We start from the raw sequence: 288,358 nt of genomic DNA, 5'->3' as shown, positions 1-288,358 counted from the left end.
AAACATATCGAAATGACTTGAAAACAGAAAAATAGTTTCTTTCATATGCATTCTAAACACACACAAAGAAGAAAGTCATTAAACATTACTGGGTAAATGATATTCAATGGGAAACTAGGCTTTCTATCATTGTTTGACACTTGAGCAAGTATGTAGGTCTGAACATTACTTAAAATGAAACTTCATGGAATGACTCAGAATGACAATTTATCATTATAGGACACATGGATATACTAAATGCAAGGTGTTAGAAACATAAAACACCTCCTAGGTCTCAAAAAGATAGTCAAGTGCACATGTATTAAATGCACTCATATGGGCTCAAAATGACCGAAGCTTAAAAGATACTCAAATTGAGAATGCAATTTTGAGTTCCGACACATCCAACTATAATATATCATCCATTCTTACTTTTATCTCATCAATAATATCTTCATCATAAACTTGGATGAACCAATATGTCTCATTCATGTTGTTCTGAGGCAACCTTACCTATATCCCATACACTAAATCAAAAGGGGCACAACCTACAATTTTTTTATTGTAACCCTGTCTACCCATAGTGCCATAGGAAACTTAGAATCCCAAGCTTTCTTCTTCTCTCCTAAAATTGTCTTGATGATCTTGAGAAAAATTTTATTTTTAGATTTAACCTGACCATCTCCCTGGGAATGATAAGGTGATGATGTAGATCCAGTAATACCATATTTCTTGCAAGAACTTTTGAGTTCCTCTAGTCTAAAACACATGGCATTATCAGTGAAATTTTTTTTTGGGTATCCAAATTTGATAATGATATTATTCAATATGAAATTTATTACCACTTTACTTGTTGCATTCCTAGTAGTAATAGCTTCTACCCATTTTGTGAAGTAATTAGTGGCAACCAAAATCCAAGAATTCCCTACATTGGACTTATTTGAGATTTCACCAATAAAATCAATGCCCCATTACTAAAAAGGTGTTTGCACCTCCACTAGTCTCAACAGTGGATTCACAAAAATTTCAATTTCCCACTAAATCTCTAACATGCATCACATTTTTTTACTAGTTCCTATGCATCCTTGAACAATGTAGGCCACCAGAAGCCAAACCTAAGGACTTTGTGGGTAGTTTTTTTCACCATATAATGACTCCCACACACTCCATCATGCATGTCACTCAAGATTTTCTTTAATTCTTCTTTATTTATATGTTTCAAGAGAATGCCTTTCATATCTCTCCACCATAATGTACCTCTCACAATGACATATCTAATGGCCTGCAACTTTAGAGCCCTCTTCTAATTATCAACAAGTCCTAATGGAGCTTTCATATGCTATATGTAGAGGATTATACCCTTGTACTAGTTAGAAGTGTCCATATCACACAAATCACTCCTACAATCATCATCAAAATGATTAATTTCGTTTTCTTCAAGGTTAGCCTCTTCCATTAGCATAGCAAGGTCTTGACCTATAACCAACTTGGTGAATTGGATATCAATATTAAATTATTTAATTCTATTGAACCACCTACATCTCCTTCCTAAAACCTCTTGTTGTCAGAAGATATCTTTTAGTATAGCACTTGGGACAAATGAAATTATTGTAGTTCCCATCAAGTAGCATCTAAATGCTTTTACTACCTTGACCAATGCATAACCCTGCTTCTCATTTATATCATATTTTAATTTTGTAGCTTTCAAACACTTACTAAAAATGCTATGGGCTACTCATATCCTTCATCATTCTTTTGTAATAAAATTGTCACAACAACATGTATTGTGGTAAAAAGAGAATATGTGCATGGGCTTAGAATAGTTAGGAGCTCTCGAAATAGGGTCATCTTTGATTTCTTGCTTTCTCTTATGAAATTTCATGCTTGGCTCCTCATCCCATTTGATCTTTGAACCTTTCTTTTCCATCTTAGAAATGGGTCAACTTATCTTAGCAAAATTTTGACAAATCTTCTAAGAGAGTTTATTTTCCCAAAGAATGACTAAATACCCTTTACATTTTTTGGATTTTTAATTTTATCTATAACTTCAACTCTCTCAAGATCTATTATGACTCATTCCTTTCCAACCAAGTGGCCTAATAATTTACCCTCAATAACATAAAATGCACACTTCCTAGGATTTAAAGAGATTCAAAATTTTGAAGCTTTCATGAATACCTTTTCAAGGTGCATCCAATAAGCATTCTCATATTTTGAATATGCTATTAGGTCATCCTAATATACCACTAAGAATTTTTCAATAATATCATAAAAGGCCATATCCATGGCTCTTTGAAAAGTCGATTCAGCATTGGTTAAACAAAAGGGTATCCTGATATAGATATAAGTTCACTAAGGTGTTATAAATGTTGTTTTGTACTGTTATGATTCTTATATAACTACCTAGTTATATCCTAAGAAGCTTTCCATCATGGACATCAATTCTAGTCTAGTGATTCTCTGTAGCATGGCCTCCATGTTTGGCAATCCATAATTATCCTTTAGTTATGATATGTTCAAATTTTTGAAATCAACATATAATATGATATCACCATTCATCTTCCTCATAGGAACTAAATTTGACACCCAAGAAGAATGCCTAATAGGGTTAATATTTCTAGCATCTCTTAGCTCAACTAATTCTTCTTGCATTTTTGGTGCAAAAGTTGGGTTAATATGCCTTTATTTTTTTTCTGAAAGAGTTGGCTCCTTCTTTTAATCGAACTTCATGTTGAAAGATATCCTCTATGTAAGCTTTCAAGTCATTATAATACCAAGAAAACACATGTATATATTTTCTCAATAACACAATCAAAGTTTACTCTATTTTAGGAGCTAATTTTTTCCATATATACACTTTCTTTTGTGTTTCTATGGTTCCAATGTTGACCTCTTCTAAATCCTTTCCATCATGCTCTTTTTCACTTGTCTTGAATCTATCATGATTATCAAAAATAGTTTCTAACATAACTAGACCATTATGAATCTTATTTGGTTTCAACTGTCGAACCTCCTCACCCAAAATAACACTCCTACAATCTATGGTTTCTACAAGAGCTACACAATCAATCCCCTAACCCCCAAAATTGGTCTTTAGAACTTAGAAATCTTAGTATATCTTTGTCTTCTTCAAAGACTTGCCAATTTTGGATATTGTCAAGGACTGAGGTTCTATTTTGTACCTCTACTTTTGATAGACCAACAAAGGTTATATTATTAGGCTTAATAGAAATATTTTCCAATAGATCTACCATCTTATTATTATTTCTATCCATCCATGTGATTCCAAAGGCATCAAAAATATCTATCATGTACCAAACAAAATTTCTATATTGCTTTGGCCTTTTATTCTTAGAATCATACAACTCCCTCACTTAGGAAATAATCAATTCTGAGTCACCTATCACATGAAAACATTTAATACCATTCTTATGAGCTACCCTCAATTCTAACAGCAAGGCCTTATATTTTGCTATGTTATTTGTATATGGAAAGTTCAAGGTAAATGAGATCTTATAATTATGGCAATTAGGATAAATTAAAAGAATACCTACTCCTAATCCTTCTTTACAGTAGACTTTATCAAAATACATCATCCATGAGTCACCCTTTTTTGATTCTGACTAAAGCTTCCTTTGGAATGGGTGCCTTAATTTTATTTTTATTCAGTACCAAAACTTTAGCTCTAAAAGCATTTACATTGAAGTGTCTACAAAGCATGTGATATCATCTTCAATTTCTTGCTCAATCATGTAGATACTTTTAGGCTCTCTATTCACCTTTACCAACTTGTGATTAATCTGAGATGTTGCATATGAAAAATCACATTGTAGATTTCCCCCCATTGTTGCACTCCATTTTCTAGACAACAACATGCCATATTGGGGTGGGATATCTACAACTAGCACACTCATGGTTTGTTCCTTTTCAGGATAAGCAAGTAATTTATAAGGCATTGCATTTATTATCCTTATGACTACAACTTCTCTTTTATCCATAGCACAACACGTACCCTGAGGAGTATCTACTTTGAGTCCTAACTCCTTCATTACTTCAAAAGGCATTACTGTAGTAGATGTTCTAGAGTCAATCATACAATTCTTCAAAGTTTTTCCATTGACAATAATACTTAGGAAGAAAGGATCCACACTTCCTAGACACTGATTTATAGAATTGTCTAAATACATAGATGGAATTTGGAACACAACAACTTTAGTTTCTAATTTCTTCTTAGGCTCATTAGGGACTTGATGAGTATTACAGTCATGATTAATCTTATTATCTACACCCTTGGCCCATGCTATGGCTTTACTATTATGCTCATGGATTATTAACAACTCAAACAAGGGAAATTTTACTATGATTTGAGACAACAATGACAACATATCAATAGGAGGAGTAGTAGAAATAACAATTGATATACCTTTTATCTCCTTTTTCTTGTTAGATGAACTTGGATTGTTTTGATTTTTCTATTTCTCACTCACAGTAGTGAACACTAGTGATCCCTTTTCTTTCTTATTGTCATTATTCTGAACTTTAACAAATTTTGTAATATCTTCTTTCTTTAGTTCTCATTTTATATTAATAGTTTTAACTTTGATATTTCTCTTATCATTTGGCTCATTGATCTCTATTTTCTTTGGACCAATCTTCTTGATAAATAAAACCAGACAACTTGTTTCCTTTAGCCTTGTGTATCATACCTATTGTCTACACTTGAGCAACCATGTCTATAGTGATCTACGCAATTTCTTCCTTAGCAGGCATCCTTAAGGTTGCTTGATTCTTTGATGACATCATATTACAAGTTGTGTCATCCTTGTCCTCCTCATCTGAGAAAATCTGCTAATGTATTGTACTATGGAATTGTCTTCTATCATAAACATCACTATCATTATCATTACATTTAGAATCATCATCATAATATGACTCAAACATATTAAATCCAACATCTTCAACACCACCATCATAACTAGGTTGTTCTTCATTTTATTTTTTTATCAGCAATGAAGGATAATGCAACATCACAATACTCTAGTGCACAGGGTAGTTGACAACTCATACACCACTGAGGGTCATCAACCATGTTGCTAGCTGTTTTCTATAAAGGATCAGGTATACTCTTTTCACAAATATTCTTAGTAGGAGGAACAATAGGTTTCCCATCCTTCATAGACTATGCTTACTAATCCAACAAGTACTGTTGATTGTGAAAATGATTAAAAAAAGAAAAAAACATCAAAGATGTCTGAAAATCAAATTTAGGTTTGGATACACTAGATGCATTAATGAAATTATCATTCAATAGATGCGACATAAATGATGTAAATTGGAATGAAATATATAATATACGAAAGAACACAAAGTCAAGAAGAGTTCTTGACTTTTGATTAGTTTGTTTTTATCCGTATATGTTTTGTTTCCCAATTTTAAATGAATTTTTTTCATCAAGATTAGAATATTAGATACTTTACTTATCAGAATATTTTTTATATTTAATATGTTATAAATATTATTAAAACTTATTTAAATTTAAAAATAATTTATCAAATTATTCATATTAAAAAATTGACAGTCAATATTTTTCCTAAAACGTAAAATAAAAGACAATAAAATAAACTTCATCAAAATTTCATATGACACGCAGGGTGACCGTCAAATTCAAAAACTTATCGGCAAAAGGCTTCTAATGTTTTCAAACATTATTAAGCAACCTGCATTTGACAGCACGACTGTCGTACTACCACCCATTTTATTCGACGGAGCAGGTTAGCAATATTTAAGAAACATTTAATCCTCAAATTTCAACGATACATTGGATTCTCATTTCGTTTGGTAATGTGAGGACATTTATACGAAAGATCCTGATTTTGTTTGCTAGTGTAATCCCCCTTTTTTTCCCATGGCTCTTCCCTTCTCGGTATCAATCATTTCTCTATAAATTGACACGTTTGTAATTGATCAGACACAAATGGCTTCCTCAGAGTCTTCCATGGAAGCCCATCTCCAGCTCTATGAAATATTTCTTTCATCAGCCAAGCCCATGGCTCTTCAAGCTGCTGTCTTGCTTAACATTCCCAACATTATTGCCACACATGGTAGTGAAAACCACATAACTGTAGAGGAAATTGCTTCCCATATTTCAGCCTCTACAAACAAACCTGCCCACAGAGGCTATCTCTCTAGAATCATGAGGCTTCTTGCTTCCATTGGTGTCTTTACTGAAGAGACTACAATAGATTCTATAAGTGGGGTTTCCCAAATCAAATATGGCCCAACAAGCCTCTCTAGCTTGTTGGAAAATAATAATGAGGCCCAACAATCCTGTGCGCCAAGTCTGTTGTTCATTAATCTAAAATCTATGACAGATGCTTATCAGCATCTTCATGATTCTGTCATAGATGGTTGCCAGGCATTCACCAAAGCCCATGGCATGAACATTTTTGAGTACGCCAGCCATAATCTTGAAACAAACAGGATCTTGAACGAGGCCATGACTGTTCAGACAGGCTCTGTGATGGCTTCTGTGCTGAAGGTTTATGATGGGTTTAAGAGCTTCAAGAGTGTGGTGGACGTTGGAGGAGGACTGGGTTCTGCAATATCTACCATTGTTAACCAATATCCTCATATTCATGGCATTAATTTCGACCTTCCTCATGTTATAAGAACGGCAGTTCCAATAAAAGGTGTGTGAGCTGTAGGAATAAAAAATTTGGAATACTTTTTCTATTATTTGTTTCCTCCGTCGATTGAAATAGGGAATAGGAATACATATTCTCATTTTGTTTCTAAATTGAACTGATACCTATTCCAAAAAATAGCTGTTATTAGAATAACCATTCCTATTCCTAATATAGCAGTTAACTTACTGTTTCTAAATTTAAGTTCTTTTTCAGTATATTATATTTATGGATGGCTAATCTCTACATAAGTTGTAACCTACAAGTAATCTGTACTCAGATATAAGCTGTAGTTAAACTGTTAAAGAGTGCTTCAGAGAGATTGAAGTATTTCAAACTATCATTAATGTGGCTAATGTTATCATGAAGTTCAACAGGAGTAAAACTATAGTATTGTTCTCTATCATGAAGATTTGAATTGTTTTTAGGGGTGGAGCATGTGGAAGGTAATATGTTTGAGAAAATTCCATCGGCGGATGCAGTTCTTATGAAGGTAACTTTAAAAGAAAACTACATTTTGTTTGAATGAAAATTTATATTTTGTTTTAACTAAGAATATTTTAGAATTCTTTTGTTGTTGTACATACAGAGGGTTTTGCATGACTGGGACGATGAATTCTGTCTGAAAATCTTAACGAAGAGTTATGAGGCTGTCCCAGAAGATGGGAAGGTATTAATTGTTGATCAAGTGATTAAAAGAGAAGGGTTCAAAAGACAAGTGGGACTCTTGTATGATATATTAATGATGGCTCTTTCAGTAGGTGGAAAAGAAAGAACAGAAGATGAATTTAAGGACTTGTTATACAAAGCAGGGTTCAAGAGTTACAGTATCATTGAATTGCCTTTTTTCCAAACATTTATAGAAGTTTCTAAATAACAGATAAGAAAATAAGCAAGAATATTGAATAATATTTAAATAACGCTGTGTTGTAGTGCAACTCCTAAAAATGGTGGTCCATCAGTTTTCAAAAAATAAAATTATTACTTGATCTTCTGAACAAAAAATAAAAAAGTGTTATCTGCAATGGTCCTCATGATGAGTGAGCTTGATAGTTTTCAGAGAATGGCTCTTTTCTTCCTCTGGATCTTTGTGAAACTATCACTTGGTGATGATTTTCAAAATTCCTTTTTTATTAAAATCAATATTTGAGATATTCATATTCTTATCTTCATTCACAAATGAAGACAATGTTTTTATTGAAGTGTAGGTTCTTTGAACATTTGTGCAGGGATTGTTATAAATTAAGCATATAGCGATAATTACCTTTCCTAAATAGGTCAATGAACATGAAAGGCAATACACCCAAAAGAAATCGCATACACCCACTCTATGACCATTTTCAATAGGATTTTAACGATGCTATGACTGCTTAGGCAAGCTCTATGACCGAGTCAACATTGAAGGCGTATAATGGGAATTGGAAAAAATAATAATAATGGGGATGAGACAAGGGCGTCGTTGCAAACCTATCTAGTCTATTAGGTAAAGGTTATATTTTAAATCTCACTAAATATCTCTTTCATTTAAATTTATTTGAAAGGAACTTTTAAAGAAATAGCTTGAACTCACTCATTTGCATAATTAAATTTCTTATTTAAAAAGATTACAAAAAGAATAAATGAAGTGTTGTTAAATCTTAATTAAATTAATTTTATGTTCTAGAATTATTGTCATTCTTTTTATAACATGATTGCAGTCAATCTCATTCTAATAGCTTTTTTGTTACACTACTAATGCTCACCAATTTAAATTCTCTCTATATTCTCTTTTAAGTACACTCACTCAATATTTTTTTCTATACTATTTAATTTTAATAAATTTTCATTTCTTCCAATTGTAAAAGTTTCACTATCATAATTTCAACCCCTCCCTTAAAAAAGATTTACCTCTAAAAAATAGAAAATTACTAAGTTCCTCAAGTTGTCTATAATGACCACTAAAATAAACTCTACTAAAGCATTTCAACCCATAATTAAATATTCATATTTAGCCAACCCCAAAATTTCTACACTATAGGGGATAACCCTAACTAGGGTTCGACTTATAACCAATACCATATCTAAATAACATATGTTAATTCTCGGCACTAGCTAAATAGCTAAAAATTTGCACCTCGGGTAATGCACATTTCATTTCCTCATCACCATCCTCATACATGTCATCAAACCTTGATTACATTGCCAATAATTGTCTCTACTTGATTATGCCCTCTCCTCAAAATTTTTGCGTTGGAAAAGGGATCGTATATTTTAGGGGTAGTCTATTTTTATTGATTTAAAAGTTTTGCTCGAATTTTATACAAATATTTCAAAGTAGAATTATTAATATTAGTTAAATTTTAAAAATATATATTTAAATAAATAATAGAATAAATAATAAAATGTTTTTAATTAAAAACATTAGTTTAAAAAATCTATTTTTAATAAAATGTTTTCTATTTTAGATGATTTTTAGATAATTGCTATGTAAATAATTATTAATTAGAAAAAAATAACTATCATATATAATAAATATTATACTTAATTTTAACTTTAACATATTTAAAATTAAAAATATACTATCATAATTGTTATCAATGATAACTATTTTTCTATTTTATATATTTTATATTATAAGAGAGAAAGAAAGGGGAAAAAAATATTGTTAAATTTTTTTAGTATGTAATTGTGCTTAATTGAAATAATAATACATAATTTAAAAAAATTTAAAATCATAAAATATTTATAATTCTTAGTATAAATATAAAAATAATGTGATATGTATAAAAAATTCTAAGTTTTACCTAATAGATATGTAAATCCTAATTTTATCTTTTAAAAGAGATATTATAATTTTAAAATATTATAAAAATTAATAATACACTATTTAAAATTTATTTAAAACTTAATTAAATTTTGTATTTTACATATCATTTTAAATAGCCAAATAAATAATAATAACCCTTTTTTTTTTGTAAATTAATATTTTTAATTAACATTTAAAATGAAATATCAAAATTGCTTAAAACTAAACCTTATTTGAACATTAAAAAAAAAAAACTAAGTGACTCTATTAAAATTTATTTCATTATGTGAGAAAAAAAATACTAAGTGTCCATAAGAAAAAATTGCATGAATACAAAATTTAATATTTAAAAATTTCCTAACGTTGTACTAGGTTTTGACTCATGTGTCTTCCATGTGAAATAGTTTCTTTCAGGTGATGGTAAGTTTGATGACATTTAAAGTTGATTTGACATGAAGGCATGGACATGGATATGGGCATAAAATTTGTTAGGTGCAAATTTTCAACTATTTAGCTAGTGCCCTCTTTATCACAAGAAGAATGCTTCTTCTTGAAAATTATTTCCCCACATCTCCCAACTCTGTTGGGAAGATATGATTTAACATGGATTTCTCTTCCCAACCTACACAGCTCCCTAGAAAAGCCTTGCTTCCCTTCCTCCAAAAGTTTCTCCACTTTCTAATTTGTTCCCCTTCCCCAAGGTTCAAATTTGTGCATCGTTCCCTTACTCCATAACTTTCTTGACTTTCTAAGCTACCCCCTTCCCCAAGGTAAAACTTCATGCATCATTCCCTTCTCCAAAAACTTTCTTGACTTTCTAAGTTGTCGTCCTCCTCCAAGATACAAATTGATGCATTGTTCTCTTCTCCCAAAACTTTCTCCACTTTTTAAGATATCCCCTTTCCCCAAGGTTCAATCCCCAAGGTTCATTCATGCATCATTTCCTTCTGCCAAACTTTCTCCACTTTCTAAGTTGTCCCCCTTTTCTAAGGTTCAAATTCGTGCATCTTAGAAAACTTATTTTTTTGGGCCCTCCCAAGGCTAAAAATGATACTTTAAGGGTTAAAAATGGTCCTTATCCCAAGGCATATGAAGTGGGCTAACAAAAGTAGGCCTAAACCTAACCTAGGAGTAAATATAACAACTTAAAAGCTTCCCTCATGTTTACCTATGGGTTTCTTTTGATGTGAATGCACTAAATACTCTCTACCCAAGTAGCCCTCATGGGAACTACAAGATGCTAGCATGAACACTTACACAATCTCCTGCATTTGGACATTTTTTCAACTCACATCACAAGTTTCAATTGACACTACACAAAGGTATGCATCACACCTTATAGTTGGTTTTTCCATAGGGAAATTATAGAATTACAAATTTACAAATTCACATTTGAGAAAAAATTCAAACAATAACATTTACAAAAACCTTAACTTCACTATCACACATACATTTGGTACTAGTTCTCTTAACTATTTCTATAAAAAATTTCTTGCACATCTCAATCTCAATTCAAACATTAGGGGAGAGGACCCAGTACTTGAACGTGTTCCAATAGTTGTGATAGGATTTGTTTACTTAATACCTACACTTATTGACTTAATGTCCAATTTTTTTGACAACATTGTACCAATACTTGTGACCTTAAAGCTGTTAGTACAATGCTAACTACCCAAAATTAAATTAAATATACCCTTATTTATACAAATTAACCAATGATGTGATGCCAGATCAGCTATTCAACTATGGGTACCCTTTATGGATGACCATTGGTCTCACTTTTTTTTCGGTTGTTTTGGACAACTTGGCAAAAAGCATGCTGATGTGTCATCATAATAGATGATGTGGACTTGAAACCTTAGTTATAAGTAAATGACTCACCAAGTAAGCTACTGTAAAAAAATTGAGAGCAATTTGAAATTTTTACGTAAAGTTTTGATAAGTGCAAAATTAAGGTGTTCAAGTAATGGGTCCTCTCCCCCAGTAGCCCAATAAATTGTGTACATATACATTGTAAAGATATCACTCATCTACATGATTTAATCTCATACTTCAACTAAATTGATCAATTTAATATATCAATGTAATTTCAAGTCTCTCACTCTATTCTATCTTTGTCAAATTTTTAAACAAAATGTAAAATCTGACAATGAAACCTTCTCAAAAAATACAATGAAAGAAAAATAAAACAATAGTTGGTGGACCCTATCACTCAGTCACTTTCCTTATATATTCCTTGACAACAGTTTCATCTTTATCAGGATAGTTACCATGCATGAACAATGACTACTTTAGTAGAATGGCATTCATTGTTTTCATTTTTACTAGTGAGTTGTAAGCCACAAGTGGCATTTCAAGTCTCTTTAAGTTTAATAAAATCAAATTAAAAGGTTTCTACACCCTAGTCTATTCTCTTAGACTAACGATATTTTATAAATTTAAGAGTTGAACAATTCAACAGAAATCAGCTATGAATTGAAAATCGTTGTCAATTTATATATTCTTGCATGTATAATTCAGATGAAATGTTCTTAATTTAATTTAATTTATCTGGGAGCTCTTCCTAGCAAAAAAAAAAATAAAATCAGAGTCAAACTAATTTATACAACTATCAAAAATACATTATCATTATACTAATAAACATCAATATGTATTAAAACAAGAGCTTTAAAGAGCTTGAGTCCCGCCTTAATATGTAAAACTAGGTTAGTTCTAGTTTAATACTTTTATTTATGAGTCTTCAATTTCTTCAAGAAGTGGCATGATGACTATATGTTAGCCTCTATTAATGTCTCAAAGCTTTATATTGAGAATTCAATCTAGATAAGTTGCACCATGGGGAGAAGATAGTTAGTAATCCAGACCATTTTAAAAATTTGAGGTGAGCCATTTGTATCATCAGGACAAAATCAAATCCTGTCTATCTTATTGATGCTACAAAATCATTTTATATTTTTCATAAATGTAAGCTTCTTTAGGATTTAGGATTCCTAAAGTTTACTCTACTATAAAACCTATGAGTTCAAAGGCTTTTAGGCTTATTTCATGTTTTTTGTAATTCCATCTATGTAGTTGAATAGGACACCATTACATTATCATTTTAATTCAAACCTAGGATCCTAACCCTCATGAACACACTCTACCTCACTTTCAAACTTTGGAAGCATTTTTATTAAAGATAATGAATCTAGAATTAAAAATTAAAATAACAACAAAATATAAAAGTTTTTTTAAAGCAACGTTAGTGAGAAGAGATCCTGAAATACTAAAACTAGAGCCCTATAGGGTTGTATAAAAATTCTTATATTCGAGTCAATTTAATTTGTAGACATTGAGGATTGAGGATTTCTCATATTTGATATAACTCTCCTAGTTTTGTGTGTTCTTGGGGAGTATTGTCTTAGGATTTCTATTATTTTAGTTTGGTTATTTGGATACACACCCTATGTATTATGTTGTTGTGGAGATCCTAGCCTACACTAATCTTTATTATCTATCCATTTTACGTAACCTTTTATTTTTATATTCTTCAATCATCATGTTCACAATTCCAATGTTTGTTCTATTCTATTGACAATAGTAAAGGCATAAGCTTACCTTGTAAATACATGTGCTAAAATTAGGATAAGACATTAAGTATGTGACCATATTTTCTAACCCTTGTGAATCTAGGAAATAGTTGCAAAATATCATTACACACAACTACCATGTGTATTCAAGGCTCCAAATTTAATGATTTTACTATGGAGAAACTAAAGAACATTTTAGAAAAATAATATTAAATTTGGTTTTAAATATTCAAATATATTCAACAATCTCTATCTTGCAAATGAAAGACCAAATATAGAGATGAAATATGTAAAAGTGCAGAACAAAAATCTAAAACTATAAACCTAAAATTGAAAGAATATGTTTCCTAAACATTTCTTATACCATTATAATGATATAGGAAGTGTAGCAGATAGGGAAAACTAAGACACAGAGAAAATTAAATTGCTATGAGGACAAACCTTGAAAGACTCGCAACACATAGAGTATTTTTTGTGATTTGAATAATAATGGAAGGATTGGAATTATAAAGGAGTGAAAATTGGGTTAACCACTCTTGAGCTAGTTAACCATAGCTCTCAACTCTCTGATAGTATGACTGTATGGCATCGTCAAAACCAATTTTTTCCTTACTTTTATGATAAGAGGCACATTCATATTCTAAATGATAGATTAACTAATAGGTTTTAGAGCTTTTCTTAGAAAATAATGTTGTTTTACATTTTGGCACTTGTAAGTCTGAGGTTTTTAGATTCACTATAAAAGAAGGCATATCATCACCTTCATTCAAAGCCCAAAAAGCTATATACCCCTCATTAGAATTGTGAATGCTTTTGAGAGATTGTTTTTTTTTAATTCCATTTTCATATTATTTCCCTTTAAAATGATCAATATTATTAGGACTCCTATTTGATGACGATCCTCCTTTGAGGTTGAATCTTTGCACACTAAATGTAAATTTTCCTTGTGAGGAACCTTTATGAAAATCCCCACCACCATTCTCAAGATGACTATCAAATTCACTAGAATGTTGCACATGAGCTTGCGTACTAGTTAAGCCTACTTTATGAAGAACTAATCATAAGTAATGGAAATATCTACAAACAATCATGTTATTTCCATAAGTGTAGCTGAGAGTTCAATTCTATATTATAAGTACAAGGATCCATTGATATGGTTGCCATCCAAAATGTGGAAAAACACTATAGCCACGTGAAGTGTTATAAGGTTGTCACATGTCTATAATGTTCAGCTACGTGAATTAAATTAAAAAATTGGATAATATAATACAAGTGAATTAATATAAAGCTACCACCTATCAAATTTTTCCTACTACGTGTAGCGTTAATAAATGTCCAAATATTCGTAAATAAAATTTCCCAATTTTCACAATACAAAAATTAAAAGACCACTAGAAAATTCAGAACGGACCAATCATAAAATAAGAATGAAATGACAAAATCTCACTTTAATAAAGTATTTTTGAAGAACATAAGATAAAAAGAGTCCACACCATTTCTTAAGAATGAATTAATAGATAAGAACAATATGAAAAGAATTAATAAGTAAGAGCAATATGAAAGCTTTAATCTCAACCTATTTATAAGCAGGACTAGTAAAACTAGAAAAACAGAAGTGTTGTCTCTTTATTTCTATCATTTTTATAAAATTGGCTACCTATACACAATCATCAAATTCAAAGTATATATATAGTTGTCTATGACTACTCAACCTTGCCGTTGTTTAGATCTTTAGACTACTGTCTACTATTTTCTTTTAACATTTTTCCCAGCGTTAACTTTGTCCTATAATCTTATCATATAAGAGGACTAGATATTTGTACTATTGTTTAGAGAAATATGATTTCTGTTATACCAATTTTTATTTATTTATTACACCATCACAAACGCAAATTTTTTTTTTTGAAAAGGCAGGGTTCTATAGTTTTCAAGACTACAATGCATAGATATGGAGACATTTCAAAGCTATCCATTGGAGGATGATATACATAGTTTAAAAATATATATATTTTTGAAAATGATATGTCTATTTAAAGAAGATTCATATAGCTTTTAAAAGCCCATATTTAGAAAAGATGTAAATATATCTAGTTTTGAAACACCCATATGGCATAAACAAATGGGTAACGTAACATCTAAATATATCTAGATCCTTCCACGTGTCCATAAGTCTGCAAATTTAGTCAATTGTGCTCTCTTCACAAGTTCCTTATGTGTGATTGGTCGCTGCCTTTGACAATTTTCATAAGATATTAGATCAATGGTTCTTATTTTGTCACTAGTGAATTTTATTGATGTTTAATCAATGTGACAAAGCGAGATGAAGTCACATGTCTCTATCGAACAACTTAAACATCACACACTAAGCTTCATTCTAATACTAAAAGTGTTAAATAGTCAAAGTTGACTTATTTTTTGTGAGCTTAATTTTCTCCTTTGTATGTGATGTTTAAGGGTGGTCATGTCCAATTGGTAATTTGAGCTACTTAGTGGGTTCTATTATGGTCAAAATTTCCTACATTTTTATTCATCCACAGAAAATAAGTCATCTTTTGTGTTAGGGTGGATGCATTTGGTCATAATTAAGAGACAAGCTAATTAAAGTCTCATTTTTGCATGTGTTATTGTTGTTTCTAGTCTTTCAATTTGGGAAATAATGTGCTTGAACCTTAATCTACTTCCAAACGAACTAAGATACTAATATTCATGCAAGATCTATAACTATCACGTATTTTTCTTTGAAACCAATTAACTGATAATCTTGGTGATAACATGAGATCTCACCACATGGAGGCTCCCACCCAAGATTCTTTAAAAGGTCAAATTATCACTTTATAACTCAATATTTTTCTTGATATTGATTTGTTAGGAGATGGTCCTAGCTAGTGACTTGACATTTTAACAAGAGTTAAAATGGATTGTGAGCCATTGATGAGAAAGTAAATGGAAATCAGTGGTATAGTTTTTAACTTGACATATTTTATAGAGAAATCAAATGTTCTACTCTAAAAATGAATTAAATATGCATGTTGTTCCCTTTGATTTATGAAGTGATGTGAGGAAGTTTTTGATGATCTATCTTCCTTGGTTCTATTTTTTTCAATTTACTTGAGCTTTATAGATGCAATGTTGGGGTTTTCTTTGGCACAAAATTGAAGATATATTTGTAAAAAATTGCAAGCAAGTGTCATGCCCTAGTTGAAGGGTTTTGTAATTAAATTGGTACTAGGTTTCTTTTTCTCTTCATTCTATGTTGAAATTTAGGGTTAAGAGTTATTGAAAGCCCTAGATATATACACTACCCTATGCCTTAGACTCTAGTAGGTTGATTTTGACAGATTTTAGTCACACCTCCTAAAACTCATTTTAGAAAGCCTAATTATGACAAAAGACTTTTTTTTTTTTTTTATGACTTTCTCGACTAATTTTCTAGATCAACAACGGAAAAGGTGTCCATTGCTCAATGGAATAAGAGGAAAACAAATATATGCCCTAGTTTGAAGGATAAATATGGATGGTTTAAGGATTCCTACATGCCAATCATAGGAGTAAAAATAATTAGATAGTGGCTTGTTTAGTCAAAAATCGAAAATCCTCTATGTAATGCATGGGAATGTGATCTAAGGTAAATTGGTAGTCCCTACAATGTATTTGGACGTTGATCTATTCCACATGTTGGCAGGAAAATATGACCAAATTACAAGATAAATTTGAGATTTAAATGGTGAAACTCTTTTGAAGATCATAACAAATGAAATTACGGCAATCTATGGATTAAATTAAGAATCACCAAACTAGGAGGATATTAATTTTTAGAATTTTGAGAGATCATATGCACACCTCCCTCTTAATTTTATGTATAATCAAATTCACTACTAGTGCCTCTGTTAGGTGACAATTTCTTTTTTGTTTAGCAAAATTCCTCATCCTTCAGGCTATGTGCAACTATGTTACCAAAAAAAAGAAATGAGAAACTAATGGAATGACAATATCATGAGAATTAAGATATTTAAAAGTCGTGTATAAGAAACACATACATATATATGTACACACACACACACACATATATGTATGTATGTATGTATATATGTATATATATATATATATATGTATGTATTTATATATGTACACATATATATATCTGTATGTATATATGTACATATATATATAAATATATATGTATATATATCTACATATATATGAATATATATATATATATACATATATACATATATATATATATATATATATATATATGTATGTACATATATATACATATATATACATATATATGTACATACATACATATATATATATATATATGTATGTACATATATATGTATATATATGTACACACACATACACACATATATATATATATATGTATGTATGTACATATATATCTATATATATGTATATATGTATATATATATATGTACATATATATACATATATATAGATATATATGTACATACATACATATATAAATATATATATATGTACATACATACATATATATATATATATATATATATATATATATATATATATATGTGTGTGTGTGTGTGTGTGTGTGTGTGTACATACATACATATATATATATGTACATACATATGTACATATATATATATATATATGCACATATGTATGTACATATATATATATATATGTATGTATGTACATACATAGATATGTATATATATATATATATATATATATATATATATATATACATACATATATATGTACATACATACATATATATGTACATACATACATATATATATATGTACATACATATGTACATATATATATATATATATATATATATATATATATATATGTACATATGTATGTACATATATATATATGTATGTATGTACATATATATGTACATAGATATGTACATATATATGTATATATGTACATATATGTATGTAGATATATATGTATATGTATGCATATACATATATATGTATACATATATATATATATGTACACACACATATATATATATATATATATGTATATATCTATATATGTACATATATATATATATATATACATATATATATATGTATCTATCTATATATATACATATATATGTATATATATAGATATGTACATATGTATGTATATATATATATATATGTACATATGTATGTATATATATGTATGTATGTATATATATATGTATTTATGTACATATATATACATACATACATACATACATACATACATATGTATGTATGTATGTATGTATGTATGTATACATACATACATACATATATGTATGGATGTATACATACATATATATATATGTATGTATACATACATGTAAATAAATAAATAAATGTATTCTTTAAATGAATTTTCTAAATATGAAAAAAAAAATTAGTCAAATATTTATGAATATATTCAAAATAATTTAATATTTTGAAAGTTTAGAACTATTTTAAAAATAGAATTGTGTTTATATAAAGAGTAATAAATTTCAAATTAAGTAAAAAACTATGCATTTATGTAAAAAACCAATAAATTAGAAATTGAGAAAAAAATTATTAGTTAATTAACCATTTTATTAGTGCAATTTATTCATTGAAGAAACCAAAACAATTTAATTATACAAGTTTAACTCCAATCAATTCCAATGCTTCTAATAAATGAGTTATTCTCTCAAAATAAATTTAGTAGATACTACCATATTATTGGTTGAATTAATATTTCTTTACAAGAAGTAATGGTTGATAAATTTTCAATTACTAACAAAATTATACACATTGACATCATAGATAATAGGTGCTTTAATGCACATAGGTTAAACATTATGCAACAATAATCTACTACTTCTACTATTAGCTAGGCACCTAAGAAACTTCATGTCTTTGCCTTGAGGTAATTGTATGGAAAAAAATCTAAATGTATGTCTTAGTAAATTACTTAAATGAAAACATTGTTCAAAAATGATCATTTACAATGAGGCAACATGTCCCTTGTGTTGAAACATGAAACAACCCTTCCTCATGGCATTTCTACAAACATAGATATGTAATGGTGCACTTGTTGGCTAGACTGCCCATTGCACTAGACAATGAACACTCCCTTGCTACATCTTTTTCTGTCAACTTTTCTATTAAAATTCAAATTGGAGGGGAAATTTCCCTCTAAAATTTCCCTTAAAATCTTTTTTTACATCACAATTCATTTCAAAAATGGGCTAGAAAGCTTCATCTCTATAAATTTATGACACAAAGTTTCTTATGTAGCAGCATCCTAGGTTGTATAACTATCATGCATATTTTTCATGTTTCTCTATTGTTGCTGAGTTTTATCGAGTAGCATTGTTGATTTCTTAGTTGGTGTTGAGTTCTTAGTTGTTGCCAAGTTCTTAGAATGTGTTGAGTGCCTATGGTGTTGAGTCCATGTATTTGTCAAGCATTGTCAAGTGCTACTGTTATCTTGGTCCTTCTTTGACTAAGTTGTTTCTATCTAGTTCAAGTTTGGGCTCACTTTGTGCGTACTTAATTCAATATTTGTATTTAATACTTGTTGAGAGCCAACTTGTGGCCTAGTTATGCATTTAATATAAGGGTTTATTTAGTTGGTAATTTATAACAAGTTGAATTATGTCTATGCAAGTGTTTAAAGAGGTCTTGGGTAGAGTCTTAGGCATGATTCTTTGATGATGAAGAAGAGTCAATAAGAGTTAGTGAGAAAGGATAGTTTTCTTTTGATAGTTAGAAGATAGAAATTGAGGATCAAAGTCTTAATTGTATTGTTGACCTCATAACCTAGAAGGCCTCACAATCAAGCATGTATGTTGATGATTTGATGAATCTCTATGGGTTTTTCTCTTCTGTCTCCTTTGGTTTTTGTTCTTAGTGTTGTGTTTCCATTGTGTTCACTCTTGCAGGTGGCTTTGGTAGCTAGGTGAGCCTTTAGACATAGTTTCCATCATTCTCCCTATGTCAAGTGGTATCAAATCTTGAGGTTCATCCTTGTGGAAATCGAATCATGTAGAACCCTAAGTTGATTTGGTTGTACAGTAGTAGATATAAGAATTTGACCTACAACTCGCAAAGGGTGAGGATCTTTTAGGAACTTGATTGTAAAAATGGTTCAAGGTAGAGGAAATGTTGACAATGTAATATTGGATACATTGAGACAAATTGCAGCCAAAATAGATGTTGTAAGAACAACCTAGGAGAGATGAGCACATCTTTATGATGCAAGTGATCATGAAGCAATATCAACAAACCCTAATCTAGAACTTGAAGAACATCAAGATGAGGCAAGAGTTTTTAGAGTACTACCTAGGGAACATTTAAATCCTACTATAGAAGTTGTTCCTTGTGATGGAAAATTGGACATCAATGATGTGTTGGATTGGATTTGTAACATGGAGAACTTCTTTGAGTATGAAAACACTCTTGATAATAGTAAGGTGAAAATTTTAGTCACTAGGATTAAGGGTGATGCATCACTATGGTGGGAGCATTTGCAAATTGATAGCCAAACGAGAGGAAAGGAGAAGATCAAGACTTGGTTGAAAATGGTGAAAAGAGTGGAGAACAAGTTTTTTCCAGTTGATTACCAATATATCTTGTTGAGAAAGATGCAAAATTTGAGACAAAGTGATATAAATGTGAAAGAGTATACGGAGGAATTCTATAGATTTGACATTAGAACTAGATATGTGGATGATGATGTTTAGAAAATTGCAAGGTACATAAATGGATTGAGATTTTGGATTCAAGATGAGTTAAATTTTGTGAAATTAGAAAGTGTGGAGAAAACATATCAATATGCCTCGAAAGCTGAGGAAATATTGACAAAGAAGCATGTACAAAGACAAAGAGGTAGAGGTGGTACATTTCAGATAGGCATAGGTAGAACTTATAGAGAAGGTGGTAGATCTGACAATTCTATGCAAGATTAGGGGAAATCAAAATAGAAGAATGATGAAAAAATAAAGACCAAGTGGAAAGGTGGTGATTCTTACCTAGGAAGAGGTAATTCTTATTTTAGAGGTGGTTTTTATAGTAATTGTTTCAGATGTGGTAAAGAAGGGCATATGTCCTTTTAGTGTAGATCTTTTGAAAATGGGAAAGGTAACAAAAATATTGTAGTTCAAGGAGACACTTAGGGTTCACCTAGTGGATTTGAGGCTAGAGAAAATCTAATTGTGGGAAGAACCTTATGTAATAAGGGAAGTGATGAGGAACCTATCTTAAGGATAATTCTTTTCAAGACCAGATGTAAGATGGATGGAAAATGTTACAAGGTGATCATTGACAGTGGAATTTCAACAAATTTGGTATTAGAAGAGTATGTCATAGAGTTGCAGTTGCAGAGGTTGAAGCATCCTTATCCCTACCATGTTTCATTGATCAAAGATGAGCATAAGATATTGGTAAGTGAACAATGTATTGTGATGTTCAAGATTGGACATTATTTTGATGAAGTTCTGTATGATATTATGCCCATGGATTGTTGTCACATTTTGTTGGGTAGAACTTGGTAAGATGATAGATATATTATACATGGTGGAAGATTGAATCAATATATACTTTGGGTGAATAAAAATAAATAAACACTGTACTACTACGAGAATTTTCATGGTTAATGGAGAAAATTTTGAAAAATAAGTGAAAATAAATCAAGTAAATTCTTTAATAATTCCTAGGAGGCCAAGTTTACTAGTAGCAATCGAGTGACAAAAAATAGTGGTGATCGAGTAACAACTAGTAATGACCAAGTAGAAGAAACAAGTTGAGGTTGAGTACCAACAAAAACAAAAATTTTTTTGAAATAATATAAAGATATTGTTGTATAAGATATATCTATTGGTTTACCATGAGTAAGAAGCATAAGTCATTGTATGGATCTTATTCCTAGAGTTAGTTTTCCTAATAAAGCACCATATAGATTGACACCTATAGTGAATGAAGAACTTAACAAGCAAGTCGATGAACTGTTGCAAAAAGGTTTGATCAAATAAATTTTGAGTCCATGTATTGTACCTATTATTTTAACACATAAGAAGAATGGAGAATGGAGGATGTGTATTGATTCAAGAAATTAACAAGATCATAGTGAAATATAGGTTTTCTATGTCGAGGATGGATGGCATAATGGATTGTTTGAGTGGAGAAAATTATTTTACCAAGATTTATTTGAAGAGTGGTTATCATCATATCAAAATTAGAGAAGGTGATGAATGGGAGACTACTTTCAAAACAAAAGATGGTTTTTATGGATCATTTGTAATGCCTTTTGGTTTGACAAATGCATCTAGTACTTTCATGAGATTGATGAATGAGGTTCTCATGATATTTTTTGATAAGTTTGTAATTGTTTGTTTGGATGATATTTAGATATTCAATAATGTTAGGAAAGTATTACAAAGATTGCAAGAGGAGAAGTTGATGATGAACTTGAAAAAGTGTTCTTTTATGCAAGAGGAGATTTTTTATTTGGGATTTATCATTTCAGCTAATGGCTTTAGAATAGATCATGAGAAGGCTAAAGCAAGTTTGGAATGGACTACACTTCAGAATGTGGGTGAAGTAAGATCATTTCATGGTTCGGCTAGTTTTTACATGAAGTTTATAAAGAAATTTAGTTCTATTTGTAATGCTATGACTAAGACAATGAGAGGAGATAGAAAGGATTTCAAGTGGACACATGTAGCTGACAACAGTTTTGATACTTTGAAACAAAAGATTGTTGAGTTGCCTAATTTTTCTTAATTTCAGGATGAATGTTATGCACGTGATAGAGTGTAATAGGAGGTGTATTGAGTTAAGAAGGTTAAATTGTTTCTTTCTTTAGTGGGAATTTGAATGATGCTTGAATGAAGTATTCGATGTATGATCAAGAGTTTTATGTGATTGTTCAATCCTTGAAGAAGTGGAGACATTATTTGATTTATAAGGAGTTTGTGTTGTACACTGATCATAAATCTTTATAGTATTTGTAGAGTCAACATAAATTGAATTAAAGACAAATGAAGTGGATTGAGTTCTTGCAGAGTTTCACATTTTTTATTAATCATAAAAATGGAGTCTATAACCAAGTTACTAATTCATTGATCAGAAGATGTTCTTTATTGACTGACATGAAAGTTGAAGTTCTTGGTTTTGATGAGATGAAAGAGTTGCATGATACTGATCCTAAATTTTTTGAGGCATGTAGAGAGTGTAGAGCACCAAATCTATAAGTTCACATTACTACCTATGATGAGTATTTTATTCAACAACGTATTTTGTTCAAAGAATTCAGTTTTGTATCCATAGAAGTTCTATGGGGGTAAATTTGATTAAGGAAAAACAAAATGGTGGATTGGCTAGACATTTTGGAATTGATAAGAAATTGAACCTTCTAAAGGACAAGTATTATTGGCCACATATTTATAAGGATATTCATAAGTTTTTAAAGAGTTTTGGAGTTTGTCGAGTTCAAAAGGAGTAAGTTAGAATACTAGTTTGTATACACCTATTTCTATTCATGACAAACCTTTGAGTGAAATCTATAAGGATTTAATTCTTGGATTACCTAAAATAATAAAGTGGTATTAGTATATAATTTTTTTCATAGATATACTTTCTAAGATGAATCATTCCATAACATGCAAGAAAACATTAGATGCTAAGCATGTTGCTAGAATTTTCTTCATAGAGATTGTTAGATTGCATGGCTAACTAGGAATTATTATTTCTCACAAGGACAATAATTTGTTTAGTTACTTTTGGAGGATTTTTTCGAAGAAGATAGGTACTAAGTTGAATTTTAGTTCTACATTCCATCCATAGACAAGTGCATAGACAAAGGTTGTGAATAAAAGCTTGGGTAATTTACTGAGGTATTTAGTTGGATATAAACCATATAATTGGGAGTTGGTATTGATACAAGTTGGGTTTGTATGTAATAATTTCCTGAATAGGAGTATAGAGAAAAGACCCTATGACATTGTTACTAGAATGCATCCTAGAGGAATATCAAAGTTGAGGGATGTTGTTGGTGAAGAAAAGAGAAGTGATGTAGGAGAAGAATTTTCTAATTTTATGGATTCTTCGTATAAGGAAGTGAAGTTGAGGTGGAACAAAGTAATCGAAAGTATAAGGAGAATGCTAATAATTCTAGAAGACATCATGATTTCAAAATTGGTTATGAGGTGATGGTTCATTAGAAGAAAGATAGATTTCCTAGTGGAACATACAATAAGCTAAAGATGAAGAAGTTTGTACCTTGTATGATCTTGAGGAATTTTGACACTGGTAATGCTTATGAATTTGAGTTACCTAATGAGATGGATATATCTCTTATATTCAATGTTGTTAATTTATGTAAGTACCAATAGTCAGATGATGAAGTTTTTGTATCAAATTATTATGCAAAGAAGTGTATTGAAGAGGTTGAACATACATTGGAGTAGAGAATTGGTAGAAATATAAGAGGAAAAGATTACTATCAATATTTGGTGAAGTGGAAGAACATACCACTTGAAGGTGCTACATGGAATTCTTAATCTAAGTTGGATTCAAGTTAAGTTGTGGCACTTGCATGATTCTAGAGAATCATTTCTTTAAACCCTAGTTGTCTAATGTAGGAGCATCTTGGGTTGCATTGCTATCCTACATGTTTTTCATTTTTCTTTGTTATTGCTGAGTTTCAATACCTACAATTGTCAAGTTCCTGGTTGGTGTCGAGTTCTTAGTTGTTGCCAAGTTTTTAGTTGGCATTGATTTACTACTATGTGTTGAGTTATTGTTAGTGTTGAGTACTTGTTGGTGTCAAGTTCATTCATTTGATGAGTTCTTATTAGTGTTGAGTGCTTTTTGGTATTAAGTTCATGTATGTACCAAGAATTTTCAAGTGTCAATGTTGTCTCAGCCCTCCTTTGAATGACTTGTCTATGTCTGGTTCTAGTTTGGGCTGACTTTGCATGTACTTAATTTGGTATTTGTATTTAATATTTGTTGAGAGCTAACTTGTGGCTTAGTGTTGCATTTAATTTAAGGTTTTATTTATTTGGTAATTTGTAAGAGGTCCACTTGTGGCTATGCAAGTATTTAAATTTGTCTTGGGCAGAGTCTTAGGAATAATCTTTTGATGAGGAAAAAGAGTCAGTAGGAGTTAGAGAGAAAGGATAGTTTTGTCTAGAGAGTTAGAATATAAAGATCATCATTGAAGATCAAAGTCTAAATTGTATTGTTTGTCATAACCAGAAGGCCTTACAACCAGTCATGTATGTTGATGATTTGATGAATCTATATGTATTTTTATCTTCTATGTCCTTTGGCTTTTGTTCTTTTTTTTTTGTTTCCACTGTATTCACACTCACAAGTGGCTTTGTTAGATGGGTGAGCCTTTGGCCCTAGTTTCTAAAATTCTCCCAACATCACTTTCCTCTAAAACTTTCATTAGTATTTTATAATAGCTACTAATATATGGGCATGGTTCTATCCTCTTAACACCTTTGTTTCAATATGATTGTACACTATAGTGAAAGCTATTCATAATTCATGTGGGTTAGGAAGAAAATTGCCTAGACTAGATGAGTATAGTGGAGAAGACAAACTTGTATGATTATTGTAGCAACAAGAAGGGATGTAAAATATGTGCTAATTGATAGTATTCTAATTCTCTAGGCATGTGTAATACATTTAGTCCCAAACATGCCCTTCATTATGCATCACTATAAAAATCTTCTTATGACTCTCTAGTCAGTCTATGGAAAGGCTCTTCACAATCCCTTACAAGTAGGTTAGGCTTATTTTCTTCTAAAAATGGGGAAAAAAGATGATTGAAATGATCTCACTCATCTTGCATCACCTATAAATAATTTTCAATCTTTAGAAAGAATAAGATTGTCTAGAATATTTTAGATGAGAGAAAATTAGTTTCTAAACTAATTCTCTACTATTGACATTTGTAGTTGGACTACAATAGTACTTTTTCACTCCACTCAAATAGCTATTGGTTACAAACTAATTCCATAAGTTTCCTAATAAATTGGTGGACTAGATATCTTTGTGTTCTCTTGCAACCATCCATGTGTAGAGTTGGTAAGGGTAGAATTGAATTTAGTCTTATCACTTTAGATTCTAAAAGTTGTAAATGTTGTCTATAAATAGAGGCAAAGTAATTGCTCACACCATTATTTCTCTCTCATGTTTTGCTATTTTTTTTATATTTTATTTTTATACATTTTACTAGAGAAAAGGTTCAACTACAAATATATTTCTTAAGTTATTTGTTTACATGGCTTCTATATTTTTGGAGTAATATTTTTTATTTTTATTTTTTGTAGCTAACTTGAGCTCTATAAATGAGGTTTAACCTATATTTGATTGAAGTGGTTTTGCAGACTGGATGATTGTAGTAAGGAATGCTTTGAGGGAAAAGGTTTTAGGGAGAATTGTGAGAAGCAAGATAAAAGGACCCAAGACTCATAGAGAAAATGATATTTGGAAGAGCAAGTTAGAGAAAGATAGAGGTATTATTTCTAGAGCTTCAAGACCCAATCTCAATAGAAGGTTTGTTAATGTTGATGATCCTATAGAGATGTGGGAAACTTTAGAAAAATATTCAAAAGATGTAGATATCACTAGAACATTTAGTATAGAAGAAAGGTTGGTGAACTTAGATCCATCTTTATTTGAAAAAATGACTGATTGTTTAATTGAAGTTACTTTATTAAATGATCAATTGACTAAAATTAGTGTTGAGTATTCAAAAAAAGCTTTTAGATGATTTTAATGGCTGAAAGTAATCTCCCTCAACCTCAGTCATACAAGGTATTTAAGGAATCAAGGAAAAGGGTTATTCAACAAAATCATAATGCTCCACAACAAACATTTGATGAATTTTTTAAGTCTATTTTAAATGAAAAAAATTAGCTTCTTAAGAAAGGATATATTAAGAAAAATCATGCATATGCAATTGAAAGTAAAGTCTTTAGAAATGGTGGAAAGAAGAATTGGAAAGGATATAGTAAACTTTAAAAAAAAGAATGTTCTAACCATATTTCAAGAAATTATGGTGAAGAAAAATAAGCTAGAGGAAAACCCATTATTTGTAGGTACTGTGGTGGTGAAAATCCTATGCAGATTTTTTTCTAAAAGGAAGGACATTGAAAAGAAACACTTCGATGTAGTTCAAGGAAGGAGAACCCCCAAAGGACATGTCTTAACCTTCAACAAATAACCACACAATAGAAACATAGTACAACATACAAGAGTTTATACAAAAAACATCTCATTATTCATAAAATAATTGTTTACATGCAATGTTCTTAGCAATAAGGCCTTCTATGTTTTGGCCAAATACAATAGTAATTACCAAAATAGTTTTATAAGATCCCTTAAGATCCAAGCAAAAAACTAGCAAGTCTAGATCCACACTCTGGTAGAAACCTCCAAAGAAGGTCTAAACTTGTGCTTGTAAGCCCACCAAGAAATCTCCTAGTTTTCCAAGCCTCAGCTACTAGCTTGTCAAAGTTTAATCCTTTGCGACATCCTCTTCTCCAAGCTAGATGATCATGGAAAAAGACTCCCCTACTTATACCCAACTAAGCCACAAGTTAGCCAAATATGTTAAAAAAATTAAATAAACCCTTGCATTAAATACACATTTAAGCCACAAGTCATCTCACAACATAAATTAAATACATATAAATAAACTAATGCCAAGGTTAGCTCACACTAGAATCAAAACATAGACAAGTTAGGCAAGCTTAATCTGAGACATGACCAAGGACTAGGAAATCACTATCAAGTATTGACAAATTCACCAAACATAATTGAGCCTAATCATTAATCAAGCCCTATAGTATGAACCAAGCTTCTAGTGTACATTGAGTACCACTACGACATGACCAAGTAATGCTACTCCAATTGAGTACATTGGTTAACATTGCAACTAGAAACTACTTAGTAATGCTTGAGCCACACATCTTTCTTTGATTGAGTCTCCTAACTCCAACATAAAAAAACACTCCAACATGTGGCACTAATAAATTAGGGGCCAATTTGCGATGCCAATTTGTGATGCCAATGTGTTTTTTGTCTTTTTTTTTCAAATATAGCCCGACAACGTTGCAATTATGACATCAGGCAACGCAGGTGTCGCAATTACGATGGATTCAGGCTCTAATTGAAAAAAAAAACATATATATGTGCCATATTTTCAAATATTTCCATCATGTTATCTATTAGCAACACACCTTGCTTTAGCAGCCGACCATACCTAACTATCTGGGTCTCCTGCTTCTCTATATGGTACACCCCTATATAGATTAGATATATGAGCGTGGGTGGCTAGTAGGCCAACATTCCCATCTAATGGAAACTATGACATCTGCCCTATGTGATATAGATCAACTAGCCCATAGGGGTAGCCATTCGATCTTGTTCTGAAGACACCTTTACCTTGTTGAACGAACCTCCATAACCCACTTCATCTGATTCATATCCGAGTTATTTCCTTGCACCTTGTTGTGGGAGAAAGTGAGGATGTTTCTCAAAAACCCTCCAGTACCAGCTACAAAACGGCCAACATACATTTCTTCCTCCAGAACCTCAGACATACTCATATTCTTCATAGAAATCAAGGGCATCTTCAGGAAAAGGGAACAATCTATGGTAAGAACTATTCATTCTATCTGTTGGCTATAAAAAGAATTCAATCATTTTTTAATCCTATTTAAACCTAATAGGTAGCTTACTTTAGTGAGTATCATTTGCCATACAGAAGATAACCAGCTTGTCAATTATTTGATACAAAAAAATATAGTGAGCCTATGATCTAGGGTTAGGGTTTCATTTCAGCTATGGTTTAATAAATCTTAATATTTTTCCAATGCTTGATTTATCAAGATGCATCATAGTTATGAAAATCCCTCTAAAAAATCATCCAATATTACAATAGATTTTAGAATTGATAAGTAGGAGATAATTTCCACATCAAATTGTGATATTGCTATAAGGATTTAACTATGTGATTTTGAGTCAAATTCATTGACCCATGTTTCATGACCGAGTAGTGATTCAACATGAATCCATCTCTCATGAGAATAAATTGAACACTTATCACTCATTCGATCTAGGTGATGCTGAAAAGGTTCTAAAGATTCTTCAAGTTTTGTTGTGGCAATTACAAAGTCACCTACTCCAAAAGATGGTTATGGTCAAACTAAGAACAATTTTGCAGGTCCATCTTCTACTAATGGTAGTTTTGATTTCTCCCATAAACTATTTGTGTTGCAAAGCCCTATTTAGCTCTCCTTTCTAGTACATATACCTCTTTCAGGACATCCTCTATAAAAGGAAAGATCAAATCAAACTACACTTCTAGAAAATACAAGGTATACTGCCCAGTTCAATTTTAGTCAAATGAGCCTTGACCTCGGTAATTTTTTTTTTTCTATCTCAGCTCTCTTATATATCTCTTTCAAGTAATAAAAAGACCCAACTCTAAAAAATATTGTACAAAGAAATCTAATCAATCTTGACCTAATAAGCCTTCACTGCATCAAAAAATGAGCTTTGATCCCCACCATGTCCCCAGACATAGGAAAATAGTGTTCATTTTTCACAAAGTATGTCCTGACCCTAAAATGTTACAAGTTCTCTATTTGATGATAGTAAAAGTTGGATGTTAGGAGGTCACCATTAACACTTGTGCATACAAAGAAATAATATAATAGATTACATTCCAACATATGATCTTGCTCGTGCAACCTTTAAAAATATAACATTATTCAAAAATGAATTCCATTATGCATGAATAAGGTGCAAAATATAGCTTCCATAACAATTAAATGAATTTTATACAAGAAAAAGAATATGTACTTAGCTCCAATAGAATCCATTATGCAGATAAATGGTTTGTTGTCATCCCCCAATCCAATAATCACTAGTTGACAAAAGTATGGACCAAACGTAAGAAAAGCAACCAGAATTAGCTTTCCAAAATGAGTAACTCACTAAAAATATTTTAATTTACTTGCAATACAATCACAGTTAATTTGTTATGGTCAAATATAAAGAAGCAATATGGCACAACATTTAAAACACATTTTCACATAAGATAGATAGCCCATATTCATAAAATTCCTATAAAATTTTCCAATAACGTTGTTAACAACATAAATTTAGCTTTGATATTAAGATCTAGAGTACCAAAGCCTATATTTCCATACACACATAATTGTATGCACAGACACACAAGTGTACGTAGTAGTTCTCTATTAGGTGAGAAATGATTGTATGTAATTGCAATATCCTCCCAAGCAATATTTAAAAACTATTATGTTAAAAGTGTAACGGTGTCCCCTACTGATTTTTACCCAAAGTAAGAATTTCACAACAAACTTTGTATACAAATTGTTCTCTATAATTAAACATATGATAGCCGTTGAAACTTAAAGTAACTAAACAACTAAATTACTAACATTTCATATGTAGACATAATTTATAGTTTTATTTAGAATATCCAACCATATTAGGGTTTAAATAGGGTTTCCTAGAACATTTGCCACAACTAATCCCAAAGGCAGGATATAGCACCCCTAGGCCCACGAGTGGCAAGAATACATCCACCTAACATGGTGCGGTCTACTTACAAGGGGAACCCATCTCTACCCTCACTACTCATGTCTCCTTATTAAGCCATATATGATAAATTCCAACCTTTAGTTCACTTCTACAAGCAACCATTGTAGACATTGGAAAGGAAAGAACGATAGGCTACTCTAGAACTTTCACCACAACAAAGCCCAAGGGCAAGATACAATTCCCATAGGCTCATGAGTGGCAAGAATACATCCATCCAACATGGGGTGGTCTATTTAAAAGGGGAACCTATATCTGCCCTCCCCCCTTGTATTTCTTTGCTATCCTATACATGATTTTTTTGTAGGAGAATATCAAAATTTGATAAATAGATAAAGAATCTAAGTTGTTTAGTATTTCACATCATTAACTATACCAAATTCATAAGATATTATAAGTTAAACTGCATCTTCATCATAGATATCTTAATAATTGCTACAACACATAATGCCTTCTGTATCCAGTATTGATTTCTCCCATAAACTATTTGTGTTGCAAACCCCTATTTAGCTCTCCTTTCTAGTACATATACCTCTTTCAGGACATCCTCTATAAAAGGAAAGATCAAATCAAACTACACTTCTAGAAAATACAAGGTATACTGCCCCATTCAATTTTAGTCAAATGAGCCTTGACTTGGGTAAATTTTTTTTTTTCTATCTCAACTCTCTTATATATCTCTTTCAAGTAATAAAAAGACCCAACTCTAAAAAATATTGTACAAAGAAATCTAATCAATATTGACCTAATAAGCCTTCGCTGCATCAAAAATTGAGCTTTTATCCCCACCATGTCCCTAGACATAGGAAAATAGTGTTCATTTTTCACAAAGTATGTCCTGACCCTAAAATGTTACAAGTTCTCTATTTAATGACAGTGAAAGGTGGATGTTAGGAGGTCACCATTAAAACTTGTGCATACAAAGAAATAATATAATAGATTACATTCCAACATATGATCTTTCTCGTGCAACCTTTTAAAATATAACATTATTCAAAAATTAATTCCATTATGCATGAATAACATGCAAAATACAGCTTCCATAACAATTAAATGAACTTTATACAAGAAAAAGAATATGTACTTAGCTCCAATAGAATCCATTATGCAGATAAATAGTTTGTTGTCATCCCCCAATCCAATAATCACTGGTTGACAAAAGTATGGACCAAACCTAAGAAAAGCAACCATAATTAGCTTTCCAAAATGAGTAACTCACTAAAAATATTTTAATTCACTTGCAATACAATCACAACTAATTTTTTATGGGTAAATATAAAGAAGCAATATGGCACAACATTTAAGACACATTTTCACATAAGATAGATAGCCCATATTCATAAAATTCCTATAAAAATTTCCAATAACATTGTTAACAACATAAATTTAGCTTTGATATTAAGATCTAGAGTACCAAAACCTATATTTCCATACACACATAATTGTATGCACAGACACACAAGTGTACATAGTAGTTCTCTGTTAGGTGAGAAATGATTGGATGTAATTGCAATATCCTCCCATGCAATATTTAAAAACTATTATGTTAAAAGTGTAACGATGTCCCCTACTGATTTTTACCCAAAGTAAGAATTTCACAACAAACTTTGTATACAAATTGTTCTCTATAATTAAACATATGATAGCTGTTGAAACTTAAAGTAAATAAAAAACTAAATTACTAACATTTCATATGTATACATAATTTATAGTTTTATTTAGAATATCCAACCATATTAGGGTTTGAATAGGGTTCCCTAGAACATTTGCCACAACTAATCCCAAATGCAGGATACAACACCCCTAGGCCCACAAGTGGCAAGAATACATCCACCTAACATGATGTGGTCTACTTACAAGGGGAACCCATCTCTACCCTCACTACTCATGTCTCCTTATTAAGCCATATATGATAAATTCCAACCTTTAGTTCACTTCTACAAGAAGCCATTGTAGACATTGGAAAGGAAAGAACAATAGGCTACTCTGGAACTGTCACCACAACAAATCCCAAGGGCAAGATACAATTCCCATAGGCTCATGAGTGGCAAGAATATGTCCATCCAACATGGGGTGGTCTATTTAAAAGGGGAACCTGTATCTGCCCTCCCCCTTGTATTTCTTTGCTATCCTATACATGATTTTTTTTAGGAGAATATCAAAATTTGATAAATAGATAAAGAATCTAAGTTGTTTAGTATTTCACATCATTAACTATACAAAATTCATAAGATATTATAAGTTAAACTACATATTCATCGTAGATATCTTAATAATTTCTACAACAGATAATGCCTTCTATATCCAGTATTGATCTAATCCAATTACTTGATTGTATCATTTGAGCTATTATTGAGTGATGATTTAAGCGATTGTTGATTAGATAATTGATGTGTGATGATGTAATAAATTTTGGTCTGATACATTTTTTAGTGATGATTGAATAAATGCTAATTTGATAGAGAGATGCTTAATTGCTGAATTATTTGTTTTCGTAGTCCCAAGATGAAGTTGTGATTGATGTAGTTTGATTTTTTTTGCTTGATCTTGCTGATTGATTGATGCTTGATTTCTTGAGGGATTAATGATTGATGGATTAATTAAGGATTTGTTTCAATGGAGCCATGAATGATGATTGATAAGTCACCCTTCTGAGCTTGGAATGAATTGTCCTTTGTGCTTTATTGGTATAAGGAATAAAGGATCACCACCTTTAATTAATTGAGCTACTGTGTTTCAATTTTTAAATTGAGAGTAATATATTATCCCCTTGGGTGTACTCTTCAAATGAAACATTCTCCTCTTTATACCTTGCATGTGAGGGAGAGTCGCACCTCTTCATCAATTTTTACCCCTTCGCAATGTGTAATTTCCTTTTCCTAGTTTGCCTTACAGTTTGCCCTAAATTCAAAAATCCAAATTAGATAATAAAAAAATTATAATCAAAGATATAACTCTAACCTAAAAATAAGATGAAATAAGCTTGTCTTGGAACTTGCAATCAATTAGATAATAATAATATAATCATAATGTATGTAATACACTTGTTGTGAGATTTACACATCATTACCACATTGCAAATGGAAACCACCCTCTTTTTTCTTTAGCAGTAGAGGTAGTGCTCTTAATTGGTCTTAGATGGTCTTGGTGGAAATTTCCAGGTCTACAAGTTGGAAAGATGAGTTTGGGCAACTTTGGCTTGCTAAGTAGTTGAGTTTGTCCAGGGTGTGAAGGTGTGACCAGGAGTTGGGCTAAACTAATCAAGGATATGGAATTGAAATCAAGGGATTTGTGATGAAATGAGTTAGAAAATTTCAAAAAATACTTGTTCCAATGAGTGATAAGTGTTCCATTTATTCTCATGAGAGATGGATTCATATTGAATCACTATTCATGAAACATGGGTCAACGAGTTTGACTCAAAATCACATAGTTAAATCCTGATAGCAATATCGCAGATTTTAGAATGGCAAATACTCTAAACCTTATAGTAGATAAGCTTGATGATGATGGTTGTAAAGTTTAGGCTGAAATTTATTTTAAAGTTTAATTTTGCATATGGTGGTTCTACTTGTTTTAATCTTTATTTTAAGTGTTCAAGTGAAATATAGAATTGGGTTTAGTGTTAGGGTTGAGATTTGATTCGGTGTAAGGTTTATATGTAATAAGGATGTATATTAATTATTGGGAAAAATAAATAAATAAAGATGTATATGTAATAATTTGATAAGATAATAATTAATATTGTAAATTATTTAAAATATTATTGATATATAGTTAGCAAAGTTTCAATACAAGATTTATGGTTAAAGTTCATATTGGTTAAGTTGTAAGTGTAGAGTTCAACATGGGTCAGCATTCAATTAGACTTGGTGGTGATATTAGGGTTCAATCTAGTTTATTGTTTCATTTGTTTTTCAAGTTTAATGTGGTTTAATGTTAGGTTCTTGATTTGGCAACAAGAGCGTACAACACAACTTCAGCTATTACCATTAAAAAATTTCTTGATTTGGCATGGGATCAAACTTCAAAATGGTTTTTCTTGTTAGTGTTCAATTTTTATTTTATTGTGGTTAGGGTTGAGTTTCCTGCTTTTCCACCAGGTGCATCTCGACCTCTTTAGTTATATCTTGGTTCATGGGAGTTTCAAAAATTTCAAGTCCTTTTTCACTAGAATCAACCTTAGTAGAGTCATTATGGTTATATGAATGGATTCTTTGCCTTAGAACACTAACATCTTCCAAATCCCGTATGAAATCTATATGAACATTTCATTTCTTCAATATGCCCTATGGATGTCCCTATCTAACTATATATCTTTTAATTGCATATAATAACTAATTTATGTGCTTTTTCATGACTATGTTTGACTCATATAATTATGATCTCTCTAGCACGATGATGTCGTTTAGTATGTCTTGCTAAAGCTTGTAAATTGTGTTCTTTTTTCCATGTCATGTAATATGTCTTGCCTTGTAGCTTATATGTTTTGAAATTCTTGTTAGGCCTTGTAGCTTGTATAATTTGATTGTTGGAGAGCTTCTACAACTAAGCTAAAAGGTCGTTGTACGAGTTATAGCCGTGCGCTCAGCCGGTATGAAAATTGTATATATATTTTTATCTAATATATATTTTAACTAGACTTGTAGCTTATATGTTTTGAAATTGTTGTTAGGCCTTGTAGCTTGTATTATTTGATTGCTGGAGAGCTTCTACAGATAAGCAAGAAGGTCGTTGCACAAGTTATCTAGCTGCACGCTCGGGTATGAAAATTGCATATTTTTTAATCTAATGTATATTTTAACTAGACTTTTTAGCTTATATGTTTTGAATTTTCTGTTAGGCCTTGTAGCTTGTATGATATGATTGTTGGAGAGCTTCTATAGCTAAGCAAGAAGGTCGTTGCACGAGTTATATAGCCACACGCTCAGGTATGAAAATTGCATATTTTTTAATCTAATGTATATTTTAACTAGACTTTTACCTTATATGTTTTGAAATTTCTTTTAGTGGCTTAGTGTTGCAAGGTCTCTTGAAATAATACCTTCAAGCGGTTGGTAAAAGTTTTACAAATAATCTTATCCAGAAATTTGCCTAGAGCAATTGACTGAATGTTATAAAAGGTGATTGGATTAAATGTCTTAGGAATAAAGTCAGAGAAAGTATTTTTAAAATATTAAAGTATTTACCTAGGTCTAAGAAGATTTGTGTACTTTTGACAATTTTTCTTAGTTTGTGAAAGTTGTAGACCAAAGTTTTCATAGCCCAATTTTAGCTTTCTGCGAAGAGCAATCATGTCAGATAATATAAGTGAAGAAAAAAATAGGGAGACAATCACTGGATTTTGGTCTAACTTGAAAAGAAAAGGTGATGGAAAATGTTATTTTCCTTGCAAAATTTGTAAGGGCTTAAACTGTAGAAGACTACTAATCAAAACAGATAAGAGACATTGTAGGGAGAATGGTCACATTGAAGGGGGGCATGACTATCATCCACTGGTAAGTCATTCATTATATCATTTTAACAATTTATATACATATGAAATCACTTGATGATGAGTTGATGATCATGGTTTATTTATGTTAATCAATTTTATATAGGTTGATCTCCCTAGAGAAGTACATGATATAAACCACAACAATATGAAGAATATGGTTTTCGAAGTGGAGGAACATCGAGGTGTGAATATCCAAGGTGAAGATAATGATCCCATGGAAGATGATCATCATGCGCCAAAAAACACAATTGAAGATGATGGTATAAATACATTGATCCATGACACATTCAGTCCAAGCGTATTTGATCATGATGATGATGATAGCCTCGATGTACCTCTACTTGAGAAGGCATATGAGCCCCTATACAAAGACTCCCAAACAACTCTTCTCTTTGCTATATTTTTGTTGTTGAACTTGAAGGTTATGAATAGTTTATCCAACATAACAATGTCATGTATGTTAAGTTATGTCATATATGTCTTTATAGTTAACAAAGGGTGAATAATGTACCACTAATATTGTTTATATTAACAACTTATATTTTTTGTTGTAGATTGATAGGCGAGTTTCTGTTACCATCATCAAATATTCTACCTTGCTCATATCGAGAATTATCTATTATTATGAAAGATATTGGAATGGAGTATCAAGCAATACATGCTTGTCCCAATGATCATATTATATATTATAAAGAACATAAATTTACAACACAATGACATATATGTCATATGAGTAGATATCGAATAGATTGACTAACAAAAAAGGTGCCTCAAAAGGTTCTTCGTTACATCCCCGTTATTCCATGGATGCGACAATTATTCAGGTGTAGTAGCTTGGTTCAATTTATGGATTATCATGCATGCAATAGAAGTCAAGATGACATTATCTGAATCCCTATAGATGGTTCAGCATTTATGCACATAGAGGAAAAGTGGCAACACTTCAAAGAAGAACCTTGTAATCTCAGGCTTTCATTGGTAGGGGACGGTGTCAGTCCATTCAGAGAGATAGATCTGTTTACTTAGTGTGGCCTATTTTTGTTATCAACAATAATATTCCTCCGTGGATGTCAATAAAGAGCAAGCACATTATGTTGGCAATGATTGTTCTAGGTATCTTATCATTTGATAGTTATTAATTTACATGTACTTACAAATCTTGCAGTAAAATGGTCAGAATAATTATGTAATGTTACTGTTCATTCAAGTAGGTAAATATCAAGTTAAAGATATGAATGCATATATTGAGCCTCTTATCAATGAGTTGGTGGAGTTATGGAATGGTGTCACTATATATGATGCGTCTAGACCAATAGGACAAAGAAAATTTCAATTCCATGCAATACTTGCATGGACAATACATGATGCCCTAGGGCTAACACAATTTTGTGGTATTTTATAGTGAATTCAAGTTACGCACGATAATTCTAATTATAAAAATCAACATATTTAATAATCCAATTATATCATTATCTTGTAGGTCTTCAAACAAAAAGAAAATTTGCATGTCCAGTTTGTGGTCCAAAGATGAAATCTCATCATTCAAAAATTTTAGGAAAGCAAGTGTTTGATGAGTGTAGACACTTCCTCCACAGAAATCATAAGTATTGAAGTATGGAAAAACATCTTTTCAATGGGAAAGAAGAGACTACATCAAAGCTATGAAGAATGATACCTCGGCTATGGAAGTTGGAATATAATAGAATTAATCGTCGAGGTAATGTCGTTCCACCTAATGGCTTATTTTTGTAATTTATATATTTCTATTGTTATTTTTGTTTACTAATTGTGTAATTGATGATCGTGAAGGTCGTCAAGGCAATACTGACAACCTTCCAGAGGGACTAAAAAGCTATCCCAAAAAATTTAGTAGGTTGCGCTACTACGAGCACTTAAAAATTGTGCATTTGTTTGATACTATGCATATTGGAAAGAATATAATAGAGACATTGTGGAAAATATTGAATGGAAGGTGTGACAAAGAAAAAATTGTCAAAATTTGTAATGACATTCATGAATCCAATCATGCATTGAATAATTTTATTCACTCAAATAGCAATAGAGACCAAATTAATATAAGTGCCCTTCCTTGGTTATTAACGGAGCAGCAAAGTGATGCCATAAAAGAAGTCATACGAAAAATTTGATTTCCCACAGGATTTTCTGCAAGCATAAAAAATCTCATATAAAAAAAAAGTGAATTTGGGCTAGGGCTCAAAATGCATGATTGGCATACTTTCATCAAGGTAAGTTATGCTCTTTTGTATATACAATATATTCATAAACTACGTGTACTGTTCATTATGTTATGTTAAAAAAAAATGAAGTGATTGGTTTATAGTTACTACAGTACGTGCTTCCTCTATCTCTCCTAGAGCCCTTCAACAATAACATCAAACAAGTGATATACGATCTTGGAAAATACATGAGGTAAGCAGTAATATCTATTCAATTTGTTGTATATGTTTATTATATTCATGATTTTTTTTTCTTGCTATGTAATCTATTGTATATTATTTTGTAAAGTCTTGTATCTATATATTTTTTGTGACTTGAATCTCTTAATGTAGGTGGTTATCATCTAAAGAAATCCATAAAGAAGATATAAACTATTGGAAGAGAAGAATTCCTCATTTACTGTGTGAAATGAAAAAGTTTCTACCTCCAACTTTTTTCAATGCACAGGACCACTACCTCATACACCTAGTTGAGGAGATTCAATTGTGTAGACCTATACACACTAGGTCAATGTGCATAGTTGAGAGGCACTTGAAATATTTGAAGGCTTTGGTTCGACAAAGAGCACATCCTGAGGGTTCTATGGTAGAGGGGTACATGGTATACCAAACTATGGTGTACATTACTGAATATCTTCCTAAGTTTGCATCAAATATCCATGTAGATCATATTTGGGATCTCGAGCCTTTTGAAAAATTAGAAGGGGAGTACTTGATGGGGAAAGGTACATTGAGGAAAGTGAGAGGTAATAAATTATAAGATGTTATTGTAATAAATTATTTCTTTATCTTCAAAATAAATCAGTTGTAAGTTGTTTAATTTTTTTTTACAGGTGCTCGAGAGTGGGATGCACTACATTTGTATATTGCAAACAATCTTGATTGGATGACGGTATGGATTGAATGATGTCAACATTTTGGTCGGACATTAACATCGGAAGGTGTATCTTCATTGGTTAAAGAAGCTCATCATAATGAGATTCCAATGTTACGCAAAGGGAAATAGATTTAGCATGTGGTTTAAGAGATTTCTAGGTATGTACAAATTTATTAATCACCCGTATGTTTATCAACTCATGATACAATAATTTTGACATGTTTCAAATATTATTGTAGGTTAAACACCACAAGGCTATGTTCTGTAATGGTCAAAAATTTTGTGTCAAAGTTTTGGATGACATGAAGAAAACTTGTGATATAGGAATAACTACAATCTTTCAAGTGACTAATATTTCATCTACAAATGACTTACATCCTTGAGACTCTGAAAATTGATACTATGGCATTTTGGATGATATACTTGAGTGTGACTTTAGTTCTTTCAAATTAGTACTCTTCGTTGTCAAATGGTACAAGCTATGATTTAATACAAATGATCCTGATAGAACTATTATTGAACATGGTAATGGATTTACAATGGTTAATACAAGGTCATTTGAACTAGTTGGGGATGAGCCCTATGTTCTTCCAAGACAATGTGAGTAGGTATTTTACTCAGAGGTTCCACATAAATTGGGTTGGTCATTTGTTATTAGACATGAACTGAGAGGGAGGCCAATAAAGTATAATGCGATGGAAGAAGAAGATACTGAAGAAGTAGAAGATGATGTAGATGTTGCTACTGATGATAATGATGAAGATGATGTTGATGTTGATGATGATGATGTTGATGATGATGACGACGATGAGGATGATGACAATGATGATGGCGAGGATGATGGTGATGATGACGATGAGGATGATGATGATGATGATGATGATGATGATGATGATGATGATGATGATGATGATGACAACGACGACGATGATGATAAAATTTAGAGGTATGCCATCAATCCTTAATCTATTTAATATTCATTTCTTGATAGAAATATATTTGTCTTATATGGTTACATAGTTTATTCATTATCTATTTAAAAGCTACAAGTTTCAACTAGAAATAGAATAGTGCTAATCTAAATTAACTATTAATCTAAATTAATTAAATAAAACTATTTAAAACACATATTGATGCATGAATGTATTCATCCTTATTTTCTTTTAGGTTAAAACCATTTTTAATTGTTTAGTTTAGAAAAGGGAATTCTCTAAATATCTATAAAAGGGAGTTGTACCTAGAATAAAATTCATAGGGAAAACATAATATAAGTGCTTAGCCCTTCACTATGCCTACTTCCCTAGTAGGGTTATAATGTGAGCCTAATTTAAGTGTTATATTATGTAACTTTTAAGGTTTTAAATTTTTATGTGATGCTTATGATGGATGTGATTATGATTATGATGTGATTATGCTCACGATAATTGAATTAGATTTGCAGGAAACTAAACCCCTCTCAGGAGCATCCCGCATAGTCTAATGGATCGACAAGTATAAGTTAATACTCCTTATAGATAGTCTATTTAATACACTTATCAATAGTAAGATTGATGCCTTCTAAGATCTTTCCCATTTTTAGGTACTAGCGAATAGGTATTTGTCAGAAGTGTCTTCCTCGAGAGAGGGAAATATAGGAATAGAAGAGGAAAGTGAGACATGCAGTTTATCTAGAATAGTGAGATTAACTAGAGGTCAAAGGACTAGAAGGAAATTCAATAAATGCATGAAATTTTTCCTTGCTCAAAGGGGGTCATGTTCTTATGATGATGAGATGGAAGGTGACATTGAAGTGCCCTTGAGGCACCAACATCTACAGAAGCATTGGGTACCCAAGGAACTTCCTCCAATAAACACTAATTTTTGTGTTAACGAGAGGATATATTGCATAGCACCATCATAATTACATGGTTTGGGCCTATTTTCTATGGATGACATAAAGGTGTCTTACAAAAAAGTTTTTGAATTGATGGAGTATGTTGGACCATGTTACGATTACAAAAGTTGGATGCATATTGTTCAATATAAAAAAAGTATGCGTAGGTATGCCCTCTCAGCAAATTATATACAACAGCAAGACAATAATCAAAGTAAAAGTGTGGCTATATACATTATGGAAGGAAAAAAGCAACAGGGAATATTGTAGGTTTTATAAATAGTACACGACCTGGGTCAACTATAAAGCAACCCAATTGCATATTTGAGGCGTGCGAGGGAAATCGTGTATTCATCTGTGCAATAAAATCAATACGTGCAGGGGAAGAGCTTCTTATTAACTAAAATTTGAACCACATAGATACAAATGAGGCTACTATCATGGGGGTGGTACATACTATTAAACCAACTTCTAATCAATGACTCCAACATACCATTTAGTCAATAAATTTCTGGATAACATTTTTTATACTTGATCTTTGACACAAGGGTACAATATGGAGCAACTGCCCAGAGGGGATGCTGGCGATGTTCCCAGATCATCTACACATGAGTAGGTAAAACTCATTTTAATTTTGCAAACTAGATAGAAGCAAAATGTTTTTTTTTTAATGTTGTTTTCTTCATTGTTTTGGAGTAATTTTGATAATACTAATACTATTGTTGTCACAGAGGGCTAGTGGTCAGAGGGAGGGAAAGGAACCTGCCATCCCTCAATAGCCTGCCCCTAAGGAAGACCCTTTTTATATTTATTTAGTAGAGACCGATGACCTGATCAGTTTCATTAAAAAGTTGCTAAAGAAAATTGGCAAATAAATTATATGTTTGCCAACTATTAAGCCTACTACTCAATAAATAAAAGATAGGGCATCTGAATTGTTGCACACCTCTGAAACCTTAAAAGTAAGTATTAATGAAATTTTTAATTATTGGAAGAGTTCAATAATAGTTTTTATGTTATGCTCTTTTATGGAATTAACTAAAATATGGATGCATTGTCTTTACAGAATTTATTGCATGATTTGGAGCCCCATTCCCATGATGAGGGTGCTGCAGGTGGTTCAGGTAGATCACATGTTCCATTCCCCACTTGTGTTTTCCACTAAATATATATAGGAATTATCATAATCATTGACAATACATGCTTGAACAATCTTTTTTTTAAATGCTCTAACAATCTTGTCCATGCTAGTCCACACGTTCTATATTTATGCATGCTCTAACAATTTTATTCTTCAGCTTCAGATCCTATGATGACACCGCCTCCATCCAGGACAACCACAAATCTCTTTTTGACTGCTGATTCGACAACATGCAGCTTATAGGCGTTGACTGTTGCACCATCTACTAGTACACAAATCCCTCTTTTTCTCTCTTTTTTTATGTGTTTAAGTGTTGTGTGTTTACGATGTAGACTGTAATGACCCCCCTTTGGTAGTCACTCAATGTTTAAACTTTTTCACAATTTTTTTACAACTATTTATTTGATACGCCTTTGGTTTTTATAATTCATGTGAATGATTAACCAGACTCACATGTCTACTGTCTTTGAATTCAAACATTACTTTTTCGTGTATTTTTCACATCTTCTTAGATGAATCATCACCTTCTTTTGAATATTTGAAAGATTACTTAGAAAGCCTTTGAAGATTACTTAATACATGATAGAAAGATTAAAAAAACCTCACTAATAAAGACTGGAATAAACTCATTAACCACCAGCTCTAACTGTTGATAAACTATGCATGCAAGCATGCTTTATTGGATTTACATCAGCCTGGTTTTATTCTCTAAACATTCTTCCAGCTCTAAGACATTCTTGAATATTAATCTTTGAATATCTGATCAACCCAACAGTGCTAGTGATCAACACTGCTAATAGCCTATTCAGATGCCCTACTGTAATTAGTAATGATTACTTTTTTCCTGAAATAGTCACTTAAGAAATACCAAGTATGCCAAATTGAACTAGATTAAGAGCAATCCTGAACACTGCAACCCATTGGAATGTGAATAACCCTCCTTCACTTCCAACTCGGACCCTCAAACCATTGGTCTTAGCCTACAAGGGCCAAAAAATAGGCTAATCTATTCATTAACCATATCATTCCAAAAAGGGAAAATTACATGTTTGCTAACTTCATTGTGTGTAGACTATAGTTATCATCTTAGTTGACATGCTAGCATTTTAAGTATTTATATCCAAGTTTGTCCATTTTCATATTATGCCTTCTTCCAATGTTTTATGTTTGTCATGAAGTTTAAGAAAACTGAAAATGCCCTTATTGTTTCAATAAATTCCCCTTTCCAGGTTTATAATTACTAGAGTACAATTAAGTTGTACTAAAATTCTCTCCTGATGACATTTTGAGTGGATCTACCTCTTTCTTTGTATTGCAGGATGGATAGGATTTTTCTAGCTTGTATTTGAAGCAATTAGGAAAGGCTTGGGCTTCACTAGAAGTTCATTTATGATGACTACCTTTGCTATTGTTGCAATGGATGGAAATTGACCTAGTCAAAATACTAATTTCAAGTAGTCTTATTAGACTATGGAGACTTGGAAAAGCATTTCTATTTTGATTGTACATATCAAGCAATATCTTGAGGTTTTCTACATATTGACTTAGGCAATAACCATCAACAGATAACTACTTCATTGATGCCTAAAGATACATATAATATCTATAGGTTGCATATAAAATATGGCATTTTGCGAGCCATATGAAGTCTCCATTGTGACTGGATTTTAATGCATCTGGTTTGCAATTTTGCTCTTGATAAGCTTGATGGATATTCACCAATTCAAGTTATCGACATCTACTTGTTAATATAATATTAATTTCAATTTTTCTTCTGCAAGTGTATCTTGTCACATGTGATTTATCATTCCATATGGTAAATATGCAGGATCAGTGCCTTTTTCCCACAACATAATAAACAACTGGGAACATTTCTGGTGATATTATGTTGCCATATTGGCATTTCCATTGCATGTACACTATTCTATGTTTTAATTAATACTAGTTGACATCAAAGAGTGAAACTTGAAAGGTTTGACTTGAAATTCATTGTCATGTGCATGGTGTTAATATAGTAAGATTTTCATGAGCAGTGTTGGTTTTTCAACAAAGTTTAGTTCTGACATTTAAGCGTGTTTACCATTCTATGTTTGACTAGTTCATGAATTCTTAATAGGTTTAAATTATACATCTTGTGTGTGAGTCATCAACTGCCAAGATGAGACCACTAGCATTACTTTCATGATAGTGATAGATGAGGGTTGATTGTTGAACATGTAGATGCACATCTTGCTTAAGTGAAGACCAATTTATATCAATTCAGGTATATTGAGTTATAGCCATTGTCTACTTTTACAACAAAGCATCAACAGAATAGAAGTGGATCAACTACCAAACAGCAGATACACAAAACCAAAGCCAATGACTACCAAGCCATTCTACAATATAACTGAGCCAAGCTGCCATTTTGGATAACTTTTACTTCAAATTTTTATCTAACCCTTTCTTGGCAATCTGCACTAAACTTGGGGATGGGATTTCAAAAGAGACTTAGGAAGAGTTGTTTTCCTTCTATGAACAATCATCAAGGATATACCATTATCTAGTTCCTCTTAGGTGTGGAGAGGGGATTCTTCAACACAAAAAGAACCATGTAAAAGGGATTCTTCAACACATCATCTTGGTTTTATTCCCTAAACTTTTGGATTAATAAAAGTACTATTGATGAACTGATTCCCATGATTGGTGATTGGTATAGGTTCTCTATTTCCATGTGCCTATCTGCTCAATTTTTTGGTAGATGAGAAGGATACAAAATTGTTAGAAAATAGCATTCATGTCACTTAAAACTTGTGAATTCCATCCAAAATTTTCTATAAGCATATGACCCTCTGACCTATTTTTCATTTTTTGGGAGCAATATTGTTTAGCACGTGGATGACCAAGCCATGTTTTTGTTTGTGATATTTCATAAGACCATCTTCCATATATATCTGCATGGCAAAAATGTATCATGACTAGCCTTTAAACCATCTTCACACTAAAAACATGTTTTTCCATACGGCTCAGTTGAAGGCTGAAATGATCCTTCAGCATGACAATTAGATTCCACAAGATGGCTCTCAATTTGTTGTCTGTGAGGCTCCTGATGTTCTTGTTCAAGCAAAGAATGTGATTGTTGGAATTTGAAACTAAAGGCTTTCTCTTCCTAGATAAACCTCACTCAGACAGCATGCACTTGATGTTTTAAAAAAAAATGTCTTTTAACATTTTAACATTTTTGTAATAGGAGCTGCAACATCGTTCCCTGGATGTTCCTATGTTCCTAGTACGGGAATGGTGAAGGATGTCATATTGATCGTCAGCAATGATGAAGGCATTCCATTAAAAGTAGCCAAAGTTCTAGGTACTTTAAAGTTATTATTCTATAGTGATATAATAGTAATTTAGTTTTTGATCACTCTTCATCGACTAATGATCTCATGATTGTTTTGTAGGGAATGATGTTTTTTGGAAAAAACTTGGTGATGAGTGTTTGCAAATATTCGGGCCCACTATGTCTACCTAGTGGAACATCATATCCTAACTAAAACCCCAAACCACTATTTTGATTTCATATCATTGCTAGAATAGTTTTCCTTTTCATCCATTTCTTGAACTATATTAAAGATAGCTGCACTTCATTTATGAGTCTAACATATTTTTTTTTACTTAAAAGGTGGAATCTCCAAGACAAAAAGTTGAAGGATGATCTTATAGAGAGCATGAGCCAACTCTTTGGACCTCGTGCATTCAAGAGAAACAAGCTCATTGAAAAAGCTGGTTTATGTTTGAAGTATATTAGGGACTAGTATAGAAAAAATTTACAGGATAACCCTAGGTACGAGCATCCGCCCTATGTTCCTGAGGCTGAGTGGTAGGCTCTGATTTTGGATGGAAAGTATAAAGATGACAAGAAAAATGCAATGACACCAGTAGAGAGTACACCAAGGTATGCGATACTATTGATAATGTAATTATGTACTAATTAACCTCTATATTTATACTATCTAACATATTTCAAACTTTTCATAGATTGCCTAACACATAAAAGGCAACAAAGGCAAGACTAGAAAAGCACTGGACACACAAGCTCGGCTCTGGTGGATTTTTGAAACTTCAAGCACGAGTTGTAAGTATTCCTGATCCTCAACTTTTGAAACTTTTTTATTTCCTTTTGATATTTTAAGTACCCTCCATTGGTTGATGAAACAATGCAAGTAAAATTCACCATACCACGCAAAAATGTAGGGCTCAGAGTTCAAGAGATGCCTCACAGAAGAGGATAAGAGAATTGGCCTCCAACAAGGCTATAGAGCCATGGCTGAATTGCTACGAGCTGAAATTAGTGTGGAAAGTTCTAATAATGATGCATCTGAGCCACAGGTAAACAAGCTAAATGAAATTTATTTCAAATTGAATACTTTACCAATTAGTCTATTTGACGTTAAGTTTCAATATAAAGTGAGTATATCTATTTTAAGCAAGCAATGATAACAATGTGTAGGATGTTGGAAAGTAGCCTGACAATCTTTCTACACAATATATGAATGCTGAAGGTTTGCATGATGTGCATCCCAGTGGTGGAGCGATACATTTGCTATTAAAATTTTTATATGTAATTGCAATTGGTGTTTGGATTAACATAACATTTTGTATAGTAGTTGTAGAGGATTGAGGGGTCGATGTTCATGAGCGTGTTGACGTTGAGTCCAGAGAAAATGATGTGGTCAGATTAGGCAAAGAGTGCCACAATTTTGTTATTTAAAATAATTAAATACTTGTAACAATTATAATAAATTATTTTTAAGTTAACATTTTTATTTGTCATTGTAGAGGACCCCCCTTTGCAAGAGCATAGGAATTTGAGATCATCAAGAATAGAGAAAAGAACAACTAATGAGGGGGGAATTGATGATGACACTGATGCTCCTCTTAGAGCTTACATAGAAAAAAGAAATATAAAGGAAAAAAAGAAATAATTGTCATCTACATACCTTAATTGATAATGACTGAATCTTATGTATCAATGAATTTAATTATGTGCTAATGAATGTTCATGAATTATGTATTAATGCAAAATATTGATGAATGTTGCATGCTTATGAATCTAATGTGTTAATGAATGTTATCATGTGATATTGATTGAATGTTACATTTTATTAATGGTTGAAAGAATGAATGAATGTTAGATGTTAACGGGGAATGTAGAGCGATGTTAAGGGGAGGGGGGTGGGGCCAAATGAGCTTCAACCTTCACGTGGTTGGCCCTGTTCAGTACAGAATATTAAACTATTGTCAAAACAAAGTGAAGCTCACTTATAGTAAACATCAAAATTCTATTTACAAGCCTTGTGCTTGATCCACCTTTTAGTTTCAAACTACATTTTGTCATATTGAACTAATGTTGACAAAATTTCTCCATGAATTACTAGATGACTCACCATATTGCTACTATAATTCTAGCCTTTGTAGAAACATTGAATAGACATTGATAGATAGAGGGCCTGTGATAGTCACTCATTTAGTTTGATGCAACATCTGACTAGTACCTTTTGAAAATCCTTCAGCAAGTTTTGATGAGCATCTATTAAATAAATGCCCAAGGATTTTATATGGAAAAATACAATTGAAGGAAGAATTCAAATTGAATCTAAAAATCCACGACACTTTATTCTGTTGAAAAATTCTTTCATGTCTCAACTATTTCTTTTTTTCCTTCACTCTTTTGTATTTCACAACTAGTAATTACGTAGGACTTGCAATTCCTATACACAGGTAAGACACCATCATCTTTTCCATTTCTTCCAAAACCTATTAGGAAATATTATTCAGGCTATTAGATCAAATTTTCATAATACTTCAGTATTGATTTAAGAGTGAGACCGAGATGGTATTCACATGAAGGTCAATACTTAGGCTATGATAAAAGTATCTTAGGCTATGATAAAAGTATCTTAGGCTATAAATTCTAGACATTGCCATTCAACTTCATAAAATGAAATCAATCAATTGAATAAAATATTTTTGAGATATGTACTTACTAGAAAAAAACATATTTCATCCAGGCTATTGAGAACTAAAATATTCTTAGTAATGCTTCAACCTTCTTCTCCTCCAAACTTGGCCATTAGAAAATAAAATTCTGGTTCTTTAGTTAGGTCGGCACTTGACTCCCTTCCACTACCTTGAAATTGAAAATTGAAATTTTTTGTCTTGCTCACCTATACATGTGTCATGCCTAGTTATTCAACTGATGTCTTGATTCTTCTTTTATGTTATTCAACTGATGTCTTGACTCTTCTTTTTCAAAATTTTTACCAAGCCTCTTGCTAGCATGCTTTTAGTAGACTCCTCAACTTTCTTTCTTTTACTAACTTTATTTTTCAACTAAGAGATAAAACATCTTAGACTTTCTTCAATGTTTTCTGAGGTTGTCTTGGTGATTATTCTACTCCACAAGTTTCAAACAAATAATATGATCTAAATATGAGTGCTAAGATAAAGCCACAATCCATCAAATGAAGAAAATTCTTTTTTTGGACTTGATTGTCCGTGATGCTAACATTTCACACATAATCAAATCTAGAAATAGCATACACTTATAGTGCAATATAATTAGGAAGAGGCGACCATTTCAAGAGATATAAAGAAATCTTACTTATTAGAATTCATAAATCATTTGGCTCATCATTGTTAATTGCTTTCAATATAAAATTATTCTAAAAGGTAGCTTGATTTAAAATCTCTGAATATTACAAGTTTACTAACATAGCAATACAAAATAATTCGGATAGCATATGATTTATAGGTATTTTGGATTATGGGAATCAAATAATTAGAGTAATTTAATTAGAAGAATGTTGTATCTTTTACTTTTTCTTTTAGAGATCTACTACTCTTTTTTTTCTTTTTTTGCAAAACTCACTAGAATAAACTATATATTTTGCAGGTGAAACATTTAGTGATGTAGTTGGTAGCCAATACTATGTAGCTCCTGAGGTGCTTTGCAAGCATTATGGTCAAGAAGTTGACATGTGGAGTGTCAGAGTCATTCTATACATTCTATTGAGTGGAGTTCCACCATTTTGGGCTGGTGAAATTTTTGAAACATTTTCATGCTTTTTATTTATAAGTCATAGTTGACGTGGTGTGTAAAATAGCATCTTGTTACAAGTGAGCTTCTTCAAGGATAGAACATATTCTATTTTTATTGGCAGTTTTTCATACTTATTTCTTGATGGGGTAAACATGCATGCCGGCTCAAATGCGAGATTTATCTGGATTTGTGGAAACAAGACATAAGCTTTTAACTCTGAAGCCTAATCAACGCATGAACTGGATTGGATTTACAGTTGTACATCACTTGAATTCTAAGTATGTATCTGCACTTTTTCTGATTCTATAGTTACGAGTATCAATATGCTTTGTGTGTCTTTTGCAAGCGTGCTCTTTTAAAAGATCAGATGTGTTTTGCAAAATGGGTAATAATATGTAGCTATAGCCTATAGTGATTGCAATTTGATATGCTCAAATGATGATGCTCATATAGATGATTTATCTATAATAATTAATATAAATAAACTAGCTATGATAATAGTCAACTAAGTTACCTATTCGGATGCGGATTTGGAAGCAGAAGTGTGATGCATCTGTATATATATATTATCTATATTAATATAATATAATTTTGCTAAATATTATTATATATATAATATTGCTAAACATTATATTGACCAAAGACATTACTGAGTAAACTTTGGTTCAAGGTTTAGAAAATGCATTAACAGATGGGTAATGACGATAAAGACATTACTCAGATATGTTAGTTTTGATGGATCTTTTGATAGATAAAAGAATTTCAATAAATGAGTGAACAATAGATGGTCTTACTTGTATTATAGCAGTGCAGAGAATGGCTTCAATTAAGTATGACCTTAGTCTCAATTGGTTTTGAGTTTGGACCCTGCGAATTACAAATATTGTGAATAGTATGCTGACTGTCTTGATGTTCCTATATGTTAGTCCTTAATGAACATATATTAAAATATAATACTGATATATTTCCAAGATTACTAAGAGTCTTATGACTGATATATATTTGCTGATCGCTGGGAGTCTTATGCTGTGTATTGATATTTCTCCACAGCGATCTGCTCTACTTATCTATTTATAAAGGTAGAGAGCCACAACCACCCTAGAGTCATGGCTCTATGTGGCCTTTGTCCATGTAAAGAAATGCCTCTTTGATGTTGTGTTTCCAAACTAACAAACTACCAAGAACAAACCTTCCATATATTAAAGTGTCGATTCATGTATACTTATGACATTAAGATGAAATTGATGAAAGAATGTCAGAAGATGAAATTGCTGGCCTAAGGGAGATGTTCAAAATGCTAGATATATTTAGAGAATAGTGGAAAAATCACTTTTGAAGAACTTAAAGAGGGCTTAAAAATAGTAGGTTCAAATCTCATGGAGTCAAAAATACGATAGCTCATGGATGCAGTAAATATGAAAGGATAAAGGGACTCTATGGGTGAAACTGATTTTTGAGTTTATGAAATTCTAGATTTTGAGAATATTTTCATTGAGAATCTTGGCTTCTAGGAAATGCTACAAATTCTTGACTTAGTTATATTGGTATGCAAGTTTTCTTCTTACTAAAATGTAATTGTCATAGAATGAATTGGGTCATTTATCTTGTACTTCTTCCCATTTTAGTTAGGAGAAAGTTTCAAGTATAGTTTTTATGGAATTGAAATGCTCTTTCCTTCTAAATGCTGCATTGGTTATGGCTAGGAAAATAGACATGATGAGCAGTAGGAAATTAAAAGAGCAATCTATTAAAGCTTGAAAGTGGGTTAGTAGTTTATCCTAATATTCTTTGTTTTTATGTTCATAATATATCTTACATTAATATCCTTCAATTAATTATTGAGGTAACTTCATAAAAGTACATTTCTTATGTAACAAAGATGTTAACTTTCCATAGTACATGTTAATATGCTTGAAGGCCTCTCGATTGAACCATGTTTATGTTTATTGAATCAACATTTTAGATTGTGCGCCATGATCCATCATGAGGACAGTGACCTAGGGAAGAGAGAAGGAGTGAATAGAAGATCAAGACCAATGTAAGGAGTGGTGTGGGCTTAATGAGAAATGAAATATATATATTTTTGTTTTACTTCTCCTCCATCGCAATTGCGATGACAGCCAGGCACTGCCATCGTACTTGCGATGCCAACCCAAGCAATTGCGATGGGGTTGTCATCGCATCTACAACAACCCCATCACAATTGCTTGGTTTGGCATCGCAATTACGACGGCTACCTCAAGTATTGCAATGGGGTTGCTGTAGATGTGATGGCAACCCCGTCAAAATTGTGATAGAAGACATAGGAATTGTGACAGGGTTGATGTCACACTAAGGTAGCTGCATAGTGACAAATGGGTGTCATAATTGCGATAGCAGAGGATAGACGTCGTAATTTGTGACTAAATAACTATGATTTCTATGTCTGTTGCAGTGGAAAATTTTTTTGTCATAATTGCGATCATAATTGCGACACATAGCCATCACAAATCGATGCCAAATCTATTAGTGTAGGATTGCCAAAAAGCCTAGATTGATCCTAGATTAGACACACTAGGCTCAAAAAGATGTTTTGAGTAGCTAGAAGACCATCTTATAGGATTCTAAACATAAATCTAAATATTGTTCTTCTCATAGATGTCCTCCAAGTCCTAAAATTATACACTATTTCCCTCATTCCACCTCTACTTCATTATCCATGAAATTATGCAAATAGTTTTCATGCTTATCTTATCTCTTGGTTCTTTCTAGAGACCTTCTAGGTGCTTCTTGAGAGGCCTTTATATATAGGAAATCCTAGTGTGTACAATTATCACATACAATACAAGGGTATGTGCAGGATCATGGTGTACCAAACTATGGCCTTAAGTGGCAATGAAAAACCAACAAATCAGGGTTATGTCAACTTGATACATAATTTTAAAGTGGTTCTAGATTTTATATGAAAAAGTTGTAAGAAAATAATCTATAGGAAATTGAATGCAATTTCTAAACAACAAGGCCTTATCTGGAGAAAAAATTATTTGATTGGTCAAAAGTTTGGATTTTAATGCAGTACTGAAAAATTTTCAGGGCAAAAATAAAAAGTAGGTGTATGTCTGACCACCTTAATCATAATCAAATGATAATATTTTTAAATATAATTTTAGATATAAAAATTAAAATCATGCTTGGATGTGATGCATATTTTTGGGAAATTTTATTCCAAATAAATAATTAATTATGAATTTTCTATTATACTGTTTTCAGAATTTAAAAACTCTCGTGTCTGACCAACTTAACTAGTTCAAAAAAAATCAAAATTAAGTTTTTCTTTTTTTTTTTCTTATACTATTCGAAGCATAGAATGTGACACATCTTTTGGATTTCACAAATCTTATACGGTTTGAAAGTTATAGCTATTTTTCAACCAGTATGTCAATCAACACTTTGTAGCTAACTCCATTATAAAATAAGTAATAATTACTTATTGAACTCGTAGTTTAACAAGCCTTACATTTATGAAAAGTTAAGAACATTCTTAAGAAACCCTTTTCACTACATCAAATTTTGGTTTAAAAAAAGTCGTCAGGTACATGCTTGAAGTAAAAAAACACATAAGAACATGCCAAAAACACATTTTTGGGATGTTTTAAAGATGACCATATAAGGTTGGTATCGAAAGATATAGTGGGAATTATAAAGGTATTAATTGTTTTCATTTAGTATTAGGATGGGTGGGAAAAAAGTTGGAATAGATTTTGAAATTCTTTGAGGCATTTCAGAACTACATATTTTTTAGATCGCCACTTTTTGGCACACCATGATCCTGCACATACCCACAAAGAAATGTATGAGGACATACTCTAATATATTGATCATACTCTTTTTTGGTCTACAAATGTACTTGTCTTTGAGCTCTACAATCTTGGATGAATCTTGCCCTAAGAAAAATTCTTACATGGTATCAGAGCTATATAGAATTCTTAAATGGTATCAAAGTTCTTGGAGAATTTCTCTTCACATAGTCATTCGACACCATTCTTGCTTCAGTACCATGACCCAGATCCAAAGTATCATAGTCTTTGGGAGCATCTAAAGCTAGAGTGGATCTTGTCATTGTGTCTGGCACATTGATTTGGTAAATTTTCACTATAATTTTTTCTACTCTAGGCATTGTCAAAATTGACCAAAAAAAATTAGTAAATCAGCACCCAAAGGCCCAATTTGCAAAATTAGTATGATCATTTTAAATCTATTCATTTAATTTTCAGATCTACATTTTTATTCATCTACATCTTTGTAATTTTTTTGGATCTTCATTATTTTCCAAATATTTTTTGTCCATCAGGCCATTAGATATTTGCATCACATTTAGAAGGTTGGAAAACCCCCAAATCAGATTTTGTTTCATTGAAATTGGATATCTGAGGCAAAATCTACAGCCATTTGATTTTTAGAGGTGCAATGGCGGCGATTCAGAAAAAAATAGCAGCAAAAATGACTTTTAAATAGTGATATCTCCCTCATACGAACTCTTTTTTGTGAAATTTTTTTATTTTTGTTTTGGGGTAGAATTTCACAATCTACACATTGGTGTAGGTGTTTTGAGACATTTATTCCTAAATTTTTCAGTAACTTGCAAATCATGATTTTTGTCACTTAAAATACTTAGTACATGCTCATTTGGACTCCAAAATCAGATGCCATTTTTTTTAAATGTGCATTTTTTTTGTCTACTTTCTAGATTTGTAATCATATTATAGGTTCTATGGATATAAATACTAATTTTAAAAATAGGCCCTAAATTGGCAAGTGGCTACCTGGTGCATAAATCATTCATTAGGTGGTTCTTTGATTCTTTGGGGGTTCATTGATTGATCTCATGGAATCTTGTCAGATTTGTTAGCTTGGTATTAGACCATAGTTGACAACAAGGAACTATCACAAATGGAGTGCTTTGATACTTGATCATCTAAGAGACCATCAATAATTGCTTCCTTATCTCTATTCATTGCCACCACATTTTAATTGGACACATCTTGTACAACTTCATCACTTTTTGTATAATAGTATGAGTAAGGAATCTTTTTATCCTCTTTGAATAGAAAGTTTTTCATATGATATTTGGATGTCTATTTGGGAAGCATATGAAGATCCATGTGTTCCTCAATCTCCAGAGGACATTCTACATCCAATCACTCCAACTATGGCTTCTTCAACTCTAGATGCAATCACACCTCCATGCACTCCTATTACTCCTACTGATCCTATTTTAGCCAGAGATGCTTCAAATTTAGTGCAATGTGACCCTTTATGTCTTCCTACTTTACCTTCATGTGATGAATTCCTTCCTACCATTTTAGGCCTGTTCATGAATTCTCACATTCAAGATGTGGGACACATCCTCGATGATATTTGTATTCTTTTTGATTTGAATTTCTAATCCATTGTCACAATGACAGATTCATGTACTTTAGCATAGTAGGGTGCACTCTATCTTCTAGTTCTTGCCTCAGGCAATGACTTCTTGACTAACATTTCAAGTTTGTTTGTGGAGTCAAACATCATAGATTTGGGAGACTTCTTTGATGGTATCTTGCTTCTCTTTGATGAGGATGATCCTTCTACAATTTTTATGGGGGCTCACTCTGGCAGTCATTTCCATTCTCTATATAATTAGTCTTTACAGGCTAAAGTGATTATGGATCCTTATGTACAATAGTTGTAGGAAGTGTCTCTATAATTTGAGGAGACTGTTTGTTTCTAGAAATAGGTTCTACATCACTCCTTGCTAGATTTTCACTTATTGTTAGTAGTATTGGAAGGAGCCACTGTTAATATCGACACGAGAACACTTGAACAAGATTTAGAAATACCATACATAATTTAGATTCTTTCCCCATACAGGGGACACATCTTTGTACCCTTTCTTTTATTTCTTCTAAAGGGGAGGAACATCATTTAGTAGTCATGTATCAACTTCTACATTGTGGGGTGAGACTTCTTCCTTTTAGGGGGCTTTTTCCTTCTCTCATTTCACTTTTGTATATACTCAATGTATGTCATAATGGGGGAGTCTTGATTACTCCATCCATCCATGCATCATGTTTTCATCTCTCTTTTTTGAGGAAGGGATTTTCCCATGACGTTCTCCCTTTTTCTATATTTTATGATAGATTACATTTCATTATGTACATAGGTTCCTAACATGGCCTAGTAGCCAAGACCCATCTTGCATTTCATCCTACTTTTTGTAAGCTTAAGGGCATTCCCCTAAGTTGCACTTAAGGGGGGGTGTTGGTGTAAATATGTTTTCACTATTTACACTTACTTAAGTTTACTTAGGTTAATGCATTATTTTAATATTTATTTATTAGTCACCTAGGAGTATGTGCACTCTTGTTAGTTGTCACATTGACAACATAGGAATTTGCACCTCATTTATGCACATGGTGTCTATAACATCTCCACTTGAGATACACCTTGTCATTCTTATCCTCTCATCTAGAATGATGGATAAGATGTATGCTTAGTTGTCATGCTTATCTTATCTCTGAAATGTCCCTTTTCTGATTTTACATGATATTTCAAGCCTCAAATTAGATCTTTAAAATCAAACAACTAATATTCCAAAGATCCACCAAATTTCTCAAGAAACCCCAAATCGGGTATGCCAGAAATTGTGCCAAAAGCTTCACAGCTTCACCTATTATTAATAAATCTGAAAATGGAAATTTTTATAGAAATTTCAGCAGCATAACATCCTACAAAATGAAAATTCCATATCTATATAGCATTTATGCAACAGTTCTCAAATGTAGGACAAAAACTATGCTCATCATGCTCCCGAAATTAACACAAAAATGCCCGGAAACACCACAAAAACACTAATAATCTATCTCAGAAGTTTAATCATGTCCCAATACATATATTCAGCTCTATTTTAACACCTTAAAGTCTGAAATATAGAAGCAACCCAAACTGATATGAAATACTCAACTGTAAAGACCAAACTCATACAAAAAAACACACCCGAAAACCCACAAATCTGCACTGTTCAGCACAAAGGCAAACTCTGTATGAGCATGCACATGGAATGGATTCAAACTCCCATCCTTAGCCTTCTTGTAAATCTACAAACTCCCCTTCTTGGGTCTCCCTGGAAACCTGCAAACTCCCGTTCTTGGGTCTCCTTCTCCACAGGTTTGGCAGCCTCTGAAGAACAACAAAAAATGAGCAAAAATCAAGTTATGGAATCTGCCCAAAATGCCTCCAAACCCCTTAAAAGAGGGCATAACTGTAACTCACGTCCAGGAGAGGTTATTGAAACATATTTTAATAATAATTTTCATTTATTAGTCCAACACTTTCCAAAGTTTAACCCCCTTTTTCCGAAACTTCACTTTCTTGGGCCTGCCTGCCTTACCAAAGATTATTATTTTTTTAATTATTTGAAAAGGGGACATGAAAAGTCCTCCCCTCCCAAACATTGCTTGTCCTCAAGAAATGGCTGAACGATAAACCAATCACTCCACCTGGATCCCAAATGTAGTCATGAACTATACTACTACCAATTAACATAGGGTCCTACAATATCCTCTGCAATATGACCAAGAGGAATCCAGAATCAAACTGACAATTATAGCTCAACCAAACTCCAAATCACAACTTGCACAGTCAGAAACCCACGAGAAACAAACTCTTAGAACATCAAAACCCAATTAAAGTGGACTACCAACACATTAAATACCATCAATGCATTCCACTGGCCTATACGGAATGTACAATCCAACTCTGCAACAATGGTGAATGCTCCCGAATGAAATTGTACCAAGTATGGAGAATCCACACACTATACAATGCCTGTAGTCAACACAACTTTGTAGATCACTGACCACTATCTCATAACCATAACTACCATGCACCCCTAATGGTGAAAAGCCATCACAAGATAAATAGCAAGAATTGGAACCCAAACCAAATTTTCCTACCATCAACTCCTCAACACAAGGATCAAATGCTAACTAATGTACATACCTTGCAATATAATGTTGATAAAAAAAACCAACCTTGGTCAACAACTCACCATGAACAAGTGATACAACCCACTATGACTGATCACCAGCTATGTCAGGAGATGTCATAGCCAAAGGAGTAGAATCAATAACAACACCTGCTGAAGCATCACTCCAAAACTCCTGCTCCAAGTCATGTATTATCAACCTATCAACTGCAGGACCTATCACCATGTCATGCCCATCACAACTCTCATCCTGAGGCATCAAACTATCCCATAACTGATGATAAGAATTAGGAACCAAAGTACATCTCTGTATCATCATCTCATCAACATGGTCATCAAAGGTAGATTGATGAGCATACCTCACAGTGTAATGTCGATAGAATGCACCAATATTAGTCAGTGGCTCAGACTGCAATCCAGATGTAACTAACTGCAATTGATCATTAACCAAGTTGGAACTGACTACTACCTCTGAAGACATTGCGAAGGGAGTAGTATTACTAGCAGGAACCATGCCAACTATCAGCTCACCAACATCACACATGGTCTTTGATACAAGATCTCTAGTCTTCGTGCCATTAGTACTAGAGGTCACCACCATGTCAGGCACACCACAAAAATTTTCTACAGCACCCAACTCAATTGAACCTGACTCTAGTGGGAATGAACCTGATATGCCAATGTTAGTATCAAGGATGGATGCATCCCCATCTCCACTGTCTTTAACAATCTCGGCCATGGACATCCTCGGATCACCAAACACCATAGCTTGTGACTGTATAGAATTAGGTAAAGACTGTAGTCGCTCTAACTCCATGGTCACCTTAGCCAAATGAAACTATGATTGCTTGAAAGCCAACTGTGTACTCTCAAGAATCTCAGAAGTCACCCCAAGCTACTCAGTAAGCTCACTCACCTCATCTTCCTTGGCCAAAAATGCATCATATGCCGTACTGCCCCACTCCATAAGATAATCTCTGTCGGCTACCAACTGAAAATAATTCTGTCTCAAAATCCGAATAGCCTCCCATAAAGAGTGGAAATCTATCAAGGAAAGATAACTGCCTCCTTGCTCATCACTAGTAGGAGAACCCCATCCATAAACTGCTAACAACTAATGAGCAGCATGGAAATGCTGGAAAGTGATAGCAATATCTCGGTCACTAACTCTCAACTGATTAGACACATGATGGAACTAACTTGATTGTCTCCTACAAACCTCCTCTGATGCACTATCTAAAGGAGTATCCTCAAAGTTACTAGTCTCTAGAGTATTACCATCCATATCTTGTGAATCAAATCTAAAGCTCATATCAACATACGGAGTATCAAAAACTATAGCACTGTTGTCCAACTCCTCTGTACCCAAAGAAACTAAGTCTTCAAAACTTCACACTGCATCCTCCTGGATGTCATCAATGCCAATATGATCCTGGGACTCATCTATACACACTGCCAAATATTAAAGATCATCAACACATTCTAGCAATTATGGTCAACTGGATATATAAACAAAGCCCAACACCGGTGTATAAAAACTAATACCAACATCAGATAAGATACTGGCACAAGAAAAGACAACACCATGTAATCTGCTAATCAAATCCATGATAGCACCCAAACAAACACTACTACCAAAAAGTGTTGAAGATCTCCAGTCAACTAAATCCCAAATGCCAATATAAAAATCTCGAGTCCATATCCGTAAACTAGAATCAACTGGTAACTGAAGCAAAATCCTCACCTCAGTAATATGACCAATACCAACTAACTCCACATACCTGTCATGATGAGATAATGAAGTCACAATACTACATTTGTTCACCTTCAGCTGGCTAGAAAAAACATGTGAAGTACTACTAGCCTCAACCTCATGTGATGAAGCATCTAACTGTGCCTGGTACTCTTTCTTAGAAAAGTCATGAATGCTCAATGTCTACTCATCTCTACTAGGTATCTCACCATCTTGCACAACAACATCATCATAATCATCATCTGAACCCACTACACTGTAGTCACTGCCTCTTGTAACTATGCCATCCTGAATACTTGTGGCATCACCCTTTGACGACCTGTAAACAATTGTCTCAATTTGAGTATCAAGTTGACCGTTACTATCAATCTGTGTAATATCCTTTCCCACCACCTCCTGTGGTAGAGTAGAATCTGAGACCTCTACCTGGCTATCAGCTAGTTTCTCACTCTCCTCATGCAAGTTCTTAGTAATTGTGTCATCTACCCTATGAAAAAATCTGCCAACTAGAAATCCAGTCAACTTATCCATCTTAGCTGGGTCGGACAACATGTCATTCATTATACGGTGGTGCTCAACCAACTGTTCAGACATGTCATGGCTTATTTTCATAAGTTTATCTCGAATGTCTAAATAACCATCCTTTCTACTGTTTTGACTTTGGATATCAATCGTCCAAGATTGTGTCCTCTGAGACTCTGTACTATACCTATCCATTTTGGATAAAGTAGAGTGTAACCCCAATAGGATATAACTTCTTCAAACACCAAGAACTAACATGCAAATGATTAGAAGTAGCATGCAACCATAGATTTTGACATGCAATTGATTAGAAGCAACATGCAACCACCAAATTATGACATGCAAGATCTGGGTAGTTGTCAAAACTGACATGCAAACTTCTACAACCACCAAATTCACCAAGAACTAACATGAAAATGATTAGAAGTAGCATGCAACCATAAATTTTGACATGCAGCTGATTAGAAGCAACATGCAACAATAAATTATGACATGCAAGATTTGGGTAGTTCTCAAAGCTGACATGCAAACTTCTACAACCACCAAATTCACCAAGAACTAACATGAAAATGATTAGAAGTAGCATGCAACCATAAATTTTGACATGCATCTGATTAGAAGCAATATGCAATCATAAATTATGACATGCAAGATCTGGGTAGTTGTCAAAACTGACATGCAAGATCTGGGTAGTTGTCAAAATTGACATGCAAGCTTCTACAAACCCTCTGGCTGGCAAGATCATGTCTCTGATACCACTGAAATGTCCCTTTTCTGATTTTACATGATATTTCAAGCCTCAAATCAGATCTTTAAAATCAAACAACTAATATTCCAAAGATCCACCAAATTTTTCAAGAAACCCCAAATCAGGTATGCTAGAAATTGTGCCAAAAGCTTCACAGCTTCACCTATTATTAATAAATTTGAAAGTGGACATTTTTACAGAAATTTCAGTAGCATAACAGCCTAAAAAATGACATTTCTAGATCTGTATAGCCTTTACGCAACAGTTGTCAAATGTAGGACAAAAACTATGCTCATCATGCTCCCGAAATTAACACAAAAATGCCCGAAAACACCACAAAAACACTAATAATCTATCTCAGAAGTTTAATCACATCCCAATACATATATTCAGCTCTATTTTAACACCTTAAAGTCTAAAATACAGAAGCAACCGAAACTGATATGAAATACTCAACTGTAAACACCAAACTCATACAAAAAAACACACCCGAAAACCCACAAATCTGCAATGTTCAGCACAAAGGCAAACTCTGTATGAGCATGCACATTGAATGGCTTCAAACTCTCATCCTTAGCCATCTCGGAAACCTGCAAACTCCCATTCTTGGGTCTCCCTGGAAACCTGCAAACTCTCGTTCTTGGGTCTCCTTCTCCACAGGTTTGGCAGCCTCTGAAGAACAACAAAGAATGAGCAAAAATCAAGTTCTGGAATCTGCCCAAAATGCCTCCAAACCCCTTAAAAGAGGGCATAACTGTAACTCACATCCAAAAGAGGTTAATGAAACATATTTTAATAATAATTTTCATTTATTAGTCCAACGGTTTCCAAAGATTAACCCCCTTTTTCCGAAACTTCACTTTCTTGGGCCTGCCTGCCTTACCAAAGATTATTATTTTTTAATTATTTGAAAAGGGGACATGACAATCTCCTAGTTCTTTCTAGAGACATTCTAGGTGCTTCCTGAGAGTCCTTTATATAAATGCACTCCTAGTGTGTACAATTATCACATGCAATACAAAAAAATGTATGAAGACATACTCTAATATATTGATCATACTCTTTTCTGGTCTACTCTTGTCCTTCTGTTAAACTTCTATGATCTTGGGTGAATCTTTCCCTAAGGGAAATTCCTACATGGTATCAGAGATATACCAAATTTTTACAATAATCTCTAATCCTTCTAGAATTCCTCAACTCAACTCTACTAACAATACTCATGTTCTTACTACTGAATTCTTCTAATTACAAAGGAATCAATGAATGCTTCTTGACACATTTCTCAACTATAAATACATTACTGATACAATCATGCATAACCCTACAATCATACTACCAAGGTATACCTAGTAATATGTGACAACTACTCATTCTCACAATATCAAACAATACTTGATCCTTATATCACCTAATCTAAAAATCAATAAGACATTGTTTCCTCACTTTGAAAGCATGTGTATGAAATGTCCCTTTACTGATTTTTTATGATATTTCCAGCCTCAAATCAGAACTTTAAAATCAAACAACCAATATTACAAAGATCTGCCAATTTTCCAATAAAACCCAAATCGGGTATGTCCAAATTAGTGCCAAAAATTTCACAACCTCACAAATTATTAATAAATCTGAAAATGGACATTTTTACAGAGATTTCAGCAGCATAACAGCCTAAAAAATGACATTTCCAGATTTGTATAGCCCTTACACAACAGATCACAAATGTAGGGCAAAACTATGCTCAATTGGGCTCCCGAAATTAACACAAAAATGCCCGGAAACACCACAAAACACTCATAAATTATCTCAGAAGTTTAATCACGACCCAATACATATATTCAGCTCTATTTCAACATCATAAAGTCTAAAATACGACAGCAAACCAAACTGATATGAAACACACAACTGAAAACCCAAATTCAAACCAAAAATAACCCCAAAAACACCCAAATCGGCACTATTCAGCACAAGGGAAAACTCTGTATGAGCATGCACATGGAATGGCTTCAAACTCCCATCCTTAGCCTTCTTGGAAACCTGCAAACTCCCATTCTTGGGTCTCCTTCTCCACAGGTTTGGCAGCCTCTGAAGAACAACAAGAAAATTATCAAGAATCAAGATGTAGAATGAGCCCAAAATGCCTCCAAACCCCTTTTAAAGAGGGCATAACCCTAACTCACATCCAAGAGGGGTTAATAAAATATAATTTAATAATAATTTTTATTTATTAGTCCATTGGTTTCCAAAGATTAACCCTTTTTTCCGAAATTTCACCTTTTTGGAGCCTGCCTGCCTTAACAAAGTTTATTTTTTTTAATTTTTTGAATAGGGGACATGACAAGTCCTCCCCTTCCAAATATTGCTTGTCCTCAAGAAATGAAGGTTGGAATTCTCAAGAATATGTTCTCCTTCCCAAGTTGCATCCTCTAGTGGTAATCCTTTCCATTTGACCAAATGCTCTTTGATGCTCCTATTTCTCAACCTTTTCTCTCTTGTATCCAAAATCTCTTCTGGTATCAAAACTAATTTCCCTTCATCATCAAGAGGTGGTAATTCTATAGATACTATGGTTTGCTGGCCTAGAACCTTCTTTAAGCAAGATACATGAAAAATATTATGTATTTTGCTGTTTGGTGGGAGCTCCAATTCATAAGCTACCTCTCCTACCTTCTTGATGATTTTATAAGGCCCATAGAACCTTGGCTTGAGTTTCTCTGCCCCACTTCTCTTCAAGGTGCTTTGCTTATATGGATGCAACCTAACAAATACCAAATCTCCCACCTCAAAAGATCTTTCAATCCTTTTCCTGTCAGCATATATCTTTTGTTGGTTTTGTGCATGTTGTAGATTATCCTTGAGGGACCTTATTATGTCTTGGCTTTGCTTGATGAAATCACTTGCTACAGGTACTCTGCTATCGGAAAGTATTAGATCAAAAAAGGAAAGGGCATCATAACCATAAAGAGCACGAAAAGGAGGCATACCAATAGACATGTGATGAGATGTATTGTAACAATACTCCCCTAGGTGTAACCATTTCACCCAAGCATGTTGTTGATTTGAAACATAGTTCCTCAAATATCCTTCTATCCATTTATTAACTATCTCTGTTTGTCCATCTGTTTAAGGGTGATAGCTAGTACTGGGAGTGAGTTCAGTTCCTGCCAAATGAAAGAGCTCCTTCCAAAAAGAGCTGAGGAATCTACTGTCCTGGTCACTAACAATGTTTCTAGGCAAACCATGTAATCTAAAAATTTCCTTGAAGAACAATTCGGCCACTTGTGATGCCTTGAAATCAGATGTGATAGGAAAGAAATGTGCATACTTAGTTAGTCTATCTACCACCACATATATGCAATCCTTACCTTGAACCTTGGGCAACCCAGTGATGAAATCCATGGAAATACTTTCCCATTTTTTTTTAGGAATAGGAAGTGGCTGCAACAACCTTGCAGGAAAATTTTGCTCACTCTTGCTTTGTTGGCATACCATACATTCCTTAATGTGTTTAAGGACATCCTCCTTCATACCCTTCCATGAAAACCGCTCTCGAATTTGCCTGTATGTCTTGAAGTATCCCTGGTGACCAGCCAAAGGTGTGTCATGAAAGGCCCTCAATATCCTCTCCTTAGTTTTTGACCCTGGCACTAAGAAGATCCTGTTCTTGTAATAAATCAATTCATCAACAACCTTGTACCTGTTATCATCCACTAACTTATCCAAAATCTTGGTGGCAAATGAATCTTTAGCATACTCTAAAATTATGGAGACTTTCCAATCAGCAGAGATAGATGATAAGGAACACAAAGTGGGCTTTCTTGAGAGAGCATCAGCAACCACATTATTCTTTCCTTTCATGTATTCAATATCAAAATCATAATCTTGCAATTTGCTTACCCATTTTTGTTGACGATCATTCAAATCCCTTTGGTTCAAGAAGAACCTGAGGCTATTATGGTCTGTCTTTACAATGAATCTCCCACATACCAAATATTGTCTAAACTTATGAAGTGCATGCATGATTGCCAACATTTCCTTATCATACATGGAGTACCCTTTCTCTGATTGATTTAATTTTCAACTCTCAAATGCTATTGGATGTCCCCTTTGAGTTAGGACAGCCCCTATACCTTCTCCCAAAGCATCACATTCAACAACAAAAGGTAAAGAGAAATCTGGAATTGCAAGCACAGGGCATGAACTCATTACCTCCTTAAGCTTATCAAATGTTTTTTGTGCCTCTTCTGTCCAAAAAAAAGCTCCTTTCTTTGTCAAATCAGTCAAGGGGGCAGAAAGTTGAGAAAATCCCTTGGCAAATCTCCTATAGTAGCTACACAACCCGAAGAAACCTCTCAACTGTGTAAGATTAGTGGGTGGAGGCCAATCCAAAATTGCCTGGATTTTTTGTTGATCAACCTGTACTCCTTTAGAGCTTATAATATGTCCCAAATATAGGATCTCTGTCAAACCAAACTCACATTTAGATAGCTTAGCATAGAAGGATTTCTGCTCCAAGATTCCCAAAACAGTGTCTATGTGCTTTAGATGCTCTTCCCATGTTTTACTGTATATCAAGATATCATCAAAAAATACCAAAACAAATTTTTGAAGATGCTGACTGAATACCTTATTCATACAAGATTGGAATGTTGCTGGTGCATTAGTGAGTCCAAATGGCATAACAAGAAATTCAAAGTGCCCATAGTGACATCTGAAAGCAGTCTTTTCCACGTCTTCACTCCTCATTCGGATTTGATGGTAGCCTGATCTTAAGTCAATTTTTGAGAAGTATACAGCACCATGTAACTCATCAATGAGTTCATCTATGCGTGGTATGGGATACCTATTTTTTATGGTCTTCTTGTTTAGAGCCCTGTAGTCTATACACATTCTCATTGTACCATCCTTTTTCTTGACAAGTACCATAGATGATGCAAATGGACTAGAGCTAGGCCTTATGAATCCCATGTCCAGGAGTTCTTTAATAGCTTTTTCAATTTCTTCCTTATAACCTCTTGGATGGTGGTATGGGGTTGTTATAACTGGTTTGGCACCCTGTTCTAACTCTATAACATGCTCAAAACCTCTATCTGGTGGTAATCCTGGAGGCAAGTCATTGAAAACTATACTATGCTTATCAAGAATATTTTGAATTTCAAAATGGAAATTACCTTGATTCTTGGGAGAGCTTGTTGGTTGGATTATGACTCCTGCTGCCCATGTTACTTGTCCTCTTCGAAAAGTCCTCTCCATCCTCTTTGCAGAGACCGCCTTAGGTGCTCCATTTGATAACCCTCTCAATATGACTTCTTTCGCATTGGAATGAAATTTAAACTCCATAGTTTGATGGTTCATGTAATAGCCTCCGATAGAGTGCAACCATTGAACACCCAATACAAGATCTGTCTCCCCAATACCAACCACATAGAAGTCATCACATAACTCATAATCTCCTAAGGTCATCTTGAGTTGTTTCACCACCCGTGTGCAAGGCATAGTGAATCCATCAGCTACAGTAACATTGAATCCCTCAAAATCTTCTGCTTTAAGCCCTCTTTTCATGACAAATCCCTCATCAATAAAATTGTGAGTTGCCCCACTATCAAGAAGAACAGTCAACCTTTGCCCTGCTAGTACCCCTTGAATTCGGAAGGGATGGTATCTTGGGACTCCTGATAATGCTGCTAAAGTGCCATCCTTGCTGATTTCTTTTACTTTCTCTTCTTCTACCTCCTCCTTAGTATCATGAAATTCCTCATGCTCATCTGAATCAGATTCTGAAGCAACTTCAATATAGTGCACTTGACCTTTCCCCAAACATCTGTGTCCTGGAACCCATGGTTCTCTACAAGTAAAACAAAGCTTTTTCCTTCGTAATTCACTCCTAGTCTCTTCATCTACCTTCTTTTTTGCCACATTTGTCACATCTTTTGGTGGTAGTGTTGGGAAAGTCTTTTTCTAAAAATTTCCCTTATGTTGCCAAAGATTTGGGGGTTTTTGATTAGTGATTGATTTCATAGGCACGCAAGTTTTAAGTTGCAAGCTTCTTTTGATAGCTTCCTGTAAGGTTGAGGGTGAGAAAGCCTTAACCAAACCCTTAACAGAATCTTCTAAACCATCAAGGAAAAGATAAATGATCCTCTTTTCACTCATATCAGGTACCATAACAGCCACTTTTTGAAATTCTTCTATATACTCATTAACTGATTTGGTTTGCTTCAACTTTGACAATTCTTTAAAGTACTCTTCATCATCCTTGAGGTCAAATCTATCTATCACCCTTTGACTGAAATCTTCAAATGTAGTTACCTGATCGTGACCTTGAGTAGTCATTCCATGATACCACCAATCATAGGCTGCATCTTCCAAGTGTAGACTTGCAAATTGAATAGCATCACTCTCTTTCATGGGGTTAAGTGTGAAGAAAGTTTGTAATTTTTGTAGCCATGCTTTAGCTGAAATTTTATTTGTTCCATCAAAAGTAGGCGCTGTAAACTTGCTTATTTTATTTTTGAGCTCTCTTCCACTTGTGTCATGCTCCCTCCTATTCTCTTTCTTGGGCATCAAAGCGTTCATCATATCCACATATTCTCTGAAAGGAACTGAACTACGAAAGTCATCATCTAAGCCATTGTAAGTAGCTCTTAATGTAATCAAATTACCTGTAACCTCTTCCACTGGATTAATGGTTGGATTTGGTACTGGTGGCTCATCTGTAGGCAAGAAAATGGATTTGGTTGATTTAGATGGTGTGGATCTCCCATTTCTCGGCTCCTCTGAAGTGCTCCCTTTCTCATTAATAGATGCTATTCTTTGTAATTTTTCTGTCAATATCCGCAAAGCCTCTCTAGTTTCCGCCAAACCATCCACTGTTTGCTTCTGAGTATTTTGGATGTCTTGGAAGAATTTCTTTGCCATCTCATCTGGATCAGCCATACTTTTTTCTTCCTTGGATTTTGTACTTTTGCTTTCAACTGGGGGTTTAATCAAAATTTCTTTATTCTTTTCTCGCTGCAAATATCTTTTTTCTCTTTCACTTAGTTGCATGCAATCATAAAATATGACATGCAAGATCTGGGTAGTTATCAAAACTTGACATGCAAGATCTGGGTAGTTGTTAAAACTGACAAGCAACTTCTACAAACCCTCAGGCTGGCAAGATCATGGCTCTGATACCACTGAAATTTCCCTTTACTGATTTTTTATGATATTTCCAGCCTCAAATCAGAACTTTAAAATCAAACAACCAATATTACAAAGATCTGCCAATTTTCCAATAAAACCCAAATCGAGTATGTCCAAATTAGTGCCAAAAACTTCACAACTTCACAAATTATTAATAAATCTGAAAATGGACATTTTTACAGAGATTTCAGCAGCATAACAGCCTACAAAATGACATTTCCAGATTTGTATAGCCCTTACACAACAGATCACAAATGTAGGGCAAAACTATGCTCAATCGGGCTCCCGAAATTAACACAAAAATGCCCGAAAACACCACAAAACACTCATAAATTATCTCAGAAGTTTAATCACGACCCAATACATATATTCAGCTCTATTTCAACATCATAAAGTCTGAAATACAACAGCAAACCAAACTGATATGAAACACACAACTGAAAACCCAAATTCAAACCAAAAACAACCCCGAAAACACCCAAATCGGCACTATTCAGCACAAGGGCAAACTCTGTATGAGCATGCACATGGAATGGCTTCAAACTCCCGTCCTTAGCCTTCCTAGAAACCTACAAACTCTCATTCTTGGGTCTCCTTCTCCACAGGTTTGGCAGCCTCTGAAGAACAACAAGAAAATTATCAAGAATCAAGATGTAGAATGAGCCCAAAATGCCTCCAAACCCCTTTTAAAGAGGGCATAACCCTAACTCACGTCCAAGAGGGGTTAATAAAATATAATTTAATAATAATTTTTATTTATTAGTCCATTGGTTTCCAAAGATTAACCCTTTTTTCCAAAATTTCACCTTTTTGGAGCCTGCCTGCCTTAACAAAGTTTATTTTTTTTAATTTTTTGAATAGGGGACATGACAGTGTATATTGTAACCAACCAATTCTATAAGGATAAGAATGTATCATTCTCCTCAAACCAATTTTGTAAAGCATCTTCTAAGAAACTAGGTTGTCAATACTACCACTATCCACAATGACATTGAAGACTTTACCACTAGACTTACAATGATTCCTAAACAAGTTACTTCTTTGGAAAGATTCTAGTGTCCTTTGACCAACCGGTACTCACCAAACAAATAAACTCTCTCATTTCTCAAATTCACTAATATGGTTTTCAAGCTTGTTCCCAACAAAAATTTTTATGTCTCCAACCATAGGACATTCTATGCTTTATAATATATACTCCACCAATATAACTAAGGGGTGGGGGTGAATCCGTAATCCAAATATTTTCAAAATTATCAACCTTTATAAAATTTAACCATGTGAGAACTATAAATAGTAATGTAATTCAAGGCTAGAGAATCCTTAAAGGAGATGTCTTAGCCCCCAGCAATAACCACACAATAGAAACACATCACAAGATAATAGCAATGCAAGATCTAATACCAAATCATAACTCTTTATTCATATAAAATAACTATTTACATGCAATATGCTCAGCTATAAGAGCTTCTGAGTTATGGCCAAATACAAGAACAATTACAATAATAGTTCTACAAGATCCCTCAAGATCCAATCCAAACCTTAGCTAGTCTAGATCAATAAAATAACAACAATCTAGTAGAAACCTCCAAGATCTCAACTTGTGCTCACAAGACACAAAGTAACCTCCTTTTTTCTAAACTATAGCCAATAGCTCTTCTCCAAATTTGCAAATCCACCACAATCATGCTATAAACTACCTCACATTCTTTGCTTTATCAATTGACTTAGAAAAACTTTATCCTTTACTTTCTCCTTCTCTCCAAGATTCTAATAAGAAGAGATCGCACCTTGAAGCTTAATTACAAATGCTCATATGCCTTGCATAAATAGGAACTTACCATCCAAGAATTTACAAACACAACCAATGTGGGATAAAAGGTTATTAAAACTACCTTTCAAAAAATATTTAATACCCACCCAAATACAGCTAAGCACCACTATTTGGTCCAACAAATATTAAATGCATAATTTAAGGAAATGTCCACAAACTTCTAGAATTCCACATACAGACCTCAATAAATTGAATGACAACCATTTTTATTTATTTTTTTATTTACACCTCCTATGTGCCTTGAAAATAGAAAATCCTCTTTTCTCCTCTTTTCTATTTTTCTATTTTAAAATTTTTTTTCTAATTTTCATCACTTTCTCTCTCTAATTTAAAATTAAAAAAATAAATTCACCCTTTATTTTCTACTGCAAGATGCGCCTGCATCAAATAGAAACCACAACAAGATATTTATGCACAAACTGAATATGTTCACTAGGGAAACCATTGATTAGAGGGAAAAACTTAGTGGGGATGGTAACCACAAGATGCTGTACTAATATAAATATTCCTTGTTAGAGGATGAACCATGTTAGGAGTCTATAACAACATTTAGTACATATCAATCTATGTTAGGAGACTTTGAATCCCTGTTAAAAGATTGTAGCCATGTTAGGAGTTGTGGAAGATAGATGGACCCACTATCTAAATAGCTTCTTGGGCAAGACCAATGAAACCACCATCCAAATGATCTATGTATTATTCCTTGCAGTATAATAGAGTTAAATTGTACTAGCTTCCTCTTTCTCTATCCTATCAACCATACCTCTTCTTTATCTGATCTTGATACCAAATAACAAACTTTTCATCCAAGAATCTAGTCAATCACTTACTCATCTTTACCATACACTCTTCTCTAATTCACACTTTCTTGATCAATTCACATACTTTACTCATATTGTATTTTATACAAACAAAGAAATCATCTTTCCTTTATACCCTATCTTCAAAATAATTCCTTGAGTCAACCTTGAGGGTTTCCCAATTAGTTATAATAAGATAATTAGTTAATTCATAATGAAAATAGCACTCTCAGGTAATAGTCTATACAAAACTTAATACTTGAAACTTCAAGACTTGTGCACTTTCTAACATCATCATTATACTATCCTCAAACTCTATCTAATTGTGTATCAGTAAAGTATATCTCTGCTAGAAGATATAATAGGATCATCATAAATTATTTTCCATGCACTCTGTCTCTGTATTGCTCTTTGTAAATCACTTATAGGTTTCGTACATCTTTGACTTAGACTTCATTCATTTATCCTTGTCATTAACACAAATAGTGGAACATGTCCATAACCATGCTTCACATATATATCAAACTATGTTTGTACTGTAAGTATGATCTTTTTCTACTACTCTTCTAGTCTTCACACAATTACAACTCTTTTGACATCAATGACAAACGCATTCATGAATGAAATATGTCAATACTGTCCAACTAGTATAATCTTCCAAAGGAATACCATGAGCATTTGTGCTAACAATTTCCCCCTTTGGCATTTATGAAGTCACACATAAAAAATATCCAAGTTCCAAGAACACCAAACAATAATCTACCATTAAGCTATTGATGTACTCATATTTTAAATTTTCTTCATCAATTAAATTCAAAATGCTCTAGAACACTACTCTGTTCTATAACTTCATGCATTATATCTCCCCCATAAAGGTATTCATGAATCTTCTAAATCTCCCTAATAGATATATGTTCAACTTTCTCTCCCCATTCAATTAGAGGATGGTTTTCATTCACTCTTCTCTCACATTGACATCAATGAAAAAGGCCTCATTACGTCAATTTACTGCTCCAAGTCTTCAATCAACACAAGTGTCCAAAGACACTATTTAAAACCCAAATACGAAGAGTCGTCAATGACTTTGATCATCATAGATACACCCTCATATAGGAAGCATCAATAGTTAGTCCAATAAAACAATAGTGCTTTGTATAATTGGACTGATGCAATCTCTATATCATCTACTCTAAAGTAATAATGGGCATAACCCCAAGCATAGCTCTCAAGTACTTAGATACATCCTTCAATAAGGGATTTGTAAAGATATCTATAATCTAATCTATAGTACTATTAGAAATATGAGACCTAGGCATGGTTACTGAGAGGGGAGGGGTGAATCAAGAACCAATAAAAATTCTAACCTTATTCCACAAATTAATCATTCATTAATATTTTGATCTAATTGCATGCATGAAAGAATGAAAGTAAATAAAGATTCATAGCAATTTGACACAAGATACGATGACCTAGAAACCTTCCAAATAGAAAGTAAAACTAGGGTGGGAATAATACCCACAATATTTAGTACTACAATATAAAGTTTTCCTCTTAAAGCTTACAATTGATCACTTCCGATGATCTTGTTAGGAGCAATAAGGATTGCTATGTCCACCTTCTGAGAGAATTTACAAAACATATAATGAAGTATGCACTTGGTAAAGAGATTTTTCAAAGACTCTTAAGTCTACCATATTAAAGGATTTAACTGATACACCTGTTAGGATGAACTAGTGGTTAATCTATGATTTGCAACTCCACTTTCAAATTTAAAGATCACCTTGTTGTGATAGATAAATCTTTACTGACACTTATACTACTTGTAGCCATCTTAAGTCACACTTATTCTCTTTCTGATCACTTCATACATACTTATTTGGATATGATACAATTCATTACATATATATACCAATCTAAATTACAATTCATCAAAGTTAGCTACAACATAGCTTTCCATCAAAATCACAAAGTTTGTCCAATTGCTAACACTCGAGTTCAAAAGAAGAAATCAGTGATGTTTTGATACTTGGCAATGATAGTAACCACTTGACATCATCATGCGCTTAGTAGAAATAGAAGCTCGGTTCATACTAATCACTTCTAAGTATCTTGAACTTGGTTAGAACTTGTGTGACTTGGTGGACACTAAAAAAATTGACATATAAACTAAATCACTTGGTTGACATTGCATGGTTCAATCAACACTGAAATTGCAAGCTCAATATAAATTTAATTACTTGGTTTACACTCTTTGGATCAGTCAACACTAGATTCTCATCACTAATACTGTAGGCTCAGTAGATTTTGGATCTCACAGTTGACATGTGCAGCTTGATTAATATTGTGAAGTTGAGTTAGCATTGTCACTGAGAAGATCGGTAGATACTACTTGACATGGATTGCATAAAGATTGTAGAACTTGGTAGGAATTGTAGAACTTGGTAAAAACTATATTACTTAGTAGTAACTAGAGTACTTGATTATCACTGCAAACTAAAAGGTGAGCTTGGCAGTAGCTTAACCAATTGACTAAGTGTTCAAGTAACTAATAATAAATTTTTACCTTAATGTCAATAGTCCCCTCCTTTGGTGTTAGCAATCAAAACACTTATCAATCCAAAACTAAATGCTTAGAATTTCATGTCCAAAACATTCTTTTATCTCCTTTCTTTGTCTACAACCAAGTAACATACTTTGTTTTTGAAAATTTTCAAAATTATTTTGTATAATATGTTTTCTTATTATATGTAAAAGTATTTGTATAATACTATTTTTCTCCCCCATATATATATTTTCCTTGGTTCAATCAACACTGGATTCACATCACCAATACTATAAGCATGATAGATATTGGAGGCCATAGTTGACGCTATGCAACTCAATTAATACTGTGAACCTCAGTTAGCACTATCACTAAAAAGATCTGTAGATACTACTTGACAACTATATGAAGATTCTATAACTTAGTGGAAACTATAAAACTCAGTAACAACTATATTACTCAGCAGTAACTTTAGTACTTGGTTAATATTTCAAACTAAAAGGTAAGCGTGGTAGTAGCTTAACCTATTGACTAAGTGTGAGTCACTAAAAAAAAAACATTTTACTTAATGTCAATAATCCCCCCATTGGAAATTAGTGAAAAAAACACTTATCAATCCAAAACTAAATGCTCAAAATTTCAAGTCCAAAACATTCTTTTATTTCCTTTCTATGTCTACAACTCAGTAACATACTTTGTTTTGGGAATTTTTCAACATGCTTTTGTGAAAGATGTTTTATTATTATCTCTACATGTATTTGTATAATACTTTGTTTCTCCCCCATACATATATCTCATATTATACTTCTCCCTAATACTCTTTATATATACACTCATCTTTATATTATACTTCTCTCCCTTTTTGACATAGATGCCAAAGGTGTATACTACATGTTAATGCAAAAATTTGACAAGAATTCAAAATGTACCTTGAAAATCAATTCCATTCTCTTGTCCCAATTTTTCTATAACACCTTGCTTGCATGTAATGCAATTTACACCTTTTTTGATAACTCTATCATGTGATCGGCTATGGAGAAGCTATTGTCATGGATAAGTGTCTTGGAATGTGCAATGTGTTCCTGTAATGCATCCATATTTGGAAGAATCGTTCCTTGGATGTGTACAAGTGTGGCCCTAATCCTAGCTTCTTCCCTTAATAATTATACTTGAAAATTTGTTAGATATCTAATATTTGAATAGTGAGCAGAACTATAGCTTGGGTCAAATGAAAAATGGTTTGCACTTGCCTTCAAGTCTCATTCTATTTTAGATAATTTTTCCTTGATTCCTTGGGTGAAGATAGATGCATCACACAACTTACTAAATAATGAAGTTACAGTATTTGTATATGTTTCAAATGAACTAAGAATAGTAGAAAATTCTACTTGGTTTGTTCCAATTCTTTGAACCACTTGTTCCAATACCTTGTTCTCTAATTTTCTCTCTACTCTTCATAACAACTTATCTTGTCCATTCAGATCTTGTCCATTCAAAATAAGTTGTGTACTATCAACCTCAATACTTAGTGCACTTATAAATATGTCCTTTACGTCTTCTAGCACTAGGGTTTCCTTCTTTTTATATTCTTTAAGCATATTTTAGAATGCTTTTATTATTGCAGTTACAGAGGGTTTTACATGACTTAGATGATGAATTCTATTTTAAACTCTTAACAAAGAGTTATGAGGCTATCTCAAATAATAGGAACATATTAATTGTTGATCAAGTGATTCAAACTAAAGGGATCAAAAGGAAATTGGGACTCTTGTTCGATGTTGTAATGATGGCTCTTTTAATAGGTGGAAAAGAAATAATTGAAGATGTATTGAAGGACTTTCTATACAATGCAGGGTTTAGGAGTTATAGGATCATTGAATTTCCTTTCATCCAATCATTTATAGAAGTTTTCAAATAATATATAAGAAAATAAATAAGACATTTATATAAGTTTGTAAATAATATATAAGAAAACAAATAAGAACATGTTAAACAAGAGCTATAGAGCACACAAATTCCTGGCGTGGATGGTAATCTTAACGAGGAGTTATTTGGCTATCCTAGATAATGGGAAGCTATTAATTGTTGATCAAGTGATTCCAAATAAAGGGATCAAAATTCAATTGGGACTCTCATTTGATGTTGTAATGATCACTTTTTAAGTAAGTTGAAAAGAGAGAGCTATAAATGAATTGAAGGACTTGTTATACAAAGTAGGGTTCAAGAGTTATAGGATCATTGAATTGCCTTTCTTCAAATCATTTATAGAAGTTTTTAAATATTAAATAAGAAAATAAATAAGACATTTGTATAAGTTTGTAAATAATATATAAGAAAATAAATAAGAACATGTTAAACAAGAGCTATAGAGTAGATAGGTTCCATCCATAGATGGTAATGTTTTGACACAAGGAATATGGAGTTAGAGTCCTTGGTTATGAATTGTATTGTTTGGTCTATGAGAGGCCTTAGCATAATATGACAGCTTCAGTAAGATTATTGGATTTGATATTGAATCCAATCACATACCACATTATCAACTATTGATGGTGATCAATAAGAACTCAATATCATTCATGTAATCTCCAGTTGGAACCACTTTCATCACATGTATTAATATATGACACTAGTACCTATTTTGTTTGAGTTTACAATCTGGGAGGAGAGGAGATTGTAAGGCCTAGGTCTATTTATTCATTGATTTTGAGAACCATGTTTCTATTTTCCTTAAGCAAGTAGCAAATAGATTTCTACCTAAAATTATCTAAAATAATTTATGTTCATTTCTTCCCAAACTCATCGACTTATCTAATGATTGAAAATGTTTAATTGTTCTACTATTTGCAACTATACTTTTAGTTCATGTTACATGGGGAGTGCATCTGACTGATGACTATTCTAGTGTCTAGAATAGCTCACAAAAAGGTAGAACTACTACCTAGAAAATCTCAAGATAAAATAGATATATGTATGAATATAAACTATACAGTCATCTCTAACCATCAATGATGTTCAAATTTAAATAAATAATTTGAGTAATGATGATCTGTGTAAAAGATCAATTGATTGAACTACTAAAATACAATAATAAGGAAATAAAAGTTAACCTTCTCTTAATCTAGTGATTTATATATATTCATGTTTTTAGGCTTTAACATGTTAATTAATGATAAGTAAAAATAAATTTAAATAATCATGACTTGTGTAAAAGATCAAATTATTGAACTACTAAAATAAAATAAGGAGATAAAAGTTCATTTTCTCTTAATCTAGTAATTTATATTCATGTTTTCTAGCTTTAATACTTTAACATGTTATTAATGACAAGTCCAAAAAATTGTGATATTTTAAAATTGACTCTCTCTGAAATTTGTATCTCAATACTTTTAAAGTTGAGATTATGGTCATGATAGAAGCATCTCCAATTGAAAATACTGCTAACTTCCAAAAGTATTTGTAAAGTACTACAAGTAAACAAATCAACACAAACAATGAATATTCATAGAGAAAAATGAAATTGATTGAAAATAGAAAAGTAACAAAATTGAATGAAGAAAAAAATAAAGAACATAATGACACATAGATAATTTAGAAAGATTTCTCATACCTTGAAATAGTGGTTGCAACTAAGTTTATATATACGTGTAACTTCTCTAAAAATAATGAAGTAAAAATAGAACTTTAAACATATTTGTAAACTAAAACAAGTGAACAAAGTATCATAAATATGACAAAATTTATGATACATAACTAAATTGATAAACCAAAAAAATAAAAAATAGAATTTGTCAAGATAATATGACATTGAGAAATCTAATCTTTCAGCTCTAATTCTAGAAGTAGTTTCAGCCTTTCATATAGATACAACAAGAAAAGGTCTTTATTCAAAGAAATTAAAAATGATTCAATTAATTTAATTTATTGATGGCCGCATGGTTATGATCAACATTGAATTTACACTAGTTAACTACTATCAACCTCATGTTTAAACTAGTTATTCTATTGCAGGCATTGGTATTAGAGAAATTGTCTAAGATGGTTAGTTTTGTTCTTGGGGAATTTTATTGACGTTCTTTCAAATGGATCCTAAATACATTGCCATCTTTTAACACTAAATTCTTCCTCTCATCTTCAATTCTTGGTATTCCTTAGTTGATGTATGATTCATCCGAATCTACTTACAGAGAACATTACCATCATGGACTGGATTAAAGAGAGCAACAACTTTAAATATTGACATCACTGTCTATTCATACTCTTATGCTTCACAACTTGATCTAATCATATGCCCATTATGTAGGGTAGCAATTGAAACACATTCTTCTAGCTATGAGTAATACAAATTTAGTGTCTAACAAAGATGAACAAAGCTATTGCTAACTGGTTATATGGATCGTTTTGCTGAAGGAATGTTATGGTCTTCCATTGATGGTCAACAGTTGCAACAGTTGCTCCGAGTAGGGGACCAACCAACAAAGGCACTGTATACAAAATATAAAAACATAAGCATCAATCTCAAGACACCCAACCCAACTAGAAGAGGTCATATTACCTGCCCAAATAAAGCTTGGCCATCAAATATAGGAAATGGTTATCTGATCTTTAAGATGTACTAATTCATAAATTTTTTCTATTCTATATTTCATGTATTGGTGCATCCTAGAAACTGAAAATCCTTTCTTTCATTTGTACAATGTAAAGATGTGTAATAGGAAAAAATGACTATCTATTAGAATATTCCAATTTATAAGCTACTTTAATACATCATAATTTATGCATTGGCGCATCTAGTAACTCGAGAGCATTTTGACCTTTAGAATGAACCTTTGCAAAAATTGTCATCCTACATCACAACACATACATTCATGGCATCCTAAGAACTGAATAGACATTTCTCGATATATACTATGTACGTTAATATAATTAATAACATAACTATTATACTATTTGACCTCCATAATATAACCAAAGCTCTGCTAGAGTTTCAATCCTTCAATTATAGTATTGATGATTCATAGCTGGAAATAAAGACTATGTTGTTCAATAATGTATACAAGAGATATCCACTGGAATAAGGTTTTGACTAATTAATAAAGTTCATTAGAGCCTTCAATTATAAATGCATACATCAATAATTAAATACTTAGAGAGTTCTCATGAATATTGACTTTAGGACCTTATAAATGAAACATAGAAGGGAACAACATAAACTAGATTTCTAGACAAAAGCATTTGCATGTTCTACATATCATAACATTGATGCTAGTAGCATGTTTTCTCATAAATGAATTTGAATCAAATTAGAGTAAATACTTTATGGAATTCATTGACGAGACTAATACTTGTAGAATAAGTTTTCTCATTACATTGTCAGTATTTATTTTTGAATATTATCCAACATATAAATTGAGAAAAGAATTTATACTTTATTCTACTATTTTAAAAAGTAAAATCCAACATATAAATTAGGAGGACCTTATAAATGAAATGTAGAAGTGAGCAACATAAACTAGTTTCCTAGAAAAAAGCATTTGCATGCTCTACATATAAAAACATCGATGTTGGTAGCATGTTTTCTCATAAATGAATTTGAATCAAGTTAGAGTAAATACTTTATGGAAGTCACTTGAGGAGATTAATACTTGTAGAATAAGTTTTGTCATTACATTGTTGGTATTTATTTTTAAATAATATCAAACATATAAATTAAGATGAGAATTCATACTTTATTTTACTATTTAAAAAAACTATTATGTCTCTTTAAAAATGATTTTTAATGTATAAAATAGTAAGGAAATATAAATAACTTAATTATTCTTTTTCCTTTTATTAATGGAACAAAGAGTTGTACTATTTTTGGAGTATTTGATAGGCATAAATTAAAAAGATGAAGATTTATTTATTTTAAAGGAAAAGTCAAAGGCCTATAGAAAGATTTAAATTTTTAAATCTCGACATATTTTCTCTATTATTTTTTAATAACATTTAAAATTCTTAAGCTTGATTAATATCAATGACTAATTATAATTAAAAATTCATATGTAAACCATATATAGTTTATTAACACATCTTCTATCATTTATGCTTTTAAATCCAAATAAAGAATACCGTTTTTTAGTTGCAATCAATGTATAAGTTAAATATATTTAAAAGATATATTTTCAATGAGTTAAGTATAAGTTTTTTTTTTAACCAATTGAAGAAAAATTGACATTAAAGAATACAAACTTAATTTCTTTGTGTGTGTGTGTAATTTGTTGGAAGGTATAGGAACCTAATATGGGCCCACACATGTGCTTTTTCAGGTAAGAGTTTAGGACTAAGGGGCATCTATGTTATATTTTAGATTTTAGATATTTTATGGATGGATTAATAATCCCAACAAAGTAACCATAAATCAAGAAATTTTCTATTCATGGACTTGGTATTGGCATGAGAGAAATCTCTATTAGGCAAGAAAAATTTATTTTAGTAGTTTAAACTTGGATAGAGATACATATGTATATTCATATATGCCTATCTCTTAAAAATATAGCATTCTTCAAATATTTAGCCTTTGAATTATCAATGGAAAATATATTGCCTAATTTAGATAGAAAAATGATGTACCCTCAAATTTTTTTAATCAATGTAAATATTGTGCTTACAATAAAAATGGTTTTGTAAACTACTAAGAATGAAATTTTTGTTGAGAAAATGGGTGTTGTACACATTGCATAATATCTTTATATTGTAATAGCTTATTTTATTATGTAATGTTACACCTAGATGGACATACAACATGTAAAGATTCCCATAGGATATACTTGATGAGTTGTATTGTAACATTATAATAATATTTCATGTAACTATTTAATATTGGGGAAAATAAATTAAATTTCTAATATTAAATGTCGGGTCAATGGGTTAGGTAACACATGGTTTTAGCAATAGTTTATGTAATACCACTTTGTAGTTTTGTGAGACTTGCTACTATATAAGTAGACAAAAGGGTAGTTGTAGTGATAAAACAAAAGGACAAAAAGGGCAAGAGTCAAGTAGGACAAGGCTTGATAGGTTAGCAAAGGGAACATTTGTGAAGGTTGGAAGCATGGCATGGGATGTTTGGATTCATGCGTGTTCACATAGATTGCTTGGTTGTGGCTATGGTTTTGAAGGCTTCCATGGTTCTATTGCAATGGTGTTTTTTGATGAATAATACATGTTGATGGATGCTTTTGGAGGCTAGGTTTTTTTTCTCAATGAGAGTTTCCCAGGACATATCTTGTGTCACAAATTTTGTAGGTATGCTGTCTATTCTCTTGCATGTGGATTTGAATTGCATATTTATTTTAGATATATTATGGGTTATGTGCAAATAGTTATATTCTTTGTTTCAAGTTTCCTTGCAATTTGGTTAGAACATTCAATACAAACACAATTTATCGTAAATTATCACCAAATAAATTGCTTCATTATGTGTGCAAAATAAAAATGCCAATCTTGAAAAATATTGAAACTTTGATGAAGTTTCTTCATTTTCAATGACTATTGTATCGTTTCCAATGCACTAAATTCTTGAAGACATTAAATTAATTGACTTTGTTTCTCTCTAGGCTACAAACTCTAACAAATACTAATCTAAACTTTTGTTGACATGTTTTATGATATATATTTTATACCATTGATATTTAAATAGTAGTTATAATAGCTTGTAATACCAAATGAAGGCTAAGTGCAACCTTGTAAGAGCTTGAAAGATTTGAATGAGATATAGTTATTTTTTATTTGCTACCATAAATACTTGGTTCAAAGGTGATTGCAACATATTAAGCTAGTAGTTGTTGTACAATGGAAAGTTAAAGCTTATTCTTTCAAATCCTTATCTATAGTGATATATATATATATATAAATATAATTGGAAATGGAAATGACATATATTTTAGAAAATTATAAAATATTAGAAAGTTTCATGGATCTATGTATGCTAAATGCTACTAACAATATTTTTAGTACCATCATTAATTCTATGCACCATAATTTAGGTCTACAATACACTAGATGTTTATAAAGGGCTTGAATAAGTTAAATATCTAATGGTGGACCTTACAATTGTCTCATGATATTATAGAGTTCCAAAGATATTTTTAGTACCTTTGTGGGAGAATTATTTCTAAATCTAGCTACTCAAAGAATACATTCAAATTCAATAGAACTCTATAATCATTGATTTTTTTCTTGATTGTTATATAGATTAAATATAGTTCTATTGAAGATATTGAATCATTGAATTCCATTTATTTATGATCTATTTTCTATTCCTATAGCTGCTCTATGTTGAGGATAGGAACCCTTAGTTTGGAGAAGGAATTTTAAAAAATGTATTCCTAAACCGTAAAAATGAAAACAAACTAAAACTCTTGAATGATAATGACGCTTTGAAATATCTACAATGAACTATATTTTGAAAGGTGTAATCTGAAATAAGAATGTTCAAAAGATGGAAATAAGAATCAACCCAGAGCTAAACATAAGATTGAACTAGGGAATAAAATTAGATATTCCAATATACTTTATAAATCCTAAAAGTTAAAAATAGGTTTGTAGTGGAACTTGGGAAGCTAATTACAAAAAAAAATCCAAGTCATTTTCCTTTTTCACATGTGATAATTCACTATCATTATACAATAGAGTGACATAAATAGACATTATGAAATGAACATAGAACAATGCTTAGTGGACCTATAAGATTAATTATTTTACATCAAAATAATCCATGCATTTTTTGTTAGCATAAATTAGAGAAAATATGGTAGTGGATAGTATCTGTATTTTGGTAAAAACATAATGTTTACAAACTATTTTTCCTTGCTCCTATTATAAATAAATTTATTTCCATGTTTGATCATTTTTTTCAAAAAATCTGATTTAATTTTATTTTTGAACCAAGTCACTTTTAGCATATCTATTTATTTCCATGTTTCATTGTTATATTCAGCAATTTTCAGAAAACCTAAGGTAGTTTTATCTTCGAATCAAGTCACTTTTATCTTGGAGTTATTTGGGATGGAAAAGAATTTTGAAAATATTGATGATATTGTATAGAACATCATTATTCTTTATATGAGTGAAGGTTCTATATGATAGATCTAAAATGAACAATTTAAAAAATTATTCAACGCATTGTGTCATTCAATGCATCCTTGACATTTGTGATGAGAAGTACTTTAGAGAAACATGGACAAAACAAATTGTGTTTATAAGGCTTTATTGGATATGTGCCCTTATGAGTTGATGATGGGGCAAAAATTCATCCAACTTACAATTTGGAGCAACTTAAGAAAGGCATAATTTGCCTTCAATATTCTGATATCTACAATTTCTCTATGCAATGACAATGTGATAGGGCTAATACGTAAGCTTAAAAAATGGCTTCCAACCTTCTGTAGCATATTATTGGCTTCTAAAAAGGAAATTTCATATAGTGGGGAACTTGTAGCATGTACCATGGATGTGTTGAACCATTAAATCCTGGGGAAAGGCAAACAAAAGAATTGTGAAATATAAAATATATATGATATCCTATTACAAACATTATCAGTGGCAATTATCCAAAAAAAAATTATAGATGGCCATAGACTTCATAAAGGATCGTGCAATAAACAAATCAAAAGAATAAAAAACTACTTACACTCATAGAGAATTCATAAAGTAAATGCACTACAAAATTAAGACAAACAAATTCCCAAAAAAAATTTATCTGCCAAGGGAGCTGAGCTAGTCAACAAATGGGTAATGAGGCAAGGTAAGATCAAGTTACTTGGTCATTAATGGAATGATCAACAAGGTAAAGGATAAGATGTAAAAAATGTAACCACAAAATACAAACCCTAGAATTGGCTTGCACAACCCTAAAAACAATTTTACCGCCCTAAAATATTGCTCGATAAACACTATTACCAAATGACAATTTTTCTTTCTTGGTAACCAAAGGGACTGAATGACAAAAGACCTTACTGAGAGAACTTGGTAATAGAAAAACAACAACTTGGTAGCCAAAGGATATAGAGTGAGCTCAGTAACCATTGTAGGGTGGAGCTCGGTAGAAGGAAGCACCAAGTGAACTCGGTAGAAGAATGCACCGAGTGAACTCAGTGACCACTGCAAAAAATAAAGACTTTAACAAGACTTGACCAAGTGGAAATTTATAATGTGAACAACTTTCACCATTAAAACCAGAGAGCTAGAATTTGAAGTTTTCAAATAAACTTTTCAAATGCAATGAACAAGGAAAGAGTAATGGATTCAAGTATGCCTACTTTCTTTCTATTCAACTTGGATTTAAAACATTGCAAAATTTGGGAGCATTCAGCTTCAACCAGAAAACCCTAAAACGTCAAACTAGGAAAACTTCAAACTTCAACCTTATAGCACTAATGGCTGCATACAATAACAGCTAGAGCAATCATGGCTTCAACAAGATGAATGAAACAATAAACTATAAACCTAAAAAATGATAGGTAGAAACATGTGCAACTGCAAGCATGACATTGATTCCTTCTATCTTTGCAATGACTAATCTGTTGATCACTTTTTCTTCTTTCTTCTTTGCAACTTCTCTGCTCTGCTGAACTCTCTTTGATGAGTCTAAAAAAATGAATCAAACATTCCTTTTTTGTCTTTGGCCAAATATTTTCCCTCTCATTTTTGAATTTGAAAAACTCACCTACCGCATTCATGTTTATGACTATTGTGCAGGTCATCAGGGATGGTAGGTGGACATTTGACTCCTAGAAGAAATGACCAACTACAATTAATATTCCAATACTCCCCCTTTATCCCGAGCCAAACAAACAAGGATAACTATTGATCCAAATCAACTACACCAAGACACTCTTTTAGGTGTACAAAACTTCTAATGCCTAATAGCTTTGTAAAAATATCTACTAGCTACTGCTCAGACTTACCAAAATTCATTTTGATACCTCCATTCTCCACCAACTCTTTGATGAAGTGATATCTGATCTCTATATGTTTGCTTCTCCCATGGAAGATTGGATTCTCAGACAATGCAATTGATGAGATTTTGTCACAATAAATTGTGGTTCCATGCTCTTGCCTTTCATTCAAATCTGTCAAGATCCTCCTTAACCAAATAGCTTGACATGCTGCTGCATTTGATGCTATATACTTAGCCTCTTCTATAGATTGAGTAATAATAGGTTTCTTCTTGGATGCCCATGAAATTGCACTCGATCCCATATGAAACCTATATCCAAAAGTGCTCTTCCTATCATCTAAACTTTCAGCCCAATCACTATCTGTGTATACCACCAACTTGAAATGATCACTTGCAATATACAAAATTCCAAATCCTTTGGTACCTTTCACATACCTTAGGATCCTCTTTCTCTCTTGCCAATGGGAATCCTTTGGTGTTTCCATAAATTTGGAAATTAGACTTATTGCATGCATTAGGTCTGGCCGAGTTGCAGTCAAATACATTAAACTTCCAACCAGACTCTTGTATAGTGTTGGATCCACTCTCTTTCTAGAGACTTCCTTGCTCAACTTCAGACCTATTGCTATTGGTGTCGGGCCTGCTTTACTGTTCTGCATTTTAAATCTCTCCAAGATCTGCCCTGCATATTTTTCTTGAGAAATAGAAATGCCATCATGCATTTGTTTTACTTCTATGCCTAGAAAGTATATCAAGAGACATAGGTCTGTCATTTCAAATTCACTTTTCATGACCTCTTTGAACTCAACAATTAGAGCCTTGTCATTTCCAGTAAAAATCGAATCATCTATATACAAGACAACAATCAATACATTACCATCTGATGTGTTGATGTAAAGAGTGGGCTCACCATTGCTTTTGCTAAAGCCATTGCTAATCAAATATGAGTCAATCCTACTATGCCATGCCCTTAGAGCTTTCTTGAGCCCATAAATAACTCTCTTCAATCTATATACTTTTTTGTCTTCACCTACAACTTCATAACTAGGTGGCTGCTCCACATACACTTCTTCCTTCAATACACCATTTAGGAAGGCAGACTTCACATCTATTTGGAATACCTTCCACTTGTGCTAAGCTGCAACTGCTATGAGAACACACATGGTTTCCATTCTGCAACAGGGGCATATGTCTCATCATAATCTCTTCCATACTGCTATTTGTAGCCCTTGACTACCAGCCTTTCTTTATGCCTATCAATCTTCCCTTCAACATTGCATTTGGTCTTATAGACGCATTTCACTCCAATCACTTGCTTCTTGGTAGGCAATTCAGTTAGCTCCCATGTCCCATTTCTTTCTATAGCATCCATTTTCTCATCCATGGCCTTAAACCATTTCTTCTCCTTAATAGCTTCTTCAAAATATATTGGACCACTATGAGAAAATAATGCAAAATTAACACTCTCATCATAATCTTCATACCTTTCATCTTGGTATATCTCCCTAAGACTCTTGGTCTTTCTTGGTAACAGGGAGGAGAGTGTGGGATCAACATCTTCACTACAACTGCTTGGTACTAACACTCAGTCATGCCTAGAGGAGCTCAGTAATAAATGTGGTTTCTTTCCTTTTCTTCTATCTGCTCCTTCTTCTTGCTATTCATTAGCATCTTCTACACTCATAATTTGCACTTTACTTGATGTGCTTAGTGACTCATCAATTGAACCATACATGGACTGATTTAAAAAAAAATCCACATCTCTTGAAAGAATTATCTTGTTGTTCAATGGATCATACAATCTGTATGCCTTTTATTTTGAGCTATACCCTGTGAAGATGCACTTCAAACCTTTGTCATCCAATTTCTAACTTTTCTCTTTAGGCACATGTACATATGCAACACATTTGAACAGCCTTAGGTGTTCAACTATCCATCTTCATCGTGACCATGCTTCCATTGGAATTCTATCGCAAATTGCCTTTGTAGGACACCTATTAATTAGGTAAATTGTTGTTGCCATAGCCTCTCTCCAAAATTCAGTTGGGAGACCTTTCTCTTTCATCATGCTCCTTGTCATTTCAAAAATGGTCATGTTCTTTCTTTCAACCACTCCATTTTGCTATGCTGTATAGCTGGTTGTGAGCTCTTTCTTTATGCCATGTTTCCTGTAAAAATTTACAAAAGAATTGAAGGTATACTCCCCTCCTCTATCTGATCTTAGGACCTTAATATAGTGTCCACATTCTCTTTCAGCCTGGGCTTTAAATTCTACAAATTTATCAAATTCTTTAGATTTATATTTAAAAAAATACACCCATGTCCTATGAGTGAAATCACCAGTAAATGTCATGAAATAGGTACTCCCCCCAATGGAAGTAACTTGCATAGGACCAACTAGGTCAGTATGTACTAGTTTTAATGGATATCTAGCCCTCCTAGAATTTCCATAATTAAAGGGAAGCCTATGTTGCTTACCCAAAATACAAGCCTCACACTTGTCACATGAATTTCTTACATGTGGCAAACCTTCTACCATTCTTTCATTTGACAACAAATTTAAATCAGCATAGCCAAGATGAACATACCTGAGGTGCCATAGCCATGAGGGTTCTTCAATCACACTCCTTAGAGCTGATTGTGTGTGAGGTGTAGCACAAACTTGAGATGAGAAACCTGTCTCTATTCTCAAGGGAAACATTCTATTCTTTTTTATTTGAACTGCTGCAAGTAAATTCTTGCTCCCATCCTTTTCTTGAATGACACACATGTCATTCTCCATCAACACTTTGTGTCCATTTTGAATGAGCTGATCAATGCTCATCAAATTGTGCTTCATACCAAGGTCAAAATATACATTTTGTATTTCCTTCTGCTCACCTTTCTTGGTGTAGACCATAATAGATCCTTTGCCCACAACTATTAGGGTTCCATTGTTACCCATTTTAATCTCAAATTTGAAACTCTCATCAATGAATGAAAACAAGGTTTCATTACCACTCATTTGGTTTCTACATCCACTGTCAAGGTACCAAACCTTAGGGCTTCCTTCTTTACCAACATTACACATGATGAAGGTAGTGGCATTGTTTCCACTTCCCATGTTCACGTCAGCCACATTTGCTTGTCCTGGCTGATCATTTTGATTCTTCTAGCAATCACTTGTATAATGCCCATATTTATGATAGTAGTAGCATTCTACATTACTCCTATTTGAGTTGTAGTTTTTCTTACCTCCTCTTGAAGTTTTTTGTAAGCTACTTGCTCCATCTGCTCTTCCTGAGCTTTCTGCTGCAACATTTCTTTATCCACCATTACCTCGGCCTTTGCCTCTCGAGTTTTTGCCTGAGCCATTTCTTCGTCTGCCCCTTCCTCTTGGATTTTACTGAGCCTTGAATGCTTTCTTTTGGGAAGTAGAAGATGTAGATCTATTGATCCTATGCTCATGGCTTTGAAGGGTACCCATCAACTCATCCATTGTCAAAATAGTGAGGTCTTTTGCCTCTTCTATTGTGATGACCAAATTGTTATATTTGTGAGGTAAACTCCTAAATATCTTCTCCACTATCCTTTGCTCTTGATAGTCTTCTCCATTTTATTTCAGTTGATTAATAACATTTGAGGTCCTTGAACTAAAATCTGCAATTGATTCATTTTCTTTCATCTGAAGGTTGTCAACCTCCCTCCTTATATTTTGTAGCTTTACTGTATGGACTTTATCTGTCCCCTTGAAGTTCATCTCAAGGATATCCCATGCTTCCTTTGCATAATTTTTTGTTGCAATATTTGAAAAAACTATCTCTATCATTGATGTTTCAATCAAACTTAATGCCTTAGCATCCTTCCTCCTTGACTCTTTCAAATGAGTCTTTTGTGCATTTGTAAGAGCAACATATTGAGCTGGTTCTGTCAAATCATTAAATCCATTAACTACAAACTCTCACAAATTATTTGCAACTATAATGGTTTTCATCTTCTTTGCCCATGTATCATAATTTTGTCCATTGAAAGGTGGTGGTTGCTGCCATATCTTTTCTGCATATCCTACCATGATAAATATCTGAAAAAAAACAAATGCCCTAACTCACTATGGATGTGGGGCCTCAAAGCTTTGATATCATGTAAAAAATATAACTAGAAAATACAAACCCTAGAACTGGCTTGCACAACCCTAAAAATAATTTTACCACCCTAAAATATTGCTCGGTAAACACTATTACCAAGTGACAATTTTTCTTGCTTAGTAACCAAAGGAACTGAATGATAGAAGACCTTATCTAGAGAACTCGATAATATAGAAACAACAACTTGATAGCCAAAGGATACCAAGTGAGCTCAATAACCACTGCAAAGTGGATCTTGGTAGAAGGAATCATCAAGAAAACTCAGTAGAAGAATGCATCGAGTGAACTCGGTGACCACTACAAAAAATAAAGACTTTAACAAGACAAGACCGAGTGGAAATTTATAATGCGAACAACTTTCACCATTAAAACTAGAGAGCCAGAATTTGAAGCTTTCAAATAAAAATTTCAAATGCAATGAACAAGGAAAGAGAAATGGATTCAAGTATGCCTTATTTCTTTCTATTCAACTTGGATTTAAAACATTACAAAATCTGGGAGCATTCGGCTTCAATCAAAAAACCCTAAAATAACCCTAAAACTTCAAACTTCAACCTTACAATAATGGCTACATACAATAACACCTCGAGCAATCACAACTTCAACAGGACGAATGAAACAATAAACTATAAAAATACAGAATGACAGGTAGAAACATGTGCACCTGTAGGCACGACAATCATTCCTTCTATCTCTACAACGATTGATCTGTTGATCACTTTTTCTTCTTTCTTCTCTACAACTTCTCTGCTCTGTTGAACTCTCTCTAATGAGTCTACAAAAATGAATCAAACATACCTTTTTTGTCTTTGGCCAAATATTTTCCCTCTCATTTTTGAATTTGAAAAACTCACCTACCGCATTCATGTTTATGACTATTGTGCAGGTCGTCAGGGATGGTAGGTGGGTGTTTGGCTTCAAGGAGAAATGACCAACTACAATTAATATTCCAACATGAGACACTCGACAGTACAATGGCTAAGTTGCTAAGTCAATATGCACTAAGTCAGGTAAAATCACTTGGCAGTGGAGACCGAGCCAAAGCAACCAACACTCAACAATGGAGTATTTAACTTGCATGAGAAAAAAAAACTTGATTCTAGAAAATGTACAAACAAATACAACATGGAATAGATAAATGGAGACATGATCAAAATCATAATATACTAAAAATTGACAAGTTTTATTGCATTCTTACTTTCTATTAATTGATTCATATTATTACAAATCTAGAGAGTAAAACTACAAATATAGAAAGAAAAATATCTAAATACTAAAAAAACTTAGAGCAATATATGGTTGTATATAATAAGCCTGGAGAAATAACTACTTGTACTTTCTTGAAAAGTTGCTAAATGAAACTAGATTCCTCCACAAGAAAAATACTTGGTGTAGAAAATTAGAAAGCTTCTATTTTTTGGTGATTTATTCTCTTATACTTTATTTTTATGCAAGGGTTGTGCATAAGGAAGTTTCTAAAATAATTTGTAAATGCATTGAATGTAGACACTTTAGAAACTGTTTCGTCTTATATGAAAACTCTATAAGTACAAAGCATTGTTGTACAGAATGTAGAGAGAGATGAGAAGTTATTTGCATAGGGTTATGCTACCAAATATTCTCTAGAATGGAGCAAGATGTAAATCTACATATGAAGGCTGAAAATGTATTGTAACTTGTTGCTCAATAATACATGAGCTTGATGGTTTGGAGGGTGGGGTTTTTACTTGGAAAGGTTTTCCCCATGTATATCTATGTTCTATATTCTATCTTATTCTTCTAGTTTCATGATTGTATAATAATAATCTCTATGTCATGATGCTACTAAAATTTGTTTAGATTAGTAAATTGTGATCACTTTCCGTTAAGGTTTTAATTGTGGGAAATCAACTCTGTCTATTTCTGGTTTTATAGCATAGTAGTATGCACTTGAATTTTCTTATTAGAAGTTGTAAAAGGAACTATTATATATAGGATGTACATACTGATCATAAATAAATTCTAGGATGCTCTCATTTCTCTTCAATTAGTATCAAAGCCCATTTTAATGAATACATGTTTCTTGCATGTAAGGATTCAGAAAGTTTGTAGTTCTTGGTATTTCTTCTATTAAAATTTCTTAGCTCGTAGAGCTTGAAGAAGTTTGTTTTGATCAAATTGAATGATAATTAATCCTTTGATGAGTGGAAGTCTTGCAGTTGATTTATTCTTTTAGGAGACATTAGACATTTCTTGAAGGATGGTGAAGATAGAGAAAATAGAGTTGGTCATGTTGAAATGACATTGATCTAGAGCTCTTGGTTGATAGCAGAATAACTCTTGATGCAGGGGTATTTGAAGATATCTCTTTTGTTACTTGAAATGCATAGAGGCTATGGAGTTGATCATTAGATGATCTGGAAGCTTCTAGATAGCCTATCTCTCTTAGATGCATGTACTAGTTGTAAGGAAACTCAGGTGCAAAAACAACTTCTTACACTAATATCATAAGGAAAGTATGATGCAAATCCTATTAAAATCTTCTTCACTTATAGGTTCAATATCATGTAAATAAAAATATTGCAGCCAACCATGCATACAAAGAATAGACAAAAAAAGAAACACCTAACACAAAGATTTGCCGGTGGGGAAAAACCTTTCGATAAAACAACCCCACCCCTTTAGAACCTGCACAATGTATTATCTTCAACATCAACAATAGAAGACTTCAGTAGCAACTCGTAGTACCAACAATACACCTTTTTCAGATCGCTTCTCTTCGTAACCCTAAAAATGCTTATAACATGCGCTTCACTTTAGGGCTACTCCCAAAGGTAAACTGTATTAGGGTTTTACCATTCTCTTATTTACCACATTTCTTCACCTGTCATTGAATCTTTCTAACATAGCTCTTACGTGTCATAGGAATCTATCGTAATCATTTTAGTCATGATCTCCTTACACACAGTTCAAGATGTTGACACATCAACATTATTTGCGAGAAATACATTTTACAAAACCAATAATATGAATAGGAATTATACAAGGTTGAGACACCTTATTGCTAACACTAGTAGTGGTTGTGGGATTGGTCTACAACTAGTCCTAAAGTTCCAATACAATGTTTTCCTCTTGCATGTTTACACATGCATGGCTTTGATTCTTGTTGGTTGGATTTGAGGGGTTTATACATTTTCCAAAAAAATCTATGGTGATGTTCATCTATGACAATCCATTATTTTGGATTCAATTGCTTGATATTCTTTCAAACTTTGAGTGTTCTAGATAAGAAGTGGGTGTGGATGTTCATGGGTGTCCTTAAACACAATGTTTTTGCAAGTTTTGCATGCTGAAATAAAAATTGTTAGTTTTGTGTGGATCTACTGAAAAGTTATTTTTTGGACTCTTGTTCATTTAGAGTAGCACTATATGAGATAGTTGTAGTTCTACATGCATGCATTCTTTGTGCAAGTGAGAGGATGTGTCTTTCTTTCTTTGCATGGAGATGTTGGTATGCGATCAGTCACTCAATATTTCTATGGTGATGCTTTGTTGGATTCCTAGACTATGGTGCTTTATGTGGACATAATTGGCAAATTAGATTTATTCTTGACATGGTGTTTGAGTGATGTTGCTTACATGATTATTCTATTTAATCTCATTTGCATATGTCACTAATGTGATAGTGGGTTTGCATGTTACAATAATTGGATCTACAAGTTATGCAGTTATGTGGGTAGGCCACCCATTTAATTGTAGTGGGATAACTTGGACGTCAACTATCTATATCCATCAAATTTGATTTAGTGTTGGTTTAGACTTGTTAGCTAGCCTTTTTTGCAATCACTTGTGAATTTGTGTGGTTACTTTGAGATGAGAGTATAGATGATATTTGAATACTTGGATAGTCAATTATGGAGTTCTAAAGCATGGTGAATTTCCTTAGTGTGCATATCTTGGTTTCACCCAATGTGATGTGTGGGCCTGGATGATTTTCAGATTTGGAGGATGTTGTGTCATATGCTCCAAGAGCTTTGCATCATGCTTCAATGGGAGCTTTAGTAGTAGCTATATTTTTCCATGATTACGTGATGGATGATCTTCTTTAGTGTTGCAAATGTTGGATGATGCCTTAGATCCTATTGCTACAGAAGGGTCTTTCACATTTGTTGGTTCACTAGTTGGTGATGGTATCTTCATGTGTTTGGAGATGTTGACATCTTTAGTATTCAAGAAGCCCTTGGTAGAGATGTTTTTTATGTTGTTATTTGATATGATCACATGAAGCATGTTATCTCTTTGGAGGAGATAGTTTAGATAATGACATCATGTTTATCTTCCTAATTCCATAGTTGGAGCTCTGATAATGATTTTTTTTAGTTTCTTGGTATTGAGTACTTTGATCATTTGCTTGAAACTTCATGAAAGGGCTATGTTGTAGTGGAATTTTTCATGGAGTGATTGATTAAAGGTGCTTGTGGATACTTGGAGATTTAGGTGAGGCTAGAGTTCTCTTGAAATGCGAGACATGTTGTTGAGATGTATACTCTTGATGAGATTTCAATAGAAAGTCCAAGGAGCCTACACCTTTGTTGGACATGAGTTCAATATAGACCTATGAGGAGATTGTTCTTGGATAAGTCACAGGGTCACTTGCATATCGTGGAGGAGCATTCTCATTCCTCGCTCTTGGTCTACTCACTAGTTTATCACTTGAAAGGTATTGCCCAATGTTACTTTTAGGTGTTTTATCTTTTCTTTCATATTTGTGGATCTTGAGCTGTAGTTAGATGGTTCTGGAGGATTCATTGTGAGATATGGATAACATTATTATCTCTTTGAGGTGTACTTTCATTTATGATGAATATAGGAGATGATAGTGGCTTATTTCCTAAAATGGGAAATGGGGTTGTTTGATCTTCTTTGAGAGGCTTATATCCATGTAGATTTATGATATCAAGTTATGTTTGACCTCTTCAAGTTGAACAATTTTGGATGTTCTTGTGGCTTTTCTCTTGGGGTTATGAAGGAGATCATACTTGGCATAGTTGACATTTAGAAGTTATTGTAGAAGGACATGCTACATGCTTATGATTTGCAATTTCTTTCTTTGGTCTTGGTTATTTTTCTTCGATGTTTTGGTTCACATAACATTGTTTTTGAGATCTGTTGGAGCTATGGTCATCATTCTTTTTGTGGTCTTTTTGTTATCACTTGTACTTCATTATTTTTTGTGATGACAAGGTTGTTCCTTTATCTCTTTTCTTTGTTGGATGTGGAGACCATGGGATAGTTGTGGAGACTAGATGAGAGATATTTCTTGCAATGCTTTTGCTATAGTATTTGCATATCTTTGTGAATGGTACTTGGTACTACATGATTGCACATACTTTGTGTTATTATCAGTAGACTCAATATGCTTCTAATTTTTCAAATTCAACATTCCCCGTGTAGTAGGAGTTCTTGTATGTGTTTGGTCTTTGTTGACTGTTTTGCACATAAAGCCTGAGGTTGCAATTTATAGGTTAGTTATGTTGTTGGCATGAGTTTTCTGGTGTTGGATACCTTTGAGGTATGGGTGATTGGATGGGTTAGCATTTACTATGGATGTTATTTTCAATCTCATGGGTTTATCAGTTGGATTTGATAAATTAGTTTGCTTGTTGTTCTAGCTAATATTTAATCTCATTTTTTGGAGGATGACTTCATAGTTTTGTTGGGCTAAGAAGTTGATGTTTTTAATTCTTTTATGTAGCTCATGAACATAGTGGAGTGGTGGAAATTTATGTAGCCTTTGTTATAACATGGATCTTATGCTTGTATTATTTGCACAAGTTTTTAGTTGGAGAATGAGAGCATATGTTATGATTTGTGTTGCTTCATGGACAACTGTGATGATATAGTTTCATCTTTTTGAATCTTGTAAGGTCTTCATCATGTGGGAGATTTTTGTAATAAGGTGACTCAGCCTTACCATATTTTATTTCTTTATTTGTGCTTTCTTGGAAAGTTGCTAAATGAAGTTGGATTCTTCCACAAGAAAAGACTTGTTGTAAAAAAATAGAAAGCTTCTATTTTTTGGTGATTTATTGTCTTATGCATTGTTTTTGTGCAAGGGTTGTGCATAAGGAATTTTCTAAAATAATTTGTAGATGCATTAAGTATAGATGCTTTAGAAATTGTTTCCTCTTGTATGAAAACTTTATAAGTGCAAAGCATTATTGTAGAGAATGTAGAGAGAGATGAGAAGTTATTTGCATAGGGTTATGCTACTAGATTTTCTCTAGAATGGAGCAAAATGTAAATCTCCATGTGAAGGCCGAAAATGTATTGTAACTTGTGTCTAAACAAAACATTAGCTTGATGGTTTGGAGGGTGGGGTTTTTACCTAGAAAGGTTTTCACCATGTATATTGGTGTTCTCTATTCTATCTCATTCTTCTAGTTTCATGGTTGTATAATAATAATTTTTATTTCATAATTCTGCTGAAATTTGTTTAGATCGATCAATTGGAATCACTTTCCTTTAAGGTTTTAATTCTGTGAAATCAACTATGTTTGTTTGCACTTTTATGGCATAGTATTATGCACTTGTATTTTCTTATTATAAGTTGTACAAGGAACTATTGTAATTAGGATGTGCATACTGATCAGAGATGAATTATAGGATGCTCTCATTTCCCTTCAATGATACCTTTCATCTTGGTATATCTCCCTTAAACTGTTCATCTTTCCTCACAATAGGGAGGTGAGAAATTTTACTACTACTACTACTATTTAGTACCTTTTATAATCCAATCCAAAGCTATTTGGATCTACTCAGAATTGACTCTCTTTTTTTTTGTGGTTGTTTTCCTTTCTACCTATTTATGTTAAGATCAATCTAGAATTGTCTAGAGCTATTTGTATTTTTTGTTGCTTACTCATGTTGATTATGAACTTCAATTTCTTCATCAATTATTTTCAAGTTACTTGAAATGCTTACCAATTTATCCACCAAGCCATCCCATGTTTGACTTTCAATAAACTCTACATCTCTTGAGATGATGATTTTCTTGGTGATAGGGTTATACAATCTATATGCCTTTGATTTTGAACTATAACCAATATAAATGCACTTTGCACTATTTTCATCAAACATTTTCCTTTGCTCCTTTGACACATATGCATATTCTACACACTTGAACACCCTCAAGTGCTCAACCATCCATCTATGTCTTGCCCATGCCTCAAGAGGAATCTTGGCATGGAGTGCCTTTGTTGGACACTTATTTATCAAATATACTAGTGTTGCTATGACCTCTCCCCAATATTTAGTTGGAAGTCCCTTTTCTTTCATTATGTTGCTTGCCATGTCAACAATTATCCTATTCTTCCTTTACATATTTTTTAAATTAAACGAAAGGAAGAAAACTAACTAGTGATAAGTTGCAGTAAAAATAATATAATAATAAGAAGAGTTATTACAAATCAAAATTCAAGAAAAATAGAAGATAGAGATTGGATTCAACACAAAAAATACAGTTCCTATTATGATCATGTGATAGTTATGTAAAGATATTCATTCCTTACTATGTTCTCATATCAAACACCAACTAGATAGGCTAATTATCATTGCAAATTATATGTTTATCAATCAGAATCATACTCAATAAATTATAAGAAATGAAGACGGATAAAAGTAAACATGATGATCACAATTTATGAAGATTGAAATACTTGCATTTATTTAATACAACTTATATATTTAGTAAGATCAATACTAATGTGGAAATAATATTTTCTTTGGGCATAGACTTAAGGGAGGAATATTGGCTTCAACAATTACAATAGGAGGACATGCAAGACAATATTTAAGTAAGAAGAAGTTGATGGAATAGGATAATATAGTGAGGCCATGGAGAAAATATCACTTTTATGTAAACTTTATTTATTTCTATTTATAGTAAAATAATAAAGTAGTGGAGAGTAAAATTTTCTATTCTAATAAAATATTATAGAGTAAAATATTGTATAATAATAAAATATTATAGATTGAAATATTGTATAGTAATAAAATATTATAAATTGAAGTATTGTATAGTAAATATTGAGTCTTGTAAATCAATTTAATAATAACAATATATATTACTCAAATTATTTATAATTTAACTAATTGATGGAAAAAATAAAAATTATAAAATAAAAAATTTAATAGAGTATAATTGATTGAAATAATTATATTATAGGTTCATAAAAAATATTTACAATATATGATATGTTAAATGGCTTTTAGATTTAGTGAATTTGATCAAACCCTAAAATCTAGGGTTATTTTAAAGAAGATTAAGATTAAACCTAGATCTATTTAAGAAGACATATGAGATGTTTTACATGTTAGTTGGTTGGCATATTTGTGAGGAACAAGAGAAGAATAAGAGTTGTAGAGAAAATGTTACAAGTTGGTGAAATTGAGTATTCTTGAGGTGTTTCCAAGCATATCAAAGATGAAGTATGTAATGAAGACCAATCAATAAAATAAAAATGAGTTGAATGGAGATCTGAACATGGAATGTGAGTTTTACTATATTAGATTGACCTAGCTATTATTTTCTAACCATTGTAGTAGTAAAATCCTTTAATTAAGGGTGGCCTAATTGTCGTGTTGTAAATCCTTTGATCAAGGTGACATTCTAATGGGATTTTTTAAGACCACTCAAAAGCCTACCCCCTAATAGGGTGATTAAATATTTTAATAGGGTCACACCTAAAAGTGTGTTATGTAACCTTTGACAAATTTGGCTCTTAACTGAGCTCCCTTTAGAAGAGTGAAAAAGTGTTACCATGTTACTTGGTGGTATTCCCCAAATTAGATTTTCACATTAAATATTGTTGTCACACTTGTATGGATGTTATTTTCATGTATCATGTTATTTACTATAATATATGTTTCTACAATTCTAACACTAAAACAAAGAGCTTAGTGTTGATATGAATAAGTTGAGTTTCTAATGACTAGTTATATTGGCTGAGTGTATTTATGAGTTTGATTAAGTTGTTTGAATTTTTTAAATTTTGAATTGGTACATCTGGACTTGAGGATAAATGATTCACCCCCTTCTCAGTTATTTTGATTATTCTAACATAAGACATCAAGACACATTGGATGGGGCCTCAAATTTGTGTCTCCAAAAAGCTAAAATTTCTTTGTCATTGGAGAAAAATCATATCAATCATTACTTGACTAGAATTATAGCTATAACTACATATGAAACACAATTTGTATCATACAACAAGGATGATGCCAATGACCATGCGGTTTATCATATCACCAAGTTGGATACAACAAAGAAGATGTATATACATCATTCTAAGCCTTTGCAAATTTGATTGTGTTTTGAAACCTTTGAAAAATTGGCTCTTAAGTGAAATACATATAGAAGATTGAAAAAGTAGTAGCATGTTACTTGGTGGTTTTTCCTGAATTGGATTTCCATGTTTAATCTTTTATTCACACTTGTATGGATGTTATTTTCATGCATCATGATATTTACTATTATATGTTTCTACAATTCGGCTAACAATAAAAAAGAGAGCTAAGTGTTGATATGAATAAGTTGAGTTTCTAATGATTTTCTATATTGGCTAAGCGGATTTAGGAGTTTTATTAAGTTTTTTGAATTTATTAAGATTTGAATTAGTATATCTGGAACTAAGGATAAATGATTCACCCCCTTCTAAGCTATTCTAATCATTCTAACATTAAGAGATCAAGACATGTTGGATGGGGCCTCAAATTTAGGTGTCTAGAAAGCTAAAAAAAATTTGTTCCTCGAGGAGAATCATATCAATCATTATGTGACTAGTGTTATAGCTATACCTACATATGAAACAAAAATCAACATATAAGAAGAATAATACCAATCTAAGGATGTTATTAGTTGATGACGTCAATGACCATATAGGTTATAATATCACTAAGTTGGATATAACAAGGAAGATGTAGGGACATCATTATGAGCCTTTACCAAAATTTTACCACTAACTAGAAGATGATTCACAAATAATAGATAAAGAATACCTAGATGAACAAGGGAGAAGATGTGACAAGTTATCTAACTAGAACTAGGATTTTCAGGGATGAGTTAGTAGTTATTGAAGATAAACAAGATGATGATGGCCTAGTAAGAATATCCTTAAATGGGCTTTCTAAGAACTGGTATCTTTTTCTTTGAGTTGTTAGAAAACAAGACACCTTACCAAGGTGGACATGACTATAGAGTGATTTCCCCTAGGAAGAGCTTAGACTAAATCTTGGCAGTAAAATAAACAATAAGATTCATAAAAGAGAGGTATAATGGGAAAATATTTTCCTAGCTATACAATGAAAAATTAAGAAGGGGTCTAGAAAAGGATCCAATGCACAAATTTAGAAGAAGAAGAATAAATTTTCAAAAAAAATCTCTATTTTTATCATGAGGTTGGACACTATGTTAGAAATTGTCCGTAAAGGAATAAGAAGAAGTAGGGGAAAGCTTTAGGTAGTGAAAACAAGATCTTGAGTATAATGGAGAATAATTTTATATTCATAGCTTGTGGTTATCTCAACCTTACATAGTGTTTGTTATATAGATAATGGAGTGTCATCTCATATCATAGGAGTTATAGAATACTTCTCTAGTTATAAGGAAGAGGAAAATATAATCTAGATTTCTATGAGGAATTTTTCCAAACCCAATCCAATTGGGAAAGTGACTATTCAATTTTAAAGGAATAATGGAAATATTATTCCCTTCATGATGTGTTGAATGTGCCAGGTTTAGGCATCAACCTTATTTCAATATAAATCCTTCAAGATAAAAGCTATAAATTTTTTAATAGAGGGATGAATTTTTTTATTAAGAATAAGGATTGTAAATCACCTATATCTAATAGAGTTAGAAGAGGTTAGCTTTATAGGATGTAATTTGATACTCCTAAAATTCTCTTGAGAAGCACTAATTCTAGAAATCATAGAGATCTATGGAATAGGATGATGGTACATATAATCATGGAGTACTTGAATTAGTTTTTGGGGCAATGACAAGTATTCCAATGTTGATCACAAAGCATGATTTTATATATATAAGTGATGCAAGTTAGGGAAATTTGCAAAAAGAAATTTCTAAGTGACAATAGATCCATGGTTTTTCTTGATCTAGTACATTCAGATATATGTGGAATAATGCTGATGAAAACTCTTAGATGACATTAGTACCTCATTTATTTTATTGATGATTACTATAGGAAGACATAGATTTAATTCTTGAATACCAATGATGTTATTTTTTGTCACTTCAAAGAGTTCAAGTCTCTTGTGGAAAATTCAAAAGGAAAGAACACAAAGGTTCTCTAGGCATAAAATGGAGCTCAGTACAAAGGAAAAAAGTTCTAGGAGTACTATACTAGTCATGGAATCAAGTTAGTAGGCTATATTGATGTAGATTGGGAAGCAACAAGTAAACAAGAAATGCACTAAAGTGTGTTGCTCTAGTTTTAGTTTAGGAGTTACATCCTGATTCAATAGGAAGAAAAGTTTTTTGACTTTAAGTTATGTAGAGTCAAAATGGATTGCATCAATAATGACTATGTATTTAAAGCGATATGAATTTTTAAGTTAGGAGTAGTCTTATTTGGTTAGAGTGTTGAGAATAGTACGATATACTATGATAAAAATGAGTTGTATTAAATTATATAAGAATCCTCTCTTTTTTAGCATATGGATATTAGGTATTACTTTATCAAGGATTGTGTATAGCAAGGGATTGTCCAACTATAATATACACTTAGAGTGGAGTCGGTTCATGACATTTGGACTAAGACACTAAGGAAGGAAAATTTTAGCTTCTTTAGAGAAAAGTTAGGTGTCATGAAAAACAACTTCCTCACTAAGAGAGAGTTTTAGTTTGGGTAGTTTGGGAGATTTTCTTATCATACCCAACAAATAGATAATAATTATTATGTTGTTGGGAATGAGGAAAATTATTGTTTAATGAAATTTTAGTTTTAGAAACTACTAGAAACTAATTGGTTAGGGTTTGTTAAGTTATTACTTATCTCATTTATTGATTGAACATAAATCTCAATCATATTTTTTTGACAAGAGTATTATAGAAGGGGATCAATGTGCATTTGGAGAGCAAAACTTTGAAAATCATTTGCAATGTTAGCAAATAGTTTTCTAGTGTTAGAAAGGATGTAGGGATAGTGTTGGGGATGACATTGGTGTAATACCAAAATTAAAAAATCAGAGATTTTCAGAGATTTACCAGTGAGACGCAAACAATTTATGTATCTCGTAACCTTTTGATGTTTAATAGAATTTCTAATATGTAGTAGTAGTTTTTCCTTATGGTTTTTTCTAGGCATAATTTGCCTAAAAGTATTGTGTTCCTTGTGGTGTGTAATCTTTTCATTATTTTACTTGTGAGTTTTCTGTTGAGTTATTTATTCTATATTTACTTTTGAGTAGTCAAATAACCTATGTTAGGATTAATTAGTATGTGCAATATATGTTTCACACAAAATTTGTTGCTAACCCCTAAAATTCTAGTGGGGAACAACAACAAAGATAACTAGAGTTGTTGAAGCATGAACTAATGAAATTAGTTTGTTTTATTTATTCACCTTTTGACAATTAAAGAATTAGTTTTATGTCATCAATCAACATAAGTATTTAATTAAAAAATTTATTTTTATTAATTTTATTAAATATATTTCATTAATTACTTATCTCAATTATGATTGGTCAAGATTTGGTTTTGTCTAAGACCCTTTTTTGAGTGGCTCCCATCATATATTCTTTCTAGACAAGTTTGGGAATGTAAAAATTGTATATTAAAAACATAGAAATCTAGAATAATTTAATCAAAGTATAAAATGCATTTTAAAATTAAATTGCCTATTCACTTTAAATGAAAATTTTGTGTTATTTTTTATTCATTTAATGTGATTCGTTAGTATGTAATATTTTTTTGATGTAATTGGTTTACATTTTTATAATTCTAATATTATATTTTTTTAAATATAATTTTATAATTCATTTAATTGTTAAAAAAATAACATGTACTTATATTATGTAATCCTTTAATAAATATTATCATATATTATTAATATTTATATTATAATTTAATTATGATATAGTTGTATGATATGATATACATTGAATAGAACATATATCAATAATCATATTTATAAATAAAATTAAAATAATTTATATAAATATAATAATAAAATATTATATGTAGGTTAGGGTCTTTGATTACACTTCCATCAGATGGCTTTCTAATATCATCGTCTTAATTGAAGTTTTGGATGTAGATTAGTGATGGTAATCTCTGTGACATTTTCCACTAGGCTCTGGGTCTTGTCTTGGGCACCAATCAATGATTGTATTCATATGAGTTTTGGGATATTTATAATTACTATATTCTTGATTTGAGAATCTTTAAGACAAGATTCATTTATGCTGATAAATACTCTCTCTTGATGCAGTATTTCTTCTTTTGCATTCCTTTTTTGTATTAGGTAATGACTGAAGTTTTTCTTTTCTAGTTCTTTTCTCTAGGAGCTTTTTTGAACTAGTTATTATTAATATAAATATAATTTTTCACCAAAAATAAATAAAAAAACTTTATCATTACAATGATCACTAGCTTATATATATTGTATATATAAAATAAGTGGATAGATATCCTTCTAAGTGGCTATTGCACTGATATAATTTAGAAGGATATCTCTTGGCTTATTTTATATATAAAATTCCTCTATCTCTCTCCCTCATTCCCTTCTCTCACTATTTCTCTCAGATGTCCCCTCCTATAATTGTACTCCTCCTCTCCCTCCCCCCCTCTGTCTCTCTCGCTTCTTCTCTAACTCTCTCACCTCATCATCATATCCATCTATTTTGAACCCTAGTTATCCTAGTTCTACTTATCCCCTCTTGAATTTTGATGTTTTCTTCACTCTCATCCTCATCTATTTTGGACCCTCATTATCATATTTCTCTTTATTCCTCATTTTTCCACCTCTCACTTTCCATCTGTCCCCTCTAATTGTCTCTCCCTGTCACCTGTCCAATCCTCTCCCTCTCTCAATTTTTTTGGAATTAGATTATATATGTACATGTTTTGAATTAATTTACATTTTTTTTAAATGTGTTCTTATCTTTAATTTTATGGATTTTACAATACATCCAACATCCAACATCTTGAAAGATTTCTCAAATGTTGAATAAAAAAGAAAATGAACATAAAAAAAAGAACTTTAATAGAATTAAAGAAAAAATAAACCTGCATTTAAAATGTGTAAGCTTGAAGTTCATTTGTCTTGTATTTTAACAATTGCAAGACCACTTTAATAATGTAAATTAAAAGTAACCCAATGTGTTATTTATTATTTATTATTTATATGCCAATGTTTGAAATAACGTTGGAACATTGGGCATGACCTAGAAGAGTAATGCATGCATATTAGAGTTTAGAATTTCAACAAAACAGTTTGCAATTGATGTTTTAATGTTTTGTCATAATTTCTTCCCCTAAATATCTATTTTATTGAGTTGTCATAATTTTTTGTTGGAAAAAAAAAATGTTTGAGAACCTGCATGCATGAGAGAATAGCGAGTTTTTCCTTTTACTATGTGTTATCAATATATGATAGTGATTGATCTAATTTTTTTCATAGGTGTTATGTTATATTGTAAATTTCTATCTATACAAAGTTCCCTGAGATGTAAAATCTCTTTGAGCTATGCTTTGGGCATTTTTTTTTTTTAAGAGGGTAATGGTTTTTTTTTTGGGAATGACCTTTTTATGGAAATTAGATTGTTCTCAAAGAAAATACAAAGATTATGTTTGTTCTCTGAATAAACATAAGGCTTCTCTTCAAAGAACATATAGTGAAATCTAAAAGCTATGCTTAATCATTATTGAAATGCGTACTATTTTTTCTTATCACTTACAAAATCATTTGAAGTGCCTATTGGAAAAATTAAATGTTGAAGAGCCAGTAGGTTGTCCTCGAGCCCCAAGCCCATCTAACCTATCTATGCATTTCATGAATGGCTGACATTTATTTTTTGGTAGGTGAGATTTTGAATTTGGACGTTGAGGGGGAAAATTTGACAAAAAGGAATGTTTTGAGATTGATTATTCAGAGTGTGTGTGATCAAGAAAATTAGAGAGAAGTTGTAGATTAGAGCAGAGAAGGAAGGAAAGAAGTTTCTGCTTACAGTTGCACGTGTTTCCCCTGTTCACTCTATAAGTTTTTTGTTGTTGGATTTGATCTATTGAAGCAGTGATTTCTCTAGGCACCATTGTATGCAGCCATTAGTGTTGCAAGTTTAAATTTTATTGAAGTTTGATGTTTTACGAGTTTAGGGTTATTTTAGGGTTTTTTGGTTAAAGCCGAATGCTCTCAAATTTTGTAATAGTTTAAATCTCAATTGAATAGTAAAGCAAATATGCATACTTGAATCCATTTCTCTTCCCTTGTTCATTGCATTTGAGAAGTTTTGTTTGGAAGCTTAAAGTTTTGGCTCTTTGGTTTTAATGGTGAAAGCATTCACGTTGGAATTTCTTAAGTTATAATTTTTTAGTTTGAAATAGAACACTCAGCATCCTCTTCTGTTGTTAATATTTTCTAAGTTATAAATTTTAGTTAGAGTCGAGCTCACTTGGTATTCATTGGTGCTAAGAATATTTTGAGTGTTGAGCTAACTTGGCCCTATTGCATTTTCTTTTGTATGTCGATCTCACTTAGCACCTGTTGCCTATCACTCGGCACCTTCGAGTGCCGAGCAACTTGCCACTCAACACCTTCATGTGTCGAGAAAAATTGGCACTCGGCAATAGTTTGTGCCAAGAAAAATTTTAGGTTTAGGGTTGTGAGTTTAAATTTAATTTATATTTCTCACATGGTTTCAAAGCTTTGAGGCCCCACATCCATAGTGAGTTAGGGCATTTTTTTTTCTTGAGATATTTGACATGGCAGTAGATATAGGAAAAATATGGTAGCAGTCACCACCCATCAATGGACAAAATTATGATACATGGGCAAAGAACATGAAAACTATTATGGTTGCAAATGATTTATGGGAGTTTTTAATTAATGGGTTCAATGATGTGATAGACCCAACATAGTATGTTGCACTCACCAATAATCGAAAGACTCAATTGAAGGAGTCAAGGATGAAGGATGCTAAGGCATTAAGTTTGATTGAAGCAACAATGAAAGAGAAAATATTTCCCAAGATTGTAGTAGCAAATTATGCAAAAGAAGCATGGGATATCCTTGAGACAAACTTCAAGGGGACTCATAAAGTTCATATTGTAAAGCTACAAAACATAAGGAGGGAAATTGAGAACCTTCAAATGAAGGAAAATGAACCAGTTACAAACTTTAGTTCAAGGACCTCCAATGTGATTAACCAATTGTAACCAAATGGAGAAGACTATCAAGAGTAGAGGATAGTAGAAAAAATATTGATGAGTTTACCTCATAAATATGACAATTTGGTCATGACCATAGAAGAGGAAAAAGACCTCATTATTTTGATAATGGATGAGTTAATGGGTACACTTCAAACCCATGAGCAGAGGATCAATAGATCTGTATCTTCTTCTTCACAAGAGCAAGCATTCAAGGCTCAGTCAAACCAAGAGCAAGGGGAAGAGGAAGTAATGGCTTATATAGAAACTCTAGAGGTACAGGCCAAGGTAATGGAGGACAAAGAAATGCTGTAAAAAAATGCTCAAGAAGAGCAAATGGAGCAAGTAGCTCACAAAATACTTCAAGAGGAGGTAAGAAAAACTACAACTCAAATAGGAATAATGTAGAATACTAATACTATCATAGATATGGGCATTATGCAAGTGAATATTGGAAGAAGCAAAATGATCAGTCAGGAAAAGAAAATGTGGCTGATGTGAACATGGGAAGTGGAAACAATGCCACTGCCTTCATTATGTGTAATGTTGGTGAAGAAGGAAGCCCTGAGGTTTGGTACATAGACAGTGGATGTAGCAACCACATGAGTGGTAATGAAAACTTGTTTTCATTCATTGACAAGAGTTTCAAATCTAAGATTAAAATGGTTAATAATGGAACCCTACCAGTTGTGGGTAAAAGACCTATTATGGTCTGCACCAAGAAAGGTGAGAAGAAGGAAATATAAAATGTGTATTTTTTCACTGGTATGAAGCACAATTTGATGAGCATTGGTTAGCTTATTCAAAATGGATACAAAGTGCTGATGGAGAATGACACGTGTCTCATTCATGAAAAGGATGGTAGCAAGAACTTACTCGCAACAGTTCAAATGACAAAGAACAAAATGCTTCACTTGAAGATAGAGACATGTTTCTCGTCTCAAGTTGGTGTTGCACCTTCAACACAATCAGCTCTAAGGAGTGTGATTGAAGACCCCTCACGACTATGGCACCTCAAGTATGGTCATCTTGGCTATGCTGGTTTAAATTTATTGTCAAATAAAAGAATGGTAGATGGTTTTCCATGTATAGGAAATTCATGTGACACATGTGAGACTTGTATTTTGGGTAAGCAGCATAGGCTTCCCTTTAATTCTAAAAATTCTAGAAGGGCTAGATATCCATTAGAATTAGTGGATACTAACCTAGTCAGTCCTATGCAAGTTACTTCCATTGGGGGGAGTACTTATTTTAGGACATTTATAGATGATTTCAGTCATAGGACATGGGTATATTTCTTAAAAAATAAATATGAAGCATTTGATAAATTTGTAGAATTTAAAGCCTAGGGTGAAAGAGAATGTGGACATTATATCAAGGTCCTAAGATTAGATATAGGAGGGGAGTATACCTCCAATTCTTTTGTAAGTTTTTGGAAAAAAAATGCTATCAAGAAAGAGCTCACAGCTAGCTATACACCAAAGCAGAATGGAGTGGTTGAAAGAAAGAACAGGACCATTGTTGAAATGGCAAGGAGTATAATGAAAGAGAAAGGTCTCCTAATTGAATTTTTGAGAGAGGCTATGGAAACGGTAGTTAACCTAATTAATAGGTGTCCTACAAAGGTAATTTGTGACAGAAATCCAATGGAAGCATGGTCATGAGGAAGATGGATAGTTGAACACCTAAAGGTGTTTGGATGTGTTGCATATGCATATATGCCTAAAGAGAAAAGGAAACAATTGGATGACAAAGGTGTGAAATGTATTTTCATAGGGTATTTCTCAGAATCTAAGGCATACAGATTGTATGACCCATTGAGCAACAAGATGATTCTCTCAAGAGATGTGAAATTTCTTGAAAATCAATCTTGGTATGGTCCAACTGATGAGTCAATGAGCACTTCAAGTAAAGTACCAATTATGAGTGAAGAAGATGCTGATTAACAGCAAAAAGAAGGAGCAAATAGAAGAAAAGGCAAGTAGGTCCAGTCATTTTTTAGGTCCTCTAGGCATGACCGAGTGTTAGTGCTGAGTACTAGTGAAGACAAAGCTAGTTGGCAATGCAGCAGTAGTGAAGATTCTGATCCCACACTCTCCTCCCTCTTACCAAGAAAGCCTAAGAGTCTTAGGGAGATATACGAAGATGAAAGGTATGAATATTATGATGAGAGCATTAATTTTGCATTATTTTCTCATAGTGATCCAATATATTTTGAAGACGCAATCAAAGAGAAGAAATGGTGTAAAGCTATGGATGAGGAGATAGATGCTATAGAAAGGAATTTGAGATATTGGAGCTAACTAATTTGCCTCCCAAGAAGCAAGTGATTGGAGTGAAATGGGTCTATAAGACCAAATGCAATGTTGAAGGCAAAATTGATAGGCATAAGGCAAGGTTGGTAGTCAAGGGCTACAAAAAAAAGTATGGAAGAGATTATGATGAGACATATGCCCCGGTTGCAAGAATGGAAATTGTGTGTGCTGTCATAGCAATTGCAGCTTGGAAAAAATGGAAGGTATTCCAAATGGATGTGAAATTCACCTTCCTAAATGGTGTATTGTAGGAAGAAGTATATGCGGAGTAGCCACCTAGTTATGAAGTTGCAGGTGAAGAAAACAAAGTATATAGATTGAGGAGAGCTCTTTATGGGCTCAAACAAGCTCCAAGGACATGGTATAGTAGGATTGACTCATATTTGGTGAGCAATGGCTTTAGAAAAAGCAATGGTGAGCCCACTCTTTACATCAAGGCAACAGATCGTAATGTATTAATTTTTGTCTTGTATGTAGATCCTATTGGCAAGCAAGAAAGAGGATCCTAAGGTATGTGATAGGTACTAAGGGATTTGGGATTTTGTATACTGAAAATGATGATTTCAAGTTGGTGGGATACACAGATAGTGATTGGGCTGGAAGTTTAGATGATAGGAAGAGCACTTCAGATATATGTTTCATATGGGATCGGGTGCAATTTCATGGGCATCCAAGAAGCAACCTATTGTTGCTTAGTCTATAGTAGAGGCTAAATATATAGTAGAAAATATAGCAGCATGTCAAGCTATTTGGTTAAGAAGGATTTTGAATGATTTGACTAAAAGGTAAGAGGATGGAACCAAAATTTATTGTGACAACATCTCATCAATTGCATTGTCTAAGAATCTAGTCTTCCATGGGAGAAGCAAGCATATAGAGATTAGATATCACTTCATCAGAGAGTTGGTGGAGAATGAGGATATCAAGATAAAATTTTGCAAGTCTTAGTAGCAGTTAGTAGACATTTTCACAAAGCCATTAGGCATTGGAACTTTTGTACACCTACGAGACTATCTTGGTGTAGTTGATTTGGTTCAGCAGTGATCTTTGTTTGTGAGTCTCAAGACAAAGGGGGGGTGTTGGGAAAATTAAATGTTGAAGAGCCAACAGGTTGTCCTCGAGCCCCACACCCATCTACCCTATCTATGTGTTCCATGAATGGCTGGCATTGATTTTTGATAGGTGAGATTTTGAATTTGGACATTGAGGGGGAAAATTTGACAAAAATGAATGTTTTGAGATTGATTATTTAGAGTGTGTGTGATCAAGAAGATTAGAGAGAAGTTGTAGATTAGAGAAAAGAAGGAAGGAAAGAAGTTTGTGCTTGCAATTGCACATGTTTCCCTTGTTCACTCTATAAGTTTTTTATTGGTTGATTTGACCTATTGAAGTAGTGATTTCTCTAGGCACCATTGTATGCAACCATTAGTGTTCCAAGTTTAAAGTTTATTTAAGTTTGAAGTTTTACCAGTTTAGGGTTATTTTAGGGTTTTCTAGTTGAAACCAAATGCTCTTAGATTTTGTAATAGTTTAAATCTCAGTTCAGTAGAAAAGAAAATAGGCATACTTGAATCGATTGCTCTTCCCTTGTTCACTGCATTTGACAAGTTTTGTTTGGAAGCTTAAAGTTGTGGCTCTTTGGTTTTAATGGTGAAAGCATTCATGTTGGAATTTTCTAAGTTATATTTTTTCAATTTGAAATAGAACACTTGGTATCCTCTTTTGTTGTTAATATTTTCTAAGTTATAAATTTTAGTTGGAGCTGAGCTCACTTGGCATCTATTGGTGCAAAGCATCTTTTGAGTGCCAAGCTAACATTGCACCTATTGCATTTTCTTTTGTGTGTCGAACTCACTCGGCACTTGTTGCCTATCACTTGACACCTTCAAGTGTCGAGAAAATTGCCACTCAACACCTTCATGTGTCGAGAAAAATTGGTACTGGGTAATAGTTTGTGCCAAGAAAAATGTTAGGTTTAGGGTTGTGAGTTTTAAATTTAATTTATATTTCTCACAGTGCCAAAGCTGAAATCTTCCTCATAAAAAGGGGGAAGAAAAGCTAATTTTCCCTTCCTTACACTTCATTTTACCAATGGAGAGGTAAAAAGGACTATTAATTGACAAAAACCTTGATACAGGCCACTGAAATAAAATAGAACTCGGTCAATGTAGGAGGCCAAAATCTCATCAGCTTTCGTGTTCCCCTAACAATATAAAATTTCTCATAAATTTTTCATTCACCTTTCTGTATACTCACAGATCAATTTTACTCTTGTCTACACCTTCGTCATTCCATCTCCATTTGTCTACACATTTGAGGACCAACAAATTTTTTTCTCTACTTAATTCTTTAAAACACCCCATTAATTAACCGACGAAAGAACATAAATCATTAAATAAAAGGGTGCGTCGAAACTCTCACCTAAGATATGAAAAAAAACCAATTACATGACTAATCTTAGACTTAGTGAGCCTTAAAGCATCATGTTTCATGTACATAGGTGCAGAGAACACACCCTTGCCATATTTATATGACTAGGATTTCAAAGATCATATTTGGTAGGATTTTAGAATTTGTCAAAACCTTGTGAAAAAACACACCCTAATATATTCGTCATAGGAGATAGAAAAACATAAATGAAAAAGTCCATCATCAAGCTAGGATATTGAAAATAAGGCAAAGAAAAGAAATAGTGCAACCAATAGCCAATGATGAGGAGGGGAAAGAGGAAATTTAGTATAACCAAGGCTATTAAATAAATATGAGAAAGTTTAAACTTTATAAATTATTTGATAAAGTTTTAGCTTATCGCTCAAGTTGTCAGATAAAAGTATGTCAATTTTTCTGTTTATTTTTTATTTTTTGATGAATAGCCCTTTTCTTTTAATAAATAATATACCTAGTTACAATTCACAAAAAAAGTGTTGGGGGATACAAGATCACCCCGTGAAAGTTCACAAGGCCATCGCCAGAATCATCAGCTATTAATCAAAAGAAACTTATAAGAAACAACCCTCAAGTAGCCAAAGTAGTATTAGTTGGGAGGGGTGGTTCATTTTGATTATTAAATCCCCAAACATCCCTATCATTGGCAGGTAAGCTAGGAACAATCCAGCCATCAACAATATCAGCGGGGACCTCATCTTCATCATTGGTATTAGTCCATGGAGGTGAAATAGCCAACTCTAGGAGAAAGGTTCATTTACTGGAAAGAACATGCCAAGCACTAAGGGGGGAAGCCACCTAGCCCACAGACCAACCTGTGCTACAATGGATAGGGAAGTCAAGCAACAATGCCAACCATCATCACCACCACTAGGAGAGTGGTGGTAGGAAGCTTACAAGTGATAACAACATTTCTATCTTTCTATAGAGTAAAAAAATCCTCCATCTTGAAAGTATGCCAGATATAGGTAAATTTTCTATGGAACCTATTAGAATCACCTAAAATAAACATATGCTAGGAAAAAGGTTCAGGCCGAGTCGGCTTAAAGAAATCATGAATCTAGTGCCAATAGTTTTGAGCATGTCTATAGAACCAAAACATATGCAAAAAAGACTGGCTTCACACAAAATGGAAATCAAGGATATAGAAGCCCAATATGCTTGAGCTGAGGTCCAAAGGCAAGACCTTGAAAAGCTAGGCATGAATAAAAATGTGCAATCTTGGATTCTATAATTGCACTTCAAATAGTGTCAAAACACTTTCTCCACTGAGAAAGGGAAGACTACAAATGCTAGAACTAGTTGAGGGTACATCCACCATCAGCAAATGGGGAGAATACCATCGATGCCCTAAACATGGCTTGTAGCTAGTGAAGGAAGTGGTAGGATTCCACTTCTAGTCTATCCACCAAGGTCAAACAAATTGAATAACCACCTTGTGAATTAAGCGATCTAAAATTGTAGAAAGAAATAGATCTAAACTTTTTTGATTTGAATATGCAAGATAGAACTAGACTCGCATATCTTCTAAGGATCCTTGAAAAGAGGTCCTTAGGAATCTTGATGCCATGTTTGAAAAATGTACAGCACTAGCATCTTGAGTTTTGGCTAGAGAAATATCCTAGATGGAAAACAAAGGATACCACCAAATATTTTGATGGTTCAAAGAGATTGCATCATGGAACCCATCACCAAACCATCAAAGCCATAGCTTGGTAGCTTCCCAAGCTTTCTATATGCTCTTAATAAAAAATGAGCCATGTATGTGCATGGGTTCCCACATGATGAGAAGGGCTTGAAAGTCAATCCCCTTCCATGTAGGCCTATTAACAAGAAACCTAGAAGAAATGCAATGGAAAACAAGAAATTTCCAAGCTTCATCTCTAGTAATGGCATATATAATCCATTTGACACAAAGAGTGAGGCCTTGCTTGTACATGGAGATAAGGCCAAGGCTTCTAGACTCCTTGGGGAGACAAAAAAATCCCAAGTAACTCTGTAAACGCCATGATGGTTGGAACCAAAAGTGCAAAATAATCCTACAACAATAGTGCTAATTTTAGATACGAAGCTTCAGAAGGAACTTAATGGGAAGAATAATAGACATGCATAGTTTCTAGGACCTTTGAGAAAATCTGAAATTTTTTCACAAGAGAAAGGGGTTTAGTAAGCCAATAGTCAAGCTTCTTTGCAATCTTGACAAGCATAGTGTTGCACAAATCAACTAGGGAAGCTTGAAAGGCAAATGGAATGCTCAGAAAGTAGAAAATCTCCCTATCCATGACCCATTTCAATTCAAATTGGTTAAACCAAGGAAGAGCTAGCAAAAAAGATTGTCAATAACAAAGTGCTTTGTGACATTGAATAGCAGCGCTAGAGGATTGACAAAAGTTTTCCAGCCATTGCCAAGCATAAGTGATGTTTTCCTTATCCTCCAAAAGAGTGAGAAAGGAATCATTATCAAAGTGTCCATTGACCAATTGGGAAGAAGAATTTGGCAAGGATATTCCATGAACTAAACCAACAAAAATAGAGTGGGCTAGCAAGTAGCCAAACCCTTCAGTAGCAAGAACATATAAAGCTAGAGCATGAGGTCAACCCTACCAGATGGAACGAAAGAGCCTAAAGGCTTTAGATTCCAAGCTATTAATAGTAATACAAGCATTGATATCTCCAAAAAGCATTTCTACAAACTAAAAAAAATTAGGATAGAAACCAAGAGCTTGGAGCATAGACAAAATGAAAGGTGATTCAATCTGGTCATAGTGTTTGGCAAAATCATTTTTCAAAAATACAAATGATAGATTGGATTTGTGCACCCACTCCATGCCTTCCCAGATAGCAATCATGTTCTCCAGACTATATCTGGACTTAATAAAGCCAATTTTCTCTAGCCACATAATTAAATGTAGGATATGGTGAATTTTAACTTAAATTTCCTTAGCAATAATCTTATAGGACACATTAAACAAGGTAATGGGCCACTAGTTACAAATATCCTTAGGATCGCCAGCTTAGGGTATGAATTTGATGTTTCTTTTGTTGATAATAGCTCCTAAACTCTTAGAATGATAGGCTTCAAGATAAAATTTGTGCAAGTTGGGACCAATAGGCTCCTAGAGGTGTTTGTAAAATTTACAAGGAAACCCATCACACTTAAGGGACTTGTCATCATCCACGAAAAAAATTACCTCTTTGAGGTGTTGGATGGTAAGAAGCTACTCATAGAAAGCACATTACTCTATAGCTAGGTAGTTTGGAGTAATAGAAATATACTTTTTGAGGGCTTCCTCTCAACCTACGGAATGTCCCTACAAAGAAAACATAATTTTCGTAATGGTGAACAAAAGCTTGCAAGATCTTAGGGAGATTGGAGAGAACAAAAGTTCCTTGTTTGATTTCTTTAATCCCAATATTTCTATGATAGGCTCTAAGAGCCGTGAAGAATTCATTTGGAGCCTTCTCACAAGCTTCCAATCAATGGAGGTGATCTTTGATTTGGTTCCCTTGAGTAGCATAATTATCTGCAACATGTTTGTCATGATTAAGCTTGGCACCTCCAATCAATGGAGGTGAGCTTTGATTTGGTCCCCTCAAGTAGCATAATTATCTACAACATGTTTGTCATGATTAAGATTGGCAAGCTAAATTTATAAATCAACATCCAAAGGGTTAAAGGTGAGTGGCTGAAAAGCTTTCTTGAGAGTTGTGATAGTGGATTCATAAGACCATCATCTAAAAACTACCAACTACTACCCATAGATGTGCAGAAATCAACAAGTTCTAGTAAGAGCATCATTCCAACACTAAATCTACCCTACCTAAGAATGTGAATGTGGTTCAAAATTCCAAACATCTAGGATTTGAGCAATAGTGGAAGCATGCATTAGTACTGATGTATTGAGGAAAAAATGAGTATTGACAAACTGCTAGATAACTATATGCCATAAAATGGAAAAATAAATGGGATAGTGGTTTGATAACATTACATCTAACAAAGGTATGGCAAGTAAATTTTGATCCTTAGAAAAGGAGAAAAAGGATTGTGCACTAACCATGACATGATCAATATGTTTTAAATGTAGTTAGAGCTAGCTCAAAAGTTGGGCCAATTACATTGGACCCCACTATACTAGTGATAGTTAGTATTGGGATGAAAAAGGCCCAATTTGTTATGCATGTAGTACCAAGATTTCCCTTACCCAATTGTCCAACAAAAAGGAAATTTTTTATCTTTGTTAGAGGCCAGTTTAACCATATTGAAGCCACCACACATATCCCAAGTAGGTAAAGGCAAGTTGTCAACCATCAAGGTCCACAATATCATTGGAAGCATACACATTAACTACTCCAGGAGTAACTATTCTACAAGAAAGTTAAAAATTGGTTAAAGCTAGAAGGAAAATCCTTTGGACTAATAGCCTATCATTTCTCATCTGGTTTCTTAACACGTCTGGGAGGACTACAAGAGTGTGACACATTCTGAGTTGCAATGAAGGAAGTGGCAAAAGGGATATGAATCACAATGGAGGTGTTGGTCCTTGCATCAACCTTGTTCCCTTGTGAACTACCAGGGTTTGAAACTTGTGAAACACTAGGGTTTGGTCCCAAGAAAACCTCATCAACCCTACAATAGCTGGGGTTTTCACTCCAGTTGAAATAGAAGGAACCAAAATGACAACTATATGTGACTATTTAGGAGCCAAGGGAGCCTCTTCCTTGTGCCCAATAGTGGTTCATTCTTTCTTTTTCTTCCCTTTTTCTGGTTTGATAGGGGCCTCTTTAGGTGGGGGTTTAACCCTGGGTATAGCTAAAGGGAAATGCTTAATCTTGTGTTCTGCTAATTGCCTCCTATAATAGGTGTTTAGAAGGTTAAAATAAAGCACCTTCTAAGAGAAGGATTGAGAACCAATCTCTATCTCCATAAAATCCTTGAGATTCTTTGAGAGATCAACCTCAACACATACATGTTTCTGAGGCCAAGCATTAAAAAACTTTTCATGTTCCTTGGGAATAACTTTGCTAAGAGTATTGGCAATTGAAATGTCCCTTTTCTTATTTTACATGATATTTCCAACCTTTAATCAGATCTTTAAGATCAAACAACTAATATCACAGAGATCCTCCAAATTTCTCAAGAAACCCCAAATCGGGAATGCCAGAAATTGTGCCAAAAGCTTCACAGCTTCACCAATTATTAATAAATCTGAAAGTGGAAATTTTTACAGAACTTTCAGCAGCATAACAGCCTAAAAATTGACATTTCCAGATCCGTATAGCCTTTACACAACAGCTCGAAAATGTAGGACCAAAACTATGCTCATCGGGCTCCCGAAATAGCACAAAATATGCCCGGAAACACCACAAAAACACTAATAATCTATCTCAGAAGTTTAATCACATCCCAATATATATATTCAGCTCGATTTTAAAATTTAAAAGTCTGATATACAGCAGCAACCCAAACTGATATGAAATACTCAACTGTAAATACCAAACTCATACAAAAATACACCCGAAAACTCACAAATCTGCACTGTTCAGCACAAAGGCAAACTCTGTATGAGCATGCACATGGAATGGCTTCAAACTCCCATCCTTAGCCTTCTTGGAAACCTGCAAACTCCCATTCTTGGGTCTCCCTGGAAACCTGCAAACTCCCATTCTTGGGTCTCCTTCTCCATAGGTTTGGTAGCCTCTGAAGAATAACAAAGAATGAGCAAAAATCAAGTTCTGGAATGAGCCCAAAATGCCTCCAAACCCCTTAAAAGAGGGCATAACTGTAACTCACGTCCAAGAGAGGTTAATGAAACTTATTTTAATAATAATTTTTATTTATTAGTCCAACGGTTTCCAAAGATTAACCCCCTTTTTCCGAAACTTCACTTTCTTGGGCCTGCCTGCCTTAGCAAAGATTTTCTTTTTTTAATTATTTGAAAAGGGGACATGACAAGTCCTCCCCTCCCAATCATTGCTTGTCCTCAGGCAATGGCTGAACAATAAACCAATCAATCCACCTGGATCCCAAATGTAGTCATGAACTATACTACTACCAATTAACACAGGCTCCTGCAATATCCTCTGCAATATGACCAAGAGGAATCCATAATCAAATTGACAATTATAGCTCAACCAAACTCCGAAATCACCACTACCAAAATCAAAAACCCATGAGGCACAAACTCTTAGAACATCAGAACCCAAGTAAAGTGGAAAAATCAAACTACCAACACAGTAAATACCATCAACGCATCCCACTGGCCTATATGGAATGCACAATCCAACTCTGCAACAATGGTGAACCCTCTTGAATGAAACTGTACCAAGTATGGAGAATCCACACACTGTACAACTCCTGCAGTCAACACAACTCTGCAAATCATCGGCCACTATCTCATAACCATAACTCCCATACACATGAAGAAGTGATACAACCCACTGTGACTGATCACCAGCTAAGTCAAGAGATGTCATAGCCAAAGGAGTAGAATCAATAACAACACCTGCTAAAGAATCACTCCAAAACTCCTTCTCTAAGTCATGTATTATCAACTTGTCAATTGCAGGACTTATCACCATGTCATGCCCATCACAACTCTCATCCCGAGGCATCAAACTATCCCATAACTGATGATAAGCACTAGGAACCAAAGTACATCTCTGTATCATCATCTCATCAACATGGTCATCAAAGGTAGATAGATGAGCATACCTCACAGTGTAATGCCGATAGAATGCACCAATCTAAGTCAGTGGCTCAGACTGCAATCGATCATTAACCAAGTTGGAACTGACTACTACCTCTAAAGACATTGCGAAGGGAGTAGTATTACTAGTAGGAACCATGCCAACTATCAGCTCACCAACGTCACACATGGTCTTTGATACAACATCTCTAGTCTTCGTGCCATTAGTACTAGAGGTCACCACCATGTTAGGCACACCACAAAAATCTGCTACAGCACCCAACTCAATTGAACCTGACTCTAGTGGGAATGAACCTGATATGCCAATGTTAGTATCAAGGATGGATGCATCCCCATCTCCACTTTCTCTAACAATCTCGGCCATGGACATCCTCGGATCACCAAACACCATAGCTTGTGACTGTATAGAATTAGGTAGAGACTGTAGTCGCTCTAACTCCATGGTCACCTTAGCCAAATGAAACTGTGACTCCTTGAGAGCCAACTGTGTACTCTCAAGAGTCTCAGAAGTCACCTCAAGCTACTCAGTAAGCTCACTCACCTCATCTTCCTTGGCCAACAATGCATCATATGCCGTACTGCCCCACTCCATAAGATAATCTCTGTCAGCTACCAACTGCATATAATTTTGTCTCAAAATCCGAATAGCCTCCCATAAAGAGTGGATCTCTGTCAAGGAAAGATAACTTCCTCCCTGCTCATCACTAGTAGGAGAACCCCATCCATAAACTGCTAACAACTGACGAGCAGCATCGAAATGTTGGCAAGTGATAGCAATGTCTTGGTCACTAACTCTCAACTGATTAGACACATGATGGCACTGGTTTGACTGTCTCCTACAAACCTCCTCTGATGCACTGTCTGAAGGAGTGTCCTCAAAGTTACTAGTCTCTAGAGTATTACCATCCATATCCTGTGAATCAAATCTAAAGCTCATATCAGCATACAGAGAATCAAAAACATTAGCATTGCTGTCCAACTCCTCTATACCCAAGGGAACTAAGTCTTCAAAACTGCCCACTGCATCCTTCTGGATGTCATCAATGCCAATATGATCCTGGGACTCATCTATACACACTGCCAAATATGAAATATCATCAACACATTCCAGCAAGTATGGCCGATTGGATATATGAACAAAGGCCAACATTGGTGTATAAAAACTAATACCAACATCAGACAAGATACTGGCACAAGAAAAGACAACACCGTGTAATCTGCTAATCAAATCCATGATAGCACCCAAACAAACACTGCTACCAAAAAGTGTTAAAGATCTCCAGTCAACTGAATCCCAAATGCCAATATAACAATCTCGAGTCCATATCCGTAAACTAGAATCAACTGGTAACTCAAGCAAACTCCTCACCTGAGTAATATGACCAATACCAACTAACTCCACATACCTATCATGATGAGATAATGAAGTCACACTACTATCTTTGTTCACCTTCAGATGGCTGGACAAATCATGTGAAGTACTACCAACCTCAACCTCATGTGATGAAGCATCTAACTGTGTTTGGTACTCTTTCTCAGCAAATTCATGAATGCTCAATGTCTGCTCATCTCTACCAGGTATCTCACCATCCTGCACAACAACATCCTCATAATCATCATCTGAACCCACTACACTGTAGTCACTGCCTGTTGTAACTATACCATCCTGAATACCTGTGGCATCACCCTTTGACAACCTGTAAATAATTGTCTCAATTTGAGTATCAAGTTGACCGTTACTATCAATCTGTGTAATATCCTTTCCCACCATCTCTTGTGGAAGAGTAGAATCTGAGACCTCTACCTGGCTATCAGCTAGTTTCTCAAACTCCTCATGCAAGTTCTTGTGAATTGTGTCATCTGTCCTGTGAGAAAATTTGCCAAATAGAAATCCAGTCAACTTATCCACCTTAGCTGGGTCAGATAACATGTCATTTATATGGTGGTGCTCAACCAACTGTTTAGACATGTCATGGCTTATTTTCATAAGTTTATCTCGAATGTCTAAATAACCATCCTTTCTATTATTTTGACTCTGGCTATCAATTGTCCAAGATTGTTCCCTCTGAGACTCTGTACTATACCTGTCCATTCTGGATAAAGTAGAGTGTAACCCCAATAGGATATAACTTCTTCAAACACCAAGAACTAACATGCAAATGATTAGAAGTAGCATTCAACCATAGATTTGGACATGCAACTGATTAGAAGCAACATGCAACCACCAAATTATGACATGCAAGATCTGGGTAGTTGTCAAAACTGAAATGCAAACTTCTGCAAACTTCTACAAACCCTCAGGCTGGAAAGATCATGGCTCTGATACCACTAAAATGTCCCTTTTCTGATTTTACATGATATTTCCAACCTTTAATCCGTATAGCCTTTACACAACAGCTCGAAAATGTAGGACCAAAACTATGCTCATCGGGCTCCCGAAATAGCACAAAATATGCCCGGAAACACCACAAAAACACTAATAATCTATCTCAAAAGTTTAATCACGTCCCAATATATATATTCAGCTCTATTTTAACATTTAAAAGTCTGATATACAGCAGCAACCCAAACTGATATGAAATACTCAACTGTAAATACCAAACTCATACAAAAATACACCCGAAAACTCACAAATCTGCACTGTTCAGCACAAAGGCAAACTCTGTATGAGCATGCACATGGAATGGATTCAAACTCCCATCCTTATCCTTCCTGGAAACCTACAAACTCCCATTCTTGGGTCTCCCTGGAAACCTGCAAACTCCCGTTCTTGGGTCTCCTTCTCCACAGGTTTGGCAACCTCTGAAGAATAACAAAGAATGAGCAAAAATCAAGTTCTGGAATGAGCCCAAAATGCCTCCAAACCCCTTAAAAGAGGGCATAACTGTAACTCACGTACAAGAGAGGTTAATAAAACTTATTTTAATAATAATTTTCATTTATTAGTCCAACGGTTTCCAAAGATTAACCCCCTTTTTCTGAAACTTCACTTTCTTGGGCCTGCCTGCCTTAGCAAAGATTTTCTTTTTTTAATTATTTGAAAAGGGGACATGACAGAAATGGACTTAATAAACAACCAACATGGCAAGGGTAAATTTGAGAACTCAACCCATATAGGAACCCTAAGCTTTTTGTCATCAAATGTAGTGAAATCTCTCAACTAGCTTTGAAAAACTAGCAAGGAAGAACATATTAACCATTGACCATTGCTAAAAATTGTGTCTTCCTAAGAAAGGTTGGAAAAATATAGAAGATAACCTTTGGTAAGGTTTCACATAGCATTAAGGGAGACTACATCAGGAGTTTAGCTCTTTTTAACCCATTCTTAGAGCATAGCTTCAAGAGGATTCCTAGCCACAAAATACCCTATCATGGCATGTTGTTCTAACCAATCATAATTAGCATCAAATTCTTGCAAAGGAAGGATAATATCAAGATTACCTTGTGAAAAACCTTTAGGAAAATTTTTGAGAATGTTTGTTCAATGAAGGTGCCATGGCTTTTCAAAGCAGCAATGTAAACACTAGTATAGACAACTAGGTCACCATTGGCTAGGGCCATTATAAACTAGTCTAAAAGAATCTCATAGTAAATGTGGTTTGATAGGTGGTAAACATAGAATGAGAGCTTAGATAGAGAGCCATACACAAGAAATTCAAAGAATGCATGAAACCCTAGTAGAGAGAAAAGAAACTCTTTCATTCTATTTAATTCAATTTAGACTACAATGCCAGATAAAAGTAATGCTCTTCGCTATTAATTTGTCTATTTAATTTAGTTTTGAGTGCTATTATGCCATGTTGTCCATTTTAATTTCTAACCCATCAATTGATTACTCTACCAATTCATTAGAAAAAATTCATATGAATGTAGAACTTATTAAAAATGTCAAAATGTTTACATTGGTGGATGGTACCACTATAGAAAACCTCTTGACTTAAAGAAAGCCTCTCTAACAAGCTTGAGGAGGACAAAGGAGAAATTCAATATACATGAGGCTATTATAAATATGAGAAAGTTTGAACTTTATAAATTATCAGAGAATGCTTTAGCTTATTGCTCAAGCTGTCATATAAAAGTAACAATCCTCACCTACCAATTTGTTAGTTTAATTCAATTTTGACAACCATGAAAAATAAAAGTAATGCTCTTCGCTATTGAGTTGTTCATTTAATTTAATTTTTAGTGCCATTATGCTATGTTGTCCATTTTATTTTCTAACCCATCAATTATCTACTCTACCAATTTATTAGAAAACATTCATACGAATGCCAAATTTATTAAAATGTTAAAATGTTTACATTGATGGACAATACCACTATAGAAAGCCTCTCAGCTTTATTAAAGAAAATTTCTATATAATATTTTTATTAATTAAAATAAATTATTTATTATAATAAATTTATTAACTTAAATCTTGATCTATTTCAACCAATTAAATCTAAGTATCTTTATATTTCATTTTCATTTTTCATTTTCTCTATATTCATATGTGAAATTTTTTAAGTTTTACATTTATTAGAATTATTTTGATTGGGTCATGTTTTGGGGATCTTATAGGAATCAATTTTTAGGAAGCACTACCTTTAAGGAGCCAATGAAATATAAAACATATTTAATACTTCCTCAATTTAAATTAAATAAAACAATAAAAATAACATGAAAATTAAATATTACAAAGTTACCACCTTGTCATAAACCTATCGCTTCTAGTCAATCCACTAGCTACTATCACTCCCCAAATATCAATGGACCCTAGCCTTGGCTCAAGCTACAAAAAAATCAAGAAAACCCCTACCTCTAAGGTAAAAATAAGCCTCATAGATTTAGATATGGACATGAGGAGGAGCAAGTAGAATGCTTGGAGAACTAGAAAACATCTGCAATTGGAGAAATTAAAGCCCCACAGACCATGAATTTAGCTCTGAAGTAAAAAATCTCTTCTCCCCAAAAAAGTGGTACATATGAAAAATGAATATTTTTATAGAGTGACAGTCATTTTGACTAGCATATCTTTTTTCTAGAAATGATAATGAGGTAATTCTTTCATTGTCGGATTGCTAGCATCAACATCTAGAGGATGCATTTGGTTTTATTCAATTTGGTTGAATATTGTATAGTGTATGAAGTTTTGAAGTGACATAAATCATAATTCAAACATAGGTTCATTTTGACAAGGATAACTTAAACTCAAACTATCATAAATCATTTTTTTCTTTTTTTGATAGAAAGATATCTCAATAACTCTTTTTCTAGATATTTTTCTAAAAAAAATTTATCTAGTTCACAATTTTTCCTAAAGTGTCAAAGTCGGTTGATGTTAAATCATTAATAAACCTATAATGAGTTAAACTCATTTTTGAAATTCTTAATGAATATAATACCTATTAAAATTATAGTCATTGGAAAGCTTGCTCTAAGATGCACAATTTGACATTTATTGATTTAAATTAGAAGATCATTTTATCCCAATTTGAGGATCAAAACTTATTTTTTTCTTTTTTAAAATAAAATAGAAAAGTTTAAAAAAAGAAACATATGTTCATGCAAACATATTGTTAGCATGAATGCTAATGCTATGAGGGAGCATTACAGAACATTGTTTGTCATTGATGACAACATAGAAATGAGTTTGTATAAAACTAAAAAAGCTACTAACTGAGATTTTTGTATTAAGGACATTACATTGCACATCTATTTATGCAAAGTTACAAGAATATACTATAGTATGTATTTGACATGTGAGCAAGTGTACAGAACCTGAATTGACATTGTACAAAAGATATTGATGATTTACAAAGAATCGTAGGAAAATAAAGCATTGGAAAAAATATTTCTATTGTATGACCAATATAGAGCATTGTATATGGAATTAAGGGTTGCACAATTAACTAGAGGTAGCACATTAACTACTGATGATGTTGTCAAGTGTGTAGGTACAAAAATTCTACGTGTGAAAGTTTGGGTATAACTGTGGTCTAATAGCATTAATTAAATATGTATTTTAATTAATTAAAATATGGTAAAGTATGGAGATGACACAAGGAATTAATATTGAGTGTGGTATAAAGGAAATATGTTTTCAAGGTTTTAGAGACCATCATTGAGATTGAGAAGAAGAAAAGACTTGCAAATTGCAAACTAGAGGAGCAAAGTAATCTACTACTGCATGTAAGTGACCTTAAGGGTTATTGTTGATAGATACAGAGTTCTAGATCTGATTGCATGATCTAAAGGTGAAGAAGTATGACATACTAGACAAAGAAAGAAGTGAAAGATTGTCAAATATCTATTATTTTAAAAGTAATAGTATTGATATCAATTGGGAAGTGGGTTCGTTGATCTAATCTTAAAACTGTTTGGACAGTGGGTCCAACTACCTTCCACAACTCCTAACAGGGATTCAAAGTCTCCTAATAGGTAATCTTTGTACTATGTATTATAATAGACTCCTAATAGGGTCCATCCTTTAACAAGGATTATTCATATTAGTACATTATTTTGTTGACATCATTCGTACCAAGGTTTTCCCTCTAATCAATGGTTTCCCTAGTCAACATATCTAGTGTATTTGTGCATGTGCATTTCTTTTCAATTGTTGTTTACTTTGGTTGATTGATTAAGAATTGTTTAAGATTGATATATAACTGATTCACCCACCCACTCCCCCCCCCCGCCCCCCTCAATTATATTTTTGATCTACTATTTCTAACAATTGGTATCAAAGCATCAAGTTCTTGAAAAGAAGTTTAACAACTTTCAGAGATCCATGGCGAATCTGTTTGGGAAGGAAAATCTTAGATTTGATGGCACAAACTATGATAGTTGGAAGGATAAAATGAAGAATCATCTCTTGTGTATGGGTCCAGGATATTGGCCTATAATGAAGACATCTAAGAACATTATAAAAGAGGATAATCTTGAAAACTACACCGAGGAACAGAGAGAAGTGTTTATGTGCAACGTAACGATAACATAAGCAATATTTTCAGCATTACTTGAAAGTGAGCATAGTCATGTAAAACAACTTAAAATATCTCATGATATTTGGAAAACATTAGAGGCTAATTATGAAGGTGATACACATGCAAAGAGGTTTAGATTGCAAAATATGTATTGCACATTCCAAGATGCTAAAATGATGGAAGATGAATCTGTAAGAGGTTATGTTGCTAGAATATTTGAGATTATTGTAGGAATCACATCTCTTGATGGAAAGAAATCTAATGATGAAGTAATATGGAAGATCTTGAAAATTCTAACACCACCCTTGAAGACAATAACATAGATGATTTGAGTAATGTTACCTTGCACCGCTAACTTCACCAAAAAAACATTGCTTGGGACATTGGAAGCTAAAGAATTTGATCTAAAAAAATCTAGAGAATTAGAAAAGGTTGAGACAGCATTTAGTGCACTAAATATCAAACTTTGTTTAGCAAATAACACAAAAGTGCAGGGAGATATTGCTAGCAGCAGCAAGTCTATTGAGGAAAAGATCCAAGAGGGTGTAGCTCTTCTTGTAGAAATAGAAAAAGATCGTAAAAATATCTTTAAATTTTGGACATGTAATGAATATGGTCATTATGCATCTAAGTGTCCTAAAAGAGAAAGAAAGTATAAAGGAAGATTCAAGTCTAGAATACTTAGATATTGTTTATATGCTAATGAAGAAGAAGAGCAAGATTCTAATCAAAACAGGAGTGAAGATGAATTAGGATTCATGGCTATAATAGAGGATGATATTGACAGAGAAATCAAAGAAGAGTACACTAATCTCACAAGTTGAAAAGAAATATTTAATCATTGATAGTGGTTGTTAACATTACATGACTAGTGATATGAGCAAATTTGTCAAATTCAAAAGCCATGATGGAGGAATTGGTAGAGTAGGGAACAATATAGCCTATCACACTTGATGGTAAAACATATAGTGATGATGTTTACTTTGTTGATGGACTAAAGCATAACTTGTTATGTGTTGGACCACTTATGGACAAAGGTTATCAATTGTAGTTTGGTAATAAGACATGCATTATCAAGAACAACGAAGGAAAACTACATGGTACTAGCACAAAATCCAAAGGCAATATATTTTAGTTAAACTCCACTGAAATAACATGTTTAGTAACAAAGATTGACAATAGTTGGTTATGGCATAGAAGATATTTTCACATTAACTTTGATAACATTGTGAAGGCCAAGAATACACATGCTATGAGAGATTTACCCAAGATCACTAAACCCATAGACACTATTTGTAAGGAATGTATCTTGGCTAAGTAGAAGAGGGTCTTATTTCCTAGTAATCAATTTTGTACCACACAAAAGCTAGAATTTTTTCATACAAATTTGAGTGGTTTTGCAAGAACAAGAGGATTATATTGAGAAAGGTACTTTATGATTTTTGTTGATGGTTGCACTAGAATGATGTGGGTGACTTTTCTTAAAGAAAAGTTAGAAGCATTTGTGAAATTCAAGATATTTAAGAATAAAGTTGAGAATAAATCTAGAGTTAAAATCAAGAGCTTAAGTTCAGATAGAGGAGGATAATTCACCTCTAGAGAATTCAATATCTATTGTGAAGAAGATGGTATCAGGAGACAATTATCCTCAACCAATACACCTGAGAAGGATGGGATTGTTAAAAGAAGAAACAAGTCAATTGCTAAAGCAAGAGGAGCTATGTTATTTTAAAATGATGTACCAAAAACCTTTTGGAGAGAAGCAATCAATATGACAATATACACACTAAGTAGTGTAGATAAGAAGAGGTTTGGACAAAACACCCTATGAGCTATTGTTTGGTCACTCACCATCAGTCAAATATTTTTGGATATTTAGAAGTAAATGTTACACCAAAAGAGATAATGATATTGGTAAGTTTGATTCAAGGAGTGATGAAGCTATGTTTCTTGACTATTCATTAAAAAGTAAAGCTTAAATATGTTTCAACTATAGAAAAAAAACTATAATAGAGTCCCCAATCATCAAATTGATGAAAAATTTTGCACTAAGGAAAATATAGTGGATTATAACTTTGATGGAGATGATTACACTAAAATGGCTAATAGAAGTAATGAGTTATATTTCAAGACTAACAATGACTTGCAGAATAATGTGCAAATTGAACATTTGAGATAAGAATAGAGAATAATAGTTGAAGCAAAAACTACTACACAAAATAGGAACTTGATAAGAAATCATCCTACTGATCATATAATGGGAAGTAAAGAAAAAGGAGTAATGACAAGGAGCAGAATTAATGAAGAACTATGTCAGATATCTCAAGTAGAACCAAGAAGCATAGATGAATCAATCAAATATGATCATTGGATAAGAGAAATGGAGGATGAAATCCAGTAGAGAATTATAAATGACACATGGGAATTAGTTCCTAGACCAAAGGACAAAAAAGTAATTGGCACAAAATGGGTATTCAGAAATAAAATGAATGAATAGGGAGAAGTAATAAGAAATAAAGTAAGACTTGTATGCAAAGGTTACTCTTAGCAAGAAAAACTTGACTATGAAGAGACATATGCACCTGTAGAAAGAATGGGAGTAGTGAAAATGTTCCTAGCATATGCGAAAAATAAGAATTCTAAATTATATCAAATGGATGTTAAGTTAGCATTCTTGAATGGAGAGTGTGAAGATGAAGTTTACATTGAACAACTAGAGGGTTTTCCTTTAACAGAAGAGGGCATGGTTTGTAGACTAAAGAAAGCATTGTATAGATTAAAACAAGCACCAAGAACCTAGTATACAGGGCTAGACAAATACTTAGCAAAGCTTGGATTTCCTAAAGGGACAACAGATAGTAACTTGTACTTGAAGAAAATAGAAGATAGTTTGCTAATAATCATTGTATTTGTTGATGGCATCATTTTTGGTGGAAATGATGAAGCCGGTAACAAATTCTTAGAAGACACAAAGAATGAGTTTGAGATGAGCATGATAGGAGAAATGGAAATTTTCTTGGGATTGTAGATTGTTAAAAAAAAAGAAGGTATTTTCATATCTTAGACCAATTATTTGAAAGATTTGCTGAAAATATTTGGTCTAGAAAACTATAAACCTATTGGAACTCCTATGGTAACTGGTCATAAGTTATCAAGAAAATATGAGGCACCTACTATTGAAGAAAAGAAGTACAGATCTATGATTGGAGGATTGCAGTATTTGATTCGTAGTAGATTAGATATAGTGAATGCAATTGGAATTGTGGCAAGATTACAAGCTGATCCCAAAGAATATCACTATGCTCTAGTAAAAAGGATATTCATATATGTAAAAGGAACATCAGATTATGGCATTTGGTACAATAGAAGAAATGACTCTACTCTTTGTACTTACATAGATGCTGATTGGGTTGTAGATAGGGATGAAAGAAAAAGCATTAGTGGAGGAGAATTTTTCCTTGGAGGAAGACTAATTTCTTAGCTTAGCAAGAAGGAAGATTGTACCTGACAAATTACTACAGAGGAAAAATATGTTGTAGTAGCAAATAACTATAATCAAGTCATATGGATGGACCGGATGATGAAGGATATTGAAATTATATTCATAGAACCTGATATCATTTATTGTGATAACATAAGTACTAGTAAAATGTCTAAGAATCCTATTTTTTATTTTAAAATTAAGTATATAGCAATAAATTATCATGTGCTAAAGAAAAATTTGCAGAGAAATAAATTGAATTAGAGTACATTAATACTAAGGAACATATTGCAGACATTTTGACAAAGGCCTTACCAAAGGATAGCTTTGAATACTTGAGAGGTATACTTGGGATTATGACCCTACCTAGCTCAAAGTAGAAGATGCAAAAGTGTATCAGTTTAGGGTACATAGCACCATTATTAGACTGGACTAAATGTTGATGCTTCCTCAATGGGGGAGTATTTGTGATGAAAAGAGTTAGCAAGGGCTCTTGGTGATTGATAATTGGTATACAATAGTGTCTTTAGACACTTGTGTTGTTTATAGAATTATATGAAAATTTTGTAAAAGTAATAGATCAGCTTGAGTTCATGCTAATAGATTATTGTATGCTCGAGCTATTAAACCTTTTATGTACTATCTTTGACATTGATGTAAATGGGGTATAGAATGATATGAAAAGAATTAGAGAAAGTTTGTACTATGGGGGAGAAGTTTTGTAATTAAGGTTTGGTATTCTTGGAAATAGATGGTTTTCATCTATATTGCCATCAATGCCAAATGGGGAGATTTTTAGCATGAATGCTGATTCTACTAGGGAGCATTGCATAACATTATTTGTCATTAATGACAATATATCAATAAGCTTCTATACGACTGACAGAGTAGTCGAATGAGATTTTTGTATTAAGGACATTATGTTAGAATCACTTTAGAGTGAATGAGAAGGTTTGGGGGGGGGGGGGGGGCTGAATCACTTATCGAAGGTCCAATTGTCCTATTCAAACTTTTCACTAAGTGTAGTGAATCAATTTAACCATTCATTCATCCAAGCTTTAACTTATCTAATCAGCAAGTTATTGTAAATCAACATGCAAGTATAAAACACAAGGAATCAACACATGACATGATGATTTATGTGGAAACCTAATTTGAGAAAAATCACCAGTAACATGCTACACAATTCTCACCCTTCTAAAGTGATGCCCTATGAAAAGCCTGCCCTATTAAAGGCTTACAAAACACCATTAAATGTGACCTTGTTAGAGGATTTAGCCACCCTAGTAGAAGTTGGCCTAGTTATAGGACTTTAGAACATTCACTTGGAATGCCACCCTGTTAGAAGATTTACAAATGGCTATTAGGCCAACGTAAGTCCATAGGATTTTTAGATCTAATACAATTACTAGAGGGTATTATAAAATCTTGACTTGACTACAACATACAACTTATCTTGCAAATCTCCAATCACTTCTTAGCTCATACCCTTGCTTGGCCTTCAATCTCTACAACTCTTAACAATTTGTCCTTTCTTTCAAACTTTGTCTCCTTGAGTCTTCATACTCAATGTACTAGTGGAATAATCTCTTCATGAACACTTGTAGAAGTAGAGCCTTTGTGCTCTTCCTTCTCTTAGATGTCTCCTTCTTGACACCCTTTCAACCACTTTGCAGATTTGGCACTTTAGCAGCAACTGTATCAGTAGCTCTTTACTTCTTGGTCTATGACTTCTTAAATAGAAGTCTTGGATTTCCTTTTCCTGCTTGATTTTTCCATTCTTCAATATACATTTGCATGGATTAGGTAGGATTCATTGTATCTAACCCATATTCTATTGTCTCTAGAAACTTCTTGAATAATCCTTTATAATTCACCCAAAAATGGTTTACATAAGATTATGTGCCAACAACTCATCATCCTTATCTTCCAACTCATTCAAAAAATTCAATGCAACCACTATGTTGGCTTAGATTCGGCAAATCTTCATCATTTGAAATAATGTAGTAGCTTAGCACTATTAAAATACTAGTGCTCAACACATACTGCGTTACTTAGTATTAACTATGATTTTTCTGATGCTCGGCACCTAAAGATCACTCGACACCAACTGAAAATTTTCTAATATGCAACACCTAATATTTACTCAACATTTAAAGATCATTTGGCATAGAATAGAAATATTTGTTACTTGTCTTCTACTAAGAATTTGTTCAACTTCAACTAACTTGCTCAGCTTCAACTGACTTGCTAAGCTTCAACTGACTTGCTCAGCTTCAACTGACTTGCTCAGCTTCAACTAACTTGCTCGGCTTCAACTGATGATCTTAGTTAAAGCTTTGTAGTCAACCTTGTTACAACTTCTTCTTCCAATGTATCTAAGTGTGACCAACCTCTATATTTTTGAGTATGTCATCAATACATTTCTTAACCATTATCTTATCTGATCCTTGCACTTCATTACAACATCATAACTCAACCTTTCCTTTACATGCTCTTGTTACATCTTGTTGATCAAATACTATTCATCAATCAACTAAGTGATAGTTCTTGGATCTTATAAGAAAATATCATCCATACACATATCAGGTTAGACTCCAATGGCAAAAAAATGATTGAAAACATTCTTTTATAGAAATCTCCCTCTTTGATCTTCAACAATAATGAGCTTTTCAATTAGATTTCCAACAATCTCCCTCTTTGGCAGTGATGGAAAACCAAACCGATCAACCATCAAACTAAACTATTCCACCAAAAGCTTACTAGGTTAGAATAGTAAGTCAAATGCCAAAAAGTAAATTGTAACATCACATCTCCTACTACTATTCTGGTTGTTTCATTTCACTTCTCCTTCTTTAATATTGTATCCTTTATCTTTATCTTTCTTCCTCTATATTATTCATCTTTTGTTATTCTCATCAACCTCTTAAATCTCCCTCTATTTTTTATCTTCAACTATTGTTGATCAGTTGTTCACTTCTCCCTCTTTGACAACAATGCCAAAGACATATTAGCATCTTTAATATGAAAATGTAGCTTTTATAGGTTCATATAATGTCTCCCTTTTTCACCTTACTTGTGACTAATTTGGAATTTCAAAACTTCTATTACTTTAGGCATGGCTCCCAAAGTAAACATCATCTGCATCAATGTGTAAAATCTTTAACATTCTACTTATTTGATGCAGGGCACTCTTTCTTTTCGGTTCAAATAGCCTTAGATAGGGATATCACCCATAAGTTACATCTAAGATACTCAAAAGCTTCTTTAGGTAGTGCTTTTGTGAAGATATCAGCAATCTGTTCCTTTGAGCTGACATATTCCATTTTCACTTATTTGTCTTCCACCAATTCTCTTACAGAGTGATACTTGATTGCAATATGCTTAGTTTTAGCATGCATTACTGGGTTTTTTTATATATTAATAGCACTTGTATTATCACAACAAGGTGTCATAGGCTCAATTAACTCTTCCTTCATACCTTGTAGCAAGTGTTTGATCCATACAATATTGGTGCAGCTTATAGCAGCTACCACATATTCAACTTCAGTAGCAGACTGTAAGGTGCAACTTTGCTTTTTTCTTGTCCATGTAATCAACCTTTTTCCTAAGAAAAGTGCTCCTCCACTGGTGCATTTTCTATCATCAATGTTACCTCTTCAATCTACATTAGTGTAGGCTTTCAGTTCAAACTTCTCATTCCTCTTGTAGTATAGACCAAAGTCAGTAGTTCCTTTGAGGTATCTCAATATTCTCTTCATTGCCATTAAATTATTTTCTCTTGGATTACTAAAGAATCTTGCTACCATTCCAAAAACTAATACAATATCTGGTATACTATGTACAACATATTGCAGCTTTCCAAAATTTGACCTATATAATGTCTGATTTACTTCAACAGATTCACCATTCTTGGATAATTTATGGCCTATTGTCATTGGTGTGCTAACTGGTTTTGAATCTTCTAGCACAAATGTTTTGAGTACTTCCTTGATTTATTTGGATTGGGTCACAAATATGCCATGCTTTAGCTGATGTACTTGTCATCTAGCAAAGAATTTGATTTCTTCAAATATTGACATCTCAAATTCATGCTCCATTTGATTAGAAAAATATTTGCATAAAACATCTTTTCCTCCAAATATTATGTCATCAACAAAGATTTAAGATATCAAAATGTCTTTACCTTCCTCAACTTTGATGTACAAGTTTCTATTGTCATCTGTTCTTTCAAATCCTATCTTTACAAGATATTTGTGCAACCTTTCATACCATGCTCTATGTGCTTCCTTCAATACATAAAGTGCTTTGTGTAGTTTGCAGACCATGTCCTTGTTCTTCTCATCAAAAAATCCCTCTAGTTATTCTCTGTATACTTCCTCTTCTAGTATACCATTCAGAAAAGCTATCTTCACATCCATTTGGTATACCTAATGTTCTTACTCCTTCCATTCTTGTAGTAGGGGCAAATGTCTCTCCATAATCCATTCCTTCTTGTGCATAGCCCCTACAAACTAATCTAGCTTTGTTTCTTGTTATTTCACCATTCGCATCAAGTTTGTTTCGAAACACCCATTTGGTACCAATCACATTCTTATCAACCAGTCTGGGAACTAGAGAACAAGTTTTGTTCTTCTCAATTTGATCTATCTCTTCTTTCATGGCTTTGTACTAGTCATCATCTTGTAGTGCATCTTTTACTATTTTGGGTTAAACCTTGCTTAGAAGACATGATTCATTCCTGAGCCTATTCCTTGTCATTGGTCTAGCATCCTTATCACCAATGATTTGATCTGCAAGTTGATGCCTTCTTACATACTTGGTTAATCTGGGTTCAGTACTTCTTTCCACATTTGATCCTTTAGCTTTAGAGTCATTTTGTTCTTCTTCATCTGACATTTCATCATTTCTTTTATGCATGCTATTTTTAGAATCAGAATGTGCATTTTCCACATTCTTTAGCTTGGCTTTTGAATGTAACTTTGCATTCACTAGTTGAGGCTCGACAGATACTAAAGTTTGTTGTTGATTCTCAACTTGGTTTGCAACATTGTCTTCTACTATCATTCCTTCATAGAAGTATACAAAGGATCTATAATCCTCTATTTGCTTTATCTCATCAACTTGAAATTCTACATGGTCATCAAAATTTACATTTGGACTTTTCACAACTTTGTTAGTGTTAGTATTCAAACACTTAGATGCCTTACTTCTAGTGGAATATCCAAGAGATATATCTTCATCACTTTTTGCATCAACTTTTCATTTCTAGCATCTTTTAGAATATAGCAGTTACAACCAAACACTTTGAAATGTTTAACATTAGGTGAATGACCATACCAAAATTCAAAGGGTGTTGCATTTGTACCTTTCTTGACTTGAACTCTATTCAGTGTGTAGACTGCAGTACTTATAGCTTCTCTCTAGTATTTTAGTGCAACATTTTTCTCCATTTTCAAGGTTCTTGTATAGTCAATCATTGACCTATTTCTCCTTTTAGAAATACCATTTTTTGGTGGAGTTCTTGGTACTAATGTTTTCCTTTTAATACCTTTGTCATTACAAAATGTTTCAAATTCTCTTGATGTGAGCTCACCTCCTCTGTCTGACCTTAGGCATTTTAGGTTCTTTCCTATTTCCTTTTCAACTTTAGCCAAATACCTCTTGAACATTTGGAATGCATCAGATTTTTAATTTAAGAACATAGTAGTCATCATCCTAGAATAATCATCTACAAATAGCATTATGTATCTGTCTCCTAGGTAGCTTTGCAATTCTATTGGGACACACAAGTCTGCATGAACTAATTCTATTACTTCTTTGGAAGTGTATGTTTTACTATTGAAACTAGACTTAGTCATTCTTCTTAGTTGACGTTGTTTACACATTGTGTTTTTAGGTTTCTTCAACTTGGGCAATCCCCTGACTTTCTTTCTCTTCCTTATACTAATTAGATTATAAAAGTTAACATGACACAACCTTTTATGCCACAACCACGCATCATCAAGTCTAACAAGAAGACATTTTGCATCTTCCATATCTAGGTAAAATAGATTACTCCTTATTTGTTCACCCTTTCCTATCAGATTTCCATTAGTGTCATAAATATTGGCAGTTTTGTTCCCAAATTTAACTTTGCAACCTACATTGCCTAATTATGATACACTCAACCAGTTGTAGTTCAATCCTTCAACATAGTATGCATTAGCACATGAAATTTTCTCTATAAGTTTGATAGAGCCCTTTCCTCTTATTTGACATGGGGAATCATTACCAAATCTTACACTATTTCCATCATATTGAGTAAAGGTAATGAACTTACTTTTATCTTATGTCATGTGATGTGAGAATCCACTATCTATGATCTAGTTGTCATTCTTGTTCACATAGGTAACCAATGATGTAGCTTCATCCTCATTTTTATCTGATTCATCCTTCATGGCTACATAGACTACTTCATCATCGTTCACATCAAAGTCTTCTTCAACAATGTAGCATCTCTTTCCTTTCTCCTTGTACTCTTTTTTGTCATCTTCTCTTTTTTTCCTAAACTTGTTTCCTTCTTTATAGGTTTTCTTCTATGGATATCTTGTAGCTATATGACCTACTTTATTACAATTGAAACATATGATAGGGAGCTTACCTTTGAATTTTCCTTTACCTCTATGGAATCTCCTGGCAATAGTGCTTCTAACTATTCCACATCTTCCTCATATGTGTTGCTATCACTTGATGTATGTTTTCCTTTTCTTCTTCTCTTGCTTGATGTGTCCTCCTTAGTATCTTTTATTGTCATCTTGGCCTTGAAAGTAGATTCAAGGTTCTTAAGTTTGTAGTTGTCAAAATTGGGAAGCTCAAATGCAATAAGTCTTCCAACTATTCCTTCAAAAGTTAGTGTGTTCCCTTGTACACACCTCAGCTCTTGGATGGCTGAAACTCTAATAGCATAGATAGGGAGAAAAGTTCTTAAATATTTTGTGATAGCTATTTCCTCTTCCAATTGTCCACCTAGACTTCCTATTGCATTCACCACTTCTTTCATTCTTGCAACATACTGTGAAACATTCCCAACTTCCTCCATCTTCATGTCATCAAACTTCTCTCTTAGGCTTTCTCTCTTCACTCTCTGGACATTCTGATCTCCTCCATAGATTTTTGATAAAGATTTTCACATCTTGAATGCATTGTCACAATCTTTGATGTTATCATATTTAGCATAGCTAAGTGCAAATGCAATCTCTAAAATTTCTTGGTTATGCTCCTTTTTTTTCAAATCATCTATAGTGAGAGGTCCTACTAGAGTTACATGCTCTATTCTAATTGAGGTTTGTGCATAGTCACCTATTGATCTGAGGTAAAATTTCATCAAACTCTACCATGTAGCAAAGTTTTCTTTATTGAGATTGGGAACTTCTCTCTTAGACATCTTGATCTTCCTTCTTCTAGTACCTTGAAACTAAATCAATAGATAGCTCTAATACCAATTGTTAGAATCACTCTGGACTGGGGGGCTAAATCAGTTATTCAAGGTCCAATTTTCCTATTCAAATTTTTTTCTAAGTGTAGTGAACCAATTCAACCATTCATTCATCCAAGCTTTAACTTATCTAATAAGAAAGTTATTGTAAATCAACATAAAAGTATTATACAGAAGGAATCATCACATGACATAGTGATTTACATGGAAAACCAATTTGAAAAAAACTACCAGTAACATGCTACTCAATTCTCAACCTTCTAAAGTGATGCCCTATTAAAGGCTTACAACACACTGTTAAATTTGACCTTGTTAGAGGATTTAACCACCCTATTAGAAGTGGGCCTAGTTAAAAGACTTTAGAACAATCACTTGGAATTGTTGGAATATATTACTGGAAAGAATGCTTTTGAGAGGGGGGGTGAATTAGAAGTACTAGCTTCTCTTTTTCACTTGTTTTAAATCCTTAATAACATATCTTTGAAATGAGCATGCATGCATGTAAACATTAAGCAATCATGAAAAAGAAAATAAGCATCACCACATAACAGTTGAGATTTTGGTAACCCAGAAACCTTCCATGAATAAGAAGGTAAAACTGGGGTGGGGATGATACCCACAAAATCACTGTAGTAATAATATTTAACAACTTTTGATTGTCTGCCCTATTAAAGGCCTGCTCTATTAAAGGCTTTACATTGTATCAATAGTGACCTAGTTAAAGGATTTGAAAATGCTTTACATGAAGTGTTACCCTATTAAAGGATTTAATCACCTATTTAAAGGATCTACAAGATAGTTGTTAAGCTAACCTATTATCATAGGATTTCCTTTCTAATACAATTGCTAGAGAGTATTAGGTATGATAAACCTGATAGTTTACAATCCTGGATTGTTGAATATAGGCACTTGATCTTCTCTCTTATGATCTTGATCCTTTGAGATCTGATACTTTTTTGTGTCACTCGCTTTGTTCTTGATTAACTAGATATTTTAATTGCTGATATCTTTCTCTAAGTCTTCCTACTCTTTACTCAGGGCTCCACTAATCATTTTTTTATCTCCTTCATCCATCTATATTTAAAATGTGGTTTTTTCTTCCTTATAAAGATATTCAAAGACTTAGGGTTAGGTATGAATCTACGATCCATATTGAATCTTTTCTTTCTCGCTCATTCCTTGCACATTTTCTATTAGTTGCATGCCTTCTCCATTTTTCTTATTGGCTACATGTTGATTGCATAGGAAATAGAAATGATTTGATCTTATCATGTTAGTCCTTCAAGATTCATCATATGTAAACCATGAAAATGGTTTACATCTAAGTTTTTGAGGTTACAAACTCATATGTTAATTTTGTGTTACTCAGCACTTGCTGATTTCAGATGCTCGACACATGTAATAAATTGGCTTACTCGGCTCCTATTACATTCCTGTATTGCTCGGCATCCTTTATGACTTAGCACCCTTTATAACTCGGCATATTAATATTGCTTGGTACTTAGATTATGGTCAGCACCTAAAGTCATTCAGCACTTGATTCTTACTTGTCACCTGATCTTCACTCGGCACCTGAAGATCACTCGACACCTATTGGTTTTTCTTACTCGGCACATATTATGGCTCAGCATACATTGTGATCTTGGCTTCAATATAGAAAGTGATTAATTATGTTGGCACTCAAGTGTCAAAAACCATTTTGAGGCTAACAATCTCCCCCTTTGACATGAGTGACAAAAACACTTAACTAACCTTGTGAGTGCATCTTCTAATCTGCTTGATGTATATATAGAGGTTCTTATATCTTAATCAAAACTTTGTAATTTACAATATATGTACCTCAAAATGATTGTTACTCCCCATGAGTTGATTGTGCCATTATCTTTGTTATCTTGGTAACCAAAATTTGAAAATTTGATTCTGTATGGTCTCCCTCATATCTTATCTCCCCCTTTTTGACACTTATGTCAAAGGGTTTTAAGGGTTAAGACCATATTTTTCCAAAAATGTGTTGTTTACCTCCATAATCATCCTGAGAGATGCATCCCAATTGTGCAAAGCAATCTCCAATTATTTATGCTAGATGACAATCTCAGCAGCAAGTTGAATAAGTCCTTCTAATGTAGAAAGATTAGGATCTTTCTTGAGAATAGTTTCAGCATGGACTTGTTCTTTATGGAGAATCTCCAAATGTGGGGTAATGGAGGATTGAAGCTATAATAATTTTGCCTTGATGGTGGCTTCTTCTACTATTACTACAGCAATCTCTTTCTGAGTGTGAAGTGTTTGAGCAAAATGCTTCTCACTTTGAGCTGGATCATTTGGCAGCTGCATGTTAGAAATATTCCAATTTCTTTCCAGGCTCATTATCTTTTGGCTGGTCTCTTGTGTGAAGTAGGAAAAGTCACACAACTTTTTGTACAATGAGAATATATTCTCAAGTACCTTTTTCACGTTGTCTATGACCTTTTCCAATTCAATCTCTGAAAGTGTTATTTCACTAGATATTTAATCATTTATTTTTCATTGAAATTTTCTTTCTGACTATTCCATAAATTTTGCATTTGTTTCATAGTCTGCATTTGTCACCTATTCTACAATGTGTGACAATTGTCCTATTATATTCTAGGATTCATCTGATGACTGAATACTGAAGGCATCCATAAAGATGTCTTTAATCTCATGGAGTGTTTGTTTTTGTTTATACTCCTTCCTGAGTATCTCTTGTCTTTTTCTTTTATTTAAGGCTTCCTACACTTTATTGATTTGATCAATGCTTATTATTTTTGAGTCATAACTTGGTATGACTATTTCCTCATCTAGTTTTGGGTCTCCATAGTGAAGTACCCTTGCAACTCTTGTAGAACTAGATCTTGGTGTAGAGATTTGTAGTGGCTATTGTGAGGGAGTCCCCAAGGTAGGAAAATTTATCAATGTTTGTACTGCCTCCTACTCTTTAGGGGTTTCCACTATTTTCTCCTCCTATTGTCTACCTTCATCAATTATTGTAATTTTAGGAAGTGCACCTTGAATTTGTGTTGTAGGATCAGATGTAATAGTCTATCCTATTTGTTCTATTCCTCCTTCTACACTCAGCTTTTGTATTGTTGTATCAACTATGCCTGGTGAAACAATTGTTTGCATTGGAAGTTGACCACTAGTAGCTGTAGAGATGATGGAAGGTGGTTCTTGTGGTTTCACCTTATCTCTTATTGTGTTTTCTACTAGTTTTTGTAATTCGTCCACACTGACCAATACTGGATTTGTACATAATCTTGCTTTTTGTGTGGATTGGTCAAGGATTCTTTTGAGATCCTCTATAGTTAATGGATTGATGTTCTGAACAAAAATGTGAGGAACATCTTGTATTGTTATTGTTTTTGCAAGTGTAATGGGTACATGAGGAGGGCTTAAGGATGGAAATTTTGTGTCTTCCACACTCTAATCTTGTTGCTACTCTTGGTCAGCTACTGCCATTTCATCTTGCTTTTGTGTCTCCTCCTCTATTTCTTTCTCTTCTTCTTCTCTATTCTCTTCTTCTTTCTTTTCTTCATCTTGTTTCTCTTCGTCTTTCTTCTTTTCCTCTTCTTGTTTCTTTTTTTCTTCTTTCTTTTCGTCACTATCTTGGCCTACTACTTTCTTCTCTTCCCTCTGTTTTCTTCTCTCTTCCAGTGGACCAGTGGCTTCTTCCTTGTATTCTTCTTCAAGAAAATCTTCAATCTTTTTGTACAAGATTTTCCATGACTTTATTGTTCTTTGTACAATTTCTTCCATTTTGTTTTGGAGAATGAAAAATGCCCTGTACTTAGGTGTAAACCTAGCATTATGCCTTTTGACTACTTTCTCTATTTTCTCCTTGGTCAAATCAGGCATTGTGCTTGCTATGGTTGATTCTCTCAGTTCCTTCTGCATTCTTAAACAAAAATGGCATCTATCTTCTCCAATTTTCGACAGTTCATCTGGAAATTGTCCATCTAGTTCAAGAGGAGTATACTTGAACTATGCCATCATTCCATAAACAGATTCTTCTATTCTATTCTATTCCTCTTTGGTGAATTTATTAAAATCAACTTTATTTATGTTACTTAAATCTCCATTTATAATCTTTTGCATATTGTATCAACTGAAAAATGGCTTACCTTTTCAATTTGATCTTCTTCTTCATTAGTATCAGGTTGAGCTACATATTTTCTTCTTTTCCTTGGCTCTTCTTGAGTCTTCTTGGTTGGTTTCTTCTTTGTGGCTTCCTCTTTAGCCTTTTGAGTAGAGGCCCTTGTTGTAGCTCTGGTTGATGGCTTTTGAGATGATGACATGTCATTTTTCTTTGGTTTGGGCTGAGCTGGAGGCTATTTTATTGCCTTTCTCTTCTTTGGCTCGACCTGGATTGGTGCTTCCTTAGGTTCGTCTTCCTCAAAACCCTCCTAGTTTTCTTCACCTAGACCTTGAGTTAATCCCATTTGGCCTTCCTCCTGTTATCCTCATCATCATCATTGTCATCATCATCTTCTTCTTCTACTTTAGCCTCTATTCCTTCACCGAATTTCTTCTTGATTTACTTCATCATTTTATCTTTCTTCTTTAATGTGGAGGTGGTCTTTAATTCCATATTTATTTTTGACATTACCTCATCATAAGTGCCAAAGTGTAGAGCACTCTTATCTATCTCTTCTGCCAATAATGCAGTTATAGCTGCAGATGTTTCATCTATGTTAATCTCATAACCAAATGGCCTTAGCCATCTCACCCTTGGTGTTGCTGCTTGGATATACGTGAAGTCAATATCAATTGAGAAACATATATTATTAATATTTTTTTCCAGTAGGGAAACTGGTATTCTTATCCTTTTCTTCATGGATTTCTAAACATAAAAGAGTACACAAACCAAGATTGCTCCAAATTTGCATTGTGCACCCTTTGTCTTTCTTATGGCAGAAAGATTTTCATTAATCTGTTGTAGTTGCAGTTTTGCAAGATCATAAGTATGATCCTTTTTCATCAATTTTTAGCCTACATCCACTGCAATACATCGCACACTGTTGAGTCTGCTAGATTGATAGAACTTATGTGCAATAACTCTAACAAAAAACTCAACTAGAGGATCCTGAATGGTGTGAATTGTCATTCCTCTTTTGTTCCATTGTGCACCTATTTTCTTTTCAAGAGCCTCCTTCACTTCACTTCTCAAGGTCTTGAATTGATCTAGGGTAGGATATCCAATTACCCTATGAATGACTCCTTTTGTGATCTTGACAGGAACATCTTCTAATCATAGACTACCGTCATGAATTTTGCTCAACATGAGTCTGATCCATTATGTTTTAAACACGGTGGAAAAACTCAAAACTTGAGTTAAACTCTTCCTTTCGATAATTTTGTATTAATCTTTTAAGACTCCATCAACACATAGCTTAGAAAAGGCTTCTCTTATTTCCATGTCCCCTATGGCTCCTATCTTGCAATTATAGCATTTTCTTACATCTTGAACCATAACAACGTTTGGGGTTATGCAAGAAAGGGCTTCAGCAGGGTCATTTTTGTATACAACTTCAGGGATAGGGCAAAAATCAGGCTGCCTAACCTCATTAGATACTAATTGAACTTCAAATGACACTTTGTCCTTGGTTGTCTTGGAACTCAAAGCCATTTATGAAAACTAGGGTTTCCTTTATACAGAAATATGAGACTTCATAGCTTGGCACAAATGTAAATACCTCAAGATTGATGAAAATGTGTTATAAGAGGTTGCAATCTACTTGGAATGTTGGATTCACTGGTATGAAGTTTCTTTGCTCCTTTTCTTTTCTCCGCTTCTTGATCGCGATGAAAAAAAATGATTGAAATCACAACAATATACCCTATTTTTGTCGCATTAAATGCTAAACTACAAACTCGACCTCTGAAGGATTTTTAACATTACTTGGCTTGTACTACATTTCAACTTCACTTGACTTCCATAGGAGTTACTCAACTTGGCATTAGCTATCAACTTGGTTGTTGTTAGCAACTCGGCATGAATTGGAGTTTTACTCAGCATCTAAAGATAGCTCGGCATCAACTTTCAAAATTTCCTCTTGGCATCTTGTTTCATGCTAATTTATATTTTGTATTTCCTTTTTGTGGTTTAGGGTTGATGTGTGATACTTCCTTATATGTATCAACCCTATAGACTTCTCTTGAGATTTAGTTAAATGAGAAATGATCACTTGACCTTGTGGGTAAAGTGACCCTTTCATTTGATGTGCTTGACTCATTCTTTCTCTGCCATGTCTTCTTCATGTTTGTTCTTATGTGTTCCAGTTTAATCTTTTCTTTACCCTTGTTTGATTCAATTTTTGGTGCTTTTGACCTTGTAGGAGAGTTTCTTCTAATGTGACCAATTTTCAGACAACTAAAACATGTGCTTTGGCTCAACCGCTAGCTATAATTTCCTCTAAAATGTGTTCTTATGCAACTTTGGGGTATATGACCATATTCTTGACAATAATGATAGCTATACCTAGTGTTGTAGTCCCAATGGTACTAAATTTCATTTTCTTTTGTTTTTGTTGGTTGATTTGATGTCCACATAGGCTTTGATTTGCATTCAAATGCTTTGTATCCATACTTCTTACAATTATGACAATGTTCATCAAATCTTTGTGTTCTTGTAACTCTAGATCTGCAGTCTTGTGTCATATGTCCTTGCATGTTGCACTTGTGATAGTGACTCTTGTTTTGGGTGTGTTTGTCTGATTGATTCTTCTACTCCTGCAAACATTAGCAGTATGTCCCTTTTTATTAAAATAATGACAAGTAGGTTTAGAATCCTTACCTTTGTCACTTCTTTGCTCAACACTCTTTGATGATTCACCAACTTCATTACTGTTGTATCAAAGTCTTGATGTATCATGGGCTGATCTCCAAAATTTCATCAATTGTTCAAAGTACTTGATGGCTTCACTTGAATTTTTGAGATTTTTTTCTACCTCCTCTTCTTTTTTAAATTCATTCTACAATTGTTTATTCTGCATTTTTTAAGTAGAGATCTCAATATCTTTCACATTGAGTTCATGATGAAGGTTCATCATTTGTGCTAGTTTATCCATCTGCATGTTAGAGATCCTTGATAATTTAGTACATTTTTCTTCAAGTCTATTTGAAAGATTCCTTTTGTCATCTTCCATCATAACTTTTTCCTCAACTACTTTTTTCTTTTGTTCAATGATTTCACATAACATTATGGCCTGTGATTCAATGTCCATCTTGAGAGATCTTATCTCATCTGCTTGGACTTTGTTTTTCTCAATTAGTTCTGCTATTGCTACATCAAACTCTTTGGTGTCTCCATTGGCAAACACTTGTGTGGTATCAATCTCCTTGTAGTGTGTAGCATTTTCAGCTATGCTATCTTATTTCTCCTTTTCAAATATTTTCTTAATTCCACTCTAGCTTCCTCTACTTTTTGTAGAGTGAGATGCACATTTATCACTTGGTCCTCAATGATCTTTACAAGTTTGAAAACTTCCATCTTTAGATCTTTTCCTCCAAGCTGTTAGGCTCCTTTTTGAGAGAAAGTATCTCTGATACAAATTGTTGGAATATATTATTGGAGATAATGCTTCTGAGAGGGGGGTGAATTAGAAATACTAGCTTCTCTTTTTCACTTGTTTTAAATCCTTAATAAAATATCTTTGAAATGAACATGCATGCATGTAAACATTAAGCAATCATGAAAAAGAAAATAAGCATCACCACATAACACTTGAGATTTTGGTAACCTCGAAACCCTCCAAGAATAAGAAGGTAAAATTGGGGTGGGGATGATACGCACAAAATCACTTTAGTAATAATATTTGACCACTTATGATGGTCTACCCTATTAAAGGCCTGCCCTATTAAAGGCTTTACACTATATCAATAGTGACCTAGTTAAAGGATTTGAAAACACTTTACATGAAGTGTTACGCTATTTAAGGATTTAATCACCTATTTAAAGGATCTACAAGATAGTTGTTAAGCTAACCTATCATCATAGAATTTTATTTCTAATACAATTGCTAGAGAGTATTAGGTATGATAAACCTGATAGTTTACAATCCTTGATTGCTAAATACAGGAACTTGATATGCTCTCTTCTGATCTTGGTCCTCTGAGATCTAATACTTGTTTGTGTCACCTGCTTTGTTCTTGATTAACTGGATATTTGAATTGTTTATCTCTTTCTCTAAGTCTTCCACCTCTTTACTCAGGGCTCCACTAATCATTTTGCTATCTCCTTCATCCATCTATATTTAAAATATGGTTTCATCTTCCTTGTAAAGATATTCGAAGACTTAGGGTTAGGTATGAATCTACTATCCATATTGAATCTCTACTTTCCCACTCATTCCTTGCACATTTTCTATTGGTTGCATGCCTTCTCCATTTTTCTTATTGGCTGCATGTTGATTGCATAGGAAATATAAAATATTTGATCTTATCATGTTAACCCTTCGAGATTCGTCATATGTCTACCATGAAAATGGTTTACATATGAGTTTGTGAGGTTACAAACTCATATGTTGATTCTATGTTACTTTGCACTTGCTGATTCTAGATGCTCAACACATGTAATAAATTGGCTTACTTAGCTCTTGTTACATTCCTGTATTGCTTGGCATCATTTATGACTCGACACCCTTTATAACTCGGCATATGAATATTTCTCAGTACTTAGATCATGGTTAGCATCTAAAGTCATTCAAAACTTGATTCTTACTCGGCACCTGGTCTTCACTCTACACCTGAAGGCTGCTCAGCACTTGAAGACCACTCGATACCTGTTGGTTTTTCTTCCTCGACACATATTGTGGCTCAGCATACATAGTGATCTCGACTTCAATGTAGAAAGTGATTAAATGTGTTGGCACTCAAGTGTCAAAAACCATTTTTAGGCTAATAGGAATGCCACCCTGTTAGAGGATTTACAAATGGCTATTAGGCCAACCTAAGTCCATAGGATTTTTAGATCTAATACAATTCCTAGAGAGTATTAGAAAATCTTCACCTGACTACAACATACAACTTATCTTGTAGATCTTAGATCACTTCTCAGCTCATACCCTTGTGTGGCCTTCAAACTCTGCAACTCTTAACAATTTGCCCTTTCCTTTCAAATTTGTCTCCTTGAGTCTTCATACTCAATGTACTAGAGCAATCGTCTCTTCATGACCACTTGTATCAATAGAGCCTCTATGATTTTCCTTCTCCTAGATGTCTCCTTCTTAACACCCTTTCAACCACTTCACATATTTGGCACTTCAACAGCAACAATATTAGCAACTCTTTACTTCTTGGTCTATGACTTCTTAAATAGAAGTCTTGGATTTCTTTTTCCTACTTGATTCTTCCATTCTTCAATTTCAATTTAGATGGATTAGGTAGTAATCATTGTATCTAACCCATATTTTTTTTCCTCTAGAAACTTCTTGAATAATCCTTTAGAATTCACCCAAAAATTGTTTACATAAGATTCTGTGCCAACAACTCATCATCCTTATCTTCCAACTCTATTACAAAATTCAATGCAACCACTATATCAGCTCAAATTTGGTGAATCTTCATCATTTGAAATAATGTAGCAACTCGGCACTATTGAAATATTGGTGCTCAGCACATACTATGTTAGTCAGCATCAACTATGTTTTTCTTGATCTTTGGCACCTAAAGATCTCTTAGCACACACTATAAATATCAATTACTCAGCTTCTACTAAGAATGTTCTCAACTTCAACTGACTAAGAATGTTCTCAACTTCAACTGACTTTCTTGGCTTCAACTGATGATCTTAGTTAAAGTTTTGCAGTCAGCCTTGTTACAAGTTCTTCCTATGTATCTAAGTGTGACCAACCTCTATATCTTTGAGTATTTCATCAATAGATTGCTTAACCATTATCTTAACTGATCCTTGCACTTCATTACAAGATCATAACTCAACCTTTCCTCTAGGTGCTCTTGTTACATCTTGTTGATCAAATCCTCTTCATCAATCAACTAAGTGATAGTGCTTGGATATTATAAGCAAATATCATCCCTACACATATTAGGTTTGACATCAATGGAAAAACAATGATTGGAAACATTCCTTTACAAAAATCTCCCTCTTTGATCTTCAACAATAATGAGCTTTTCAATTAGATTTCCAACACATTACATTACACATCTAGTTATGCATAGTTACCAAAATATACTACACTATGTATTTGACATTTGGGCAAGTGTTTAGAACCTAAATTGACATCATATAGAAGATATTGATGATTTACAAAGAATCATAGGAAAACTGAGCATTCAAAAAATAATTTCTATTGTATGACCAATATAGAGCATTTTATTTAGAATTAAGGGTTGCGTAGGTAACTAGAGGTCTCACACTAACTACTAATGATGTTAGTAAGTGTGTAGGTTTAGAACTCATGTGTGAAATTTTGGGTATAATTGTGAGCTGACAGCATTAATTAAATATGTATTTTATTTAATTAATGTATGGTAAAATATGGAGCCAACTCAAGGAATTAATATTGAGTGTGGTATAAAAGAAAGATGTTTTTATATTTTTAGAGACCATCATTTAAATCGAGATGTAGAGAAGACTTGTAAATTGCAAAGTAGAGGAGCAGAGTAATGTGCTAATGCATGTAAGTGACCTTAAGGGTTACTATTGATGGATATAGAGTTCCAAATCTGATTGAATGATCTAAAGGTGAAGAAGTCTAACATACTAGACAGAGAAAGAAGTGAAAGATTGCCACATATCTATTATTCTAAAAGAAATAGTATCAAGATCAATTGTCCAGTGGATTCATTGATCTAATCTTGAAGCTATTTGGATAGTGGGTTTGGCTACCTTCCACAACTCCTAATAGGGTTAGAATCTCCTAATAGGGATTCAAAGTCTCCTAATAGGGACTCTTTGTCCTAAGTATTGTAACAAACTCCTAATAGGGTCCATTGTCTAACAAGGAATATTCTATTGTACTGGTATGTTTTTGGATTCGATTGTGTTAAGATTTTTACAATCGAATCCAGAAACATACCAGTACAATATAATGGATTGTGAAAATTTGTTCTCTTTAAAGGAATATTCTAATTAGCCCATTATTTTATGGGCATCATTCCCACTAGAGTTTTCCATATGATCAAGGGTTTCCCTAGTCAACATATGTGGTGTATTTGTGTAGGTGCATTTCTTTGTGATTGCTATTTACATTGGTTGATTAATTAAGAATTGTTTAAGATTAGTATATAACTGATTCAACCCCCCCCCCCCCCCCCCCTCTCAGTTATATCGATGATCTACTACTTCTAACACATAGTTTAAAAAAATGGAAAATTCACAATGAAAATAGTAAGTTTTGTATGTTCACATGGATATGCCTATTTATATTCATGCAAAAGATAAATGCAGGGAATGTTCATGTAAACAATTGAAAATTTGAAATTGGAAATTTTCATCCATTTCCTATTTTGTTTATGCCATAAAAGTGGTACTGAGTATTGTTTGATCACCCTCTAAGTCTACTGATAGTGAGACAACACCTACCAAGATGAAAGGACCATATCAGGACATTGGAAAGAAGCCTCTCTCTAGCCTTGCTAGTCCTTAACACATCTTGGATAACCTTGAAGTTATCTCATCCCTGGCTAGAATTTGGTGGGAGGACATCACCTCCCCCATGATAGGCACTCCCAAAGGTGGTTGGAAAAAAGGGAAGCATAGCCATGACCAGAAACAAAGCAAGGTTCAATTGGATAGGTTGGAGAAGTTGATGAAGGAGATGGTGGACAATCACATTAGTATTTGCCTAGTGGAATTCTGCACAAAAGTTATGGATTCCACTACTACTACTCTTTATTTAGTGCAGGTAAATAAGGACGGGAAAGACTTGGGCAAGGAGAGCAAAACTGTCTGCCCCATTCATGGCTTCCTAGTAGAGGATTGGTTGAAGATGCTCTTGGACAAACCTATCAAAGGGGAGGGAGTGGAAATGAACAAGGACAAACCTAAGGAGAAGAAAAATGGGGAACTAGAAAAGAATGAGGGCAAGTAGCCCTAATTTTGATTTTTGGTTTATTTATTAGTATGCTTTTGATCACTCTTAACTCATGGTAATGATTGTTCTATTTTGGAACTTGTACATTTTTCTAAGTATAAAACTAGTATCAATTAGTTGTTAGGGAGGTAACCTCTGACTAATCCTTTAGCCTTTTTCTACTCTGGGGTCAGCCCCCCATCCTTTTGGCTACTATCTAATAATTCAAAATAATAAATATTAAATATTATAAATATAAACAATTTCATAAAAATATCAATCTAATATTAATCAATTTTTCATTACTATTAAATTTTTATCTTTAGCATTCTATTGATTAAACTAAAATCTATAATCAAAGATATACTATAATATCCTCACATTTCCTTACATAGTTTTACTCATAAATAAAGCCAAAATGAATACTATATCAATTAAGTATTGACAACTTAGGTATAATTAGACAATAATTAAATGGAGGAAAATTTTATTTTACTTGTTTGTGTTCTCAAAATTATCAACATACACATCATCTAATTTTACATATAATTTAAATAGGTCAATCAAGTTAAATTATATATTAATATTGAAGATATAAAACTAGTAAATTCTACGTTTACAAGATAATGTGTTTGTTCCCTTTAAAGTGTCACCCTAGAAAATATTCACAAATAAATTTCCTAGATCAAAAATAAGAACATCTTTAATAGAAATTGTAATTGAGGAGAAATATTACAACTATAATTACATGACTACATTTTTTAGATCACTCTTCTATATGAATTCTATTTTTATTTTTGTCAATCGTTTCCCATGCTTTAATATTAATGATATTTTATTTATATTATGCATAAATATTCTAGTTCATATTGTATATATCTTTAACATTAAAGTTTCATATCATGAATCATAAAAAAGAAAAATGCATAATATTTAAATAAATTGTGAAAATCTATTTCAATCCATTTCCTTCAATTTATATTTTCTTTGCTTATTTTTAATATATTATTCTATTCAAAAAAATAGAACTACACTAGTTCAAAGGGGATTAAAGAGGCCACTAGGGCTAACACCTCAGTTGTGATTTGCACCCCTCTTGCTGCTTTCTCCATTGCGACTCAAAATTTGTGGCATTCTTCCAGTCCTCCTGGATGTGCAAAAAATTTTGAGAAATGTTGGGCCATCATTCCAGAGGATTTTCCTTAGATTTAACCAAGTTTTAACTTTTTTACAAAATAGCTACTCCTCTCTCAAGGAAATGAAAGATATGGAAGAATTTTCATGAATTTTTTATCATGGAATGTGTGAGGTCGTATAGACCTCTCGAGAAAGTAGTACTATGTTAGGGATACCCATCATAGATTTTGTAATTTAGATTTTCTCTGTAAGCAAGAAGTTAAGATTTTTGGTTTCATTCTTTTCTCTACATGTCGTTTGATTTGGTTGGATGACATTATGTTTTCCTTAGAGCATGATTCAGGTAGAGGTGGTGTAGTTACTCTTTGGTCACCTCATCATCATTTTTCTATTATTTCGCATGGCTCTGACCCCGTGAACAGAATATTTTTCCTCTTGCTTTCTCTAAATAGTCATTCTTTTGGAGTTGTTAATGTTTATGCTTCCAATGATGGTGTAAAAAGATATCAATTGTGGTGTTAGATGGCTGACAACTAGCTTCCAACTACTAGGGTTATGTGTGGTGACTTCAATATGGTTTAGTTGGCCTCTAATGAAGATGACATTTTTCCTTTTCCTTGAACAACTAGCGAAAGAGAAGCCTAGTACTACATGCATAATACATTGGACCTTTTTTATCACAATACTAATTATTTCCAACATAGTGGGGTTTGGCACACTTGGTCTAACTTTTGAGCTAGCTCTGACCATATTTTAAAACATCTCTATTATGTCATGATTATTGAACAATCTTTTTTCTCCTTTTCTATGGATTGAGATTTACCAATCATTCTCTTTCTTGATGTGATGTTATCAGACCACTATCCCATTTATTTTACTATTTCATGGTACACAATTGTCTAGTGAGTTGTTATGACTTATTTTTTCCTCAATACATCAATGCTAATGCATACTTCCACTATTGCTCATATCCAATGTGTCTAGAATTTGGTACCAGATATGTATTTTTAGATAGGTTGGATTTAATAGTGGAATGATGTTGTTATATAACCACTCAATTTTTTTACATCTATGGGCAATGGTTGGTGGCTTTCAGAAGGAGGTCTTATGAATCCAACACCACTATTATCAAGAAAGTTTCTAAGGCTCTCATCATTAACCCTTTTGATGTTGATTTACAAATTCAACTTTTCAAACTATGTCATGAAAAAAAAGTTGTAGATAATTATGTTGCTTGAGGGGCCCAAATAAAAGCTTGCCTCTATTGGTTGGAGGTTGGCAATAAATTTTCAAAAGAGTTATTTGAGGCTCTTGGATCCTGCCATACCAATTTTGTGATTAAAAAGTTCAAAAAAGCCACTTTTTCTCTCTCTAATCTCCCTAACATCTTGGAAGCTTTTTTTCACCATTACAGTAATGTGTTTTCTTTGTAGGGAAAATTGGTTGCTCAGGAGGAAGCCCTCAGAAAGTGTATTTCTATTGCTCCAAATTGCCCAGTGGTTGAGCAACATGTTGTCTATGAGTAGCTTCTCACCATTCGAGACTGTAAAGAGGCAGTTTCTCTATGGCTAATAACAAGTCCCCTAGGTGTGATGGGTTTCCTTGTGAATTTTACAAACACCTCTAGGAGTATATTGGTCCTGACCTACACAAAACTTATCTTGAAGTCTACCTTTCTAAAAGCCTAGCTAAGGCTGGCGATCTTAAGGATATTGGTAACTAGTAGCCTTTACCCTTCTCAATGTGTCCTATAAGATTATTGCTAAGAAAATTTCTCTTAAAATTCACCATCTCCTTCCTTTAATTGTGTGGCTAGAGAAAACTAACTTTATCAAATCCAAGTATATTGTTGACAACATTATTATTATTTGGGAAGGTATGAAGTGGGATCACAAGTCTAATCAACTGTCTATTTTTTTAAAAATTGATTTTTCTTAAGCCTATGACTAGATTGAATGACCTTTCATTTTGGCTATGCTCCAAGCTCCTGGTTTTGGTGCCAATTTTCTGTAGTCTATAGAGATGCTCATTGGCAATGCTAATGCTTGCATCAATAACTCCCAATCTAACACCTTTGAGCTTTTTTGTTCCATCAAGCAAGGTTTCCCTCTAGCTTTGACATTATATGTTCTTGCTACTAAAGGATTTTGTTGCTTGTTAGCCCACTCCTTCTCTGGAAGTTTGGTTCATGGCATTTCCTTGCCAGATTCCTCTTCCTAGTTGGTCAATGGTCATTTTGTTGATGATTCTTTTCTCACTCTTTTGGAGGATGAAGAAAACATCAATACTATCATAAATTGCCATGATACTTTTTGTTAAGCCTCTAGATTTTCTATTCAATGGCATAAGACACTCTATTATTGCTAGTCTTTTCTACCAACTCCACCTTGGCTTAACTAGTTTGAATGGAAATGGATCACGCATAGGGATATTTTTCACTTTCTGGGCATTCCTTTTGCCTTTCAAGCCTCATTAGTGGATCTATGGAATGTCATGCTTGCCAAAATTATGAAGAAGTTATTGGCTTATGAAACTACTTTCTCTTGCAATAAAATTCTAGATTTTCTCTAAAGTTCTTTCAACTATGCATGTCTATTATTCTTCCTATTGGGCTCCTTCTATTGGCTCCTATAAGAAATTAGAGCAACTACTTCATGATTTTCTTTGGGCCTCTAGTTCTAACCATTATGGCTTTCATAGAGTAGCTTGGGATTTTTTTTGTCTCCCTAAAGAGTCTGGAGGCCTTGACATTCTCACCACATAGCAGCAAGGTCTTTCTCTTTGTGCAAAATGGACTATTCATGCCATCAACAGAGATGAAGCTTTGAAGATTATGGTTTGAAATTGCATCTCCTCTTGGTTTCTTGTTAACAAACTTGCATGGAAGGGGATTGGCTTTCAAACCCTTCTCATCATGCGACAACACATGTACATGTAAGACTATTTTGTTATTAAGACCATATGGAAATCCTAGGATGTTCTTAAGCCTTTGCTTTGCTAATCTACTGATGAGTTTTGTGATGGGATCTATTTGAACTAGCAAAACATTTGGTGGTTTCCTATATTTTCCATCCAAGGTATTCCCCTAGCCAAGACTCACGGTGCTAGTGCTCTACATTTTTTCAAATATGGCATCAAGACTCCTAAAGATCTTTTATCTAGGGTCTCCATAAGTTCCCTATCTTGGGAAGATATGTAGGTCCAGTATCATCTTGATCATCTAGATTTGCAAACTTTTGACTTGTTCATTTTTGTAATTCTAGGTCACTTAATTCATAAAGTGTGTATCTAGGTTGTTTGACCTTGGTAGAATGACTGGAAGTGGTATCCTACCACTCTATTCACTAGTTACAAACCAAGTTTGGGATATCAATGACCTTCTCCCCATCTATGAATGGTGAATACTCTCAATCAAAGATGACATTTGAAATCTTGTGTTTCTTATTGGAGAAATTAATTTGACACTATTTGGAGTGCCATCACAAAAACCAAAATTGCTCATTTTTCTTGTGCTTGGTTCTTCAAGGTCTTCCCCTTGGGCCTTGGCTTAAACATATTGGAGTTCTAGATCCTTGATGTCCATTTTGTGGCCAACTAGAGTCTTTCTTGCATATTTTCTAGTTCTATAGACATGCTCAAAATTATTGGCACTAGATTCATGATTTCTTTAAGACATTTTTGTCTGAACCCTTTTCTTGGCATATGGTTATTTTGGGTGATTCCCTCAGGTTTTCTAGAAAATTTACCTAGATCTAACATACTTTCAAGATGAATATTTTTTTCACTCTCTAGAAAGATAGAAATGTTTTTCTTTTCACTCAAAAATTTCTTGATATAAATATTGCTATGTACACTAAAGCATGAATTTGTCATAATGTAATGGTGCAGATCCAAGTGCAAGCCAACAAGGTGGCTTTGGAAGTGGCCTACCTTTAAGAGCTTCTTAATCATTGAAGAAAATGCCCTTTGTAGAGTAGCCAAAGTGCCTCCAAATGCCTCAATTGATATAACATTCCCTAGAGGCCACCTTGGGGGGCATAGTTCTTCGAGCCACCACCCACATACATCATGTTTGTAGGCTTCTTTCCACTACTCTCCCAATGGTGGTTAGCATCCCTACTTAGTTTCTTTGCCCTGTGGTGGCAAAGGCTAGTCCTCAGGCCCGATGGCTACTCCTCCTAGTCCTCAATAGGTGGTTTCTTGAAAGTGGCCCTTTCGATTAGATTTGGCCATGTAAATTTCTAAATTCAAAATAATAATACTAATTTTAAGTCATTGAAAGTGAACAATTATACTTTTTTTAGCCTTTTCTTTAAGAAAAGGTTGACACAGGTTTGTGCTTTTACCCTACTATGTCAAAGATACCCATCATAGACTTGGTAATTTAGATTTTCTCTATGTGCAAGAAGTTAAGATTTCTTATTTCATGCTTTCCTTTGGATGTTGCATCATTTGGTCAGATGACATTATGCTTTCTTCTTAGAATGATTCCAGTAGAGGTGGTGTAGTTACTCTTTGGTCACCTCATCTTCATTTTTTTATTACTTTACACGGTTCTGACCCCATGCACAAAATATTTTGACCTTTCCTTTCTCTTAACAATTATTATTTTAGAGTTGTTAATATTTATGCTTCCAATGATGTTGTGGAAATATCTCGATTGTGGCACTGGATGGCTGACAACTTGCCTCCAACTACTTGGGTTATCCATGGTTACTTCAATATGGTTGAGTTGGCCTCTAACAAAGATGACATTTTGTCTTTTCTCTGGACATCTAGGGAAAGGGAAGCCTAGTACTACATGCATAATATATTGGGCCTTTTTTATCTCAATACTAATCATTGCCAACATAGTGGGGTTTGACATATTTGGTCCAACTTTTGAGCTAGCTCTGACTATATTTTAAAATGTCTTGATCATTTCATGATTCCTGCACAATCTTTTTTCTAATTTTTGAGGATTGAGATTTACTTGTCATTCTCTTGCCAAATGTGATGTTAGCCGACCACTATCCCATTTATTTTACTATTTTGTGGCACATAGTTTTCTAGCGAGTTGTCAGTACTTAGTTTTTCCTCAATATGTCAGTGTTGATATTGCTAATATTCTACATGTCTAGAATTTGGTGTTGCATTTATATTTTTAGATAGGGTGGATTCAATAGTGGAATGATGTCATTACCAAAACTACTCAATTTTTTCACATCTATGGGCAGTGGTTGATGGCTTGCAGAAGGAGGTCTTATGAATCCAACACCACTACTCTGAAGAAAGCTTTTGAGGCTCTCACCTTTAACCCATTTGATGTTGATTTGAAAATTCAACTTTCCAAACTGTGCCATGACAAACAAGTTGTGCACAATTATGGTGCTTGAGGGGCCCAAATCAAAAATCACCTCCATTGGTTGGAGGTGAGTGATAAAGTTTTGAAAGAATTTTGAGCCTATCATACCAATTTACAGATTAAAAAAATTCAAACAAGCCACTTCTATTCTCTCCAGTCTCCCTGATATCTTGGAAGCTTTTGTTCACCATTATGAAAATGTGTTTGCTTTGCAGGAAAAATTGGTTACTCAAGAGGAAGCCCTCAAAATGTGTAGGGTAAAAGCACAAATTTGTGTCACCTTTTATAAAGAAATGAGATATCAAATTACGATAGTGCAACATTAATGAAAAAAATATGGTATTTGTGTTTAGAATTTAAAGATGGTGTAAACTAATGAAATGTGCAAAACCAAATGAATTTTATGCCTATAATTTCTATAATCTTTTTGATTAAGAATTGATTCATTTTTTTAAATTTTGAAGTCCCATTTTTAACTGTAAAAAATATAGGGTGTAGTTCCCATCAAAAAAATATATACAAATCATCTTATAGATCTGACATGTATAGATAGGGAACAAAAAAAAGAAACCATTTTTTTTGAAGTATATTTTCTTTGTTATAAGTACTCAAGCTTGACCTTATCAGAATCAAACACTTTTTTCCTCTCATCAAAACTTCCCTATCAAATCTACACCTTCTTGAAATAAAATTATATATTCATGAAGAGGACTCTCTCCTCTAGAGACAAATTTACTTTTTCAATTTTTTTGATATGATTTAGAATTTTATTTTTATTTTTTTGAGGGAAGATCTTCTAAAATGTTGAAATATCAACTGATAATATTTTAAAATTATAACTTTCTATAGCTAATCAAAACACTCAAAAAATTATACAATGATGATATTGAATCTAAAATCAATAAAAGGGTATTTTTAGTTTTTTGGAAAAAATTGAGTTTTGATAGAGAGATGATATTTGATCAAATTAGGTTTGGGTAAACTAAATGGTGACATAGATCTATGGTTTTATTCTGTATTTCTATTACTCCAAACTACCTAGCTATTGAGTAATATGTTTTTTGTGAGAAACTTTGTTAACCTCATAATGGTTTTTGACACTTGAGTGCCAATACACTTAACTAATTTCTATATTGGAGCTGAGTACACCATGTATGCCAAGCCACAACAAAACTCGAGTTAGGAAAGACTTCAGGTGCCGAGTGATCTTCATTTTCCGAGTAGTCTTTAGGTGCCGAGTGAAGTTCAAGTGCCGAATGACTTTAAGTGCCGAGTAGAATAAAGTGTCGAGTAGATACAAGTGCCAACTAATATTCAAGTGTTGAATCATAGATGATGCCGAGAAATATAGAAATGAAACAAGTGTCAAGTAAGCCAATTTTTTATTAGTGTCAAGCATCTAGAATCAGCAAGTGTTGAGCAACACAGAATGTACATATGAGTTTGTAACCTCATTAATTCATATGTAAATCATTTTCATTGCCGACATGTGATGAATCTGGAAGGATTAAATGATAAGATCAAATCTTTTATTTTTCCTATGCAATTTACATGTAGCCAATAAGAAAAATGATGAAGGCATGCAACTAATGGAAGAAATGCAAACAATGAGCGGGAAATAGAGATTAAATATGGATCATAGATCCATACCTAACCCTAAATCCTCGAATGTCTTTATAAGCAAGATGAAATTTCATTGTAAAACATATGAGTGGATATACAAGGGTGTGTAAGGAAAACTACTTTCAGAGTAAGGACTATCAGATCACAAAGGATCAAGATCAGAGAAAGTAGATCAAGGTCCTATATTCAACAATCGAAGGGTTGTAATCTATCAAGTTTATTGCAGCTAATACTTTCTAGCTATTGTATTAGAATGAAAATCCTATGGTAATAGGTTAGCTTAATAGCTATTTCATAGATTCTTTAAATAGGTGATTAAATCCTTTAATAGGGTGACACTTCATGTAAAGTGTTTGTAAATCCTCTAAACAGGTCACTATTGATACACTGTAAAGCCTTTAACAAGGCAGACCATTAGAAGTGGTTAAGACCTTACTGCTGTAGCAAATTTTGTGGGTATCATCCCCACCCCAGTTTTACCTTTTTATTTCTAGAGGGTTTCTAGGTTACCAAAATTTCAAGTGTTATGTGGTGATTCTTATGTGTTTCTCATAATTGTTTGATAGGTTTTTCTGTATGCAATCTACTTTCAATTTAAAGATTTTAAATACACTACTTCTGATTCACCCCCCCTCTTAGAAGCATTCTTCCCATTTGAATATTCCAAAAATTGGTATCAGAGCAACTGGTTCTCACAAAAAGAAGTCTAACAACTTGAAGAAAAAGATCTAAAGATGGAAGTCTTCAAACTTGGGAAGATTATTTAAAATCAAGTGATTGATGTGCAACTGGCTCTACACAAAGTAGATGAAGCAAGGGAAAAATTAAGAAAATCCTTGAAGAGAAGGAAGGATATAGCTATAGCTGAAAATGATATAAACTATAAGGAGATTGATACCACAAAATTGTGTGCCAATGGAGACACTAAAGAGTTTGATGCAACAATAGCAGAACTGATGGAGAAAAAAAAAGTTCAAATAGAGGAGATAAGATCTCTCAAGATGGAACATGAATCACATGCCATAATGATATGTGAAATCACTGAACAAAAGAAAAGAGCAGTTGAGGATAGAGTCATGATAGAAAATGACAAAAGAAATCTTGCAAACAGGCTTGAAAAAAAATGTACTAAATTAACAAGGATCTCAAATATGCAGATGGATACACTTGCCCAAATGATGAACCTTCATCATGAACTCAATATGAATGATATTGAGATCTCTACTTTGAAGATACACAATGAAAAACTACATAATAAATTGAATAGAGGAAAAGAGGTAGCTAAGAATCTCAACAAGTCAAGTGAAGCCAGCAAGTATTTTGAATAGTTGCTGAAATCCCCAAAATCTACCCATGATACATCAGGACTAGGATACAACAACACTGAGGTTGGAGAATCATCAAAGAGTGTCAAGCAAGAAGATGACATAAGTAAGAATTCAAAACCCACTTGTCATTACTGTAATAAGAAGGGGAATACTGCTAATATTTGTAGGAATAGGAAATTCAATCAGCAAAATAGACTCAAGAGCAAAAGTTACTGTCACAAGTGCAACATGCAAGGACATATGACACAAGATTGCATATCTAGAGTTACAAGGACACAAAAATTTGATGGACAGTGTCACAATTGCAAGAAGTATGGGCATAGAGCATTTGAATGAAGATCAAAGCCTATATGGACATCAAATCAACCAGCAAAATCAAAAGGGAATGAAAGTCACTATCATTGGGATTACAACACCAAGTATAGCTGTCATTATTGTCAGGAATATGGACATATACCAAATAACTGCATAAGAACACATTTCAAAGGGAACTACAAAAGATGTTTGAATTAAACCACATGTTTCAATTGTTTGAAAGATGTTCATATCAGTAGAAACTATCCTACAAGATCAAAGACACCCAAGATTGAAGAAAATAAGGGCAAAGAAAAGATTGATGTCGTAAAGATAAGGGGGCAAATGAATAAGACTTGGAAAAAGAAAGATGAATGCAACACATCAAGTGGAGGGATCACTTCACCCAATAGGTCAAGTGATCACACTTCATCAAACTAAGCATGAGAAGTATACGAGACTAATATACAAAGTTAAATCACACATTAGTCCCAAGACAAAGAAGCAATGCAAAGTATAAATCTGCATGAGACAAGATGTCAAGACAAAGTCTAAATGATGTTGCCAAACTATCTTTGGATGCTGAGTTAAACTCCAACACATGTCAAGCTCCTAATAGCAACCAAGTTGATAACTGATGTCAAGTTAGGTTAAAAAAATTAAGAAGCCGAGTTGGCAGTTGAGCATTTAATGCAATGAAAATATGGTATATTATCACGATTCTAATCAATTTTCTTCATCACAATCAAGAAGCAAAGAAGAGAAAGAGAGAAAAGAAACTTCACAGCATAGAATCCAGCATTTCAAGCAGATTGCAACATCTCTCAACATGTTTTCATCGATCTTGAGGTATTTTTCATTTGTGCTGAGCTACACAGTTTCATATTTCGTAAAAAAGAAACCCTAGTTTGCATAAATAGCGTCAAGTTCCAAGAAAATTGAGCACAAAGAGTCATTTGAAGTTCAGTTAGTGTCCAATGAGGTCAAGCAACCTGATTTTTGCCCCATACCTAAAGTTGCATACAAAAATGACCCAGCAAAAGCTCTCTCCCAAGTACTCCCAAAAGTTGTAATGGTTCAAGACATGAGGAGACGCTACAATTGTAAGATAGGAGCCCTAGGAGATATGGAAATAAGGAAAGCCTATGAGAAATTGTGCATAGATGGAGTCTTAAAAGATGAATTCAAAATTGTTGAAAGAAAGGGTTTGACCCGAGTTTTGAGCTTTCCCACCATATTCCAGACAGAATGGGTTAAACTTGTGCTAAGCAGAATTCATGGTGGAAGTTTATGGTTAGAAGATACTCCTATCAAATTAACCAAATAAATCATACATAGATTAACAGGGTACCCTACCCTAGATCGGTTCAAAACCTTGAGAAGTGAATCGAAGGAGGTTATTGAAAAAAACACCGGTGCTCAGTGGAATACGAGAGGAATGAAAATTCACACAATTCAAGATCTTCTAGTTGAGTTTTCTATTAGAGTCATTGCCCATAAGTTCTATCAATCTAGTAGACTTAAAAATGTGTCGTGTATTGCAATAGATGTAGGTTACAAATTGGTGAAAAAGGATCATACTTATGATCTTGCAAAACTACAACTGCAACAGATTACATGGAGGAATGATAGAACTATCATTGCCCAAATCAATGAATATATAGAACAAATGGGAGAAAATTTTGATACCGTGATGACAAGTTATTTTGAAGATTTCAAGAAATCCATGAAACAAAGGGTGAGAATACCAGTTTCTTTGGTAGAAGAATATGTTAATGATTTATGCTTCTTGGTTGATATTGACTTCACATACATTCAAGCTGAAATTCCAAGAGTGAGATGGCTAAGGCCATTTGGATATGAAATCAATGTTGATGAGGCATTTGTAGTAGTAACTACATTATTGGTAGAAGAAACAGATAAAAGTGCTCCACATTTTGGCACTTATGATGTAGTAAGGTCAAAAATAAAAATGGAATTAAAGACTGCTTCCACATTAAAGACGAAAGACAATTTTTTAAAGAATATTAAGAAGAAATTTGGTCAAGAAATTGAGGCTGAAGTAGAAGAAGAAGAAGATGACAATGATGATGAAGATGAACAAGAACAGGGCCCAATGGAATTAACTCAAGGCCTAGGTGAAGACAAGGAGGAAGGTGTAGAAGACAAAGAAGCCAAGGAAGCACCAATTGAAGCTGAGACAAAGAAAAGAAAGGCAACATAATAGCCTCCATCTCAGCAAAACCAAAGAAATCCGCCATGCCATCACCTCAAAAGACTACAACACAAGCTGCAACAAGGGCCTCCACTCAAAAGGCTAAAGAGGAAGTTACAAAGAAGAAACTAGTCAAGGAAACATAGGAAGAGCTGAGGAAAAGAAGAAGATATGTGGCTCAACCTGATTCTGATGAAGAAGATCAATCTAAAAATGTAAGCCATCCTTAGTTGATACTTTATGTAAAAAGATTGGAAATGGTGATTTAAGCATCTTAAATAAAGTTGATTTTAATAAGTTTACTAAAGAACAACAGAATAGGATAGAAGAAACTATTTATGGAATGATGGTATAGTTCAAGTACACTCCACTTGAACTAGATGGACAATTGCCAAAATAACTGTCTAAAATTGTAGAAGACAGATGACATTTTTGTTTGAAAATGGAAAAGGAGATGAGGGAATCAACCCTAGCAAGCATATTTTCGAATTTGACTAGGGAACAAATAAAGAAAGCAATCAAAAGGCATAATTATAGGTTTACACCTAACTATAGGGAATTCTTAATACTCCAAAACAAGATGGAAGAAATTGTTCAAAGAACAATGAAATCATGGAAAAACTTGTACAAAATGACTGAAGATTTTCTTGAAGAAGAATACAAGGAACAAGCTACTGCTCCACTAGAAGAGAGCAGAAAAAGGAGAGAAGAGAAGACAGTAGTAGAAGAAGAAAAGAAAGTAGAAGAAGAAAAGAAAGTAGAAGAAGAAAAGAAGGTAGAAGAAGAGAAGAAAGAAGAAGAAAATAAAGATGGAGAGGAGGAAGAGACATAAAAACAAGATGTATCAACAACAGCTAAGCAAGAGCAGCAACCAGATCAGAGTTTGAAACACACACAACTGCCACCCTCTAGCCCTCCTCATGTACCCATCACATGTGTAGAAACTGTAACTATTGTTGATGTTCCTGATACTTCTGGTCAGAACATCAATCCATTAACTATAGAAGATCTCAAAAGAATCCTTGACCAATCTACACAACAAGCAAAATTATGTGCAGATCCAGTATTGGTCAGTATGGATGAATTGCAAAAATTAGTAGAAAGCACAATTAGAGATAAGGTGAATCCACAAGAACCACCTTCCATTATCTCTACAACAACTAGTGGTCAACTTTAAATGCCAATAGTTATTTCAATAGGCATAGTTGACACTACAATACAGAAGTCGAGTGCAGCTGTAGAAAAAGGAACAGAACAAATAGGACAGACTATTACATCTGATCCTATAGTGAAAACACAAGGTGCACTTCCTAAGATTGCCATAATTAATCAAGATAGTAGATAGAAGGAGGAGAAAATGGTGGAAACCCCTAAAGAGCAGGAGGCAATAAAAACATTGATAAATTTTCCTACCTCGGGAACTCCTTAACAACAACCATTGCAAATATCTGTACCAACATCTAGTACTACAAAAGTTGCAAGGGTACTTCATTATGGAGACACTAAATTAGATGAGGAGATAGTCATACCAGGCTATGACTCAAAAACAATAACCATTGATCATATAAATGAGGTGCAGGAAGCACTGAATAGAAGAAAGAGACAAGAGATACTTAGGAAGGAGTATGAACAAATGCAAACACTACATCAGATTAAGGACATATTTATGGATGCCTTCAGTTTGCAATCACCAGATGAGTCAAAGAATATCATGGAGCAATTATTAGATATTGTTGACCAGGTGACAAATGAAGACCAAGAAACAAATACAAAACTTATGGAATGGTCTGAAAGAAAATTTCAATAGAAAGTGAATGAGAAAGTATCTAGTGAAATAGAACTTTCACAGGTTGAATTGGAAAAGTTAGTAGACAAAGTGAAAAATGTAGTGGAGAATATATTCTCATTGTACAAAAAGTTGTGTGAATTTTCATACTTCACACAAGAGACAAGCCAAAAGATACTGAGCTTGGAAAGAAATTTAAACATTTCAAGCATATAGCTACCAAATGATCCAGCTCAAAGTGAAAAGCATTTTTCTCAATCGCTTCACACTCACAAAGAAATAGGCATATTAATAGCAGATGAGGCCAATATCAAAGAAAAACTGATACAACTACAGTCCTCCATTACCCCACATTTGGAATTACTCCATAAGGAACAAGTCTATGTAGAAACCATTCTCAAGAAAGATTCTAATCTTTCTACATTAGATGGACTTATTCATCTTGCTACAGAGACTACCATCTAGCATAAGTCACTAGAAATTGCTTTGAACAATTGGGATGTAGCTCTCAGGATGATTATGGAGGTAAAGAACACATTTTTGGCAAAATGTGGTCTTAACCCTTAAAATCCTTTGAAATAAGTGTCAAAAAGGGGGGGATAAGAATAGAAGAAGGAGATAACAATAAAAGGGGGAGATATTAACTAAAGAGGAGATACTATATAATGTATGAGGCACAACCAACTCAGGGGGAGTTACAATAATTTTGAGGTATATATTGTAAGTTACAAATTTTGATCAAGTTTTCTTTAAAAACTCTGTATATACGAAATAGATTAGTTAATGTACTCACAAGGTCAGTTAGGTGTTTTTGTCACTCATGTCAAAGGGGGAGATTGTTAACCTCATAATGGTTTTTGACACTTGAGTGCTAATACACTTAACTACTTTCTATATTGGATCTGAGTACACCATGTATGCCAAGCCACAACAAAAGTTGAGTTAGGAAAGACTTCAGGTGCCGAGTGATCTTCACGTGTTGAGTAGTCTTTAGGTGTCGAGTGAAGATCAGGTCCCAAGTGAAGTTCAAGCGCTGAATGACTTTAAGTTTCAAGCAGAATAAAGTGCTAAGTGATATTCAAGTGCCGAGTCATAGATGATGCCAAGCAATACAAAAATGAAACAAGTGCCGAGTAAGCCAGTTTGTTATTAGTCCCGAGCATTTGGAATCAGCAAGTGTGAAGCAACACAGAATGTACATATGAGTTTGTCACTTCATTGATTCATATGTAAATCATTTTCATGGCTGACATGTGATGAATCTCGAAGGATTAAATGATAAGATCGAATCTTTTATTTTTCCTATGCAATCTACATGCAGCCAATAAGAAAAATGATGAAGGCATGCAACCAATGGAAGAAGTGCAAACAATGAGTTAGAAATAGAGATTGAATATGGATCGTAGATCCATACCTAACCCTAAATCCTTGAATGTCTTTATAAGGAAGACAAAATTTCATTGTAAAACATATGAGTGGTTATACAAGGGTGTGTAAAGAAAACTACTTTCAGAGTAAGGACTATCAGATCACAAAGGATCAAGATTAGAGAAAGTAGATCAAGTGCTTGTATTCAGCAATCGAAGGATTGTAATCTATCAGGTTTATTGTACCTAATACTTTCTAGAAATTGTATTAGAATGAAAATCCTATGTTAATAGGTTAGCTTAACAACTATTTCATAGATCCTTTAAATAGGTGATTAAATCTTTTAACAGGGTGACACTTCATGTAAAGTGTTTGTAAATCCTCTAACCAAGTCACTATTAATATAGTGTAAAACCTTTAACAGGGCAGACCATCAGAAGTGGTTAAAACCTTACTGCTGCAAAAAAATTTGTGGGTGTCATCCCCACCCCAATTTTACCTTCTTATTCCTGGAGAGTTTCTGGGTTACCAAAATCTCAAGTGTTATGTGGTGATTCTTATGTGTTTCTCATAATTGTTTGATACGTTTGTATGTATGCAATCTACTTTCAGTTTAAAGATTTTAAATACATTACTTCTGATTCACCCCCCCTCTCAGAAGCATTCTTCCCATTTTAATATTCCAACAAGCTTATCACCATTTGAGAGCTTAAAGAGGTAGTTTTTTCCATGGCTGATAACAAGTCCCCTAGGTGTGATGGGTTTCCTTATGAATTTTACAAACACCTCTAGGAGTACATTGGTGTTGACTCACACAAAACTTATTTTGAAGCCTATGAGCTATTATCAACAAAGAAAACATTAAATTCATACCTAAATTTGGTGATCTTGAGGATATTTGTAACTGACAACCCTTATTCTTCTCAATGTGTCCTATAAGATTATTGCTAAGGCAATTTCTCTTAAAATTCACCATCTCCTTTGTTTAATTATGTGGCTAGAGAAAATTGGCTTTATCAAATCTAGGTATATTCTTGACAACATCATTATTGCTTGGGAAGGTATGGAGTGGGCTCACAAGTCCAATTAGCGTATGTATTTTTAAAAATTGATTTTGTTAAAACCTATGACTAGATTGAATGGTCTTTCATTTTGGCTATGCTCTAGGCTCTTGGTTTTAGTGAGAATTTGTTGTAGTCTCTAGAGATGCTCTTTGGTGATGCTAATGCTTGCATTACTCTCAATAACTCCAAATCTTATGCCTTTGAGCTTTTTTTTTTCATTAGGCAGGGTTGCCCTCTGGGTCTAGTGTTATATGTTGTTACTACTGAAGGGTTTGGTTACTTGTTAGTGCACTCCATCTCTGCAGGTTTGGTTCATTGCATCTCCTTGCTAGATTCCTCTCCCAAGCTAGTGAATGGTCATTTTGCTAATGATTCTTTTCTCACTCTTTTGGAAGATGAAGAAAACATCAATAATGCCTTGAATTTCCTTGATACTTTTTTTCAAGCCTCTTGCTTTTCTACTCAATGGCATCAAACACTCTGTTATCATCAGTCTTTCTTGCTAGCTCCACCTTGGTTTAACTAGTTTGAATAGAAATGGATCACACATAATGAGATTTTTCACTTACTAGGCATTCCTTTTTCCTTTCAAGCTTCGTTATTGGATTTGTGGAATTTCATGCTTGCCAAAATTATTAATAAGCTATTGGCTCAAGAAACTGCTTTCTCTTGCAAGAAAATTTCGTATTAGCTCTAAAATTCTTGTAGCTATGCATGTCTATTATTCCTCTTGCTGGTCTCCTTCTAAAGCCTCCTATCAAAAATTAGAGTGACCTGTCCATGATCTTCTTTGGGACTTTGGTTTCGACCGTCATGGCTTTCACACAGTGGCTTGAGATTTTTGTTGTCTCCCTAAAGAGTTTGGAGGCCTTGGCCTTCTCTCTACATAGAAGCAAGCCCTTTCTCTTTGTGAAAAATGGATTATTTGTAGCATCAGTAGAGATGAAGCCTGGAAGATTTTGGTTCAGCATTGCATCTCCTCTCGGTTTCCTCTTAACAAACTTGCATAGAAGGGGATTGGCTTTCAAACCTTTCTCATCATGCCAGAAGCTTCATGATTCTAGAGAGATAGCCTCTGTGGGCAGGTTTGTTTGTAGAGGAAAAAATATGGGAAGCAATTTCCTCTACAGTTATGTGGTTTTCACTACCGTGGCTGGCAATAATGTTAGTAATGATAAGCAAGACAACAACTTGAAGAGCCATGGGCTTGGCTGATGAAAGAAATATTTCATAGAGCTAGAGATGGGCTTCAATGGAAGACTCTAAGGAAGCCATTTATGTCTGATCATTTACAAAACTTGTCAATTTGTAGAGAAATTATTGATACCGATAAGGGAAGAGCCATGGAAAATAATAAATGATTTTGACTACACTACCTAGCTAATATTTCATATAGACATTAATTTTTGTATGGTCCAATACGCTACTGAATGAAATGAGAATCTTTAGTCTCGTTCAACGATACTAGAATTGACTATATATTTGAAATATTCTAGAGGCTATCTCTCTAGAATCCTTGTAATAACCATTTATTAATTCTTGGCAAGTGGACAAATAGCTATCCAAACTACCCATAACTAATGCTACTATATATAGATAAGGACGAACAACTGTCCAAGCTACCCATAAATACTACTACTATTTTTGGGTCAAAAATAACAACTGCCCAACTAACAATAATTAACACTCCCTCCTAGGGAGGAAGCTGTTCTGTAGGACACCTAACTTATCTCTGAAGAAGATAAATTTTGCCTTCCTCAATGCCTTAGTTGGAATTCTTGCTACCTGCTCCTCTATAGGTATGTACTGTAGTTGAACAACTCTGATACCATGTGAAAAATTTAACTATTATAGTCACTAATTATTAATCTCCTATCATAAATGATTATTAAACTGCTGAAAATAAATTCCCAACTAATATTGAAAAATATCTCAACTACAACTTCACTTATAAAATATGAAAAGAAATGCGCAACACAATAAACACAATATTTTTGGACAAATTGTCCCTGGAAAAAAACCTAAGCGAGTACCAGTTCTACAGGTGAGGAATTATATTAAACTTTAGCAAATCAAGAGATAAAAAAATTCTTTGCCTCTCACTGGCAGAACTCTGACAACCTCCTAATTTATCCCGTTGATATTCACCACTGCTATCCCTACGCTAACACTGTGCCCTTGCTAACACTGCAAGACAATTTTCTATCACTGTAAAATGCTTCTCAAAAACTTGTTATCCAAATGACCCAATGACCAATTTTTATACTACCCTATTGGAAAAACCAACGACCAAGATTAAATCAAACCAATGGCTGAGATTAAGACAACTCGACAACCAATAATAGAATTGGTTGCAAGGTGTCTAAAAGGGAATCACTAAAATTAGTAAATAATTATCCTTGCAATAACCATTTACTAATTCTCAGCAAGTGGACAAAAAGTTGTACAAACTACCCATAACTAATGCTGCTATACATAGATAAGGACGAACAACTATCTAAGCTACCCATAAATACTACTGCTATTTCTGGGTCAGAAATAATAGTTGTCCAACTAACATTAATTAATAGGCACTTCCCAAATCATATATGGTCCAACAAGTCTCTCTAGGTTGTTAGAAAACAACAAGGCCCAACAATCCTTTGCCCCAAATCTATTGTTCTTAAACCTAAAATCTGTGACAGATGCTTATCAGCATCTTCATGATTCTAGTCATAGATGGTTGCCAACCATTCACTAAAGAAAATGGCATGAACATTTTTGAGTATGCCAGCCATAATCCTGAAACAAGTAGGCTTTTGAATGAGGCCATGACTATTCAGACTAGTTCTCTCATGGCTTCTGTATTGAAGGTTTATGATGGGTTTAAGAGCTTTAAGAGTGTGGTGGATGTTGGTGGAGGACTTGGTTCTACAGTATCTACCATTGTTAACCAATATCCTCATATTAATGGTATCAATTTCGACGTTCCTCACGACCTTAACATGAATGGATGCTCCAATAAAAGGTATGTGAGCAATTCAATTTATATAAAAACTTTGATTCTTCATTAAAAATGTTAAATAGTAAAAGTTGATTTATTTTTTTAAATTTAATTTTCTTTATTGTATGATATGTATGATATTTAAGAGTGATTGGATGTTGTACAAGTTTAAATAATAGTTTATAATAGACACTCAAATCTAATTTGTACTTAGTTTGTTAAAAACTTCTTCAAAAATATTAATTCTTCATTAAAAGTGTTAAAAGGTAAAATTTGACTTAGATGTTTAAATTTAATTTTCTTTACTGTATGACGTGTTTGATGTTTAAGATTAATTGGATGATGTACAAGTTTAAATGACCATTTATAATTGACACTCGGATCAAATTTGTGCTTAATTTTCCAAAGACTTCTTCAAAGAGGTTGATTCTTCATTAAAAGTGTTAAATAGTAAACATTGACTTATTTTTTAAATTTAATTTTCTTTACTATATGATGAGTATGATGTTTAAGAGTGACTGGATGTTGTACAAGTTGAAATGACCATTTATAATTTACACTTAGATATAAGTTGTGGTTAATTTGGTTAAGACTTCTTCAATGGAATTGATTCTTCATTAAAAGTGTTAAATAGTAAAGGTTGACTGATTTTTTAAATTTAATTTTAATTACAATATGTTGTACAAGTTTAAATGACTGATAATGAGATCTTAGTTGTGCTTAATTTGTTAAAGAATTCTTCAAAGAGGTTAAAGACAATTTAAACCACATTAATGTGGTTCTTCATATCATGAATTTCACTAGGAGTAAAACTATAGTGTGATTCTCTCTCATGAAGATTTAAATTTTGTTCAGGGGTAGAGAATGTTGAAGGTAATATGTTCGAGAAAATTCCATCGGCAGATGCAGTTCTCATGAAGGTAACAACTTTAAAATATTGTTTTGCTTAAATGAAAATTTATTTTGTTTTAAATAGTTATATATTTTTTTAAATGAAAACTTATATATTGTTTTAAATAGTTATATTTTGGAATTCTTTTGTTATTGTACTTACAAAGGGTTTTGCATGACTAGGATGATAAATTCTGTTTAAAAATCTTCACAAAGAGTTATGAGGCTGTCCTAGATAATGGAAAGGTATTTATTGTTGATCAAGTGATTCAAAATAAAGGGATCAAAAATCATTTGAGACTCTCATTAGATGTTGTAATGATGACTCTTTCAGTAGGTGGATAAGAGTGAATTGAAGATGAATTTAAGGACTTGTTATACAAAGCAGGGTTCAAGAGTTGTAAGATCATTGAATTTTCTTTCTTCAAATCATTTATAGAAGTTTGTAAATAATATATAACAAAATAAATAAGAACATCTTAAATGGGAGCTGCAACATAGACAACTTTCTGACATAGATGGTAACCAAGTTCCTGCACAATAAATATGAAGTCAAAGTCCTTGGTTATGAATTGTATTGTTTGGTCTATAAGAGGCCTTAGAATATTATCATAGCTTCAGTAAGATTAATAGATTGGAAACTGAATCCAATCACATATCACATTATCACCTATTGATGGTGATCAATGAGAGCTCAATATCATTCATTTACTCTCCACTTGGGACCACTCTGATCACCTGTATTAATATATGACACTAGTACCTTTTATTTTTGAGTTTACAATTTGGGAGGAGTGGAGATTGTAAGGCTTTAGTCTCTTTGTTCATTTATTTTCATGACCATGTTTGTTCTTTCCTTCAGCAAGAAGCAAAGAGCTTGCTGCCTAAAATTAACTAAAATCATTTATGTTCATTTCTTCCCAAACTCATCCACTTCTCTATTGATTGAAAATGTTTAATTGTCCTACTACTTGCGACTATACTTCTAGGTCATGTTATGTGGGGAGTGCATTGGACCACCGACTATTCTATTGTAGTGTCTAGAATAGCTCACAAAAAGGTAGAATTATCTAGAAAATTTAAAGATAAAATAGAGGCATGCATGATTGTAAATTACAAAGTCATCTCTAACCATCGATCATGTTAAACTAAAAATAAATAATTTGAGTAATGATGATGTATGTAAAAGTTCAATTGATTGTATTAGTAAAATAAAATAATAACAAAATAAAAAATGATCTTCTCTTAATATAGCAATTTATATATATTCATGTTTTTTTGACTTTAGGATGTTATTTAATGATAAGTCAAAAAAAAATATGAGTAATGATGACCTGTGTAAAAGATCAATTGATTGAACTACTAAAATAAAATTATAAGAAAATAAAAGTTAATCTTCTCTTAATCTAGTAATTTATATTCATTTTTTCTGACTTTAAGATGTTATTTAATGATCAGTTAAAAAAAGAAGTATTTGTCAAGGTTATATCACATTGAAAAATCTAATCTTTCAGCTCTAATTATAGGAATAGTTTCAGCCCTTGATATAGATACAATACGAATAAAGTCAAGTCTTTATTCAAAGAAATAAAAAATGATTCAATTAATTTAATTAATTGATGACCACATGGTTATGACCAACATTGAACTTACACTATTTAACTATTATCAACCTTATGTTTAAACTAGTGATTCTAATGCAAGCAATGGTATTTGAGAAATATCAGTTTTGTTCTTGGGGAATTTTATTTTTTCTTCTTTCAAATGGATCCTAAATCCATTGCTATCTTTTACCAATAAATTCTTAGTCTCATCTTCAATTGTTGTTATTCCTTACTTGATGTATGACCCATCTGAATGTGCTTACATTGCAAGCACTAAGACAAAGAACATTACTATCATCGACTGGATTAAAGAGATGTACAACCTTGAATATTGACATCATTTTCTATTCATACTCTTATCTAGGGTAGAAATTGAAACACATTCCCCTAGCTGTGAGTCACAAAAATTTAGTGTCCAACAGAGATAGACATGGCTACTGCTGACTGGTTATATGGATCGTTTCACTGAAGGAATGTTGTGGTCTTCCATTGATTGACCTTTACAAGTAGTTCCCAGTCTTAGTAAGTATTGATGGTATGCAGTTGTAATAGTTACTGCAAGCAAGGGACCCACCAACAAAAGCCATTGGATCCAAAATCTAACAACATAAGCATCAATCATGGCTAGGCTGATGCTACCATTGCATTGCCTACTACCTAATATATTATCAAGACACCCAACCCAACTAGAAGAGGTCGCATTACCTACCCAAATAAAGCTTGTCCATCAAATACATGAAATGGTTATCTGATCTTTAAGATGCACTAATGTATAAATTATCTCTATTCTATAATTGATGTATTGGTCCATTCTAGAAACTGAAAATCAATCCTTTCATATGTACAATGTAAAGAAGTGTAATATACAAAAATGACTATTCATCTGTCAGAATGTCTCAATTTATAAACTACCTTCATACACCAAAATTTATAAATTGGCACATCCTAGTGATTAGATAGCATATGACCTCTAGAATGTACCATTTCATAAATAGCACATAAAAATAGACCAAAAAAATTTTTTTAGGATGTTTTAAAAGTTGAGCATATAGGGTTGTATCAAAATATGTAGTAGACCATATAAAGATATTAATTTCTTTCATTTAGTATCACGGTGGGTGGGAAAAAAGTTGGAATATATTTTGAAATGGTTTTAGATATTTCAGAACTACATATTTTTTAGATCGCCACTTTTTGGTACACCATGATCTTGCACATACCTGATACTTATGCATCTTTCTTTGATATATGCAAAAAAATCTTGAAATAATATTCTACACAATGAATATAGTGTTCTTTATCATCACTTATGTAGAAATTATATTCTTTTTTTATGACTCATGCTTCAACTATTCTTTTAATACCATCCAAATCTAATTGTGCATGATGATAACACACTTGTATCATAATAGTAACCTAGTCTGAAATATAGTAGTTTGATTGAATAGCCTTTTGATGAACAAATGAATAGTTTTCTACAAAGTCAACAATTGATCAAGTGGTTCCAAGTGGGAAGTTATCTTTAAGTGTTTGAAATTGTTGTGGTTGCCACTTTACAAACTATGCATGATAAATATATTGTTGTATCAAACTTTTAAATTTTTCCATAAATGCTCCAATAGTCATCTCCTCTTCAACATATTCTAATTTTTCCAATTCCTCTTCGATATTTAGTTTGATTCATTACATACTTGTAACCCTCGCAAGTTATCAATTTTTTTTTTGTGACATAAATATCTTCATTATTCAAAGGAAAAAGAGCCAAACTAGAACATGTGTCACATATTCCTCTAATGCAATTGATTTGACCAATGAGATTATCTATATTTTCACATAAAATAGATAAGATGAACTCACTTCGTCTACTAGGAGGGACATATTTATAACCAAAAGTTTCTTCTATAAATTTCCAATAAACTTGATAGTGGAGATTGTTGGTGCCTTAAAACTACCAAGTTGCTCTAAACCCAATACAAGGATGCAGAAGACAAAACTCAATCTAAGGGTTAGCTATTTCCTATATTCAACTAAATTCATCTTAGATCTAGACCAACATTTAACAGAGTACAAGGACACTCTACACTTAGGGTTTGCAAGGCCAAGGTGGGTGCACCTTAGGGATGGACATAATAGATTATTTAATATTCTTCTTGGAAAATCCTTCACTCACACTCTTCTTATTAGATCTATCCCCTATAGTAGATTGATAGCCCTTGCTTTCACTATGTATAAATTTTGAAAATTCATTATGAAAATGTTTTAAATTGAGCTGCATTGTTAGGCATTTGTGTTGGAATAATGTGATACCCAAAGGTTGTATCTTCACCCTTATCATGAAAATTTCATTAAAGTCCACAAAAACTTTACCCTTTCCCTATGTTTTCTTCTAAGCACAAGATTGTATGACATTAAAATAATGTGATACGATCTCATGATCAAGGGTTTAGGTATCTATTTGTAAGCTTAAAATATCCCTCTCTTGATGTTATGATATAGGGATTAATGGAGGATCATAGGAGTAAAGTTTGAGCATCTCGATCCTAACATATGTTATGTGTTCATAGTATCACAAGTGTTCAAGATGAGGTCTCCAATATTACAACTCCCTTTTTGTTGTGTCATCTTAGGTGTCTATTGGAAATGTTTTAAAGTCAAGTTCTGATGTTATAATAATTAGATGTATCATGGGATCATAAAGGGAGAAGTGAAGGCTCATGACCATGTGCTAAAGTGGTGATCACAAGATTGTAAGGACACAAAAGTGAAAAGGTTAGGTAACTATTGATCTTATGAAAAATGAAAGGTCGAGGCATTGTGAAGGTTTTCAAGAAGGCTTTTGAAGATACGAAAAGGTTATGATTGTAGGATCATCGAAGATAATTTTTGGATGTCTAAAAGCATGATAAAGAGATAATCATAAGATCATAAGGTTCAGATGATAAAGAAAGTTTGGGGTTCAAGTGCATTTGCATGATTTTTTAAGACACATGGAAAGTCAAGTCTTCTAAGGTTATGACAAGCTATAGATTGAAATATCTCAAGGGCAAGTCTGAAGCTTTAAAAAACTATGAAGTAGTGTTAGATCATGAGATTGAGAAGATGAAAATTGATTCTTCTAAGACTACAATAAAGAAAGGATAACTATCATCATGTGGTCATAGGTCAATGATAGGTACAAAAGGTAACCTTTGATGCTATGAAGTTAGTTTACTAACTATGATGGGCATTTTGTAAGTAAGAAAAAATGAAGGCACAATGTTATGCCAATGTGGTGCTCATAACATCATAAGCGTTTGAAGGATAATTGTTGAAGCTATGAAATGGTCAACTAATTCATGATCATAAGACCATAAGGCTAGTAAAGTTAAGATAAGATGCTATGCCAATGTGTATAAATTATGTGTTGTGAGATAATCAAAGGCATTTTCAATGTTCATGATAACATGATAAAATTTTTTATTTTAAATGATTGTAAGATGATAGAGCCAAAGTTCCATGCCAAGGATGATACAAAGAACTCCTTCTTCAGTGTATCATAAGATCATGAACCCTAGTCTAACACACAAAAGTGTGCTTTGATCTCTTGAGCTGGAATAAGCATGTATAGTATCAATACAAAAGCATAGGTGATGAATAATCCAGTATCCATAATCTAGTATTACATTACCATTTGCAGAGATTAGAGGTTTTAAAATAGTTGTAGAGCTCTCAGTGCCAAAAAATTATTACTTTTAGAGCTATTTGCATAAGTTTCCATTTTATTTACAAGATTTCTGACAAGGAAGTAGAAGAAATTCAAGCTTTAGAAATTGAAGTTGTAGAAACTTTAGCTTCAAAGGAAGGAAAAACTAGGCAAAATAAACCTAATAGGTTTGTGGAAGAATGGATTAAGCTATTCTTGGAATCCTCAAGTGTCATTTATGTAGATGACCATGAGTTCAAGGATCCTTATGTACTTTTTAGAGATTGTACATGTCTTCGAGTCATTGGTTATATGCTTTTTAGATATTTTAATTGCAATAGAGAGAAGAAGATCCTTGTTTGCAATCTATGGAAGGAGAACCTAGAAAAGTTAATATTTCAAGAGGTCTTTGTGAACATTAACTTGGTAAAATCCCTGATCAAATCATATAAGACATCCATCAAATCAATCCATGGAAAGGATAAAACTATTTTATGCACATTGGACCATGTCGATTCTATTGAGCATTTGTATCAGATGGTGCCTTGAGTGAACATGTAGACCTAGCTAATCTACGAGGAAAATTTGAGAAAAATAGCAAAGCCTACACAAGGAAGTCAATGCTACGACATATTCCCATAGACCTGTAATAGGTGGGTGATTAACCCAAGAAGGTATACAAGATGATGCCTTTGGGAAATTTTAAGAATTATTTTGTAAAAATTGTATATGGTGTCTAAAATGTAATTGGAAAAGTTGGAACTAACATTGTATATGGAGCATAATTCATCATTGTAAAAGGTATGCAAGAATCCTACCATGGTGGAGAATATGGTTAAGTTGTATACTTTAGGGAGGATGAAGGAGAACATTGGATTGGCCTAGAATGGAGAATTGGAAAAATTCAAATTCAATCATTACTCATTGTTGATGCACGTAATCCTATATAAAAATATGGGGTATATAAGCCCAAACTTTATTGATCACACCTCTGATGCCAATGAAGAGCTTCTAGTTCAATGTTAGATATAAGTATGGGATACCTCCTATCATTACTATGATTCTATCTCATTTTTCAATAATTTTAGTACTATGATAATGAAAATGTTAGACCTAGGTTACTTTAGGGCACCTAAGGATTTGAAGAGTCTTTTAAGACCAAACCTACTCCTTGAAAGAAAATGATTTGATCATAATTTAGGGGATATTTGACTATTTCCAACTTTTTACTTCATGAGGGTTTATGGTTATCCCCAACTCCTATATTACTGCCAAAATTAATTCCACCTAGACTAGCCATCATTGAATTCACATGGCAACTATTTATGGTAAATAGGGAGTACCTAGAACCTAAGGTACATAGAGGTACATTCCTATGTAGATGTTTTAAAATAGGGGACATTTCAATTGGAAAAGAATCCCTTGATTAGATTCATTCTTTTCTCCACCATTACAATCTGTCAACTGGCCCTTATAGGGTGTATGATCCTGATAACAGGATGAGGAACACCCTAAAGGAAATAAGAAACTAAGTGTTACCTAGTACCAAAGAGCTTACCCATGAAGACCTCATTCCAAATATTATTGTTGAGGGGGAGGCATCTGAAAAATTGTCAAAACATCATGATGTGCAAAAGGTATAGAGGGATATGAAGAGATTAGATCCTAATTTCAAAGGTTTCTACCTAGATATTACCTACCCTAGTGCAAAGCACCCTCACTATGAAGACACCTTGGCGGATAAATGGATAGTTAAGTCTAATTAGTGAGTTTTAATTGAGTTCTAATCTTTAATTATTCTTAGTTGTGTTGACATGAGTTAGTTAATCTCATAAGTTTATATGTTTGTAATGAAGGACTTGTCATAGTCCATTTTATTTGTTATAGGCCTAATTGGAGCTACTATGTAAAAATGATATTAGGACCTTATTTTGGTGTGTGTAAGGGGTTGATATAGTCCAACTTAATTTAATTGATGGTTTTATCTAGTTTATGCTAAGAGTCATTAGTATTAAAAATGTGACAAACATGCTAGTATGCTGATCCACATTCCCTAGGTTGTCAACAACTTAGTATTTTGCAAGGGTATTTAGCATTGTGAAAGGATAAGAGGAGTTGGTAACCATAGAAACACGTGATAAGGCTTATATAAGTCAAGAAATTATTTTTTTAATGGGTTGGATTAATGAACAAATCCATCATTGAAAGTACAAAAAAATGCTGTCACAACTTGTTTTCTAAGTATTTTTATGAGTTTTGATGCACTATATGGCTAGTGTACAGAGGCTTTTCAATTTCTTTTTTTTATTTTTAATTAGTTCTTTGAATTACCTTTCATTTTCACTTTGTCTCATGCTTTGAATCGATCTAGTTGAAAAGTTATAAGCAAAATACTATGAACTAGTCTAGAATCTTGATTTTCAGCATTGCCATGCAAACAGAGGACTCTATTGCCGATGCCATGATTGAAAATGTTTTATATCTTGAGAAGTGGTAATGGAGTTTTTAAATTGTATTATATTCTTTATTTTTTTTCTACAGACCTTTCAAAAAAAATTTATGGTGATGCCCTAGGCTGATCCCCGTGTTTGGATGAGCCTGTAGAGAGGGAAAATCTATTTGATTTAGAGTTTTTGTGTAAAGAAAGACACCATTAGGTATATTTTATGGAAAGTTATTTGAGTCCTATTTGCACTGGTGTATGGGGTTATAATTATATTTTGACTGCTGAAGCATTTGAAGCATAAACTGAAAATCTGTCCTGGAAGCCTAGAAATTCTTAAAATGCAGCTTAGTGCAGAGCTCGTATCTTTTTAACCAACCATTAGATCTTTCTAAAATTTGATTATTTTAGTGAAAACCAAATTTTTCTTATTATAAATGGTGGGATTGAGAATTTTAGTCCGTTTTCAAGAGTTACATCTATCTGTGTATGGGTCTATCCAGAGGCATAAAAGAGCATGTTTGAAATTTTAGCAAGACTCAAGAAAGTTGTACGGAAAGCATTGATCATTAAAGAACATGAAGAGGAATTCTACGAGTGAAAATTCATAGCATCTAGGGTGGTGATCCAATAGCAAGGGTTGTGAGATTTAAAGGGAAGTAAGGCTATACCTGGGAGGCAAGCCTTGGGGTTAGGCCTAGGAGGTCTAATAGATTGAAAACTATATTTGAATCATTGGATGATCTTGTTGGTGCTATAGAGAGTTTTATTGAATCCCATAAGCCCTCTAAATAATACCACTTAAGGATAAGGAATATGGTGGTTGAACATGCATCAATTATGGCAAAAATTATAGAGGAAGCACTTAGGGAAGAAGAGAAGGTGAATCCTAATAGTCTTGAACCTAATGTGACCTTAGAAATTGAAGAAGATGAGCCATCTAAGGCATCATGGGTCACTAAGGGAAACAAGAGGAAAAAGGTTGTCCTTGTACTTGAAAAGTTTTTAAAAAGGACACTACGAATGCTACCTAGTATAATTCAATACTATGCTAACTTAAGACAATGTTATATCCAAGATAGAGTCACTACAGTTGAGAACACATTGAGTGACTTGGACCAAGAAAAAATAAGGTTGGCTGATAGAATCGTCCATGATAAATAGTTTATAGAAGATTATGATTCCATCAAATCAATTGAGTTCAAGAGTTTCTTGTATAATGTCAAATAGAGTGAAGTAGTGTTGAAAAAGAAGCTAGGTGAGTTAGATGAGCAAAAGCAAGAATTGGTTGAAAAATTGCATGCCTATGATCCAAAAAATGAATTCATGGATCATGAGGAGGAAAGGGATCTAGTGAAGAGGAGTGGGATGTTGTTACTACCTTGTTGGGATTTGGAACAAGAATTTATGCTTGACCAAATTAAAAGATAAGAGAATTCCATCTCATATGAGACAAATGGTGCTGGTGGATTGTAGAGGGGATTTGGATTCAAGATTGATGCCAAGTCTCTAGTAGTATGGAGCATGGCTCTTTCAACAACAAAACCTAAACTAATAGATGTGCATAGTATAGATCAGGGAAACATGATAGTTTGGACACTACAAGGTAGCTTAGGTACATAGATCTCCAAGGCTATAAAAAATTTGTCATTTATGAATGAGGCCAAGGTAGAGGAGATAGAGACAAGGCTATCCAAATCCTTTAATGATTACATTGACTTTAGGAATCTCTATGAGGAGGAGATTAGGAAAAGCCATCTATATAGGGAGAAGATTAAGGAGGTTGGGGCTAAGGGCCGAGGATTATAAACTGATTTTGCATCTCTTAGAGAGAAACCATCAAATGCGGAGAAAGTTTCAATTGTAGAGAAAAGCAAGGAAAATGCTAGTCAAAACAACCATCAAAGGCCACAATAGAGATAATCACACAGACAAATGACCTAGAGGTAGATAATATGGACCTTAAAATAATGAGCTTTGATGCTCCACCAAAACAACAAGATAATGAGGAAAGGACAACTATCCTTAGAGGTATGATTGGCCATTGGGTTGAAACTCTAAAGAGTATATCACAACATTCCCAATACATTATATAATTCTTTGAAATATGTTGGGAAATTTTACAATGAAGCACTTTCATGGCTATCACCCACATTCAATCTTTGGGGGCCATATATTCAATTCTTACGGTTGTTATGCTTATGGCTAGAAAGCTAGATTTTCATGATAAGACTATTACAGTGAAGGATGGCCTAAAAATGGTAAAGGAATTAATTGGCTTTTTTATTGGAAAAATGAAAATAATACATGGAATTTTGAAAGTTTTATCTTGGGCAATTGAGCCCTGTGTTCCACCAATTATAGATGCAAATAGTAAGTTATGAGAATGGTAGGAAGGGTCTAATTCATTCAGTATAGTGTTGAATTAAGAGGCCACAATAGGAACTTTTCAAGATAACAGTAATGCCCTATTCAACAATTTGATTTACTCCTTGTTTAGAGCAGAAATAGACTTCAATTAATTTTTAGTGGAGTCTAAAGCCATAATAGGTTCTAGGTGGACTAAAGCCACAAAGGACATAGAAGAAGCTAAAACAACTAAGTCTCACACCAAGAGGGAGATCTATGTATGGGAAGCAATGAGAGAGATTAAGATTCAACCAGTGGGAGGTAGTTAAGGAATTACTTGCTGAAGATAGAAGAACAGAACTAATTAAAATTAATGTTCTAGCAATAAATAGCCACCTACTGACTTTTTAACTACCACCTAGTAATGGATCAAGCATAGAGCAATGTCTTAAATTGTAAATTTTTGTACATGTCCTACCACCTTTGTTCTGCATTAGTGTTTTGATGTGTGCCCTCCTCCCATCTATAGCTTGTTGCAATCCTTTATAAGGATTTCCAAGATATGGAGTAGAGGTTAGAAGTCTACAAATTTTTCAGTTTTTTGTCATTTATAGTCCATCCATTTTTTTTTATTGTATGAATGCACTTAGTCTTGTAAAATTGAATATATAATAAATATAAATGATCAATTTGTCTAGTGCTGAGTTATATTTAGAATATATATCGATAATGTATTCATTTTTAAATGAAGTTAATACAAAAGAAAAAATTTCATATCTATGTATCTGAGTTTTGTATCTTTTCTTGGATGTCTATGATGCTTGGGATTGAAGTCAACAATGTTCTTTTAGTTTAATGCAATTTGGATGAATTGTATGTCTCTTATTGATTGTTATTAGTTCAAATAATTAAGTAATTATTTTTAGTAAATGATAAGGGTTTTGGGTATATGATGAGGATATGATAAGAATGAGATTCAAAGTTCATTGTTGACAATTTTAATTGCAATTGAATTAAATAGGTCTAAATTTGTTGGTTTTGACTCAATATAACAATTGATAAAGCAATGATCAACTAATTTAAGTTGGAATTTGATGGTTCATAAGGTTGCAAGGTACATATATCAATCAAAAATCAATTTTCCATTTTATGTAATAAAGAACTAAAATTGCTAGCCCTTATTTGTAATAGCTTTTATTTTGGTTATAACTAGTTATTGTAATCATCAAGTTTGTTTCAAATCTAAGAAAAAATTGTGACCATTATCTGCTATACATGATACTTTTGAAAGAAATATTATTAGTGAAAAAGTGTCTAAAGAGAAAATCAAAATAACCAATCCATTTATATCCTTTAGGTACACCCACCTTGTCCCTACAGAGCCTAAAGTGTAGAGATTCTAGTGTACTATGTTGAAGTTTGTTGAGAGCTAAGATTAATCCTATTGAGTATTGTACCTAGCTAATCCTTAGGCATGTTTTCATCTTGTGCATCCTGACTTTGTAGTCTAGAAAACACCAAAAAAATGGCGAATTTTTTGGGATTCTAATAAGAATTTTTGTTACATGAGTCATAATCTTTACTATTTTTAACCTAGTGCCTTATCTATAGAGTAAGGTTGTACTACCCAGCGTTGAAGTATCAACATTTCCTAGTTGGCACTTTTTCTATTTGAGAGTTTACCATGCTATTTTTCAATCTAAAAGATCATTAAAAATGCTTTCCCTTCATGGGGTGTTGACTTAAGTAAAAAAATTTGTATTTAGTGCTATATTTTTCAAAATTTTCTAACCAATGACTGATAAGAAGACAAATACATAGTCTTTTGCAAAGGCTAACCTAGAAATACCATTTTACATAGAATTACCTCCTTGGGATAGGAAGAAGCAAAATAAAAAGAAAGTAGATTCGTATCTTACTTGGAAGCCTAGAAATAGTGTGTTAGCCCATTCAAATTACCAACCTATGGTAGGAATAGAGTCATCTTCCTTGAGTTCTAAATATGAAACTATTATACTATTAGGAGAGACATTCACCACACCATTTCAAGAAAAAATAGTTTATCATGACAATAATGTGTCTCCTGTAGGGGACATTCCTTGTAGACTAGATATGGTTAATTAAATGAACCATAGGTGGGGATATAGGGGTAAATGGATACTGGATTTTATCCTAGGCATGACCCTTATGAGGAAAGAAATATCATAGACCTAGATGACCTAGTAGATTCAGAAGCCACTTCTACAAATCCAAAAGATTTATTTTTAGAACTAGAAGTTCATAGGAAAAGGATTGCAAAAGAAGAGGCCAAATAATTTTTTTTAAGAAAGAAAAGGAACACATTACACTAAATAAACTCATTGAGAGAGAAAAATTTCTTAGGAGGATGGCCTCCTTGTAAGAGAAAAATAAAAGATTAGAAGAGAAATCTTCTAAGATACACTTAGATGTGTTTGAAGATATTGATTCTTTAAAATCCAAAGTCCAAGAGAAAGGGTACCTTCTTAAAGAGAAGGAGGGCCATTTTATCTCACAATTGTAGTCTTATAGTTATATTGAACCTAATATTATAGATATAACTACAAAGGAACCTGATAAATGAAAATAATAGGTGGTAGAGGTACAAATAAGTGATCCCCAAGTTCTTCCTAAAAACTTTACAAACCTTGTTATTTTAAAGTTTGACTTAGATTTAGAAAGGGCCAAAAAGGAGAGAGAAGATTTAGATAAAGATCTAGAGAAGGTCAAGAATGAAGCACAAGCTACTAAAACTAGAAGAAAAATTTAGTTTGTCAAGTCTAACTCTGCCTTAGCTTCCTGTCCTAACCAAGCCTAAAAATTTTTCCCATCTATTCCTACTTGTGCATCTGTATTAACTAGCCAAAACATATCACAAATAACCCCTACCTTATCGTCTACTGCAAATATTGAAATACATGTCACTCAGCAAGTCCAACAACCTTAGATTCCTATCTAAAACTATTATACTAGGAAAAGTACTTCAAATTCTATGGGATTCCAGAGAAAGTCAATTTATATGGAGAAATACAAGAAAATGTCTTTTGTAGGAATTCCTAGGTTCCCACACCCTATTTCTAATGATCTTTGGGATAAGGTTACTAAATTTTTAGGTAATAATGTTGTCACTTGTGAAGAGCACTTGAGAAAGTTTATAGACATGCTCAATGACCATGAAGCAGAGCATGAGGATGTAGTCATGAAGTTATTTGTACACTCGTTCACTGAAGATGCTAGTGACTAGTTTAGAAGATTGCTAGATGATAGTGTAGCCTCTTGGAATGACTTGTAAAAAACTTTTTGAAGAGAAATATGGTGACAACACCAATGCTAGCTTTGTGTTGAATGAGGTCAGCAACATAAAAAATAACCCAAATGAGTCTACCTTTGATTTTAATGTGAGATTTTAGAAAGAGACGTATAACTTATTTCAAGTAATGAGACTTGGTGAAGATGTATTTGTTACCTCTTACTTCAATTTCTTTTATAGTAATATGTCATATACTTTAAGGGAAAAAGATCCTAGAACACTAGGGGAGGTTTATAATATGGTTGTGAACATAGAAAATAATAGAAAAGCATTTGGTAAATTGGAGAGAAGGGATGACCCTAAATTGTTTAATCCTAGAAATAGGAAAGAGGGTGAAAGGCTAGCTATAGGAAAAATGATTGAAGAAGACACAATGGATCAAGTGTTAAACCTTCTAAAATACTTAAATCCATCAACAAACTAGACCAATAAGAATAATACCGGTGATAAACTTCAATATAATACACCATACAATAGGTAGCCTAGAATGCAAAAATATCCTTATACTACTTAGTGGAAGGATAGAAAAATGTTGGTGTAAATAAGTATTTACTTATTACACTTACTTATGTTATACTAGGTTAATGCATTATTTAATTATTTTGCATTATTTTATTATTATTTTAGGTGAGACACTTAGGAGTTTGTGAACTCTCATTGAGTTACGCAACTCTAATTAGGCACATGGTGTCTACAACATAGGAGTATGTATCATTCACTTAGTTTTCATGATGAAAACATAGTTTTCCACACTCCTCATTTAGCACATGTTGTCTAATCCACTGATTTGCATGCTACACCATTGTAGTCTTATTCTCACATCATCACACTTAATCTCATACTTAATGGAGGTTAATCCATATTTGGTGGACATGTGCCTGGTTGTATGACATGTCATGGTGTTGACTTGTATGCATTCTAGAAGCTCTCCTGAGGCCTTTATATTTAGGCACTTCTACTGTACTCTTGCATCCATTATTGAATGAATATCATCATTCTAATACTACTCTGCCTATTTTGGTCTACTGTGTGCTTGTGTTGAGTTCTTTTGTTCTTGGTTGAATTCTATCCTAAGCTAAATTCTTACAAAAACCAATCCCTAATTCCCCTCAAGGAAAAAAAAGATAAAAGTAGACTACATATTTTATAAAAATATTCTATAAATATGATAGAGGATGTATCTTGGTGCATTGTATGTCAGTCCCCTCACTCCCTTGATTATTGTGTATTGTCCCAATATTTCTCTGCAAATCAGCAAGCACAAAATAAGGATGTAGATAAGGAAGGAAACCGTGAGGACATGGGCTATAATATGGTAAATTTATGTGATGATGGTGTGGAATCTAATTTAGAATAGTTTGAATATGATGTTGTAGATAAGAGAAATTCCTATCAATTACACCATGAGAAAGTGTTTTTAGCCAATGAAGATCATGATAAGGACAATGTATGTAGAACATTTTCAAGTATGGATCACACAAACTTAAGGAAACCATCTAAAGAAGATATCGATAGAATCATAGCTGAGATGATAGCTCAAGTTCATAGCACCTACAACTTGAGAAATCAAACTATCAATAATGTTGTAGGTAAGCCATCTAACATCTTCATTAAGGATATTTCTCATAAAATATGTGATGAGAATAAGAAAGAATATTTGATGATTGTGAAATTCAAGGACAATAAGACCAAGAAGTGGGAGCCAAAGAAAAAGGTGCAGTTTCAAGGAAATGAAATAATCAAAGCCAATGTGCAAGAAAAAAACCCATGCTTTGGTATCATCAAGCAAGTGAATAAATCTATTGCTGAAGAGAAACCAATCAAAGGTAATCTTCCCAAAACTCCTACATATGATCCTATTGGTATGATATCTTAGATTACTATTCAGGTCTCCTTATCTAAAATGTTTAGAATAGAACAACAAAAGAATTAAGGCTCTTTCTTGGTTGAGTGGTGTAGGAAGTAATAATGTTGTTAAACAAGAATCTTTAATAATATAGTAAATACTTATTGTAATTGAGGATAAAGAGAAAAAATGAGTTATGTCTCAAATACCTCAAATGTACTTAAACAATTCCTCTATAGCCTACTTACAAGATATTGACCCTTTCTTCCTCAATTTAGTCATAAATGACTAAACTTTAAAGAATTCTATGATTTACTGAGGGGAATCAAATACTATTATGCTTGTCAAAGTCATGGAAGTCCTTGGTTTATAAGTAGGCACCAAAAAGGATAGATGTAGAGCAATGGATGCTAGAGAAGTGTCTGTCATAGTTACAATTAATGCTTTACATTTCAAACTAGCTACTTACCCTGATATTGAAATGACCATGAAAATCCTTGTAGTTGATATTCCTGCCCATTATGGGATGTTACTCTCTATAAAATGGAGTTCTAAAATGGGAGGTAGCCTACAATGTGACTTGTCATATACCATTTTTCACATAGGAGACAAGTCTATGAAAATTGATAAAGAGCCAAGAGTCACTTAAATATTTGAAGATTATATTGATAAGGGTGCTACTTATTTCCTAGATACTGAGGTCAATGTGTATAGGGATGAACTTATCATCCAAGAAATTGATAAACCACCTCCCTTGATTACACAAGAGGTGACCAACTATTTGGATTCACAGAAAATATGGACAATGTATTTTGATTGGGCAAGCTCTAGGGAAGGATTAGGGGCTGCTATAGTATTTATATCTCCATAGAAAAACACTTTTAGGTATTCATTTACCTTGAACTTTACATGTAGTAGAGTATGAAGCACTTCTACTAGGATTAAAAGTTGCATCTAGTCATGGGATTAAGAAGTTGCACATTATGTGTGACTCTAAATTCACTATGTCTCAAGTTATGGAGATATATATACCTTTGAGAACAAAATATTGAAATAGTATAGAAATGTTTTCTAGGATTAGATAGAAGAATTTGATGCCTTTTTCATTTCTTGGATGGATATGAGTAATAACTAGATGTCTGACTTGCTAGCTAATGTAGCAACCAAGCTTGATGATGTGTCATTTTCTGGTGTGTCTATAATTAAAGTGAAGAATAGGCCTTCTATCCCTAATAATGTGGAGAATTGGAAAATTTTCAAAGATGATAAAGAGTATTGAATTTTCTACTTAACAAGGATAAATGTCATGGTCAAGATTTGGACTATTGTGCTCTTGTAGAAATACTAGATGGAAAGAAAACCATCTTTGGTCAAGAAATCTTGTAGTTAAAAATAAATGAGGTCCCTAAAGTTTTAGTGGTTCTTGAGAGTACTTTTAATAATTAGGATAGAGTCCATTCACATGCTAAAAATAAGAAGCCATGCAAGAACATGAAGAAATCAATTTGGGTACTGTTCAATCTCCAAGAAAGGTGTACATTGGTAAAACCTTATCTCCTATAATTAGGAGGTCTCTGGTAGATTTGTTGAGAAGATTTAGACATGTTTTTGAATGGTCATATAATGACTTTAAATCTTATAGGCAAGATATTTTCCAGCATGTAATACCTCTAAAAGAGGGAGTTAAACCATTTAGGAAAAAATAGAGGCATGTTAATCCCACGCTAGTCCTTAAAATGCAAGAACTTATGAAGCTTAGGGATGGGGGGATTATCAAACAAATTAGACATTCCTCGTGGGTGTCTAATCTAGTGCCATTGAGGAAAAAGAATGAGGATATTAGGCAACATGTTAATTTTAGAAACCTAAATATTGCATCTTTAAAAGATAACTACGGTTTGCCTAATATGGAGGCTATGTTGTAGCAAGTTACTAGTTTAGGACTAATGTCCATGATTGATGGATTCTCAACATATAACCAAGTCCTGGTAGATGAAAAAGAACAATTCAAAACAACTTTCACTACACCCTGGGGAACATATGTATATGTAAGAATTCCCTTTGGCCTAATCAATGCATGGCCAAAATTTAAGAGGGCCATGGATGTAGCTTTAAAAGAATATATTGACAAGTTTATGGCTGTATATTAGGATGACATAACTTCATATTCAAAGAAGGATAAGGATTATTACAAACATTTAGAAAGGATTTTTATTAAGAACTTGGAGTATGGTGCCTCTTTAAACCCAAAGAAATTCACATTTGGAGTAACAAAACAAAAGCTTCTTGGTCACACAATATCAAAGGAAGGGGTTAGATTGACCCTAAAAGAGTAGAAGCAATTGACAAGGTGCCAAAGCCTAAGAATGTTAAAGATATATAGTATTTCTTTGGGAAAATTAATGTTTTAAGGAGATTTCTAACCAACTTTTCTAAAATTAGTAGACCAATCTCTAAAATTCTCAAGAAGGAAGCAACTATCAGTTGGGAAGGTGAACCTACTATTGTCTTCCAAGAAATTAAAAATGATATTTCAAATGCACCAATCCTTGGGACACCTAATTATGGAAATCCTATGCATATATTTTCTTTTTCATCTTTTCATACCCTAGCATCAATCTTACTATAGAAAAATGAGGATGGTCATGAACAACCAATTGTATTATTTAGCAATCTCTTTAGCCTACAAAAATCAAGTATCAAATACATGAGAAGTATGTATATGCACTTTTTAAAGCTGGTAAGGCCTTTAGATGCCACTTAGTTGGTGCTAATGTCATTTCTTTTGTGCCTAGTGTAGTAGTTAAGGATATTTTCTCTTAGTAGGAGGTATCTAGTAGAAGCTGTTGATGGTTAAATAGAATCCAAGAGTTCAATATTGATATCCAAATAACCAATTTAGTAAGAGGTCAAGGATTAGAAAATCTTATGGCTCAATCAAATTTAGATGCTAATGAAATAAATATTTCTAAATGAAGGCCTTAGCTTTGATACATGTGATATGGATCAAGATGACTGGTATAGAGATGTAATATATTCATTACAACATATGAAAGCTCTACCCCATTTGAAAGATAATAAAAGAGGACTATAAAATTGCATGTAGTTAGGTACATTAATTTTAATGAAAGTCTATGATGGAGAAATTTTGAAGCTGTAATTTTGAAGTGCGTTGATCAAGATGAAGAAGAAAGACTATTGAATAAAATGCATTTAGGGGTATGTGGTCAGTATTACATAGCAAAGACTACTTCAAAAAAAGTCATGAGAGTATGCTTTTGGTGGCCTAGCCTTTTCAAAGATCTAGAGATCTTGGTTAGAAAATGTGACTCTTGCAAGAGATTCACTAGAAAATTAAAATTCTCTGGAAATTTTAATTTGAAATCTATTGAGGTCTAAGCATCTTTTCAACAATGAGGGATTTATTTCATAAGAAAAATACCAACCAAATACAATAGCGGTTACTCATGGATACTAGTTGCTTTATTTTTATTTTATAAAACCTAGGGCAATGGTAAAATGCTTGTGGACTTTAATGGTATCAAATTATTCTATTAGGGAAAGATTTTCAACACTAGGCTAGGGAAAGAAATGACTAGGTTAGTGTTTCTCTACAAAATGAAAATAAATGAAACACAAAACCCTAACAATGTAACTTAGTTTAAAATGTTTCCACAATGAATTTTCAAAATTTTGGCATAATCATAAAAGATATTTATTGCAAAAAACACTTTTTTGCCTAAACTGACATTGAACTTTGAATTTTCAAGAAAATGTTCACTTTCAAATGCAAATTCCCATTTAACGGTTAGGAATTTGAAGATGAAGTAAACTAGAGTCTTTTAGGATTTTGTGTCTAGATTATAAATATATTCTTTTAATTTTCTTTTAAATTGAATTTATTGAATTATTTTTTCTCCTATGAAAATTGGTATGATATCAAAAACCTGATTTTTAAAGAGTGACACTATTTTTGACACACATAAATTTTTTTCTCCAATAGATATCAATGTGATTCTTTCAAATTTTGTTTGTTAACATCCATATCTAAACTATAGAGTTGGTCTTATATCTGTATCGTTAGTATTTCATATTTTATTATAGTTTAAATTTGGCATAACACTAATTTAGACATATGTGGCTTTTGACACATGTAACTTATTATATATTTACCCAATTTTTAAAAAGAAAAATTTGATTGAAAGGTGACTCAAATACTAAGACTGTACTTATTTTTCTAACTTTTTATTTTTATATTTACTACTTTTCCGTTTGCATCGAATATCTCAATTTATTTTTTATAATAAACCTATATTTAGTTCATGTTAAAATATATATAGCTAAAAAATTTGAAAAGCACCAAATTCATAGTCATTAGAAAGTTAGTTCAGAGTACTTCAATCATGTAAAATTTTAAGTCTTCACTGCTTCATTTGAACCTAGTAATTCCGCTCCGAAGAAAAGAAATAATTGAAAAAACTTCAAACTATTCATGTGAGCTTCTATCTAGCTAGTTTCAATAGAAACTTAGTTTCTATCAAAACTTTTTTACAAACTTTCAATAGAAACTAAATTTCTTATTTTCTATCAAAGCTATTCACAGTTTACATGTCTTAATAGTGACGAGCCAAGTGGACTATGTAGATGAGATGGCATAGAAGTAGAATCATCATGTGTCAACAAGTCCGTCCATCCTATGGTCGACAAGCTCAAATCAACATCATCAAGGCCCAAATCTGAACTCTGAGCCTGCACTGTAACATTGGCTAAAGGGTTTGTGGTATGTATATGTCTCTTTGGAGCAAAAGAGTGGTTAGTAGGTGGATCATCATGTGCACTACCACCATGACCACTACCTGATCGATGAGAGGAATATGGCTGAGGATGTGTCCTAGTACTACCATGGACATGACCTCAAACATCTGATATGCGTATGCCAAAATGCTCTAATACAAATCTATATGTATCTAATAGATCATCAGCTCAACCAATCATAGTCTCTCGTGCCAACACTCGAATGAGACCCTCTAAGCTAGCTATTAAAGGGATGCCTACTGCACTGTACAAGTCTCCTAAAGATGAAGCATAGGATGATGATATGGAATACCAACGAGACATCAAATAATGACTAACATCATCACTCAAAATAGATTTAATAGCTATTGTAATCTCTCCAACTCCTTGAATGACCCCATGTAACTGAGTGCTACGCATGGCCTCATTAGCTGCTAGACCTAACACAGGGGAAATAGCAGGTGCCCTCTCTCTGAAAATCAATCTATAGATGTGCTAGTGGGGGATGACCTGACTACTTATCAACTAGTCTACCATGACCCTATCCTAAATGTCCTAGTAAATCTGTGTAGTTCACTGCCCTAGGTAAGCGAACCTCTGCATAAAGCTATCGGGCAAAATAAAGTGGAATTTGGTCATTATTTGGATAATGACCATGGGTAGCAAGGAAGTATGGGTATATCAATGCAACCATTTGTAGATCTGTAAACTTAAGGGGAGAATACCCCTTTAGATACTTTTGTGAAAGATAATGAGGGAAACATTCCATCTTCAGGACATCTTTGGGCACCAAGCCCTGTACCTCCTGGAGTGAAAGACCAGAGGAGACCTCTCATCTCTTATTGTCAAGGATAGTTTATATAGTATGTGCAGAATATGGGGCAACACCATGAATCTCATCTCAAATAAATGTCAGGCTACGTAAGATACTCTGGCATGTACCACTATAAATACTATAGCATGAGCCACTAGTCAAGGATTCTTGAAGTCAATGAATCTCCTGGTTAATGTGATCATAGAGCTCCTGAGGTGGGATAGGTAGCTGATCATGGGGGACATGATGCTACTCAAGGGGGATAGGCTGCTACTCAGGGCCTAGGATAGGCTGCTCGGGCCCAGGTATAGGTTGCTAATTAGGGCCTGGGATAGGCTGCTCAGGCCCAAGTATAGGTTGCTCGAGGGGGGCATGCTACTCAGGGGGGAAGTTGAATTTGGGAGAGAATTAGAATTTGGTTGGGTTCAAGTTTAGATATAGTTTGAAAATATTATTTGAGGTTAAGGTTAGGGTTTACATCATGGTTGGTCACAAATAGGGTTTGGGTTAAAATGACATACCTAGGTTTTATGTTTGGGTTATGGCTAGAGTCAACATTAGGCTTTATAGTGGAGGTTTTACATCACATGGTAAGGGTTTGGATTAGTGATATATAGTTAATTTTAGCATCATCTTAGGTTAGAGAAATAATTATATTGGGGTTTTAAAAAATTAGGGTTAGCATTTCATTTATGATTAAAATTGGAGTAAAGCTTATAGTTGAAGTTAGAATTAATGTTAGAGATTTTTTAAGGGTCATGAAACTATGGCTAGTTTTAGATTTTAGATTAGGTAAAATAGTTAGAGTGTACTTAAATAAACTTTAAATTAAAAGATATTATTATATATTTAGATCTAATATGGATGAAAAATTATCTTTAAAAAATATTTTATTTGTGCATTAAGAGATCCACAATGACATTAGAGGCTTAAGCATGAACAGTAAAATAAAATATACAAAGAAACATATATAAAAAATATATATATATACAAGAAAATAATAAAATACACAAAGAAACATATATTTAAATACTAAAAACACATAAATTTTAACTAAAACAACATAAGAAGGGAAAAAACAAGTGTTCCATACCTTTTTCAGACGGTTGATGTGGTGGATGCTGGTCTCTCTCTAACTTTTGATCAAAATAATGAGAAGACAACTGGTTGTGCCTCTATTTATATAAGCATATTAGGGTTTGGATCGAAACTATGATCAAGTTTTGATCAAAACTTGAAACTTGCATAGAAACCCACATCGTCAAGTTTCGATCGAAACTTGACCATAGTTTCGATCGAAACTTAGCGAGTAAGTGGGTTTCGATTGATACTTATTTTCGATTGAAAGTTAAAATTTTCAATTGAAATTTTTTAAATTAGTGTCTATCGAAACTTTGTGGATGAATTTTGGCCTCCGCGCTTTTTTGGAGGAATTTCTTCCTCCAAAAAAGTGTAACCCACTATTGCGGGTTCACTCTTATTCTAAGAGCGAGATTGTATGACATTCAAATCATGTGATATAATCTCATGATCAAGGGTTTAGGCATCTATTCATAAGCTTAAAATATCCCTCTCTTGATGTTATGATATAGGGATTAATAGAGGATTGTAAGGGTAAATTTTTTAGTCTCTTGATCTTAATATATGTTATGTGTTCATAGTATCACAAGTGTTCAAAATGAGGTCTCCAATCTTACAAATCCCTTTTTGGCATCTCATCTTAAGTGTCTATCAGAAAACTTTCAAGTCAAGTTCTAATGTTATGATAAATAAATGTATCATGGGATCATAAAGATAAAAGTCAAGGCTCATGACCATGCAATAAAGTGGTGATCACAAGATTACAAGAACAAAAAATTGCAAAGATTAAGTAATTCCTAATCTCATGAAAAAGGAAAGATTGAGAAATCACAAAAGTTTTCAAGAAGGCTTCTAAAGATACAAAATTTTAATTTTCATAGGATTGTAGAAGCAAATTTTTGGATGTTTGATGGCACGATATAGAGACAATCGTAAGATAATAAGGATTAGATGATAAAGGAAGGTAGGTGCCAGGCACATTTAAATGAGTTTTTAAGACATGTGGTAAGTAATATCTTTCAAAGGTATAAAAAGCTATAGATCATAAGTTCTCAATAGCAAGTTCAAAGCTCTACAAAGCTACGAAGCAATGTTAGATCATGGGATCATGACGATGAAAATTGATGCTTCTGAGACTAAAATAAAGAAAGTATAACTATTGTCATGTGGTTGTAGGTCAATGATAGCTACTAAATTTAACATCCAATCTTACCAAGTTTTTTTATTGACTATGGTAGGGAGGTCATCAGGAAAAAAAATGAAGACATGATATTATGCCAAAGTTGTGCTTGTAACATTGTAAGTGTTTGAAGGATAACTGTCAAAGCTACGAAATGGTCCACTAAGATGTAATTGTATGACCATAAGGCTAGCAAAGGTGAGATAAGATGCTACACCAATATGTATAAATGGTGTATCGTGAGATTGTGAAGGTCATTTTCAATGTTTATGATTACATGATAAAGGTTTTGATTTCAAACAATTATAAGATAGGAAAGCCAAAGTTCACCACCAAAGATGATATGAAGGACTCCTTCATTAGTGTATCAAAAGATCATAAACCCTTGTCTAACACACAAAAGTAAACTTTGATCTTCTAAGTTGCAATAACAACAAATAAACCCATGGCCAATGAGGTTTCAGTAAAGCACAAAGCTTCTTGAGCTTGAATAGTTATGTGGACACTCCATTTGAGATGATAAACTACACTAAATTTAAATCTTGAGCATACAGAGTATTAATGCATAAAGATAGGTGACGAATGTACACTCAGCATAAAACATTCCATAATCTAGTAATCCATTAGCATTTGTAGATATTAGAGATTTTAGAATAGTTATAGAGCTTTAATGTGAGTAGATTGTTATTTTTAGAGTTGTTTGTAGAAGTTGCTAGTCTATTTACAAGAATTTTCCCATCCTATTTCTAGAAATGATCATGAGTTCAAGGATCCTTATGTACTTTGTAGAGATGCTACATGTCTTGGAGTCACTAGTTATGAGCTTTTTAGATATTTTTATTGTAATATATAAAAGAATATCCTTATTTGAAATGCATTGAAGATTAACCTTGGAAAGATAATTTTTCCAGAGGTCTTTGTGGATGTTGATTTGGTAAAAAACTTGAAAAAATCATATAATCCAGCACCAAATCATTCCATATAAGGGATATAACTATTTTGTGCACACTAGACCATGCCTCTTTTATTGAAGCATTTGGATTAAATAGTACCACAAGTGAACTAGTAGACCTGGTTGACCTACAAGGAAAAGTTGAGAGAAATACCAAAGCCTACATAAGGTCAATGCTAAAAAATATTCCCATGGACCTAAAATAGGTGGGTGATTACCCCAACTAGGTGGAGAAGATGATGCCTTTGGACAACTTTAAGAATTATTTTGTAAAAACTATGTATGGTATCCACAAGGTAATTGGTAATGATGGAATTGACATGGTATATTGAAAATAATTCATCATTGCCAAAGATGTGCAAGACTTCTACCATGGTGCAGAATATGACTACATTGAGTATATTCTAAGGAGGGCGAAGGAGAATATTAGATGGCCTAGAATGGAGAAATGGAAAAATTCAAATTCCATCATTACTCATTGTTGATGCACCTAATCCTATATAAAAATTTGGGGTATATACAAGTGGACTATATTTATCATACATCTGATGCTAATGGATAGCTTCTAGTTCAATTTTTCATGTGAGTATGGGATACTTCTTATCATTACTCTGATTATATCTCATTTTTCAATAATTTTAGTAATTTATTAATGAAAATATTAGACCCAAGTTAGTTTATGGAACCTAAGCTTTTGATGATTATTTTATGACTAGCTCTGCTCCTTGAAAGAAAAGTATTAGATCATAATTATGGGGATATTTTCCTATTTCTAACTTTTTCCTCGATGAGGGTTTATGGTTGTCCCCAACCCCTGCATATCATGCCAAAATTAATTCCCCCTAGACATGACATCATTTAATTCATGTGGTAGTTATTTACGGTAAATTGGGAGTGCCTAGGACCTAAGGTACATAGAGGTACATTTCTATGTAGATTTTTTAAGGTAGGTGATTCAAGGTGGGTGATTTTTTAATTTGAAAAGAACCCCTTGATTAGATTCATTCTTTCCTCCACCAATATAATTTTCCAACTAGCCCTTATATGATATATTATCTTGATAATTTGATGGGGAAGACCCTTAGGGAAATAAGAAACTATATTTTTCCTAGTACCAATGACTTGCCCCATGAAGACCTCATTCCTAATATTGTTGCTGAGGGTGAGGTGGCTGAAAAATTGTAAAAAATTGATGATGTGCAAAAGGTAGAGAGGGAGATGAAGATATTAGAACCTAATTTCAAAGGTTTCTACCTAGATATCTCTTATTGACAAAGCATAAGAAAGATGGTGGTTGACCATGCAAAAATAATCACACAAATGCCAAAGGAACCACTTGGGGAAGAAGAGAGGGTGAATCCTTATAGCCTTGAACCTAGTGTGACCTTAAAAATGAAAAAAGATGAGCCAAAGGAGGTATCATGTGTGACTAAGTGAAAAACAAGGAAAAAAGTTGTCCAAATCCCTAAAAGGGTTAAACAAAGAACACTGCAATCCTACCTAGTAGAAGTCAATACTTAGCTAACTTAAGACAAAGTTATATCCAAGATAGAGTCAGTGCAATTGAGACCACATTGAATGAATTGAAGCTAGCACTAGCAAGGTTAGATGATAGAATCATCCAAGCCCAATAATTTATAGAAGATGAAAAGTTCATAAAATCTACTGAGTTCAAGAGCTTCTTGTAAAATGTCAAACATAGTGAACTAGTGTTAAAAATGAATCTAGGTGAGTCAAATGAGTAGAAGAAAGAATTGGTTGAAAAATTGCATGCTTATGATCCAAAATGTTAAGTCATTGCTCTTCAGGAGGCATGTGATCTAGTGCAAAGGATTGGGCTGTTGTTAGTGCCTAGGTGGGATTTGGAACAAGTATTTATGCTTGACCAAATCACAAGACAAAAAAATTCCATCTCATGCAAGGCATATGGTGTTGGTGGACTGTAGAGAGGATTTGAATTCAACATTGATACCAAGTCTCTAGTAGCGTGGAGCATGGCTCCTTCAAAAAACAAGAGTAATGTAATGTATTTATAGAGAATAGATCAGGGTAAAATGATAGTATGGAAACTACAAGGTACCTCAGATATAGAGATCTCCAAGGCTATAAAAAAATTCTCATTTATGAATGAGTTCAAGGTAGAGGAGATAGAGACAAGGCTAGCCAAATCCTTTCATGATTACATTGATGTTAGAAAGCTCTACGAGGAGGAGGTTAAGAAAATCCATATATAGAAGGAGAAGACTAAGGAGCTTAAGGCTCAGTTCCAAGGATTAGAAATTGAATTATCAAATGTTGAATAGGTTGTTATTGTAGAGTACAACAAGGAACATAATAGTTAGGAACAACCATCCAAGGTCACAATAGAGATAATGACACAAACAAATGACCTAGAGGTAGATAATATAGAGCTTAGAAGAATGAGAATTGATGCTTCACTGACACAACAAGATAATGAGGAAAGGACAACTTGCCTTAGAGGTATGATTAGACACCGTGTTAAAACTCTAAAGAGTATATCAAAATAGAACCATACATTATATAATTCTTTACAAGGTGTTGAGCAAATTTGCAATGAAGCACTTTCATGGTTATTACCTACATTCAATCTTTAAGGGCCATATATTAAATTCTTAGAGAGGCTTATTATACTAATGGATAAAAAGATAGATTTTCCTAATAAGATTATTACCATGAAGGAGGGCCTAGAAATGGTAAAGGAATTAATTGGCTTCTTTTCTAGAAAAATAAAAATAATAAAAGGAAATTTGAAAGTTTTATCTAAGGGAATTGAGCCCCATATTCCACCAATTATGGATGCAAATAGTAAGTTAAGAAACTGACAGGAATGGTCTAATTCATTTAGTATAGTGTTAACTCAAGAGGCCATGGTAGAAATTTTTGAGCATAATAGTGATGCCTCATTAAAAAAATTGATTGACTCCTTGTTTAGAGAAACAAATAAATTGACTAAATTTTTAGTGTACTCTAAAGCCATAACAGATGTCAGGTTGAGTAAAGCCACAATGGACTTAGATGAATTTAAATCAAATGAGTGGCCCACCAAGAGGGAGATCTGTGTATGAGAAGGAATGGGAGAGATTAAGGCTCTATGATTAGGAGGTGGTTGAGAAATTACCTGCTCAAGATAGAGAAAGACAAAGAATAAAAGTTAAAGTTCTAGCAATAAATAGCCACCTATTGACTTTTCAACTATGAACTATTTTTGGATCAAGCACAAAGAAATGTCTTAAATTGTATTTTTTGTACATTTCCTATCACCTTTCTTCTCTAGTAGTGTTTTGACATGTTTCCTCCTCCCATAAGGATTTTCAAGATGTGGAGTGTAGTGCCTCTTATGTTTGCAATCTGTACCTTATTATATTTTGATTCAAGAGTTATTTGATACTCTTATTATATGTACTTTAAGACGACGTAAGGGTCATATTTTATACTTTGATTTTAGTACCATAGATTCTATACTGCTATGTTGTTCAATTTATCATACTTGCATGTCGATGTCATTTTGAGATGACAATAGGTCTATGATGATATCTGGTTATTTGAATTTGGATATATCTATGATTCTATTATGTGATGGATTTTATGCTATGGTGATTTACTTCATTCTTGTTTCATTATGCTTTATGTGAACTTGAGTGATGTAAATGGTTTAACTGGGTATTTAATGCATTTGTTGCTTTGACAATGATATTATATGCAATTGAACTTGCTTATGTGTTTTAGTATGCATGATTAATATCCCTGAAAATGGCACATAGAGTTAGTGATCTAACTATTCATATTTCACAAAGTTTGTCCCTGTATGGTCTATGTATCCTTTTAGTGATTATTAAATCTGAACACATTTGCATTATTTGACTAGATCTATGAGGGTGTCTGTACATGTAGAGGTTCACAATGTTGCAAAAGTTGTTAAGGAAATTTATGTGATTTTGGATTTTTGGGGTTTATTTTTTATTGAATTTAATTTCTAGCAACTTTTCCATAGATAAATTTCTATTTCTAGGAATGTCTTTTTTCATTTGGGTCTATTTGGAGTCTAGCTAGTCTAACTAGCTATTTTCCCTAATCAATTATTCACTAGAAAAGTGAATAAGTATGGAAAGAGGAATTTAATTCCTCACTTCTCACTTTTGCAAAATAAAAAATTGAGAGCTTTTTTGAGAATCCTCTTCTAGAGTATCACATTTCTATTTATTATGAGAGCTTCAAGTGTTGGATCTTTGCAATTGTAGTCTCATTCGATCTAGCTTGGGGAGACCTTGTTTTGCTATAATTTTTGACATATTTCGCAGAATTATTATTTTATCAAGTTTATTTCTATTTTTGCTCCTTTTTTTGTCAAGTAGGGATCTCTCATTTTCTTGTTTTAGATTAGTTTGTATATCTAATTTTGGTAGTTGTTGGTTTGGAAGTTGAGAACTAGTGCTCCCCTCTATTTTTGTTTATTATTTCTGCGTGGTTGGGTGGGTATGAACATTTGCTCTATTATTCAGATGAGGGTTTTTCGTTTCACACCATTATGCTAGCCATTTTTGCATACAATGTCAAAACCCAAATTTTATTGTATTTTTTCTCCAAGGCTTTTGTGCCCAAAGACCAAATGGTTTCAATTTAGAATTTTTCCATTTTTGGGGGTTTTTACCTTGTTTTGTGTGCCACCCTATTTTCTCAAGTTTTCTTGACATGATGTTTTTCGTGGAACTAGATCATCTATTTGGATATTAGTCTGACCATTATTGCACTTTTATGTTGCATTGGGATGAGTGTCACGTCCATTCTCTCAAGCTATTTTAGTTGAGTGTTATTTTCCTTGTGTTTTTATCCAGTCCTTTTGTTATGATCTTCATGATGGTGGTGTGCCACACATAAGTACATGCAAATACATTTGTCGGATGACTTACAAGGCCTTATCTTCTATTGTATTTCTAGGATTTATGATAATTGGGGTTGGGTTGGGAATATGCATGCTTACAAACACTCATTATTAGATGAGCATGGTTAGGGTAGGGTAGCACATGGAGGGGCTTCTATCTCGCAACCTAGTGACTATTTCCCATTGGTTGGCAGAGGAAGTTTAAGATAAGTGGTAACTAAATAAAAATACTAGGTGGTAATAAAATATAAGATAATAAAAAAGTACTAATTGTGCTCCTTCTATTGGGCAGTGTTGTTGCTCAAGTTATGCTCCTTTCATTGGTGAGCATAGCTACCAAACTGGCTTAGGATTTTGGATGCCAAGCAACACTCCATGTTGTCATGCCCTACATAGTATCCTATTGAGTGTCTGACTAGGACCTATTGTACCTGCATTGTTTCATGATGTTATTTTTAGTCATCATTATTGTTTGGCATGAGTGTTAGCCATGGACATTTTCTTTATGTGTATTTGTGGTTGGATCATTATCTCCATCAGCATAGCAAAAGTTGACCTATGAGTTCCACATGGTTGGGAGGCATAGCTACCTTCACCAATGCTGGGGACCAGTGTATAGAGAGGCTTTTTTGTCCTAGTGTGACCATTGTTGGATGTTTTCACTTGGTACTTTAGGTTCCAAAGAATTCTTTCTTTTGATATATGCTTTCATTAAAATTCTTGTATAACATGTTTAGATAATTTTATTTTATTGGTGCATTCCCGTATTATGATGTTTAGCATATGATAAATGATATTGCTTATTGGAGTATCTATTACTTTTGGTTTAGCATGTTAGATTTCTTTTTCATATGATGTTATTATGCTTTATTAGTGATGTACTTGTAAGACATCTCTGACTATCTAGTTGGAAGTTTGAGTGTTATGAGTGGGGGATGGCTAGGACCTCCAAGGTTTCATGATGTTATTATAGTTGGGAGGAACCACAAACTTATTTTATTGTTCCAATTCAATATGGTGTTGCTTCTATACACTACAATGTTGCTTGTAGTTATTTGCATTCATTTCTTTGTTAGATGTTTAGACCCAAACATTTTCTTTCATCTTTTAGTTATTATTCAAGTTTCTTTGCCTTGAAATGTGGATCCAATACTTACTAGTGTGGAGGAATTCAATTTTCTATCTTTTGTCCTTTAAGTTTTTTGGCTTACTATTTTGGGTTCTTGTGCAAAATAGTACTTTTTCATGCAAAATTATACTTTCTCATGTGAAATTGTACTTTAATGAAAAATCTCATGTGGTGTGTTGGGCCTTCTCATGTGGCTTTTGGCACTTTCTCATATGAAATCACACACCGGTGCTTGGGAACTTTGGTTGCTAAGATAAGTACTTCCTTGTGTACTTTGATGCATTTCCTCACACGAAAGAAAGATCCTTGTGGGTAGTGTTGCACTTAAAACATGTGAGTTTTCTTCAATCTATTGTCCTCATGCAAAAAATAAGGGGTATCCTTGTTGGTTTTTAGGAAACACATTTTGGTGTTTTAAGTACCATTTGGATTTGTTTGTGTTTCCTTGCTTCTATAGTTTATAGGTTTTAGGTTCTACTATCTTAGTGGTTTTTTATCCTTGAGTGGGTCATGCCAATTTGGGTTGTGACATTTGGAGATTTGTTGGTTGTAAATATTGTAGTTTCGTCTTCAATTGCAATCTTTGTGATACCTGAATGAAGATATTGTGTGCAATCATACTTGTAAAATATTTTTTATCTTGTCTTGTATTTCATGTTTGTTCCAAGAATCTCCAAGCAGTGTATTACATGGAGTAGAGGTCAAAAGTTAGTAGATTTTTTTGTTTTATGTCATTTGCTATCCATCCAGTTTTGTTTATTATATGAATACATTTAATCTTGTAAACTTGAAGATATAATGAATGTAAATGATCAAGTTTTCAAGTTCTGAGTTATATTTAAAATCTATACTAGTATTATATTCATTTTTTAAGGAAGTTCTTCATATCTATGTATCTTATTTTTGTCTCCTTTCTTGTATGTCTGTTATCCTTGGAATTGAAGTAAACAATATTCTTTCAATTTTATATAATTTGAATGAATTGTATGTCTCTTATTGATTGTTGTTAGTTCAAAGAATTAAGTAATTGTTTTCAATGAGAGATACAGGTTTTGGTTATATGAGGAGGATATGATAAGAATGAGATTCAAAGTTTAGTGTTGACAAATTTAATTTCTAGTCAATTAAATAGGTCTAAAGTTGTTAGTTTTGACTCTAAATAACAATGGATAAGCATTGATCAATTAATTTCAGTTGCAAGTTGATGGTTCATATGGTTGCAAAATATATATCAATCAAAAATCAATTTTTCATTTAGCATAATGAAGAAGTAAAGTTTTTTCACAACCCTTATTTGTAATAGCTTTCCCTCTGGTTATAGCTAGCTATTGCAATCATAAAGTTTGTTGCAAATCTAAGAAGAAATTGTGACCATTATCTGCTATAAGAGATAGTTTTGAAAGAATAATTACTAGTGATCAAGTATTTGAAGAGAAAATAAAAATAACTAGTCAAATTTATATCCTTGAGTGCACCAACATTAGCCCTCAAGAGCCTAAAGTATAATGAGTCTAGTATACTCTATTGAAGTTGGTTCATAGATGATATTCATCTTATTGAGTATGGGATCTAGCTAATCCTTAGGCATATTTTTGTCTTGCCCACCCTCATATTAGGTTTAGTGTACATGGTAGTCCAAAAATCACCAACATAGATAATGGTCAACAATTCTTCTATCATTTGTAATGATTTCCTGATTACAGTAGCTAGCTATTATTTAGAGAAATAGTATTAGAAATAAGTAATGACCAACAATTTGATTCTTCATTATAGAAAAGTTTTTATTGATTTTATTTTAAATGTGATTTGTGCAACCGAGTAATTTTATCAATTTGCATCACAACTTATGATCAGTGCCTTATCCATTTCTATACATAGTCATACTAGTAATCAATTGATCTATTTAACTGACTTGTAATTAAATTCATTAGTTCTTAATCCTACACTCCATTCTTATGATATCCCTCACATATGACTAGAAAACCTATTAACTTATGGAAGTATGTACTTAAATCCTTGAATTAAAAGCAACAATAAATTGACATAGAAGCTATCCCAATTGCATTAAATTGCATGAACTTTCTTCATTCAATCCAAAATAACAAGCATATGAAAAAGGAGACAAAATTTAGAGACATGGATATCCAAAACTCTCTCCTTGTATTAATATTTTTTTTAAATAATACATCACTAGTGTAAACCCAGGAATAGCTCAAGACATGACAAAACTTTCATTCAAGATTCATTTGTATTCTCAAACTTGTAAAATTGAATACATCATAAAATTGACACAAAGAAAAACTGGACCAATTCTAAAATAGCATAAATACTAAAATCATATAGACTTTGGACCCTCAATCCACATCTTGGAAATCCATTAATAGGAAGGATTTCAACAAGCTTTAGATGGGAGGATAGATGTCAAAACTTCATTAGAAGAAAAATACAGAGATATTTCATATACAATTACATTACAAGCATTCCTTGTAGTTTGATCAAATTTTAGGATTAGTTACAAAATTGGTAGGTGGCACTTTTTGTAGTTGTCTTGAGCATATTTCTGTTGGTCTTTAACATCCTATTGCTTTTCTTTTCTATCTTTATCTTTTGTCTCTTCTATATCTAACTACATCTTTGAGCTACTTAGTCACTATCACCAAATGGTATGGCCTTTGTGTCTACTACCACTTCCCAAATATAAATGTTAGTGTCCACATCAGGCCAGGTGTATCTCTAACTACATTTATTTCTTCAAGTTGTTTGCTACATTTAGCATATTTTATAGCCTTAACCTCTGCAATTATCTTTGAAATATCTTCTTATAACTTATATAGCATATCTATTAAATCATATACTACTACTACACTTTCTTCATCATTGTAGTATGCTAGAAATATGGGATGATTCAAAATATTGTTGAAAGAAGATGACCACTCCATCAAATCCTCAACTCCTTTGTCACTATCCAAAAGTCTAGGAACAAAACTAGATGTTCTTGTGGCAATTTCTTTCATTTTACTTTGGATTAACTGTAACTTTCCACCAAAGAAACCATTTAAATCCTTTACCTTATTTATCATCTTCCTGGTATATATAATCATTATCTTTGGTAAATCATTGTTTTGTTGCAAAAAAGGTACAATATTATCAAAAAATGGAGTGTAAGAACTCCATGTGGTAAAAGGAGGAGATAACATAGCAACTGCCTCTAAACACTTGTATTAAACTCCCTACAAAATAAGATAATTACAATGCACATTTTGTGAAATCATTTTCACTACATTTATCTTGTGAACCAACAAGTTCTTGATAGTTCTAGTTTCAATCTCCTTGCTAGATTCCAAGTCTTCCTCATCAATTCCCATAGCTTGTCCTAATGTACCTTTAATCTTATATGTTTTTTCCATTGTCTGGATGCCCTTATCTTCAATTTTTATAGTTGATTCGGCAGTATTGTTTAAAAGAACTATTTCAATCTCAATTGAAGATTCTTTTCTTATAGGAAACTTGTCTTTCTATTTTCCTCTTCATAATGTCTCTTGATTTTGAAATACCACTCATAAGATCCTTCTAGTCATTCTTCCAATACATCTATCTCATTCTTGCCCATCATTGCTACCAAATTTTATAGTTCATATATCTGGCTACTTGATAAAGGGTGCTCTCCTTAAAATCATAAACTCATAATAGAAACATGTTAGGATTAAACCATGGATAGAAATAATAATTACATGCAAATATAACCAATAACAAAAAATAATAGATCACACAGAAAAGAACACAAGACACCAATATTTGATGTGGTTCACCCAATCCCTAGGCTACGTCCACCAAATAGCAAGTTTGATATAATTATGATTGAGTGATTATAACTTGATTACAATCCATAACCTCTTACAGCTCAATACCACTACAAGAACTAATTTTTCATCACAACTATAAAAAAATCCCGAACCCTAAGCTCTTTTATACAAGTATTTTTACCACTTTAGGGTTATAATTAATAATTACATGTTGGCCCAAAATCTCGATAAAATAGGGTCCAAAAATTTTTTTTAGTGCAATGCCCTGAACCCAAAAGAATTTATGAAGTATGTACAGTACTATCCTAATTAGTCACTACAATCTAATAATCTCCCACTTGGTTATTGATCAGGATCCACACTAAACAAAAATATCCCACTTGGAGATTGATCTTGTAGCTATGCCACTATTCCATGAGGCTCCCATTGGATCAAAACACCCTGGACTCTGGTATTCTTTTATTCATGTTCATTCTAGAAAATCAACCAAAGTTGAAGAGGATTTTAGCTTCTCCCTTGTTACTACCTTTGTCAACATATCTTTTGGATTCTCATTTGTATATATCTTCTCTAGCTTTAACTATCCATCCTCTAAAATTGACCAAATTAAATGGTACCGCAATTGTATGTGTTTGGTCTTTGAATGTAGAACTAAACCCTTTGCAAGATGAATGACACTTTAACTATTTGCAAACAAATAATTATCCTTTTGAGGGTGTCCCAATTCATACAAGAAGAACTAAAGCCATATCATCCCCTTGGCTAACTTTGTATTGGATAAAGCATTAACATTTTGTAACCTAGAAACCCAGCTCATGGTAGCCCCACCAATATTAAAGACATAACCTATAGTACTTTGCCTAGTATCAATATCCCCTGCCAAATCTAAGTCAACATAGCCCTATAAATTAGTACTAGAGCTCCCAAAGTTTAAACACTTATTAGATGTTCCTCTCAAATATCTAAAAATCCATTTGATGACATTTGAATGCTCAATTCTTGGATGACTCATATACCTGCTAATGACTCCCACTACATGTGCAATGTTTGGCGCAGTACATACCATAGCATACATCAAGCTTCCTATAGCTGAAGCATAGGGTACCTTGGACATCTTATCCTCCTCTTCCTATGTTTTAGGACACAGTGCCTTAGTCAAATTCAAATGACTAGGTAAAGGTGTGTTCATAGCTTTACCATTCTCCATAGAGAAATGTTGCAACACCTCCACATAATCAGATTGAGATAGTGCCAATGTTTTGTTCTTCCTATCTCTGCAAATCTTCATACCAATGATTTATTTTTCTGCCCCCAAATCCTTCATAGAAATGCATGTGCTAATTAGCATTTCAGCCCCTTAATTTTATCCATGTTAGACCCAACTAAAAGCGTATCATCAACATATAAACATAAAATAATGTAGCTTTCATCATCCAACCTCTTAAAATAAACACAATGATCTGACTAACACCTATCGTATCCATGATCATGCATAAAACTGTCAAATTTCAGATACCATTACCAAGGTGCTTACTTCAAGCCATATAAACTTTTCTTCAATTTGCACACTATGTTCTCCTTACCTTTGACTATAAATTCCTATGGATGATCCATATATATCTCTTCATCCAAATCACCATGAAGGAAGGTTGTTTTAACATTGAGCTACTCTAAATGAAAATCTTCAGTAGCCACAAGACTTAAAATAGTATGGATATAAGTCATCTTAACAATAAGAGAAAATATCTCATCAAAATCAATGCCCTTTTCTTGTGCAAATACTTTTACAACTAACCTAGATTGAAATATTTTCTTACCTCCTTCCTCTTCTTTCAACTTGTAAATCCACTTATTCTATAAAGCTCTTTTACTCGCAGGCAACTTGCATAAATCCCATGTCTTATTCTTTGGCAAAGAGTTCATTTTGTCTTTCATTGTAGACTTCCACTGAATCTTAGTATGCACCTACACAGCTTCATCATAACATTTAGGTTCATAAAGAGGGAGAGAATCTTTTTGGAGGTCTAATTTGCCTTATTGACTATCTAACATTCACTAGTGTGTGTGGTATTTGTTGTTGTAGTTGTTGCACATCAGGAGTAATCACTAGAACATCAGCTTGTGGAGTATCATCTAGCACTACACAATAATCTTCTTTCTTCTCATGTTGCTGCAACAAATATTTGTACAAAACTTTCTCATTGAATATGACATCCCTGCTTCTTAAAATTTTATAATTTTCAAAATGCCAAAGCCTATAAAAAAATTCATTAATGCCATATCAAACAAATAAACATTTCTTTGACTTAGCTTCCAACTTAATTCTAATTTCAGAGTCTATGGGAGCAAATGCTTCATAGCCAAAGGTTTTGAGAAAAGAATAACTCACCTTCTTACCAATCCATGCTTCCTTTGGAATACCAAATCGTAAAGGAGAAAAGAGACCTCTATTAATCAAATATACAATAGTATTGATAGCCTCTACTGACATGTGTAAGAGAATCCTAGCATGCAACCTCATGCTCCTTGCATGCTCCATTATAGTCTTGTTCATGCATTCAACCAATCCATTTTCTTGTGGAGTCTTTGGAACAATTTTCTATCTATGAATACCATTAGTGGAGCAATAATTTTTAAATTCATGACCGCAATACTCAACACCATTATCAGACCTAAGACATTTTAATTTCTTGCGAGTCTCATTTTCAACCAAGCATTTCCATTTCATAAAAGTTTGAAATACATCAGATTTCTATCTAAAAAAATAAACCCATACTTTTCTAGTTGCATCATCAATAAATGTAACATAATAATGAGAGCCACCAAGGGAAGATACCGAAGCATGTCCCCATACATTTGTATGCACATGCTTTAATTTTTCCTTTTTGTTTTCCTTCCTAGTCTTTACAAAACTCACTCTCTTTTATATTTCCATACACACAACTTTCACAAAAATCCATATTAACACATTTTAGACCTGGTAAACATTTCTTTGAATGAAGTACTTTCATACCTTTCTCACTCATGTGCCCAAGTCTATTGTGCCACAATGCTATATCAAAATTTATAATAGCTATTTGTTCTCCTTACTCAACTACAACAATTGTTCCTGAACATTCATTTTTCTCTTGAACGATTAAAATAGAAGGTACAATATGACTTGTACAAAGATATAAGGTGTCTACTTTCACACCTTTTGCTACTACAAGGGAACCTTTTGAAACCTTCTAATTTTTATCATTAAAAGTAACTACACAACCCTCATCACCAAGTTTCTCTACTAAAATTAAATTCCTACTCAGTCTTGGAACATGTCTTACATCATGTAGTAACCAATGATTCCCATTCTACAACTTAATATTAATTTTTTCCTTTCCAACAATCTAGTAGGGTTCATTATCCCCCAAATAAACAAGCACAAAATCCCCTTGGACGTAATCAATGAAATAACCTCTATGAGGTGTAGCATGAAATAAGCACTAGAATCTAAAACCCATGAATCATCAACAATTTCTAAAGATTGAAGAAAAGAATCCTCTTTGAATGTTTTACTTACCACATTTGCCTCTTTGCCTCCATCCAGTTTATCTCCTTCATTTTTCTTTCAATTCTAGCAATCTTCCTTTTTATGACCTAGTTTCCCATAGTACCAGTAGTCATTTAGTCCTCCTTATTGAGACCTCCTCCCCTTTGACTTTCCTCTTGATTTCCCACAATTCTCAGAATTACTTCCTCTCTCAGTCATTCTGCACTTGTTTTGTGCATTCAAAGCACTTCCTGATGTAGATTCACTTGAGGATTTCCTACGAGTTTCCTCAATCAAAATAACATTGATCACATCATCTTATTTTAGGGTACTAGATCTAGAAATAGAATTACTCATCGCCATTACCAAGCCATTCTAGCTTTCAGGAAAAGAACACAAAATCAAGAGAGCCCTAATTTCCTCCTCAAAATTGATACCCACAAAAGATAATTGACTAGTAATAGTATTAAACTCATTTAAATGATCTGTAATAGATCCAACTTCTACCATTTTCATATTAAATAAATGCTTCATGAGAAATACCTTGTTTGAAGTGGAGGGCTTTTCATATAGTGTCACTAGGGTTTTCATCAACTCTTCTATTGTCTTCACTTTCTTAATATTAAATGCAAACCGATGATGCTAGGCATAATCGAATGATTCCGAGTGTCTTTCTATCCAAAAAATTCCATTCATCATTTGAAATAGATCCCTTATTCTTGGTTTTGTCTTCAAACAACTTCCATAAATCCTTCTGAAAAAGATAGTCTTCCATTTGCCTCTTCCATAACTAGAAGCTTTTCCCATTAAACCTATCAACCCTCAACTTACCCTTCTCTGCCATTGCTCCCACTCAAATATGAGACTTTTCTACAGAGGATAACTAAAAAGACAACTAGGCTCTGATACCATTTGTTAGGATTAAACCACAAATAGAAATTAAAATTACATACAAATATAACCAATAACAAAAAATAATAGATCACATAGAAAAGAAAAAAAAGACACCAAGATTTAATGTGGTTCACCCAATCCTTGGGCTATGTCCACCAAATAGCAAGTCTGATATGATTACAATCCAGTGGTTATAATCTGATTACAATCCATAACCCCTTATAGCTCAATACTGCTACAAGAACCAATTTTGCATCACAACTATAAAACAATCCCTAACCTTAAGCTCTTTTATACAAGTATTTTTACCACTTTAGGGTTATAATTAATAATTACATGTTCACCCAAAATCCCAATAAAATAGGGCCCAAAACATTTTTTCAAGGTGATGCTCTAAGCCCTGAAGAATGTATGAAGTATGCACAGCACTATCCTGATCAGTCACCACAATCTAACAATCTCCCACTTGGGGACTGATCAAGCTCCACACTAAACAACAATCTCCCGCTTGGAGACTAATCCTATAGCTATTTTGCTACTCCTAAGGCTGCCACTAGATCAAACCACCCTAGACTCTACTATTCTTTTATTCAAGTTTAGTCTAGAAGACCAACTGAAGTTGAAAAGGAGTTCAACTTCTCCCTTGTTACTACCTTTGTCCACATATCTACTGGATTGCTATTTGTATATGTCCTCTTAATGTTAGAACCTCGATCCCTTAACTATGGTTAAGCCATGTGAAGCCACACAATATCATATTTCACATCGTTGGGGTTATTTTCTGAACTTAGCATTTTATACCACAACTATGAACCCGATGATTTATGAACTATTTCATGCCATTAGATCCATTTCCAATAACTGCATGGTTACAATTGTGAGGGCACTCCTGCAAGCCATGTGTAACCAATGAGGTCATTCTTATGCTTTTCTTATCTATTATTTCCTATCAAATTTATCTTCTTAACTACTAGCTGGTCATCCACACGTAGGCCCCCATGTGAGATTATGACTTCAAAATCTTTGGTGTCTTTTAGACATGCTATGTAGTTGTGCATTGAGGCTTTCAAATAATGAAAAGGACACTTGTCTGATCAATGTGGGATAATTACTTTTGCATTATCCTTTGTTGCTTGTGGCTTCTATAGGTTTTTACTCATCCATACTTCTCTTTTGAAATCTAAGTGACTAAGGGAAACCATCTACAAAATAAAAAAAATGATTTCACCTCCCAGAAAGGAAGATAGTTTGTTGTGAATAAGCAAGAAGAGCAAGCTAAAAACAAAATTGGAAGCATTTTGATCGATCGCTTCCGTAAAAGTAGTAATGTAGAGATCATCCATGTATATACTAAGTATAGGAATTCCACTTCAAGCCTAGAATGTAATTTATCTATAACTCTCATGAAGAATCCTCTTCTTTCAATGATGATCAAAATCACTTATGGGAGAAGCATGGTTCAAATCAAATGATTCTTCTTTCATCTGTTTCAATTGTCAAATAGGGGGCAAGGATTTACTACACATCACATACCATATGTGTGATTTATTCCTTTAGTGGACTCAAACTTTGATATTGTATGAAGTCTTAAAATTGCATTAACCCCTTTTGCATCAACAGTAACCATGAGCTTGTTTTATGGTGCTCCCACATTGACAATTTCATCTACTCATGTCCCCTTTTTTAAAAACAAAACTTCATCACATGTTTCCCTTTTAAAATGCACATTCAGAATGAATGGATGGGGGAATAGAGAGGGGGCAAAAAATCTTTGACATGAAATTTAATCACTTGATTTTCTATAAGAAGCTTGCATAGTGGAAGATAATAGGTTTCTTACACAGTTTTCAACTGTTTGACACCAAGAAAAGGCTTCATTTTCTCTCTACATAGCAAGATTTGTAATGGAGGAGGTTATGGTTGTGTTCTCATAATGCAACATTTTCTCGCTTGGCTCTTTGCTCCAAGTTGCTCCATGGACATCTTTGGAAATTGCCCCTTGTCCTTGCCATTCACTACAAATTCTTATACATAATAGAGTAATTTACTCTAGATTATGGAATTCATCAAAATTCCATGCCCATATCTTGACTTGCAATCTTCTTCTTTTTCTATATCTTCTATTCATAGCTAGTATCCAATTACAGGTTTGGTACAAATGAAATGAATAGACTTTAATTAAAATTGAGAGCATAGAACTTGGACAAAAGAGGGATGGAATTATTGTCAATATTTGAAGAGATGGCATTTGTATTATAAGTGAAAATGAAAACGGATCCCATTGATCATAAAGTTTTGATTTTATTTTTGTTTTATTGCAATGTTTCAAGGAAATCGCATGAAATGAACAAGACAATATAAAGTTTATCTTCATCTTTCATTCATTCAGATAAAGTGTCAAGGTCTATGATTTTATTTTCCTTTGACATCCTATTTCCTCTTGCTTGGACTATGTCATGAACAATCAACCTACCACACTTAACTATCCTGACAAATGATGGCTCTTCTAGATGTTTGAATAAAGTGTTGAGGTGTCTTAACGTATTGTGTCTTCTGAAAGCTTCCACAAGTAAATGATCCTTTGTTTGTCTTGAATTATAAATTTTGCATGATCATAAACTTAGGAGCTTCCACAACAATACCCACATGTGTTTCTATTAGCCTAATGAGATTAGTTGATTCCCAAAGTTGATCTAGATTTAAAAAAATTGAATTGAAACACCTAAAATGTCAAATTGATCTAATGATCTTAATTCACTGACTAAAATTAATTTGCATTGCTAATTCAACCCTTTAAACACATTTTTAACCTTTCATGCAAACTACAAATTTTTGTGCCAAGGGGTCCTCTGATTGGCTTGAAAAACTGATGAAAACTGACAACTAGGCTCTAAAAGCTTACATGATGGTTCGTTGTTTTACATCCTTGCACCCTATCAAATCTCATGTCATGAGGACCACTCAATCAAAAGATATTGACAATAAAAGTTGCCTTAGTGAAACTTTCTACAAGAAAACATGTTAGAAAACAAGAAAATGCATTTGGTTTTGGATTTGGAAATAGGTCAAACTAATACTTGAGTGCTTTAAAACTAGGCCATTAGTTCACTGTTACAAGGAGATTATAAATCCGTGATTAGGGCTCATGAAAAATAACATGGTGCATTTGGAAAGTGGTCAAAGTGGGGTACTTAGAATTGCAAGACTGGAAACATAGGTAGAAATTTAGATCTGGGAAAGTGTGCAAATGGATTGGTCAACACTTGAAAACTAACACATTTCAAGTATTTTTAGAGTGGAAAAAATATGATACAAACCACTTGGTTTGGACAATCATAGATTTAAAGTTATGAAATCCTGAATAGGGGTATTGTTAAATTTTAATTTCTTGACGCTAGTTTAACATCATAAATTGCACTTGAAATCACATTTGTAAACTAGTCAAACAGATTCTTCATAATCTAAAAAATGAAATGTAGCATGTCTCTAACCTCTATAATAAAATTCAAAAAGAATTTTATCATTTTGGTCAATTGGGTTAAAGTTACAACTAGTCAAATAGAGACTCTGACAATTCTGAACAATTTACGTTAGCATGACAATAGTAAACAACTAAGTTTGAGGGATTCAAAACCTAGTATAAACATACCCAAATGACTTGAAAATAGAAAAATAGTTTCTTTCATATTCATTCTAAACACACAAAAAGAAGAAAGTTATTAAACATTACTGGGTGCACGATATTCAATGGGAAACTAGGCTTTCTATCATTGTTTGACACTTGAGCAAGTATGTAGGTCTGAACATTACTTAAAATGAAACTTCATGGAATGACTCAAAATGACAATTTATCATTATAGGACACATGGATATACTAAATGCAAGGTATTAGAAACATAAAACACCTCCTAGGTCTCAAAAAGATAGTCAAGTGCACATGTATTAAATGCACTCATATGGGCTCAAAATGACTGAAGCTTAAAAGGTACTCAAATTGAGAATGCAATTTTGAGTTCTGACACATTCAACTATAAGATATCATCCATTCTTACTTGTATCTCATCAATAATATCTTCATCATAAACTTGGATGAACCTATATGTCTCATTCATGTTGTTCTGAGGCAACCTTACCTGGATCCCATACACTAAATCAAAAAGGGCACAACCTACAGTTTTTTTACTGTAACCCTGTCTACCCATAGTGCCATAGGAAACTTAGAATCCCAAGCTTTCTTCTTCTCTCCTAAAATTCTCTTGATGATCTTGAGAAAAATTTTATTGTTAGATTTAACCTGACCATCTCCCTGGGGATGATAAGGTGATGATGTAGATCTAGTAATACCATATTTCTTGCAAGAACTTTTGAGTTCCTCTAATCTAAAACACATGGCATTATCAATGAAATTTTTTTTCTGGGCATCCAAATCTGATAATGATATTATTCAATATGAAATTTATTACCACTTTACTTGTTGCATTCTTAGTAGTAATAGCTCCTACCCATTTTGTGAAGTAATTAGTGGCAACCAAAACCCAAGAATTCGCTGCATTGGACTTATTTGAGATTTCACCAATAAAATCAATGCCCCATTACTAAAAATGAGCTTGCACCTCCAGTAGTCTCAATAGTGGATTCACAAAAATTTCAATTTCCCACTAAATCTCTAACATGCATCACACTTTTTTACTAGTTCCTATGCATCCTTGAACAATGTGGGCCACCAGAAGCCAAACCTAAGGACTTTTTGGGTAGTTTTTTTCACCATATAATGACTCCCACATGCTCCATCATGCATGTCACTTAAGATTTTCTTTAATTATTCTTTACTTTTATGTTTCAAGAGAATGCCTTTCATATCTCTCCACCATAATGCACCTCTCACAATGACATATCTAATGGCCTGCAACTTTAGAGCCCTCTTTTGATTATCAGCAAGTCCTAATGGAGCTTTCATATGCTATATGTAGAGGATTATACTCTTGTACTAGTTAGAAGTGTCCATATCACACAAATCACTCCTACAATCATCATCAAAATGATTAATTTTGTTTTCTTCAAGGTTAGCCTCTTCCATTAGCTTAGCAAGGTCTTGACCTATAACCAACTTGGTGAATTGGATACCAATATTAAATTCTTTGATTCTATTGATCCACCTACATCTCCTTCTTAAAACCTCTTGTTGTCAAAAAAATATCTTTTACTATAGCACTTGGGACAAATACAATTATTGTAGTTCCCATCAAGTAGCATCTAAATGCTTTTACTACCTTGACCAATGCATAACCTTGCTTCTCATTTATATCATATTTTAATTCTGTATCTTTCAAACACTTACTAAAAATGCTATGGGCTACCCATATCCTTCCTCATTCTTTTGTAATAAAACTGTCACAACATCATGTAATGTGGTAAAAAGAGAATATGTGCATGGGCTTAGAATAGTTAGGAGTTCTCGAAATAGGGGCATCTCTGATTTCTTTCTTTCTCTTATGAAATTTCATGCTTGGCTCCTTATCCCATTTGATCTTTGAACCTTTCTTTGGCATCTTAGAAATGGGTCAACTTATCTCAGCAAAATTTGTGACAAATCTTCTAAGAGAGTTTATGTGCCCAAAGAATGACTAAAAACCTTTACATTTTTTGGCTTTTGAATTTTATCTATAGCTTCAACTATCTCAAGATCTATTATGACTCATTCCTTTCCAACCAAGTGGCCTAATAATTTACCCCCAATAACATAAAATCCACACTTCCTAGGATTTAAAGAGATTCAAAATTTTGAAGCTTTGATGAATACCTTTTCAAGGTGCATCCAACAAGCATTCTCATATTTTGAATATGCTATTAGGTCATCCTAATATACCACTAATAATTTATCAATGATATTAGACAAGGCCATATCCATGGCTCTTTGAAAAGTGGATTCAACATTGGTTAAACCAAAGGGCATCCTGATATAGATATAAGTTCCCCAAGGTGTTATAAATGTTGTTTTGTACTGTTATGATTTTTTTATAACTACCTAGTTATATCTTCAAAAGCTTTCCATCATGGACATCAATTCTAGTCTAGTGACTCTCTACAGCATGGCCTACATGTTTGGCAATCCATAATTATCCTTTAGTTATGATATGTTCAAATTTTTGAAATCAACACACAATATGATATCACCATTCATATTCCTCATAGGAACTAAATTTGACACCTAAGAAGAATGCCTAATAGGCTTAATAATTCTAGAATCTCTTAGCTCAACTAATTCTTCTTCCATTTTTGGTGAAAAAGTTGGGTTAATAGGCCTTTATTTTTTTTTTTGAAAGAGTTGGCTCCTTCTTTTAATCGAACTTCATGTTGAAATAGATCCTCTATTTAGGCTTTCAAGTCATTATAATACAAAGAAAACACATGTCTATATTTTCTCAATAATACAATCAAAGTTTACTTTATTTTAGGAGCTAATTTTTTCTTTATATACACTTTCTTTTGTGTTTCTATGGTTCCAAAGTTGACCTCTTCTAAATCCTTTGCATCATGCTCTTTTTCACTTGTCAAGTGAATCTATCACGATTATCAAAAATAGTTTCTGACACAACTAGACCATTATGAATCTTATTTGTTTTCAACTGTCGAACCTCCTCACCCAAAATAGCACTCCTACAATCTATGGTTTCTACAATAGCTGCACAATCAATCCCCTAACCCCCAAAATTGGTCTTTAGAACTTAGAAATCTTATTATATCTTTGTCTTCTTCAAAGACTTGCCAATTTTGGATATTGTCAAGGACTGAGGGTCTGGTTTGTACCTCTACCTTTGATAGACCAACAAAGGTTATATTATTAGGCTTAATAGAAATATTTTCCAATAGATCTACCATCATATTATTATTTCTATCCTTCCATGTGATTCCAAAGGCATCAAAAATCTCTATCATGTCCCAAAAAAAATTTCTATAGTGCAATTTTTTCATTATAGAAACCAAAACAATTTAATTATACAAGTTTAACTCCAATCAATTCAAATGCTTCTAATAAATGAGTTATTCTCTCAAAATAAATTTAGTAGATACTACCATATTATTGGTTGAATTAATATTTCTTTACAAGAAGTAATGGTCGATAAATTTTCAAGTACTAACAAAATTCTACACATTGACATCATAGATAATAGGTTCTTTAATGTACATAGGTTAAACATTATGCAACAATAATCTACTACTCCTACTATTAGCTAGGCACCTAAGAAACTTCATGTCTTGGCCTTGAGGTAATTGTATGGAAAAAATGGTAAATTTATGTCTTAGTAAATTAGTTAAATGAAAACATTGTTCAAAAATGATCATTTACAATGAGGTAACATGTCCCTTGTGTTGAAACATGAAACAAGCCTTCCTCATGGCATTTCTACAAACATAGATATGTAATGGTGCACTTGTTAGCTAGACTGCCCATTGCACTAGACAATCAATGCTTCCTTGCTACATCTTTTTTTGTCAACTTTTCTATTAAAATTCAAATGGGAGGGGAAATTTTCCTTTGAAATTTCCCTTAAAATCTTTTGTTACATCACAATTCATTTCAAAATGGGCTAGAAAGCTTAATCTCTATAAATTTATGACACAAAGTTTCTTATGTAGCAGCATCCTAGGTTGTATAACTATCATGCATATTTTTCATGTTTCCTTATTGCTGCTGAGTTTTAGTGTCTAGCATTGTTGATTTCCTAGTTGATGTCAAGTTCTTAGCTATTGCCAAGTTCTTAGAATGTATTGAGTGCCTATGGTGTTGAGTCCATGTATTTGTCAAGCATTGTCAAGTGCTACTGTTATCTTGGTCCTTCTTTGACTAAGTTATTTGTGTCTAGTTCAAGTTTGGGCTGACTTTGCATGTACTTAATTCAATATTTGTATTTAATACTTGTTGAGAGCCAACTTGTGGCCTAGTTATGCATTTAATATAAGTGTTTATTTAGTTGGTAATTTATAAAAAGTTGACTTATGTCTATGCAAGTGTTTAAAGAGGTCTTGGGTAGAGTCTTAGGCATGATTGTTCGATGATGAAGAAGAGTCAATAAGAATTAGAGAGAAAGATAGTTTTCTCTCGATAGTTAGAAGATAGACATTGAGGATCAAAGTCTTAATTGTATTTTTGACCTCATAACCCATAAGGCCTCACAATCAAGCATGTATGTTCATGATTTGATGAATCTCTATGGGTTTTTCTCTTCTGTCTCTTTTGGTTTTTGTTCTTAGTGTTGTGTTTCCACTGTGTTCACTCTTATAGGTGGCTTTGGTAGCTAGGTGAGCCTTTAGACATAGTCTCCATCATTCTCCCTATGTCAGGTGGTATCAAATCTTGAGGTTCATCCTTGTGGAAATCAAATCATGTAGAATTCTAAGTTGATCTAGTTGTATAGTAGTAGATATAACGATTTGACGTACAACTTGCAAAGGGTGATGATCTTTTAGGAACTTGATTGTAAAAATGGTTCAAGGTAGAGGAAATGCTGACAATGTCATATTGGATACATTGAGACAAATTGCAGGAAAAATAGATGTTGTAAGAAAAACCTAGGGGAGATGAGCACATATTTATGATGCAAGTGATCATGAAGCAATATTAGAAAACCCTAATCTAGAACTTGAAGAACATCAAGATGAGGTAAGATTTTTGAGAGAATGGCCTAGGGAACATATAAATCCTACTATAGAAGTTGTTCCTTGTGATGGAAAATTGGACACAAATGATGTGTTGGATTGGATTTATAACATTGAGAACTTCTTTGAGTATGAAAACACTCTTGATAATAGTAAGGTGAAAATTTTAGTTACTAGGGTTAAGGGTGATGCCTCACTATGGTGGGAGCATTTGCAAATTGATAGCCAAATGAGAGGAAAGGAGAATATCAAGACTTGGTTGAAAATGGTGAAAAGAGTGGAGAACAAGTTTTTTCCAGTTGATTACCAATATATCTTGTTGAGAAAGATGCAAAATTTGAGACAAAGGGATATAAATGTGAAAGAGTATATTGAGGAATTCTATACATTTGACATTAGATCTAGATATGTGGATGATGATGTTTAGAAAATTGCAAGGTACATAAATGGATTGAGATTTTGGATTCAAGATGAGATAAATTTTGTGAAATTAGAAATTGTGGAGGAAACATATCAATATGCCTCGAAAGCTGAGGAAATCTTGACAAAGAAGCATGTACAGAGAAAAAGAGGTAGAGGTGGTAGATTTCAGATATGCATAGGTAGAACTTATAGAAAAGGTTGCAGATCTGACAATTCTATCCAAGATAAGGGGAAATCTAAATGGAAGAATGATGAGAAAATAAAGACCAAGTGGAAAGGTGGTGATTCTTACCTAGGAAGAGGTAATTCTTATTCTAGAGGTGGTTTTCATAGTAATTGTTTTAGATGTGGTAAAGAAGGGCATATTTCCTTTTAGTGTAGATCTTTTGAAAATGGGAAAGGTAAGAAAAATATTGTAGTTCAAGGAGACACTTAGGTTTCACCTAGTGGATTTGAGGCTGGAGAAAATCTAATTGTGAGAAGAACCTTATGTAATAAGGGAAGTGATGAGGAACCTATCTTAAGGATAATTATTTTCAAGACCAGATGTAAGATGGATGGAAAATGTTACAAGGTGATAATTGATAGTGGAAGTTCAACAAATTTGGCATTAGAAGAGTATGTCATAGAGTTGCAGTTGTAGAGGTTGAAGCATCCTAATCCCTACCATGTTTCAGGTAAAAGCATAGATCTGTATCACCGTTTGTGATACAAAAACCTGTTTTGGTCAAATCTCATTTCTCTATCAAAACTCAATTTTAAAAAAAAAACTAAAAATACGCTTTTATAGATTTCAAATTCGATATCATCATTATATAAATTTTTGAGTGTTTTGATTAGTTATAATATGTTATAATCTCAAAATATTATAAGTCGATATTCCAACATTTCAGAAGATGCTCTCTCAAAAAATGATAAAAAATAGTAAATCATATCAAAAAAATAAAAAATAAATATTTATCACTAGAGGAGAGAATCATTTTCACGAATATGTAATTTATTTTCAAGAAGGTATAGATTTGATAGGGAAGTTTTGACAGGAGGAAAAAATTGTTCGATTCTGACAAGGTCAAACTTGAGTACTTATAAAAAAGAAAATATACATCAAAAATAATTATTTCTTTTTTTTTGCACTAGCTATACATGTAATCTATAAAATATTTTCAAATTAGAACAAAAAAAGGTGATTTTCACGTACTTGTTTGACGGGAACTACATCCTATATTTTTTACAGTTAAAAAAGGGACTCCAAAATAAAATAAAATGAATAAATTCTTAGTCAAAAAAATTATAAAAAATATAGGCATAAAATTCATACAATTATAAACATTTGAACATTAGTTTACATCATCTTCATATTTTAAACACAAATACCATTTTTTTTGTCATTAATGTTGAACTGTCACATTCTGATATCACATTTCTTTATAAAAGGTGACATAGGTTTGTGATTTTACCCTTTCATTGATCAAAGATGAGCATAAGATATTGTTAAGTGAACAATGTATTGTGATGTTCAAGATTGGACATTATTTTGATAAAGTTCTGTATGATTTTATGCCCATGGATTTTTGTCACATTTTGTTGGGTAGAACTTGGTAAGATGATATATATATTATACATGGTGGAAGATTGAATCAATATAAACTTTGGGTGAATGAAAATAAATAAATACTGTACTACTATGATAATTTTCATTGTTAATGGAGAAAATTTTGAAAAATAAGTGAAAAATAATCAAGTCTATTTTTTTATAATTCATAGGAGGCCAAGTTTATTAGTAGCAACCGAGTGACAAAAAATAGTGGTGATCAAGTAACAAGTAGTAATGACCAAGTAGAAGAAACTAGTTGAGGTTGAGTACCAACAAAAACAAAAACAAAATTGAAATAATATAAAGATATTGGTGTATAAGACATATCTATTGGTTTACCATGAGTAAGAAGCATAAGTCATTGTATGGATCTTATTCCTAGAGCTAGTTTTCCTAATAAAACACCATATAGATTGACACCTATAGTGAATGAAGAACTTAACAAGCAAGTGGATGAGCTGTTGCAAAAAGGTTTGATAAGATAAATTTTGAGTCCATGTATTGTACCTATTATTTTAACACATAAGAAGAATGGAGAATGGAGGATGTGTATTGATTCAAGAAATTAACAAGATCATAGTGAAATATAGGTTTTCTATGTCGAGGATGGATGGCATAATGGATTGTTTGAGTGGAGAAAATTATTTTACCAAGATTGATTTGAAGAGTGGTTATCATCATATCAAAATTAGAGAAGGCGATGAATGGGAGACTACTTTCAAAACAAAAGATGGTTTTTATGGATCATTTGTAATGCCTTTTGGTTTGACAAATGCATCTAGTACTTTCATGAGATTGATGAATGAGGTTCTCATGATATTTTTTGATAAGTTTGTAATTGTTTGTTTGGATGATATTTAGATATTCAATAAGACTAAGGAAGAACATCTTGGGCATGTTAGGAAAGTATTACAAAGATTGCAAGAGGAGAAGTTGATGAAGAACTTGAAAAAGTGTTCTTTTATGCAAGAGGAGATTATTTATTTTGGATTTATCATTTCAGCTAATAACTTTAGAATAGATCATGATAAGGTTAAAGCAAGTTCGGAATGGACTATACTTCAGAATGTGGATGAAGTAAGATAGTTTCATAGTTTGGCTAGTTTTTACATGAAGTTTATAAAGAATTTCAGTTCTATTTGTAATGCTATGACTAAGACAATGAGAGGAGATAGAAAGGATTTCAAGTGGACACATGCAACTGACAAGAGTTTTGAGACTTTGAAACAAAAGGTTGTTGAGGTTCCTAATTTTTCCTAATTTCAATAAGGTATTTCAAGTTGAATGTTATGCAAGTGACAAAGTGTAATAGCATTTGCATTGAGGTAAGAAGGTAAAATTGTTTCTTTCTTTAGTGGGAATTTGAATGATGCTCGAAAGAAGTATTTGATGTATGATCAAGAGTTTTATGTGATTGTTCAATCCTTGAAGAAGTGGAGACATTATTTGATTTCTAAGGATTTTGTGTTGTACAGTGATCATAAATCTTTATAGTATTTGTAGAGTCAACATAAATTGAATTAAAGACAATTGAAGTGGATTGAGTTCTTGCAGAGTTTCATATTTTTGATTAAGCATAAAAATGGAGTCTATAACCAAGTTACTAATTCATTGATCAGAAGATGTTCTTTATTGACTGAGATGAAGGGTGAAGTTCTTGGTTTTGATGAGATGAAAGAGTTACATGATACTGATCCTAAATTTTTTAAGGCATGTAGAGAGTGTAGAGAGCACCAAATCTATCAGATCACATTAGTACCTATAATGAGTATTTTATTCAACAAGGTATGTTGTTCAAAGAATTCAATTGTGTATCCATAGAAGTTCTATGAGGGTAAATTTGATTAAGGAAAAACAAAGTGGTGGATTGGCTGGACATTTTGGAATTGATAAGAAATTAAACTTTCTAAAGGAAAAGTATTATTGGCCACATATTTATAAGGATATTTATAAGTTTTTAAATATTTTTGGAGTTTGTCAAGTTGCAAAAGGAGTAAGCTAGAATACTAGTTTGTAAACACCTATTTCTGTTCATGACAAACCTTGGAGTGACATCTCTAAGGATTTAATTCTTGGATTACCTAAAATAATAAAGTGGTATTAGTATATAATTTTTTTCATAGATATACTTTCTAAGATGACTCATTCCATACCATGCAAAAAAACATTAGATGCTAAGCATGTTGCTAGAATTTTCTTCATAGAGATTCTTAGATTGCATGGCTAACTAGGAATTATTATTTCTCACATAGACAATAATTTTTTTAGTTACTTTTGGAGGACTTTTTGGAAGAAGATGGGTACTGAGTTGAAGTTTAGTTCTACATTCCATCCACAGACAAGTGCATACACAAAGGTTGTGAATAAAAGCTTGGGTAATTTACTAAGATATTTAGTTGGAGATAAACCATATAATTGGGAGTTGGTATTGACACAAGTTGGGTTTGTATATAATAATTGCATGAATAGGAGTATAGAGAAAAGACCCTGTGAGATTGTTACTAGAATGCATCCTAGAGGAATATCAAAGTTGAGGGATGTTGTTGGTGAAGAAAAGAGAAGTGATGTAGGAGAAGAATTTTTTGATTTTATGGATTCTTCATATAAGGAAGTGAAGATGAGGTGGAACAAAGTAATCAAAAGTATAAGGAGAATGCTAATAAATCTAGAAGACATCATGATTTCAAAATTGGTTATGAGGTGATGGTTCACTAGAAGAAAGATAGATTTCCTAGTGGAACATACAATAAGCTAAAGATGAAGAAGTTTGCACCTTGTATGATCTTGAGGAATTTTGACATTGGTAATGCTTATGAATTTGAGTTACCTAATGAGATGGATATATCTCTTATATTCAATGTTGTTAATTTATGTAAGTACCAATAGTCAGATGATGAAGTTTTTGTATCAACTTATTATGCAAAGAAGCATATTGAAGAGGTTGAACATACATTGGAGTGGAGAATTGGTAGAAACATAAGAGGAAAAGATTACTATCAGTATTTGGTGAAATGGAAGAACATACCACTTGAAGCTGCTACATGGACTTCTTAATCTAAGTTGGATTCAGCTTAAGTTGTGGCACTTGCATGATTCTAAAGAATCATTTCTTTCAACCCTAGTTTTTTAATGTAGGAACATCTTGGGTTGCATTACTATCCTACATCTTTTTCATTTTTCTTTGTTATTGCTGAGTTTCAATACCTACAATTGTCAAGTTCCTAGTTGGTGTCGAGTTCTTAGTTGTTGCCAAGTTTTTAGTTGGCATTGCTTTACTAGTATGTGTTGAGTTATTGTTAGTGTTGAGTACTTGTTGGTGTCAAGTTCATGCATTTAACGAGTTCTTATTAGTGTTGAGTGCTTGAACAGGTATTGAGTTCGTGTATGTACCAAGCATTTTCAAGTGTCAATGTTGTCTCAGCCCTCCTTTGAACGACTTGTCTATGTCTAGTTCTAGTTTTGGCTGACTTTGAATGTACTTAATTTGGTATTTGTATTTAATATTTGTTGAGAGATGACTTGTGGCTTAGTGCTGCATTTAATTTAAGGTTTTATTTATTTGGTAATTTGTAACAGGTCAATTTGTGGCTATGCAAGTATTTAAATTTGTCTTGGGTAGAGTCTTAGAAATAAGTTTTTGATGAGGAAAAATAATCAGTAGGAGTTAGAGAGAAATGATAATTTTTTCTAGAGAGTTAGAATATAAAGATCATCATTGAAGATCAAAGTCTGAATTGTATTGTTTGTCATAACCAAAAGGCCTTACAACCGGTCATGTATGTTCATGATTTGATGAATCTATAAGTATTTTTCTCTTCTATGTCCTTTGGCTTTTGTTCATTTTTTTTTTGTTTCAACTATATTCACACTCATAGGTGGCTTTGTTAGATGGGTGAGCCTTTGGCCCTAGTTTCTAAAATTCTCCCAGCATCACTTTCCTCTAAAAATTTCATTAACATTTTATAATAGCTAGTAATATATGGGCATGTTTCTATCCTCTTAACACCTTTGTTTCAATATGATTGTATAGTATAGTGAAAGCTATTTAGAATTTATGTGGGTAAGGAAGAAAAGTGCCTAGACTAGATGAGTATAGTGGAGAAGAAAAACTTGTATGATTATTGTAGCAACAAGAAGGGATGTAAAATATGTGCTAATTGATAGTATTCTAATTCTCTAGACATGTGCAAGACATTTAGTCCCAAACATGCCCTTCATTATCCATCACTATAACAATCTTCTTATGACTCTCTAGTCAGTCTATGGACAGGCTCTTCACAATCCCTTACAAGCAGGTTAGGCTTATTTTCTTCTAAAAATGGGGAAAAAAGATGATTGAAATGATCTCACTCATCTTGCATCACCTGTAAATAATTTTCAATCATTAGAAAGAATAAGATTGTCTAGATTATTTTGGACGAGAGAAAATTGGTTTCTAAACTAATTCTCTACTATTGACATTTGTAGTTGGACTACAATAGTACTTTTTGACTCCACTGAAATCGCTATTAGTTACAAACTAATTCCATAAGTTTCCTAATAAATTGGTGGACTAGATATCTTTGTGTTCTCTTACAACCATCCATGTGTAGAGTTGGTAAGGGTAGAATTGAATTTAGTCTTATCACTTTAGATTCTAGAAGTTCTAAATGTTGTCTATAAATAGAGGCAAAGTAATTGCTCCAACCATTAGTCCTCTCTTATGTTATTCTATATTGTTTTATATTTGATTTTTATACATTTTACTAGAGAAAAGGTTCAACTACAAATATATTTCTTAAGTTATTTTTTTACATGGCTTCTATATTTTTGGAGTAATATTTAAAAAAAATAAAATTTGTAGCTAACATGAGCTCTATAAATGAGGTTTAACCTATATTTGATTGAAGTGGTTTTGTAGATTGGATGATTGTAGTAAGGAATGCCTTGAGGGAAAAGGTTTTAGGGAGAATTGTGAGAAGCAAGATAAAAGGACTCAATACTCATAGAGAAAATGAGATTTCGAAGAGCAAGTTAGAGAAAGCTAGAGGTATTATTGTTAGAGCTTCAAGACCCAATCTCAATAGAAGGCTTGTTAATGTTGATGATCCTATAGAGATGTGGGAAACTTTAGAAAAATATTAAAAATATGTAGATATCGCTAGCACATTTAGTATACAAGAATGGTTGGTGAACTTAGATCCATATTTATTTGAAAAAATGACTGATTTTTTAATTGCAGTTACTTTATTAAATGATCAATTGACTAAAATTAGTGGTGAGTATTCAAAAAAAGCTGTTAGATGATTTTAATTGATGAAAGTAATCTCCCTCAACCTCATTCATACAAGGTATTTAAGGAATCAAGGAAAAGGGTTATTCAATAAAATCGTAATGCTCCATAAGAAACATTTGATGAATTTTGTAAGTCTATTTTAAATGAAAAAAATCAGCTTCTTAAAGAGGGATATATTAAGAAAAATCATGCATATGAAATTGAAAGTAAAGGGGGCGGGGGCCCTAGCTCGGTTGGCTAAATCTTCCCTGTTGCAGGGGGTTGGTCATGGGTTCTAGTGTCCCCCTTCCTCGTGGTACTGGTGGGTGTGTTGTGCTAGTGCTACCGATCATGTTAAAAAGTTTACCAGGTGCACTGCAGTTTATAGGGGGGCCGTGTTGCATCGATTCCTGCAGTCTAAAGAAAAAGAAAAAAAAAGAAATTGAAAGTAAAGTCTTTAGAAATGGTGGAAAGAAGAATTGGAAAGGATATAGTAAACTTCAAAACAATGAATGTTCTAACCATATTTCAAGAAATTATGGTGAAGAAAAATAAGCTAGATGAAAACCCATTATTTGTAGGTACTGTGGTGGTGAAAATCCTATGCAGATTTTTTTCTAAAAGGAAGGACAATAAAAAGAAACACTTTGATGTAGTTCAAGGAAGGAGAACCCCCAAAGGACATGTCTTAGCCCTCAAAAAATAACCACACAATAGAAACATAATACAACATACAAGAGTTTATACCAAACACATCTATTTATTCATAAAATAATTGTTTACATGCAATGTTCTTAGCAATAAGGCCTTCTAAGTTTTGGCCAAGTACAATAGTAATTACAAAAATAGTTCTATAAGATCCCTTAAGATCCAAGCCAAATACTAGCAAGTCTAGATCCACACTCTGGTAGAAACCTCCAAAGAATGTCTAAACTTGTGCTTGTAAGCCCACCAAGAAATCTCCTAGTTTCCCAAGCCTCAACTAATAGCTTGTCAAAGTTTAATCCTTTCCCACATCCTCTTCTCCAAGTTGGATGATCATGGCAAAAGATTCCCCTACTTATACCCAACTAAGCCATAAGTTAGCCAATTATGTTAAAAAAATTAAATAAACCCTTACATTAAATACACATTTAAGCCACAAGTCATCTCACAACATAAATTAAATACATATAACTAAACTAATGCCAAGGTTAGCTCACACTAGATTCAAAACATTCACAAATTAGACAAGCTTAATCTGAGACATGACTGAGTACTAGGAATTCACTATCAAGTATTGACAAATCCACCAAACATAATTGAGCCTAATCATTAATCAAGCCCTAAAGTACGAACCAAGCTCCTAGTGTGCATTGAGTACCACTATGACATGACCAAGTAATGCTACTCCAATTGAGCACATTGGTTAACATTGCAGCTAGAAACTACTTAGTAATGCTTGAGCCTCACATCTTTCTTTGATTGAGTCTCCTAACTCCAAGGTAAAAAACACTCCAACATGTGGCACTAATACATTAGGGGCCAATTTGTGATGCGAGCAACATGCCTTGCTTTAGCAGTCGACCATACCTAGCTATCTAGGTCTCCCGCTTCTCTATATGGTGCGCCCCTATATAGATTAGATATATGAGGGTGGGCGGCCAGTAGGGTAACATTCCCATCTGAATAGCAACATTCCCATCTTATAGAAACTATGACATCTGCCCTATATGATATAGATCAATTGGCCCATAAGGGCATCCATTCGATCTTGTTTTGAAGACACCTTTACCTTGTTAAATGAATCTCCATAACCCACTTCATCTTATTCATATCTAAGTTATTTCCTTCCACCCTACTGTAGGAGAAAGTGAGGATATTTCTCAGAAACCCTTCAATACCAGCTACGAAATGGCCAACATACATTTCTTCCACCAGAACCTTGGACATACTCATATTCTTCATAGAAATCAAGGGCATCTTCAGGAAAAGGGAACAATCTATGGCAAGAACTGTTCATTCTATATGTTAGCTATAAAAAGAATTCAACCATGTTTGAATCCTATTTAAACCTAATAGGTAGCTTACTTTAGTGAGTATCATCTGCCATGCACATGATAGTCAGTGTATCAATTCTTTGATACAAAAAAATATAGTGAGCCTATGATCTAGGGTTAGGGTTTCATTTCAGCTATGGTTTAATAAATCTTAATATTTTTCCAATGCTTGATTTATCAAGATGCATCATAGTTATGAAAATACCTCTAAAAAATCATCCAACATTACAATAGATTTTAGAACTGATAAGTAGGAGATAATTTCCACATCAAGTTAAATTATGATATTGCTATAAGGATTTAACTATGTGATTTTGAGTCAAATTCATTGACCCATGTTTCATGATCGAGTAGTGATTCAACATGAATACATCTATCATGAGAATAAATTGAACACTTATCACTCATTGGATCTAGGTGATGCTCATAGGGTTCTAAAGATGCTTCAAGTTTTGTTGTGGCAATTACAAAGTCACCTACTCCAAAAGATGGTTATGGTCAAACTAAGAACAATTTTGTAGGTCCATCTTCTACTAATGGTAGTTTTGATTTCTCCCATAAACTATGTGTGTTGCAAACCCCTATTTAGCTCTCCTTTCTAGTACATATATCTCTTTCAGGACATCATCTATAAAAAGAAAGATTAAATCAAACTACATTTCCAGAAAATACAAGGTATGCTGCCCCATTCAATTTTAGTCAAATGAGCCTTGACCTGATTAAATTTTCTTTTTTTGTATCTCAGCTCTCTTATATATCTCTTTCAAGTAATAAAAAGATCCAACTCTAAAAAATATTGTACAAAGAAATCTAATCAATCTTGACCTAATAAGCTTTTGCTGCATCAAAAATTGAGCTTTGATCCCCACCATGTCCCCAGACATAGCAAAAAAATGTTCATTTTTCACAAAGTATGTCCTGACCCTAAAATGTTACAATTTCTCTATTTGATGACAGTAAAAGCTAGATGTTAGGAGGTCACCATTAACACTTGTGCATACAAAGCAATAATATAATAGATTACATTCCAACATATGATCTTGCTCGTGCAACCTTTTAAAATATAACATTATTCAAAAATTAATTCCATTATACATGAATAAGGTACAAAATATAGCTTCCATAACAATTAGATGAACTTTATACAAGAGAAAGAATACATACTTAGCTCCAATAGAATCCATTGTGCAGATAAATGGTTTGTTGCCATCCCCCAATCCAGCAATCACTGGTTGACAAAAGTATGGACCAAACCTAAGAAAAGCAACCAGAATTAGCTTTCCAAAATGAGTAACTCACTGAAAATATTTTAATTCACTTGCAATACAATCACAAATAATTTGTTATGGGAAAATATAAAGAAGAAATATGGCATAGAATTTAAGACACTTTTTCACATAAGATAGATAGCGCATATTCATAAAATTCCTATAAAATTTTTTGATAACATTGTTAACAACATAAATTTAGCTTTGATATTAAGATCTAGAGTACCAAAACCTATATTTCCATACACACATAATTGTGTGCACAGGCACACAAGTTTACGTAGTAGTTCTTTGTTAGGTGAGAAATGATTGGATGTAACTACAATATCCTCCCATGCAATATTTAAAAAATACTATGTTAAAAGTATAACGGTGTCCCTTACTAATTTTTACCCAAAGTAAGAATTTCACAAAAAACTTTGTATACAAATCGTTCTCTATAATTAAACATATGATAGCTGTTGAAACTTAAAGTAAATAAGCAACTAAATTACTAACATTGCATTTGTAGACATAATTTATTGTTTTATTTAGAATAGCCAACCATATTAGGGTTTGAATAGGGTTCCCTAGAACATTTTCCACAACTAATCCCAAAGGCAAGATACATCACCCCTAGGCTCACAAGTGGCAAGAACACATCCACCCAACATGGTGTAGTCTACTTACAAGGGGAACCCATCTCTACCCTCACAACTCATGTCTCCTTATTAAGCCATATATGATAAATACCAACCCTTAGTTCACTTCTACAAGCAACCATTGTAGACATTGGAAAGGAAAGAACAATAGGCTGCTCTAGAACTTTCGCCACAACAAAGCCCAAGGGAAAGATACAATTCCCATTGGCTCATGAGTGGCAAGAATACATCCATCCAACATGGGGTGGTCTATTTAAAAGGGGAACCTGTATCTACCCTCTCCCCTTGTATTTCTTTGCTAACCTATACATGATTTTTTTGTAGGAGAATATCAAAATTTGATAAATAGATAAAGAATCTAAGTTGTTTAGTATTTCACATCATTAACTATATCAAATTCATAAGGTATTATAAGTTAGACTGCATCTTCATCATACATATCTTAATAATTGCTACAACACATAATGCCTTTTGTATCCAGTACTGATCTAATCCAATTACTTGATTGTATCATTTGAGCTATTACTGAGTGATGATTTAAGCGATTGTTAATTAGATTATTGATGTTTGATGATGTAATAAATCCTACTCTGATACATTTTTTAGTGATGATTGAATGAATGCTGATTTGATAGAGAGATGCTTAATTGCTGAATTATTTATTTTCATAGTCCCAAGATGAAGTTGTGATTAATGTGATTTGATTTTTTTTTCTTGATCTTGCTGATTGATTGATGCTTGATTTCTTGAGGGATTAATGATTGATGGATGAATTAAGGATTTGTTTCAACGGAGCCATGAGTGATGATTGATAAGTCACCCTTCCAGGCTTGGAATGAATTGTCCTTTGTGTTTTATTGGTATAAGGAATAAAGGATCACCACCTTTAATTCATTGAGTTACTATTTTTCAATTTTTCCTTTGAGAGTAATCTATTATCCCCCAAATTGATCTCCCTTGAGTGTACTCTTCAAATGAAACATTCTCCTGTTTATACCTTGCATGTGAGGGAGAGTCGCACCTCTTCATCAAGTTTTCCCCCTTTGTAATTTGTAATTTCCTTTTCCTAGTTTGCATTACAATTCGCCCTAAATTGACAAATCCAAATTAGATAATAAACAAATTATAGTCAGAGATATAACTCTAACCTAAAAATAAGATGAAATAAGCTTGTCTTGGAACCTACAATCAATTAGATAATAATAATATAATCATAATTTATGTAATACACTTGTTGTGAGATTTACACATCATTGCAACATTGCAAATGAAAACCACCCTCTTTTTGTTTTAGTAGTAGAGGTTGTTCTCTTAATTGGTCTTAGATGGTCTTGGTGGCAATTTCAAGGTCTCCAAGTTGAAAAGATGAGTTTGGGCAACTTTGGCCTACTAAGTAGTTGAGTTTGTCTAGGGTCTAAAGGTGTGACCAATAGTTGGGCTAAACTAATCAAGGATATGGAATTGAAATCAACGGATTTGTGATGAAATGAGTTAGAACCTTTTGAAAAATACTTGTTCCAATGAGTGATAAGTGTTCCATTTATTCTCATGAGAGATGGATTCATATTGAATCACTACTCATGAAACATGGGTCAATGAGTTTGACTCAAAATCACATAGTTAAATCCTAATAGCAATATCACAGATTTTAGAATGCCAAATACTCTAAACCTTATAGTAGATAAGCTTGATGATGATGGTTGTAAGGTTTAGACTGAAATTTATTTTAAAGTTAAATTTGGCATATGGTGGTTCTACTTGTCTTAATCTTTATTTTAAGTGTTCAAGTGAAATATAGAATTGGGTTTAGTGTTAGGGTTGAGATTTGATTTGGTGTAAGGTTTATATGTAATAAGGATGTATATTAATTATGGTTAAAGTTCATATTGGTTAAGTTGTAAGTGTAGAGTTCAACATGGTTCAGCATTCAATTAGACTTGGTGGTGATATTAGGGTTCAATCTAGTTTATTGTTTCATTTGGTTTTCAAGTTTAATGTGGTTTAATGATAGGTTCTTGATTTGGAAACAAGAGCCTACAACACAACTTCAGCTATTTACCATTAAAGAATTTCTTGATTTGGCATGGGATCAAAATTCAAAATGGTTTTTTTTGTTAGGGTTCAATTTTTATTTTATTGGGGTTAGGGTTGAGTTTCCTACTTTTCCACCAGGTGCATCTCAACCTCTTCAGTTATATCTCGTTGAATGGGGGTTTCAAAATTTTCAAGTTTTTTTTCACTAGAATCAACCTTAGTAGAGTAATTATGGTTATATGAATGGATTATTTGCCTTAGAACACTAACATCTTCCAAATCCCGTATGAAATCTATATGACCATTTCATTTCTTCAATATGCCCTATGGATGTCCCTATCTAACTATATATCTTTTAATTGCATATAATAACTAATTTATGTGCTTTTTCATGACTATGTTTGACTCATATAATTGTGATCTCTCTAGCACTATGATGTCATTTAATATGTCTTGCTAAAACTTGTAAATTTTGTTCCTTTTTCCATGTCATGTAATATGTCTTTCCTTGTAGCTTATATGTTTTGAAATTTTTTTTAGGCCTTGTAGCTTGTATAATTTGATTGCTGGAGAGCTTCTACAGCTAAACAAAAAGGCCGTTGCATGAGTTATAGTCTCGCGCTCAGCCGGTATGAAAATTTTATATTTTTTTAATCTAATGCATATTTTAACTAGAGTTGTAGCTTATATGTTTTGAAATTATTGTTAGGCCTTGTAGCTTGTATAATTTGATTGCTAGAGAGCTTCTACAACTAAGCAAGAAGGACATTGCACAAGTTATATAGCTGCACACTTAGGTGTGAAAATTGCATATTTTTTAATCTAATGTATATTTTAACTAGAATTTTAGCTTATATGTTTTCAAATTGCTATTAGGCCTTGTAGCTTGTATGATTTGATTGCTGGAGAGCTTCTATAGCTAAGCAAGAAGGTTGTTGCACGAGTTATATAGTGATGCACTTGGGTATGAAAATTGCATATTTTTTAATCTAATGTATATTTTAACTAGACTCTTAGCTTATATGTTTTGAAATTTCTTTTAGTGGCTTAATGTTGTAAGGTCTCTTGAAATAAGACCTTCAGGCAGTTGGTCAAAGTCTAACAAATAATCTTATCCAAAAATTTGCCTAGAGCAATTGACTGAATGTTATAAAAGGTGATTGGATTAAATGTCTTAGGAATAAAGTCAAAGAAAGTATTTTTAAAATATTAAAGTATTTAGCTAGGTCTAAGAAGATTTGTGTATTTTTGACAATTTTGCTTAGTTTGTGAAAGTTGTAGACCGAAGTTTTCGTAGATAGATTTTTGCTTTCTGCGAAGAACGATCATGTCATATAAGATAAGTGAAGAACAAAATAGGGAGAAAATTGCTAGATTGTAGTCAAACTTGAAAATAAAAGGTGATGGAAAATGTTATTGTCCTTGCAAAATTTGTAAGGGCTTAAACTGTAGAAGACTGCTAATCAAAAAAACTAAGAGACATTGTAGGGAGAATGGTCACATTGAAGGGGGGCATGACTAGATCATTCATTGGTAAGTCATTCATTATATCATTTTAACAATTTATATACATATGAAATCACTTGATGATGACTTGATGATCATGGTTTATTTATTTTAATCAATTTTATATAGGTTGATCTCCCCAGGGAAGTACATGATATGAACCACAACAATTCGAAGAATATGGTTTTCGAAGTGGAGGAACATGGAGGTGCGAATATCCAAGGTGAAGATAATGATCCCATGGAAAATGATGATCATGCACTAGAAAACACAATTGAAGATGATGGTATAAATACATTGACCCATGACACATTTAGTCCAAGTGTATTTGATCACGATGATGATGATAGCCTCGATGTACCTCTACTTGAGAATGCATACGAGCCCCTATACAAAGACTCCCAAAAAGCTCTTCCCTCTACTGTATTTTTGATGTTGAACTTGAAGGTTATTAATGGTTTATCCAACATAACAATGTCACGTATGTTAAGGTATGTCATATATGTATTTATAGTTAACAAAGGGTGAATAATGTACCACTAATATTGTTTATATTAACAACTTATATTTTTTGCTATAGATTGATAGGCAAGTTTCTGTTACCATCATCAAATATTCTATCTCGCTCATATCGAGAATTATCTATTGTTATGAAATATATTGGAATGGAATACATGCTTGTCCCAATGATCATATTATATATTATAAAGAACATGAATTTGCAACACAATGCCCTATATGTCATACGAGTAGATATCGAATAGATTGACTAACAAAAATGGTGCCTCAAAAGGTTCTTCGTTACATCCGCATTATTCCACAGATGCGACAATTATTCAGGTGTAGTAGCTTGGCTCAATTTATGGAGTATCATGCATGCAATAGAAGTCAAGATGACATTATTTGAATCCCTACAGATGGTTCAGCATTTATGCACATAGAGGAAAAGTGGCAACACTTCAAAGAAGAACCTTGTAATCTCAGGTTTTCATTAGCAGCAGATGGTGTCAATCCATTTGGAGAGATGAGATCTATTTACTTAGTGTGGCCTATTTTTGTTATCAACAATAACATTCCTCCATGGATGTCAATAAATAGGGAGCACATTATGTTGGCAATGATTGTTCCAGGCATCTTATCATTTGATAGTTATTAATTTACATGTACTTACAAATCTTGCAGTAAAATAGTCATAATAATTACGTAATGTTACTATTCATTCAAGTAGGTAAATATCAATTTCAATTCCATGCAATACTTGCATGAACAATACATGATGCCCCAGGGCTAACACATTTTTTGTGGTATGTTATAGTGAATTCAAGTTGCGCATGATAATTCTAATTATAAAAATCAACATATTTAATAATCCAATTATATCATTATCTTGTAGGTCTTCAAACAAAGGGAAAATTTGCATGCCCAGTTTGTGGTCCAAAGATGAAATTTCATCATTCAAGAAGTTGAGGAAAGCGGGTGTTTGATTAGTGTAGAAACTTCCTCCACAGGAATCATAAGTATTGAAGTACGAAAAAACATCTTTTCAATGGGAAAGAAGAGACTACATCAAAGCCACGAAGAATGAGACCTCACCTATGGAGGTTGGAATATAATAGAATTAATCGTCGAGGTAATGTCATTCCACCTAATGGTTTATGTTTGTAATTTATATATTTCTATTGTGATTTTTTTTTACTAATTATGTAATTGATGATCATGAAGGTCATCAAGGCAGTACTGACAACCTTCCAAAGGGATTAAAAAGCTATCCTAGAAAATTTAGCAAGTTGCTCTACTACGGGCACTTACAAATTGTGCATTTGTTTGATACTATGCATATTAGAAAGAATATAATAGAGACATTGTGGAAAATATTGGATGGAAGGCATGACAAAGAAAAAATTGTCAAAATTTGTAATGACATTCATGAATCCAATCATGCATTGAATAATTTCATTCACTCAAATAGCAACAGAGATCAAATTAATATAAGTGCCCTTCCTTGGTTATTAACGGAGCAGAAAAGTGATGCCATAAAAGAAGTCATATGAAAAATTTGATTTCCCATAGGATTTTCTGCGAACATAAACCATCTCATATATAAAAAAAAGTGAATTTTGCCTAGGGCTCAAAATGCATGATTGGCATACTTTCATCAAGGTAAGTTATGTTCTTCTGTATTTACAATATATTCATAAACTATGTGTATTGTTCATTATGTTATGTTAAAAAACAATGAAATGATTGGTTTATAATTATTGTAATACATGCTTCCTCTATCTCTCCTAGAGCCCTTCAACAATAACATCAAACAAGTGATATACGATCTTGAAAAATACATGAGGTAAGCAATAATATCTATTCAATTTGATGTATATGTTTATTATATTCATGATTTTTTTTTCTTGCTATGTAATCTATTGTCTATTATTTTGTAAAGTCTCATATCTATATATTTTTTGTGACTTGAATCTCTTAATGTATGTCATTTTCATCTAAAGAAATTCATAAAGAAGATATAAACTATTGGAAGAGAAGAATTCCTCATTTATTGTGTGAAATGCAAAAGTGTCTACCTCCAACTTTTTTCAATGCACAAGAACACTACCTCATACACCTAGTTGAGGAGATTGAATTGTGTGGACCTTTACACACTAGGTCAATGTGGATGGTTGAGAGGCACTTGAAATCTTTGAAGGATTTGGTTCAACAAAGAGCACATCCTAAGGGTTCTATGGTAGAGGGATATATGGTATACCAGACTATGGTGTACATTACTGAATATCTTCCTAAGTTTGCATCAAATATTCATGTAGATCGTATTTGAGATCTCAAGCCTTTTACAAAATTAGAAGGGGAGTACTTGATGTGAAAAGGTACATTTAGGAAAGTGAGAGGTAATAAATTATAATATGTTATTGTAATAAATTATTTATTAATATTCAAAATAAATCGGTTGTAAGTTATCTATTTTTTTTTTGTACAGGTGCTCGAGAGTGGGATGCACTACATTTGTATATTACAAATAATCTTGATTGGATGACGGTATGGATTGAACAATGTCAACATTGTGGTAAGACATTAACATGGGAAGGTGTATCTTCATTGGTTAAAGAAGCTCATTGTAATGGAGATTCCAATGTTACGCAAAGGGAAATAGATTTAGCACGTGGTTTAAGAGATTTCTAGGTATGTACAAATTTATTAATCACCCATATGTTTATCAACTCATGATACAATAGTTTTGACATGTTTCACATATTATTGTAGGTTAGACACCACAAGGCTATGTTCTGTAATGGTCAGAAATTTTGACATCAAAGTGTTGGATGACACGATGAAAACTTGTGATTTAGGAATAACTGCAGTCTTTCAAGTGACTAATATTTCATCTAGAAATGACTTACATCCTCGAGACTCTGAAAATTGATACTATGGCATTTTGGATGATATACTTGAGTGTGACTTTAGTTCCTTCAAATTAGTACTCTTTGTTGTCAAATGGTACAGGCTACGACTTAATCCAAATGATCCTAATAGAACTATTATTTAACATGGTAATGAATTTACAATGGTTAATACAAGGTCATTTGAGCCAGTTGGGGATGAGCCCTATGTTCTTCCAAGGTAATGTGAGTAGGTATTTTACTCAGAGGTTCCACATAAACCAGGTTGGTCATTTGTTATTAGACATGAATTGAGAGGAAGGCTAATAAAGTATAATGTGATGAAGGAAGAAGATACCAAAGAAGTAGAAGATGATGTAGATGTTGCTACTGATGATGATGATGAAGATGATGTTGATGTTGATGATGATGATGTTGATGATGACGACGACGATGACGATGATGATGATTATGATGGCAAGGATGATGATGATGGTGATGATGACGACGACGAGGATGATGATGATGATGATGACGAGGATGATGATGATGAAATTTAGAGGTATGGCATCAATTCTTAATCTATTTAATATTCATTTCTTGATAGAAATATATTTTTCTTATATGGTTACATAGTTTATTCATTATCTATTTAAAAGCTACAAGTTTCAACTAGAAATAAAATACTGCTAATCTAAATTAACTATTCATCTAAATTAATTAAATAAAACTATTTAAAACACATATTGATGCGTGAATGTATTCAGCCTTATTTTATTTTAGGTCAAAACCATTTGTAAGTTTTTAGTTTAGAAAAGGTAATTTATTAAATATCTATAAAAGGGAGTTGTACCTAGAATAAAATTCATAGGGAAAACATAATATAAGTGCTTAGCCCTTCACTACGCCTACTTCCCTAGTAGTCTTATAATGTGAGCCTGATTTAAGTGTTATATTGTGTACCTTTTAATGTTTTAAATTTTTATGTGTTGCTTATGATGGATGTGATTATGATTATGATGTGATTATGCTCATGATAATTGAATTACATTTGCAGGAAATTGAACCCCTCTCAGGAGCATCCCACATAGTCTCATGGATTGACAGGTATAAGTCAATACTCCTTATAGATAGTCTATTTAATACACTTATCAATAGTAAGATTGATGTCTTCTAAGATCTCTCCCATTTGTAGGTACCAAAAAATAGGTATTTTTCAGAAGTGTCTTCCTCGAGTGAGGGAAATATAGGAATAGAAGAGGAAAGTGAGACATGCAATTTATCTAGAATAGGGAGATTAACTAGAGGTCAAAGGACTAGAAAGAAATTCAATAAATGCATGAAATTTTTCCTTTCTCAAGGGGGGTCATGTTCTTATGATGATGAGATGGAAGGCGACATTGAGGTGCCCTTGAGGTACCAACATCTACAGAAGGATTAGGTACCCAAGGAACTTCCTCCAATAAACACTAATTTTTGTGTTAATGAGAGCATATATCGCATAGCACCATAATCATTACATGGTTTGGGCCTATTTTCTATGGATGACATAAAGGTGTCTTACAAAAAAGTTTCTAAATTGATGGAGTATGTTGGACCATGTTACGATTACAAAAGTTGGATGCATATTGTTCAATATAAAAAAATAATGCTTAGGTATGCGCTCTTGGAAAATTATATACAACAGCAAGACAATAATCAAAGTAAAAGTGTGGCTATATACATTGATGGAAGGCCAAAAGCAACAGGGAATATTACGGGTTTTATAAATAGTACATGACTTGGCTCAACTATAAAGCAACCCAATTGCATATTTGAGGCATGCAGGGGAAATTGTGTATTCATCTATGCAATAAAATCAATACGTGCAGGGGAAGAGCTTCTTATTGATTACAATTTGAAGCGCGTAGATACAAATGAGGCTACTATCATGGGGTGGTACATACTATTAAACCAACTTCTAATCAATGACTCGAACATACCATTTAGTCAATTAATTTTTGGCTAACATTTTTTATACTTGATCTTTGACACAGGGGTACAATAACGAGCAACTGCCTGCAGGGGATGCTGGTGATGTTCCTAGCTCATCTACACGTGAGTAGGTAAAACTCATTGTAATTGTGCAAACTAGAAAGAAGCAAAATGTTTTTTTTTAATGTTGTTTTCTTTATTGTTTTGGAGTAATTTTGATAATACTAATACTATTGTTGTCACAGAGGGCCAATGATCGGAGGTAGGGAAAGGAACCTGCCATCCCTCAATAGCGCACCCTTGAGGAGGACCCTTTTTATATTGGTTTAGCAGAGACTGATGACCCGATCGGTTCCATTAAAAAGTTGCTAAAGAAAATTGGCAAAGAAATTATATGTTTGGTAACCATTAAGCCTACTACTCAGCAAATAAAAGATAGGGCATCTGAATTGTTGCACACCTCTAAAACCTTAGAAGTAAGTATTAATGAAATTTTTAATTATTTGAAGAGTTCAATAATGGTTTTTATGTTATGCTCTTTTATGGAATTAATTAAAATATGGATACATTATCTTTACAGATTTTTTTGCATGATTTCGAGCCCCATTCCCATGATAAGGGTGCTGCAAGTGGTTCAGGTAGATTGCATGTTCCATTCCCCACTTGTGTTTTCCATTGAATATATATAGGAATTATCATAATCATTGTCAATACATGTTTGAACAATCTTTTTCTTTAATTCTCTAACAATCTTTACCATGCTAGTCCACGCGTTCTATATTTATGCATGCTCTAACAATTTTATTTTTCATCTTTAGATCCTATGATGACACTGCCTCCATCCAGGACAACCACAAATCTCTTTTCGACTGCTGAGTCGACAACGTGCAGCTTATAGGCATCAACTATTGCACCATCTACTAGTACACAAATCCCTCTTTTTCTCTCTTTCGTTATGTGTTTAAGTGTTGTGTGTTTACAATGTAGATTATAATGACCCCCCTTTGGCAGTCACTCAATGTTTAAACTTTTTCACAATTTTTTTACAACTATTTATTTGATACACCTTTGGTTTTTATAATTCACCTGAATGATTAAATAGACTCACATGTCTACTGTCTTTGAATTCAAACATTAGTTTTTCATGTATTTTATACATCTTCTTGCATGAATCATCACCTTCTTTTGATTGTTAGAAAGATTACTTAGAAAGCCTTTGAAGATTACTTAATCCATGATAGAAAGATTAAAAAAACCTCACTAATAAAGACTGAAATAAACTCATTAACCACCAGCTCTAACTATTGATAAACTATGCATGCAACCATGCTTTATTGGATTTACATCAGCTTGGTTTTATTCCCTAAACATTCTTCCAGCTCTAAGACATTCTTGAATATTAGTCTTTGAATATCTGATCAACCCAATAGTGCCAGTGATCAACACTTCTAATAGCCTATTCAGATGCGCTATTGTAATTAGTAATGATTACTTTTTTCCTAAAATAGTCACTTAAGAAATACCAAGTGTGCCAAATTGAATTAGATTAAGAGAAATCTTGAACACTGCAGCCCACTGGAATGGGAATAACCCTCCTTCATTGCCAACTAGGACCCTCAAACCCTCAGTCTTAGCCTACAAGGGCCAAAAAATAGGCTAATCCATTCATTAACCATATCATTCCAAAAAGGGAAAATTACATGTTTGTTAACTTCATTGTGTGTAGATTGTAGTTATCATCTTGGTTGACACGCTAGCATTTTAAGTTTTTATATCTAGGTTTGTCGATTTTCATATTATTCCTTCTTCCAATGTTTTATGTTTGTCACGAAGTTTAAGAAAATTGAAAATGCCCTTATTGTTTCAATAAATTCCCCTTTCCAGATTTATAATTACTAGAGTACAATTAAGTTTACTAAAATTCTCTCCTGATGAAATTTTGAGTGGATCTACCTCTTTCTTTGTATTGCAGGATGGATAGGATTTTTTGGCTTGTATTTGAAGCAATTAGGAAAGGCTTGGGATTCACTAGAAGTTCATTTATGATGACCACCTCTGCTATTGTTGCAATGGCTAGAAATCGACCTAGTCAAAATACTAATTTCAAGCAATCTTATTAGACTATGGAGACTTGGAAAAGCATTTCTGTTTTGATTGTACATATCAAGTAATATATTGAGGTTTTCTACACATTGACTTAGGCAATAACCATCAACAGATAACTACTTCATTGATGCCTAAAGATACATATAATATCTATAGGTTGCACATAAAATATGGCATTTTGCGAGCCATATGAAGTCTCAATTGTGACTAGATTTTAATGCATCTGGTTTGCAATTTTTCTCTTGATAAGCTTGATAGATGTTCACCAATTCAAGTTATCAAGATCTACTTGTTAATATAATCTTAATTTCAATTTTCTTCTGCAAGTGTATCTTGTCACATGTGATTTATCATTCCATATGGTAAATATGCAGGATCAGTGCCTTTTTCCCACGACATAATAAACAATTGGGAACATTTCTGGTGATATTATGTTGCCATATTGGCATTTGCATTGCATGTCCACTATTCTATGTTTTAATTAGTACTAGTTGACATCAAAGAGTGAATCTTGAAAGGTTTGACTTGAAATTCATTGTCATGTGAATGGTGTTAATATAGTAAGATTTGCATGAGCAGTGCTACTTTTTCAACAAAGTTTAGTTCTGACATTTAAGCATGTCTACCATTCTATGTTTACCATTCTATGTTTGAAATTTAAGCGGATCAACAACCAAACAACAGATACACAAAACCAAAGCCAATGAATACGAAGCCATTCTACAATATAACTGAGCCAAGCTGCCATTTTGGATAACTTGTACTTCAAATTTATATCTAACCCTTTCCTGGCAATCTGCACCAAACCTGGGGATGAGATTTCAAAAGAGACTTAGGAAGAGTTGTTTTCCTTCTGTGAACAATCATCTAGGATATAACATTATCTAGTTCCTCTTAGGTGTGGAGAGGGGATTCTTCAACCCAAAAAGAACCATGTAAAAGGGATTCTTCAACACATCAGCTTGGTTTTATTCCCTAAACTTTTGGATTAATAAAAGTACTCTTGATGAACTAATTCCCATGATTGGTGATTGGTATAGGTTCTCTATTTCCATGTGCCTATCTGCTCAATTTTTTGGTAGACAAGTAGGATAAAAATTGTTAGAAAATAGCATTCATGTCACTTAAAATTTGTGAATTCCATCCAAAAATTTCTATAAGTATATGAACCTCTGACCTATTTTTCATTTTTTGGGAGCAATATTGTTTAGCACGTGGATGACCAAGCCATGTTTTTGTTTGTGATATTTCATAAGACCATCTGCCATATATATTTGCATGGCAAAAATGTATCATGACTAGCCTTTAAAACATCTTCACATTAAAAACATTTTTTGCCATATGGCTCAGTTGAAGGTTGAAATGATACTTTGGCATGACAATTAGATTCCATAAGATGGCTCTCAATTTGTTGTATATGAGGCTCCTGCTATTTTTGTTCAAGAAAAGAATGTGATTGTTGGACTTTGAAACTGAAGGCTTTCTCTTCCTAGATAAACCTCACTCAAACAACATGCACTTGATGTTTTAAAAAAAAAATCTCTTTTAACATTTTAACATTTTTGCAATAGGAGCTGCAGCATCTTTCCTTGGATGTTCCTATGTTCCTAGTATGGGAATGGTAAAGGATGTCATATTGATCGTCAGCGATGATGAAGGCATTCCATTAAAAGTAGCCAAAGTTCCAGGTACTTTAAAGTTATTATTCTATAGTATTATAATAGTAGTTTAGTTTTTTATCACTCTTCATTAACTAATGATCACGTGATTGTTTTGTAGGGAATGATGTTTCTTGGAAAAAAACTTGGTGATGAGTGTTTGCGAATATTTGGGCCCACTGTGCGTACCTGGTGGAACATCATATCCTAACTAAAACCCCAAAAAACTATTTTGATTTCATATCATTGCTAGAATAGTTTTCCTTTTCATCCATTTCTTGAACTATATTAAAGGTAGTTGCACTTCATTTATGAGTCTAACATATTTTTTTTAACTTAAAAGGTGGAATCTCCAAGACAAAAAGTTGAAGGATGATCTTATAGAGAGCATGAGAAACTCTTTGGACCTCATGCATTTGAGAGAAACAAGCTCCTTGAAAACGCTAATTTATGTTTGAAGTATATTAGGGACTAGTATAGAAAAAATTTATAGGATAACCCTAGGTACAAGCATCTACCCTATGTTCTTGAGGTTGAGTGGCAGGCTCTAATTTTGGATGGAAAGTATAAAGCTAACAAGAAAAATGTAATTACACGAGTAGAGAGTACACCAAGGTATGTGATACTATTGAGAATGTAATTATGTACTAATTAACCTCTATATTTATACTATCTAACATATTTCAAACTTTTCATAGATTTCCTGACACATCAAAGGCAACAAAGGCAAGACTAGAAAAGCACAGGACAAACAAGCTTGGCTCTAGTGGTTTTTCGAAACTTCAAGCATGAGTTGTAAGTATTCCTGATCTGCAACTTGTGCAACTTTTGTATTTCCTTTTGATATTTTAACTACCTTCCATTGGTTGATGAAACAATGCAAGTAAAATTCGCCATACCATGCAAAAATGCAGGGCTCAGAGTTCAAGAGTTGCCTAACAGAAGAGGATAAGATAATTGGCTTCCAACAAGGCTATAGAGCTGTGGCTAAATGTCTACGAGCTGAAATTAGTGTGGAAGGTTCTAATAATGATGCATCTAAGCCACAAGTAAATAGGCTAAATGAAATTTATTTCAAATTGAATACTTTACCAATTAGTCTATTTGACATTAAGTTCCAATATAAAGTGAGTATATCTGTTTTAAGCAAGCAATGATAACAATGCGTAGGATGTTGGAATGTAGCCTGACAATCTTTCTACACAATCTATGAATGTTGAAGGTTTGCATGATGTGCATCCTAGTGGTGGAGGTATACATTTGCTATTAATTTTTTTATATGTAATTGCAATTGGTGTTTGGATTAACATAACATTTTGTATAGCAGCTGTAGATGATCGAGGGGTCGATGTTCATGAGCGTGTTGACGTTGAGTCCAGAAAAAATGATGTGGTCAGATCAGGTAAAGAGTGCCATAGTTATGTTATTTAAAATAATTAAATACTTGTAACAATTATAATAAATTATTTTTAATTTAACTCTTTTATTTGTTATTGCAGAGGACCCCACTTTGCAATAGCATAAGAATTTGAGATCATCAAGAATAGAGAAAAGAACAACTTATGAGGGGGGAATTGATGATGACACTAATGCTCCTCTTAGAGCTTACATAGAAAAAAGAAATAGAAAGAAAAAAAAGAAATGATTTTCATCTACATACCTTAATTGATAATGACTGAATCTTATGTCTCAATGAATTTAATTATGTGCTAATGAATGTTCACGAGTTATGTGTTAATGCCAAATATTGATGATTGTTGCATGTTTATGAATCTAATGTGTTAATGAATGTTATCATGTGATATTGATTGAATGCTACATTTTATTAATGGTTGAAAGAATGAATGAATGTTAGATGTTAACAGGGAATGTAGAGTGATGTTAGGGGGAGGGGGGTGGGGCCAAATGAGCTTCCACCTTCACATGGTTGGCCCTGTTTAGTAGAGAATATTAAACTATTCTCAAAACAAAGTGAAGCTCACATATAGTAAACACCGAAATGTTGTTTACAAGCCTTGTGCTTGATCCACCTTTTAGTTTTAGACTACATTTTGTCATATTGAACTAATGTTGACCAAATTTCTCCATGAATTACTAGATGAATCACCATCTTGCTACTATAATTCTAGACTTTGTAGAAAAATTGAGTAGACATTGACAAATAGAGGGCCTGTGATAGTCCCTCAATTAGTTTGATGCAACATCTAACTAGTACATTTTGAAAATCCTTCAGCAAGTTTGGATGTGCATCTATTAAATAGAAGCCCAAGGATTTTATGTGGAAAAATTCAATTAAAGGAAGAATTCAAATTGAATCTAAAAATCCATGACACTTTATTCTGTGGAAAAATTCTTTCATGTTTCAACTATATCTTTGTTTCCTTCACTCTTTTGTATTTCATAACCAATAATTATGTAGGACATGCAATTCCTGTACACAGGTAAGACACCGTCAACTTTTCCATTTCTTCAAAAACCTATTAGGAAATGGTATTCAGGCTATTACATCAAATTGCCATAATAATTTAGTATTGATTTAAGACTGAGATCGACAAGGTATTCACATGAAGGTCAACACTTAGGCTATGATAAAAGTATCTTAGGCTATAAATTCTAGACATTGTCATTCAACTTCATAAAATGAAATCAATCAATTGAATAAAATATTTTTGAGATATGTACTAACTAGAACTAACATATTTCATCTAGGCTATTGAGAACTACAATATTATTAGTAATGCTTCAACCTTATTCTCCTCCAAACTTGGCCATTATAAAATAAAATTTTGGTTCTTTAGTTAGGTCGGTACTTGACTCCCATCCACTGCCTAGAAATTGTAAATTGTAAATTTTTGTCTTGCTCACCTATACATGTGCCATGCCCAGTTATTCAACTAATGTCTTGATTCTTCTTTTGTGTTACTCAACTAATGTCTTGACTCTTCTTTTTCAAAATTTTTACTAAGCCTCTTGCTAGCATGCTTTTAGTAGACTCCTCAACTTTATTTCTTTTAGTAACTTTATTTTTCAACTAAGAGATAAAACATCTTAGATTTTCTTCAATGTTTTCTGAGGTTGTCTTGGTGATTATTCTAGTCCACAAGTTTCAAACAAATAATATGATTTGAATATGAGTGCTAAGATAAACCCACAATCCATCAAATGAAGAAAATGCTTTTTCTAGACTTGATTGTCCGTGATGCTAACATTTCACACATAATCAAATCTCAAAATAGCATACACTTATAGTGCAATATAATTAGGAAGAGGCCACCATTTCAAGAGATATAAAGAAATCTTACTTATTAGAATTCATAAATCATTTGGCTCATCATTGTTAATTGCTTTCAATATAAAATTGTTCTAAAAGGTCGCTTGATTTGAAAGCTCTAAATATTACAAGTTTACTAACATAGCAATACAAAACAATTCAGATAGCATATGATTTACAGGTATTTTGGATTATGGGAATCAAATAATTGGAGTAATTTAATTAGAAGAATTTTGTATCTTTTACTTTTTCTTTTAGAGATCTGCTACTCTTTTTGTTCTTTTTTCACAAAACTTGCTAGAATAAATTATATATTTTGCAGCTGAAACGTTTAGTGATGTAGTTGGTAGCCAATACTATGTAGCTCCCGAGTTTCTTTGCAAGCATTATGGTCAAGAAGTTGACGTGTGGAGTGTCAGAGTCATTCTATACATTCTATTGAGTGGAGTTCCACCATTTTGGGCAGGTGAATTTTTTCAAACATTTTCATGCTTTTTATTTTTAAAATTTATGCATCTAAAATTACTATCATTTAATTTTGTCTACTCTACTCACAAATACACAAACCTTAGTAAAATTCATAGTTGACGTGGTGTGTAAAATAGAATCCTGTTACAAGTGAGCTTCTTTGAGGATAGAACATATTCTATTTTTATTGGCAACTTTTTATACTTATTTCTTGATAGGCTAAACATGCATACAGGCTCAAATGCGAGATTTATCTAGATTTGTGGAAACAAGACATAAGATTTTAACTCTAAAGCCTAATCAATGTATGAACTGGATTGGATTTATAGTTGCACATCACTTGAATTCTAAGTATGCATCTACACTTTTTCATTACTTAGAAAGTGTTTGGTGCTATTGGTATGGTATAATGCAAAGCAATTTACTGATTCTACAGTTATGAGTATCAATATGCTTTGTGTGTCTTTTGCAAGCATGCTCTTTTAAAAGATCAGATGTGCTTTGTAAAATGGGTAATAATATGTACCTACAGCCTATAGTGATTGCAATTAGATATGCTCAAATAATGATGCTCATATAGATGATTTATCTGTAATAATTAATATAAATAAACTAGCTATGATAATAGTCAACTAAGTTACCTATTCGGATGCGGATTTGGAAGTAGAAGTGTGATGCATCTATATATATATATTATCTATATTAATATAATATAATTTTGCTAAATATTATTATATATATAATATTGCTAAACATTACATTGACCAAAGAAAATGTGAGTACTCAGAAAATATATATTGACCAAAGACATTACTGAGTAAACTTTGGTTCAAGTTTTAGAAAATGCATTAATAGATGGGTAATGAAGATAAAAGACATTACTTAGATATGTTAGTTTTGATGGATCTTCTGATAGATAAAAAAATTGCAATAAATGAGTGAACAATAGATGGTCTTACTTGTATTATAGCAGTGCAGAGAATGGCTACAATTAAGTATGACCTTAGTCTGAACTAGTTCTAAGTGTAGACCCTGCGAATTACAAATATTGTGAATAGTATGCTGACTGTCTTGATGTTCCTGCATTTTAGTCCTTAATGAAGATATATTAAAATATAATACTGATATATTTCCAAGATTACTAAGAGTCTTATGACTGATATATATTTGCTGATCGCTGGGAGTCTTATGCCGTGTATTGATATTTCTCCACAGAGATCTGCTCTGCTCATCTATTTATAAAGGCAGAGAGCCACAACCACCCTAGAGTCATGGCTTTATGTGGCCTTTGGCCATGTAGAGACATGCCTCTTCGGTGGTGTGTTTCCAAACTAAAAAACTACCAAGAACATACCTTCAATATATTAAAGTGTCGATTCATGTATACTTACAACATTAAGATGAAATTGCTAAAAGAATGTTAGAAGATGAAATTGCTGGCCTAAGGAAGATGTTCAAAATGCTAGATATATGCAGACAATAGTGGAACAATCACTTTTGAAGAACTTAAAGAGGGCTTAAAAAGAGTAGGTTCAAATCTCATGTAGTCAAAAATACGATAGGTCATGGATGTAGTAAATATGAAAGGATAAAGGGACTCTATGGGTGAAACTGATTTTTGAGTTTATGAAATTCTAGATTTTGAGAATATTTTCACTGAGAATCTTGGCTTCCAAGAAATGCTACACATTCTTGACATAGTTATATTGGTATGCAAGTTTGCTTCTTACTAAAATGCAATTGTCATAGCATGAATTGGGTCATTTATCTTGTACTTCTTCCCATTTTAGTTAAGAGAAAGTTTCAAGTATAGTTTTTATGGAATTGAAATGATCTTTCCTTCTAAATGTTGCATTGGTTATGGCTGGGAAAATAGACATGATGAGCAGTAGGAAATTAAAAGAGAAATCTATTAAAGCTTGAAAGTGGGCTAGTAGTTTATCTTGATATTCTCTATTATTATGTTCATAATATATCTTAGATTAATATCCTTCAATTAATTCTTGATGTAACTTCATAAAAGTACATTTCTTACGTACCAAAGATGTTAAGTTCCCATAGTACATGTTAATATGCTTGGAGGCCTCTTGATTAAACCATGTTTATGTTTATTGAATCAACATTTTAGATTGTACGCCATGATCCATCATCAAGACAGTGACCTAGGGAAGAGAGAAGGAGTGAATATCAGATCAAGACCAATGGAAGGAGTGGTGTGGGCTTAATGAGAAATGGATTTTTTTTTTTTTTTTTTTTACTTCTCCTCCGTCACAATTACGATGATAGCAAGTCATTGTCGTCGCACTTGCGACGCCAACCCAAGCAATTGCGATGGGGTTGTTGTCACATCTACAACAACCCCATCACAATTGCTTGGGTTGGCATCACAATTGCAATGACTACCTCAAGTATTGCAACGGGGTTGCTCTAGATGCGACGGCAACCCCGTCGCAATTGCAAAAAAAGACATAGGAATTGTGATAGGGTTGATGTCACAATAAGGTGGCTGCATAGTGATAGATGGGCATCATAATTGCAATGGTAGAGGATAGACATTGTAACTTGTGAATAAATAACTATGACATCTATGTCTATCACAGTGGTGACACATTGTTGTCTTAATTGTGACACATAGCCGTCACAAATCGATGCCAAACCTATTAGTGTAGAATTGCCAAAAAGCCTAGGATGATCCTAGATTAGACACACTAGGTTCAAAAAGATGTTTTGAGTACCTAGAAGACTATCTTCTGGGATTCTAAACATAAATCTAAAAATGGTTCTTCTCATAGATGTCCTCCAAGCCCTAAAATTATACACTATTTCCCTCATTCCACCTCTACTTCATTATCCATGAAATTGTGCAAATAGTTGTCATGCTTATCTTATCTCTTGGTTCTTTATAGAGACCTTCTAGGTGCTTTTGGAGAGGCCTTTATATATAGGCACTCCTAGTGTGTACAATTATCACATACAATACAAAGCAATATATGAGGAAATACTCTAATCTATTGGTCATACTCTTTTTTGGTCTACAATTGTATTTGTCTTTGAGTTGTACAATCTTGGGTAAATCTTGCCCTAAGAAAAATTCTTACATGGTATCAGAGCTATATAGAATTCTTACATGGTATCAAAGTTCTTGGAGAATTTCTCTTTATACAGTCATTTGACACCATTCTTGCTTCAGTACCATGACCTAGATCCAAAGTATCATAGTGTTTGGGAGCATCTAAAGCCAGAGTGGATCTCACCATTGTGTCTGGCACATCGATTTGGTAAATTTTGAGTATAATTTTTCCTACCCTAGGCATAGTCAAAATTGACAAAAAAAAATTTGTAAATCAGCACCCGAAGGCCTAATTTGAAAAATTAGTATGATCATTTTGAATCTATACATTTAATTTTCAGATATACATTTTTCTTCATCTACATCTTTGTAATTTTTTTGAATCTACATTATTTTCAAAATATTTTTTGTCCATCAGGCCACTCGATATATGCATCACATTCAGAAGGTTAGAAAACCCCCAAATCAGATTTTGTTTCATTGAAATTGGATATTTGAGGCAAAATCTAGAGCCATTTGATTTTTAGAGGTGCAATGGTGGTGATTCAGAAAAAAATAGTAGAAACAACGACTTTTAAATAGTGATATCTCCCTCATACGAATTCCTTTTTGTGAGAATTTTTTCTTTTTGTTTTGGTGTAGAATTTCACAATCTAGACATTGGTGTAGGTGGTTTGAGACCCTTATTCCAAAAATTTTCTATAACTTGCAAATCATGATTTTTGCCACTTAAAATACTTAGTACATGCTCATTTGGACTCCAAATCATCAGGTGCCCTTTTTTTTGAAAGTGCATTTTTTTTGTCTACTTTCTAAATTTGTAATCATATTATAGGTTCTATGGATATAAATACTAATTTTAAAAATAGGCCCTAAATTGGCAAGTGGCTACCAAGTGCATAAATCATTCATTAGTGGGGTTCTTTGATTCTTTGGGGGTTCATTGATTGATCTCATGGAGTCTTGTTAGATTTGTTAGTGTGGTATTAGACCATAGTTGACAAAAAGAAACTATCATAAATGGAGTGCTTTGATACTTGATCATCTAGGAGACCATGAAGAATTGCTTCCTTATCTCTATTCATTGCCACCACATTTTAATTGGACACATCTTGTGCACCTTCATCACTTTTTGTATAATAGTATGAGTAAGGAATCTTTTTATCCTCTTTGAATAGAAAGTTTTTCAGATGATATTTGGATGTCTATTTGGGAAGCATATGAAGATCCATGTGTTCCTCCATCTCCAGAGGACATTCTACATCCAATCACTCCAACTATGGTTTCTTCAACTCTAGATGCAATCACACCTCCAGGCACTCCTATTACTCCTACTAATCCTATTCTAGCCAGAGATGCTTAAAATTTAGTGCAACATGACCCTTTATGTCTTCCTACTTTACCTTCATGTGATGAATTCCTTCCTACCATTGTAGGCCTGTTCATGGATTCTCACATTCAAGATGTGGGAGACGTCCTCAATGATATTTGTATATTTTTTTAGGTGAATTTCTAATCTAGTGTCACAATGATAGATTCATGTACTTTAGCATAGCAGGGTGCACTCTATCTTCTAGTTCTTGCCTCAGGCAATGACTTCTTGACTAACATTTCAGGTTTTTTTGTGGAGTCAAACATCATAGATTCGGGAGACTTCTTTGATGATATCTTGCTTCTCTTTGATGAGGATGATTCTTCTACAATTTCTATGGGGGCTCACTTTGGCAGTCATGTCCATTCTCTAAATAATTAGTCTTTACAGGCTAAAGTGATTATGGATCCTTATGTACAATAGTTGTAGGAGGTCTCTTTGTCATTTGAGGAGACTGTTTGTTTCTTGAAATAGGTTCTACATCACTCCTTGCTATTTTTGTACTTATTCTTAGTCGCATTGGAAGGAGCCACTGTCAATATCGACACAAGAACACTTGAACAAGATTTAGAGATACCATACATAATTTAGATTCTTTCTCCATATAGGGAACACATCTTTGTACCCTTTCCTTTATTTCTTCTAAAGGGGAGGAACATCATTTAGTAGTCATCTATCAACTTCTACATCGTGGGGGGGGGGGGGGGGGGGGGACTTCTTCCTCTTAGGGGGGTTTTTTCCTTCTCTCATTTCACTTTTGTATATACTCAATGTATGTCATAATGGGGGAGTCTTGATTACTCCATCCATCCATCCATGCATCATGTTTTCATCTCTCTTTTTTGGGGAAGGGATTTTCCCATGACATTTTCCCTCTTTCTCCACTTTATGAGAGATTACATTTCATTATGTACATGGGTACCTAACATGGCCTAGTAGCCAAGACCCATCTTGCATTTCATCCTAGTTTTTGTAAGCTTAAGGGCATTCCCCTAAGTTGCACTTAAGGGGGGGTGTTGGTGTAAATATGCTTTCACTATTTACACTTACTTAAGTTTACTTAGGTTAATGCATTATTTTAATATTTATTTATTAGTCACCTAGGAGTATGTGCACTCTTGTAAGTTTTCACATTGACAATATAGGAATTTGCACCTCATTTATGCACATGGTGTCTATAACGTCTCCACTTGAGATACACCTTTTCACTCTTATCCTCTCATCTAGAATTATGGATAAGATGTATGATTAGTTGTCATGCTTATCTTATCTCCTAGTTCTTTCTAGAAACATTCTAGGTGCTTCCTGAGAGGCCTTTATATACATGCACTCCTAGTGTGTACAATTATCACATACAATAAAAAAATATATATGAGGACATACTCTAATATATTGATCATACACTTGTGCTTGTGTTCAAGTTCTATGATCTTGTGTGAATCTTTCCCTAAGGAAAATTCCTACATGGTATCAAAGATATACCAAATTCTTACAAGAATCTCTAATCCTTTTAGAATTCCTCAACTCAACTCTACTGACAATACTCATGTTCTTACTATTGAATTTTTCTAATTACAAAGGAATCAATGAATGCTTCTTGCCACATTTCTTAACTTAAGTTTACTTACGTTAATGCATTATTTTAATATTTATTTATTAGTCACCTAGGAGTATGTGCACTCTTGTAAGTTTTCACATTGACAATATAGGAATTTGTACCTCATTTATGCACATGGTGTCTATAACGTCTCCACTTGAGATACAACTTTTCACTCTTATCCTCTCATCTAGAATGATGGATAAGATGTATGATTAGTTGTCATGCTTATCTTATCTCCTAGTCCTTTCTAGAAACATTCTAGGTGCTTCCTGAGAGGCCTTTATATAAATGCACTCCTAGTGTGTACAATTATCACATACAATAAAAAAATATATATGAGGACATACTCTAATATATTGATCATACACTTGTGCTTGTGTTCAAGTTCTATGATCTTGTGTGAATCTTTCCCTAAGGAAAATTCCTACATGGTATCAAAGATATACCAAATTCTTACAAGAATCTCTAATCCTTTTAGAATTCCTCAACTCAACTCTACTGACAATACTCATGTTCTTACTATTGAATTTTTCTAATTACAAAGGAATCAATGAATGCTTCTTGCCACATTTCTTAACTATAAATACATTATTGATACAGTCATGCATAACCCTACAATCATACTACCAAGGTCTATCCAGTAATATGTGACAACTACTCATTCTCACAATATCAAACAATACTTGATCCTTATATCACCTAATCTAAAAATCAATAAGACATCATTTCCTCACTTTGAAAGCATGTTTATATTGTAACCAACCAATTCTATAAGGATAAGGATGTCTCATTCTCCTCAAACCAAGTTTGTAAAACATCTTCTAAGAAACTAGGTTATCAATACTACCACTATCCACAATCACATTGAAGACTTTACCACTAGACTTACAATGATTCCTAAACAAATTATTTCTTTGGAAAGATTCTAGTGTCCTTTGACCAACCGGTACTCACCAAACAAATAAACTCTCTCATTTCTCAAGTTCACTAATATGGTTTTCAACCTTGTTCCCAACAACAACTATTATGTCACCAACCATAGGACATTCACAAGATCTATGTTTTATAATATATACTCCACCAATATAACTAAGTGGTGGGGGTGAATTAGTAATCCAAATATTGTCAAAATTATCAACCTTTATAAAATTTAACCATGTGAGAACTATAAATAGTAATGTAATGCAAGGCTAAAGAATCCTTAAAGGAGATGTCTTGGCCCCTAGCAATAACCACACAATAGAAACACAATACAAGATAATAACAATGCAAGATCTAATACCAAACCATAACTCTTTATTCATATAAAATAACTATTTACATGCAATATGCTCAGATGTAAGGCCTTTTGAGTTATGGCCAAATACAAGAACAATTACAATAATAGTTCTACAAGATCCCTCAAGATCCAATTCAAACCTTAGCTATTCTAGATCAATAAAATAACAACAATCTAGTAGAAACCTCCAAGATCTCAACTTGTGCTCACAAGACACAAAGTAACCTCCTTGTTTCTAAACTATAGCCACTAGATCTTCTCTAAACTTGCAAATCCACCTCAATCATGCTATAAACTACCTCACATTCTATTCTTTATCAATTGACTTAGAAAAACTTTCTCCTTTACTTTCTCCTTCTCTCCAAGATTCTACTAAGAAGACATCACACTTTGAAGCTTAATTACAAATGCTCATATGCCTTGCATAAATAAGAACTTACCATCCAAGAATTTACAAACACAACCAATGTGGGATAAAAGGTAATTAAAACTACCTTTCAAAAAATATTTAATACCCACCCAAATACAGCTAAGCACCACTATTTGGTCCAACAAATATTAAATGCATAATTTAAGGAAATGTCCACAAACTTCTAGAATTCCACCTACACACCTCAATAAATTGAATGACAACCATTTTTATTTATTTTTTTATTTACACCTCCTATGTGCCTTGAAAATAGAAAATCCTCTTTTCTCCCTTTTTCTATTTTTCTATTTTAATTTTTTTTTCTAATTTTCATCACTTTCTCTCTCTAATTTAAAAAATAAAAAATAAAATTTGCCCTTTATTTTCTACTGCAAGATGCTCCTGCATCAAATAGAAACCACAACAAGATATTTATGCACAAACTGAATATGTTCACTAGGAAAACCATTGATTAGAGGGAAAACCTCAGTGGGGATTGTAACCACAAGATGATGTACTAATGTAAATATTCCTTGTTAGAGGATGAACCATGTTAGGAGTCTATAACAGCTTTTAGTACATATCAATCCATGTTAGGAGACTTTGAATCCCTGTTAGAAGATTACAACCATGTTAGGAGTTGTGGAAGATAGATGGACCCACTATCTAAATAGCTTCTTGGGAAAGACTAATGAAACCACTATCCAAATGATCTATGTATTATTCCTTGCAGTATAATAGAATTAAATTTTACTAGGTTCCTCTTTATCTATCCTATCAACCATACCTCTTCTTTATCCGATCTTGATACCAAATAACAAACTTTACATCCAAGAATCTAGTCAATCACTTACTCATCTTTACCATACACTCTTCTCTAATTCACACTTTCTTGATCAATTCACATAATTTACTCATATTCTATTTCGTACAAACAAACAAATCATCTTTCCTTTATACCCTATCTTCAAAATAATTCCTTGAGTCAACCTTGAGGGTTTTCCAATTAGTTATAATAAGATAATTAGTTAATTCATAATGAAAATAACACTCTCAAGTAATAGTCTATACAAAACTTAATAGTTACAACTTCAAGACTTGTGCACTTTCTAACATCACCATTATACTATCCTCAAACACTATCTAATTGTGTATCACTAGAGTATATCTCTGCTAGAAGATATAATAGGGTCATCATAAATTATTTTCCATGCACTCTATCTCTATATTGCTCTTTGTAAATCACTTATAGCTTTCATACATCTTTGACTTAGGCTTCATTCATTTATCCTTGTCATTAGCACAAAGAGTGGAACATGTCCATAACCCTGCTTCACCTATACATCAAACTATGTTTGTACAAGTATGATCTTTTTCTACTACTCTTCCAATCTTCACACAATTGCAACTATGTTGACATCAATGACAAACACATTCATGAATGAAATATGTCAATACTATCCAACTAGTATAATCTGCCAAAGGAATACCATGAACATTTTTGCTAACAATTTCCCCCTTTGGCATTTATGAAATCACACATAAAAAATATCTAAGTTCCAAGAACACCAAAAAATACTCTACCACTGAGCTATTGATGTACTCATATTCTAAATCTCCCTAATAGAGATATGTTCAACTTTCTCTCCCCATTCAATTAGAGGATGGTTTTCACTCACTCTTCTCTCACATTGACATCAATGAAAAAGGCCTCATTGTGTCTATTTACTACTCCAAGTCTTCAATCAACACAAGTTTCCCAAGACACTATTTAAAAACCAAATATTAAGAGTCCTCAATGACTTTGATCATCATAGATACACCCCCATATAGGAAGCATCAATATTTAGTCCAATAAAATAATAGTGCTTTGTATAATTGGACTGATGCAATCTCTATATCATCTACTCTAAAGTAATAATGGGCATAACCCCAAGTATAGCTCTCAAGTACTTAGATAAATCCTTCAATAAGGGATTTGTAAAGATATCTATAATCTAATCTATATTATTGTTAGCAATATGAGACCTAGGCATGGTTACTAAGAGCGGAGGGGTGAATCAAGAACCAATAAAAATTCTAATCTTATTCCATGAATTAATCATTCATTAATATTTTGATCTAATTGCATGCATGAAAGAATGAAAGTAAATAAAGATTCATAGCAATTTGACACAAGATACGATGACCTAGAAACCTTCCAAATAGAAATTAAAACTAGGGTGGGAATAATACCCACAAGATTTAGTACTACAATATAAAGTTTTCCTCTTAAAGCTTACAATTGATCACTTCTGATGATCTTGTTAGAAGTAATAAGGATTGCTAGGTCCACCTTCTGAGAGAATTTACAAAACATATAATGAAGTATGCACTTGGTAAAGAAATTTGTCAAAGACTCTTAAGTCTACCATATTAAAGGATCTAATTGATACACCTATTAGGATGAACTGGTGGTTAATCTATGATTTGCAACTCCACTTTGAAATGTAAAGATCACCTTATTGTGATAGATAAATCTTTACTGCCCCTTACACTACTTGTAGCCATCTTAACTCACAGTTATTCTCTTTCTAATCATTTCATACATACTTATTTGGATATGATACAATTCATTACATATATATACCAATCTAAATTACAATTCATCAAAGTTAGCTACAACATAGCTTTCCATCAAAAGCACAAAGTTGATTGAATTGCTAACACTTGAGTTCAGAAGAAGAACTCAGTGATGTTTTGATACTTGTCAATGATAGTAACCACTTGAAATCATCATGCACTTAGTAGAAATAGAAGCTCAGTGCATACTCATCACTTCTAAGTATCTTGAACTTGGTTAGAACTTGTGTGACTTGGTGAACACTAAAAAAATTGACATATAAACTAAATCACTTGGTTGACATTGCATGGTTCAATCAACACTGACACTGCAAGCTCAATATAAAATTAATCACTTGGTTGGCACTCTTTGGATCACTCAATACTAGATTCTCATCACTAATACCACAGGCTCAGTAGATATTGGATACCATTGTTGACATGTGCAACTTGGTTAATATTGTGAAGCTGAGTTAGCATTGTCTTTGAGAAGCTCGGTAGATACTACTTGACATGGATTTCATAAAGATTCTAGAACTTGGTAGGAATTGTAGAACTTGGTAAAAAGTATATTACTTAGTAGTAACTAGAGTACTTGATTATCACTACAAACTAAAAGGTGAGCTTGGTAGTAGCTTAACCGATTGACTAAGTGTTCAAGTAACTAATAATAAATTTTTACCTTAATGTCAATAGTTCCTTCCTTTGGTGTTAGCAACCAAAATAGTTATCAATCCAAAACTAAATGCTCAGAATTTCAAGTCCAAAACATTCTTTTATCTCCTTTCTTTGTCTACAACCAAGTAACATACTTTGTTTTTGAAAATTTTCAAAATTCTTTTGTAAAATATGGTTTCTTATTATATGTACAAGTATTTGTATAATAATCTTTTTCTCCCCCATATATATATTTTCCTTGGTTTAGTCAACACTAGATTCACATCACCAATACTATAAGCATGATAGATATTGGAGGCCATAGTTGACACTATGCAACTTGATTAATACTATGAAGCTCAGTTAGCACTATCACTAAAAAAATCTGTAGATACTACTTGACAACTATATGAAGACTCTATAACTTAGTAGCGACTATAAAACTCAATAACAACTATATTACTCAGTAGTAACTTTAGTACTTGGTTAACATTTCAAACTAAAAGGTAAGCTTGGTAGCAGATTAACCTATTGACTAAGTGTGAGTCACTAATAAAAAAACATTTAACTTAATGTCAATAATCCCCCCATTGGACATTAGTAAAAAAAACACTTATCAATCCAAAACTAAATGCTCAAAATCTCAAGTCCAAAACATTATTTTATTTCCTTTCTATGTCTACAACTCAATAACATACTTTGTTTTGGGAATTTTTCAACATGCTTTTGTAAAAGATGTTTTATTATTATCTCTACATGTATTTGTATAATACTTTGTTTCTCCCCCATACATATATCTCATATTATACTTCTCCCTAATACTCTTTATATATACACTCATCTTTATATTATACTTTTCTCCCTTTTCGACATAAATGCCAAAGGTGTATACTACATGTTAATACAAAAATTTGACAAGAATTCAAAATGTACCTTGAAAATCGATTCCATTCTCTGGTCCCAATTTTCCTATAACACCTTGCTTGCATGTAATGCAATTTACACCTCTATTGATAACTCCATCATGTGATCGGCTATGGAAAAGCTATTTTCATGGATAAGTGTCTTGGCATGTGTAATGTGTTCCTGTAGTGCATCCATATTTGGAAGAATCATTCCTTGGATGTGTACAAGTGTGGCCCTAATCCTAGCTTTTTCCCTTAATAATTCTACTTACAAATTTGTTAGATATCTAATATTTGAATAGTGAGCAGAACTATAGCTTGGGTCAAATGAAAAATGGTTTGCACTTGACTTCAAGTCTCATTCTATTTTAGAAAATTTTTCCTTGATTCCCTGGGTGAAGATAGATGCATCACATAGCTTATTAAATAATGAAGTTAAAGCATTTGTAGATGTTTCAAATGAACTAAGAATAGTAGAAAATTCTACTTGGTTTGTTGGAATTTTTTGAACCACTTGTTCCAATACCTTGTTCTCCAATTTTCTCTCTACTCTTCATAACAACTTATCTTGTCCATTCAAATCTTCATTGAATTTCTAGACAAAATTGCTAATTGATTCAAAATAAGTTGTGTACTATTAACCTCAATATTTAGTGCACTTATAAATATGTCCTTTATGTCTCCTAGCACTAGGGTTCCCTTCTTTTTATATTCTTTAAGCATATTTTAGAATGCTTTTATTATTGTAGTTACATAGGGTTTTGCATGTCTTAGATGATGAATTCTATTTTAAAATCTTAACAAATAGTTATGAGGCTATCCCAAATAATAGGAACATATTAATTGTTGATCAAGTGATTCAAACTAAAGGGATCAAAAGAAAATTGGGACTCTTGTTCGATGTTGTAATGATGGCTCTTTCAATAGGTGGAAAAGAAAGAACTAAAGATGAATTGAAAGACTTGTTATACAATGTAGGGTTTAGGAGTTATAGGATCATTGAATTGCCTTTCATCCAATCATTTATAGAAGTTTTTAAATAATATATAAGAAAATAAATAAGACATTTATAGAAGTTTGTAAATAATATATAAGAAAACAAATAACAACATGTTAAACAAGAGCTATAGAGCATACAAATTTCTAGCATAGATGTTAATCTTAATGAGGAGTTATTTGGCTATCCTAGTTAATGGGAAGCTATTAATTTTTGATCAAGTGATTCAAAATAAAGGGATCAAAAGTCAATTGGGATTCTCGTTCGATGTTGTAATGATCACTTTTTTAGTAGGTTGAAAAGAGAGAACTGTAGATGAATTGAAGAACTTGTTATACAAAGTAGGGTTCAAGAATTATAGGATCATTGAATTGCCTTTCTTCAAATCATTTATAGAAGTTTTTAAATATTAGAGTTAGAGTCCTTGGTTATGAATTGTATTGTTTCGTCTATGAGAGGCCTTAGCATAATATGACAGCTTCAGTAAGATTATTGGATTTGTTATTGAATCCAATCACATACCACATTATCAACTATTGATGGTGATCAATAAGAACTCAATATCATTCATGTAATCTCTAGTTGGGACCACTTTGATGATATGTATTAATATATGACACTAGTACCTTTTATTTTTTGAGTTTACAATCTGGGAGGAGAGGAGATTGTAAGGCCTAGGTCTATTTATTCATTGATTTTGAGAACCATGTTTCTATTTTCCTTAAGCAAGTAGCAAATAGCTTTCTACCTAAAATTATCTAAAATGATTTATGTTCATTTCTTCCCAAACTCAATGAATTCTCTAATGATTGAAAAATTTTAATTGTTCTAGTATTTGCTACTATACTTTTAGTTCATGTTACATGGGGAGTGCATTTGACTGACGACTATTCTAGTGTCTAGAATAGCTCACAAAAAGGTAGAACTACTATCTAGAAAATCTCAAGATAAAATAGATACATGTATGAATATAAACTATATAGTCATCTCTAACCATCAGTGATGTTCAAATTTAAATAAATAATTTGAGTAATGATGATCTATGTAAAAGATCGATTGATTGAACTACTGAAATACAATAATAAGGAAATAAAAGTTAACCTTCTCTTAATCTAGTAATTTATATATATATATATATATATTCATGTTTTTAGGCTTTAACATGTTAATTAATGATAAGTCAAAATAAATTTAAATAATCATGACTTGTGTAAAAGATCAAATTATTGAACTACTAAAATAAAATAAGGAGATAAAAGTTTATTTTCTCTTAATCTAGTAATTTATATTCATGTTTTGTAGCTTTAACATGTTATCAATGACAAGTCCAAAAAATTGTGATATTTTAAAATTGACTCTCTCAGAAATTTGTATCTCAATAGTTTAAAAGTTGAGATTATGGTCATGATAGAAGCATCTTCAATTGCAAATACTACTAATTTCCAAAAGTATTTTTAAAGTACTACAAGTAAACAAATCAACACAAACAACTAATATTCATAGAGAAAAATGAAATTGATTGAAAATAGAAAAGTAACAAAATTGAATGAAGAAAAAAATAAAGAACATAATGACACATAGATAATTTAGAAAGATTTTTGATACCTTGAAATAGTGCTTGCAACTAAGTTTATATATACATGTAAGTTCTCTAGAAATAATGAAGTAAAAATAGAACTTTAAACATATTTGCAAACTAAAACAAGTGAACAAAGTATCATAAATATGACATAATTCATGATACATAACAAAATTGATAAACCAAAAAAATAGAATTTTCCAAAAAAAATAGAATTTGTCAAGATAATATGACATCGAGAAATCTAATCCTTCAGCTCTAATTCTAGAAGTAGTTTCAGCCTTTCATATAGATACAACAAGAAAAGGTCTTTATTCAAAGAAATTAAAAATAATTCAATTAATTTAATTTATTGATGACCACATGGTTATGATCAACATTGAATTTACATTAGTTAACTACTATCAACCTTTTGTTTAAACCAGTGATTCTATTGCAGGCATTGGTATTAGAGAGATTATCTAAGCTAGTCAATTTTGTTCTTGGGGAATTTTATTGATGTTCTTTCATATGGATTCTAAATACATTGCCATCTTTTAACACTAAATTCTTCCTCTCATCTTCAATTCTTGGTATTCCTTAGTTGATGTATGATCCATCCAAATCTGCTTACAAAGAACATTACCATCATGGAATGGATTAAAGAGAGAAACAACTTTAAATATTGATATCATTGTCTATTCATACTCTTATGCTTCACAACTTGATCTAAGCTTATGTCCATTATGTAGGGTAGCAATTGAAACACATTCTCATGGCTATGAGTAATACAAATTTAGTGTCTAATAGAGATGAACAAAGCTATTGCTAACTGGTTATATGGATCATTTTACTGAAGGAGTGTTATGGTCTTCCATTGATGGTCAACAGTTCCCAATATTAGTAAGTATTGATGGTCATTAGTCGCAATAGTTTCTTGACCAACCAACAAAAGCACTGTATACAAAATCTAAAAACATAAGCATCAATCTCAAGACACCCAACCCAACTAGAAGAGGTCACATTACTTGCCCAAATAAAGCTTGGCCATCAAATATAGGAAATGGTTATCTGATCTTTAAGATGTACTAATTCATAAATTTTTTATATTCTATATTTCATGTATTGGTGCATCCTAGGAACTAAAAACCCTTTCTTTCATTGTACTCTATATTTCATGTATTGTGCATCCTAGAAACTGAAAATCATTTCTTTCATTTGTACAATGTAAAGATTCGTAATATACAAAAATGACTATCTATCTGTTAGAATGTTCCAATTTATAAGCTACTTTAATACATCATAATTTATGCATTGGCGCATCTAGTAACTCGAGAGCATTTTGACCTCTAAAATGAACCTTTGCAAAAATTGTCATCCCACATCACAACACATACATTCATGCATCCTAAGAAATGAATAGACATTTCTCAATATATACTATGTACGTTAATATAATTAGTAACATAACTATTATACTATTCGACCTCCATAATATAACCAAAGCTCTGCTAGAATTTCAGTCATTGATGAGCTTAATACTTGTAGAATAAGTTTTCTCATTACAGTGTCGATATTTATTTTTGAATATTATCCAACATATAAATTGAGAGAAGAATTTATACTTTATTCTACTATTTTAAAAAATAAAATCCATCATATAAATTAGGAGGACCTTATAAATGAAATGTAGAAGGGAGCAACATAAACTAGATTCCTAGACAAAAGCATTTGCATGCTCTACATATCAAAACATTAATGTTGGTAGCATGTTTTCTCATAAATGAATTTGAATCAAGTTGGAGTAAATACTTTACGAAAGTCACTTGAGGAGATTAATACTTGTAGAATAAGTTTTGTTATTACATTGTTGGTATTTATTTTTAAATAATATCAAACATATAAATTAAGATGAGAATTCATAATTTATTTTACTATTATAAAAAACTATTATTTCTCTTTAAATAATGTTTGTTAATGTATAAAATAGTAAGGAAATATAAATAACTTAATTATTCTTTTTTATTTTATTAATGGAACAAAGAGTTATACTATTTTTGGAGTATTTGATAGGCATAAATTAAAAAGATGAAGATTTATTTATTTTAAAGGAAAGGTCAAAGGCTTATAGAAAGATTTAAATTTTTAAATCTCGACATATTTTCTCTATTATTTTTTAATAACATTTAAAATTCTTAAGCTTGATTAATATCAATGACTAATTATAATTAAAAATTCATATTTAAACTATATATAGTTTATTAACACATCTTCTATCATTTATTAAATTAGAGTCATTGATGAGACTAATACTTGTACAATTAGAGTAAATACTTTATGCAAGTCATTGATGAGATTAATACTTGTAGAATAAGTTTTCTCATTACATTGTCGATATTTATTTTTGAATATTATCCAGCATATAAATTGAGAGAAGAATTTATACTTTATTCTACTATTTTAAAAAATAAAATCCATCATATAAATTAGGAGGACCTTATAAATGAAATGTAGAAGGGAGCAACATAAACTAGATTCCTAGACAAAAGCATTTGCATGCTCTACATATCAAAACATTGATGTTGGTAGCATGTTTTCTCATAAATGAATTTGAATCAAGTTCGAGTAAATACTTTACGAAAGTCACTTGAGGAGATTAATACTTGTAGAATAAGTTTTGTTATTACATTGTTGGTATTTATTTTTAAATAATATCAAACATATAAATTAAGATGAGAATTCATAATTTATTTTACTATTTAAAAAAACTATTATTTCTCTTTAAATAATGTTTGTTAATGTATAAAACAGTAAGGAAATATAAATAACTTAATTATTCTTTTTTCTTTTATTAATAGAACAAAGAGTTGTACTATTTTTGGAGTATTTGATAGGCATAAATTAAAAAGATGAAGATTTATTTATTTTAAAGGAAAGGTCAAAGGCTTATAGAAAGATTTAAATTTTTAAATCTCGGCATATTTTCTCTATTATTTTTTAATAACATTTAAAATTCTTAAGCTTGATTAATATCAATGACTAATTATAATTAAAAATTCATATTTAAACTATATATAGTTTATTAACACATCTTCTATCATTTATTAAATTAGAGTCATTGATGAGACTAATACTTGTACAATTAGAGTAAATACTTTATGCAAGTCATTGATGAGATTAATACTTGTAGAATAAGTTTTCTCATTACATTGTCGATATTTATTTTTGAATATTATCCAACATATAAATTGAGAGAAGAATTTATACTTTATTCTACTATTTTAAAAAATAAAATCCATCATATAAATTAGGAGGACCTTATAAATGAAATGTAGAAGGGAGCAACATAAACTAGATTCCTAGACAAAAGCATTTGCATGCTCTACATATCAAAACATTGATGTTGGTAGCATGTTTTCTCATAAATGAATTCGAATCAAGTTCAAGTAAATACTTTACAAAAGTCACTTGAGGAGATTAATACTTGTAGAATAAGTTTTGTTATTACATTGTTGGTATTTCTCTTTAAATAATGTTTGTTAATGTATAAAACAGTAAGGAAATATAAATAACTTAATTATTCTTTTTTCTTTTATTAATGGAACAAAGAGTTGTACTATTTTTGGAGTATTTGATAGGCATAAATTAAAAAGATGAAGATTTATTTATTTTAAAGGAAAGGTCAAAGGCTTATAGAAAGATTTAAATTTTTAAATCTCGACATATTTTCTCTATTATTTTTTAATAACATTTAAAATTCTTAAGCTTGATTAATATCAATGACTAATTATAATTAAAAATTCATATTTAAACTATATATAGTTTATTAACACATCTTCTATCATTTATGCTTTTAAATCCAAATGAAGAATACATTTTTTTAGTTGCAATCAATGTATAAGTTAAATATATTTAAAAGATATATTTTCAATGAGTTAAGTATAAGTTTTTTTTTAAAGCAATTGAAGCGAAATTGACATTAAAGAATACAAACTTAATTTTATTTTTATTTTTGTGTGTGTGTGTGTAATTTGTTGGAAGGTATAGAAATCTAATACGGGCTCACACGTGTGCTTTTTTAGGTTAGAGTCCAGGACTAAGGGGCATCTATGTTATATTTTAGATTTTAGATATTTTATGGATGGATTAATAATCCCAACAAAGTAACCATAAATCAAGAAATTTTCTATTCATGGACTTGGTATTGGCATGAGAGAAATCTCTATTAGGCAAGAAAATTTTATTTTAGTAGTTTAAACTTGGATAGAGATACATATGTTTATTCATATGTGCCTATCTCTTAAAAATATAGAATTCTTCAAATATTTAGCCTCTGAATTATCAATGGAAAATATATTGCCTAATTAAGATAGAAAAATGATGTACCCTCAAATTTTTTTAATCAATGTAAATATTCTGCTTACAATAAAAATGGTTTTGTAAACTACCAAGAATGAAATTTTTGTTGAGAAAATGGGTGTTGCACACATTGCATAATATCTCTATATTGTAATAGTTTATTTTATTATGTAATGTTACACCTAGATGGACGTACAAAATGTAAAGATTCCCATAGGATATAGTTGATGAGTTGTATTGTAACATTATAATTATATTTCATGTAACTATTTAATATTGAGAAAAATAAATTAAATTTCTAATATTAAATGTCAGGTCAATGGGTTAGGTAACACATGGTTTTAGCAATAGTTTATGTAATACCACTTTGTAGTTTTGTGAGACTTGCTACTATATAAGCAGACAAAAGGGTAGTTGTAGTGATAAAACAAAAGGACAAAAAGGACAAAAGTCGAGTAGGACAAGGCTTGATAGGTTAGCCAAGGGAGCATTTGTGAAGGTTGGAAGCATGGCATGGGATGTGTGGATTCATGCGTGTTCACATAGATTGCTTGGTTGTGGCTATGGCTTTGAAGGCTTCCATGGTTCTATTGCAATGGTGTTTTTTGATGAATAATACATGTTGATGGATGCTTTTGGAGGCTAAGTTTTTTTCCTCAATGAGGGTTTCCCAGGACATATCTTGTGTTACAAATTTTGTAGGTATGTTGTCTATTCTCTTGCATGTGGATTTGAATTGCATATATATTTCATATATATTATGGGTTATGTGCAAACGATTATATTCTTTGTTTCAAGTTTCCTTGCAATTTTGTTAGAACATTCAATACAAACACAATTTATCCTAAATTATCACCAAATAAATTGCTTCATTATGTGTGCAAAATAAAATTGCCAATCTTGAAAAATATTGAAACTTTGATGAAGTTGCTTCATTTTCAATGACTATTGTATCGTTTCCAATGCACTAAATTCTTGAAGACATTAAATTAATTGACTTTGTTTCTCTATAGGCTACAAACTCTAACAAATACTAATCTAAACTTTTGTTAAAAATTTTTATGATATATATTTTATACCATTGATATTTTAATAGTAGTTATAATAGCTTGCAATACCAAATGAAGGCTAAGTGCAACCTTGTAAGAGCTTGAAAGATTTGAATGAGATATAGTTATTTTTTATTTTCTACCATAAATACTTGGTTCAAAGGTGATTGCAACATATTAAGCTAGTAGTTGTTGTACAATGGCAAGTTAAAGCTTATTCTTTCAAATCCTTATCTACAGTGATATATATATATAATTGGAAATGGAAATGACATATATTTTAGAAAATTATAAAATATTAGAAAGTTTCATGGATCTATGTATTCTAAATGCTACTAACAATATTTTTAGTTACATCATGAATTCTATGCACCATAATTTAGGTCTACAATACATTAGATGTTTATAAAGGGCTTGAATAAGTTAAATATCTAATGGTGGACCTTACAATTGTCTCATGCTATTATAAAGTTCCAAAGATATTTTTAGTACTTTTGTGGGAGAATTATTTATAAATCTAGCTACTCAAAGAATACATTCAAATTCAATAGAACTCTATAATCATTGATTTTTTTCTTGATTGTTATATAAATTAAATATAGTTCCATTGAAGATATTGAATCATTGCATTCCATTTATTTATGATCTATTTTCTATTCCTATAGCTACTCTATGTTGAGGATAGGGACCCTTAGTTTGGAGAAGGAATATAAAAAAATGTATGCCTAAACTGTAAAAAGGAAAACAAACTGAAACTCTTGAATGATAATGAAGCTTTGAAATATCTACAATGAACTGTATTTTGAAAGGTGTAATCTGAAATGAGAATGGTCAAAACATGAAAATCAGATCAACATAGAGGTAAACATAAGATTGAACTAGGGAGTAAAATTAGATATTCCAATATACTTTATAAATCCTAAAAGTTAAAAATAGGTTTGTAGTGGAACTTGGGAAGCTAATTACAAAAAAAAAAAATCCAAGTCCTTTTCCTTTTTCACATGTGATAATTTGTAGTGCCTGCCCCTAGTTTACATTTTTGAGCTACATTTCTGATATCATTGCCAAACTCTTTTAGGCCAATTTATGTTTGATGATTAGTATTATTATTTTAGAGATTATCAGATGATGTTTACACTCAGTTTATTATATGATGAGATTACTTGGTACTCTATATTTCATGCATGTATGATGATTATTCAATGGTTTCAAATATCGGTTTATTATTCCATGTGCTTTTTATGGATACTTACCCCATACTGCATGTGTATGGTGTGTGTGTTGTTTTATTTATGTATGGTGTTTCTGATATGGTTAAGGAAGGGAGTCGTAGTCACCTGCTAGTCAGGATCTACACGATGCACCACTTCTTGCCATTGTCTGTTTAGCTTAGAATATTGTGTTTGTACATGCGTGGATTTTATGCAGGTTGCAGGTATCGGGTATCGACTTCCCTGAATTGTCAGGATGAGCGTACCCTATCGCACTGTCTCAATGGTAAGAGAGGGGAGATAAACTCTTAAGTCCAAATCCTAAACCCTTTAGCCAATTGTCCTAATTGATAATTAGGACAAGTAACTGAGTTAAGTACCCTCCGAATGCATCAAATGATGTAATTTCGTGATTATAACCCTTTTTTTTGATTTGGTATGTATTTTTCTATGATGGGTTTTCCTATGTTGCTTTATGAGTCCTTGTTGTATTTTCTATTAATTAAGTCTAATTAAAAAGATTAATTAATGATTTAATTTAATAGAGAATTATTATGATATCTTTATATTTAATTAATTAATTAATTAAATAAAAGAATTAAATTTGGAGATTAAAGTTCAAAGATGAATTTAGAACAGAGTAATATTTATTTAATTTAATAATAATATATTTGGAGTTCATTTTTAAATAAATGCTAAATATTATTGTTATTTAAATTAATTAAATATGTTATCAATTAAGTTCTAAAATAAATTAAAAGTTGAAAGATATTAAATTATTACGAATTCTAGATCGCATGATCTAAGCATGAGTTTAAATATGAGAATTAAATTAAAAGATTAAATTATAGAAATTAATAATGTTATTTTAATTTCTTAAAAGTGCACATGAGATTAAAGTAATAAATTAATTAAGAATAGAAGTCAAGTGGAATATTAAATAAAGTTATTTAATAATTCAACTAAATGTGCATGAAAGTTGAAAGCAAAAAGATAAGAAAAGATAATAAAGGTTAATTTAGAGTTAACTGAGTTGTGCAAAGAGTCTTCTCGGGTGAACGCACAATTAAGTGCCCTGGTTTGAGGAGAAAATTTTCTTATCACAACGTTGGGGGTTCATTCTTGGGAACAGGATTTGGGATACGAATTTGGACAAGGAATTTTGGGAGACAACTTTTGGAAGCAAATTTCAGAAGGCGAATTCTAAAGAAGATTTTCAGAAGAAGGTTATTGAAGAGGAGCGAATTCTCTTACAGTTTTTGGAGATTGTATAATAGCATCAGATTGAGGTAGGGTCTTGTGTTTGATCACGAGTTGAATTATGCAATTTGATAATCTTGTCTTCTTCGTGCTTGTGGATTATCAATCCGAATTGTCTGGATTTCACTGTTTGATTCTTTCACTCTCTTATGAACCTTATGATACTATATTGTATTTCACCTATATAATAGAATTGGAAGAATAAATCAATTTGAAACCCTCATTTCTAGATTAAGGAATTATTGTATTTAATTTGGGTGGGATCTGAAATTAAAAAATAAAAATAAAATAAAGAGAATTGTTTAATAAATTTTGTTTATTTGTAATTTTTTTTAACATAAATAAATAGAATTCTTTTTAAAAAAATAAAAATTAGTTAATATTATAACAAAGTTTTTAATATTTAAAAAAAAAGATAAATAATTTTTTTTTAAAAATAATAATAAATATATATATAAAAAATATAGTTGGTGGGGGAATTACCCCCACCCGTGCCTTTTTAAATGGCAGGCCGACTGCCGTGCAGTCGTACCTGCTGACGCAGGTCGACTGCGGCAACAGTCGTGCATTGTAACATTATATGGCAGGCCGACTATTGTGCAGTCGTACCCGCTGACGCAGGCTGACTGCTGTGCAGTCATACCTGCTAATGCAGGCCGATTGCGGTAGTAGTCATGCACTACAACCTCGCATGGAGACAGCGATTTAAAAATCGCTATGTGATGTGATTTTCAATATTAATTATAATGTTATTAATAAATTGTATTATAATAATTTTATTATAATAATTTTATTAGTATTTTTATAATAATTTTTTTTTTATAATAAATAATTAGAGGATTAAACTCAAAATTTTAGTTGTTAATTAATTAAGTTAATTAAATATTTATATGTATATAAATATAAAATTGAGGAAATTGTTAATGATTATTGATTACATAATTAATAATTATTAGATAATTATTAATTCAAAAATGTATATGAAAACTAGAATTGATTTAAGCTATTGGTAAATAGTATTTAAATAATATAGGTTTAATTAGCTTTTAGAACTTCGATTTTTTTAAATGGGTTTTGGATTTATTTATTTATTATTTAATAATATTATTTAATAAATGAAGAAATGATTATTATTACTTTTAAGTTGCATTATGATTAATTATGAGAACGGGTTAATTCGTTGGGGTAAGCTGTGAAACTTAGTTGTTGAAATATACGTTAATCTGCAAACTGAAACCTTTATAATATACTTTCAAAGTCAAATCAAATTTGTGAGACTTTGACGTTTTCTTTGTGTTCTCTGTATTTTGGGGTTGTTCTAGTATTGACCAGTTTAGGTTGTTACTAGAGGCTCGGGGTTTTGAATGTGTTGTCATGATGATTTGGTCTCGATCTTTCTTAACCCGACCATGGTAATGTGATGAAGTGCTCTATGACATGATTGTGTTTACTGTTTGTTATTGGTTTCCAGTTTCTTGGTGTGAAGCTAAAGTGTATATATTTGAGATACCTGACTTAACCATTTTCGAGTCTCGATCAATTATATTTGATAACCATTTTGGATTCTTCGATCAGTTTTGTAATTTATTATTGGGATACTTTCTGGTTTCTCATTGGAGAACCATTGGATTTTTGTAATTTATCATTGATGCCTTCAGTTGTTGATAGAGAACTGTCGTGATCATATGATTATTATTGGATGCTTATCTATTGCTCATGAAGAACTGATGTAATTTTGTGGCTTATCTTTTATGATGTCTTTTCAGTTGCTTGTATAGGACTGAGGTGGTTTTATTATGATTCATTGATTTATGATTTCATGAGCCTAGGTTAGGTTATCTATGTGTAGAGTCGAGAAGTGGCTTGCAATGGGGGTCGGAGCCCTAAGAGGCTACCTTGAGAAACCCATTGTAAGTCATTGTTTAATAAGTGAAAAGATTTACACTAAATGAGAGAAAATGAACCTAACAAGATAATTGTATGTTCTCTCCCATGCCATGAGTGCTAGTACAGACTAGGATGGGGTAGAGAGAATGCTTGGTTATGACCTTGCACTCCATAGTATGCCTCATCAGTATGAGAGGATACTAGTGGCCACAGGATCAGTAGGGACCCAGGATTCCTAAGGGATTGCTCGGGTAACTTCTACATGACTTTTGTGATGACACTTTTGCACTTTCATATTAGGTTTCCTATGTGTCTTGTGGTACCTCTAGGATTTAGATGTCGATCTTTTTAGGAACCCTTGAGTTAGCATTCTTATAGGATTTCCTGTACTTAGAGAGTACTTATGATTATAGGTTTTTTTATCCTATTTGGGACTTGAGACTATCTCCTCGGCGTGGTGGGAGTGGACCATTTAGGTTCCACGCAGTCGGGTGGTAGTGCTTTTACTCTTACCATTGAGATCCCTTCCATGGTCACCGTGGCTGGAGTTTTCGTGATTGGCATTTACCTTCACTATGTTCTTGGATTATTATGATGGATGGTTAGATTTTATGATAGATGTTTTATCATTATGGATGTATGGATGTATCATGTATGGTGAATAGTTTCATATATTTTTATTGTACTTTGTATCATGGATTTGAGGATGTTGTATCTTGATCTTTACATATGTATATTCTTTTAAGCCTTTCATACCCTGTGACTTGTACAGTGGATGAATGAGCATTCCGAATTAATTTTTCGAGAGGAATTCGAAACAAATGTATATTATGGACATGAGACTTTCTAATTATTCTTCATATGTATGTGATAGTTGTTAGACTTAGATTTAATTAAATTTAAACATGACTCAACATCTTGGGATCTTTAAGAAATGTAACTTGCAATGTATGTTTGTTGATGATTACATGTTATTGCTTCCGCTACTATGTGTTTGATGTGTATGTTATACTTTCTTACTTTTAAAAAAAAAATGTTTAGCAAACTTAGTGAAACTTTAGGTTAATTCTTTTGGATCCCTTGGCGGGGCGTTACATAATTCACTATCATTATACAATAGAGTAACATAAATAGAGATTATGAAATGAACATAGAACAATGCTTAGTGGACCTATAAGATTAATTATTTTATATCAAAATAATCCATGCATTTTTTGTTAACATAAATTAGAGAAAATATGGTAGTGGATAGTAACTGTATTTTGGTAAAAACATTATGTTTACAAACTATTTTTCCTTGCTCCTATTGTAAATCAATTTATTTCCATGTTTGATCATTTTTTTCAGAAAATCTGAGTTAATTTTATTTTTGAACCAAATCACCTTTAGCATATCTATTTATTTCCATGTTTTCATTAATATATACATCAATTTTCAGAAAATATAAGCTAGTTTTATCTTCGAATCAAGTCACTTTTATCTTGGAGTTATTTGGAATGGAAAAGAATTTTGAAAATATTGATGATATTGTACAGAACATCATTATTCTTTATATGAGTGAATGTTCTATATGATAGATCTAAAATGAACAATTTAAAAAATTATTTAACGCATTGTATCATTCAATGCATCCTTGAAATTTGCGATGAGAAGTACCTTAGAGAAACATGGACAAAAAAATATGTATTTATAAGGCTTTATTGGATATGTGCCCTTATAACTTGATGATGGGGCAAAAATTCATCCAACTTACAATTTGGAGCAAATTAAGAAAGGCATAAATTGCCTTCAATATTCTGATATCTACAATTTCTCTATGCAATGACAATGTGACAGGACTAATACGTAAGCTTAAAAAATGGCTTCCAACGTTCTGTATCACTTACTTGTGAATCTGACTGTAGCATATTATTGGCTTCTAAAAAGAAGAGTTCATATAGTGGGGAACTTGTAGTGTGTACCATGGATGCGTTGAACCATTAAATCCTGGGGAAAGGAAAACAAAAGAATTGTGAAATATAAAATATATATGATATCCTATAACGAACATTATCAGTGGCAATTATCCAAAAGAAAATTATAGATGGCCATAGACTTCATAAAGGATCATGCAGTAAACAAATCAAAAGAATAAAAACCTACTTACACTCATAGAGAATTCATAAAGTAAATGGACTACAAAATTAAGACAAACAAATTCCCAAAAAAAAAATTATCTGCGGAGGGAGCTGAGCTAGTCGACAAATGGGTAATGAGGCAAGGTAAGGTTGAGTTACTTGGTCATTAAAGGAATGATCAACAAGGTAAAGGCTGAGATGTTAAAAATATAACCACAAAATACAAACCCTAGAATTGGCTTGCACAACCCTAAAACAATTTTACCACCCTAAAGTATTGCTCGGTAAACACTATTACCAAGTGACAATTTTGCTTGCTCAACAAACGGAAGGAATTGAATGACAGAAGACCTTACCGAGAGAACTTGGTAATAGAAAAACAACAACTCGGTAGCCAAATGATACAAAGTGAGCTCGGTAACCACTGCAGGGTGGAGCTCGGTAGAAGGAAGCACCAAGTGAACTCGGTAGAAGAACGCACTGATTGAACTTGGTAACCACTGCAAAAAAAAAGACTTTAACAAGACTTGACCGAGTGGAAATTTATAACGTGAACAACTTTCACCATTAAAAATAGAGAGCCAAAATTTGAAGCTTTCAAATAAACTTTTCAAATGCAATGAATAAGGAAAGAGTAATGGATTCAAGTATGCCTGCTTGCTTTCTATTCAACTTGGATTTAAAATATTACAAAATCTGGGAGCATTCGGCTTCAACCAGAAAACCCTAAAATAACCCTAAAACTTCAAACTAGAAAAGCTTCAAACTTCAACCTTATAGAGTAATGGCTACATACAATAACACCTGGAGCAATCACGGCTTCAACAGGATGAATGAAACAATAAACTATAAATTTATAGAATGACAGGTAGAAACATGTGCAACTGTAGGCACAACAATGATTCCTTCTGTCTCTACAACGATTGATTTGTTGATCACTTTTTCTTCTTTCTTCTCTGCTACTTCTCTGCTCCGCTAAACTCTCTCTAATGAGTCTACAAAAATGAATCAAACATTCATTTTTTGTCTTTGGCCAAATATTTTCCCTCTCATTTCTGAATTTGAAAAACTCACCTACCGCATTCATGTTTATGACTATTGTATAGGTTGTCAAGGATGATAGGTGAGCATTTAGCTCCAGGGAGAAACGACCAACTGTAATTAATATTTCAACACTCCCCATTTATCTCGAGCCAAATAAACAAGGATAACTACTGATCCAAATAAACTACATCAAGACACTCTCTTATGTGTACAAAACTTCCAGTGCCTAATGGCTTGGTAAAAATATCTACTAGATGCAGCTCAAACTTACAAAAAATTATTTTGATATCCCCATTCTCCACCAACTCTCTGATGAAGTGATATCTAATCTCTATATGTTTGCTTCTCCCATGGAAGACTAGATTCTCAGACAATGGAATTGATGAGATGTTGTGACAATAAATTGTGGTTCCATCCTTTTGCCTTTCATTCAAACCTATCAAGATCCTCCTTAACCAAATAGCTTGACATGCTGCTAGATTTGTTGCTATATATTCAGCCTCTGTAGTAGATTGAGCAACAATAGGTTGCTTCTTGGATGCCCATGAAATTGAAGTCAATCCCATATGAAACATATATCCGGAAGTGCTCTTCCTATCATCTAAACTTCTAGCCCAATCACTATCTATGTATCCCACCAACTTGAAATCATCATTTGCAGTATACAAAACTCCAAATCCCTTGGTACCTTTCACATAACTTAGGATCTTCTTTTTTTCTTGCTAATGGGAATCCTTTGGTGTTTCTATAAATCTGGAAATTGGACTTATTGCATGCATTAGGTCTGGCCGAGTTGCAGTCAAATACATTAAACTTCCAACCATACTCTAGTATAGTGTTGGATCCACTCTCTTGCTAGAGACTTCCTTGCTCAACATTAGACCTATTGTTGTTGGTGTGGGGGCTACTTTACTATTCTGTGTTTTAAATCTGTCCAAGATCTACCCTGCATATTTTTCTTGAGAAATAAAAATGACATCATGCATTTGTTTTACTTCTATGCCTAGAAAGTATTTCAAGAGACCTAGGTCTATCATTTCAAATTCACTCTTCATGACCTCTTTGAACTCAACAATTAGATCCTTGTCATTTCTAGTAAAAATCAAATCATCTATATATAAGACAACAATCAATACATTACCATCTACTGCGTTGATGTAAAGAGTGGGCTCACCATTTCTTTTGCTAAAGCCATTGCTCATCAAATATGAGTCAATCCTACTATACCATGCCCTTGGAGCTTGCTTGAGCCCATAAAGAGCTCTTTTCAATCTATATACTTTGTTCTCTTCACCTGCAACTTCATAAATAGGTGGCTGCTCCACATACACTTCTTCCTTCAATACACCATTTAGGAAGGCAGACTTCACATCCATTTGAAATACCTTCCACTTGTGTTGAGCTACAACTGCTATGATAGCATGTGTGGTTTCCATTCTTGTAACAGGGGCATAGGTCTCATCATAATCTCTACCATATTGCTATTTGTAGCCCTTGATTACCATCCTTTCTTTATGCATATCAATCTTCCCTTCAACATTGCATTTGGTCTTGTAGACGCATTTCACTCCAATCACTTGCTTCTTGGGAGGCAATTCAGTTAGCTCCCATGTCTTATATCTTTCTATAGCATCTATTTCCTCATACATGGCCTTAAACCATTTTTTCTCTTTAATAGCTTCTTCAAAATATATTGGATCACTATGCAAAAATAGTGCAAAATTAACACTCTCATCATAATCTTCATACCTTTCATCTTGGTATATCTCCCTAAGACTCTTGGTCTTTCTTGGAAACAGGGAGGAGAGTGTGGGATCAATATCTTCGCTACAACTTCTTGGTACTGACCCTCAGTCATGTCTAGAGGAGTTCGGTAATGACAGAGGCTACTTTCCTTTTCGTCTATCTGCTCCTTCTTCTTGTTGTGCATTAGCATCTTCTTCACTCATAATTGGCACTTTACTTGATGTGCTCAGTGACTCATCAATTGAATCATACCAAAGCTGATTTTCAAGAAATTTCACATCTCTTGAAAGAGTTATCTTGTTGTTCAAAGGATCATACAATCTGTATTCCTTTGATTTTGAGTTGTACTCTGTGAAGATGCACTTCACACCTTTGTCATCCAATTTTTTCCTTTTCTCTTTAGGCACATGTATATATGCAACACATCCAAACACCCTTAGGTGTTCAACTGTCCATCTTTCTTGTGACCATGCTTCCATTGAAATTCTATCACGAACTGCCTTTATAGGACACCTATTAATTAGGTAAACTGCTATTTCCACAGCCTCTCCTCAAAATTCAGTTGGGAGACCTTTCTCTTTCATCATGCTCGTTGCCATTTCAACAATGGTCATGTGCTTTCTTTCAGCCACTCCATTCTGTTATGGTGTATAGCTGGTTGTGAACTCTTTCCTTATGCCATGTTTCCTGTAAAAATTTACAAAAGAATTGGAGGTATACTCCGCTCCTCCATCTGATCTTAGGACCTTAATATAGTGTCCACATTCTCTTTCAGCTTGGGCTTTAAATTCTACAAATTTATCAAATGCTTCAGATTTATTTTTAAAAAAATACACCCATGTCCTATGACTAAAATCATCAATAAATGTGATGAAATAGGTACTCCCCCCAGCGGAAGTAACTTTCATAGGACCGACTAGGTCAATATGCACTAATTCTGATGGATATCTAGCCCTCCTAGAATTTTCAAAATTAAAGGGAGGCCTATCTTGCTTACCCAAAATACAAGCCTCACACTTGTCACATGAATTTCTTACATGTGAAAAACCTTCTACCATTCTTTTATTTGACAACAAATTTAAATTAGCATAGTCAAGATGAACATACCCGAGGTGCCATACCTATGAGGAGTCTTCAATCACACTCCTTAGAGCTGATTGTGTGTGAGGTGCAGCACAAACTTGAGATGAGAAACATGTCTCTATTCTCAAGGGAAACATTTTGTTCTTTTTCATTTCAACTGTTGCATGTAAATTCTTGCTCCCATCCTTTTCTTGAATGGCACACATGTCATTCTTTATCAACACTTTATATCCATTTTGAATGAGTTGACCAATATTCATCAAATTGTGCTTCATACCAAGGAAAAAATATACATTTTGCATTTCCTTCTTCTCACCTTTCTTGGTCTGGACCATAATAGATCCTTTGCCCACAACTGGTAGGGTTCCATTGTTACCCATTTTAATCTCAAATTTAAAACTCTTTTCAATGAATGAAAATAATTTTTCATTACCACTCATGTGGTTGCTACATCCACTATCAAGGTACCAAACCTTAGGGCTTCCTTCTTTACCAACATTACACATGATGAAGGAAGTGGCATTGTTTCCACTTCCCATGTTCATGTTAGCCACATTTGCTTGTCCTGGCTGATTATTTTGCTTCTTCCATCATTGACTTGCATAATGCCCATATTTATGATAGTAGTAGCACTCTACATTACTCCTATTTGAGTTGTAGTTTTTCTTACCTCCTCTTGAAGTATTTTGTGAGCTACTTGTTTCATCTGCTCTTCCTGAGTTTTTTGCTGCAGTATTTCTTTGTCCTCCATTACCTCAGCCTCTACCTCTAAAATTTTTGCCTGAGCCATTTCTTCGTCTCCCCCTTCCTCTTGAATTTGACTGAACCTTGAATGCTTGCTCTTGGGAAGTAGAAGATGTAGATCTATTGATCCTATGCTCATGGTTTTGAAGGGTACCCATCAACTCATCCATTATCAAAAGAATGAGGTCTTTTGTCTCTTCTATGGTCATGACCAAATTATCATATTTGTGAGGTAAAATCCTCAATATCTTCTCCACTATCCTTTTCTCTTGATAGTCTTCTCCATTTGATTTCAGATGATTAATAACATTTGAGGTCCTTGAACTGAAATCTGCAATTAATTCATTTTCTTTCATCTCAAGGTTCTCAAACTCCCTCCTTATATTCTGTAGCTTTACTGTACGAACATTATCTATCCCCTTGAAGTTCATCTCAAGGATATCCCATGCTTCCTTGGCATAATTTGCTATTGCAATCTTTGGAAAAACTATCTCTGTCATTGTTGTTTCAATCAAACTTAATGCCTTAGCATCCTTCCTCCTTGACTCTTTCAAATGAGTCTTTTGTGCATTTGTGAGAGCAACATACTGAGCTGGTTCTGTCAAATCATTGAATCCATTAACTACAAACTTCCACAAATTATTTGCAACCATAATGGTTTCCATCTTCTTTTCCCATGTATCAAAATTTTTTCCATTGAAAGGTGGTGGCTACTGCCATATATTTCTTGCATCTCCTGCCATGATAAATATCTCCAAAAAAAAAAATGCCCTAACTCACTGTAGATGTGGGGCCTCAAAGCTCTGATACCATGTAAAAAATATAACCACAAAATACAAACCCTAGAACTGGCTTTCACAACCCCAAAAATAATTTTACCACCCTAAAATATTGCTCAGTAAACACTATTACCAAGTGACAATTTTTCTTGCTCTATAACCAAAGGAATCGAATGACAAAAGACCTTATCAAGAGAACTCAGTAACAGAAGAACAACTCGATAGCCAAAGGATACCAAGTGAGCTCAATAACCACTATAGGTTAGAGCTTAGTAGAAGGAAGCACCGAGTGAACTCGATAGAAGAATGCATCAAGTGAACTCGGTGACCACTACAAAAAATAAAGACTTTAACAAGACAAGACCAAGTGAAAATTTGCTAAACGAAACTGGATTCTTCCACAAGAAAAATACTTGGAGTAGAAAATTAGAAAGCTTCTATTTTTTGGTGATTTATTCTCTTATACTTTATTTTTATGCATGGGTTGTGCATAAGAAAGTTTCTAAAATAATTTGTAAATGCATTGAATGTAGACACTTTAGAAACTGTTTCCTCTTATATGAAAACTCTACAAGTACAAAGCATTGTTGTAGAGAATGTAGAGAGAGATGAGAAGTTATTTGCACAGGGTTATGCTACCAAATTTTCTCTAGAATGGAGCAATATGTGAATCTACATATGAAAGCTAAAAATGTATTGTAACTTGTTGCTCAATAATATATTAGCTTGATAGTTTGGAGGGTGAGGTTTTTACTTGGAAAGGTTTTCCCCATGTATATCTGTGTTCTACATTCTATCTTATTCTTCTAGTTTCATGATTGTAGAATAATAATATCTATGTCATGATGATACTAAAATTTGTTTAGATTAGTCAATTTTGATCACTTTACTTTAAGGTTTTAATTGTGGGAAATCAACTATGTCTATTTTTGGTTTTATAGCATAGTAGTATGCACTTGTATTTTCTTATTAGAAGTTGTACAAGGAACTATTATATATAGGATGTACATACTAATCATAAATAAATTTTACGATGCTCTCATTTCCTTCAATTAGTATCAAAGCCCATTTTTATGAATTACGTTTTTATTCCATGTAAGGATTCAGAAAGTTTGTAGTTCTTGGTATTTCTTCTATTAAGATTTCTTAGCTTGTAGAGCTTGAAGAAGTTTGTTTTGATGAAATTGACTGATAATTAATCCTTTGATGAGTGGAAGTCTTGCAGTTGATTTAATCTTTTAGGATACATTAGAAATTTCTCTAAGGATGGTGAAGATAGAGAAAATAGAGTTGGTCATGTTGAAATGGCATTGATCTAGAGCATTTGGTTGATAGCAGAATAACTCTTGTTGCATGGGTATTTGAAGATTTCTCTTTTGTTACTTGGAATGCATAGAGGCTATGAAGTTGATCATTGGATGATCTGGAAGCTTCTAGATATCCTATCTCTCTTAGATGCATGTACTAGTAGTGGTTGTGGGATTGGTCTACAACTAGGCCTAAAGTTCCAATACTATGTTTTCCTCTTCCATGTTTACAGATGCATGGCTTGGATTCTTGTTTGTTGGATCTGAGGGGTTTATAAATTTTCCTAAAAATTCTATAGTGATGTTCATCTATGAAAATCCATTATTTTTGATTCGGTTGCTTGATATTCTTTGAAACTTTGAGTCTTCTAGATGAGAAGTGGGTGTGGATTTGCATGGGTGTCCTTAAACACAATGTTTTTGCAAGTTTTGCATGCTGAAATAAAAATTGTTAGTTTTGTGTAGATCTACTAAAAATTTATTTTCTAGACTCTTGTTCCTTTAGAGTGGCACTAGATGAGATAGTTGTAGTTCTACATGCATGCATTCTTTCTGCAAGGTGAGAGGAGGTGTCTCTCTTTCTCTGCATGGAGATGTTGGTATGCGATTAGTCACTCAATATTTCTATGGTGATGCTTTGTTGGATTCCTAGACTATGGTGCTTGATGTGGACATAATTGGAAAATTAGATTTATTCTTGACCTAGTGTTTGAGTCATATTTTTTACATGATAATTCTATTTAATATTATTTGCATATGTCATTAATGTGATAGTGGGTTTTCATGTTACAATAATTGGATCTACAAGTTATGCAGTTAGGTGGGTAGGCCACCCATTTAATTGTAGTGGGATAACTTGGACGTCAACTATCTATATCCATCAAATTTGATTTAGTGTTGGTTCAAAGTTTTTAGCTAGCCTTTTTTGTGGTCACTTGTGCATTTGTGTAGTTTCTTTGAGATGAAAGGATAGATGATATTTGAATACTTGGATAGTCAATTATGGAGTTCTAAAGCATGGTGAATTTTCTTAGTATGCAGATCTTGGTTTCACCCAATGTGATGTGTGGGCCTGGATGATTTTTAGATTTGGAGGATGTTGTGTCATATGCTCAGAGAGCTTGGTATCATGCTTCAATGGGAGCTTTAGTAGGAGCTATATTTTTTAGTGATATAGTGATGGATGATCTTCTTTAGTGTTGCAAATGTTGGTGGATGCCTTAGATCCTGTTGCTATAGAAGGGTCTTTCACATTTTTTGGTTCACTAGTTTGAGATGGTATCTTCATGTGTTTGGAGATGTTGGCATCTTTAGTATTCAAGAAGTCCTTGGTAGAGATATTTTTTATGTTGTTATTTGATATGATCACATGAAGCACGTTATCTCTTTGGAGGAGATAGTTTAGATAATGATGTCATGTTTATGTTCCTAATTCCATAGTTGGAGCTTTGATATTGATCTTTTTTTAGTATCTTGGTATTGAGTACTTTGATCATTTTCTTGATACTTCATGAAAGTGCTATGTTGTAGTGGAATTTTGCATGGAGTGATTGATTAAAGGTGCTTGTGGATACTTGGAGACTTAGGTGAGGCTAGAGTTCTCTTGAAATGAGAGACATGTTGTTGAGATGTATACTCTTGATGAGATTTCAATAAAAAATCCACAAAGCCAACACCTTTGTTGGACATGAGTTCAATATAGACCTATGAGGAGATTTTTCTTGGATAAGTCACAGGGTGACTTGCATGTCTTGGAGGAGCATTCTCATTCCTCGCTCTTGGTCTACTCACTAATTTATCACTTGAAAGGTATTGCCCAATGTTGCTTTTAGGTGTTTTATCTTTTCTTTCATATTCGTGGATCTTGAGCTGTAGTTAGATTTTTCTGGAGGATTCATTGTGAGATATGGATAACATTATTATCTCTTTGAGGTGTACTTTCATTTATGATGAACATAGGAGATGATAGTGGGCTGATTTCCTAAAATGGGAAATGGGGTTGTTTGATCTTCTTTGAGAGGCTTATATCCATGTAGATTTATGATATCAAGTTATGTTTGACCTCTTCAAGTTGAACAATTTTGGATGTTCTTGTGGCTTTTCTCTTGGGGTTATGAAGGAGATCATACTTTGCATAGTTGATGTTTAGAAGTTTTTGTAGAAGGACATGCACATGCTAATGATTTGCAGTTTCTTTCTTTGGTCTTCATTATTTTTCTTCGATGTTTTGGTTCACATAACATTGTTTTTGGTTCACATAGCACTATTTTTGAGATGTGTTTGAGCTATGGTCATCACTCTTTTTGTGGTCTTTTGTTATCACTTGTACTTCATTAATTTTTGTGATGACAAGGTGGTTCCTTATCTCTTTTCTTTGTTGGATGTGGAGACCATGGGATAGTTGTGGAGACTAGATGAGAGATATTTCTTGCAATGCTTTTGCTATAGTATTTGCATATCTTTGTGAATGGTACTTGGTACTACATGATTGCACATACTTCGTGTTGTTATCAGTAGACTCAATATGCTCGTAATTTTTCAGATTCGACATTCCCCATGTAGTAGGAGTTCTTGTATGTGTTTGGTCTTTGTTGACCATTTTGTACATAAAGCTTGAGGTTGCAATTTATGGGTTAGTTATGTTGTTGGCATGAGTTTTCTGGTGTTGGATACCTTTGAGGTATGGGTGATTGGATGGGTTAGCATTTACTATGGATGTTATTTTCAATCTCATGGGTTTATTAGTTGGATTGGACAAATTAGTTTGGTTGTTGTTCTAGCTAATGTTTAATCTCATTTTTTTGAGGATGACTTCACAGTTTTGTTGGGCTAAGAAGTTGATGTTTTTAATGCTTCTATGTAGCTCATGTACACAAGGGAGTGGTGGAAATATATGTAGCCTTTGTTATAACATGGATCTTATGCTTGTATTATTTGGACAAGTCTTTAGTTGGAGAATGAGAGCATATGTTATGATTTATGTTGCTTCATGGATGACTGTGATGATATAGTTTCATCGATTTGAATCTTGTAAGGTCTTCATCAAGTGGGAGATTTTTGTAATAAGGTGACTCAACCTTACCACATTTTATTTCTTTATTTGTACTTTCTCGAAAAGTGGCTAAATGAAGTTGGATTCTTCCACAAGAAAAGACTTGTAGTAAAAAAATAGAATGCTTCTATTTTTTGGTGATTTATTATCTTATGCATTGTTTTTATGCAAGGGTTGTGCATAAGGAAGTTTCTAAAATAATTTGTAGATGCATTAATTCTAGATTCTTTAGAAATTGTTTCCTCTTGTATGAAAACTCTATAAGTACAAAGCATTATTGTAGAGAATGTAGAGAGAGATGAGAAGTTATTTGCACATAGTTATGCTACTAAATTTTCTCTAGAATGGAGAAAAATGTAAATGTCCATGTGAAGGCCAAAAATGTATTGTAACTTGTGTCTAAACAATACATTAGCTTGATGGTTTGGAGGGTGGAGTTTTTACCTAGAAAATTTTTCACCATGTATATTGGTGTTCTCTATTCTATCTCATTCTTCTAGTTTCATGGTTGTAAAATAATAATGTGTATGTCATAATGCTGCTGAAATTTTTTTAGATTGATAAATTGGAATCACTTTCCTTTAAGGTTTTAATTGTGTGAAATCAACTATGTTTTTTTCCACTTTTATGGCATAGTATTATGCACTTGTATTTTCTTATTATAAGTTGTACAAGGAACTGTTGTAATTATGATGTGCATGCTGATCATAGATGAATTATAGGATGCTCTCATTTCCCTTCAATGATACCTTTCATCTTGGTATATCTCCCTTAAATTGTTGGTCTTTCCTAGGAATAGGGAGGTGAGAAATTTTACTACTACTAGTACTATTTAGTACCTTTTATACACCAATCCAAAGCTATTTAGATCTACTCTGTTAGTGTAGTTTTTTATTTTTCTTATTTTGCTAGGTTTTTCCTACACTTTTAATAATCTCGCTTAGGTTAATAAACCATGTCTTATTAGGTGAATGGTTGTGAGGTGTCACCTTCCTACATGTGAGCATCAATTATCTATCTTGGGAAGATACTTTGCTATCTTTAGTCTGATAGATGGTTGCTCCTCATTGGTTGGTGTTGCCATCTCCTCCCTCTTCCTAGCCTAGATAAGCATGCTACCTGGCTTGTATTTGTATCTCTTGTTTTTGCATTCTCTTAATGCTATTTTGCTTCTAGCATTTGCATTACTCTCTTGGAGACTAACTCTATGATGCTATTTTGATTTTGTATCATTTGCATTCATAGTTTAGATATTTACTCTTTGCACTAGTTTTCTAGGTTATTAATCTTATCAGATTCTAACATGGTACCAGAGCTTTTCTATGTGCAAGAGTAGATTTTAGTTTCCTTATTTGAGAGATTTGGGAGGGGCAAATAAACTTTATTGTAGTTTTTTGAAAAACTTAGTATGCTCTTCTCTTGCATCTTTGGATGATCCTAAGAATCAGAAAAGTTTTGACAAAAATAGTTTTTCTCTAGGGTTTCAATCTCAAATCTGACAACCAACTTGCATATTTGGAATTTTCAATTAGTTTTTTAGGTTTCAACATGCCATTGATGGACTTAAGAAGTTGATCCAAAATTTTCATGTCATATTTTGGTTGCTGGGGTCATTTTTTTATTTTTGGAGTCATTTTTTACTGTTAAAGGTGTCTGATTTACACTACAAAAACATTTTTTGTACATCAACAAGAAAAATGCTTTCTGGGTTTTGTTTACAGTCTCAAAAAACCATCTGGATATCTTTTGGATTTTGCATGCAAGCTGTATATTTTTCAGAATCAAGCATGCAAAGCTACAGCCATACCCTCTCCGTTGGCAGTCGCAGATTTGAATGCAGTATTCAAATGTCTCGTTATTGCTCATACAGACTCTGATTTTGATGATTCTTGTTATGAACTTAGGTATTTTTTTGTGCTCTATCCACTAGTGGAGTTGGTTTTTTATTTTCATGCATGAATTCTTCAAAAATTGCAGATTCTCAGCCGTGACTATGCATAGTTCTCATTTTGGAAACTTCAGAGGATCGTAACTTTCTCATACAACCTCGTATCGCGGTGATTCTTTTTTTGAAAGTGCATGATTTTTTGAGTAGATTGAAGTGGTACTATATTTTTCCTTGATTATTGTGCCCAAGTTTCACTTTTACCATATGCTCTTCATGAGGAGGCCCTCTCATTTTTCTTCCGTAACTTGAGCATATGGACGTATTTTTTAGATCCAAAAAATGCATAAAAAATTTGGTTCTGAGATGGAGATGATGGTATAGGTGTTTTTGATTTTTGCTATAGTCTGTTTGCCTATTTTGGCAGTCAAAGCCAGATGTTCTATTTTTCCTTCCGGGAGCCATATCTCGCTCATTCAGACTCTTTTCTGGGCTCACCAGATATCATTGGAAAGCTGGTTCTATGAGTTATTCAGTTACAGAGATCTTTTATCCATATTCTACTCCAAGTTCTTTCTCCTTTGAGTTTTGCACTTTCGCGCTCTGGCAGATTACTTGGATTCTACAAGTCCTGAAATCTCTTCTTCTATTCTTTTGGCTCACTCTTCTTTCTGACTTCTGAGCATTGTATGCTTCTATTCTGTTGCATTCCTTTTTCTGCAAACGTACTGAGATAAAGTGCCTACTTTTTCATATCTGGGATCTTGTACACCTTGTGTTTGTCTGTACTCGCACTCAGTTATAAAGTGCCATGGGGGTCATGATGTTTTTCCATTTTGTGCTCATCCACCTTTGTCAAGTGAATTTTTCTTCCACGACATTAGCCCATGCAGTGTGTCGGTGACACCGCCCTTTATCCTGTGCTTGTACTTCTATTGCACTATTGGTGTTCCTGATTCTTCTTCTTGCAGATGTTTTTGGCATTGCATTTCAGTGCTCCTGTCACCCCTCTCCTTGTTCAATATTATGGGGGGGTTCACTTGTTTTTCTATGCTTCTTTGGTTGATGGTTCATGCTTTCTATTTCCATGGAGGTTCTACAGATCAGCATTTTGATAGAGTTTGCAGCTTCATGCTTCGGAGATGCTTCATGCTCTTTTTTGTTCCTCTCTTTGGGACATTTCCTAGATTGGAGGCTTAGTTTCCTTCATCTAGTTCTTTTTCTTGTATTGGGTACCTGATCAGGCCTTGTTGCTGGGACCCATTTCTACATCCACCTAAGCTTCACTTATGGGGGGGTGTTAGTGTAGTTTTTTATTTTTCTTATTTTGCTAGGTTTTTTCTACACTTTTAATAATCTCGCTTAGGTTAATAAAGCATGTCTTATTAGGTGAATGGTTGTGAGGTGTCACCTTCCTACATGTGAGCATCAATTAGCCATCTTGGGAAGATACTTTGCTATCTTTAGTCATTTAGATGGTTGCTCCTCATTGGTTGGTGTTGCCACCTCCTCCCTCTTCCTAGCCTATATAAGCATGCTACCTGGCTTGTATTTGTATCTCTTGTTTTTGCATTCTCTTAATGCTATTTTGCTTCCAGCATTTGCATTACTCTCTTGGAGACTAACTCTATGATGCGATTTTGAGTTTGTATCATTTGCATTCATAGTTTAGATATTTACTCTTTGCACTAGTTTTCTGGGTTATTAATCTTATCAGATTCTAACATGCTCAGAGTTGACTCTATTATTGTTTGTGGTTGTTTTCCTTTCTACCTATTTATGTTAAGATCAATCTAGAATTGTCTAGAGCTATTTTTATTTTTTGTTGCTTACTCATGTTGATTATGAACTTCAATTTCTTCATCAATTATTTTCAAGTTACTTGAAATGCTTACCAATTTATCCACCAAGCCATCACATGTCTGATTTTCAATAAACTCTACATCTCTTGAGATGATGATTTTCTTGGTGATAGGTTCATACAATCTATATGCCTTTCATTTTGAAGTCTAACCAATATAAATGCACTTTGCACTATTTTCATCAAACATTTTCCTTTGCTCCTTTGGCACATATGCATATTATACACACTGGAACACCCTCAAGTGCTCAACCATCCATCTATGTCTTACCCATGCCTCAAGAGGAATCTTGGCTTGGAGTTCCCTTGTTGGACACTTATTTATCAAATATACTAGTGTTGTTATGACCTCTCCCCAATATTTAGTTGGGAGTCCCTTTTCTTTCATTATGATGCTTGCCATCTCAACAATTATCCTATTCTTCCTTTACATATTTTTAAAATTAAATGAAAGGAAGAAAACTAACTAGTGATAAGTTGCAGTAAAAATAATATAATAATAAGAAGAGTTATTACAAATCAAAATTCAAGAAAAATAGAAGATAGACATTGGATTCAACATAATAAACACCATTCCTATTCATTCATGTGATAGTTATGTAAAGATATTCATTCCTTACTATGTTCTCATATCAAACACCAGCTAGATAGGCTAATTATCATTGCAAATTATATGTTTCTCAATCAAAATCATACTCAATAAATTATAAGAAATCAAGGCAGATAAAAGTACATACATGATGATCACAATTTATGAAGATTGAAATACTTGCATTAATTTAATACAACTTATATATTTAGTAAGATCATTACTAATGTTGAAATAATATTTTCTTTGTGCATAGACTTAAGGGAGGAATATTGGCTTCAAAAATTATAGTAGGAGGACATGCAAGAAAATATTTATGTAAGAAGAAGTTGATGGAATAGGATAATATAGTGAGGCCATGGAGAAAATATCACTTTTATTTAAACTTTATTTATTTCTATTTATAGTAAAATAATAAAGTAGTGGAGAGTAAAATGTTCTATCCTAATAAAATATTATAGAGTAAAATATTGTATAATAATAAAATATTATAGATTGAAATATTGTATAGTAATAAAATATTATAAATTGAAGTATTGTATAGTAAATATTGAGTCTTGTAAATCAATTTAATAATAACAATATTTATTAGTCAACTTATTTATAATTTAACTAATTGATGGAAAAAATTAAAATTATAAAATAAAAAATTAAATAGAGTATAATTGATTGAAATAATTATATTATAGGTTCATAAAAAATATTTACAATATATGATATGTTAAATGGCTTTTAGATTTAGTGAATTTGATCAAACCCTAAAATCTAGGGTTATTTTAAAGTAGATTAAGATTAAACCTAGATCTATTTAAGAAGACATATGAGATGTTTTACATGTTAGTTGGTTGGTATATTTGTGAGGAACAAGAGAAGAATAAGAGTTTTAGAGGAAATGTGACAAGTTGGTGAAATTGAGTATTCTTGAGGTGTTTCCAAGCATATCAAAGATGAAGTATGTAATGAAGACCAGTCAATGAAATAAAAATGAGTTGAATGGAGATCTGAACATGCAATGTGAGTTTTACTATATTAGATTGACCTAGCTATTATTTTCTAACCATTGTAGTAGTAAAAATCTTTTAATTAAGGGTGGCCTAATAGTCGTGCTGTAAATCCTTTGATCAAGGTGACATTCCAATGGAATTTTTTAAGACCACTAAAAAGCCCATCCTCTAATAGGGTGATTAAATATTTTAATAGGGTCACACCTAAAAGTGTGTTATGTAACCTTTGACAAATTTGGCTCTTAAATGAACTCCCTTTAGAAGAGTGAAAAAGTGTTAGCATATTACTTGGTGGTATTCCCCAAATTAGATTTTCACATCAAATATTGTTGTCACACTTGTATGGATATTGTTTTCATGTATCATGTTATTTACTATAATATATGTTTCTACAATTCTAACACTAAAACAAAGAGCTTAGTGTTGATATGAATAAGTTGAGTTTCTAATGACTAGTTATATTGGCTGAGTGTATTTATGAGTTTGATTAAGTTGTCTGAATTTGTTAAATTTTGAATTGGTACATTTATACTTGAGGATAAATGATTCACCCCTTTCTCAGTTATTGGTGAAAAATCATATCAATCATTACTTGACTAGCATTATAGCTATACCTACATATGAAACACAATCTATAACATACAACAAGGATGATGTCAATGTGAGGAGGTTACTAGTTGAAGATGCCAATGACCATGTAGTTTATTATATCACCAAGTTGGATACAACAAAGAAGATGTATGTACATCATTCTAAGCCTTTGAAAATTTGATTTTGTTTTGAAAGCTTTGAAAAATTGGCTCTTAAATGAAATACATTTAGAAGAGTGAAAAAGTAGTAGCATGTTACTTGGTGGTTTTTCCTGAATTGGATTTCCATGTTTAATCTTTTATTCACACTTGTATGGATGTTATTTTCACCTGTCATGCGATTTACTACTATATGCTTCTACAATTTGGCTAACAATAAAACAAAGAGCTAAGTGTTGATATGAATAAGTTGAGTTTCTAATGATTTTCTATATTGGCTAAGTGGATTTATGAGTTTTATTAAGTTGTTTGAATATGTTAAGATTTGAATTAGTATATCTAGAACTAAGGATAAATGATTCACCCCCTTCTAAGCTATTCTAATCATTCTAACATTAAGAGATCAAGACATGTTGGATGGGGCCTCAAATTTAGGTGTCTAGAAAGCTAAATTTTCTTTGTTCCTCGAGGAGAATCATATCAATCATTATGTGACTAGTGTTATAGCTATACCTACATATGAAACACAAATCAACATACAAGAAGAATAATACCAATGTAAGGAGGTTATTAGTTGATGATGTAATGACCATATAGGTTATCATATCACTAAGTTGGATATAACAAGGAAGATGTAGGGAAATCATTATGAGCCTTTACAAAAAATTTACCACTAACTAGAAGATGATTCACAAAAAAGAGATAAAGAATACCTAGATGAACAAGGGAGAAGATGTGACAAGTTATCTAACTAGGACTAGGCTTTCCAGGGATGAGTTAGTAGTTATTGAATAAAAACAAGATGATGATAGCCTAGTAAGAATATCCTTAAATGGGCTTTATAAGAACTGATATCTTTTTCTTTGAGTTGTTAGAAAACAAGACACCTTACCAAGGTGGACGTGACTATAGAGTGATTTCCCTTAGGAAGAGATTAGACTAAATCTTGGCAGAAAAATAAACAATAAGATTCATAAAAGAGAGGTATAATGGGAAAATATTTTCCTAGCTATACAAGGGAAAATTAAGAAGGGGTCTAGCAAAGGATCCAATGCACAAATTTAGAACAAGAAGAAGAAATTTTCAAAAAAAAAAATCTATTTTTATCATGAGGTTGGACACTATGTTAGAAATTGTCCATAAAGGAATAAGAAGAAGTAGGTGAAAGCTTCAGGTAGTGAAAACAAGATCTTGAGTATAACGGAGAATAATTTTATATTCATAGCTTGTGTGTTTATCTCAACCTTACATAGTGTTTGTTATATAGATAATGGAGTGTCATCTCATATCATTGGAGTTATAGAATACTTCTCTAGTTATAAGGAAGAGGAAAATATAATCTAGATTTCTATGAGGAATTTTTCCGAACCCAATCCAATTGGGAAAGTGACTATTCAATTTTAAAGGAATAATGAAAATCTTATTCCCTTCATGATGTGTTGCATGTGTCAGGTTTAGGCATCAACTATATTTCCATATAAATCCTTCAAGATAAAAGCTATAAAAAATTTTATAGAGGGATGAATTTTTTAATTAAGAATAAGGATTGTGAATCACCTATATCTAATAGAGTTAGAAGAGGTTAGCTTTATAGGATGAGATTTGATACTCCTAAAATGCTCTTGAGAAGCACTAATCCTAGAAATCATAGAGATCTATGGAATAGGAGGATGGTACATATAATCATGGAGTACTTGAATTGGTTTTTGGGGCAATGACAAGTATTCCAATGTTGATAAAAAAGCATGATTTTATATATATAAGTCATGCAAGTTAGAGAAATTTGCAAAAAAAAATTCCAAGTGACAATAGATCCATGGTTGTTCTTGATCTAGTACGTTCAGATATATGTGGAATAATGCTGATGAAAAATCTTAGACGACATCAGTACCTCATTTATTTTATTGATGATTACTATAGGAAGACATATATTTAATTCTTGAATACCAATGATGTTATTTTTTGTCACTTCAAAAGTTCAAGTCTCTTGTGGAAAATTCAAAAGGAAAGAACACAAAGGTTCTCTAGGCATAAAATGGAGCTGAGTACAAAGGGGAAAAGGTTTAGGAGTACTATACTAGTAATGGAATCAAGTTAGTAGGATATATTGATGTAGATTGGGAAGTAAAAAGTAAACAAGAAATGCACTTCAGTGTGTTGCTCTAGTTTTAGTTTAGGAGTTATCTCCTAATTCAATAGGAAGAAAAGTTTTTGGCTTTAAGTTATGTAGAGTCAAAATGGATTGCATCAATAATGACTATGTATTTAAAGCTATATGAATTTTAAGTTAGGAGTAGTCTTATTTGGTTAGAGTGTTGAGAATAGTACGATATACTATGATAAAAAGATTTGTATTAAATTATATAAGAATCCTCTCTTTTTTAGCATATGGATATTAGGTATTACTTTATCAAGGATTGTGTATAGCAAGGGATTGTCCAACTATAATATACACTTAGAATGGAGTAGGTTCATGACATTTGGACTAAGACACTAAGGAAGGAAAATTTTAGCTTCTTTAGAGAAAAGTTAGGTGTCATGAAAAAAAACTTCCTCACTAAGAGAGAGTTTTAGTTTGGGTAATTGGGGAGATTTTTTTACCATACCCAATAAATAGATAATAATTATTATGTTGTTGGGAATGAGGAAAATTATTGTTTAATGAAATTTCATTTTTAGAAACTACTAGAAACTAATTGGTTAGAATTTGTTAAGTTATTACTTATCTCATTTATTGATTGAACATAAATCTCAATCATATTTTTTTGATAAGAGTATTATAGAAGGCGATCAATGTGCATTTGGAGAGAAAAACTTTGAAAATTATTTGCAATGTTAGCAAATAGTTTTCTAGTGTTAGAAAGGATGTAGGGATAGTGTTGGGGATGACATTGGTGTAATATCAAAATTAAAAAATGAGAGATTTTCAGAGATTTACCAATGAGAGGCAAACAATTTATGTATCTCATAACTTTTTGATGTTTAATAGAATTTCTAATATGTAGTAGTAGTTTTTACTTATGGTTTTTTCTAGGCATAATTTGCCTAAAAGTATTGTGCTCCTTGTGTTGTGTAATCTTTTCATCATTTTACTTGTGAGTTTTCTGTTGAGTTATTTATTCTATATTTACTTTTGAGTAGTCAAATAACCTATGTTAGGATTAATTAGTATGTGCAATATATTTTTCACACAAAAGTTGTGGCTAACCCCTAAAATTCTAGTGGGGAACAACAACAAAGATAACTAGAGTTGTTGAAGCATGAACTAATGAAATTAGTTTGTTTTATTTATTCACCTTTGGACAATTAAATAATTAGTTTAATGTCATCAATCTACATAAGTATTTAATTAAAAAGTTTATTTTTATTAATTTTATTAAATATATTTCATTAATTTCTTATCTCAATTATGATTGGTCAAGATTTTGTTTTGTCTAAGACCCCTTTTTGAGTGGCTCCCATCATATATTCTTTCTAGACAAGTTTGGGAATGCACAAATTGTATATTAAAAAAATAGAAATCTAGAATAATTTACTCAAAGTATAAAATGCATTTTAAAATTAAATTGCCTATGCACTTTAAATGAAAATTTTGTGTTATTTTTTATTCATTTAATGTAATTTGTTAGTATGTAATATTTTTTTGATGTAATTGGTTTACATTTTTATAATTCTAATATTATATTTTTTTAAATATAAATTCATAATTCATTTGATTGTTAAAAAAATAACATATACTAATATTATGTAATCCTTTCATAAATATTATTATATATTATTATTATTATTATTATTTATATTATAATTTATTTATGATATAGTAGTATGATATGATATACATTGAATAGAACATATATCAATAATCATATTTATCAATAAAATTAAAATAATTTATATAAATATAATAATAAAATATTATATGTAGGTTAGGGTCTTTGATTACACTTGCATCAGATGTCTTTCTAATATCATCGTCTTAATTGAAGTTTTGGATGTAGATTAGTGATGGTAATCTCTGTGACATTTTCCACTAGGCTCTGGGTCTTGCCTTGGGCACCGATCAATGAATTGTATTCATATGAGTTTTGGGATATTTATAATTACTATATTCTCGATTTGAGAATCTTTAAGTCAAGATTCATTAATGCTGATAAATACTCTCTCTTGATGCAGTATTTCTTCTTTTGCATTCCTTTTTTGTATTAGGTAATGACCAAAGTTTTTCTTTTCTAGTTCTTTTCTCTAGGAGCTTTTTTGAACAAATTATTATTAATATAAATATAATGTTTCACTAAAAATAAATAAAAAAATCTTTATTATTACAGTTATCACTAGCTTATATATATTGTATATATAAAATAAGTGGATAGATATCCTTCTAAGGGGCTATTGCACTGATATAATTTAAAAGGATATCTCTTGGCTTATTTTATAAATAAAATTCCTCTATCTCTCTCACTCATTCCCTTGTCTCACTATTTCTCTTAGATGACCCCTCCTATAATTGTACTCCTCCTCTCCCTCCCCCTCTCTCTCTCCCCCCCCCCCCCCCCCCCTTTCTTCTCTAACTCTCTCACCTCATCATCATATCCATCTATTTTGGACCCTAGTTATCCTAGTTCTCCTTATCCCCTCTTGAATTTTGATTTTTTCTTCGCTCTCATCCTTATCTATTTTGGACCCTCATTGTCATATTTGTCTTTTTTCCAACATCCAACATCTTGAAAGATTTCTCAAATGTTGAATAAAAAAGAAAATGAACATAATGTGAAGAAGTTTAATAGAATTAAAGAAAAAATAAACCTGCATTTAAAATGTGTAAAGCTTGAAGTTCATTTGTTTTTATTTTTAAACAATTGCAAGACCACTTTAATAATGTAAAGTAAAAGTAACCCAATGTGTTATTTATTATTTATTATTTATATGAAAATGTTTGAAATAACGTTGGAACATTGGGCGTGACCTAGAAGAGTAATGCATGCATATTATAGTTTAGAATTTCAACAAAATAGTTTGGAATCGATGTTTTAATAGTTTACAATTACTATTAATAGTTAGGTAGTGTAAAGTTTCAGATAATTAAAAGTACACAGTATAGCTTGTTAATTTCCAATAAATAGTTTTTAGTTTTCTAATTTTATTTTGTAAATTATTGAATATCCAGCATATGATTTTATTGATGCATCTTTATTATTGTTTTATCATAATTTCTTTCGCTAAATATCTATTTTATTGAGTTCTCATAATGTTTTGTTGGAAAAGAAAAATGTTTGAAAACCTGCATGCATGAGAGAATAGTGAGTTTTTCCTTTTACTATGTGTTAACAATATATGAGAGTGATTGAACTAATTTTTTGCATAGGTGTTATGTTATATTGTAAATTTCTATCTATACAAAGTGCCCTGAGATGTAAAATCTCTCTGAGCTATACTTTGGGCATTTTTTGTTTTTAAGAGGGTAATGGTTTTTTTTTGGGAATGACCTTTTTATGGAAATTAGATTGTTCTCAAAGAAAATACAAAGATTATGTTTGTTCTCTGAATAAACATAAGGCTTCTCTTCAAAGAACATACAATGACATCTAAAAGCTATGCTTAATCATTATTGAAATGCGTACTATTTTTCCTTATCACTTACAAAATTGTTTGAAGTGCCTGTTGGAAATATTAAATGTTGATGAGCCAGCGGGTTGTCCTCGAGCCCCACACCCATCTACCCTGTCTATGCATTCCAAGAATGGCTCGCATTTATTTTTGGCAGGTGAGATTTTGAATTTGGAAGTTGAGGGGGAAAATTTGACAAAAAGGAATGTTTTGAGATTGATTATTCAGAGTGTGTGTGATCAAGCAAATTAGAGAGAAGTTGTAGATCAGAGCAGAGAAGGAAGGAAAGAAGTT

The 288,358-nt window shown here is 32.8% G+C and overlaps 1 protein-coding gene across 1 annotated transcript; it reads left to right on the top strand.

Annotated features, from left to right (window-relative positions):
• The first annotated feature begins 5,930 nt into the window (after nt 1-5,930).
• Nucleotides 5,931-7,826, top strand: LOC149559928 (caffeic acid 3-O-methyltransferase 1-like). The gene is made up of 3 exons (XM_089824367.1): nt 5,931-6,668; nt 7,091-7,155; nt 7,252-7,826. The coding sequence occupies exons 1-3, from the start codon at nt 5,954-5,956 to the stop codon at nt 7,537-7,539; spliced, it is 1,068 nt and encodes a 355-aa protein (XP_089680493.1). The 5' UTR covers nt 5,931-5,953; the 3' UTR covers nt 7,540-7,826.
• Nucleotides 7,827-288,358: the final 280,532 nt, after the last annotated feature.

This window comes from Cupressus sempervirens, chromosome 4 (genome assembly GCF_028749045.1).
Source record: "Cupressus sempervirens isolate cs-2001-9-10 chromosome 4, ASM2874904v1, whole genome shotgun sequence".
NCBI lineage: Eukaryota > Viridiplantae > Streptophyta > Pinopsida > Cupressales > Cupressaceae > Cupressus > Cupressus sempervirens.
The sequence above is the reverse complement of the archived record's forward strand: the minus strand, read 5'-3'. Positions and strand labels throughout refer to the sequence as shown.

Coding starts and splice junctions, on each gene's coding strand:
- LOC149559928 (XM_089824367.1), top strand. CDS start 5,954: ATGGCTTCCTCAGAGTCTTCCATGGAAGCCCATCTCCAGCTCTATGAA. Junction 6,669..7,090: donor AACGGCAGTTCCAATAAAAG/GTGTGTGAGCTG, acceptor AATTGTTTTTAG/GGGTGGAGCATGTGGAAGGT. Junction 7,156..7,251: donor CGGATGCAGTTCTTATGAAG/GTAACTTTAAAA, acceptor TTGTACATACAG/AGGGTTTTGCATGACTGGGA.